The sequence below is a fragment of the Anoplophora glabripennis genome, unplaced genomic scaffold, assembly GCF_000390285.2.
Source record: "Anoplophora glabripennis isolate ALB-LARVAE unplaced genomic scaffold, Agla_2.0 scaffold16, whole genome shotgun sequence".
Lineage (NCBI taxonomy): Eukaryota > Metazoa > Arthropoda > Insecta > Coleoptera > Cerambycidae > Anoplophora > Anoplophora glabripennis.
In genome coordinates this window covers 1,726,191-2,014,548 of record NW_019416253.1, presented here as the reverse complement: position 1 = coordinate 2,014,548, position 288,358 = coordinate 1,726,191, and the positions used below count along the sequence as shown (strand labels likewise).

The 288,358-nt window shown below is 31.9% G+C and overlaps 8 protein-coding genes across 20 annotated transcripts in view; 1 reads left to right on the top strand and 7 right to left on the bottom strand.

The window, feature by feature from the left end:
* Positions 1-34,987, bottom strand: part of LOC108913931 (sodium- and chloride-dependent GABA transporter 1) — a 49,257-nt gene extending 14,270 nt beyond the window's left edge. The window contains exons 1-8 of the mRNA XM_018719588.2: positions 34,869-34,987; positions 24,918-25,169; positions 22,435-22,698; positions 18,669-18,783; positions 18,465-18,597; positions 15,222-15,460; positions 5,795-6,011; positions 1,301-1,453 (exon numbers count right to left, since the gene is read on the bottom strand). Coding sequence (XP_018575104.1) covers positions 1,301-1,453; positions 5,795-6,011; positions 15,222-15,460; positions 18,465-18,597; positions 18,669-18,783; positions 22,435-22,698; positions 24,918-25,169; positions 34,869-34,890 — 1,395 coding nt within the window. The 5' untranslated portion in view covers positions 34,891-34,987. The remainder of the gene's footprint in view (positions 1-1,300; positions 1,454-5,794; positions 6,012-15,221; positions 15,461-18,464; positions 18,598-18,668; positions 18,784-22,434; positions 22,699-24,917; positions 25,170-34,868) is intronic.
* Positions 34,988-45,667: 10,680 nt separating this feature from the next.
* Positions 45,668-61,763, bottom strand: LOC108914013 (laccase-2-like). The gene is made up of 6 exons (XM_018719706.1): positions 61,397-61,763; positions 56,223-56,322; positions 53,833-54,878; positions 50,847-51,065; positions 48,074-48,292; positions 45,668-45,879 (listed from the first exon to the last, which is right to left on the bottom strand). Exons 1-6 carry the CDS (start codon positions 61,527-61,529, stop codon positions 45,728-45,730), a joined length of 1,869 nt encoding a protein of 622 aa, XP_018575222.1. The 5' UTR covers positions 61,530-61,763; the 3' UTR covers positions 45,668-45,727.
* A 4,773-nt stretch (positions 61,764-66,536) lies between these two features.
* On the bottom strand, positions 66,537-77,653 carry LOC108914032 (protein PTHB1). Its single transcript, XM_018719729.1, has 10 exons — positions 77,391-77,653; positions 76,418-76,506; positions 76,095-76,359; positions 75,754-76,007; positions 75,272-75,574; positions 73,541-74,014; positions 68,811-69,109; positions 67,699-68,004; positions 67,237-67,444; positions 66,537-66,823 (listed from the first exon to the last, which is right to left on the bottom strand). The coding sequence occupies exons 1-10, from the start codon at positions 77,651-77,653 to the stop codon at positions 66,687-66,689; spliced, it is 2,598 nt and encodes an 865-aa protein (XP_018575245.1). The 3' UTR covers positions 66,537-66,686.
* A 3,193-nt stretch (positions 77,654-80,846) lies between these two features.
* On the bottom strand, positions 80,847-82,745 carry LOC108913991 (pleckstrin homology domain-containing family A member 3-like). Its single transcript, XM_018719687.1, has 6 exons — positions 82,545-82,745; positions 82,374-82,490; positions 82,151-82,300; positions 81,675-81,799; positions 81,447-81,608; positions 80,847-81,338 (listed from the first exon to the last, which is right to left on the bottom strand). Exons 1-6 carry the CDS (start codon positions 82,582-82,584, stop codon positions 81,303-81,305), a joined length of 630 nt encoding a protein of 209 aa, XP_018575203.1. The 5' UTR covers positions 82,585-82,745; the 3' UTR covers positions 80,847-81,302.
* Positions 82,746-83,512: 767 nt separating this feature from the next.
* LOC108913970 lies at positions 83,513-85,855 on the top strand. Its single transcript, XM_018719642.1, has 3 exons — positions 83,513-83,656; positions 83,720-84,018; positions 84,485-85,855. Exons 1-3 carry the CDS (start codon positions 83,602-83,604, stop codon positions 84,554-84,556), a joined length of 426 nt encoding a protein of 141 aa, XP_018575158.1. The 5' UTR covers positions 83,513-83,601; the 3' UTR covers positions 84,557-85,855.
* A 1,908-nt stretch (positions 85,856-87,763) lies between these two features.
* Positions 87,764-223,747, bottom strand: LOC108914143 (cytochrome b reductase 1). Of its 4 annotated transcripts, none has more exons than XM_018719881.1 (6): positions 223,639-223,747; positions 184,532-185,033; positions 109,398-109,621; positions 104,530-104,741; positions 94,126-94,295; positions 87,764-89,220 (listed from the first exon to the last, which is right to left on the bottom strand). In XM_018719881.1, the coding sequence occupies exons 2-6, from the start codon at positions 184,741-184,743 to the stop codon at positions 89,073-89,075; spliced, it is 966 nt and encodes a 321-aa protein (XP_018575397.1). In that variant the 5' UTR covers positions 184,744-185,033; positions 223,639-223,747; the 3' UTR covers positions 87,764-89,072. The 4 variants fall into 4 exon arrangements, with proteins under 4 accessions (XP_018575397.1, XP_018575389.1, XP_018575405.1 ...); XM_018719873.1 differs by having other exon boundaries at positions 89,123-90,588; XM_018719889.1 differs by lacking the exons at positions 184,532-185,033; positions 223,639-223,747 and adding an exon at positions 162,022-162,233 and having other exon boundaries at positions 89,123-90,588.
* A 12,497-nt stretch (positions 223,748-236,244) lies between these two features.
* LOC108914255 (receptor-type tyrosine-protein phosphatase N2) lies at positions 236,245-270,008 on the bottom strand. The gene is made up of 15 exons (XM_018720031.1): positions 269,690-270,008; positions 256,507-256,600; positions 250,574-250,624; positions 248,970-249,030; positions 245,035-245,166; positions 243,611-243,846; positions 240,490-241,302; positions 240,151-240,306; positions 239,758-239,995; positions 239,627-239,706; positions 239,496-239,563; positions 238,665-239,028; positions 238,255-238,612; positions 237,951-238,190; positions 236,245-237,473 (listed from the first exon to the last, which is right to left on the bottom strand). The coding sequence occupies exons 2-15, from the start codon at positions 256,595-256,597 to the stop codon at positions 237,176-237,178; spliced, it is 3,186 nt and encodes a 1,061-aa protein (XP_018575547.1). The 5' UTR covers positions 256,598-256,600; positions 269,690-270,008; the 3' UTR covers positions 236,245-237,175.
* Positions 270,009-277,203: 7,195 nt separating this feature from the next.
* The window catches only part of LOC108914086 (rho GTPase-activating protein 21), a 311,849-nt gene continuing 300,694 nt past the window's right edge, over positions 277,204-288,358 (bottom strand). For 9 of the 10 annotated variants that reach the window (XM_018719795.1, XM_018719803.1, XM_018719831.1 and 6 more), the window contains 4 exons: positions 286,842-287,049; positions 286,299-286,783; positions 281,468-281,525; positions 277,204-278,935 (listed from right to left, as the gene is read on the bottom strand). In XM_018719795.1, coding sequence (XP_018575311.1) covers positions 278,013-278,935; positions 281,468-281,525; positions 286,299-286,783; positions 286,842-287,049 — 1,674 coding nt within the window. In that variant the 3' untranslated portion in view covers positions 277,204-278,012. Of the gene's footprint in view, positions 278,936-281,224; positions 281,338-281,467; positions 281,526-286,298; positions 286,784-286,841; positions 287,050-288,358 lie in introns of all 10 variants that reach the window. The other variant, XM_018719862.1, reaches the window with a different exon arrangement.

The window sequence follows — 288,358 nt, the reverse complement described above, 5'->3', positions numbered from 1 at the left end:
ATATCTACTTGAGATAAAAGCATTTATATGGAATAAGGAAGGAACATAAATATTTCTCAGCAAATTTTATATCTAAAAAATTAGTTATAGCTGCAAAACTTTTATAACATTAGTAATAACGTAATTTCTATCACAGAACCTTCAAAATTGCATCCAACATTTTCTTTGACTTGACGGGAGATGGGCGCGAGTGTCATTTCATTTCTTTAGAACTAAATTAACATAATTCTCGTTGTTTTACCAGTTCACATGATTTACGGATTTTAAATAAAGGATACAAATCTGCGCGAGGATAATACGATATATGTATTTATATATTCTACATAGTTTACACACAATACATTTTTGAACGCGTACGCATCTTTACCCGAATTTGACGCGCAATATCTCCTATGTCCGAGGTCTGTAGGTTCGCAGTGTGTACAACTGCTAGTCAATTATTAGCGCTGTTGCCACATCTACATAGTCTTCATGCGTTCATTAAATGTAATTTAAAACTACTTAAATATGATATTTTTATGTTGTTAATTAGTCAATATGTATGCTATGTGCATATGAGTATATTTCTTTGCTATATAGATAATATTTATCGCAAATAATTTCAATAGAATTTATTTTTTTCAAATTGGCAGCGGGCTTTAGTCCCATAAGAAAAGCATAGGACCCCCCTGCGATCCTCACTCCCCTCGGACCCCGATATACCTCCTTAAGTAACAACTGCGTGAAAAAGATTATGTTGTTCTAAAACGGAAGAATCTTTCTCGTTCCATTCGTCCCGGGAACGAAGTGAATTCTCTAATACTTAAAACTGCCTTCAACGTCCCACTTTTCGTCAGAGATTGAAATCCCCAGTGCATTACGGCACATGATTTATGTGTATCGTAGTTCCTACCTCGGCGCTATTCACACGTGAGCATTATTTTATATGGAACAGCCTAGCTATTTGTACAGATAAAACTTCGTCCTCTACGGGGCCCTCACAGCGGCAGAGCTGGACGTAATTTAATTACAAAGATAACACAAGTCGGTTTAATCTATTAATATGTCTGTCTGAGGAAAATATATTTACCCACAAGCTTCCATTACAGTATGAAATAACTCTAGAAAATAAATATTGTTTGGATTATTAGAGAGCAAGTGTAAATATTTATTTAAGCTTTAATGGATTAAATAGAGCCTGATATATTTATTTAATTTTTAACTAGCACAAATATACGAGTAAATAAGTACATAGGGTAGTGTTTTGTTGGGAAAGTATACTTATGCTAAAGACAATCGAAATAACCTAACAAAGACTTACATGTGTGACCATTGGAATACCCAGCAGGAACATTACCACGCAGACGACAAAGGTGAAGGTGTTTCTGTACGGGCGTAAATGTTGGGACCAGTTGTCTAGCAGCCCCGTTATGAACGCTTCCACCAAACAAAATTCACTGTCGATTCCCAGGATCTACAAACAATGAACAGAACGTGAATGGATTTTATACTACGTGTATTTAACATTGTAGATTTTACTTCAACCGCATCTGATACAGGCTTAGCGACTAGGTAACTGCAAAGTATATCTTGAAAATTGAAAAACATATTGGTAATGTTTGACGAGAAATTAAACATTTATTTATTTTTAACCTAAATATTATGGCACACATTTTGACCCTTTTTGTACCCTTCTTTTCTGCAAGGGTTGAATAATAAAAGTGCTATGTATAAATGAAGCAGACAAATGAAAGTACAAAGTACAAAGTTTATTAACATTACTATTTGATATATAACAATACTTTGCTTTAAATTAATAACAAAAATCATTTACAACCGTCTTTAAAAACGAAAGTACAATTTGAGAAGGAACCTTTAACAGTAACACCAGAAAAACTACTCAAATTTTCTCTGCCATCGAATAAATGTTGTTTATTCTCCTTCACAATCAATCAGAAAAATTGTCATTACAAATTCTTTGCACTAATGCTATTAAACGAGATATTTTATTATTGGACGTTATGCTATCTTCTACATATCCTGATGCTACAGTATAATTCTTCCATTTTCCATGTCTTTTCTTCATTGGCCTTATTGGCTCTAGCAGCAACTATTGCTGGAATATTATCGATTCTGCCTTTTCAATATATCTCCTCAGAATCAAACATAAAACTATCAAAATCGACAATTGCGGGTGTTATAGATTCATCGTTTATATTGTACTGAAAAACTGTTTGATTCCCATTTACACTTAATTATTAAATTTAAGATTAATATAAAATCAGATGTCTAAGTAAAAAATAAAACGTTGTATGCACCACAGGAGATACTAGAATGATTACGCCTTAGGCGACTTGTCGCAACCTGTCGTAACCTGTCGCAACCTGTCTCAACCTGTCGCTTGAGGACATAATCAACCCTGTATCTCCTTTGATACATAAATAACTATTTTAATTTTAGACTGTCAAATGACTGTCTAACAATGAAAATTTCGAAAAAAGTTCAATCGGAGGCTCAAATGCATTTTCGGATATTAAACAATGCTATTTGACAGCTCGTATTCATTAACTTATAACATTCAAATCAAACATTTCTTAAAATATATATCAATTAATTACTGAGTTGATATACGAATCTATCAACCAGTAGCGGAGATGCTAGGAGATACCGTCACTAAAAGCTCCATAATTTCGACGCCACTGAGAATATTTTAGAAACTGTATAAATGCATGCAAAAAGCTATCGATTTACGAGTAATTATTCTTTTAAATGTAATATAAGCCTTCGACATGGTTGAATAAATCCGAAACAGCTCCAAAATTCCAGAAAAAAAAACACTTTATACGTTGTTTCTGTTAGAAATTATATACAAACATTTTCTGAACCCTTCGGAATTTTTTGAAGAATAACCCTCTAACATTTAAAATTACGGTACCAATGATTTTTTTATCTTCTGATGGCTATATTGTATTTAATATTATATTTCTAACAAAATATTCCTATAAGTATATTTTTTTCTGGGGGGAACGAATATTTTCAAAAAATTAAATACATAATCCAATTTTATGTATTTCCTAGTGCTAGTATCCCCCAGCATCTTCGTTACTTCTCAACAAATTTGTATATCAATATATCAAATTTTTACCCATAATTAATTATCCTTGTATCAATCTACATCAAACATTTTGAGAGGTAGGTACCTAAATGAACGTGATATTTTTCATTTAAAGTTTGGCGTGTGTAATAGGGAACACCCTATCACTTTCTACCACAAATACAAAAATGTAAATTGTAGCTAACAGGTGTTGTCTAACCATTTGTGAAAGCTTTATTAAATTGTAAAAAAATACGTATGTGGAGGTTCATGGAAAAAGAAAACTTATAATTTCAAAAAAGGAAAGGTTGATTTAACATAAAAATCATATTTTTTTGCTAGACCTCCAAAACCAACTTTTATTGCAATGCAACACGAAATGTTCAAGCGGTTTTTATTTTCTAAAACGGTTCATCATAGCGATAATAAACAAGTATCAAAATGTCGAAGATAAAATATAATTATTTGAAGATGTTCGTCGAATTAAAAATTGACATTTACACGAGTCAATTGAGCATCTAAAAATTAATGAGTGTAATTTTTTTTCAATTTTATTAAAGGCGTTTTGAAAATATTTGAAAAAAATTGATTGTAAGGTGCCATATTCAAAAGGCTCCTAGGAAGCATTTTTGTATAAAATGATTTTGCTCAAATCGACATAAAAACATCCAAAGAATTTGAGGTTATCTTTTGTCGTATTTGGACACCCTGTATAATAAGGGTAAACTTTATAGGTACATTAAAAATACAAATTTCTAGTACAACATTGATTTTGTCCTTATTATCTTATATTTACGTGGGAGGTCATTGACCAAATGACCCTATATAGAAACCCCACTGTTACGGTCATTAATCATTTCATTTGTGACAATTTTTCAAACAACACGACGGATACAATAACTTTCTATAAGCCTTTTTTCATGTTGATTTGCGCAGTTTCTGTTAAAGACATAATCTCGATAATCATAATCAATCCAACACTAAAATAATACGCCTTCATCCACACCCAGACGTCCCTTAATAATTTATTACCTAAGGTTATAAACAGGACTCTTTATCGCCAAAGATATAAACCAGAATCACATTTTTTATACGCGACCCCTATAAAAATTATATTAGAAAATTCTATTTTCCGTTCCAGTCTGCCTTTGTTTTATGCAACATTACCTTTCCATTCAAAGGTGAAGTAAAAATTTTATAGCGGATGAGACAACCTTCCAGCTTAAATATATTCACTCGGGAAAGAATATCAGGATGAGAGGATTTTAATATGAAAACGAAATGTTACAAGCGGGATTTTACGGTTAATGTTAGGAGCGTAGTTTTTTGGTATCGTAAGAGGCTATAGCTAAATTAAATGGTATAAGATTGATAAAGGCTAAACATAATACTGATTTACCAGCCAATTTATTTCTTTTCATAAGACATATTTTTCCGCCGTTTTTTAAAATATGTTTACTTGTGTACCATTCTATCTATTTTTAATCACAATAATACCAGGAAACATTTTTTGAACCTCTGGCTCCATCCCTTGATTGGCTGTGTTTACAGGAGTTTATTGTTACTGTATTGATGGACCATTTCAGTATATTTATTCGCACTTATTAACATATATAGACAGACAGACTCCCCAGAGAGACTCTTCACAAAAAGATCACAATTTAAAGTAAGGATCCAGAAAAATATATGACTACCAATATTACACAGCCCCACAAAACAAAAGTGGCAGGTCCGAAAGACAAGACCATGGTATTCATATGGTTTTGGGGTAGCTGAATCCGAATTCGGTGTCCATTTGACACGATTAGCTCCAGTTTAAGGTCAGTTCAAGGTCAAATGTAGAAATTCAATTGTCAACAAACTAAACCTATGTATCTATCCGTTTTTGGGGTCGCCGAATCCGAATCCGGTGTTCGTTTGACTCGATCAGATCTGATTTAAGTTCAGTTCCAAAAACGTATAGATACATAGGTTTAGTTTGTTGACAATTGATTTTCTACATTTGACCTTGAACTGACCTTAAACCAGAGCTAATCGTGTCAAACGGACACCGGATTCGGATTCAGCGACCCCAAAACCATATGGATACCATGGTCTTGTCTTTCGGACCTGCCACTTTTTTTTGTGGGGCTGTGTAATTTTTCACTAATAATTTTACTTGAAACTTAAACAATAAAAGACAAACGTTTCTGTAATGAAAACTAAAGTAAAACTGGTTTACTTAACCTGATTAACTTTAAATTGGAGCAACTTCTCTGGTTTTACAAAGAAACTGGACGGAAAAGCGGACGGCGGGCTATCTGCGGCCACAACAATTCCAGAGGTTCTCAATAAGATTTAATAATTTTGATTCTTATGACTTATTAATCATTAAAAAATCCAGTTCATGTTTGTAAATGCCCTGTCTAAAGGTTTTACCAAAACACGAAGTAGAACGTATTTTGCAAACTTGTAGTTCTTAAAAGATCTTTTGTGAATTTTGTGACCTAACAATAAATTTATTAATCTGCAAATAAAAATATACAATTGACAATAGTTAACAGAAATGTTGGATCATTTTTTATAAACGTTATTGTGACATGATCTATTTCTATCTACAAGTAAGAGGAAACATAATTTCTCTCAAAGAGATTACTTCTTCCTTTGATCACGAAAACTGCTGAAATGGACATCACAATCCTCCGGATTTTCGCTAAGCGCGCCTTATTTTAAAATTCTTACCACGAGCATTATAAAAAAGGTGGCCGCCCAGAACGGCGATCCTGGCAGTTTTAAAACAACTTCGGGATACGTCAGGAATACTAGTCCTGGCCCACTGTTAACGACATCGCTAACGTCCACGTTCTGCTTCAAAGCCAGGTGGCCCAATATGGCGAAGGTCACGACCCCCGCGAAGAGAGACGTCAAGGTGTTGACGACACAGGTTATTACGGCGTCTCTGAAACGAGGAATAATGTTGTAAGTTGTACAGTAGACTTATGCTAGTTTCGCATTTGCATAGATGGTAAGTGTATTGGTTTTCCAAAGCCAACTACTAAATATTAGCAAAGAATTTGTAATTTTGTAATTATCGTGCAAAAAAACACAAAAAACACTCAAGACAAGGGTACTTCTTTAATCTAGAATGCTCTGAAGTTTTCGATTTTGATATTAAAACTACCAAAAAGTCGAAGATAAAAAAATATAGTTAAACATGTCAGCTGACCCTCCCAAACGTGACGCCTATGGTTACAATTAAAGGATCATTTTCACATTAAAAGTCTGTCCGTATAAGAGTTAACACATAACCTAAGTTTGGTGGTTCTAAATAAACAGCAATCTGAACAATTAAAAAAACAATGTTAAAGGGCCATCTTCAAAGAGCCCCGCTTGCTTTAAGAAGCATTTTTGCTTAAGGCGGTGTATGTCAAAACGATATGCGATCATGCCTAGAATTTGCTATATTCGTTTGTCGGTTTAGTTTCCGGACCCTGTATATTGATTTATCCAAATAGCAAAGGACTAAAGATTACATACTTGTAAAGGATATTTTATGTAGTGTAACAATTATAGAAAATATTAAATTGCAATTTAAAAAAATACAATGGCAGAATACCAGAAACGTCACTTTATCTGAATTTTCACTATGAAGTTCACTATCACTGCTGTCACTACCTTCTTGTAGAATAATTACATAATTGTTCATATAGATATACAGTATGATGCAAACGTATGGAATAAAGTCATTATTTCAAAAATTGACTTTTGAAAAAAAAATTTAATTTAGAATATACATTTAAGAGTTATTACGTTACCAGTGTTGACGTAATGACATAATCGACGACTTTTTTAAATACAAACAGGAACTTACTGAAATAACGTTTTCCGTGGTAGGCGGATAGGGAGGAGAGGATCGATCAAATGGGCACTAAGGTCTCCAGATCTGACTCCTCTAGACTTCTTTTTATGGGGATACTTGAAGACCAAAGTTTATCAAAGTCGACCAAATAGTTTAAAAGAGTTAAAAGAGCGGATCAGAACGGAAATTGCACAAATAACCTTTGAAGTTCTAGAGAACGTTTGAGAAGAATTTACTGCCCGACTTTCTCTTTGTATCATTGCTGAATGTCATCGGTTTGAACATTTATTGTAATTTCATTCTAGTTAAGTAAATACATATACATATTTTTGACACCTTGTACAAATATCGTTAAACATGAGTGATTTTCTGAGTGTTCGCCTACATTGTATAGATATAGTATAAGCCTATCTGAAACTATTAGAATACTAAATTAATTTCACGGCATAATGTAACCCTAAACTTCAAGGAGGTACGTATGAGAGAAAATCTGCCTTACGGCTCAGAATAATAACCACTGTCTCATCTCTTTAGCTTATTATATCTTAATACAAACCCACACAACCAAAACACGAGAGCAGCAGTAATACCAAATGACAATTTTCGGGGGTCTTCGATGTTTCCTTAAGGAAAAAGACGATGGCGGATTTCGAAACAGAGCCTAATTTTAACAAGAATGTCTGAATTTCATGTCTTTAAAATTGAAGTAATGCCTAAACGGAATTTTCTTTGCGCTCGTAGACGACGTTTTAATGACTGATATTAGTCCAGACGGTATCTGTTTCAAAAAGTCCATATTTGGGTGAATCGTATATCCACGAAGATTTTTGGCTTTTTGGCTTTCAAACATCACTAGAAATTAAAATTTTTCTATGCGCATAAAAAAAACGTGGGCTTAACTTTTGGCGGCATAATATTTTTAAAAAATTCGAAAAATGTCATATTTTTCTTCCTATTTAATTATGTATCTTTTCACGAGTTGATTTCAGGCGAAAATGGAAAAGTAAAAAAATGTTTGTAATTATTTTTTCTACAAAATATAACTAGTTACAAATAGAATGAATCATGATTATTATTGTAAAAATCGAAAAAATCGCCAAAAATGGGGTTAAAAAACAATAATTTTTAGGGATTTTTTTTGGGGTCTTTAAATTGGGTATAGGACCTTCATATTTGGCTCAAGAAAACTTCATGTTATGTAGAATCATCACACCAAATTTCATCAAAATCGGTTTGATAGATTTTGCATAATAATTTAGCAATCCAAATTTTGAAAAAAGATTTGTAAATTTTCAATATTGTGCACAACAAAAACCAGAGCACCTAGATACTTGAAATTTTAATCACATATAGAAGGGCTCTCAGGCTTTCAAACGTTTTTTGAAAAATTCGAATCCATCAATTAGGAGAGCTCTGGTGCTTGTTTAAACATTGGTCGAATTTTTGTACTTATAAACAATTAGAATTTTATAATAATAATCATGATTTATTCGATTTGTAACTAGTCATATTTTGTAAAAAAATTATTTACAAACATTTTTTGCCTCTTCCATTTTCGCCTAAAATCAACTCTTGAAAAGATACATAATTAAATAGGAAGAAAAATATTTTTCGATTTTTTTAAACATATTGTGCCGCCAAAAGTTATGCTCACGTTTTTTTTAATGCGCATAAAAAAATTTTCATTTCTAGTGATATTTGAAAGCCAAAAAGCCAAAAATCTCCGTGGAGATACGATTCACCCAAACCAAAACAGATACCGCCTAGTTTATATGTCTAGGGCAGGTAAATTGATAGTATCTAAGTATTATTGTTGTTAGTGATTAGTTTTACTGCAATGCCACACAATTGCAGTAATCGTAAATTGATGGATATGCTTCTAATATACGCTGAATGTAGACAAAATGCTGCACCTGCAGAACAAATATATGCGTATCATTTTCGAGATATGGAAGAAGGTATGTCTACGATACGTTGTACAGGACGCCGACGTCAAAAATCGATCTGTCTGAAAGTTCTTGTTCTCTTTACTTCAAAACTTTTAAGGTAAGGAATAATAAATTTACTCTCCAATTGAATATATCTATTTATTTTAATCGGTTGTGGAATGCAATGAAACATTAAACAGTGGATTTAATGCAGACGAATCTCAACGGTCCGTCCGGTTTTATGCAATTTACGTCAGCACTATAGCTGCTCCACTATTTCCGTTTGATCCTTAATAATTAAGCGGCTATATTTAATACGTAATAACCACAGGAGGGTCTCAGGAAGCCAGCCAAATTAGTTCCGTGATTCTACGAGGGCATTATGCATGCTTTCATACATTCCCAGGTTAGGTTTTGTGGTCCTTAACTAATTAAACAGTGCATCTACAACGGTGTTTCATTTTCACAAAGAACTGGATCGACTGAAACGACTGGAGAAAATTATAGCAAGGTTCTGTTGACGTTTATTTTTCACGACTTTCATGCATAACATAAAAGTAAAAGTACATATTTTACGCTGTTGCTGATAACGGTTTAGCAAAACATAACGTATGTTAAAATCTGTTGACGGAAAGTTTTAAGTAAATTTGAAATTTAGATGTCCCATACGCTTTGCATAATCCTGGCTGACCCCTAATAAATCCTTTGACGCGTAAAGCCCAGTGACAAAATTCAATATGTGTACTGGCGAAAGCTACCATAAGCCCTATAGCCCTCGAGGGCGTTGAATACGTTATCGTTACGGAATTATAGGTTCTAAGATACCCAGTGTCAAGAATAACAGCACAAATAATAAATGTGGTTATGCTGATTTATGAATTATATTCATTCTAATTTGTGAATTATAATTTGTATACGCATGTAACATTTACTATACAGGGCGATTCAGTCATAATGTCGTTAATTTTAACCACGTACTCGGAAGGCGCAGGCGTAATAAAGACAAAAAATCGAAAAGTGTTGCCACAGAACCACATAAATGGTGAAAAGGATATAATAAATTATCTTGGACAATATTCCAAACAACACTATGGGACACATTTAAGTGCATTGCTGTTTTTCTCGTACTAGTCTGACGATTTTCGTCAAACTCTTCAAGTACTGCATCCTCAAGATAAATAGTACGAACAGTGGGTCTTCGGATATATTCATCATTAGTAAAATTTGGCATAATTCTTGTTAATTTACACACAAAAAGTATTTAGCTGATAACAGTGACAACTTACAGAAGAGTTAATTGTGACAACTGGCATGACAGCAGCACACTTAGTTTTTCTTTGATTGATTGCAATCATATACGTTGAGGGGTGAATGGTAATACATTTTATTTTTTTATTAATAAACGAAAAGTTTTAAAGGAAAATTGCTAGAGAGGTAAAAGTTTCTAAAAGAACCAGTTTATCTAATGCGTATTTTTGGATATCGAGTTTTTACGAAATATAAAAGTTATGGCAGAAAATGACTTGAGGGGTGGTTATTTCAACCCCTTTCGAGGGGTTAAAATTATGGAAAAATAGTTGAAAACTCGCATCTATATTAGTAAGCAACCTGTAAAAAATTTGTTATTTGTACCTCGTTCGGTTTTCAAATTACAGCCAATTTTCATAATTTTTTTGGAAACTTTGATGGCCCATATCTCTTCAGGGGTGAACATTTTACTAAGGCGATTTTTTGCAGATCGTGTTCTTTTGAAATGTAGATTCACTGGTATCATTTATGTAACTCCATTCAAAAACACCCTGTATACTAGAAACTTTAAAAACCGCCTTTGAACGGACTCCACCCTATCAATGTGGACAAACATTATCAAGCCTTTCCAAAATTGTACCATCAATACTAAAATCGAACAAAATAGGACGCCGTTTTCTATGGAAGCTACACTTATCAATATTAAAATTCAATCCATTGTGGTTACACCAGTTCCCTATATGATATGAAAAGTATGCAGACTGCAATGTAACCCTAAGTTTATTACGGATTGTTTCGCGTGTCGGTCATAATAGCTAATTTTGCGAATTTTGAATACGCGGAAATGGTGGTTTTATATGGAGAATATTTACGAAATGCCGCTGCAGCAGAATATCGCAGGCGTTTTCTTCACAGACAACATACTCCCAATCCGGGAACCTCCGTGCGAGTTTTTAAACATCTTCACGATACCTGGCCTCCAATTCTGCGACGAGAACTTTTAGGGCATCCGTAAAATGACTTGAATGTGATAGAAGCTGTTTTAGATTTAGTTTATAAGCCTCCTATTATTTCGACAAGAACCATTTCAAGGCGATTGGGGACATCCCCAAGCAAAAGTCTGGAGAATGTTACGAGGAAACTGTTTTTGTTTGGCAAAGCATGGTCATGAATCGAGGTCCTCGCCGATCAACAATGGCAATTTAATATGTTAATTGCATATTTTTAAAAAATAATTTATATCACTCATTACATATTTTAACATTTTAAATTATTATTGGCTGAAGTGAGCAAGAAAAAATATAAGATTCTAAAATAGTCAATCAACCGTTTGTTTATAATGTCTAATACTAGGAAAATGTTTAAATTTGGCAATGTCGCTTCAGGCCGATATCGAGTTGACTTGGGAGCCGTGAATGTCTCAATGCCGCCAGCGGTCAGGGTAGGTCCGGAAAAAGGTTTACAACATTGATTTGAAAATATTTTTTTCAGCATAAATAAGCATTTTAAAATTTTTTTAATCCCGTATTCGTATTCTACTCATTTTCTCCTTATCTTCCTTTAAAATTAATGACAGTCACGCGGCACAAACACAGCCGCACTGGGCGACCTGGCCATAAATTCGGTTATCGACAAATGGTCTCGCAGTGCAGTGCAGCAACGCGGAATTTGGTGTGATTCAGGTATATTAATTTATTATAGGCACCTTCTATTAATCATTCATATTACAATTGCGAGAGGGAGAAATAAGAGAGATAATTTGTATACTAATGCTATTACAACATGGCACGAAATTTAGCATCAATATAATAAAATTGTTTGAGGACATAAATAATTAAAAAAAATATTACAATTTTTTACTTTTAGCAGAAAACTATTTTAGGGACGCCTATGAAACTTGTTAAATTTTATTGCTAGGTGTTTTTATACATGTTCAACTGACTTTGGAAAGACTATACCACATGTTGCAAGTTTATTTATTCTCATTAGACGCTGATTTTTTAAATTATACTAATATATTTCATGGAATCATTAAATAGAAATTGTTGATGTAGCGACCAATTTTACAAAAATTAAAAGCCGTATGCAAAATTGTGAATAACCCCGTTTTCGAAAGAAAAATCTAAATAAAAAAAACCTAAATAGACTTTCTAATGTAATAGGTATAATATCGATCCCAAATTAAAGAGCACAATTCAAGCTTGGATCAAACGACAATATAATGATTTTTTAAGTCTTTGAGTTATTTACTATTTCTAATTATATATCCCAAAACCTTCGAAGCTGCCTTAACAATACAATCAATACACTGTGAAAGGCTTAATATGCTGTTAAAAATAACCACCAAAACTTTAATAGAACTATGATTGTTTGCGAATTAATATGGTAATCGTATAGAACAGCAGGTTTTCGGGTATAAGTGATTGTTTTGCACTTATTCACATTTATGTTAAGTTACAAGATTATTGGGTTCTTTCTGAAGATTGTGGTCCTGGCTGACTGAAAGTATATAAGTATATTAGGGTGGACCAAAAAAAAAACGATTTTTTTTTTCGTGTCTCTTGTGAAAATATGTTAGTCTATCATGTTTTAAGAGCCCCCTCACAAATTCAGCTCAAAAAATGTTTTTAAAGGTCGCTCAAGATTTTTAAAAATTTCCAAAATCGTCACAAATTGAATTTATTTTTAATTTTTTTCTCGTTATTTTATCATTTTCTAGGTCGAAAAAAATCTCGAATCTGAAAATTTCAAATCGATATTTTAATTACTAAAGGTCATAATTATTTTAATTTTCAAAGTTTGAGCGACCTCTAAAAAATAAATACCAACGAACTAATATTTTTTTTATTGAATTTGATGAACAAAAGAATAGAAATAAATAACGAGACACTTAAATTTTAAAAAATAAAAAAATTATAAATATTTGATACTCACACTGCGGTAGTAAATTTTGCCTCGAGAAATTTTTTAAGTGTCTCGTGATTTATTTCTATTCTTTTATTCATCAAATTCAATAAAAAAAAATATTAGTTCGTTGATATTTATTTTTAGAGGTCGCTCGAAAACAGGTAAGTACACAACTTTGAAAATTAAAATAATAGGCCCATTCAGTAAAATTTTTTTATTGCATATTTCAAAAGTTTACCCTTTAATTAGTTAGTATGCCAAAAATCAATTTTTTGTTTCAACGAGAAATGTGTGAAATAAATTAATGAAAACAGAGCGCGGAAAAACGTTGAGCAACCATTGCTGACGTCATAATACCGGTACGGGCGACTAGCAGAACACTCCGCTCGCTCTCATCCCATTCTGTGTTAATACATACGGTGTGTGGTTCGCTTGGCAGTTTCGTTAATCATTGTTTTTATGTCTAAATGGGTCGAAACCGAGGATTGTACAAATATTGAATAGTTCCAGGCTGCAAAAGTACCTCAGGATCGACTCCGAATAAAATATTTATTTCATTACCGAAAAATGAAAAGTTTGTGTGATGTTATCCACGGTTTCCCCAGCCACGGTATGCAACTCAATACCACCTTCGTTTTTCTTTGGTTGCACGTCTAGGGGGTTGTAAAATATTATTATTTGAACATTTAGAACACAATTTTCAACTTTATGCCGGAAAAAAATTCTACCCTATCTAAATGTTCGTGTTCACAAAAAATTCGAAATACGTCAGCGAGAGGGACCTATAAGCAGTTAAGAACCACTCTCGTTTTTCTTTGGTTGCCCGTCTAGGGTTTTGTAAATATTATTATTTCAACATTTAGAGCAGAATTTTCAAATTTATGTCGAAAAAAAAATCTACCCCATCTAAACGTTCCCGTCCACAAAAATTTCGAAATACGTTGCGAGAGGCACCTATAAGCAATTTATTTAAATAATAATATTTTACAACCCCCTAGACGGGCAACCAAAGAAAAACGAGGGTGGTTCTGAGTTGCTCGCACATACAGGTCGTCGCATACATCCACAAGTACCGAGTCTAGTACGTTGGGTACATTTGTACAAAAATTGAAAGCAACAGAAAATGTAGAAAAGCGAACCATTTACGTCATTGAGAAATATCCGAAAATGTATTTAGATATTCCAAGACATTCTATGTTTATAATAAATATGTTTTGTGAAAAATGCATTTCAACAAGATTTGATGTATATCTCTTATACACTCTCTATTTATACACTTAAAAATATAGGTATATAATATAGGTAAAAGTATAGCAAATATCTACACATCTCTCCGACTGCTCGGGACTTGATCGCCGAGTGGCCGGTATTGTGACGTCATTAGCTGTTCTCTCGCAGTGTTGACCTTTTTACGGGTCTTACAAATTCAGAATTAAATATATCACTTATTATTAATCCTATTGACCTAATTTTTTTTAGATATAATTAGGTGGTTAAATACTATCAGAAAATGAAAGAAAAAGTATAAAATTAAATATCACTGAATGGGCCTATTATGAGTAACCTTTAGAAATTAAAATATCGATTTGAAATTTTCAGAATCAAGGTTTTTTTCAACCTAGAAAATGATAAAAGAACGAGAAAAAAAATTTTTTTTATAAAATCAATTTTTTACAATTTTGGAAATTTTTAAAAATCTTGAGCGACCTCAAAAAAAATTTTTTTTGAGCTGTTTTTTTAAAACATGATAAACTAACATTAGACGAAAAAAAATATTCGTTTTTTTGGGCTACCCTAAAGTATATATTTTAAAGCCATCAACATACAACAGCCAATTTTACATACCGTCAAGGTCGTTAATGAATAGAAGGAATAGTAGTGGGCCCAAGTTCGAACCCTGAGGAAACCCCAATGTAATTTCGTAGGTTTTGAAATGTTTTTTTTTTTGGATTACAATGATATGATTTGAAGAGTTCGTCTCTCATAGTATCTCATTTGACTTTTTCTGCACATCTATCATGTACCTAAATGCTTAAAACATCTGAAAATTGAAATTTCCAGGTTTCATAACATCTTCTGTTGGTCCCTCTGGTACCTTAGATCTTAATAATCTTCTGTTGAATCGACAAATCTTCCCTTTCTTTAATCTTTGATCCCTACTACTAATCAAGACTACCAGCAACATTATGTAGACAATATTAACGTTCAACAACCTAATTAAACTTACTTATAAGCATTGTGGTGGAACTTGTTGTAGGATCCCATAGCGGGAAGAGCTCCACAACCGATACTGTAAGCGAAGAATATCTGGGAGGCTCCATCCATCCATGGACCGGGGGTCAACAACGCATCCCAACGCGGAGTTATGTAGCACAGCAGACCGCTGCCCGCCCCTTCCAGAGTGACAGCTCTCACCACCATAACGGCAAGGATGACATATGGTGATAGTGCCGTGAACCATATGATCTATAATACAGAATACTGCTTACTTCTTGTCACCATCATTTAGTTGCGTCAATATTGCTCACAATAAACTATGATTAATAAGTTTCAGTAGCTTTAAACTGAAGGAAGAATGTTAGAAAGCAAATATTTTAGTATAATAATAGTTATTTGTTTAACAAGGCAGTAAAGTACAAGATTTAATGCGGCGGCTGTTATTTATTAGACGAGGCGCAACCGAGAGAAAAAAGACTGAATATTAATTCATGTATTAAAATTCTAATGGTGCTTGTCAAAGCGAGATACACTGTAGATTAGAACGCATTATATTTGTGCTAAAATCGATTTAAAATAAAACTGTTGTGAAATTGCAAATTTTAGTTTTCTCTGAATGATTGAAATACGTATATGTTAAAAAATATACTGATTCATATATGGAAATGTGGAAAACACTCTAAAATCAAAAGCTAGCACTGAATTTATTAACTTTAAATATGTTTAAAACTCAGGAAGGAAATCTTTTTATGCTCATATATTTTCTCTTTATGGATTTTTCACTCTTCTTGGTCATACAAGCGAATATCAAAAGGACTACTGAAAACCGCATCACTTTTTAATTTTAATTAACCCAGCGTATATAAAAACCGAATTGGAAGCTTGAATTTGAAAGCAGTTGAATTGCATAGCAACTTCAAAGGAAGAATCCTTAGATAAACAACGCCAATATTTTACCAAATATTTTTGTTTTTAAAGAGCAAAAACACCAAAGTTGCCCAGATGTATTTATTCATATACCCTTTAAGTGAAGTTTGTTGCTTGTTTTTGGATATCGCTTTATTATTTTTCCATCCAGGTATAGCGAGAGATAAGTATTGGATATAAACTCACCCTATTTTCTCTTTAATTTACATTTTAACATAATACAGTCCTCTTTTTGTAGACAGATATACAGGGTGGCCAAATGAAAACGAAACAGAGCCATTTTCAGGAACCGCGTCAAGATTGTAGAAAAACGCTCAGACCCGTAGATTTTAGATTAAAGAGGGATATTCTTTGCTGGTACTTTTGACTCCGCCACTTTCACCCCCAAGCAAGGGTAAGAATCACCACAAAATATTTAAATGGCATTGGGAGTTGAGTAATATATGTTTTGAAAGCTCTTACAATTCTCTTTACAACAGACTTTAAATTTTATAATTCCGCCCAATACTTTAAAAAAAATTACATTTTAAAATTTAAATTATGTTCAGTTGCTTACTTACTACTTAGTTGATTAAATGTTCAAACTGATGACCGTCCACTTCCATACAAGAATAAATATTTTGTTCGAAACGTTCCGCACATTCCGAAGCATTTCCGGAGTGATTCGACGGCATTCGTCGACGATTCATTGACGCAAATATTCCAGCGACGCTGGTTGTGTTTTATAGATTTTACTTTTTAAGTATCCCCACAAAAAGAAATCAAGGGGCGATAAATCCGGTGATCGTGGAGGCCACTCAATGCTGCGTCTTCTCCCAATCCAATTCCGTAGAAAACGTTGGTCCAAATACTGACGGACAATTAACGCATAATGCTGAAGAGCACCGTCCTGTTGAAAAATCAGATGATCTTCATCGTACTCTGGAACATTTTCAATAATATCAGTCAAGGCAGGGTCAATAGCGTCTTCCAGTAATTGCAAATACATTTGGCCAGTCAAATTACCAGGTAGAAAAAAAGGACCCACCAGCCGGTCATCGAAAATTCCAGCCGATACATTTAATTTTTCCGGTTGCTGTGTATGCACCTCGTGAAAAACTCTTGGGTTTGAATCGGACCAATAGCGGCAATTGTGACGATTTACCGCCCCGTTCAAGAAAAAACTGCATTCATCAGAAAAACAGATGTTAAAAAGGAACTGTGGATCGTTCCCTGCTCGCTCACTGATTATTTCGCAAAATTGCAAACGGCGGTCATAATTATCCTCATGAAGTTCCTGGACTAAATGTATGTTGTATGGATGGAATTTATTCTTCTTCAAAATGGTTTGTATGCTAGTCCGATTGATCCCAGACACAGATGCCAGCTGCTTCGTACTTAATGTAGGATCAAAAACTTGTCCCAAAACTGCAGCTTCAGGTTTTTCAATTTCTCGTTTTTTATTGGCTACGTTCCATGTGTCTTGAAATTCTTTTATTAACTCTAGAACATTCTACCTCCTGGCATGTCGATCTTGATGTTGTTCATTAAAAAGCTGAGCTGTTCTATTCGCACATTTATTGTTCATAAAGTAAAGCGAAATGATATCTACCCTTTCCGCAATGGAATAAACCATAGTGTTTAATTTTCAAAAACACAATTAAATAAACTACCTACCAACGCTTCCAAATAATAATAGAAAATAATTTGGAATCCACTAATTTTACGTTCATTGCGTGTATAGCATTCATTTCTGTTTTTTACAATTGTGTTTTTTTTTACGAAAGTGATAACAAATCGCCAATAACCAATGTAACGCAAGAAATACTAAATTTATACCATTGGCGTACTTAACTCGAATGACTGACGTTTTTACCGTTACTAATTGTTTGTACATAAGTTTCAACTTTAAAATCAAAATTCTTAATAAGTATTGGGCGGAATTATAAAATTTAAAGTTTGTTGTAAAGAGAATTGTAAGAGCTTTCAAAAGAAATATTACTCAACCCCCAATGCCATTTAAATATTTTGAGGTGATGCTTACCCTTGCTTGGGGGTGAAAGTGGCGGAGTCAAAAATACCAGCAAAGAATGTCCCCCTTTAATCTAAAATCGAAGGGTCTGAGCGTTTTTCTACAATGTTGACGCAGTTCCTGAATATGGCTCTGTTTCGTTTTCATTTGGCCAACCTGTATAATATAATAAAGCAAATTTTCCACAGATTTTATATACTGTTAGACAGATACGTACCTAATACAAAATTTGTGAAACAGATAGAGTTTGTTTATTTATTTCAAGTACTAATCTCGGTGATCAAAATAAATGAGATAAATTCCTTTTAAGCTTACTTTTCCACTTTGGTGTAGTCCTTTTCTAATAATCAGATAAACAAGTACCCATCCTAGAAACAAGCAAGCGAAGAGTCCGTATTGAAGTCCACCAATGTTAGTCAATCCATCGGTTATACCAAGAACTCGGTGGCTAAAATAAAACGATATAAAATCGTTTCACCTCTTACAATTCACATCATTCGAACTTATTTGAGAACTTACTCAAAAAATTCTTCTACCGCTGATGTCCTAATCGTGTTGTTAATGCTGGTAACGTTTGTCATCACAGATGCGTTGGTTGAACCCGCATAGCAATTCTCTGTGTTCCACCAGTTATCTGAAAACAGTGATAAGAAATCAATTGTAATTTTTTTTTTCAGTAATAAAAAATTTGTCAAATACGCGAGAAGTTCTAGTGCACGTCTGCACAAAAACTTTGAACGGAAACTAAATAAATTATTCATAGCCCCAGGGATGTGTTTATTCCCCTTAGATTCAACGTAAACGAGATAAGGTTATTAAAATAACTTTAGGGACACTATACCTGTAAGCCCGTCTCGCAGTTTTAATAGACGCGATTCTGATTTTTATATAAATTTATAGTTGGGTGAGTAACTAGTTCCTTCAATTAATGCATATAATTTTTAAATACACAAATAAAACTAAACTTGTTTTCAACGTAATTACTTCTAAACGACAATTCAAAGAAGAATTATATTGTCGCAAAATAGCGATTGCTACAATAAGTGATCCCATCAAGTTAATTGCAAGTTTGCCATTTGCTTTAAATTAGGACTTAAGTAAATGCGTCGTTAATGTCAAGAAAAAGACGTCATTAACGTCACCTTAGAGCTATATAGACTGATTTCATTGAATTAAATTTGCTTGTAATTAAATAGAATATAAAAATAAACTGTAAACCTCCTTACTTTACCCAAATTCGATAATTTGACAATGCTCTCTGGAGGCAGAACAAGATATTCTAATAGCAGCGACGTCAAAGTGTTTAGGTCGTGATCCAAGCAAGCTGGTGTAAACGAACAAAGCCTGATAAAAGCAATCGTACGTCCGTAAAACCTTATTTTCTTTTCGACACTAACCGTAGCAACAAATTGATAAAATCAAACAAACAGCTAAATCCGAGGTGGAAAAAAAGAAACGAAACTTCCTTTGCTATTTAGAATAATCTGAGAATTCTGTTACAATAAGGTCAAGCTTAAGAAAAGGACTTTTTTAAATTGTGTATCTACATAAAAATTAAATAAACTAATTTTTTTATAGCATAATTTTCATATACGTATACATGTTTCTTTTATAATATTTTTTAAGGAAACATTTGATAAATTTTTTTTATTTAATGCGGTAGAAAATCATCGGATAGCAGGATTGTCTATATATTTTATATCAAATTTTGCAGAAAACAAAAAGTTTCAAATCCTCACGGCATATGTTTCTTTAAAACAAGATTTTATTGACCGACTTTAAACCCTTTAAACTTTTTTCAGTCCTAAGTGTACTTAATAATACGTTTCATATGACAATTATTTGTGTGTTGGCTTAATTTTTTTTATGATAAATTTGACAATTTTGTTGGAGCGCTCACATTAACATTAACTATAATTTTTCATCTTTTTCTCTTAAATTTATAGCTTATCTTATAAATAGAAACATAATTTACGTCAACAACTATTAGTTAGGGGGAAAGTGGAGTAAAATGCCAAAAGAGGAAAGAAATAGGCGGGAATTATTTTAAATGTGGTTTGACAGTGATCCCGAAGCTTACAGGGACATACGTATTAAAGGAAATGACCTGTTTGTACTGGGTGTGAACGCATTATAAATTCTTGCTACAAAACTAAAGTGACAAGACAATTTGAAGAGCCATGCGCTGAAGACTCTGTATTTTTCTATGAACTTACACTGTTTTTTTAATTACGTATTTTTTATATCTATAAATGACAACTATTATAATATCCTTGTTCTCAGTATCGACTCTAATGACAATCTGAATAAATAAACTGCAGATGCATTGTACATCTTCCCGATAATAACAAGGCAATGCACATGTACTCTGAAGGAACACAAAGGTGCAAAAACTATCCTGATTGATGTTCCTTTTATGTTCTTCGCAGAGCACGTAGTTTATGAGATATTTGCTGCAAGACGCAGATCTTTCCCGATCTAAAATTCTGATACTATTTCATTTTAAATTGAAAAGGAGGAATTATGTTGGCATCGAACATACAATGAAAGATAGAATAGATTGACTAGTCTGAGGAGATTGCAAGATATCCCTCGAACTTTCCACACCCCTTTTTGATTCAGATTGATATAAATGAAATTTGTTATCCGAAGCTTATACCTAGCCCATTGTTATATACTTAATTTAATTTAAAAGATATTGAATTAATGAAATTCATAAAAATATATAAGAGTATAAAATTAAAGTTATTACTGTAAAAATGTTTTAGTACTCTATTTTTATAAAATATAATTATTTCTCGAATACGTATAAGCACAACATCAGGGTGTTATATTTTTGGGATCCCTACCCTTTGAATTATACGAAGTGCAACTTTTTGCATAAATACCTAAGTTTTGAATGGGTAAAATGTACTTTAAAGTATAAAGTACGTTAAATATTGACAGTGGTATAATGTACGTTAAACTATACTTGACACTATATATAAAGTACATTAAAAATACGTGGTAAACAGACGTAATGTACGTTAAGCTACACTTAAACGTTAAATACATAAGGTACATTAAAAATACGTGGTAAACGGAGATAATGTACGTTATTTATGCATAATGCATAATGTTACATTAAATATACTTGCTGCATAGGTATAATATATGTTTAAATGCATAAAGTATATTACGTGATGAACGACTAATATGCATTAAACTATACTTGAATTTTGAAAAAGTACAATAAATATACGTATTTAATCAGTATAATGTACATTGAACTATATTAACGTTAAAGTACGTTAAATATACATGGTGAATGGGTATTGTGTACGTTACACTATACTTGAACGTTAAATCCATAAAGCACGTAAATATACGTGTTAAAAGGGGATAATGAACGTTATATGTAGAAAGTACGTTAAATATACGTATTGAGCTTGTATAATATACGTTAAACCTAAATGAAGTATGTTAAATATACAGTTTAACAGGTTATTTTATATATGTTAAAGTATACTTGAATATCAAATGCATAAATTACGTTAAATATACGTGGTAGACGAACATAATGTACATTAAACTGTACTTAAACGTTAAACGCGTTTATGCATGTTAATCTCTTAAACTTGTGTTAAATAGCATTAAACTGTACTTGAACTTGGATACATAAAGTACGTTATGAATTTGTATAACGTACGTTAAAGTATACTTGAATGCTTAAAGTACGTTAAATATACATGTTGAATGGGTATTGTGTACGTTACAGTATACTTGAACGTTAAATCTATAAAGCATGTAAATATACGTGTTAAAAGAGGATAATGTACATTAAACTATACTTGAACGTTAAATATACGTATTGAACGTTAAATTATACTTCAATATTACATGAAGTACATTAAATATACGTTTTAACAGGTTATAATATATGTTAAAATATACTTAGTCAAATGCATAAAATACGTTAAATATACATGGTAGACGAACATAATGTCAGTAAACTGTACTTAAATGTTGAACGCGTTTATATACGTTAACCTCTTAAACTTGTGTTAAATGGCATTAAACTATAGTTGAACTGCATAAAGTATGTTAAATTTACGTTATTAATTTGTATAACGTACGTTAAAGTATACTTGAATGATTAAAGTACGTTAAATATACATGGTGAATGGGTATTGTCTACGTTACGCTATACTTGAAAGTTAAATCCATAAAGCACGAAAATATACGTGTTGAAAGGGTATCATGTACGTTAAACTATAATTGAACGTTAAACGCATTAAGTACTTACCGCAGCCCGCCCAGGGTAGGGAAGGTAACGCACTGAATGAACTGATTATATAGAACAACGTCCAAGAAATAATAACACAGTAGTAGATGTCCAACAGGAACACAATGGTCATTGCCGCGAAGCCTACACCTTTTAGAATGGGGCAGAGATGTCCTACAAAGGTCATTCCACCAGATCCCAAGTACTGACCAATAGCCACTTCTTGGAAGAACATCGGTATTCCGCATAGAAACATGGCCACCGTGTATGTAAATAAGAATGTTCCTAAAACAAAACAAAAACAATTTAAACAATTTAAAAATTCAAACAGAGCCCTTATTATGGGGAAGAATTTACTAAATTTGAGTCTATTAAATTGGACTTGACATTTCGTGAAGTTTATTTTATGTAATATTTATTTACATAGTTAAAATGATTTTTAAACTCTTCTTCCAGCTTCGCACGCAACGTCAAATTTTACTTATAAAAATCTGTGTATATTGATATCATATCATTACAGCGCATAAATAAAAGATTAGCCATGAGTGCAGTACATTGGAAGTTCTATCGCCTCTACGAAGTTCGTGCAAGGCAAAACTTAACATTTGGTCTCCGAGTGTGGTAAAGTTGAAAACTTTTAGATAAGCTCTATACGAGTCCTATGTTCCCTTTAACTTTTTCTTATAATGGCTATTCAATCCATATTGTTGAATTGGAAAATGTGATATCTGAAGTACATAATATAAGTATTACCTCCAACATTGTCAACAGTTTTATGAATATATTCGATACATGTATGTATATGGTATACCTTATACCAAACTAAGATCCAAGAAAATATTTAAATTATGCGAAATTTAACCTACGTTGTAGCAAATAACAAAGAAAAAATGGTCACGCAATTTTGCTTGGTAGTAGATCAAATAAGGATGATTTGTAAATGATTAATCCTTATTTGTACACTATTAATTCATTTATCTGGAACAAACTAACCTTGCTCTATTGTTATTTGCTAATTTTCGAAATTACAGGGATGAAATCATTCCATGTAACAACGCTTCAGTAAACATTAAATAACATTCGTATTTGCTATTTTAGCTCATACCAGCTCTGCGAATAATATTTAGGCATCAAAATTAATTAATTCACCCCGTGAAATCCAAATATTCCGTGATAAATATGCAAGCCAGGGAGTAAAATAAATATTTTTATTCCATATAAAAACAAATTACCAGTAGTGGGTACTTTTACATTTTTTTTTTAGTTTAAATTTTCGCTGAAAATGACATTGTAAAATCAATATATTGGACATAAGAGCTAATAAAATGACAATATATAAATTTTACATATTATTCGGGGCAAGATAAATAAAATGTACACGCCGTGGGTGTTTTACATAAGAAGGGGTATTTGGAGAGGATCTTGAGAATGTCATTCTTATTGAATGAAAAGCCAGAGGATGAAATTTTATTGGCAGGGTTTTCTACAGGTATTTCGTAGATTAAATGTGCTGAAACAACGGAATTAAAAATACGACGAGCGAAAATTTCTGAGGATATTTGGTGCAAGTTAATTTTAACAGCACATGTTTTGTATCTTATTTTTACATGTTCAAAATAATTGTAGCGGCCCATAGCCATAACAAGTAAATAAATTTCTTAAAGTAATTTTACCCAATCGAGATTTCTAAAGCATTCAATCGGTTATCTCTGTTTAAGTCTTATTTGCACTAACACATACCAGTTTATACAGCATCGTAGCTTCCAATCAGACAAATTTCATCAATCTTCAGGGATTCCCTACGGTTCAATTTTGGGGCCACTCTTGTTCGTTATTTTTATTAATGAATGAATAACTGAATGCCTTGATGTCAATTACTTACTCTAGGTGGATGATCTTAGGTTGTTTTTAGATGTTAAATTCTATCCTATAGCTTTTTAAATGGAATTACAGAAATTAGTGACCTTTGTGCTTAATTATCACTTACTGAAAGTTTTATTCGTTTAATGGCCATGTCTGCTTTTAAAAATTTAGTCTTTACTTTAAATTGTAAAAACTTTAAGAACATAAGTTCAGAATAAAATTATGTTGGTCGTAACTACAAACATTTAAAGATCAATAGTTTTTTTCTGGAGAACATTTCGTTTTCTCGAAATTTTCGATGTAGAATGTTCCTTAATTTGACTGTCAAAACTTCTATAATGTTAAAAAAAAATTAAAATGGACTGGGAGTTAATTCTTAGACTTCTTACAAAAAGAGAGTTCTATGAAACTCACTTTTTCAATACTATATTAATAAAAATCTTTCTCTAATAATATTGCTCCTGGAAAATTTAAATAAAGCGAACGGTAAACTGAAATATATATACCTATGTGTAACAGTCATCATCAAAGAAAGCACATTAGTCTGCAAATATAAATAAATCTTCTAAAATTTTGTTATATTTGACCAAGGAATACTCTGCAGAAGGCCCATCTTCTTGTACACAATCATAATTTCTTACCTCCTCCATTTTTGTAACACAAATAAGGGAACCTCCACACGTTCCCCAGACCGACAGACAGACTTATGCACGACATGAGGAAGTCCAGTTTGTTGCTCCAACCACCTCTGTCGTGTTCTTCGTCATCTGGTGGTTTGAAGATCACCACCTTTTTTTCCTCTGCTGGCTCCTTTATCGGTATAAAGGATTCCTTTTCCAATGGCGACTGTTTTGTGTTTTCGTCCCAAATGTACAGTTTGTTGGACATTTTGTCTGGAAGACAGTAAAGTAATTTAGTCAGATATGAAGTTCACTGGGTGCTTAAAATTTAAAACAACTATAGAGCGCACTAGTTACCATAATACATAGGGTGTGTCGCAGCAGCCAGTGAACATTTCAAACGGTTTAATTTAAACAATTAAAAATGTATATGGTGCTACGAAGAATTCTTCTAATCATTTGCGAAAAAATGTAAAAAATAGTTTCCGAATAGTTCTCATATTTGAAGTACATAATTGGTCTGATTAACAGTTTATGATAATGAACATTTTTCTAGTTTAGGGCGAAAAATCAGTGTCTGGTACAGTTGCTTTATTTCAGACATTTCAATTTTTTTTCATTCTTTTGACAATCATGTCGACTTTTCTGAATTGTATCGGAAATCTTCTCTGAGATTTATATTTGACCACTTCTTATAAGTACGAGAAAGTTCAGCTGAAGAATCGTAATATAGTTCACATAAAGTAAAAACAATTATTACTATTATTTATATCTCATTTATACACGAATATAAAGCCTTAAATGCGCCATCTTTCAGACAGAAGCTAAAGCTTTTTGTTCAATAGTGTAGGAACGATTGATAATTTCAGAACTTTTACTATCTGTTTTTATAAGTATGATTTTAGACGACAATATTTTCATAATTTGATTCTGGTTACCTTACTTAGGTAATTAGATACATCTGGATATAAATACATACATTTATTTTAAAGCATAGGCATTGAATACTCAAACCAGTAAAAGTTACGGTTTTTTTAAGGTTATTTTCAGATAGCGGTAAATCAAACAGAAGTTGAATAAATTGCACTAAAATTGTTGTTTATATTCCAAATTTATTTGAAAACAGTGCTCTAATACAATACGTAACCAGATAATTTAGTCGTTTTGTTTAGGAATTTTGAGATAATAAAAACCAAACAAGATTCATTATTATGCAACCAGTCATACTACTAAATCTGTAGTAAGTCATCTAAATATAAACAGATTTTCTACAATTGCAAACCATCTGAATCACATAAATTGTGTTATGAAATTCTTGTCAGGATTTATTATTACCGAATTATAAAAACGTAATCGAAACTCATTCTGCATTGTGCCCGAACATAAATATTTCAATGCAATATATAACTCATGTAATGGTTATTCATGTTTTTGTGGATAATGCATATGTTCACTGCTGGTTGGTGGACGTTATTGTTTAAAACTTCTTCATTTTTACATTAATATATAATAGAAATGGTAATAATAAAATCGATACATGTACTGCATATAAATGTATGTAGAGATAGGTTTAGTTTATTTAGTTCCATCTATGTATACAATGTTATGAGAATCACTAAAAATTTTAATGAGATACCTACCAAATTAGATAATATTTCCCAGAAGAAAATTACTCCAGGGAAATTATTTTTATATTTTTTTACATTATTAAAATTAAAATGAGTGATCTAGGTTTAGAGACATTTGTTAAAAATTATAATTCAAAATTTAATATAGAATTAAATAGAATTAAAATGAAATATACCTAAATTAATAACAAATTAATTGCACAGACAGCTCCTTATTCACAAATAAGTTGGCACAATTCCATCTGACATTCCATGCTGTATTAACAAAATTGATTCGCCATAAAAACTTTGATAATTAAACTCTGCAAAAACGGGGCTTCTATTCAGGTCGGGACTTGAACATTTTTCTACTTTTTTCAGTACTTAGGTTATTAATTTCTTTTTCAATTTTCAAAATGTTATTTAAAAAGTGGATTTAAGAATTGAATTGGATGCAGCATGCATACATTTTTTTGTTCAATTTATTATAAGATAAAAGTGACTCATGCATTCTTTGGAAAATTGATTTTAGCGTTCAGCTAATAAAACTGATGAATCATATATGGGGATAAATTGATAAAAAAAAGTCATTTGTACTAGAAAGTTTAATATATTTGTTCTACCTGTAAATTTATAATATCAGACAAATTTATTTGGAGATAATACTTAATGTACCATGCTTTAGAAAGCAGATATTTATTTGTATTAAAATATTCACTTTACTTTACTTCTTTCATGTAAAAGAATGTTAAATATTAACGAGCTGTTATAAATCAAAACGTACATAGCTTAAAACTTTTATTTCCTGTACACTTCAATAAAGGAAATTGCTTTTGAAATAACCGTGAATTCCTACTTTGTATTGTTTGAGATTGGCAGGAAACCGAAATATTCAAAGCGAAATTTAAATTCAAATTGAGCTAGTACCAACTAAATAAACTAGTTTTGAAGGGTATTACAACTTATTCAGCCACAGAACATACATCGACCATAAAAATCATTGTCTGCCGTCAGTCCATTTCAAATTGACATGTGTCTCTTCACACGCATAAAATAAGTCCTAGGGTGTTCTTATCATGCATCAAGGAGAAAAATAACATTACGCTGTGCTTTTACAACACCATAGAGTCATAGACTAAATAAAATCTGAACTAACAGCTCTATTGGCGTAGACAGGTGAAAAAAGACTATTCCAAGAGAGTGGGTTATCCATTAAAAAAATGGGTTTTAGTAAAACTCAACATGCGAGTGTAGAGAGCTTTGAATTTATTAAGTGAAAAATTATGGTGTGCACTTCTCATCAGACGTTTTTTTATGTAAGAAAATACTCCATCTACACAGAGAAAGGTCAAAATTAATATTAAATAGGTCCCAATTTCAAAGTCGGTTTTCCCTCGTACTGGTTCTTTTAATAATAGATTTGTTCCTCATTAACGACGTCGAGATATAGAATATTTTATGGGAATTTCATTATTTCAAGAGAAATAATTTTTTTCCAAGACACTTGAATCGCCCAATACAGAACTGTAGCAAAAATATGGATCGTCTATTTGAATCAAACTTAATAATTTATTTTTTTTATTCAAATCATTGTCTTTGTTATTAACTTAACTGAGAAACACAAATTACACCAGTATATTGCAAAAATAAAAATAATTAAATGTAGTTGCTGCTATAAAATATCATCTCTGCACCTGGCACCAAGCAAAAAAAAAATAGATTAAGCCTTTAAAAGAGAATAAAAAACGATCTAATAACATAATGTTTTGTACACTATGACCTTTGTATGGGTTGATTGTAGGTGCATCCCAATTTTTTTTGATAAGTTGTCATTCATATAATTAAAAGTTTATCTCAAGTTCTTAACCCCAAAAGTTCGTAGTAAAAATAAATTCTGCCAAAAATATTTTTGATTAATGACCAAGAAGCTTATTAACAAAACTTGTACATGCAGTATGTTAGCGGATAGGATGAATAAGAGGAAAATATTTTTTATTTTACACTTTACGGAAAAAAGGCTTACTTGATAAAAAGTTTTGCTTGAATTTAAAATCAGGTTGCCATGGTGAAACTTAATATTTCATGTTTCATGTACGGGGTGTCCAAAAGATAACCGCGTACATACTGTATATGCAAAAAAAAACTAAATACAAATTTCTATCTTGGCGTCATTACTATTATAATTTAAAAAAAAATTATTTGGTACACTGATACTGAGGGAGCTTATATTCACGCTGATCAAATCAAGTTACCTTGAATGTAAATCAATAGTTTAATTTTATGTATCACTATTTCAAAAGCTAGCTAAAGCAAATTATTTCAATGATCAACTTTATCAGAGCTGTAGGGGGACAATTTAACAGTACGCTTGGTATCCCTAACTATCCACTACTTACGGGGTTACCAACTTCGAAGCACGAGTGGGTAGTTTAGTAATTGTTCCAAACTGTTAGGTATTTTTCCCATAAAATCGACGCTATTACCAGCCAAAGTTTAATTTTAGACTCCCGTACGTCCCTGATCTTGACTCTAAATGAAGTTCACTGTTCTATTTATAATTTTGACTATCGTTTGTACGTGTGTAGGTCAGTAACTGTTAATTTCAGTCTAGAGATTATCTCAAAACGGCGCTGATAAAATAAATACGTCCACCTGCATCAAACATGATTTAAGTGGCGATAATTGCTCTTCAACAAAGAGATAGTATCAAGAAAATTCGACTACACCAACACTTGACAAATGTCTGAGCTCTACAATGCCAAATCACTGAGGACGGTCATTTTTATTATTTTTGATTTTTTGGTATTGTTTAGTACCCATTTAGAATAGCTTTTCTGATTTTTTTAAAATTTTTATTTCAACCACTCAAGAAGATCATTTAAATATTTTGGTTAAAAAATTGCGTGGCAAAAACCAAAAATATCATACATTTTTTTTCATTATGTTCGTTTTAAGATGTAGTGTTATATATAAAAAAATAAACATAATACATTTTTAGTTTTTTGATGGATGCTTTGATACAACAATATTAAATTTTATTATAACATTATTTTCTTTATTTAACTCAAGTGAACATAACGATGACTCATTTTCTTTCACAAATACAGAAAATAAATCCGTCAAGTATTTTAGAAATTGATTTCTTTTTATTTCGTTGTTAGCCTATCTATATATAAACATTTTTACTAAATACACATGGTCAAAAATATGACAAGTATTATGGCATTATGCAAAACAAACTATTTAATATTGAGAAAAAAGAAAAACGGAATATTTAGTAAATAATAATTATTTAGATATTTAATAATGACAATATTAGTATTAATTTTAAAAATATGGTATTTTTAGTAATTAGTCACCGCGATTTACTTCTACAGGGTATCAGAAGTTTGACTGCCTTAATTTTAACAGACGATAGAATACATTAAAATAAACAAAAAAACATTATATGACATGGGTCCTAAACTTAACCATTTCCGAGAAAAAATTATTAAAATCTTCAACTCGATTAATTAAGGAATATTGACATAATGTGTGCATAAAATACCATAAAATACAATATTGTATCGCTTTTTTGATCTTTATGATTAATTCTAAAAATAATTAGCTTTGTAATAAATTTAAAATTCATATCGAGCAATGTGACAACGGTGCGGCGGTTAATACACGAGGTACTAAGGTGTCCAGCAATCACCAATACGCAAGTCAGTTGGTATCTGGATTCAACCGTGTCGGAGTGTTTTTTGTGTACTACTATTTTCTTTTCCTGAGGCGTTTTCCAGCGAGTGCGCGAAAATTGGATTCGAAGGTGTCGTGAGTGCATGGAACATTTTGAGCATATGTTGTGGTTTGTTTTGTACTTGTGCGTTTAAAAATTACTGAATTTTGCTCTTGGTAAGGGCCTAAAATATTTTTTAAAGGGAAAAACGCCAGTTTTTCAAAAGATCCTTTTTTAGTTTAAAAATCAGAAAAAACTCAAAAAACTAAAAATGTATTATTTTTATATTTTTATAAAACGGCATCTCAAAACGAACAAAATGAATTTATGATGTCTTTAGCTTTTGCCAAGTTACAGGTATTTTAAAATTTTTACCTACAATATTCAAACGTTCATAACCTGTTGAGGGGTTGAAATAAAAATTTGAAAAAATTCATGAAAGCTACTCTAAACGGGTACTAAATAATACCAAAGAAACAGGAAAGTTAAGAATGGTCAGGTCACGATCTGAGTTTGCATGGAATGTCCCATACACACAACATGCATTATAATAACTGATACTGAATGATGGATAGTTATAAAAGTCACTAAATACTTTATCTGTAAATAATTAACAATAATAATAATTTGTTAATAGGTAGTGAACAAAAAGTTTATTTATACTCAGGTCGTCACACCTGATTTCCTACAACTGCTTTTAAATATGTATGAATGAATTTTACCATATTTTATAGCCATAACGCTCGCCCAAGTAGAATTTTTCACCCACTTGTATTAACTAAGCAAGAGTACTGAATTTAATTATCTTTTACTAGTAGGATAGTTATTTTTGTATTTGGCAGTCTTGGGATTTACTAAAATTCGACGTCAGGTCATGAGGAAGTTTAATATTTAATTTTGACCCCAAATACGTCAGGCAAAAAAATTCCACAGTCAGTAGATCTTAAGTTTCTGTCTATATCAGTTCATTTTTTACTTATTGCCAGTGGTGTTATTGGTAAGGAGTATCGTTAAATTTAATTTAAATTTATTAATCGTGCCTCCATAGTAGCTGCAAAATTGCAGGTTGCTCTCTGCCAGCGAGGCCCCATTGACCATTTGAAGTTAAGACATCAACATGATATGATGATGAGTATATGATGACTGTCGAGTAATCGTAGCTGTTTACGCTGGGTTTTGCTGTTTTGCTTCAATATGTCCTTACATTGTTTATATTTTTCTTTACTCCATCGAACTCTCATCGAAAATAGAACGTTCATAAAATAAATAACTTTTTAGTTTACAAGGTTCATCACTGCAATAATATTAACTTTTGTTTCGCCATCATCGTATTCGTATTAAAAATACCTAAAAGATTTCATTGATTTTTGACAACCGTTGTGTTTAATACTTCAAACTTTTTTTCTCATGTTAAAACAAACTGTACTAAAAATATTAACTACCAATTGTTCACTGGCACAATCCGCACGTGTTGATCGAAACTCCATGTTACCAATTAGTTAGTTAATTGTTTTGAAATATCGTAATGATTATGACCTTAGCATATGTTCGATTATTTTATAAATAAAAGGGGTATGAATCAGTTTCAATTGGAAAATAAAAATAAGCAGTTTGTTAATACCGGTCCTAACCGTACTACCAATTAAGCAATTACTGAAATATTATGATATCGGATGAGGCTACCAGAAATAAGCCATGAATCAGTGTGGTTCGAAACATAAGTCATCGCTACGTACAGGATGTTTTAGATTCAATGCGACAGACTTTAATGGGAGGTAGATATAACGGGTGTTTAATGGATTTTAACTTAAACTTTTTATGAGAAGTTAGGCATTAACTTGTAAGAGTTATATAAAAAAATGTGAAATACAAAAGTTACACGATTTTTTATGAAGTTTTCGAAAATGATTGTAAAAAAACAAATGAAGTCCAAACAAAATGACTGCGGATGTTAATGTTAATGTAATTGGAAAAAGGGCAGAAATGCCTGAAAGAGGTCTAACAATTACAAGATATCTTATTTTCTTAAAAAAAACGTTTCGTTTTTTAATATTATCTCGCTTATTGTTAGAGATGGACCTAACAAATCCTATATGACTATGCTCGACAGGGAACGTTCTATCTAAATATGTAAAAATATACGGGGTGTTCTATTTAAATTAACAAAGTTAACATCCGCGGCCGTTTTGTTTGGGCTTCATTTATTTTTCTACCATTTTCATAAAAAATCGTGCAACTTTTGTATTCCACATTTTTTTATAACTCTTAAAACAAAAAAGTTAATGGGGGGGGGGCAAAATATAATGTATCACCCTGTACCTACTTGCTAAGCTTAAAGACTTTGAAAGACTTGTTCTTCATATCCAACCCATTGTGATTTCACATTTTTCTGGAATTTTTGGATTTTTTTGTATATATCTTTTGTCATTATCTGGGTATGAGTCAATTTTAAAGGACAGTTTATCCAACGTGACTCGAACCATACGTAACAGATAAGTAAGTACTTAGACGGAAAGGTATTCAATAATTTTAATCATAGATCATAAAAAATGTTTCAAGTATCTTCCTCCAATTAATCCTAACAATACGATATTTTATTGTCAGGTACTTTAGTTAGATAAAAGTAGTGTTTGATTGTAATTGAATGCATTGTGATAGTTTTTGGAGGATTTAGGGCTATTTTTACATTAAAAATAGTAATGAGGGAACGTTTTTTCTGTAATACTTACTTAGTAACAGTCTTTAAATGCAAAAATTATTTATTTTTGCGTATATAATTGCAAGTGCAGCATGTTACATATACAGGGTGTCCCACCAGGAATCACCACGTCAAGCAGCATTATCTTATTATCTTTACATATTTTTGAAATGACTGTCACATTGTCCATAAATAACAAAACAATTAAAATAATCGTCATTAGTATAATTTAAACGATCCCAAGGCATTTTTATTTAAATTTTCAGCAGAAACTATTACATACGTAACAATAATTTGACAACTAGCCTGACAAATGACAAGTTGTTTAAATTAATTGTTTTTGGAGTGTTTCTGGTTATGGGCAATTTGATAACGAGAAAAACTGCCCAAAAATATCTCTAAAAGTAGTAATTTCAACCCTAACAATGCTTATACGGCTTGAAAGGAAATTTCAATCTGTATACGACAGAGTAAAAAAATACAGGGTGTTCCTTTAAGTTAACAAAGCTATAGCTATTAGAAGTTACCAAAATGTAACAGCAAAAATGAAATACCTAGTATTAAATGTTTTAATTTGTTGGTATACCATAATTTAGTTTTACCTATGCCCCTTTTAGATACCAAAAGTCCACTTGATATAAATCTCCTGAAAAAAGTTACTAGCATCTCCGCGTACCCTTGCATCTGTCAAATTTTTAATAAAGTGGCACTAAAATTTTATGTAGAATCCGAAAGTGAAATAATATATAGGATGTTCCATTTAAAATTTAAAATAAGAAAATTCCGGTATAACCGAAGTGTCATACAGTTTTAAATATTTTAGCTGTGTTGCTTCTACTGCCTTTGCTAGGTTGCCAAATTTTTAGATTTATCGGATCAGTGCTATTCGAGGTATAAAAAGTGGCGATTCCTGGTGGGACACCCTGTATAGTTGAAAGATAGGTAAAATAACACATGACTTTAATTTACGTTCGAAATAATCCTATACTATTCTTGGCATCTCTAACAAGATAAAATAAATTTATTCCACGTATTGATTTATAAAGTTGTTACATTTTTAATACAGTGGAACATGAAAGTAATAAATAACTTAATATAACATTCAATAATAGTAAATATTTCATGTTTTTTCTCGTTTAGTTTAACTATAGTTATGTTCTTTAACTAAGTCAAGGTCAAATGAATTAATAATAATTATATTTTAGGTACTTATTGTCTACTTTTAAATAGAAATATACTGCTAATCAACCTATATAATAAAATTATAAATTTTATGAAGACCCCCAAAATTGATTAATCTATCTAATTTGTTATATTACAAAATTTATCAGAAGCATATTTTACTTGTTTTTAATAACGTATTACCTATAAAGTTTACAAAATTACTAAAATGATTATAAGTGACTTGCAGTAGATCTATAATTTTAATATAAATGTTGTATTTTGAAATATCCATACAGAAACAATCAATTTCTATATTAGCAAGTTGTTATTTTAATCGTTTAATAATTGAAATATGCCAGTATTGATAATTTTAATAGTCTATCAAATCATAAACAGTAAATTAAAATCTTTTATACTCAGTATTGTCACAGAATTGTAACAGTCGTCTGAACCTCTGATATTTTATAAAACAAATGATGCAATTTCAAAAATAAAACTGTCACACGCATTCTTACAGCGCCAGTTGCATTAAAATATAATTTAGATTCAATTTTGTGAGTGAGTACAGGGGGTAAATCGTCAGTTCGGGACAATTTAATTCAAGTTTCAAGAAGTATTGCAGTTTAACTAAAAATAATGCATGCGCTTAATATAACAGTTTGTGTGAAAATCTAAAAATAAGGAAAGAAAGCGGCAACGCAGGTACAGTAAGTATTTTAAATAACAAAAACGAATAGTCCTTGTTTATAATTAAATATCTGCCACTGTTATTGAATGAAACTAACCTTTTGAATTTCTTTCACTCATTCCAAGTTGAGACCAGCTTCGGTTGATGCTTTATTTTGTGGCGTCTTCTAGCGCCCTTTTACCACACCAGTTGCACGAAACACTACTGAACCTGTAACTGCCGCTCCAATTCGTATGCGCCATCTAATGTTCCACCAAATCACATGGTCTAGATATCTTTTTTTGTACGTTCTTGCACCGCGAACTAGATTTAGGCAGTTCGTTTTGGTGAGACTGGAAATCGTCACCATCTGCAGTTTTTTCCGCCACCGTAAATGGGACATTTGGAGATTTTCTATATCGCTTGTTTTTTTTTTATTGTGTCGTTTTATTTCTACCAGCTACTTATCTCCGGAATCTGATTGGAAATTGAAAAAAGTGTCCTCATCCATCAACACAGGGGATTTGTTTAATTCCATATTTACTGGGATTATAAACCTATTTTCTACAAATCCTTAACTAAATGTGAGGTATTTAAAGAATTGTTCCAGATACTTCTTCTATCGGTCACCAAGAATGTGACAAAATGATGTCTTCTTCTACAAAAATTAAACCGTTGTTTTTGAAACACTGGGTATTAGAGTTTAAAACAATTATATCTCTAAATATCTGATTATTTTTTTAACATATTTTTTGAAATCGAAAAATATACTGAGACATGCAACTGCTTTTTGAACATCTTTTGTAGAATTAATTCAATTATTCTAAATTCGTCAAAAAAAAAATAAAAATTCAATCATCGATTTTCCTTTAAAATAGACTTGGTACACAAAATGATCAGCATACCTCATATCGTCACTAGTTTAAGGTGAGACTATTTTTTTTTGTCATGTCGAATACCATTTAAATCATGTATTACGTACATAAAATTTCGCTTCAATACATACAGGGTGATTGAAAAGTGAGTACAAAGAATTTAGGGGCGTATTTTTGAAGTTTGTATATCCGCTTGTTCAGAAAATATTTAGTTATTAGACTTATGTAAGCATTATGTGGAAAGCGCATGCGCCTGGTGGACTAGGCGGTATCTGTTTTGGTTTGGGTGAATCGTATATCCACGGAGATTTTTGGTTTTTGGCTTTCAAATATCACTAGAAATGAAAATTTTTCTATGCGCATAAAAAAAACGTAGGCCTAACTTTTGGCGGCACAATATGTTAAAAAAATCGAAAAATGTCATGTTTTTCTTCTTATTTAATTATGTATCTTTTCAAGAGTTGATTTTAGGCGAAAATGGAAGAGGAAAAAAATGTTTGTAATTAAATTTTACATAATACGACTAGCTACAAATCGAATGAATCATGATTATTATTGTAAAAATCGAAAAAATCGCCAAAAATGGGGTTAAAAATCATTACTTTCTAGGAAATGTTTTTGGGGTCTTTATGTTGTATATAGGACCTTCTTACTTGGCTGTTGCAAGCTGTTTGGATTGATATAGGAACAAAGCTATAACTTTTTCAAAAAAGTATCTGTATCTCACAATACAAAAACCATAAGAAAATATTCTTAAATTTGGATAAGGAGAACATTTTTGCGTTTCCAATACACCATCTATCGTACGGTATTACTATTTTAATAAAACAGTATAAACTTAATTCTGAACTTAAAGTTCAATTCGTGACATTGGGTTACTTTCAAGGTTTTTCACTTTGCTACGTTGTCAAATCTGTGACATAAACCTGATAGTGATATCAAATTAATTGTTGTAAAAGTGCATAGCGGACAATAATGATGCAACAGTTGCGAGACAATGTACATAATTGTATGAAAATTATAAATAAGGTTTAAAACGTTATGTATGTTATTTTTATTTAGCCTTTCATCAATTTACATATACCTACAAGTTGTCTAAACTTAAACGTGCTTTCCATTTTTGGAATTTCTCCACATGACTTTCATATCTTTCTGTTGTCTTAATATGAATTTTTTCGTGGGTATTTCTCATTATTGTAAGCTTAGTCACACAGAACATGAAGATTGTTCCTTAAATGTTTCCTCATGGAGGTAGTAAAAAAGAATGTAGGCCTTGAGACTACATTTGTCAGAACCAATCACAGAATTCAGTCGATTGAAATTTTTTCTTTCAGAATGGTGATTAATATTTTATATTCAGATCAGACTGACATACAACGTGTTTCAAAAAGACCCAAAAAATTATGGTAAATCATGACAACCTCGTATTTCCATGTCAGTCTCCAGAATGTGTCAAGTTTCAAAATTATTGTCAAGACAATGCTAATCGTTTTATTTGAATACTTGAAATTTTAAATTATTTTACTTTTCTATCCATTATTTTTTTACTTTAACTTTCAAATTACCTGCAAGAACATCCTAGAAAAAATCTTTGAAATAGAACAAAACTTGTTTGGCGTTGATCAGTTGCTTTTGATATTAAATTGACCTTGAAACTTGTGATGAAGGTAAAACCACGATCACCATCTAATTTGTCATACAAAATCCTAAAAATGTTTCGATTTTTCGATTACTCGCTTAAAAATAGAGTGTTCCGTTTAATATTTTCAGGTTGACCTTGGATTGACCTTGAAAATTATTGTCCAAGGTCACCAGTATATTGGTTTCTTGATATCCTCCAACTTTTATCTGAAACTTTTTTGTTGAGCAGTTATCGGAAGTTCACGCCGTTTTGGGACACCCTGTATATTTAACCAGAGTATACAAGGTGATCCCAACCTGTCTCCCGATAATTTTTAAGAAAAAATAAGATTGTTTTATTCTCTTTTCGGAAATTGATATTGGGGAAGATATAACATACATGTATTCCTTTAAAGCAGCATCTTAAAAGTCTTTTGAGATAATTTGTTTAAACTTGGATTTGGATACTAATTTGGTGATGAAATGGTAATAGTTTTTACCCCTTACGTAGGATATCTTAGTTGTATCTACGTATTGTTTCTCCTGAAAATATCGAGAGACAATTAGGATATGACGAATGTGGATTTAAAAAAGTACTGATCAGTTTTAACATTTGTCATTACACTTTATTGTTTTTCTTATTTATCTAAAATATTTTTATTTTTTTTAAAGCGGCAGCTAAAGTGAATGCCTAACAGTTATACCGGAAAAGAAAACGAAACTTGCTGTATCGACTTGTCGATTTGAATAGGTCGTTGGAAAGTGATTATAATTTATGACTAAGACTGTATTATTCGTCATAGTTATGGGCGTACTTTAAATTTCTCCTTTTCTGTTAGTCGAAATAGGAAAATTTGACCTCTTGCATGACCTTATATATCAAGTTTTGTTACTAGTTGATACGTTGTGAAGAGAACGAGAGAATTTTTTATCTTTATCTTTTATTAATAACAATTAATTATTCTGATATGCAGGTAAATTAACCAACACCTTATAAGGCGTGATTTTTAATTACTTGCTTCGTTATGCTGGTCATCTAAAAGCGTTAAGCACTGTTAATGTAAAGGAAATATTAAATGTGATAAAGGAAACGCCTACCATAAGAATAAAGTCCTCAGTTAGATACACCCCTTCAATTAAAATCAATTACCGCCCAATTAGTATATAACTCTTGATTAATAGTTTCGTTAGTTTTTTGACCGACATTTTAAGGCGCTCTATGATCAACACGATGTAATTGTCTAGAAGTAAAAAATGTAATTTTAATACAGATGTATCAGTTAAGGTCTAATGATCAAAACATTCTTAAAATATTGCAATCATTTTCCATCTTGTATATTATAAAATTACAGGAATTAGAAATTTCTTAAATATTTTTTTATCTTCCCTCATACGCACTAAAATATTTTCTATAGATAAAAAAATTTTCTTATACAAACACATTATAAGAAGATTAACGGATTACTAGCAAATTTACAGTTGAAAAAACGACAAACCGAAATGATGAAATGCAAAATTTCATAGCACAGGTATCCATTATGTTTAATATGTATTTTATCTACAATTTTATTTGACTAAAACTAGTTATCGCTACAGTTATCGAAGTAATAATTAATAGGTATTTTAAATTTGCTTCCAATTAAATTGATAATTACGAATTTATTATCTTTCAAAGAATAATCGTTGCAAAATTTTTTTATCTATAATAACAAGAAACACGAAATAAATGCTGCATTAGAGCGAGAGTTATTGTGCACCGATATACGTCTAAAACCACCTAATAAATTATATAAAAAATTACTAATAAATTTAAAGTAGGACTGTCTTTTCGAGCTGTCAAGTCATGGCCTAAGTACCTGGTCTCCGACTTATATTTCACTCCCTTAGACTTAGCTAGGAATCTCAACTTTTCCTTGTTGTTCTCGGGCTAAACTCTGTGGGGGCTAGCAGAACCCCTAGGCTCGCCGTAATATGTATATCTGTTCACCCAGTACTTCGAAACGTTTAGCTGATCTTCATTGGCCGCATCTTCAACGCGACTGATACAGCTTGCAACTCGTCGCCGGTCGATGCACGCGAATTTAAAATAAAAAGTAATTAAAACGAAATAAAGTAATACAGAAACATTTTTGTATATTTTGTTGATAGTAAAAGTTGCTTATTAAGATAAGAAAGATATTTACTTAATTAATAATAATTTTCCTTTAGTCATACAGGATAAGCTATTAAGTAATTCGTAATATTCTCAATGTAATTTATTTTACCTTTCCATGAACAACTACTGATATTGATATGATAAATATGTAAGTTAAATCCTTTAAGCTTCTGGCTAAAAGTTTTATTTATTTTACGATATACTTTTAAATAAACATAGCTATTTAATCCGATTTTTTATTCTCGATTATTTGCAGTCTTGTTCCAGGCTTTTCTCTTAGTTTTTATATAGTTGTGCTTTTTCATTTTTTTCCCTCCTATTTTCTAATTTTATAACACTTCCTTTGGATTATCAAATTTCATTTCGTTTTTATCTGTCTCCTTCAAAAATATTTTTACATCAATTTCTTTGAAAATTAGATTATCAGCGACACTTCTGACTCTCTTTTTTCACTACTGTTGTCCTTTTTCCAGGAGAATTAATTGAGAAATGTATTCTCTACTTCTCTACTCTCTTCTGTATGTTATTGAATGCATATGTGGTGGATTTATGCAGTTTCTCTGATTATTGTCTACAAAATGCAACAAAGTTACATTCGTCAAAGCTCTGCCTGCATTGCTATTATTTCTACATAAATGTAATTGATTTTGTGTAAAAAATATTTGCAAAAGAAGTTAACAATAATACTAAGTACTTTCTATATTTACGTAATCAGGAAATTTCAATATAAAATTTTAATTTCCAAGTATTCTAATACATAAAACGGCCATAGATTTTTTATTGAAGACAATTTTCTTTTTATCAACTGCTGGTTAATAGCGTTTGTGCAATGAACGATATTCGTCGATTATTTAGTCTTCATTGTTACTGTTATAAGTCAATGAACTCAAGTTTCGGAAATAGAATAACTGCATGTAATTTTCGAGTTTAGACAGATATTTCAGTTGAAAAAGAAACAATAAAAAAATAATTTACGTTAGTTATTTTTGGCCTCTTTGTTTATTTGAATAAATCAATTGTTCATAAAATCTGATAATCACAAATATTTACTGTTTGCATGAAATATTACATAATAAATTAAAGTATGAATCTGTAAATATTGACATATAGTCTGCGCAGAAAGATTAAACACACAATTAAAATAAAAATATACAGTACAACTATTTCACTTATTATCACTACAAAATTACTACATTATAGTTACTTATTAATAATTTCTTGAGGTTTATTCATCGAAAGTCTTAGTATTTTTCAAATTATTTTAAACCTGTTTAATTTTTTTTACTGAAAGATGCTAGTAGTTACGTCACATACGTCAAATAATAGGCAATCCATTGTCATGAAGAATTTCTCGGTATTTTTACTAGATCGATAATAAGATATAAGTGCCAGAAAAATGTCTTCTTTGTCATGACGCAATATTCGGACAGTATTAGAAATATTTACGAAATTTAAAACCCCAAGTGACAAACTAAAAAAATTATAGAATTTATATTTCTAAATTTATAGAACAATATTGACTTTTATAGTAATTAATAAATTAAAATTATATCGATGTTACTGAGCATGCGCATTAAAGATTATTTCATGTAAGCAAAGTAGCATCGCAACAGGATATGATTCAAGAAACGTTTGGTTGTGGTTAAGAGTGCGTCTATAATTAATAAACCACTTTAAGAAAAAAACACTCGGTAAACAGACTGACACAGCAGAGCACCAAGAAAAACAAAAAAAAATACTTTAGTCCAGGCGGTATCTATTTCGGGTGGAGTAAAACGCATATGATCGGAGATTTTTGCTTTAACGGCTTCTAAATAACATCAAAAATGATAATTTTTCTATTCAAATAAAAAAAACGTGGACTTAATTGTTATTGTAAAAAAGTATAAAAAAATAGCAAAAAAATCATTTTTTCTTGGATTTCTCGTCGACAACTTAGCAACTTTTAGACAATTTTAGACACAAATGGAAGAGGAAAAAGTTTTGTAATTAAATTTTGAACAAGATAGAGGTAGTTGCAACTCGAAAAAATAATTATTGTTATTTGCAAAAATCGGAAAAATCATTTAAAAAATTGCAAAAATGCTAGTTTATTTGTCATTTTTTTTCAGACACTTGAATAATACCTAGGATTTTCATACTTTTCCCAATTAAACTTCTTAGTGCATAGAACCATCTCACCAAATTTCATCCAATTGGGTTCGATAGTTTTTGCATAATAATTGTTTTTTTTTTTAATTAAAAAATTTTAAAAATCAAATTTCTAAAAATCTAAAGCCTTTGCATACTTGAAAATTTCACCAAAAAAAGAAGTTGAGTGCCCAAGCATTAAAATTGTTTTTGAAAAATTCAAATCGGACGATTAGGTGAGCCGTGGTGATTGTTTAAACATTTTCGCAATTTTCACGCTTATAAACAATTGCAATAATTTAAGGTATTTTTCAAATTTTTGTTTATGTTAAAATATGGTTTGAAAGCACTCGGAAAGACGAGTATTTAAAAAAAAAACTGATGATCCGCCCATTATTTTCGGAGTTATAGCCCGTTAAAGTTAACCCTTATTTATAGCAAAACTATAAGGGTATAAGGGCTGTTTTTTGAACAGGTTTGTCATTCCGAGTACTTTCCAGATATACATTTTCAAAATTTGCAATCACGCGCGTCCCATTTAAAATGTCACTCAAAGATATTCAAGACCGCGTGAAATCAGTGAGATATCAGTGGTGGGGGGAGCAAACACACAGCTACTCCGATCTCAATCCTCATAATAGTTGCCCTAATCGTAGATTTCTCCTAATGCAAATTGTGACCAACAACGAGATTGATGTGATTGATTTAAACAACATTAAATTAGATGAATTCGATGATAAGCTATTGCAGATAATTTACAGAATGAAATTAATGCGATTCATCATTTCTTGTAAGTGCACTTAAAATGTATAAATGATGACACGACGTAACAAAACTCACACCAACAGCGTAAGAACCAATCAGACCGCGCGTCTGTTGACCACAACTATGGCGCCAGTGGCGTACATTGAATTAATATATTAGAATAAATACTCAATACAAGATCTATAAAAATAAACAGTACCTACATGTATGTAAGGTAATAAAAATTGTACATTAGGTATAGAAAAAATGTATAAGATGGAAAAAAGCTTTAAAAAGAAACCTACCTTTGTGCTGAAATGACAATTGCATTTATAAAGCCACCTGTCAAAAAAAAAATTGCTTAGGAGTGGGGGTATTTTTATCGTATACAGGGTGTCCGGTAAGTACCTCCTAAACTCTCGGGAGTGTATAGGGGAGGTCAAAATAAAACTAGTCCTTCCTATAATTTTTTTTCCTAATATGCCCCCTAACGGAGTTATGGGGGGTCAAAGGGGTACCTAGAAATTAACGTTTAGGGTTATAACTTTGCAACCACCCTGTATATTTTAATAAAATTTTCGTACGTTGTATTACACATGGAGCTCTACGATTTGATGCTAAAATCAACTTTTTGCTATTATCAGGTGTCCAGAAACGGACTGGCCCTATCACAATTTTTCTCAAAATTTTGACAGAAGTAATTTTATCAAACTGAAAATATTATTATTAGATACTCTGAAGGTTTTTCTTTAAAAATGGTACTCTTTATTTATTTCGAAAAAATGAACGGTTTGCGAGATAAATCGGTTTTGAAAAAAATTGGTAACAAATACAACAACAATTAAAATTTATTTTTTTTACATATTATTTCATGCATTTAATTTCTTTAACTTTATCAAGTCCAGAAATCTTTGAACGGGTTGGCTATACTTTATGAGCAAGTAGTGACCAATTAAAAATAACATTTGAAAAATAACTTACTTACAAGACATGCAACAAAGAACATTCAACAATGAACAAAGGTACCTAAATGTTACTTCGGTAGATGTTCAAAATGAGCACCCCGTACTTCAATGCACTTTCTAATCCTACGAATGTTTTCCCGGTGCACTTGAAATAATATTCCGTGATTATTGCGGAGATGGTCACAGTTCTGTGTTAGCCTCAGCAGAAGTTCCTCTCTACTATTTACGGGTGTTGAATAAACGTTATTTTTTAAATGACCCCACAGAAAAAAGTCTAATGGGTTTAGGTCGGGCGACCTAGGTGGCCATAATACAGGTCCGCCTCGACCTATCCATCGATCACCAAAAACATTCGTCAGATGTTGACGTACTAAACGATCAAAGTGGGGTGGTGCACCGTCATGCATGTACCACATTTCAGTTCTTATTTGAAGGGGCACTTCTTCTAACAAAATATTTAGATTTTCCTCTAAAAATTGCAAATAAAGAGCACCATTAAGTCTTTGCTCCAGAATAAATGGACCAATCAAATGATTCCCGATAATGCCAGCCCACACATTCACCATAAACCTTTGTTGGTAGCGAGTTTGAACTAAAGCGTGAGGGTTTTCTTCATCCCAGACATGTAGATTATGCGAATTAATTATGCCGTCTCTTGTAAAACCTGCTTCATCGGTGAACAAAATAGATGTACCAAAATTATGATTCCGAATATGATGCTGTAAAAACCAATTGGCGTATTGAAGTCTTTTTGGATAATCATCTGGAGACATAGCATGTACTTTTTGGATGTGGTACGGGTAAAGCAATTGTTCTTTCAGAGTTTCATGTACAGCCCATTTTGTAACATTGTTTTGCGCCGCAAGCTTCCTTATGCTATTTGAAGGATTATTAGCAACGTCTTCCAATATTTGTTCCTCTACATGAGGGTCTCGTACTCTCCTCGGGGCTCCTGCTCCACCACGGCGTGGCAAAAAGCTTCCTAAATAAAGGATTCGGAAGAAATTAGTTTCACTAACGTTTTTCACTATTTTTTTTTACCTGTTTCTCTTAAACTACGATCAACTCTTTCAAAAGTTTTTGGACTCGGCAAATGTCGACCCGGAAACCTTTCCTCATAAAGTCTTCTTGCCTCCACGGAGTTGCATAATGCTTCCCCATAAATTAGGTGCATATCAGCATATTCTGCACAGGAATATTCTTCCATTTTTAAATGTTATTTCTAACGGCTTAAAACGAATACCACAATAAAATTGAATTTTTATTCTGTCACGCGCCTTTGACAAGTACTTTAAAATCAACAGGGTCTAACAACGAAAACAATAGAAAAGAACTCCATGGAGACAAGAGCAATAATAATTTGTAGATGTATTTTGGTCATAGATGTTGATTTTACAAGAAACGGCATTATTCATTCCCTTAATTCACCACCAGTAAATGTTTATGGTGAATCTGTAGGCTGGCACTAGCGGGAATGATTTTATTGTAAAAAAATAAATTTTAATTGTTGTTGTATTTGTTACCAATTTTTTTCAAAACCGATTTATCTCGCAAACCGTTCATTTTTTCGAAATAAATAAAGAGTACCATTTTTAAAGAAAAACCTTCAGAGTATCTAATAATAATATTTTCAGTTTGATAAAATTACTTCTGTCAAAATTTTGAGAAAAATTGTGATAGGGCCAGTCCGTTTCTGGACACCTGATAATAGCAAAAAGTTGATTTTAGCATCAAATCGTAGAGCTCCATGTGTAATACAACGTACGAAAATTTTATTAAAATATACAGGGTGGTTTCAAAGTTATAACCCTAAACGTTAATTTCTAGGTACCCCTTTGACCCCCCATAACTCCGTTAGGGGGCACATTAGAAAAAAAAATTATAGGAAGGACTAGTTTTATTTTGACCTCCCCTATACACTCCCGAGAGATTAGGAGGTACTTACCGGACACCCTGTATAGTTTTCTCAACTTTGGCTGTATTTAGATACAGGTAAAATGAGGCAATTTTTTTCCTCTCCGGTAATTGATCAACAGTTTGTTATGCATTTGTGATTTAATTTATTGCTTCTTCACAAGAATACAATTGGGAAGTGGCACACCCAGCTCAAAAACTTTGCAATAAAGTGGTAAATAATTTATAACTAATCTAATAACAAGTACAATAAAAAAAATTAAATGTTTTATCAGTGACGGTTTTGCATGTAGAAAGATTTAGTTAGTGATTTATTAACTCTCATAAATTGAAATTACTGTCACAATTGTTTTAAAGAATATTGTATTATTTCAATATACCACAAATTTATTTGTACTCTCAAGTTTAGCTTCGCACTAATAATTTTCGCGTATTTTTGTTAACTTTAGCAAACAAATTCATAAAAAAATAAACAGTAAATTTATTTACAAAACAAATAACAACATCTCGGTGGTCACATAGAATAATTTACGTATAAATATCACAACAAATTCTGGAATCCAGTTCCAACTAATTATAATAAGAAAAAGTCGGGTCCTATGAAACTTCCACACGTTGGAAAATTTGTAGGTATGGTAACTACATCTCCCAAATCCCCTACCTGAAAAATAACGTCCATCCCCCTCGTCCAACCTCTCGATTGTTCATCCCTTAACATCCAAAAACCTGAAAATACACATGTAAGTAATACATAAACATAAATTTAAACTACGGAAGGAAAATGCGGAATGGTATGCAGGGTGATTCCCAAATGGTTACCAAAAATAAATCTTTCTATAAAGTTTTTATCGAGGACGCTTCGTTAAAAATATACAGGGTGTTCCAGTTAACTTAACAAAGTTAACATCCGCGACCATTTTGTTTGGACTTTATTTGTTTTTCTACTATCATTTTTTAAAAATTCATAAAAAATCGTGCAACTTTTAGATTTAACGTTTTTTTATAACTCTTAAAACAAAAAAGTTAAGGGGGGGGTCAAAATATAGTGAATCACCCTGTACAGTAATTACCCTATTTGTACGATAATTTACAAGAATGATAAGAGGTTTTGAGACCATACTAAAGCATTCGAATTTTACTATAAATTATTTATAACCTTTAGTAAAAACTAAAACGGTATTCTGAAATAAAATGAGTGGTAATTCTTAAGCAAAATAATGAATTATTTTCAAATATTTATTAAATAGAGCTAACTAATAATTGCTACATTTCGTACACCGATTAACACATCCACACTCCTCAAACTTATGAAAAATATTCAAAACAGTTCTAGCAGTGGGGACTGGTTCGTCGGGGTATGAAAATTTAAATCGACCAACGACTTCCTCTGTACTTTCTACACCACAATACCATTTAATAATATTAATTTTTTGTTCGACACTGTATACCATTTTTATTTTGTAAAATTCCGTCTACTTCTTACCAAAGGCTCGAGTGGAATAATAATAAAAATAAACAAACAGCAAAGCGCTTTAGGTGTTCGGTCGGTTCACAAAAAATGCAACGGGGCACGTGCGCTCCCACAGCCAACCAATTACGAGAGTCCGAGTCGGAGCCTCGATGATATATGTCATGTCCGACCCCTTCCACCCGAAGTTGATAGGGGAGATGCGTGTAATTTACTTGGTCTATGCGAAATAATTATCTGGCCAGACCTGTATAATGCTTTTTAAAATTACATAGTTGGCTGCGATAGCAACTTTGACATTCTGAGCAGTTAGAAGAAAGAATAAATAATGATTTTCATCAGATTCAAGCAACGATAAATTTCGAACAAATTACATTTTCGTTACTAAAAAGATGTCGGGCCTGTGTTCGTGGATATGGAGGTATTTTTGAGCATTTACTCAAATAAAATCATTAAAATGGTAACTAATGTTATTAATTTCTTTATTCGAATAAATAACCGAATGATTAGTGCTTGTCATGTTAAGTAAAAGTGTTTTCAGTTGATTTTTTTAAGTTCTACTCGAAAATCAGGATTTTTCCGAAAAACATAAAAAAGTAGTAATTTGTAGAAAATTGAAAGACGAATCCGAAAATATCATGGTTATTACCGTAAAGCACTGGCACAATATTTTATTTAGAAAAATATGCCACCGATACCCTGTAGCCACTGGAGCATCTAAATTTCAGAAAAACTTCAAATTTTGGACAATGTTTACATAAATACATGTGTCCGATTTCAAATTACTGCACTTACAATTAGTAGTTTTTAAATTATTTAAAATTTTTTTAAATATTTTTAGTTTAACACCCTGTATCTTTTTAACGAAGCGTCCTAGGTAGAAACTTTATAGGAAAAACTCCCCTTAAAATTCACCAAAGAATACGAGGTTTCATTTTTGATCACCATTTGTGAATCACCCTGTATATTTATTGCATTTGTGTTAGTAGACATAAATGAAAAAAAATTAAGTCTAAAGTACGTGAAAGATTTATGCAGACAGATCTAGGAATCGTCACCCAGGTACAATAAAATATTGAGAAACAGTAAATTTAATTTATAGTTCTGGTGACAAAACGACAATAAATTTAAAAACCTAGAGATTACAGAAAACCAGATAAAGTGGCAGTACAAACTTGTATTTGTTAATAGAACTGAGTCAATATCTGGATATAACAGCAGTCTTCAGGCGTAATAATCACGAGTGGCAGAAAATTAAAATGAAGTTAATTAGAACTATTAAGAACCAAGAACGTAATCAGAGATGGGCCACCCAAAAATGTGCTGGCCCAAACTGTAGTGTAACAGGATTTTTTAAGTTTAATTTTATAGACTTTTGCCCACCTGGAGAGGTCTGTTTTTTTGCTCTATTTTTAATGTCTGGTTATGTGTTTGTTGTGATTGTAATTTTACCTGGATTTTTAGCAAAAAATCTTAATGCCACCACCCCAAATTTCGGCACTCTGATAGTGTCTTTCAATAGAGGGTTGACTAGGTTCCTCTTCATAAGCCTATTGTCAGCATCTAACTTCTCTGCCTCATGTCTGGTTAAAGCTTTGTCAAATGTATTTGATCCAACTATGTAGAAATGATATCCGTGTAGATGGAAGATGTGTTCGTCTTGATCTCCACCTAAAATAATTATAATAGTCAATAAAATCACAAACAAATATGCATACGTATTGCGTTGTTCAGACAGAGCTGTATGTAAAAAATGGTGTTTATATTTTAAAGTAATGATCTATCTCTTGCAAAAATCTGTTATTAATCATATCTCTGCTAAGGTTTAATGAATTATTTCTTCTTCGCAACAGCAGCTGAACGTCAATAATGCATTGTTTACGGAAATCAATGAAATGCTGCTGCGTGAAATAATAGTGGTTTGTTTTTACAGTTTATCACAATTCAATATGGCATTAACGACTTTCCATTAAAACGTTTCTTATATGTTGTACAAGACTAATAATAAATCATAACGAACCAAGGGACACAGAAAGGAAATAGCTACGCGCAATTTTATGCCTGACTTTCGATTCGTCTACAGTAACTTTTCTTGTAATTAGATACTAAAACGAAAATAACTGACTCTTTACAATAACATATTAGTTTTCACAGTCATAAAAATGGGGGGGAGGATTGTTTACATTTACAGGGTGGTTAATTGTATAACTTTTACGTAAATTCACGTTTTTCGCTTATAACTTTTTTCCGTTCATTTCTACGAGGAAACAGTAAAGTCCTTTTTTCGACTTCAAAAGGCCTAAAAAAATAGCCTTCGAGTCTCAAAAAATATTGATTACATCAAAAGTTATAAACAGAAGAAGTTTATTTATAACTTTTGAATTAAACATTTACAAACTCTGTTATTATTACTATAACGTTTTGGCATCGCATCCTCTCATACCTTATCACTGTCTAATAACTCACACGAAACCTGGAATCGGTAAGTTGAATAGTTTACAAGTTATAGCCTTATAAACAAATTAACTAATTATTCGTCTGGACGACCCCGAGCATCTTCCACAATCGCACCGATTTTTTTCATGGTAGATTTCATAATAATACATTGAAATCTATCATTTTTTTTAGTTTCAAATTTGCAACCTGGATTTTTTTTTATTTTGTAGCCTTAGCTGCAAAATGAAATATACGACGCACGCGCGTGATATAGTTATATATTATTACATATCCGGAAAGCTTATGAAAAGAGCTTTAAGTTAAAAAAAGAATCGTCAAGATTCGTTGAAAAACAACGGAGTTACAGACTGTCAAAGTTGACGGCCTATTGTTAAACAAATTAGGTTGGTAGCGACAAAAAAAAATACTCTCATAACCGGCAACCCAAGTACTTTCCCAGATAAAAATATTTTATTTGTGGAAGTATGTTAAGTGCATAAAAAATATTGTTAAGTCAGTGGGTCGCTTGATTTTTCGGCAAGCCGCACTATAATTCATTTGGACTTAGGTATGGACAAAAAGTAGCGCCTCGTAGAAAAAAGATAAAAAAATTAAAAAAACAGGCTTGTAAAGCTTAAGTGGAACAAATTAAGGGAAAAATAATCACATTTCACCAGCACCCCATTTACACCCTCAAAATTGAGCCCCAAAATTATAAATTTGGAAAAAAATTACATTTTCTGCTCTCTCGTTTGAAAAAAAAATTTTTCAAATGATACAAAACATTTTTTTATAGTTTTTGAGATGAGGAATAAGAATCCATTGTTTAAATTGAGCTAAAAAAAATTAGAAGCCTTAAATTTACGAATATTTCATTTTATGATGTTTTCAGCTCAGATTTCCACTCTTATGCATCGATTTGCTTGAAATTTGGACAGTAGGTGGGAAATAGCTCAAGAAATAAAATACATCCTATGCTGATATATATTTTCACCCTGGGGGTGGTTTCTACCCCTTTGAAGGGGTTGAAAACAAATTTTGTCATAATAATCCCGGGAATCGATAGAGCAACTAATTTGAAGCAAAAAATGTTTCATACAATTTTTTTGATAAACCAACACTTTTTGAGTTATTTGCGATTGAAAATTCAATTTTTCAATTGAAAATTCATTTTTTCATAAAAAAAATATTATAAACAGAACTGAGATCATATCCGATAAAATATTATAAAATTAGAATAAAAATACCTTTAATTTGGTTGTTTAAAGATATTTCTAGCTGCTATAGAACCGATGTTATAAATTCATAAGTTGACATTTTACTTATAATCGCTATAACTTCATTTCTGCAGCAGATGGAAGCTATTTTAAGAAGCCAAATTGTAAGCCTTTTACTGTACTTTCATAACCAACGTAAAATGTTGGCCTTGTTTTCTTACATAGCGATAATTATTCAATAAACAAGCTAAATATTGAAAAAGCTATTATTCGCTATTAATTAAATGAAAGTCGTTATAACTTCGGTTCCATAGCAGCTAGAAATATCATTAAAAAACAAAATTAAGGATATTTTACTTTAATTTAATAATTATTTAGTTCTGTTTATAATAATTTTTACGAGGTACTAAACTGTCCAGCAATACGCAATTCAGTTGGTATCTGGAGTTGGACCGTGTCTGAGTGTTTTTTGCGTACCACTATTTCCTTTTCTTGAGGTGTTTTTCAGCGAGTGCGGAACAGAATGCCCTCCACATTTAACTGACATCTCATACAAGTAATATTCTACATACCTTGGTCGATTAAAATAATTTCCGTGGTGCTCCCGAGGGCGATGTGTTCCATGTGGACGCATTCGCAGACGGCCTGGCCGGCGCACTTCTGCGGCACATTTAATTCGTTGCACATTAAGTTCGATGCGACATCATCCGGTTGAGTCAAAATAGGCGAGGGAGGATATGTAAATGTGAAGTTGTTTATCCTGTATATTTTAGAGGGCGTCTCTTTGAATCCTGAAAAAAATAAGGTCACTCAGAGGTAATATTTATGAGAGAAAGACGTATCGACATCAGAAGGGGAGAAAGTAAGCGTGTATTCGTATAATTTTTGTGCTTATCAGAAGAAATTTCACGAAGTTAGTAGGTATATCGCCGAAAGTTTCATAGGGTTTGATTAATTTTTTGTTAATTGAAAATTTGTTTTTGCAATAAAAAAAAACTACAATCTTGTACAAAATTTCATTCAGAACAAAAATTATATTTTCCATTTTCTTCGCAAAGATAATGAAGACAAACAAATGAAAAAACATTAATGGGAACATTTCAAAGCAATTGCATGTGAGTTCCACAAGGGTCAGTTCTTGGTCCTTTATTCTTTTTAATACTCATAAATGATATTGTCGATGTAGTTGGATCTTTGGACTGGCATGGCGATGGAATGATTGAGGTAATGGAGGAATGCAAATGTTCCAGACTGCGTTGTGGTAGGTAGCTATAATTTTATACAAAAAAAGAGCATTCGATGCATTTTTGTCACCTCTAATAGGACGTCGTACATTTCAAATATTTATGTTTATTCGTCTAAATATGAAACAATTTGCAGAGTTATACTACGTGAAATGGGATTTTACTTCTGATTCATAAACATTGGCTATCTACTTAAAATGAAGTTCCTTTACAATTTAAATAAATTAAAAGCAATCTCGTATTTAAAAGTCGACTAAATTCACTCATTTTATTCAGTATCCGAATACCTAATGACTAGAGAGCGGACAATGTGTGTCTTTAACCCGAAGAATAGGTCAAATTTTGGTAGAGATGTGTACGCGTTCAAAAATGTATTGTGTATAAACTATGCAAAATATAATTATTATGTATAGCAAATATATCGCGAAAATTTGTACCCTTTATTTAAAATCCATAAATCATGTGAATAGGTTAAATAACGAGAAAATAATTAAGTTATTTTTGTTCTAAAGAAATGAAATGACACTCGCGCCTATCTCTAGTCCATCCGTCGACATCGGTTGCGTTTATCGAATTCCTATTGGTCAGAATTCAAACTGCAGCCCTGTTATGAATGGAGCGTGAGTTGGACTATTCTATCATGTGCGTCGCCTAAGGCTATTCGTTACATTGACTCCTAATTTCCAATTAAAAGAACGACACTATTTTTAAACGAACTTTATTTAATAAATATGTAGTATACAATTTCTGATTTTCTAAATATTTTATAACGCCTAAAAATGTATGTACCGTGGAATTTTCGTGAAATATCACGTAAATTTCCGATGCATACCAGACACGCCACTGCATCATGGATAATGTATCTAGGTTTATGAATGACACATCTATGTTCAAGGTTAAAGACACAAATTGTCCGCTCTCTGCTAATGACAATACTCTTTCTGGAGGATAATATACTGCTTATACACTGCTGTGATAGTTTTTTATCTTTATCCTTATTGTACATTTTTTTATTTTACATGGCATATGATATTTGTTTTAACTATTACAAAAGAGTAAGGCAAATTACGCATTTTATTTTTTAACATGAAAGTCTCATATTATTGTACTTTCTAGGTTAAACTATTTACCAACGCATATCGTAACGCCATTAGGTTTGTTATATAATATTATGGAATAATATTGTATACTTTCACTAGAGTATTGCATAGGAAATTTACTTGTAGTGGAGTGGATACTACTCAATATATAAATAGAAACAACATATGTAAAATGGCATAAGTATTATGATGTAAATTTACTTCGAAATTGATATTATAGACGCTAAAGTTTGGATTTAACAAAAATTTAGACCAGGAGCATAATGTGGATTACTAAAGAATGACAAGGTCGAGAACCTTGCCCTCTTATAATACGGTTTTCTCTAATTTACATAAAATGATAATGCTAATTGTGTATTTTGCAATGCTATAATTTATTAGCTATGAGAACTAACAGCAACTCATTAAGAGTATTGGTTTTTTAGGTTGTATTAAAAATTATGTTGTGAAATTTATTAAAATAAATTGTAATAACATCACAAATAATTAATATGCTGCAGTGCATTTAGTTAGATTTTTACTTTATTTTAAAGGCATTAAGTTAATTCAAATAAATTCAAATTTTTTTCTAAAAATCCTATCAAATGAAGTTCTTCGATACCAAAAAACTTAAAATGCAAAAGATATCAACATTTAAAAAAAAAGTATCGAAAAATAATTGGTTCGGTAGAAAAATAACCACATTAATATGTGTAGTTGGTGGCGTAGGTAGAAACGTTTTATCTTACGAGATAATCATACAGGGTGTTTACGAACCTGGAGACAGTTTATAATGATAAGTAGGCTGCATTAATAAATAAGCATTTCTAATAACCGAATCCGGTTGAAACTGCAAAACGGTGCTTAAAATGAATAACAAATAAAATCGCTAAAACTTATTGAGGACCTCTGTAATTTTTATCCACATAAAAAAGGTGAGTTGTTGTGGCCGTAGATAACTCTTAACTCGCTTTTTTATCCCGTTTTTGTAATAAATGTTCGCCATAGCTAGTCGAGCTATAGATGGATCAGCGATTCCAAAAATGTTTCTTCATATCATTGCGGTAAGTCAGTAGGTACCTAAAAATGTGCATAGCTAACTCTGGGAATGATTTACTAACACTTAAACAACATGGAGGTTGGCGTTCTTTTTTTGTAAAAAATATGTCGAATCGAATTTTCACACCTTGGTTCACTTTTGTAAACTTTTTTAAGCAATATAACAGTTCACTTACCTGTATCTATATCCATAGTTCCCAATGCAGAGTCGAATCCAAGATAAATCTGCCTGTCTACTTGAGGATCCCTAAGTTCCGGCAGAATCTTATTTAAGGGTCGTACGTCGCCCAAACAAACCTTCCCAATTTCGCTCTTACAAAGGCTTGTTTCAAAGTGCCTTAATTTTTCGTCCTTCTTCCTCTCCGTCGCTTCAACGCCAGAACCTCCATAACTTATAACAGCGAGTCCATGGATTTCTCTACTGTTACAACTCGAGCTTGCTCTTAGGAAATAAGCGCCATCTTCCCTGGTTGTCTTTAGAACGAAATCGAATCTCTCACCCTTAGACAGTTCTGCAGAACTAACCTCGTAAGGATTGATCGGAGTTCCATCAACTGCGATAATTTTCAGTAAGTGTTTGTCGATGGAAACGGTTATGGGACAACCTACGGACCCTCCCGTATAAGCAACTCTGAACCTGTACCTCCTTTCCTTTTCAACATTGAAAAGAGTTGGAGTTGGTCCGGATACAGAGGGAGCTTTGCCGTTTACCAGGATCGCCTTTGGAAGCTCATCCTCGTCTTCGAACAGAGAAGAACGATCACCCGACCACTCTGAAAGCAAAATTATGTGGTCCTTGGAATCGACGTCGTAGAGCTTCCTGTGCGGCTCAAGTTTGTCTGCTTGCCTAACAATCAGAGCACCAAATAAACCATCCGTCCTGTCCGAGTCGGAATAAGCGTGGTAGAAGTGGGTTCCTGGAGACGACGCCCTGAATTTATACTGAAACGTCGTGTAGCTGAGAATAGGGCATTGTGTGACCATGGGAACGCCATCCATGAAAGGTGCCTCATGGTTGGGCTGGCCTCTCCAGTGCATCGTCAGCGAATGTCCTGGTATCTTGTTGGTTACGTCCACCACCAGGATGTCGTTTTGGCATACTTGTATGGCGGGTCCTGGTAGTTGGCGGTTGGCTATGATGATGCCCCTCAAGGAACCTTCTGCGCTGGTACAGTACGAGCTGCTGCAGTCTGTGGAGTTTTCTGGGCAGTCTTGGCAGTCTCTGAAAATGAAAGGATGCTTAACAAAACAAAGACTGGGTTATTTATTTTCGAAATCGAGTCGATTTAATTGAATCTCTTGACAAAGATTAATGTTCTGACAATGTTATACTCGGCAGACGTATTTTTAAAAATACAACTAACATAGATACTTTTTTCTTCTCAGGTTTAGGTCTGACATTGTAAAAACGATTTGCTTTTGCTCAAAAAATTCTATTGCATCATATAACATTTGAATCTATTTTCATCTTTTTTTCGAAGTCAAATTTGACAACTGATTAACGGTTGAAGCAATGTTTCTTGTGAATGACATAGTAGAAGAGTTTTTATAACAAAGTCTAAATTATTATAAATATTCCAATTAAAAACAGCTTCAAATGATTTTGCAATAGTTTACATTTTACAGTAATGGTAGGACTGTATTCCTCTAAAGAATTTGAAACCAGGTGCAAATAACAAATACATTGAACTTAACAATGCTTCTGGTAAATCATTAATAAAGCAAAGGAACAATAAAGGCCTCAGGTTTGAACCTTGCGGAACTGCGGAAAATGTTTTAAATTTGTAAGAGTATTATTATATTTTATCATAAATCCTCTATCTTCGCTTTCTGAAAATCAATATAAATTAGATCAACTTGTATTTTACTTTCAAAGATCTGAATGAATGAAATTATTAAAAGAAATGCGAAATATTAAGGCGATTTTTTTTATATAAAGCTGTGTCCACCAATAATTATACAAGATTTATTCAAATAATTTGGAAGAATAAAGTTTTAAGGGGCTAAATATTATGAGAATTAAAGACGATTTCACTCGGCGCCATTTTAAAGTGCAGCATAAAATTTCATTGATAGAAAACTATGGGCTCTTTTTTATATCCTGAAATGTCCTTTCTTAATTTTAGTTTCACAATCGGCGCCTTATTTTAAGGTCTTTGGTGGTAGAAATCCTTAAGAATTCTTCATTTTAAGCTTATAATAGTGATGTTTATCAGTAATATCTAACTCAGGAAGGCAAAAAATTGTCTATCTCGTGAGTTTTAAAAATTGACTGCAAATAAACTGTAGATATTATTAAAAAAAAATTTATAACATATTTTCTATGTCTTTTTATATCACCGTTCATAACGATTTATGCATGATGCATTTTGTTCAGAAAAACACTAAAATTTCCTTTTCTTGAAGTCTGTACTTCCCGTCAATAACCATAAACTGTGCCACCAATAACTACAACAAACGATTTGCATATGCAGTATAATCTATCAATTTCCGCTACAAAGTAGTTTTATTCAGTATTTGCGGTTCAATCAATGACTAAATATTCTGTAGAAATCGTTTTACTCACTGGTTCACTGTTTGGTACATTTCTATCGTTAATTTAACCCTACATATCATAGGCCAGTCTAGATCATGGCAGGGTCTATCACAGCTTTTGAAGTTTGGATCTGAAACAAAATACAATCATATAAGAATGTCTATTGTAATAACTTTATCCATACAGGTCGATAATAGCGAGGAACACGAGTAGGAATACATTTTTTGAAGTGATAAAGTACAATTTACCATTAAAAATTTAAATATATGTTAATTCGAAAGCGAAAGCTGTTGTTCGAAGAATTGAACAATTGTTTTTAAGTATACCTATACCCTTACTATAAATAGACATGTTCAGCATTACCATTACAAGGTTGAAAGAAAGTCATATAGCAGGTACCATTAATACAAACGAGGGAACTTTCACCATTCTTGATTTTTAAGTCCAATGATTTTTACCAAGCTGGTTATCATAGTACAAATTGCGGCTTTCTTTTTTAGAGAAATTGTAAGATTAACGGCACAAAAGGGGGATAAAGAAATGTTCCGAGACAAGTTATTTCCATTTGCGTTTTTGGAAAGAAAGTGAATTTGTCTAAAATTTCGTCTGATGGTTATCGTAGGTGTCGTTTGTTAATTTAGAGATTTGATACTAATGTATTTTTATTGCATTAATAGCTTATTGGTTTCTGTTCTGATGTTTTAAAGATTTGTCCTAAATAAAAGGGTGTTTTATTATAGTTCTGTGACTAAGTAATTGTTTTATATGCATGTTTGAATCTGATGATTGCTTGATTACTGAATTTATTAAACTGGTTATAAAGGTCGTCCACAAAATTCGGAAAATGTTGAAATTGACCTACTGATATTTTAGTAGAGGTAAAACAAAAATATTTGCAGTATTTCTACTGAAGAACAAATTCTTCCTTTTTCTTTATTTTTAATGTTCCTGATTTTTTGATGTTATTTAGTACCCATTTAGAGTCGCTTTCATGATTTTTTTTCAAATTTTTATTTCAAACTTTCAAGAATTCTCAAAAAATCGTCTTTCAATATGCAAATTTATGAGACAGGTTCTAGAATGGGATCTTTTTTATTCAATTTTTTTAATTAAAAAATTTTTTTGATATTTCAATTTTTTACAATGTGCGCTATTAAACCAAATTTTTATTATAGAAATAAACCGCGATGAGTAATCTTTAATAGTACCATATTTTTAAAACAATTTCTACTAATTTTGTCATTATTAAATATCTAAATTATTATTAACTAAACATTCCGATTTTTTTTCAATATTCAAAAATTTATTTTGCATAATGACAAAATACTGGTTATATTTTTGACCATTTGGATTTAGTAAAAACATTTATATCATAATTAGTGTCCAATAATTTACCACTTTTGCATATAAACATCGGTCGAGAAATGCTTCCTAAAGGAGCCACACCCTCTAAATGGGGCCCAAAAAAATTTTTATTTTACATTTCCGAAATGGGTTGAAGGAAAATTATGAATTCTGACACCATGAACGCTCACTAAAAATCGAAATAGATCATCATAAAATTTTTCAAAAATTTTGACCAGGGGCGTCTCAATTGGGTGGGTCGTCGGATAATATTTGCCCCAATTATTTTTGCTTGTCGAAATTTTCAAATACAGAGGCCAACATATGATAGACCTTCATTTCCTCTACAAAAAAGGTACTCTTTATTTCTTTCGATAAAATGCTCTATTTCCAAAATAAAAATTTAATTAAAGAAAAAGTCGTTTGTTTAGGAACAACGAGGTTATTATAAAACACATTTTATAGTAGAGTACTTTTTTCTTAATGAAATAGTCCTGACTATCCATTGCGAAAGCTCAGCAAACAATCGACTCTGTCGAATAAAAAAAAGCGACGAGTAGCAGAGAGTGTTCAGCAACACAAAACTTTGATTTATATTTTCGAAATGCAATTATTTTCTTTGATATCGCGAGGAAATTTCCTACAACTTTGTTTCTAACCATTTTTTCCTAGATAGAAAGGTAAAAAAGAACAGGGGTAGGATGGTATGTGGACAACACTGTACACATTGCAAGAGATCTTGAAAAATTCAATATAACATAGTAAAAGAAAAGCAAAGAATCTTAAGCGGAAACTACTCAAAGCCTGCTAAAGCAAATAAATACTTATACTCACGGCATCAAGTACGTGTTGCAAAAGAAATTGTAATATTACTGGAAATTGGGGTCACATCTTACACAATTTAAGTTTTGTAAACCTCTCTATGATTCTCAAGAACGTGTTCTACCTACATATACAGTATGTCCGCGGATTGAGTTTACAAGAGGACAAATGAACAAACAGTGAAAGATATAAAAAAGGCATTCTTGATAAAAGCTTTTGCTTGAAAAATGAATAAGAGTCACGTTGTCAAAAATTTAATTAAGCCTCTCTAGCACACCTCTAATCAGAGTATTTACAGGGTGTTTTTAAGTGAAGTAGCAAAATTGGTACCGGTGAATGTAGAGCCAAAAATAAGAGGATTGAAGTAAAAATACCTTATATGAAAGTTGCACCGCTGAGGCGATATACCCTCTTGAAACATTTAAATTTTTTTTAATTTTAATAGTTTTCTAGTAAAAAAATCAGATGCGTCATCGTTCACTAAAGGGGTAATTGCGAAAATTAATAAATAAATTGTTATTTATCATATTAATAAATTGACACTTTCTGTCAACCTATAATTAATACCAATTGATTAATTCCGTTTAAAACAAATCGTTTATGTTACTCCAATACCAAATAATATTGAAATGCTAAAAGACAGAATTACCCAGGCTGTCCATTCAATATCCCAGGAAGAAATCAGAAATTTCTTCAGATATTTAAGAAAACAATTAGAAAAGTGTGTTCAATATGGGGGTGGCGTTTTTGAAATTTGATATCTTCATCATATTGCTTTGTTTACTTTTTTTAGCTTAATTGTTGTAATTATGTTCGTATTATTTAAAAATTACACTTGAATGAAGACGTATTTTAGTTTTGTACTTTGTTACCTATATAAAAAATTACATTTTTGATAACGTAACCTTTATTCATTTTTCAAGCAAAAACTTTTATCAAGAATATCTATAGAATATTTTAATATCTTGCAAAATAAGGTATGTTTACTCTTACGCAAAATAACATTTTTGTGTTTTTGATCCACCTTGTATGACAAAATTGAGGTTCGTTATGGTGATTCATATTTTCTAAACAAGCAAATACTTTTATCAATAATGCCTTTTTTTGTCGTATCTTTCACTTTTTGGTCCATTTGTCCTCTTGTAAAGTCATTCCCCGGACATAATGTATATACAGGGTGATCCACTAATTATCTCTTTCTTGAAATTTAATCCGTTGTTGTTACGATATTTGAATGGGTCAATAGCAGAAAATGCTATCAGAAATACAATTATTGAACTTCAATTTAATAATATATAGCTGAAAAACCGATTTGTTGAGAAAATATATAATATATTTTTTATTTTTTAGTAACCTCGTATATTTTAGTTGAATTTTTAAATGCAAAACCAGTGATATAATACATCATATTTTGTCGTTTTATAGGCGAAATAATCGACAAAATATGTTCATGCATATCACAAACACTTATTAAAAAAAAATTGAAATTTTAAATAGTACTTTGGAAATCTGTTTTATTGTTTACAGAAAACACCACTGTTAGCGCACCTCACAGGTATTCAATACATAATTTCTAACTCAATTAAAATACACGTGGTTAATACGAGTACTAGTGAAATTACTTTCCAGCCAAATTGTAGCGGAACAAATGAATGACTATCGCCGAAATGTTTTTAAGTATGTAGTTAAGTTCTTATTTAATTTGAGAAAATACTATTCTGTACTTTGATCTTCTCCTTTCTTTTTTTTATGCCAGCAACGTAGTTGCACATATTAAATCTCTAATGGGTTTACTTCTATTTGTTCGATAGCTTTTAGCTTAAAATATTTAAATTAACACTCACTTTACCGCGATAAAAAGTCACTGAACTGTATTTTGAAATATTAAACTAAATGTTCGAGTTCGAGTAATGGTCTAGTCGACATTTTTTCCTGAGCTTATCTTCTCGAAAGTTAAAATCACAGGGATCTTTCAATATCTTGTTTTACTTAAGATTAAATAACGTACAAAATACAGATCAATTTTAACAACAATTTACAATTATTTAAAATACTACATATGCGAGGACTTTCTGAAAATTAAAAAACACACTGTACTCTAACAAACCTAATATGAAAATAACTTGAAAAAATGAGAAAACTAATACAAAATAGTTGTTTACTAAAACAAAAACAAAGACGCACATGCTAATGAACTCAGATGTTCTTTACAAAAATCGCAACAAAGTATACTTAAGCCAAATAGGTATATTTTTTTAAATCTCGAATCAATGAGCATAAAATAGACTGTTATAACGTTTTAAAAAATAAAAAAATTAGTAACAGTTCTTGCAAAAAATGGTTTTTATTAGTTTTATATTTTTTTCTATGATAGTACAGTAAAGGTGATAAATTCTCTGTCAGATCTTTTGATAATTTTATTAATTTTATTTTGAATCATAATTTTTTTTATATGCTGCATTATTGCCAAACTTAAGCAGCATATAAAGAAAATTATGATTCAAAATAAAATTAATAAAATTATCAAAAGATCGCCAGAGAATTTATCACCTTTACTGTACATCATAGAAAAAATTTTAGTCCCTACCTACAGACTTATCTTTCAGCTGGTATGGTTTACTGTGAGGATGCTTTTCTCAATAACGCACCAAGAAAAAGGGGAGTAAGTGAAAATTGTCTTCCAAAAGAAAGGTTTAATAATAAGATTTTCCCTGTTGAATTGAGAATATATTTCCTTATTTTTACGGCGGCTCAAAATCTTAGAGGGAGGGGGTTCTGGCAATTTGGTTGTACAAATATATTGATATTTCCCTACGTTTTTGTTATTACCTCTATTATGTCTGGTATACACTGTTATTAACTTTTATATATATTTTTTATAATCCCTATATAACACTTGTAATTCTTTTGTTTTATTTAAGAATCCTGAAGATGTCTCAATAAAGGAAAGAAACGTCGACATTTAGAAAATTCGTACAACTATGTATATTGATTTGGCTACTAATTCTACAAATTATTATAAACATTTAGAGTCTTACCTGGAATAGGAGTAAAATATAGCACGGTAACCACTGCTGCTACCATCCCCAGGACAATGGACGCCCTAAGCACCAAACTCGAAGCACCAGACATCTTGGAACCTCTATTATTACTGCACCGATTTTCTACCATTACACAAGTGTTTGTTTATATTTCATATGTACGGCTTCCGATGAATTCTTCATAAACAGTCTATTCACTATGTTAAACTCAACCGGTATTTAATATAATAATGCGGGAATAGTTGTATTTACATTGGATAGGTAGATAGGATAGGTTAGGTTAGGATACCACTAGCTTGGAACTTTGAAGATACGATGTTTGTGTGGCTGTCACGCTTATGGAAGAGTAGAGTTATTGTGGTCGAGGAATAATTTTACCACAGGTACTCCCACTTTACGTATGGATCTGGGTAGAGCATTGGTATAATATGTTTATTCAAGGCAGTGAAAGTTTTTTATATAATAACCGCCAGTGAAGCAAGGAAGGTACTGTTGTGTTTTAAGCATCTGAACAATGAATTGCTGAGGTGTTTTTGTGACGTACGAATTTACTATTATTCGCTTTTTTCCTAGACTACTATCAAATGAAATGGAAAAATGTTCTTTGAATCCAAAAATCTAAGTACGTAAAAGATATACAGGGTGATTTCACTTTAAATACAGAAACTGCAGGAATAGATTAGTTACCATGAAATAAGTATAGTTTGCTCATAAAAATTTCCTAAAAATTTATGTGAGTATGATGATATAATAAATTTTTTTAAATTTTATAAATGTGAACTCGGATACCTGTGTATATTATTAAAATACTTACTAAAATCAGTTCACAAGTGCTCCAAAAACACAAAGATGATGGTAATTTAACCGCTTCGAAAATTTTACCGAAAAGATGCGATTCATTTTTTTACCATAACTTTTGTAATTTTAAAGTTATAAATTTACTCAAAAACCCATTTTCTAGGGAATTTAAAGCACTTTAAGTTCTGTGATTTGCAGTTTTTTTGAGCCCTTCGTTTTTTAGATTTGTAAGCTAAAAGGGCTCAGGAAAGGCAGTCTTGGAGCTTAGTTTTGAGCTTCTAATGGTCATAACTCAGTCAAAATGTCCTACAAAAATTAAAAGAAGCAAATTGTTCAGTAAGAAAAAAAACGCAATTTCTTATTCTATCATTTTATTTATAACTGTTAGTTTTTGAAATATTGTGAAAAAAGGCGATTTTTTTTAAAAATTGAAACATTTTATTCAAAAGTAGGTAAATGAAATATTTTTTTAAATTTAGGCCTCTAAAATCGTTCAAATTCCCAGAATCTACTGTTAATACATAAATAAAGTAAATTGGAGAAGGAATGCGTTTAATTTTTTTTTCACCGAGTCATTAATTTTAATATCAATTTTTTTTTCAAATATCAAGACAATCATTTTATTTTGATTGTAACTTCATTAGTTTTCATGCTAACGACTTTTACCACCACTCAATTTAAAAGTGTTTTTAAGAACTTTAATAAGTGTTATATAAGTTTTCCTCAAAAATCCTTTAATTTTTCCGCTACAGGACGTTGAACGATTCGATTATAGCTATCTTCGAAATTGACTTCAACTTCTGGGAGTCATAACTCGGGTTCTATACCACCTACAAAAATAAAATCTCTTTGCTATTTAATTACCTTCATTTTTGCTTATGATAAAACCTGAAGTTTTTGAGATATTCGCCAAAAATGGCTCAAAAACATGCATTTTTTGGACTAAAAACGAACACGTTTAGGCGCAAATAACTCAAAAAATATTGATTTTTAATAAAAAAATTCCATCCCCCAGAAGGGGTGGCATCCACCCCTAGTGTAAAAGCACACATCGGCACTATATAACTTTTGTTTCTTGGGCTATTCTCTAGTTACAGTTCAAATTTCACGTCAATCTTTCTTGTCTTTCCAATATAAGTATAATTTTTTTAATTTTGAAAATCAAATCATTATTTGGGCACGACAACAAAGTCCGTAAAGTATTGTCTGAAAAAACTGTTTTAATATTAAACAAAACAGATTAGATAAAACTAATAACCCTTGACTAATTCTTTTGGCGCAAAACTTTTCAATTAATTTAATTTTTTTCACAGGTAGCAAAGTACCTAAAATAGATAAGGAGAAAATAGATCTTACCATTGCTTCTCTTTCCTTAAAGCTTTCAAAAGATCCTAAGTAAATTTTTTACATTTCCTTGCAATATACAGTTCAGTATCAATGATTATTACTCTCAGGATTATGCCAATTCATCTCTGAACTCCAAAGTTCAGGGATGGGTTTTTATAAATGTCAGGATTTTCGAGATTATCAAAGTATATTATTAGAAACATTAACAAAACATATTTATTTTATTGATACGATTATATAAATAGTTAATTTCTATAAACAGATAAATTTAGAAGAGTCGTGATTGTAGTGCAAACATTTAAATTTTCTTAAGATTCTTTTTTTATACAAAGATCAGAGAAGGATTGTTTCCTGGTTCTTTGCATAGACTGACATTCTATTTGCTCTTCTCCCTTTAGAAGAATCGAATATTTGGCTTTAGGAAAAAATATATTTTCTGCTATGAAAATAAAGCATCTGTTAAAAATAACTGAATACAGTGTCCCAGTGTCAGCGTACGAAAATTTACCAGGGGGTAGACCAGACCAAAATAAGATTAAAATTCTTATAAAATATTTTTCTGCAATGCACTCTCACTGAGTTACAGGGTGTTGTTTAGAAAAAATAATAACAACTTTCCGCAATAACTCAAAAACCCTTTCAGGGACTTAATTTTCCTCAATCTGCAATCGATTCTGAACAAAAAATGGGCTCTTGTTCTATGGCTCAAAAATGAGCCTTTTTCGAGTAAATTGGGTCTAAAGTATCGACTGCATTAGTTCGTAGAAAATTGCATGTAAAGATTTTATTTGTTGTTATCTAGAAGGTACCCGTCATTATAAAAACAAAGTTGTTTACCGTTGAGGTAGAGTTTCCCATTCTCAATGAATATGAAGAAACTAAACATGTAATTATGTTAGCAAAATAACAATATTAAAAATAAAAACAGAAAACAATTATTTAAATAAATGCTTGAAATGCCGTCCATTTACTTCAATGCTTTCATGCGACATCGTTTGTCCAGTCCAAGGAATTAATTGAGTATTATAAACGGGTAAAATAATTTAATTTATCCTATTTGTACTATCAAAACATTTCAAACTGTTAAACACTATTTTTTTAACATTTCGTTATTAGGGGTAGTTTTTTAAGGCTTGAAATATTGTGATAAATTATTATTTAAAAGACCATAAACTATTGAAAAGGTTTCTATCTATAATATATGCGCTATAAAAATATTTTAAGGCCAAAGAAACTATTCCTTACTGCCATTCTCGTATGTATTCCCTCCTTTTATTGTAATTTAAATATTAAGTTGACTTTTATTAATAGTTCTGTATAGGATTTATGTTTTTTAACTTATGTGTTATGACAGCTGTTTTACAGTTCAAATTTAAACTAAAAATTGACATACCACATTTGTACGAATGTATGGAAACAGTGGTCAAATAAATATCTACCTATCTATCTATCTATTAATTTTATAATTTTATTATTAAGGATGGTCCAGGACTGCTGGAAAAGTGTGTGAATAGGAGAGGAGAGTACTTTAAAGGAGACAAAGACCAATAATGATAAAATTAATAATAAAGTTTAAAAAAATAAACTTTATTTTCTGGACAGACCTCGTATTTTTATTTCTTATATTCTACCAACATAGAACAAATCTTCAGCAACATATCTAAATCTTGTATACCTAACTAAGGTCAGGTATGAAAATGACGTCATTAATGATCTTTTTAAAGAAAGTGCATGTATGAAAGTACAGAGATTAAGATACAGAAACGAAACAAGTTAATTTAATTAATCTGCTACATCGTGTTTATAATTTAACTCATTCCCTAAAGGAGAAATTACACGACCATTAGCATTAAACGCAAGTAGTTTCACTTTCATTGATAAGTAAAATTAAGGATACCTGCCACACATACATACTTATTAATTATTTATATTCGTATCTTGCAAATTTCTACCTAGATTTCTATATTGAATATGCAACATAAATAAAGAAAATTATTTCGATCCCATTTTCTTTTTGTAATCATTTTTTTTATTTATTTCGTCTACAGTTATATTTTCTCCAGTATTAAACTTGAAGAAGTATTTTGCTTGATTAAAATACTAATTAACATTCACTTATTAGTGATTAAATTTAACAGTAGCTAGAATCAATAACAATAATGAAAGGAAACAATAATAGAATTCCCTAAAATAGATATAAATAAATATTTTTATCCACAATCACCTTATAATCGGACTTTTATCCACACATATGAACCGTCTAAAGTGATACTTTAGCCACTAGTGGAATAAAGTAACTTTATTTCACTAGTAGAATAATGAACCTATAATAAATCAAATTTAATTTATTTACTTCTCCAAAATGCCACATTGCCGTTGTGATAATATTACTAAACAAAATATCCCTCTTATTTATCCCTTTCGCAATTGTCATATGAATGATTGATATAAGGTGCCTATAATAAATTAGAATTACCTGAATCACACCAAATTCCGCATTGCTGCACTGCACTGCTGGGCAATTTATCAACCACATATCAACTGCTAAGATTTATTGCCCAGTAGCCCAATGCAGCTGTGCTTGTTTTCCTTTGTCCGCGTTCGTATTCTTCCACTGGGCGTATACATTTCTACCACCTCCACATTTAGTTCGACCAGACCTGTATATGGGTATGGCTAAATAAATATGGGAACAAATTTTCAAATATTTCAATGCCGCGTTGCTGCGTCAGCGAGCGAATCGGATATATACTGTCAATCTGTTGGTTCTTCAATTGATATCGGAAAGATAACTTTCCGTTCATTTCTGGACACCCTGTATACATCGGACACTATTTTTCTCAAACCGCTAGGTTCCAAAAAAATGTCAGAAGCTTGAAAAGGTTTATATTGAAAATATTTAAAAACATTACAAATGCAGGTATTAACATGCTCTAACAACTATATAAGTATATATTGTTGAATGAGCCACTCAGGCCTGCAGACCCGGCAATTCCTCCGAAGAAAGTGTCACGCCCTAAACCGCTACAAAAGCGATAATGTTAACCTAGATATTCTCGTAATTGAAAGAAACTCGCAGGGGAGATATTTACACAGTATCATTGGCCACACGACTGATAAGTCAATACTTTTTTTGAGCAGCTTAACTGTCTTGTTTGTGCCTCCTTCTAAGTAAACTTTTCCTTGCTGAAAGTAACCGCGAACTGGATTCGCCAAATTGACTTCCAATCGGCCTCGATTCCTCTAGTGGTACTTCCGATTGTTTCTCTGTTGCATTCGCTGCAAAAGATACAATCGACGTTGAATGATAAAAGTACACAGCCGGTTTGTCGAACTGGAGAGCAAGGTCAACAGTGCCGTTCTATTTTAAGACGATCTAATGGAAATGTTAGGTTGGGATAGTTTTACAATTTACAGAAGAACTTTTTTCTAACCACATATTCAATGCAAGTAGAAAACAGTTTTGTAAGTTTGGGAACGCCTCGAAACCTATTATTTATTCTAGAGGCATGTACAAAGATATAGAGGAATTTATTACTTAACTGACGATTCACAGAAAAAAATCATCTCATTAAATCCTATTCTAATATGAAGTTATAAATTTTCTTTGTTTTGAGGCTGAAATTGTTATTTGACTAATAAACTGTTCTGAAAACTCGAAATAACTAAATCTGTGCTACAATCAGCATTACCTTCATCGTCTGCAATGAACTCCTGTTCTTGTCCCTTTGATTTTTTGGGTATTCTTTCAAAAACCTGCACCAAGTGTCTTTCCAGCTTAGTAACATCCTTCACTTCTTCTATAGCAGTGCTGGCTGACCTTAACTTGTCCTTTTCCGACTTTGCCAAAACAGTTCGAAGAAGGTAACACAATGAAGTATCCATAGCATCCTCCCAACCCTTAAACGCACCGAATTGAACTATATAGATTGTGGGAAAATTTACAGACTAGTTCATCGTTTAACACTTGACATTTCAAGATGCTTATCGCTCCTTCTTCAGAAGAAACTGTAGATTAAGACCTCTGGCCGGTGTTTATATTTATTGTGAAGAGAGCAATATGCTTCTCGAAACATTAAGAGGTCCAAGATCATTTAGGTGCCTATTCAGATGATTGCAGACGATTTACATGCATAATAACAAATTCAACTTACTTGTGAATCCATATCGTGAACGCTGCTGCAGAATGTCGATACCAGGAGCTCTCTCAGTTCTTGGTCAATGTCCATTATTGTTAGTAGATTCTGTACTATATTTAAGGCGCATGACAGTTCCACTTGGGCTTTTGTTAACTCATTACAAGCATATTCTAGTTGTTCTGTGGCATTCATTATTTCCGTATAGGTGTCTTGCAACAATATTTCCAGATTTGTTAACGGAGTGGGATTTTTCACTTTAAACTTTGCTATTAACCTCTTCTGGACTATACGGAACTGAGCACTAAGCTGACACAGGTTGTCCTAAGACAGTTATTTATAAATTCATACGATCAAAATATATTGTATAAGTTTATTATAAAGTGCAAGTTCAATCATTCAATGTTCATTTCAACGCCAATGCAGCCAACTTAAATTTCTAGTCAAATTTAATTTTGTGTGAGGTAGCACGCTTTTCCTTAAAGATCTGAGCTAGCATGTTTTAGATAGCATGTTTTCCAAGCTCAATATGAGATAGCATGTTTCCGTAGTAACGCATCGATATGTAGTGGGTTTCCCTTTGTCTTTTCACTCATAACCTTGCATCATTCCCTTTTCAACATCCAACAGAGAAACGGAAGAAGAACAGCAATACGATTAGGGTAACGATGACAGTAAAATGGACAGTGGAAACGAATATATGTATATCTCGTGAGAGGAAGTAAATATTTAGCTAAAGAACTGAAAAGGAAAAACGAGGAAGATGAAGAGGAGAAGACAATGGGTGAACCATGCAAAATCTGAAGATAGGAAAAAATTCTGAAATTTACGTAATTTTAATGGATCTGTAAACTTTTATATGGAAGAATTTTATTTACAACCGCTGTCGCCGGAAGTAACAAAAAAAAATTGGTCCTTAGGCATATATTCGCATAATAACCTTATTTTGGGGGATTTGGAGAACAACTCCTCGAAAACGATTTGTGCTGGTGCGAAACTGACTTCAGTTTCGTGTTGAACGTAACAACAATATGGAGAACAGACTACTTTTGTATGTGTCTGTGATATTTAATTACTTACATTCTTAATTACGATAATGTTTCAAAACTGTGTTAAAAATTTATACTCACTTGTAGCTGGTTAACTCGCTGCCTTCTCTTGAAATGGTTATTTACGTACAAAATTACATCGTTAGCAGGCAACGAAGAGTTATAGAAAACATGGAATTCGCCGTTGTCCGAATAATGTGTTTTTAGGCGAATAATCATCAATTCAGTAAGCAAGCTTAACGAGGCAAATGAATCCGCTTGTAAACGGTATCTCCCTGATGATTTAGCTAGTAAAATTGTGACAGGACTTCCCGCGCCTGTGACGTTATTAAAGCCAATTACGCTGCTTGATTGGCTGAACGTTTCTCCGTCAACATACTCTGAAGAAAAAAAATTAATCAAATCTACACCTGGCTTTTAGCGGGTCAAAGCGCGAATGAAAGTTTAATTGCTTAAATACATAAACAAACAATTAATTTTTGGATAGCAATAGAACACTTAATAGTAAGAATATACAAGGTGTTAATGAACTTATGTCAAACGTTTTTGCCACATTTATTTTCCTGCACGACAGATGCCACATGTGCGTTATGTCAAACTGAGGTAAACACACGGATTTGTGTTAAGTAAAATGTAATTTTATAATTTTAAAATCTCAACATTGCAAGGAGCCATCTTTTGAGAACTGCTGATTTTCATAAAAGATGTTCGATGTTCGTTGTGAATTTTTTCACAGACAAAATAGCTATCGCCCCAGACGGCTACGGCAATAGGCCAGCAGTTTTAAATTTCCGAATTGCCGATAGTGTAGACCACCAGCAGAATTTTAGAAAGAATCAAATGCAACGGCCCGCATTCCTACGCCTATCCTAGCGACATATAAACAATACTTTGGGAATGTTGCCAGGCGTGCTTATGGATTTATTTTGTACACTTTTTTTATCAATATATGTTTTTTGCGTTACTGTATTTACTTAAATGTAGGGAATGATAAAAATGTTTTAAAGAATAAACGAATATCTATGTAGTTTCATATGATATTCTGCAGCGGTGTTATGTTTAACCATAATTTCGTTAATTAAAGTCTATTTGGAAATGAAAGAGAGTAATAAAACCCCGAGATAAGAACCGGCCATGGGCGTAGTAATATTTCGTTTCAGGTAATTATCGGGTAACACTAATGCTAACAAAAATGACAGGGATTGGAAAATCGACTATCTACAGACTTTCAAAGGAAACAAAAAATGAACAAGATACTGTAAATCCCCCAAAATCATCTACAGGGAGGTCAAAAGTCGTTATAGATGATTTCTTCAAAAATGTCATTCGCAGAAAAGTACACTCATTTTATTTTAAAAAGGAAATACCAACGCTAAACAAAATTTTAAGTGAACTTTCAGAGGACAACGTTTTGCCAAAAATCAGTAGAAGCAAATTATGGGCCGTCTTACGAGAGTTGAATTTTTGCTGGGAAAAGCAAAACAGGAAGTCAGTTCTTATCGATAAAGAAGAAATTATTTGTTGTCGAAGATCCTACTTAAGATCAATTAGAAAATTCCGTGACGAAGGGAGGAATATTTATTATCTAGACGAAACTTGGGTCAACGAGGGATATACTGTAACAAAAGTATGGCAAGATAAAAATGTAAAAAGTTTTCGACAAGCATTTTTGGATGGACTTTCAACAGGGTTCAAGGCACCTTCAGGTAAAGGGCGAAGATTAATAGTGACACATATAGGTAGTGCCAGTGGTTTTGTAGATGGCGGTTTACTTTTATTTGAATCTAAAAATACAGGTGACTATCACGAAGACATGAACGCAGTTTTCGAAGAGTATTTTACACAGATGTTGGATCTTATTCCTCCGGGGTCTGTAATTGTCATGGATAATGCCAGTTACCATTCACGGCAGACCGGGCGGACGCCTACGACTGCTTGGAGGAAAGCCGATATAATTCAATGGTTATCCGGAAAAAACATTTCTTTTGAAACAAATATGGTGAAAAAGGAACTTTTGACACTTGGCAATCTTAATAAAGATCAGAAAAAATATGTTATCGATGAAATGGCATCAAATCGCCAAATAACGGTACTACGGTTACCACCTTATCACTGTGAACTTAACCCAATCGAATTAATCTGGGTGCAGGTAAAAGGAGATGTAGCGCGAAATAATACGACGTTTAAATTAAGTGACGTGAAAATTTTGTTAAAAAATTCCTTGGAACGAGTAACTGCAGATAACTGGCAAAGATGTATACATCATGTACAAAAAGAAGAGGAGAAAATGTGGGAACTCGATTTAATTGACGTTACTGTGGAACCTATCGTTATCAATCTAGGAGACGAAGATAATTCATCAGAATATTCAGAGGATGAATTTTAATATACCTACTTTTTTATTTTCTTTATTGTACATTTATACACTACATTTACTCACCATAATTTGAATTTTTAAAATTCATATATTTTTGTGTGGAATAAAAGTCTATTCATTAAATTTAAATAAATATTTTGATAATAATATTGAATAATTTTATTTGAATTACTAAAAACCCTCTTAACCCGGTTATGATGCTTAAAGTAGCCTCATGTTTTGAAATGCCATTTTTATGTTGTTTACTTATAAGAGAAATGGACCGAGAAATTGAAGCGGCATAGACAAAGACGGATTGTCGGGGATTAAATTTTAGCTACCTGCTACAATTTAGTACAGTCCGATCGCACAAAGTACACCTCATCCTATACCGATAATACATAATATAAAAATATTGAATATAAGCACCAGTACTACATTTATTTACGATTTGCATACATAATAAGCTTTAATTACTCTCTTTCATTTCTAAACAGACTATAGCTACTATTTTCATTTTTTGGTATTGAAATACTGCAGAAAATATATTTCCAAATAAACAAAATTCGTAATGATATTTTAAACAGCTTGTAATATAATTTTTTTAATATTTGATGAATGATAAATTTATTTAATATACAAGGTGGGTTATTAGTAGGTACGTCGCGGAATGTAGGTACTTTTTTTTTGTATTATGACATCCACTTATAGGTTTAATAATTAAAGATAGAAAAAAACTTTAAATACAAATGTACCACTTTTCTTTTATTTCTTTTGACATCAAAATTTGCTGGCATAAAATATATGTTTAAAGTAAAAAAATCATTAAAAAAATTAAAATTCATTCGTGATACAGTAAAAAAAGTCTTATAACCACACCCCAGGTTGTGACTGTCTGTTCTGCGTTAAATGGAAAAAGTCTGAAGTCCGTCTGTCGAAAAACAAAAAAGTTTGTCAATAATTGCAACAGCAGTAGCGAACGCATTATCTTATCACTCATTGATTGATGATTTGTTGTTTTTTTTTAATAAATTTCGTATAAACCACCCCTTGAGGTTCCAACAATTTTATTAACTAGAAAATTAAGGTACTATTCTTAAGAAAATTGTACATTTTTTAATTTTTTTGAAATACTAAAGAATTAGTTAGGTAAATTCATAGTTTTAATTCTAACTTGATGTATTTTATTTAGCATTTAACACAAATATTATTTCCAAACAAAAGATAAGTTCCATATAACTCTTCAATTACATAATTAAATGCATTAAAATTTATTTGACAGTTATTATTTGTCAACAAAGCCACCGCTAGAACTGTCTCCTATTACCGGATAGAAGAGTAACCACGCTAAAGAGTGACCGCAAAAAACCTGTGATATTCGCCCGTTTTTTCACAATTCGCAAAGAATTAAAAAAAATACATAAAAATATGTTGTTGGTCGCAAATTACATGTCGTAAAAAACTGAAATGAATATAGCTTTTAGTATTTTGAAAATTTTAAAAATCACCCCTACTTAGTGGTTGAAAAAATGCAAAAATGAAGAATTTGAATATTACCAATTGATATAAAAACTATTAGCATGTGAATTATCTTAATATATTTTTTTGGAATTTTTACAATTATTTCTGATATTATCTATTTTGACGATGATTCCACCCTCTGAGCGCATTTAATGGTGGATTTTCTAATTCAACATGCTTATTTCAGTCATGAGAATAAATCTTTCTTTGTATCACGAATTATTCGATAGAAAAATTCACATGCTAATAGTTTTTATATTTATTGGTAATATTAAATTCGTCACTTTGGGCGTCTTTTCAACCTCTAAATAGGGGTGATTTTTTAGAATTTTCAAAAAACTAGTTTGAGATCAAAAACATATTTTTATCTATTTTCTTTAGTTCTCTGCGAATTGTGAAAAAACTGGCGAAAATCACAAGTTTTTTGCGGTCACTCTTTAGCGTGGTTACTCTTCTACACTCTTATATTGCTGGATGTCGACCAACAGGACTCTGCATCCTTTTTAGGTTGCCAATTTCCAGCATTTAAAGCGCGGTCTGAGGCGGTAAGCTATACTGTTTGTGATTTTTTGATACTGAATTCGAATCCGCAGCCTAAAATGCCCTGGTAGATCGGTTTTTGAGCTGCGGATTCAGATCAGCATAAAAAATACACAATATTTCTTGGCAAAATTAGTATTATTAACTTTCCTGGACAAGTTTAATTTGTACTAGGAAGTGGAAAGCTGATATCGAAGTTAGCCGCGCACTACCCTTTACAAAACGATCTAAATTATACCTGAATAATAATAGCCTTGCCGGACGATTTCGAATATGTATTCGAAACCACGGGAACCTCAAATCCCTTTCTCTACAAACTTGAAATAGGGATTTGCAAGATAATAAACTCGATTAATATTAATTAGGCTGGCCCGTGTAATCAAAGCTTACTCACCTGGGAACAAGGTAGCCAAGGATACTGGACTCTGATTTATGCTTATTGTAATTCTATGAGAATTGTCCTTCTGGGGCTTGCACAACTGATACACTAAATTGACGGGCAAAGCTGATGTCTTAAACAGTGTTCTTGGTACTCCTAGGCTCGATACAGCCGTAGCTACAACTTCGATATTTAAACTGGGGACCTCGCACACCTCGTTAAGGAAAACGTAGTAAGTGAATGAAGTTTTTTCTGATAAATTAGTATATAGCTGCACTTGGGGTACCGCTGTTAAAGGGTTTTGAACCAAAACGGAAATTTGTACCTCTTCATAGACTGTATGAGGAAAAATATCAACGGTAACTGTACACATCTGGTGATTTTCGCTGTCTTTTATGTTACTGTCAAAAGTGCATGGTACCAAATCAGGGTTCACTTTAAGCTCCATGGTTAGTTCTTTATCTGCACCAGTTTTAGATAATTTCAGATCTAAAAAATTATAATCTTTCAAAATCTTTTATTTTGTTACTTTCGGGAGAAACAGAAATATCCAATTCCGTATGGAATTAATCAAAGATTAATATTTAACAACCAAATTAAAAGTGACTGTATTTTTGTTCTTCACTCATTCTCAGTTTTTAAGTATAAATAAATGCAAATTAAAAGAAATATTTTAAACACAAGCTTTTATTAGAATGCACCAAAAAGAAAAGAATAAACCAAGGAATTCATACAACCCGTAATGTGTAAACCAAACCAATAAAGGGGTTGATTATGGCTAATTTCGATACTTTTTTATTCCAAATTCACTGTTGGTTCTTGAAATTAAGCTCAAGGGAAGTTTAACAAAGTCCCTGATCATTAATTTTTACATTTCACAGATCATTGTCAATATTTGAACTAGGCAAATATTAATACTAGGCAAATATTAATACGGTTTAACTTTAACGATATTGATCATTTAAATTTTCATTTTCTTGCTGAAATAATGACTAATGCTCTCACTCTTATTTATATGTCTCTAATGACCCTAAGTATCTACCTAAATCTACCTGAAAGAAAACTAAACAAAGGCTAAAGACAATTAATAATTATTGATAGCTCGTACCTTGCCAAATTTACTTACATTGAGTTCTTAACATTTTGAAATTTCCAAAAACAATGAAATACCTATATGATTTTTCTGTCAGTACCTGAAGATCCTTTGAGAAACCTCTAATTACATCAAAATATCTCAAAAACTTTCAAATATGTGTAAATACCGCGAAAGATCAGATTTCAGTAACAGGGTATAAAAGATCAATGTCTTAAACACTAGAGGTCTTTGATTTTGAATCTCTGGGGCAATTGACCATTGACCCCCAGAATCTTTGACCTATGACTCCTACAGTCATTGATTTTTTACTCTCTAAGTCATTGATCTTTGACCCCCAGGATCACTGACCCATGACCTATGGGCTTATTGAACTTTGACACCTGTATGCATTGTAAAGGTGGTTTCAACTATTTGCTTTTATTTAGAAACATTTTTTGCGAATTTTGTATTAGATGTCCTTAAATAAAATTGCATTAGGATCTTGGAAACGACTTTAGGGGACGATTTTCCTTTGACAGGGTGAAGGTTATCTTGAAATAAAATTTCATCTATTGAAAATTTAAATAAGACCCGTTCTCAAAATTGCATGTATGTCTGCTGTATCTTTTCATTCATAATCATTTTTACATCAGGACAGGAATCAGACTTACCATTTACATATGATCTTTTAATGATCCTATTCAAATTATTAAGTTCCTCCTCGGCCTTTTCAAAATCTATTTCCTTCGAAGCTATAGGTGGTGCAACAAATAAACTCGGTTCTGTGCCTAGGTAACAGCATTCTAGCCTACCTTCTTCTGACAATAGAACTAGAGCCCCCTTTATTGCTTTTAGGAACGCTCTTCTTATTGAGATGGGTAAAAATGGCAGTTGGGCAGACCACTTCAACGTGGTATTTTCGTATACTAACAGGGTACTAGTTTCGGATATCACTATAGAAAAAATGTTGTCGTCTGAAACAGATAATATTTTTACCATTACATATAAAACAATTATATTTCCTAAGTATAATTTTTTTTGGAATCTTAAAGAGTTCCTATACAAAAGGGAAAAAATTGGAGATTATGTCCTAATCTATTTATGAAAGAATAATTTGGAAGTTTACGTTTACATAAACGTAAAAGTTTCTTACTGATGACATATACGTTAAAACAAATTGGTGAGTAATCTAGTCGTTTCATGAATTTAGCATTTCCTTTACTGTTCAAGCAGAACAGATTTCTTTCACCCAAAACCATTATCCACGCTTCTTTGTTCATAAAATCTTCTATCACAACTATATCTACCACTGATTCGCCCAGATTGTAGCTCCAGTCACAATTGATTTTTCGCGTTGAGTTAACTTTTGGGTCAAATTTTTCCCCTGCCTCAGATAGCGATTTGTATCTGAAAAATATAGATACTAAGAAACGTATATACTTTTAAATGATTTTAATGCAACTGTATTTTATTTAAAACAGAACAAACACCTACTTGTATGATACTATGCACCAGTTAGAACTACTCGTCACAAAGTCATCAGTCTTGCTCACGTAGGCAATTGGACCTGGTAGGAGGAAATCTGGTATAAAACAGCAGGAAGCGACGTTCTCTTGCTCAAAGAAATTGAGCATTCCATCTAAAGACTGGACACAGATAAAATCTCTGTTCTGGGTACCTCCAAACGGACCTATTGTAAAATTCGCTGCAGATCTCCTAAGGCTATGTTCGTAGAGATGTTCCAAGTCATTCTGAGTACCTACAGATTTTTTTTCGGGAAAATAAGATGCGTAAGTTTAAGTATTATTAAGAGTTACCGTGATCTGTAACACCCTCTTTTGATTTGAGTGCGTAAATACACAACGCTCTTGGGTGAAGGACAGCTAGTTGTAAGTTTTGCGATCCCCTTAAAAAAAATTAATATTTGTTAACGCAAAATATGCTCGATAGTTTATTTATATTTTACATTATTTATTCAATATCACAAAGCAATAACTATATTGTCTCTGACAGGTCAGGTTTTTAGTTATCAACACAAAAGAACCAATGCTCAGAGATTTTTTAAAACAGAAGTTAAGAGAAGAGTTTTTAACTTGTGTTTCCTAAGTAATACATTTTTTTAAACATTATGAATAGAAATTAAAAATTGCCCACACCGAACGGATATTTGGTTTGAATATTAATAGAAAAAACGAAAGTAGTTCCTATCATAAGGATCTCTAGAATAAGCCCTACTTTTTTTTATTCCACCTCAGTTCTCGTCATTAATCAATTGAAGCGCATTGTTGTATTCAGTTCCCCTTCCATTTATGGTACTTTCCAATAAATATTTTGGAATTTCGCGAACGATATGTATATTTCGCCATTTCATAGTTTCTAATCGTGTGTTTTCTAATCACGAGTTTTTGCTGGAGCATCGATTGCAACTTGTCGGTAAAGCATTAAACAAAAAAATCGCCATTTATTTAAGTAAAGAGCATTTAAACATTTACGAAAGATGATGTCCTTCCACTCTAAATAATTTATTTGCGATTATACAAAATTTGGCATAAAAAAATGTTTTTCACCATCGTGATTTTTAAATATTGTTTATATTACAAATTCTTGCTATAAAAAACGAAAAATTTGATTATCTTACAAACAGGAGCAGCTAGGATTTCAATTGAAACTGATTTTGAATCTATTTTCAAGTACAAATACATTAGTTTTTGTCGTCATTTTTATGCGATATAAAGTTGCTTTCTGCCCACCGTGTGTATAAGAATAAAGTTATTCATTTGTTATACTTACGACACCAGGCGACCACAGCCTACTTGTAAAATTGGATCATCAAATATTTTTTCGAGCAACAAGTCTGTCGCACTAAAACCACCCACATTATTTTCTTCTAACTCAGTGGAAGGTTTGAAAATCCTCAAGACGCCACTGTGACTACCGGTAATAACGAAATCACTATCACTGTTCAAAGTTGTCGTTATCAACGAATTCTGGTCGAAATATTCCCCATCTTCACTTTGAGCAGTCCAGAATTCCCTGACTCTAAACAGGGACATCCTTAGAAATAAACAAGAATATAAATACGTAAGTTGTATAAATGATAATGAATAATATATGCGCATAGAAATAAAAGAATTGGTTAGAAAAATATTGATTTGTAAGAGAATGTAAACATTGCCTGAAAAAATCAATATATGACCGTCATTTGTGTAAAATACCTACAAGGAATAAGTTCAGTTAACTTAGAGTAGATATTTGAAAATGTTGACTTATTTTCAAAGTTAAGAATAGTTTTTGCCGTAGATTTTAGGCAATATAACTGGTCTGTGTTAGATAAAAAATCGAAACATGTAATGCAGAAATTTGACATGAAATAGTGCCCTATATAAAATAAAACTAAGTATTCATACTGCCAATTTTGTTACTAAACATCGTAATCAGAAGATGTAATTACCTAAGTTAGATAACCAGAAATAAATTCTACAAATATTGCTGTTTAAAATCGTCTTATAAATCTAAAAACTAAACACGAAATTAATTTGTAACATTGCAATAAACATGACTGTCATTTTCAAACAAGCTAGAGGTTTATTACTGCACCTTTGATTATTAAAGTTTGACATGTGTCTGAAAGATGGCGCCTCTATCTAAAATAAACAGTCTTCTAAGAAGTATGTATGTATGTACAAATTGTACAGAGAGATCGAAAATGATTGACCGGATTCTGAACGTACCCTGTCTCAATTGCTATCAAAACAACAAAGAAGCTCAAAAAATATTTTCAATTCACAAATTATTAACATATATCCTGGTGTTACTTTCGTACAATCGTACATTAAAGTAGCAACTAATAATATAAACAGAGTAAAATAAAAAAATACACATCAAGTGTTGCCCTGACACAGCGACGTGACTATTATCAAAATATCAGGTTTTGTCAATTTGCAGTTACAAGTTTAGTGCTTCATTAATTATTACATACCTATCTACGTTTAGGTATTTACTATACTGTATATTTTCGTTGCCATTATATTTCCTTGTGAGAACCTGATGATGATAAATAATTGTTAAATATTTTCATTATTCAAAAAAATAAAAAGGTGTTTTTTACCAAAAATCGAGTCTACGAAATTTATTCTTATATTTATTTAATACTAATATTAATTTCTGTTATTTTGGCCACTTACTACAGCGGTACGTACCTACTACTGGCGCCATCTAGTTGTGACTGGAGCTAATTGTAAATTAATATCAATAGTATCCTTGTGGCATTGATGTATTTGAGTCAACTACTAGCTGGAAGAGGGGGCAACATACAAGTTGTCCTAATTTATAGGTGGTGTACTGTTTTCTGATTTTTAGGTCGTTTAGATTGGTTACATTGTTTAGATTGTATTAGATTGATTAAATAGTTTTATTAAATTCATTAAATAGTTTTTAGAAAGTATGTTTTTTACTCTGTCAATTCTGTTTGCAGTAATTGTTAAATAAACTAAATTTAAAATTGTAAATGAAACATTTCTTGTTAATAAAAGGTTGCTCCTAATTTCGTTTATCAGTGTTGAAAACAATTTTTAAACAAATTTTTTTATGCATTTGCAAATTTAAATGCCTGTTTGTTGAAAACGGTTGGCTTTAAAAAGATAATAACAGGGTACACCTTTTTTATGTAGAAAAGTTTCCAACCCAAAGTGAACAAAAAAGTTGTCAGTGTAAATGTGTCCTAATGGTCATCTATGGCATCCTCTAAATTCTAGAAGAGGCAATGAAATCGTCAATAAATTCGATTGTCTCATTCCAAAAAACTCCCAGATACGAAATTAGCTCAAATAGGCTATTGATTATATCCAAAAAAACAGAGTTAAAAGAAACAATGACGTTCAAGCAATTTTATTGCATGTATGAAAGGGTCATTTTAGATGAAAAAATCGCGAAATGCTACCAAATTAGAGGGCGGAAATTGGAAATAGGGGTGAAAATGCACCTGTTTCAATTTTTTAATTGTAGCTCAAAATCGAAGCAAAATTTCGCTATAGTTCATAGGAAAAATTATTTAGTGAATTGAATTTCCCATTGTAAAAATAATAAGAATTATAATCATAACGACGAAAATCTAAAAAATATTTAAGTTTGACCAGTTATAACTCAATCAATATTAGTCCAAAAACTTTTGAAAATTCATCATTTTGAAGGAAATCTGATCTAGTTTTTTTTGTACAGCAATTTTCTTTGCCTACTGCTACTAAAAAAAAATTAGAGTAAAAAAGTAAAAAAAATCAAAAAAATCTTTTTTTGCTTTTTTTTTAAATTGTTTATTAACGATTTTTTAAATAAAATTTTTCTTTTAAATTTTTTAAATAAGCCATTTTGATGGGAAATTCAATTCTCTATAAAATTTTTCCTATTTTTCAAATATAACACGAAATTTTGCTTCGTTTTGGTGCTATATTTGAAAAACTGCAAAAGTGCATTTTCACCCCTATCTTCAACTTCAACCCTCTAATAGCAATACCTGTACCTATCTTTACTTAGAAAAAAACTAGAGGAAAAAATGTAAAAAAAAAATAAAAAAAATTTTTTTTTATTTTTTTCATATTGTTTATTGACGATTTTTTGCATAAAATTTTCCTTTTAAATTTTTTAAATAAACCAAATTTGGACCATTCTTTAACGGACACCCTGTATATAACTTTATTCAATTATTTAATTTCTATAACTTTTTAGGACAATTTGCACTTTTGCAAGAACCATTTACACACTTTCTTGAAAAATTAAACTTTATTAGAATAAAAACACAGTAGGCCAAGCCAAAAAATGTGGAACAATGCCGTGTTATTAGATTTTGAACAAAATTGGCACCTAAAATATAGTAGGCCTCAGACTTTGTAATTTTAGACCCCCTGTATTAGTATTCCAAGGCTATCTTCAAGCAGGCCCGGATCCAGAGGGGGTGGCGATGTGGCGATCGCCACCCCCAAAGCACAACATTTTTTAAAGATCTTCAATTTCTCCAAACGACAACAGGCAGTTAGTCGATATTAATGCAAGTCCCCCTTCCTAACCTACACCTTACGTCATCAAAAAAATAACAACAACAACAACAACAATAATAATAATAATGATAATGATAAAGAAGTGCTTTGCGCCTCCCCCAAAACCAGTCTCTGGATCCGGGCCTGTCTTCAAGAATTGTCAATTTTATCATCTCGTACTTTTTTCATTCGAATCTTAATAAAAAAACAGCAAAAATCTGAATAAAAATATCACATTTATTTATATATCGATACATAAACAGAAAATAGATAAAAATACTTTGGCGGTTTACCTAAACTAGTGATATTGACAAGACTTTAATATGAGAATCTCTATAAACAAACACTTAATGCATTAACAACATGTCCAATTAACTCACTAGGGCTAAGAAATGCAAATAAGCTGCTCTACTCTCTACAAAGTAATAAGTTAAAATATAGACGTAAAAAATTATAAGAACAAACGATTTCAACAGTTTCTATAAAAAAGGTCTAAACCTAAGACTTAAATAAACTTTACCATATACTATTTTAGGTATGTTTAACATTAAATATATTACGCAATTCATAAATATGTCTGTCGTAGATATAAATACTACAAGTGGGTATAAACGATTACAAATGCTCCTCAATGCAAAAATAAGTTAACGATTTCCATTATGGTATTGTTGAATTATGAGTCTTGAGAGTTGGTTCGTGCCATGTTTTTCTGTAAGTTAATAAATTAACAAATTACGTAATTAATTAGTAACAAGAAATTAATTAATTACTAATTAATTAATTAATTAATCATTACTCAAATTAATTGAGCCCATACCTTCTTATTGGATGGATTGGCATTTGTTGGGGGTACAATAACTTCATTTTTCAGGGGTAACTCGTACATAATATTGGCATTCGAGAGTTTCATGCACTCCTCCAAAGTCTTTATAAATGTATCACAAGTGGCACCTAAAAGTCTAGTTGCTTCGTCCATTTTCTAAAACGAAGAGTGCAGGTATAAATATAACTGTGTGCCAAGATTCAATAAACTAATTCGAAATACCTCAATTTCCGGGCCGTCTTCGGCCTGTGCGGACGTCTTAACCACGTGAACCTGTTGCATAAGCAAATCACAGTATAATCTGAGCTCTGACTTTTTAGTTTTCAGTGCGTCCGGATTAGACTCGACTGCAAAGGAAGTTTACTTAGTTTTCTAGCAACTAAGAGTTTATTTCATTTAATATTTCGTTAATTACAATTTTTTAAATAAAAATTCTGTATTCTTGAAGTTAATAAGACTTTTAAGGAGGGCTCTAAAAAAATGTATTCATAAAGTTAAAGCAATTAAATGGCAGCAAATAAAGTATAGGCATATAGTGGAGATGCATCTTAAACAGCTATAAAAAATATGGGGTGCTATAAAATACGGTCATAAAGACAATTATTAGCCATATAAAAGTTATTTGTAGAAAAACAGATCTATAAATAGAGCTTTAATGGTAAATTTTCCCAGAACAAATGAAGAAGTTATGGACTCACCAAGCTGTTTTCCTTTTTGATGGACGCAAGCTTTAGCACTTCCTAAGGCGACCAACCACTGCTGACGTTCCTGTGAAGTAGCTGCCCTTAAGTACAAATGCTGTTCTCCCGGAATAACTAAATCCATACGTGTGTTATCCAGAGGACTAACTGCAAAAATATATCGCAGTATAATCACATGAAATGCAGTAGCATAATTTTAATAGCTAAATAAGAAGCTTACCGTTTATTTCAAATGCCTGAACCTTTAGGGAACCTTTACAGCCTTGGTTTACTTCATCTTGTGATTTGTAATAACTTAAAACACCATTTTCTAATACAAACCATCTCGTCTGCCATCCTAAAAATAACTTTTATTACAATTTCCTTCAGACAAAAATGAAAAAAGAAATACCATTCCAATAGTTAGTCCATTTCCATAATATGCCTTCCATTCTAGATGTTCCTCATTTCACTGTTAACAAGAGATTCCCTTTAAGTCTTTCCACTTTAAGAAGAGCAATAAATTTATTCTTGATTTTTTTAAATCAAAGTAAATAATGCTGTTAATTCACATAAGAAATATATCATATGGTTGAATTGCTTGGTTGTCAAATATTTGACACATGTCTTATTTAAAAGTGTACAGCAGTGGCTCCGGTTACACCACAAAACATGGTTACATTATCGACCACTAGGTTCGTTCTGATTTAGACTGTTTTTTCTACTCCCAGAAATAAAGCTTTATACCAGTACCAGTACAAAATATTTGTGAGTTTGTAACTCAAACAGTTTGGTGTGACGCCCATCATTCTGCTGGAAATTATGGTAAATATATTAGTGGAAAAGGTAACAAAAATGCCGTGAATTTAAGTTGGAGGTTATGTAATAATGTTTCTCTATTTTTTGAAGTTGAGTGCAAATAGTAAAAATTCAATAAAAATGCAAATCAATATATCAAAATGTATCACCTACCAATCGATAAGAGTATAATCAATGTTTTTTTTACAAAATCCATACTTCGCGATTTGCTGTCAGTTATCATTTACAATCATAGACCTAATAAACTACTAGTTCTATGTTTACAACTTATTCACCACCCATCTACCAAATACATCAAGTCTGTTCTGTGATGGGCTGATACACTGATTGATCATCAGGTTGATCAAATAATCTATAAACATGTGCGTTTTGATTTTTTTTGTATTATCTCTATTTACAAAAAGGGAAATGTTCATATTTTACTTTAAAATCTGTTTTGTTTTTGAATTGTTCTGTTACCAATTTTGAATTACTCTCAATTCAACCAATCTGTTCCAGTCCAGCATCGGAGTTGTAATAATCCAACCGTCAACCGAACACAAGTGATCGTAGACACTTTCAATGATTTGTTTTCGTTTTCGATTTCGTTAAAAAGTGGGTGTGTTCTGTGTACCTGAACCATTATTTATTTACTAGGCAAGAACAGTAAAATGATTAAAATCAGTGCCTTATCTTGTTTGTTATTTTTTATATCGATTACGTTTAGTAAGTAAAAACATAAAACCTTATCCTAACCTATAATCCTAATTACATTACTCATGTTTTTAGGCGTAGCCCTAGAGTGCTATGTGTGTGATAAACAAGAAGATAATAAGGGAAAATGTGTAACTACTATTCAAACCTGCAACTATGGAGAAGATGTATGTTTATCAGAAATAAGTTGGGGTAGTACCCCTTACTGGCAGCAAGGAGCGTTGAAGCAATATTACATATCAAAAAGGTGTGCTACGAAAGAGAAGTGTGAGAGATACCGGTCTAGTAACATGGGTACTTGCACTCATATCTGGTATCAGGACTGGAAATGTTCTGAATGTTGCAAAGGAGATCGCTGTAATTATTATATCATCGTAAGTATTTTATTAACAAATTTAGCTTTAGGGGACTTCTTTAATAACAGTATCGGCTCTGTCACACTTTAGGGCAATCGTTAGTAGAAGTCTGATGGACTGTTTTTCACTTTACTTAAAATTTTTTGATATTTATAAATCCTTTTAGGTGAGGATACTTATTATTTTCTGAATCGGGAGTTTTGACCATTCGTAAGTAACTAGTTTTTTTCTTCCATATTGTGAATGTTATGTTTTTTCCTTTGATGAGGTTGTTTGTCATCAGTTTAATTTTCCATAGAATTGCCTGTGTGAAATTTGTTTTTCTGCTTAAATTAGTTTCCCTTAGATTTGGTTGGTTTAGGTCTTTGTAATACAATTTGCTATTTTTGAATGCCCTAAAGTGTTACAGACCTACATATTCATGCCGATTTACATGAATGACACCCTTATAAAGTGATTTATAGATGAATCAATTTTCTTTCAGTCTGGAGCAGAAAAAATTAAATTTGTTTCTGGAGTAATGCTTACAACATTGTTGGTTTTTATGTATTTATAATTTGTAAGACTAGATCTAATACCATTTTCTCTAACGTGAATAAGTATAGGTGGCCGAGATATTATTTTTTATTTAATATCTTATTTAAGTTGACATTAATTATTGCTTTCATTTATACACATTTACTTTGTCATGACATGAACATTTTAGATTTTTTAATTTTAAACATTGATATCCAATCGTTCCGTCCATGTTTTATACCTAAGACTATGTTATGTAGGTAAGCTGTTATTGTTTTAATAAAATATAATATGTAAATAATTACCATGTTGTTCAAATGGTATTAACTATATTTACCTAGTTTTATGATGAAGAGTGTAACAAATTATTTTTACAAATAAATATGTTAGTCTTTGTAGCCAAATTGCAAATTTCAAAAAAAAAATTAAATAGTTTGGTTAGTTGTGAACTGAAAATTGGTACACATTAATAATCCTTATGTTATATCCCACTTCTGATGATCATAAAACTTTTTACATGAATCTCAATAACTCAAATACTTTTCAAAGTTCTAATAATTTGAGAGCAATGTGTCCAAACATAATTGAAAAGTTATATTTCTGTGTGAATCGTTAGGCTTTTTTCGCGAGTGAAGTCGTATGTTGTGGTATGTATAGTATGAGTGAGTGAAAAGATTTAAACTACCATATGACAACTAGGATCAAAAGAGATCGAAATAATGACTACAAGTCAGATATTCAGTCACGAAAAAAAAGCCTCTTGTCTCTGAACATAATTCTTAAGCATCTCATAGTATGCTGTGTGTTGAAATTGTAATTTCTTTATAGCTGTTTTAAATTTTTATATTTTTATATCACTCATACAATTCGTTTTATATCCAATTAATTATAATTTGGAGCTAATAGCACATATATGTTTTTGTAGAATTTATTTCTTGTCCGTTAATAAAGGCAGTTATAGAGTTATATCATAATACAAAAACTAAAAGATATATTTCCGTGAATTATAAAGAATCACTTGGCAGATGATGTCACATGGAGAATGATTTAAGTAGTTCAATAATAAAGCTTATGCCAATAGTTTGTGGTAATGTAATTAATAAAAAAGAAAGCTATAAATATACGTCAGTATTGTTAACGGCACTGCCCTAGCACGGACGATATCGTCAAATCGCTAATACTCTCCACGTGACGTCATAACATGGCCGCTGGTTTACGCAATGCGCAATATCAAATTTCTTAGTATTTGTATCATGTTGTTATATTAAGTATATTGCAGTCCTTGCACACTGTTGTATATAAGATATTTTTTCTACTTTTAATAAAAACTTTTTAGGAATGTTTTGTTTCTGTTGATGTGCCACTACCAGTTGTATAGATAAAAAAAATCAATCAAGATATATGAACAAATTCGCATTATACATATAACTCACACTGTGAGAACAGGCGATAGTTTTCTTCAACTGCAAAGAAAATGAAAATGTTTTGGATGAAAGAATTAGTTTATTTAAATCATTAGTTTTTTTATTTCATTTTGAATTTTATTTTAAATGGTGATGAAATGAAGTAACTGCTAGCGATTTCTTCGACCATTTCAAATCATGTCTCAGAATATAGGGGTGAAAATGCACTTTTGCAGTTTTTTAAATATAACACGAAAACGAAGCAAAATTTCGGTATACTTAGTTCATAGGAAAAATTTTGTAGAGAATTGAATTTCCCATCGAAATGGCTTATTTAAAAAAATATAAAAGAAAAATTTTAAGCAAAAAATCGTTAATTAATCAATTAAAAAAGAGCAAAAAATGAGATTTTGATTTTTTTTTTACTTTTTTGACTATAATTTTTTTTAGTAGAAGTAGGCAAAAAAAATTGCTGTACAAAAAAACTAGATGAGATTCGCTTTAAAATGATGCGTTTTCAAAAGTTTTTGGGCTAATATGGACTGAGTTATAACCGGTCAAACTTAAATATTTTTTAGATATTGTCGTTTTTAACATAAATTAAAGTCAAACAAGTAAAAAAAATGAAAAAAATAAGATATGCTCTTTTTTTAATTGTTTATTAACGATTTTTTAAATAAAATTTTTCTTTTAAATTTTTTAAATAAGCCATTTCGATGGGAAATTCGATTTTCTACAAAATTTTGATTTAATTTGAAATATGTATATTTTATTTCCGTTTCGTTACAAATCTACAAAGTCGACATTTACCGTTACTTTTTTGTAAAAATAATAAGAATTATAATTATTATGTTAAAAACGACGAAAATCTAAAAAATCTTTAAGTTTGGCCAATTATAACTCAGTCAATATTAGTCCAAAAGCTTTTGAAAATGCATAATTTTGAAGGGAATCTCATCTAATTTTTTTGTACAGCAATTTTATTTGCCTACTGCTACTACTAAAAAAAAATAGTAAAATAAAAATTTTTTTTAATAAAAAAATATTATTTTTTGCTTTTTTAAATAGTTTATTAACGATTTTTTGCATAAAACTTTTCTTTTAAATTTTTTAAATAAGCCATTTCGATGGGAAATTCAATTCTCTACAAAATTTTTCCTATGAACTCTACCGAAATTTTGCTTCGTTTTCGTGTTATATTTAAAAAACTGCAAAAGTGCATTTTCACCCCTATCTTCAATTTCAACCCTCTAATTTAATGGAACCCCCGTTTCTTTTAATTTTTATTGACCTTTCGAACAAGTCGTGATCAAAATCCTTGAACGTCTTATTTCCTTCCTTTTTTGCAAAAAATGAGAATTAAAACATAAGGGTAAACACGAAAATCTAAAAATTGAAAAGTGTGAGCGGCCTTATATCAGTCAATTCTCATCCAAAAATACTGTACAACCTCTTTTTTGAGGGTAATTTTATCTACTTTCTTTTTTATGAAGCAATGCATATACCTATCTTAATTAAAAAAACTATAGGCAAAAAAGTAAAAAGAATAAAAAAATCGAATTTTTTGCTATTTTTTCAAATTGTTTATAAACGATTTTTTCCTATGAACTATAGCGAAATTTTGCTTCGTTTTCGAGCTACAATTAAAAAACTGAAAGGGGTGCATTTTCAGCCCTATCTCCAATTTCCACCCTTTAATTTAATAGCACTCCGCGGTTTTTTCATCTAAAATGACCATTTGAACGATTCATGTAATAAAATATCTTGAACGCCATAGTTCCTTTTAAAATCCTGTAATCAAGAGCCTAATATACGAAAACATTAAAATCAAGAAAATAAAAGAACAACTTTAAATACATTTATTAAAACTTACAAATACTTGTACATATCAATAAATCTATATGTATATATACTCTATGATTGCATTAAAATCTAAAACTTACAACGGAAATATATAAATATAATAAAATAATATAGATAACTATAACAAATGTTAATGTATGCAGTAAAAACATACATTAATCTATACGGCAAATAGTAAATTTATATTGGTCCATTAAATAAATTGTACTTCAGTAATATACACATTAAAGGTAAACGGTAAATATTTTTTTAAACATATAATCTTTGCCTAACCAACATCGAAGATATATCTCATTACCTATACGTTAGTATATTGCTCTTATAGTAGATTAATTCTAAACACAGGCAGAAACATGTAATTTCGGATCTGTCATCCAAAAACGAAAAATTTTGGGAGTAGGATCGGCGACGACAGGAGACGTGTGCCTCTTTTCATCAACTCTCTTTTTAAAATGACAAACTGTGAACATGAAAATATTTAACAATGTTTCCGGGGATAGACGTATATTATCACATGAAACATATTTTATTTTAAATAAATCTCCTGATATTTTCTATAAATTACATTTTTCGAGTTGATATTATGCCCTTGAGGAAACATTGTTCTAGGGTTTAAATTAGCACACACAGACACAGTTAAAGGGTCAGTATTCTTACCATTTAGAAGTTGTGAGCACGAGAAGTTTAGATAGTGAATAAATGAGTAGGTCTATGTACAATATTAGTGGAATCATTTTTATGAACCGTATTTTACAGAAAAATAATGTTTTATAGCTTCGTTTGTATTTACAGCTATTTATATGGAAATATTTTAGAAAATACAAAATTTGGCAGACGCTAGACACTTATTTTTTATATGTTACAGCATATTTTTGGTTAATAATCCACTAGCGATGAGTACAAAAAAAACTTTACTTCTCTAAATGATTTGTAACAGCCCAAGTAAAAACGCTATGCTATAAGAGCAACCAACGATTGGGGGGGTAAAAAAATTTCAACACATTTTTTCTGAAGTTCGGGACTTCCTAGGGAAATATCTACAATACAGACTTACTTTTAACATTTAAACGTTTATGACGTATGGCTAGTAGTTTAGATGCTTTAACAGTACGACAATGATTTACTCTACAGATTACGTACGAGTTTTTTTGGCATAATTCTGTCAAGATGGAATTTACACAGAAAGTTAGTCATGCAATATTGCTACGTTAGTTATCGTTGATATTAGAATCGTTCGGGTTCTTGAGTCGCATTTATATCCGAGACTTTCGCGCTTGGGAGCGCAATGTCCTACAAACGCTCCGTCACTAACACCTTGGTGTCGGTGTTGAGCGTGGGACTGCGGACAGCAAAGGATACCAGGATACCAATTGCTACGAACACCATACCCAGGGCGTTTATCACTATTCCCTGTTCTTTCCAGTCGGAATATTCGTCCCTAAAAGGTTTGTTAGATGTTGTTAGATCACGTTATGATTAAAAATTACGAAACCTATCTGATTTTCTAAGAAAATCCGTGCACGATGCTTTGCTTTGAAGTAAATAATTGTACCAATCTGGGTGTTTGGAAAAGTGCGACAAATTCAGGGACTTGGAGAACAATATTGTCATTAAAAATATTTCCGACGTCTTATTTTCGTAAAAACAACAAAAAATGATCTATAAGAAAAAATCCTCTTATTTTTTACGATCTGTCGACAGTCCCTAAATTTATGGTTGCTTTCTCAAAAACGCCCTGTATGAAGGAAAGTGCCGATTGTGTATAGTTAAGCAACGATTTCATGCAACTAAATTTTGATTTAATAACGCATGCAGTAAAGCTCACAATGCAAATTCTTCAGACCAATACCGGAGTACAATTTACGACTAATCAGTCTAATTTTGAAGTACAAAATTATTTCTGAATGCAAAAATTCTACATTTTATGCCTACTTAATTGGGTATATATCACATAAAGGTTATAAATCATTTTAAAGAATTAATTCTTCTATTACTGAGAAGCTCAAGGAGCTAAAAAACGTTTAAATGAATCTTGAAATTTTATGAGTATTTCAAATAGTTTAATTTCAAATATAAAAAATAACAATATAATAGTTACCTACGCTTAACGTAACTACTTACAGACAAAATATACAAACCTCGATGTACTTTAACATACACACGCATACACAAGAATATATCTAAATACTTAAACAAAAAAAAAGTTAAGCTAGATACAATGGAAAATTTAAAAAACATTCACGTTATAAACTCGTACTGTTCTTATGATTAATATTTTCGTATAAATGGGAAGATAAAATACGTACGATAAGTATTTTAGTTTAGAGCGGAGGTTCTCAAACTTTTTAACTGGGAATGTAAACTAATAGTATAAATATATGTATACAAGTATACATGCCTTGGTTTGACCAGTTTATAATACTTTCTAGAATATCTGCTTGACCTAGCATTCCAAATGGGAAAAAACTAAATGAACTTCCCGTACCACAGTTTGAGAAATCCTGGTTTAAAAGTATACTTTTAACTACTTTCAGTATCTCTGGAATAACAATTACTTTCAGTATTTTATTTTCCCAACAATATCATCCTGTTAATATTAGTCAAAAGAATATTTGATGACGGCTTGGACTACAAACAAATATAGAGTACTACATATTAGAGATCTCCAGAACGTATCAGAATATGCGCCCTGAAACGGAACTCGTCCCTTTGAAGGATATACGCTACTACTATAGCGAGGGCTATTAGGCTCATGCCGATCGTATTAACTACAATGGACTCGTCGTCTAGCGTGGAATAGCGTGCTCTAAATTGTAAAACAAAAAAAAAAATATTAGCTACAAGCATAGAAAAGAAAAAAGACGATACAAGGGTTTGTACATAGATCTAAATTAACGATGATGATTGCGGAGATCAGTGCTAAAAATAATCACGCTGTCACTACCCAACGTTTCGCTTGTTTAATAGAAACTTCTTCAGAAGACATGGCAAAATGTTAATGGTAAGTTTTGTGTTCTAAAGTTACAATACCCTAATTGCAATAAATCAACAGAATTAACATCGAAATATAAACAATGCATATTAACTCCTGAAATTGTATTCAAACTAATCTAATTAGTATAAATTTAAAAATTTTTTGCAACTTGTTAAATTAATGTTAGATGCTGTAGACCGATCGAAATAACTCATTTAGAGGGGAAAAAAAAGAAAATTGTTACCTGCACTTTTATAATTGGAAATGGTAAAGGGGCTTATAATAAATTAAAAAAAATAAGTGCGCGAGCAGGGGTGGCGGAGGGTTGATTTGGTGGATTGAAAAATTGTATCATCGGAATTTCTGGCAAAAGTGACGTCAAACAAAAAAGTATTTAATACAAAAGCTGTAGATCATGCAAAAATCTACAACGTTTGTAGAGGTCACTTTTTAGGATAACCTCAAAATTTCCGAGAGAAATGCGAAAACAGGTTTTTTCTGATTTTTCGTTTTTCATTTCTCGTTTCCGAAAAAATAACAATTTTAACGAAATTTAGTAAAAGTGTACCTCTCTGTCTCTTAAATCACCACGAATTTTCTTAGGTAAAAAAATCAATAAGTTTCCGAGATATTCATTTGTTCTGGTCTGAAACACTTTTTTCAAAGAAAAATTGTACTTTGAAAAATCGTCGTACAGAGTTCTGCTGGTGATAATTCTTTTCGCTTTGGCATATTCTTTTTGGTGAAATAAAAAAATCTGTAATCACAGTTCAAAAACATGCTCAAAAATACAAAAAAATAAACGATGAATTTTTCAGTAATTGTTGATAATTTGTTTAAATTAAAAAAAAAATCGATTGTACGGAAAAAATACAAAAAAAACTCTCATTGCTTGACCCAAAACTTTATTTTTGTACAGTATTGCTATAATAACATAAGTCGAATAGTGAATAAATAAAATAAAATGATTTTGCAAAATTTCGCGTTTTCGGGTTTCGCGTCAACAGTAGACTTTGCAGTTAATACATTGTATTGCTGAAATCTCAAATCATCCAGCGATAATTTATCATTAGTGCATTTATAATTTGACTTGGATGTTTATAGCAATACTGTACAAAAATAAAGTTTTGGGTCAAACAATGAGACACAGTTTTTTTGTATTTTCTTCCGTAGAATTGAAAGGTAATTAGTTTTTGATTTTTTTTTTTTATTTAAACAAATTATCAACAATTAATTACTGAAAAATTAATTGTTGCAAGTCATTTTTTATTTTTTGCATTTTTGAGCATTTTTTGAACTGTGATTACAAATTTTTTTTATTTCACCAAAAAGTATATGTCAAAACGAAGAAAATGATCACCGGCAGAACTCTGTACGATGATTTTCCTAAGTAGAACTTTTCTTTGAAGAGAAAGTGTTTCGGACCGGAAAAAATGAATATCTCGGAAATTTCTTGATATTTGTATCTAAAAATTGTAGTTATTTAAGACACTTTCCCCAAATTTCGTCCAAATTAAGTTATTTTTGCAGAAATAAGAAATAAAAAACGAAACATTGAAAAAAACCTGTTTTTCGCATTTTTCTCGGAAATTTTGAGGTTATCGTAAAAAGTGACCTCTACAAGAGTTGTAGATTTTTGCATGATTTACAACTTTTTCGTTGGATACTTTTTTGTTCGACGTCAACTTTCGCCAGAAATCCCAATGATACAATTTTTCACAACTTTTCAACCCCCCAAATCAACCCTCCGCCACCCCTGCTCACGCATTCATTTTTTTTTAGGTTTATTATAAGCCCTTTTACCATTTCCACTTATAAAAGTTGAGGTAACTATTTTTTTTTCTCCAAGTGATTTTGGTTGGACTGACCTTGAACTAATTGACTTAAAAAGGGAGAATAATTAAATTATAAACACATAAATTACACTGGTTCTTTAGGTTTTCGAAATTTTGTCGAAATTTTTCATTCTTGAATTCCAACATTTTTTATTCCATCCGCCATATTGAATCCGCCACTTTAAATTTTGTAATTCTGACTTCAGATTCGTAATCAATGAACCAGAATGCCTGAAAAGCCAGTGAGTTTGTAATTTGATTTTTTTTTAAATCTTGATCTGATGTTAATCAATTTCCCAACATTGAAGAATATACCAAACGAATTAGTTTTAACAGGCTATATCTCGAAAAGGAAACGAAATGTTCGAACGATTCGAAATCGATTTTGAAGACGATGAGTAGTATTTTCAGATGTCATAAGTTATGTGGAGAAAATTCACTGGTCATGTAACATAACATCAAAAATAGCGAAAAAAACGCTTTTTTCACACTTTTAGGTTAGGATATTTCTAAACTTGACACATGACGTGGCAAAAAACTTCGGAAAAGTAGAGCTGTATTTTTGGTTTAAAATTTTATCGTCCGCTATTTTAATAAAATTGATTATTTTTTAATATTGTCAATTTTATTAATTTATTGCAATGTGAATTACTTTTAAACACAAAACTCACTACTGAAATTCTACCATGTGCCTCTAAAAAGTTTGCGTTAAATAAACGACACATTGTCTTAGAGCACTGCGATTTTTTTTACCCTGACTATGACGACCATCATCATAAACAATAATAATAACATCAATAATAACAATAACAAAATCCCTACCCCTTGTTCTAATCGCAAGGTTTATTCCAGAAATCGAAAATTTGTGCGCGAGAGGTGCCAGCTTATCATTATTCGGCACATTTAAATAAATAACAATTATCTATTTAAAGTGAACTACCTTGTACATGCTTTAAATTGGCATAAACTGCATATCCATTACTGGCAGCGCAAACCTTGACTTTTATTTCCTTATATCTTATCGCGAAAGCGAATTGACTATACCTTTTATTTGAATAATAGTGACTTATAACTGTGACATTCCAAGAAATCAAAGGTGTAAGCCATGCTAAATATGTTGCATATTTCAAGGCAGCGGTCGATTCAAAGAAAACTGCAGTTTTATTCTGACAATGCAAAGATCTAATAAATTAAGTATTATGTGTTTTTAAATAATAATTTTGTTCTTTGAAAGTTAATAATCATTTATATGAACAGACTGTTAAAATTATTAGTTAGGAATAGCATATGTCAACCAGCAATTTCACTCCGCTTTGTACGATTTAGTTTCGCCTGAACTTGCTGGTTTACACATGCTGTGCTAGGAGTGTAGTCGGTATTGCTACTGAACACTTTCAAGATAAATAAAATCTGAGAAAAATAAGGATAACTTTGTAAAGCATCAACGCTTTTAGATCTACAGCAGTTCAGTTCGATCTTCACCGTTCCTTTTACCTCGTTATACTCACCGTAGATCAAAGAACTCATTACGTACCCTAAAGAGAATATAGCTTTTTCTGTTAAACCTGTGACGGCGGCAGCTATGGCTAACATGAACGTGGTCAGTCCGAACGACGCGTGGATTGGCACTAGAGAAGCTCTAAAACCAGCGGTGGCACCCTCACAGCACAGGAGGACCAGGAAACTAAAGAATCCTACGACAAACTGAAAAAAAAAATACAAAGATAAATTACGCAGTGATTAGGATGGGAAAAAAATAATTTACATACTTAAATTGCACTTTCTTAACCTTTGATGTGCCCTTGTTGTTCTCGAGCTAGGCTTTGTGGGGGCAGAATCACTCTCAGTACCCTAGAATTTTGTCAGTATCAGCTTTAGGACCAACAAAATATCAAGGCTGCCTTTTTATAGCAGTTCCGCCCCCACAGAGCTTAGTTCGAGAACAAAGTTACTAAAGCTAAGAAAGAGCACGACATAATCCGAAATAACAATAAACTCTTGACACCACCATAAATTTGATGTGAATCAGATAATTCTTATGAGAGTTATAATGGCTTTGCTGTTAAAAAAACATCTTCATGTCATATTAAGCAATACCTAGTAAGACACACCACTCCTACACATTTCATAAATTGGAAACAATTGTCCAATTGCACAATTTATTTATTTCACTTGTTACAGCCACCAAACGTACTTAGCGACATAGGAAAATAGCTTCAGTAACTGTACTAGAAGAGGCGTTACAAAGTAGATAATGCTTATATTTAAATAAAATAAACAGATAACCAACCTAATGAATATTAAAAATAAGCTCCTTGGATGTGTAATCGGTCTACAAATTTATTCCCGCAGATCGCAGTAAACTCTGGTAAAGTAAGAGAATGATTAACTGCCTAAGTGCAATTACTGTCAGTCATAATCTCCAGGAACCCATTTACAATTTGTTTTAATAGTTTATGTGAATCACATAGAAATAGTAAAGTAAAATGAATAAATGGAACTACATACTTAATAACCAAGTGGCACCAGCGACTTCGCCAAAATTTAAAATCCACCTTTGGTAGCAACGTGAAAAATACTTTTGGGTCACCATAAATTCTGATTTCGTAACATTTTCCTACATTTGTTCACGAGTTTGACCTTTATTTAATTTAAGCGACGTTTCTCGTACTATTAAAAAATGGTTGTTGCAACTTTCACCGGGTATACCGCGTTTACTTAACAAAAACTGTCTATTAGCACTTACATATTGCTAATTATTAAGTTTTTGTTTGGATTATTTGATACATTTTACCTGAATTAATAGAATTTTCTTATCCACAAACATTTAAATATTTAGCCTACCGTATTTGTTGTACTTTCACTCCCAAAAAGATAGTTTTAACTCAGTTTTAAATATGAATTCATGGAAAAACTCTGTCATTAGTTAATTGTAAAATGTATTTATTTTTTTTAATAAATACGCGATATATTTCGAACAAGATCATTGCTTCGAACTTCCAAGTTCATATGAACTCAGATTAATCTACACTAAAAAAAATTGTATGTAAAATTGCACATTATATTATATTTACTATATTATTAGTTACATAGAATTACCTAATGTTATCTTTCAGAAATAAAATTACGTTAAGCATTATTCAATTTTTTTGAAATGTTTAAATTATCCAAAATATTTCTATAGCCACTTTTGCAGAGAATTTCAGAGTGGTGTGGACTTTTTTATTCAATGTTTCGGTTCCGAGAAAGTAATATCAAGTTTTTTTCTTATTGATGCCATGTTAAAGTTTATGCTAAGTTAAAAGAGCATTTTTTAGCTTTTCTATGATGTATCAGGAACTCAATAATGTGTCGAAAGAACAACAAACATTATTTATGTTTACTATTATATTCTAGCAAATTTGACGCCTTAAAAAAAAGTTGATTTTGGTTTCTTGAAACCGAAACGTAGAAATAAAAATCTGAGCCCATGTTGAAGTTCTTTGCAAAAAGTTGTTATAAAAAATTCTTATTAAACCGATATATTTGAATTATCTTTGAAATCTCAATGAAAAATATTTGTTACAATTTTTTTAAGCAATGTGTTTAGTTTGTGATCTATGTCAACAACTTCTGACACTGACCTAGTCCGAAATGAAAACTATTATACTACAACTGATTCAGTAAGAAAGCGTGGCATTGACGGATATTGACGTTCGATCTGTTTCGACCAATAGTTTTGCAGTTACGTGCTTGATCACTGTTTACACGATTGTTCTTTTTTGACTAAACCCCGTATTTAAGCATTTCTTGAGTTCTCGAACAACTTTGTTAAATAAAGTTTTTAACGAAAACAAAAATTAGAGGTAGTTTGCTTAGGGAAAATTTCACATTTTTAATTTTTTAAACGCCCTGTACGCTTTATTAAATATTTGATTACTGCCCATGGCTTCCCAAGATAAGCAAAACTTTTTATCAAGAATAACTGTTTCTCGAAAAATCAACAATAAAAAAGTTTGCAAGAGTGCGGTACCCCATTTGGGGACACACTGTATATTTTTTGAAAGAAATCTTTTATATGTAAACACCATTGCAAATATTTAAATAAACTTGTTCCTGCGATTACAAAAGATCGTTGAAAGTTTTTTTACCCTTCAAATTTGGTTTCAACACATCAAAATATATAGGGTGTCCGGTAAGTACCTCCTAATCACTCGGGAGTGTATAGGGGAGGTCAAAATAAAACTAGTCCTTCCTATAATTTTTTTTCCTAATGTGCCCCCTAACGGAGTTATGGGGGGTCAAAGGGGTACCTAGAAATTAACGTTTAGGGTTATAACTTTGAAACCACCCTGTATATTTTAATAAAATTTTCGTACGTTGTATTACACATGGAGCTCTACGATTTGATGCTAAAATCAACTTTTTGCTATTATCAGGTGTCCAGAAACGGACTGGCCCTATCACAATTTTTCTCAAAATTTTGACAGAAGTAATTTTATCAAACTGAAAATATTATTATTAGATACTCTGAAGGTTTTTCTTTAAAAATGGTACTCTTTATTTATTTCGAAAAAATGAACGGTTTGCGAGATAAATCGGTTTTGAAAAAAATTGGTAACAAATACAACAACAATTAAAATTTATTTTTTTTACATATTATTTCATGCATTTAATTTCTTTAACTTTATCAAGTCCAGAAATCTTTGAACGGGTTGGCTATACTTTATGAGCAAGTAGTGACCAATTAAAAATAACATTTGAAAAATAACTTACTTACAAGACATGCAACAAAGAACATTCAACAATGAACAAAGGTACCTAAATGTTACTTCGGTAGATGTTCAAAATGAGCACCCCGTACTTCAATGCACTTTCTAATCCTACGAATGTTTTCCCGGTGCACTTGAAATAATATTCCGTGATTATTGCGGAGATGGTCACAGTTCTGTGTTAGCCTCAGCAGAAGTTCCTCTCTACTATTTACGGGTGTTGAATAAACGTTATTTTTTAAATGACCCCACAGAAAAAAGTCTAATGGGTTTAGGTCGGGCGACCTAGGTGGCCATAATACAGGTCCGCCTCGACCTATCCATCGATCACCAAAAACATTCGTCAGATGTTGACGTACTAAACGATCAAAGTGGGGTGGTGCACCGTCATGCATGTACCACATTTCAGTTCTTATTTGAAGGGGCACTTCTTCTAACAAAATATTTAGATTTTCCTCTAAAAATTGCAAATAAAGAGCACCATTAAGTCTTTGCTCCAGAATAAATGGACCAATCAAATGATTCCCGATAATGCCAGCCCACACATTCACCATAAACCTTTGTTGGTAGCGAGTTTGAACTAAAGCGTGAGGGTTTTCTTCATCCCAGACATGTAGATTATGCGAATTAATTATGCCGTCTCTTGTAAAACCTGCTTCATCGGTGAACAAAATAGATGTACCAAAATTATGATTCCGAATATGATGCTGTAAAAACCAATTGGCGTATTGAAGTCTTTTTGGATAATCATCTGGAGACATAGCATGTACTTTTTGGATGTGGTACGGGTAAAGCAATTGTTCTTTCAGAGTTTCATGTACAGCCCATTTTGTAACATTGTTTTGCGCCGCAAGCTTCCTTATGCTATTTGAAGGATTATTAGCAACGTCTTCCAATATTTGTTCCTCTACATGAGGGTCTCGTACTCTCCTCGGGGCTCCTGCTCCACCACGGCGTGGCAAAAAGCTTCCTAAATAAAGGATTCGGAAGAAATTAGTTTCACTAACGTTTTTCACTATTTTTTTTTACCTGTTTCTCTTAAACTACGATCAACTCTTTCAAAAGTTTTTGGACTCGGCAAATGTCGACCCGGAAACCTTTCCTCATAAAGTCTTCTTGCCTCCACGGAGTTGCATAATGCTTCCCCATAAATTAGGTGCATATCAGCATATTCTGCACAGGAATATTCTTCCATTTTTAAATGTTATTTCTAACGGCTTAAAACGAATACCACAATAAAATTGAATTTTTATTCTGTCACGCGCCTTTGACAAGTACTTTAAAATCAACAGGGTCTAACAACGAAAACAATAGAAAAGAACTCCATGGAGACAAGAGCAATAATAATTTGTAGATGTATTTTGGTCATAGATGTTGATTTTACAAGAAACGGCATTATTCATTCCCTTAATTCACCACCAGTAAATGTTTATGGTGAATCTGTAGGCTGGCACTAGCGGGAATGATTTTATTGTAAAAAAATAAATTTTAATTGTTGTTGTATTTGTTACCAATTTTTTTCAAAACCGATTTATCTCGCAAACCGTTCATTTTTTCGAAATAAATAAAGAGTACCATTTTTAAAGAAAAACCTTCAGAGTATCTAATAATAATATTTTCAGTTTGATAAAATTACTTCTGTCAAAATTTTGAGAAAAATTGTGATAGGGCCAGTCCGTTTCTGGACACCTGATAATAGCAAAAAGTTGATTTTAGCATCAAATCGTAGAGCTCCATGTGTAATACAACGTACGAAAATTTTATTAAAATATACAGGGTGGTTTCAAAGTTATAACCCTAAACGTTAATTTCTAGGTACCCCTTTGACCCCCCATAACTCCGTTAGGGGGCACATTAGGAAAAAAATTATAGGAAGGACTAGTTTTATTTTGACCTCCCCTATACACTCCCGAGAGATTAGGAGGTACTTACCGGACACCCTGTATAAGAAAAATTGGTATGATCTAAAAACCAAAATTTTTTTTTGTCGGCCTGTCTGTAATTTTTATTCTAGTCACCGATTTAGCGCGGTTGAAAATACAAACTGGGTCGACGGATTCAAGTGAACAATTACCCATTACAGTCCTTAATTAACACTCGGTGACCCTTGACAATACTCGAAAAATATTTTAGGTCGCCGCTTATCGCGCGCATCTGGTTTCGTAATAAACCGTTTCTCCCTCTTCTGTATTTAGACGGCAATTAAACGGTACTGTTATGGGCATCATAACTCGTTGAATAAGTCGTGATATGTTAAACAGGTGAACAGGGGAGTGCCGATTAGGTAATGTACTACCAGGAAAGGCGTGTTCTAAATGAAAACCGTCGCCGGAGCGCAATAAAACAAATTCTTGGACAATTAATAGCGGTGCAATTATAAATCCATTTTTTACCGGACTGAAAAAACTTCCGATAGGTATCATTTATGTCTCCATTGTTCCTAGATACCTGAGTATGCGCGTATTTTCCTTGGTTCCGTTACACAATTTTGTTGTTTGTATGCACTATATCCCGTAATTAATTATAAAAGAATATACAGGGTGATACGTTTTGGGAAATGCATTTTTCAGCACAACGACGATGATCAGATTCTGAACACGCTGCTATATTTCTGGTGGACGTCACCCAAATTATAAATAATAAAATTATTTTTAACTTGAATCTGCATATTTAAGGAAAAAGTTTTATTTGTTTAATTTAGGAATTTTTTTTCTTAAAATTTGGTACAAACAAGATTGAGAGTGTGTATAATCCAGTGCCATAAACTGATTTTAAATAGAAAATTCGCTTTAGACCAGGCGGGATCTGTTTTGGTGTAGATGTGGTAGGGTGGTCCGAATTTTATGCAGGAAACTTCGAGAGCAGATTCTCTTTAAAATAATATGTGTTTGCCTTATAAATATAGGTCTGGAACGGCACCGTTTTAGAGATACAGGGTGTTGAAGTTGTCAAAAAAAATAATTTTTTGTTTATATCTCCGGAATCTATTAACCGATCTCAATAAAATTTGGTATATATATAATGTATGATAGTAGGCCTTATATTCCCTGAAATATGAGCTTTAAAGGTTCACCCAGTGGTGTACAACTGGACAGGGGTCACCCCCTATTTTACAAAAAAACCTACGCCACTGCATTTTTTACATGCCATTGTAACTGGTTTATATTTTAATGCACAAAATACGTAAAAAGGTTACTTTAATTTTTTCCCTAAGATTCGCCGTTCTCAAGTTATTCATACCAATACAATCCCCTTGTGGCAGACACTTCTAACGATAATATTACAAGAATATTTGTTTATGTTTAAAAGTAAGTGCAATTTGTAAGCACATCAACAAAATTAATTACACTTCTTTCTACACCACCTGTGAGGTAGTGTGCGATATAAACAAAAAATCAATTTTTTTTTAAAACCTCAACACCCTGTATCTCCAAAATGGGACCGTTCCAGACCTATGTTTATAAGGCAAACACATATTTTAAAGAGATCTATCTACCCTCGAAGTTTCCTACATAAAATTCGGACCACCCTGTATAGTATCGCTAATTTTTGCTTTAATGGCTCCAAAATGATATAACAAAACATAATTTCACTATGCGCGCGCTTCAAAACATATGCTAAACTTATTATTAAACAAATACTGAAAAAATTGGAAAAAATTCCATTTTTTTTTCTCTTGTTTTCAACACAGTTCAAAAACTTTCATTTTAGAGAAAAATGGAAGAGGTAAAAAAGATTCATAATTACATTTTACACATGATATACCTATTTTCAAATAAAAAAATACAATATAATTATTGCAAATGTAGCAAAAGCAACAAAAAAAAAGTGAAAAAATTACAATATTTTTGCGATTTTTTAAAAAGTACTTGTATTATAGGTAGGATATTCATACATGGCCAAAAAAATATTTTTGATATAATAAAACATCACACCAATTTTCGTTAACATCGGTCCGATAGTTTTCGAGTAACAATTTTTCAAATCCAGATTTTTGAAAAAAAATTAAATTTTTGCAAATTTAATTGAGCCTAAATTAAGACATCTAGATACTTGAAAATTTTATCACATTAAAAACAGCACTCAAGCTTTAAAATGCGTCCAGAGACATTGAAATCCGTTAATTAGGAGAGCCGTGGTAATTGTTTAAAGATCTGCGTAATTTTTGCGCTTATAAAAAAATGGAATAACTTTATAAATTCATTATAACACCTTTCTGTACTCATATTGGTACCTACTTTGTCATAGCGGTATTTTCATAATGTAAAACACTGTACAATTTGACACATTTGAATAGAACTTTTTCTTAAAAAGAATAAAGTTTTAGCAAATTTTCTTGCGATCTCAGGAAAATATATAAACAAAATAATTGAACATTAAATTTTGGAAATATAAACTAAACTTTTGTTTTTATTTATGAAATACCTTATATATTTGTGGTTCTTAGGATTCAATTTTTTTTCTGATTATAATGATACTTTTATGGCATATATTTGCCTTGATCGTTCGCACAATATTTTGGTTTATTTACTGATCTTTCACAATGAATTAAATCAAGATTGCTATAGAACTAGAGCATATCTATGTTTTTCTGCCATTAAATTTACTATCATCTTGTAACTACAGAACGATAAAACTGTGAAAGTTACCAATTTTATATATTTCCATCAGCTACTCCTAGAATCACAAAACAGCTCCGAGAAAGCTTCAACCATACCAACTGTACACCTTTATCGGTATATTCACACAAATTCACCGTCTATATTATGTGCCTGGAAAAAGTTTAGTTAGTCGCGCTAATTTCAGTTAAACATCAACAGAGTCTTACATAAATAGCCAAAATATAGAGATTTGTCATGTTTCTACCCATAGTGACCCCCGAAATTATACCCGAGGTCCAGCCTGCACAACGACAGCAAAATCACTCCGATCGGACCACCCCAGCGCCCAGCGGTCACAACCGAACATTTGTTGCACTTTAAAAGTTTATACCCCCTGAACAATGTTAACTTTTACCTACGTATTTTTCTAATATCTAGCGTTCGTTGCATGTCCAACTCCTTAAATATTTCCAATGTTAAAAAAAGTTTCATGAAAAAAAATATGCACACAAATTTTGTTTTGATAAAGTTACATTCACAGGTTTTTATATTAAGATAGAAATACAATTAAATTATGATTTCATCATGAGGAGGCGCTACAGATAAAATTTATTAACATTCACTGTACCATCGAAAATAATTATCGAATACAATAAAGCCTTCATGGTGTCTCATTTATGTGGAACGCCTCTCATTCAAAACCCGATGGTAATTATATAACGTTAAAATTAATATTTAAGTTTTATGGGCCAGCGAATATATCCGCATTGTATAACAACAACCTGTTTCTTTGCCTCTGAAATATTATTAAACAACCAGTTAGTGAAGTAGGCTGAAGATGAGGAATTCGCCTCAGGGGAAAAGGATATATTCATTTTTGCTAATATATTGTTGTTTACTGTTGTGTATCTGTATCCGTTAAAACGAAAAGTATGTGAAAAGAGTCGATCAAATAATATCATTGCTACAGCTTTTTCGCATGTATTTTAGATTAGTTAATTCGGTTTTAGGAAATTTGAACTATATTTCAGAACGTACTGTATGTAAATCGAATTTCTTGAAAAAAGTGTCAACAGTATTTTAGACTATTTCAGGTATCAAGGTAGTATTTCAAACAGCTTTAAAAAAATAGATATGCATTCGTATCTACACATCTTTCTATCCAACACTACGCAAGTAAAAATTTTAAAGTAAGTTTTTCTAAAGATAAACAATTTACTTATAGGTAGGTATATATCTAAAATTCCAAACGTTTTTTATTGTTGTAAACGTCATTTTACAACTAGTTGTAATAAATATCCATAAAATGTGAAATATTGTGGATAATCTAACATTTGAAATATATTCCTAAATATACAGGGTGTCCCAGAATAACGTGTACAACGGAAGACCACAGACTCGTGGACTCAAAATAGTCGGATTTAGGCTAATTCACTTATATCCGAAATCGCTTCGTTTTAATTTTTTGAATTCTGTATTTACTATTTGCCAGAACATTCGAAGTCTTTGGGATTATTTCGGCCGAGATCTAAAGAAACTGACATCAAGGAATATTCGTTATTTATAACTTGGAAGACGAAAAATGTAGTATAAACGAATTCGAAATTTCTTTGGCGTATTTTTAAAAAAAGGTTGATGATTGTATTCTATTGATGAACATACATTTGTAACTTATTCTGTATTCTACTACATTATTGCTTTATGTTTAGGTGGTTGCCGTTTTTGCTGTTGCTGGTGGGTGCAGATGTCACGACCTAGTAAAGATGTGCATAGAGCATATGGGAGAATAAAGTGATATTCTGTTGGTTCGTCTCCCACTCACAAAAATTTATAAGGAGCGGTCTTTCTTGATAGTTTTGGCATTAGTTCAAAAGAGCTGGATCGAAAACGTCTAGGTTTGAATCTGTAGTAAACAACACCCAGTTGACTGTTTCTCACACACACTTTACCTACAAATATTGCCAGATACTTGAAGCTAGATATACCTAAACATCACTACTTTGAAGCGTTTTAGAGTTTGGAAAAGCTATAAAGCAGCTGAAGGATATATCGAAGGTTCCCTTTAACAGAAAATCAATACCGGGAAGATTTTGAACGACAGTAATGCTGACACTACCTCTACTATTGCTTGGTTACAGTTACTGTTGATGCTACTACTTCTTCCACTTGTTCAACGGTTATAATAGCAAAAATTAATAGAATGATGTCTTACAAAGGAAATGAGCTCTCCTGTGTTAGTTTTGGTAGTGAAAACCAGTTTCACAACGCAAGTTTTCATTTTAATATAAATATAATAATATTGTTAATTGTTTAATGTTGTTTTCTTTATTGAAATTATAATTATTTTATTTCACTAGTGATTGAAATTTGATTTTAGTCTCTCAGAATCGAAATGTAAAACATCTACCAAATTCTTTCTTATTGCATGCCTTTATTGCACGATTTCATTTAAAATAACGTCTACTTTTTCAACATGTAATTTTCAATAACAATTCTACGCAACTCAACTCTATATCGGTAGTGACACTGTTTGACCTTGCCGGACCCCTCAGAAGATGCGTTTGTTTAGGAGAGGTTGCGAATTACCTGTATGGCGAACAGTCCCATTGTGACGAAACCTATCCAGCTGTGAAGAGAGTAGAAGTTTGGAATGGCGGCGGGCTCGTTCAGGTTGTGGGAATCGAGGACGGCCACGAAGCCGACGGCAACGCACGGGATGGCCAGCGCGTGGAACACCGTGTGGAGGAGTTTCACGTAGATCCTCCGGCAGCATCTGCATATCCTGTACAGCAGTATTGCTGAAATAGAAAGACCATGGCGTCATTTAAATTACGCGAGGTGATATCTGGACAATACAGGTATAATATTAAAAAATAAATTCAAATCTGTAGTAAATATAAGAAAGGTTGGAACACCGCTCGATCACAGACTCCAGGGATCAAAGTAAGATGGGTTATGCTCGTTTTCACCAACTGTTTTAGGTATTTCTTAACACGGAAACAATAATAATTTACCTAAGTAACCCTTTTGGTTTCTACCGAACCTTTATTCTTCTAGTCCAGGCGGTAGTCCAAAAGTAGGATTTAGCGTTTGTCATCTATTTTGTTGTACAGAAAAATCCCAAATATGTAGATTTAGAATCCGAGTTTGCCTATTTCAACAAAGCATTGCTAAATTCAGGGGAACAACAAACATATAAAAATAACTAAATATGACCCGTTTTTAGACATATTTTTCCCTGTAACATTGAAAGTAAGCCCTAAATAAAAAAAAGTCATTCTTTATTTTTTGTTCATTTGACGATTTTCTGTAAAGCTAAAACAACTGCGAATCAAAAAAGTTGATTTTTGTATTAACAATGGACAAAAAATAGTAGAGAATCTTATATACATTTGGAGCAATTTTTAAAATAAGTAAATATTTATAAATATTGCTGAAACTTTGTGAACAAATAATAAAACATATGTCAATTACACCCTAAAAATTTTCAACGATCGATAGCGTGGTTTTCGATTGACAGGATTGTTAATTAAGAGAATTTCAAAAAGTGGGTTAAAATTAAGGTTTAGAGAGGACACACAATTTTTTAGAGATACTTATTGTCATAATAAACAATAATCAATACTAACAATACCTAGTTTTACGCTTTTATAACCATTTAGATTTTTTTTTTAATTTTACTCTAAACAATTATTTATTACCCAGGGAATTTTCTATGCAATCGACAAATGACTAATTATTGGCAACAAAAAAAATTACAGTTTTATTACTATCGTTTTGGAATTATTTTTCCCATCTTCACATAAAACAATAATAACCATGGATTATAATATTTTTCCTTATGTAATATGTATTTCTTTTGAACATTCCTCACCTCGACTTGGCTTGGTTTTAACAGATAATTTTCACATTTCAATTCGTTTTCTGACGCTATTAATTTCTGTATATTGTTTTACCAATAAGATAAAATAAGAAAAGTAGTTATTTTATTGTTTTACATTATATGCTTAACAGGAAAGGATGTTATACAATATTTGATGACCAATTGTAAGTAAAATGTTTTTAATGTATATTGTCTTAACTTGGTATTTTCAAATATTTTTAGATTTTAATTTTTACATAAGGAAAAATATTATAATCGATGGTTATTATCGTTTTATCTAAAGATGGGAAAAATAATCCCGAAACGATCGTAATAAAAAAATATTTATAAAAAAAATAAATTGCTTTACAACAAATTATTTAATTGTGACCTGTTCTCCCAGTAAATTAATAATTATTCAAGAAATTATGTCAGGAAGAAAAAACTTTATATGAAGTAAATCAATATTACGTAAAATTACCAATATGTAAAAAAAATATCGCATACACTTATCTATGACGTTTATTAATATATCTGAAGCGTTGTAATTAGTACATTTAATAAATTAATTAGCCATATGACAAAGTATATATATTATTTTTAATCAACACTAACATAATACAAACAGCAAAACGTCACAGTTATATATTTAACGATTAGTTTAAGCTCAAGTTTGTATATATCTTTCGAATTAACTAGGATGACTTTAAAATATAAGTTTTTGGTTCTAATTTTTTATGTTAAATGTTAAAAATGTTCTATTCTAATAATTTTTAGATGCAAATAGTTTCATTATACAATTTTTGATACAAAACATTCTCACATTTTATGTATTATTATCTGTCTGTTGCTAGTTGGTGTTATTTTTATTACTTTGAACAAATTAATATTAATTAGTGGGGACATTATAATTATGTCTTTTCAACAATCAAAACCATTGAAACTGCAAAGCGGTGCTAGAAATTATAACAAAAAATTATTAAAACTTATTGGGAACCTCTGAAATCGTACCCGGCTTACATACTACATAAAAGGAGGTAAATAGTAATGAGGAGTTGTTTTCTGCAGCAAACAGAGAAATTGCTATTTCAATTTTAGCTTACCTTCAGTTCTACATCAGTTATGATTACGAAAACCTGTATATATCTTTTATTGTTTAAGTTTGAACGAAAATTATTAGCAAACAAATGTTCAAAACTGCGTTTTAACTACATCTCTTTATGTGCAACGATTTGTGTAAACACCTGGGAACAGCCATACGAGCTATTGGTGAAGCCAGCCGTTCTAAAAATGTTTCTTCGTATTACTGTGGTTAGTCAATAGGTATTAAAAATAAAATGTCTGCAAAAAACATTTGCATTAATCCAGTTGCATCTATGTTTTCTAAGCCCCCCGTATATTTATTCTAAAGATTCTTATAGCAAATATGAATCCGTTTGTATTCAGTGAAGCAAATAAAAGAAAGCGCTTGTCCTGTTGTCATGTGGGACGGTTGTGGATTTCTCCAATAGGCTTATTTCCTAGATAATTCTTATTCACACCACGATGGATATTTATTTCACAGGGCATTCGGTTATCAACCCAAAAATATTTTTATTTTAGCTGGGGAGTATATGATTTGTATCCCCGTATGAGTTATAGCGTGTCAACCAAAGTAGCCTTCACTACGAGGGACCTTTTTTCTTTAGATAAGATTCAGATATCTCGTTCTGGGTCCTTCAGAGAGATATTTTTAAAGAAAAAGGAGACAAAAAAATTATATCTACATAAATAATATATATCGACTGTTGACAATCATTTTTAATTTTATTTATTCAAATTTTTATCGTTTTTTCATCGTTTTTATTCTAAATTTGCGAAATATTTTCATGTATGATTCAAGCACGATTAGTGTACTTGAATATTTATATTGCCTTTCTTTTTTATTAAATAATTACACAAAGGAAGTTAAGTACGTACAAATGTGAAATGTAAATATGCATATAAAGTGCATTTAGAGATGCTTTCATAAAAAACCAACTATAGAAAGAATATTCAAGGTTGATAGCCAAGTCGTGACATTGACATTTTGATCGGTACACATGTGTGTAATTAATAACAATTACATGGTTTTATATATAGCGTAACTTCTAAAAATATTACATAATTATGATTGCAATTCACATACAGAGTATATTTTATTCATCTCCTCGTACTGCGTTGTTTTCATCGGCATCTCTTTAAAAAATGCTCTTGACAGAGTCGTAGTAATAAATAATTATTACTAATACATTCATATGTATGTGCTGCAATTTTGGTACATCCTTAGAGTAGATACAAAGTGTTTACAAACTTGGAGAGCCCCAATAATAAGAAGACACATTTTTGGAACCGCTGATTTCAATGAAAGCTCGGCTGGCGCTGTTTACAAAAAATCTCTATGCAGAAAGATGTGCAGTTTTCATTACTACAAAAACGGGTAAAATAGTGATAAGGCGCACTATCTGCGATCACAACCAAAGCGACCAAAAAAAAAAAAAAAGAATAACCTTTCCGTGCGTAAGGGACGATTCCAGAGGTCCTCAATAAGTTTGAATCTATATATTAATTTTAAGCACTATTTTGCACTTTTGATTATTAAAATTTCTTATTATAACAAATCCCCTACGAAACTATGAACAGTGTATATTAAAAAAGTAGTTTAGGTGAGAAATTAGGTTGGATTCACACTTTTTAACGATTAACCAGTGGCTATAAAGTATTTCAAATGTTAGAAAACGTTAAAAATGTTATTTATACAAAAAATAACGATTTATTCCGATGGGAAATTATAGTATCACTTGCAAATAGTGCCAACAAGACAACCATATGGAATTTAACTAATGCGATTTGTTCTGAAAGTGCATTTCTGGGGTAAATATTATCACAGCGTGTACATTTAAAGGTTTTTCGTGTATAATTTTACTATCTTTGTGATTTTGTTCAAACACGGCAATGAAATGCTCTACTAAGCTCGCGATCTGAAAGCTACTTTCTTTGGTTGTCAATTTACAAACAATTAAAAGTTGCTTTTATCGTGTCAGCATAATTTACGAATGCTCGATATTTCGGTCTGGTTTTCTAGGGGCACTACGATCAAGAGGAAAGTAAATAACAGTTGTTTTTGCTCAGAGGCGCCTATTTGATTTACTTTCACTTTATAACGCTGAAAAGTAGCAGAAACAATCGTCATGGTTAAAATCCGACAATAGAAATTTTGTGGTTGGTTAAGCGTGATGCTTCAAATTATCGTTTGCTGAAAAGTTAACCTGGTTTCAATATGTGATATGTCATAGCTCTTTTTTTAAATCTTAATTAATTTTAATATGTCTTTAAATCATCAAACCGTTTTATCTCTAAGTATTGATTTAATGTTAATATGTTTTTTATGTAAATTTTTTCTTTTATTATTGACAGAGACAAGCTGTGGAGGAGTTCGACTTGAATGAGATACCCTGTATATTACGACATATTTCCTCTAAGGGAGAACCCTTACTATTTGTGAATTTTTTATTCGCTATGCATTTTTATTAAGGTATGTGGTGAGGAACAAAATTTAAGCATGTGTACTTACAGAATCCACTGAACGTAATAAACCCTGCAACCATCAGAACGGGATGTAAATTGAACTGCTTCTTGGGGTTCTCTCTCCATGAGAACCCGTCGTGGTATTTTATTATCCAGAATAATGTGAGGGCCAGCGACCCAAGCAGCAATATACTCGCCAGAACTATCACTAATGTGTATTCTAACCAACTACCGCACCCCCACTGGTTTTCGTCCTCGTAGCGCCGATGCCTGCAACAAAAAAGACTCAGATTAGTTCATAACTCCATAATATTTGGCCTACAAAAAAAATATCTCTGTGAGACAAAAAATGAGAAATGCAATTTGCCTAAAAAGGTTAACTTTCATTGTAAATTTTTCTTTAATTCAGTTTTATTTGGTTATGTAGTAAATTCTTCATTGTCTACGGGGTGTTTTGGAAACAAGTACCATAAATTTAGGAAACTGACAGAACATCAAAAATATATATTTTTTCCCCATTGAACATGCGCCTATTGTCTTTTATTTTGAGATATAGGGCGTCAAGGAAACATTTTTAAAACAAATTTTAGCCATATATTCTCCAAATAATGTAAACACCGTAAAAAACCTAAACTCAAACGTTCTATATTACAAAATGTCACTTATTAAAGTAGATAACGACCTCTAGCAGATGACCAAAAACTAATAAGGCATTTAGTCTCCTTAAAAATTTATCTGTACCAATTATCATGTAATACACTGTTTCTGGAAAAGGTGTAGCTAAAATTTGACACACAATTTCTTTGACACCTTGTATGTCAAACATAAAAGAGTTAGAACGAAAGAAGAAATCTAAATTTTTGATGTGCTATTAGTTCCTGTATTTGTGGTACTTATTTCCATAACACCCTGTACATATTCCTGATATTTTCTTTATTACCATAACAATTTTTTTTTAATATTAAATTGTTTTATTTATATAAAAATATTTTCTCTTTTCTTTTATTAATACGTACAAGAAATTAATGTACCTATACTTTCTACATTCGCTCTTTATAGTTATATTTGAATTTAGTCCCTCTCAAACTTATATGAGTACGCCACTGGAATCAATTAACCCACGTTTAAAAAGCTAAGTTGAAATTAACAAGGTTTCCGTATGTAAAAGGGAAATATCGTGATTTATATACCAGAAACGGTATTAGAATTTCGTTCTCCAATCTATTTCTTTTCAGTATTCAATACCTCCGTATTCGAACTAACGAGTTTAAAAACTTCTATCTGTTTAGATAACTAACGACTTCGTATTTACATATATCTTAAGAAACTCTTTGGTCAAACAGAACGGTTTCTTTTAAATTAACCTAATTTGAAGAAAGCTATAAATAGATATCGAGAATTGAAATAGAATTAAAAGCTAAAAATAAATCTATTCAAATTGATAGGATATAGTGAACACCTGGATATACTAAAGTTTGGATCAATGAGATAAGCTTTCTTAAAAGGATGTACATATTTCGGTAGCACAAGGATAAAGTTTCTAAAAAGGATATATTTTAGTAACATAAGGCAGATCATTACTACTAGTATAATGAAACTCATTTATAACAGAAAAAAACGTATGTAACTTTTGAAATTTTATTCGAACTAAACTATTTAATATAAAAATATTTAAAAAAACTGTCATTGAAGATGTATTTTTTTGAAAAAAAAGTTTCAGAGAAAATTTGTTCAAAATTAAATTTACACAAAATTGGTTCTATGAAAAATTTCGATTTTCCCAATAGTTTTCCCGTATATTTTTTAAATGAAGTACAGATTATGTGAAAATTAATGTTTTGTAGCTAAATAATGGTCAATTCACTTTTAAATAACAAAAGTAAATTAGAGAAAAAAAAATTGTGGAAAACTCTTGGAAAATCTTATACATACAGTTTTCCGAGTTTGGAATATTTATAAGCATCATTTTAGGAGTTTTCGAGAGTATACATTACGATTACAAATTGATTATGCGCTTTTCAATATTTCCCAGAAAAACCTGTTTTTGCGACAGCGATGAAGCAGTTTTACGTAAATAAAAAAAGTTGTTTTTTAATTATAAATAATAAAAAAAAATATATTAATATTTTTTTATTATACCTTTGCAGCTCCAGAAAATTCCATCTCTATTGTTATCAAATTTAAATTTCATTTTCATTATATTACAAATTTTTATTTTTTAATATTCAAAGTACAAATATAAAAGAAAACTCATTTTTCTGGAAATCTTTTCTGACCTCAAACCTACACTTTTCTATAAAAAAATGTCAATGTAAAAAGTTCGTTCATTTCCTTATTTTCCTGGTCTAATATAATTCGTGATTTTTCTGGTAGAAGAGAACCGATAACATTTTCAGCTCTTTACTTTATACTGGAGGGTAAATTGTCATCATCTAAATCACCCATTTTATTAAATTACATCGAATATTCACTAATTCAACAATAAGTGTCGCAACGCAATAGAATATTCAAATTTAAATATTTAAAAATCGATACCACCAATTAAAGTAATGTATGTAATTTGGATTATGAATATTCATTATCGTTATGATCTTTATAACATAAATATCAACTTTATTTGTTGTCATAACGAAAATCAACTTCATATTGACTTAACAAACCGATCACTTTGTTAATAAATATATCAACCATAATGCGAAGAAAGTCAGTTCCAGTTTAATACCGATTATGTTTACTTAACAGCATTAGCTGGTCAGAACAATGTCTTCGTCAAAGTGCAAAATAAAGACGCTCTAAAGCGCAGAAGGAAGTGGTTCAGTGACCTCCGTTTCTCGTACAAGAAGTTGTATTCGCTGGTGCATCGTTAATATTGATGATCGCCTGTTGCAACGAAGTGGGATATTTAATTCGTCGTGTAGTTTTTCTACGGCTGCTACCAAAGTCTCGACACAGATTGTAAACTGAAAACGGTTTGTTATTGATACAATTGTGAAAGAATGATAGTATTTCGATATTAACTATTTTGTATTTCAGCTAAAAGAATTGGTAATAATATTAGTAATAACGAAAAAAAGATGTTGTGTTGTGAAATGATGATGAAACTACTGCATTTAAGACACATGTTCTTTATGAATTGACTCAGGTAACGAAATAATCATCAACAGTATACGTTTCAGTATGTAGTTACATCTATTCCATAATAAAGCATATCAAATAACTGTGTTAAATAGTAAACGACTTTGTAAAAATTGGAACAAAAAGTTTTTTTGGCAAAACGTTTCACCAAATTTAAAACAAAACTTAAATCTCTTTATTCGATGCTCATTTTTATACCGACGACACAAACATACTGTCACCAAACGCAACAACTCCGCTTCTATTCGTCCAAATGTCATAAAATTTTAACAGTACATCAGCAAAGGATCTACCATTCCTGTATCAGTTGAAATTTTTGAAAAGTCCCATTTACTTTGCAAAGCACTTTGTATATTATTAAATATGAGCAAATTACCTGTACTTAACATTATTTATACCTATTTCAAAGTAGATTGATTATCTATATTTGATCATATTTAATGACCATGGATGATAAATTTAATAATTTTTAACAAGTGGTATATTTACAATCTACAATTACAAATTGATACAAAAATAGTCTTGGTCATAAATTTGGGAAGAATAAAATTTTTGTTAATATTTGTACGTAGGTATTCGGTTTTATTTTAGATAAATATAATTCATACTAATAAAAATAATATGTAGTTAAATGTCTTCTTCATAGTCACTTTCGTTAGTATTAGGTTTACAAATGTTGTCTTCACCATGTGAATCATCTTAATCTTGAAGGTTTATAATAATTTAATCGACAGTCAGCTCGAGCACAGGTTCTACAGTCATTAATTCTGTTTCAATTTTTTTTTGACGTGTTGGCAGTGTCTTTTGGTGCAAATGTGTAGAAAAATTCGTTATACAACATTTCTACGTCTGTCAAAGCGAAAGTGACATTTTCACTAGCGACATATTTGAGTAACGACCGGGATTTCATGGGTGGGCAAATAATGAATGAACGTGTAATCCATATAAACAATTGGTCGACCATTTTCACGGTTTTGTTGTACTCTTCCTAAAAAATTTAAACTCAAGTCTTTTATGTTATGACGTTCCATTTACAGTCGTCCATCGGTTTATCTTTGTTTTGTTCCACCGGATTTCTATGGTGTGCAAAAGCACACGCTTAATACGAAAATTGTGTATAAATTGTACATAAAAAAGACGTTCAAGTAATATCATTTTCAAACCCTCTCGTTTATGAACAAAATTTTCCGTGTTGTGCTGCCTACAACACGATGTAATTATGGACCAAGATACATAGTGGAAAATATCCGCCAAGGCAATAAAAATGTGCATATTGTTATCACCAGGACTTGTTAAACCGAGTGTGATGCTATGCAAGAGAGCAACTTAACTAAATAATGCGTCATTGAATGAATAAATGGTTTTATAAATAAGCGTGCGAAAGGACATAATTTGCGTGCTGTATACGTTTATTTAATTTGTAACGGTGGGTCCGCACTGTCGCGAACAGGGTTAGGTGGCTGCGTTCGCCAATAATGTTGGCAAAGTTTGAATTTTTAGTAACGTTCGTAATTCGTCATATTTGCTCCCTAACAGCACCGTTCGTTAACATCATTCAGAGTTTCAATTTTTGTTAAGTTCTTCTTTAATATTTTCTTCTTCAAAAAAAAAATAGTACAGTATAGTATATACAATAGTAAGAAACGTATAGTCCAGGGATATGAAGAAAATAAATGACCTGGTTGTGACTGTTGAGTAGCCAAGGATCTGTAAAGTTTTTCATAAAATTGTGAAAAGCCAATAACTTTAAGAGTTATTTTTTATTTCTACAATTGGAATCCTGACAAGCAATTTGTATCCAATCAAATTTATAAAATGTGCAGAAGCTGATGGGGATTTAAAATATTGAAAACCACCTTGATCTTCTGTTCTCAAATCGATCAGAGAATACATTTTTTGAAAATGCAACAGACCTTAGGCTTTTAAAGTGGGTACCAGCTTATTTATGAAACTGGGAATTGATTGAGATTGACAACGAACAACATTATTTCTTGGACTTCTGAAATTTCACTGTTTTCACTAGGCTTTTTTTGTACTAAACTTAAGATACGTAGTGTTATGGTGGCAATTGTGATTTCAGTAATAGTACCATTTTTAAACCTAACCTCAAAAAAGATTCTTCGATACCAGATTTTTTTGCATACTTAAATTTTCTGGTACCTATCGAAGAACATTATTATTATTACCTTCATTTGGTAAGATTATTTAGAAAAAAATCTTTTGAATTTATTTGAATTAACTTTTTAAAAACTACCTTTAAATAATGCAAAAAATATAGGAGGTAATAATAAAATCTTAGCTGGCTAATTCCGTGGATCAGTAAATTAGCGTTTCAGTCGCTATTAGCGATATTTTTGCTAAAATAATTCTCACAGAATTTGACGTGAGGAGTAGACTTTTCACGTAACACTCAACTGATGTAACGAGGGAAATTTGTCGATGTGCGAAAAAGTTGTAATTAACTTTAATGATGTTTGTTGTATAAAAGACGAAAATAAAGATGACACACGGGAGTAATCTGCTGAAATATACAATAAAATTACCCGTACGACCACGGTTTTTCAATTTTCAACGAAGTGTTATAAAGATCTCACGAATTGTAGTTGCAACATCTATTCAAAAGACTCTGATACAACAATTAATAAACAAATAATAAAATTTACATTCAAGGACGTTTGTTTTAATGAAGTTGCGATGTGAATGATTATTAATATTTCATAACTAACTTGTGTAAAATATAACTGATATTAGAAAGGATTGCTTGTTTGAAAAAGATTCACAAGAGTTAAAAATATTTCATTTTTCAACGTATAAAAGTGCAGTGTTACTTAAAATACTGTGAAACTAATAAAAAGGTGTTGCATCCAATATATGAAGAAAATAGTAAAATAAACATTATATTTTTCAAAATTTAAACATAAAAATGTCCTGCAAGAAATTAATACAAGGACTTTTATAAGTAGAAGTTGACTGAGTTTTTACTATTTCTTATTGAATTAAAATACTTTCATTTTACGTTATTCATTATTTTATTTTAACTACATTTACTATTTAAACTGTCATCGTAAATGTCAAATACAGAAGATGTATGAATTTATTGAAGAGTCGGAATTTCACATCAATCAAACGAATGAACATTGCAAATATGTCAAAATAAACAGACCTATGGTTTTTTAATAGAACATCCTGTATATTTATTTCCTTACAATTCCAGACCAGAATATTTATATTTTAAAAACTGCCCAAAGAAGTTCCAAATCGTGTATAAGCGACATAAAATATGATCACAAACTAAGGAACCAGACGTTTTGAAGTACAACATAAACCAGTCTACGGTCGACGAGAGCAAACAAGGTGTGTCCGCGCCCGCACCGTGCAAATAGCCACACTGAACTTGTCCTAGTTACTGCACTGTGAACTGGTGATTAAGTGGGATGATACAGAGTCGGACTAAGTTTCGCGTAATAATTCTCGATCAATTTTCTGGAATACATGATTCTTTAGACCAGAAGTCCTCTATCAACCCTTTGAAGAATCTTAGGGTAAACCAAGTTCAGTTTTTAGGAAAATCTAGGTATTCTTCAGAAGGGATTATTTTTTTAATCAGCACTGCGTCAGACCAACTTCATTAGTGCATATATGGGATGTACAACGTCAACGTTGATAGAAAACAAATTTGCTATGTGGAATATCGATTAGAAATACAAATATATGTATTCTTCTTCGAGACACTTTGTAGGTGCTTATTATGCAAATACCGACCACAAACCGCTAATTGAGAATGATTTTCATTTTACACTTAACGCTTTCTGTGGATTACACTGAAAAAGATCCATCAAAAAATCAATTCGTCTCGTAACAAGGCATTACATAAGCGGGAGATTAATGAGATGGGAGTACTTAAATATTATGTAATTTAATAAAAGAAGGTAACTACCCACGTATCTTTATGCGAAACACAATCAAATAAAACACATAATGGACGGAAGAACGAAACTCTCATCTGACAAGAATGATCTTCCTTGTTGAGACGTAAATAATTGCACGTAATTTATAATAAACGGTATAAATTGTATGAATCACTTTCTACTCCTATTAATTGTAAGTTATAATCGTTTTACTTTTGACTTGACGCAGCAGCGCAGTGCAGTGTTTTAAGCTTTGCTACAGGGTGGGCTAAATTCAGTCTGTATCATTTTAAATGTTGAAAAAGCAAAACAACAGAAAAAGAACGGAAAGTGAGGTTATTTTCTAACCAATAATACCTAAGTTACCCAGAATATGGCAAGATACTCATTGAATTTGGAATTATCTGGAAACTTAAAACTTGAAAATTACAAAACACGCTTCATGTAGCACGATTTTACAAACTTCTTAGAAATACTGAAATTTTTTTCATTAATTCTTAGAAAACCACTTTAATTCTTGCAATTTCCCAGTCTATCTATCTCTAAAATTATCGACTATAAAAAAGCCTAAAAATTTCAGAATAATAATAATTATAATTTACTTTTTTTAAATTTTGACATTATTAGTAACTTTCATGAATATAAACTTATTATAATATAAATTATTATAACATATTTTAATTTTTTTTTAAATAAAAGTTAATATTTATGGGAACCTACTTTCCCTTTTCTTCCCTTTCCGCCAGAAATTAAAAAATAATCGCAGTATGCAAAGACTTCCAAGAAATAAATCTGCTGGGCATCCCATTTAAAACTTTCTAAAGGATCTCTTTGAATTACCTAATTAATTAGAAGCTACTTTCAGCTTACAAAATTATTTGAAACAATCGATTTTAAGTAAAGCATCCTTTCATATAAAGCGAGATGTTCTGTTGAAGATGCTTTGTGCGCTAGTCCAATTAACTGAACATTCTTTTATCAAAAATTGCTTCTAAAGTTTGTAAAAGAAATTACAACCATATTGCTGGTCGCACATACCTTTTCAGAATTTGGAAAACATAACTGAGTGATTAATAGTGTTTTTTACGGCACGTGCTATTGGAAGTACCATGATTTTTTGGATTGTTATGCCATGGCCTATGCCGCCAGTTACAAACTTACGTTGCATTTCCTTAACCTCTCGCTGTTCTTGGGCTAAGCTCTGTGGGTGCGGACCAGCTATCAAAACTCCTAGGCCCGTCTTGATATTGACCGAGTTCCGTTACGAAAAAACTTCTGCAGAGCCACCATTAAGCACACTATTTGAAACATAGCACGCGACCAGTTGGAGAGGCCACTGTAGAACATATCAGAGGACCACCAAGTTCCGTCCGTAGAGGCTTTACAATCAACAACAAAAATCGAAAGTAACATCAAGTTGGGCCTAGGGGTTGTAATAGAGGGTTCGTCCCCACGGATCCTAGACCGAGAACAACAAGGACAAGTGTGTAACTGGCGACGGCCGGAATACAGGCCACGGCATCTATGGTACTTTGAGGTAGCTAATAAAAAAAGTTTTTCATGCAATGATTTTCTTAGTTAATTAGGTACCACTGTGAATTAGTAGCTTGAAAAACCATTCTCACTTTACATTCATGCTACTCTCGAGTCTCATAAACAAACTTGTACGAAAAACCTCATAAAATACATGATATACTTGTACATTATCAACCCACCGAACTTAAGTTTAAAATGTTTTATCACAATACATATGAAATCATTTGTATGGACATCTACCGAGAACACTTTAAAACATCTGGCAAAGTAGACTGGTATTTCAACGAGACCTACATCAAATGCCTGTAAATTTGAATTGTTGGATCTCTTTTCGGTCGGTTCTCTCTAGTACGCATTATGAATAGTTGATACGTTAACAGCGACAAAGAAAGCTAATGTCAGAATACATATTATTTTTCGAAATAATATTGCTTGTTATATTGTTATATTTATTTCTGTACATGATTTTCAAAGTTCAAATATTTATAATAATAACTTTTTCTGTTACTTATACAAAAAAATTTTTCTGATGATAAAATTTTAAATCTTATTAATGTTTATTTTGATTTCGTTAGAAATGTCCTACACTATAAGTACCTACAATATTTAAAATACAATCTAAAAGTATTTGTGATTATTTAATTAAGTATTCACGGTCAATAAGACAATTATTATAAAAATCCTTCATTAAAATGTCTTGCTTAATCAATCTTTTGCCTTACTGGGTACCTATTCAAATATGTATATGTTAATTTTTTTCACATCTAGTCCGTAACTCTTATGGTAAATAACTTTAACAACAAATTTAATTGCTTATAAAAAATATACATGTATTATTATTCGTTAATAGCTGATTGAGAGGTGTGAAAATGCTTAAAAAATACCGTAAACCAGCAATATCCTGGAATAATTATTCAATACCAACTAATTTCATCTAACTAGACTATTCATATGAAATAAGATTTAAAAAACGTAGCGGAAAAAATTAAAATATTTACCTACTGTAATAACGTCTTAGTATAGCTTTATAAGAACGTACAATGCATCTAAGTTTTTGTTTAAAGTCAGAAAAAGATTTAGCGGAATAATTCAAAAACCATCTAGTAGTTGCATGGACCTCCGTTTACCAACCGCATCATTGTTGTCAAATGTCAAAAGCGATTGTTTATAGTTAACGCTTTGGTCGCTTTGAGTTGAAATCAAGTAAAGTGAAAAGTAATACAGTGTTGTGCATTTATACTTATTTGTAACTATTGCTGGTTTGTTGATAAAGTGTAATTTTGTTTTGTACTGTTTTCCAAGAGGATACTACATACTGCAGCAGTAAGTACCTTCATAGATGTTTGTTTTTAGTATAATTTTATGTAATGATACTATCTATCAACTCGTATGTAATTGTAATTAATTGTTGGTCACTTGTTGAAGAATTTAGAAAAGTTTCGGTATTACTAGAATAATAATGCCTACATTAATAATTTGGTAACAATTACATACATAGTGATGTTTCCTTGGGATTGTTTTTAAAATGTATAAATCCATAGGCACTATAGGCACCTATATTTTTACAAACATTACATTACACATTATTTTGAATTTCATAACTCTTTGCTCGTAGTACGTTTAACAAAATCACCATATGTGAGTGGGTTTTTCTTTCCTTTTTTTCATTAACACCATTCCGTAACCATTCATTAGAATTATTGTGTAGAGCCTTTCTTCCACTGTTGCGCAACAGGTATGCATAATTATATTGTAAAGGTGTGCTACTATAGACTTCATAATCAAGAGATACTCGATAAAAATCCTACTGGTTATTACCAGTAACGGTTTTTTTGCATGCATGTGTTAATATTCAGTTGTTTAATATTTTTATTATACGCATGTCTATATACTACGTAGAAGCCGTTGTTTTCTCATTTATTATTATACAATATGTAATATGCGATTGGTAATCAGTAAATACGAATATACAGGATGATATACTTTTTTGGGACCTAAAAAAATGGGAATGGTAACTAGTAAGTGTATCACATTTTACTCACTACAACCAGTAATAGGTAGGTATAACATGTATGGTTGGGGTCATTCTAAATATGTACAGGGTGTGCTAGTTTTAATCTACCAAATGGAACATATATAAAAAAAATATGTACGCATTTGTTTATAGTCCAACCAAATTACACTTGGAGAAAAAAAAATGTTACCTGGACTTTTGTAAGTGGAATGTCAAAAGGGCTTATAATAAACCTAAAAAAAAATAAATGCGTGAGCAGGGGTGGTGGAGGGTTGATTTGGGGGGTTGAAAAGTTGTGAAAAATTGTATCATTGGGATTTCTGGCGAAAGTTGAGGTCAAACAAAAAAGTATCCAATGCAAAAGTTGTAGATCATGCAAAATTCTACAACTTTTGTAGAGGTCACTTTTTAACATAACCTCAAAATTTCCGAGAAAAATGCGAAAAACAGGTTTTTTATTTCTCATTTCCGCAAAAATAATTTAATTTTGACGAAACTTGGTGAAAGTATACCTTTCCGTGTCTTAAATAACCACAATTTTTTTTAGATAAAAACATCAAGAAGTTTCTGAGATATTCATTTTTTCCGGTCTGATTGTGACACTTTTTTTTTCAAAGAAAATTTTTACTTAGAAAAATAATCGTACAGAGTTCTGCCGGTAACCATTTTTTTCGTTTTGACGTATATTTTCTGGTGAAAGAAAAAAATCTGTAATCACAGTTCAAAAACATGCTCAAAAATGCAAAAAAAATAAAAAATGACTTGCGACAATGAATTTTTCAGTAATCGTTGATAATTTGTTTAAATTAAAAAAAATTCAAAAACTTATTAAGCACACCATTCAATTCTACGGAAAAAAATAAAAAAAAGCTGTGCCTCATTGTTTGACACACAACTTTATTTTTGTACAGGATTGCTATAAACATCTAAGCCGAATTATAAATGCATAAATGTTAAATTGTCTCTGGATGATTTGAGATTTCAGCAATACAAAGTATTAACTGCAAAGTCTACTGTTGACGCGAAATCCGAAAACCCGAAATTTTGCAAAATCGTTTTATTTTTTTTTCTGGCTTTAAGTATTTGAAAACGAATTTTAAAATAAATTGCATACCTATTTACTTTTTTCGCTCTATCCAATGGAGTCAACATTTTTGCAATTCGACGTTTCGTCTTCGAGGGGTCATCATCAGATTAATTTTTTAAATATGTTATATTTATGCCAAAATCTAGTCATTTTTAATTCTGAATTAGATGATATTACTATTGCAATCCATTTCCATTTTTTTTAATCAATAATTTAAAAAGTCGTACCTACTTACCTAATAAAAAAATTGATGAAATATTTTATTATTCCTAATTATTGCTAATAATAGTAAAAAAAAATTGTTGGATATTTTATGCGGTATTGACTTTTATACTGTTATGACTTCATCCAATAGATATTTTGAAAGCGTTCAAAGCCGTACTCAGGAAAAATTTTCAATAACGGCTAAAAACTTTTTAAGCGATTACAATAGTAATATCCTCTACTTCAGAATTAAAAATGACTTTAGATTTTATTAAAAAAATTGCAGCAAATAGAGCGAAAAAAGTGGCAATGTAAATATGCAATTTATTTTAAAATTCGTTTTCAAATAAAGTCAGAAAAAAATTAAACAATTTTGCAAAATTTCGGGTTTTTCCGGATCTCCGGAACTATCCGGAATTTTAAAACATTCTAAACGGCATATTGTTAGGTATAAAAAAACACAACTTTTTTCTAATCTGAGTCACCCCGTATCTCTTACCGTTTCCTAGATTCTAATGATATCCCATCCTTATCTTGGACACACTGTATATCTATATATTCATTAAAATTAAAAAAAATAAGGACACTAATCGATCATACGGAAAAAAAATAGTATTTATTTTATTTATACACTATTCGACTTATGTTTATAGCAATACTGTACAAAAGTTTTGGGTCAAACAATGATTTTTTCCGTACAATTGAATGGTGTAATCAGATTTGAATTTTTTTTAATTTAAACAAATTATCAACAATTACTAAAAGATTCATTGCTGCAAGTCATTTTTTCTTTTTTTGCATTTTTGAGCACGTTTTTGAACTGTGATGACAGATTTTTTTATTTCATCAAAAACTATGTATATGTCAAAACGAAAAAAATAATTAACCGGCAGAACGCTGTACGATGATTTTAATGATAATGAGAATTTTTCTTTGAAGAAAAAGTGTTTCAGACCGGAAAAAATGAATATCTCGGAAAATTCTCGACTTTTTTATCTAAAAATATTTGCGGCTATTTAAGACACAGAAATGTATACTTTCACCAAGTTTTGTCAAAATTAAACTATTTTTGCGGAAATGAGAAATAAAAAACGAAAAATCAGAAAAATACTTGTTTTTCGCAGTTTTCTCAGAAATTTTGGGATTACCTTAAAAAACGACTTCTATAAAAATTGTAGATTTTTGCATAATCTACAACTTTTTGTATTCGATACTTTTTTGTTTGACATCAACTTTCGCCAGAAATCGCAATGATACAATTTTTCACAACTTCTGAACCCCCCAAATCAACCCTCCGCCGCCTCTGCTCAAGCATTTATTTTTTTTTCGTTTATTATAAGCCCTTTTACCATTTCCACTTATAAAAGTCCAGGTAACAATTTTCTTTTTTTTCCCTCTAAATGAGTTATTTCGATCGGTCTAATTGTAAGGGGTAAATGTGTTTTTTCCATTCCAGTGACATCTATGCACACTGTATATTAAAACGTAGCGCTGAATGCCACTTAAGTGTACATTTTTCCGGACACAGCCCATCTTCAATTTCAGCGTGACGCGCATACATCGCCGATTACAAAATAAAATCTGTACTGTGTCCATTACTCTGTAATTTATTTTCTCCTCGTGCAGCCTTAAGTTTCAAGCTTCAAGATCGATGGAGAGAAGGAAGAGAGTAGGTCATGCGCGGCTATTCTGTTTCACGGTTGTATCACATTAACCGTTACCGAGTCATCCACTTACATATTATCATCCCGTGAACGATAACAGCATCGCAATGAATCTTCGGCTATTATCGATTCCAATCCGTATCGAGTTTTTGTGTCTGAAGACTGGAATTAGATATCGAGCTGCGGTCGCGAAACGATTGTTTCGTTAAACTAGGACTTTCGAAATTTTCCGCAAACACGCTGGTTGCGACACAAGAAACATTTTCAAAAAGAAAGAATAATATAATTATTAGTAATTATAATAATATAATAATAATATATATATATTGAGAAGAATCAATATCAAAATTTCCGAGAAAAATGCGAAAAACAGGTTTTTTATTTCTCATTTCCGCAAAAATAATTTAATTTTGACGAAACTTGGTGAAAGTATACCTTTCCGTGTCTTAAATAACCACAATTTTTTTTAGATAAAAACATCAAGAAGTTTCTGAGATATTCATTTTTTCCGGTCTGATTGTGACACTTTTTTTTTCAAAGAAAATTTTTACTTAGAAAAATAATCGTACAGAGTTCTGCCGGTAACCATTTTTTTCGTTTTGACGTATATTTTCTGGTGAAAGAAAAAAATCTGTAATCACAGTTCAAAAACATGCTCAAAAATGCAAAAAAAATAAAAAATGACTTGCGACAATGAATTTTTCAGTAATCGTTGATAATTTGTTTAAATTAAAAAAAATTCAAAAACTTATTAAGCACACCATTCAATTCTACGGAAAAAAATAAAAAAAAGCTGTGCCTCATTGTTTGACACACAACTTTATTTTTGTACAGGATTGCTATAAACATCTAAGCCGAATTATAAATGCATAAATGTTAAATTGTCTCTGGATGATTTGAGATTTCAGCAATACAAAGTATTAACTGCAAAGTCTACTGTTGACGCGAAATCCGAAAACCCGAAATTTTGCAAAATCGTTTTATTTTTTTTTCTGGCTTTAAGTATTTGAAAACGAATTTTAAAATAAATTGCATACCTATTTACTTTTTTCGCTCTATCCAATGGAGTCAACATTTTTGCAATTCGACGTTTCGTCTTCGAGGGGTCATCATCAGATTAATTTTTTAAATATGTTATATTTATGCCAAAATCTAGTCATTTTTAATTCTGAATTAGATGATATTACTATTGCAATCCATTTCCATTTTTTTTAATCAATAATTTAAAAAGTCGTACCTACTTACCTAATAAAAAAATTGATGAAATATTTTATTATTCCTAATTATTGCTAATAATAGTAAAAAAAAATTGTTGGATATTTTATGCGGTATTGACTTTTATACTGTTATGACTTCATCCAATAGATATTTTGAAAGCGTTCAAAGCCGTACTCAGGAAAAATTTTCAATAACGGCTAAAAACTTTTTAAGCGATTACAATAGTAATATCCTCTACTTCAGAATTAAAAATGACTTTAGATTTTATTAAAAAAATTGCAGCAAATAGAGCGAAAAAAGTGGCAATGTAAATATGCAATTTATTTTAAAATTCGTTTTCAAATAAAGTCAGAAAAAAATTAAACAATTTTGCAAAATTTCGGGTTTTTCCGGATCTCCGGAACTATCCGGAATTTTAAAACATTCTAAACGGCATATTGTTAGGTATAAAAAAACACAACTTTTTTCTAATCTGAGTCACCCCGTATCTCTTACCGTTTCCTAGATTCTAATGATATCCCATCCTTATCTTGGACACACTGTATATCTATATATTCATTAAAATTAAAAAAAATAAGGACACTAATCGATCATACGGAAAAAAAATAGTATTTATTTTATTTATACACTATTCGACTTATGTTTATAGCAATACTGTACAAAAGTTTTGGGTCAAACAATGATTTTTTCCGTACAATTGAATGGTGTAATCAGATTTGAATTTTTTTTAATTTAAACAAATTATCAACAATTACTAAAAGATTCATTGCTGCAAGTCATTTTTTCTTTTTTTGCATTTTTGAGCACGTTTTTGAACTGTGATGACAGATTTTTTTATTTCATCAAAAACTATGTATATGTCAAAACGAAAAAAATAATTAACCGGCAGAACGCTGTACGATGATTTTAATGATAATGAGAATTTTTCTTTGAAGAAAAAGTGTTTCAGACCGGAAAAAATGAATATCTCGGAAAATTCTCGACTTTTTTATCTAAAAATATTTGCGGCTATTTAAGACACAGAAATGTATACTTTCACCAAGTTTTGTCAAAATTAAACTATTTTTGCGGAAATGAGAAATAAAAAACGAAAAATCAGAAAAATACTTGTTTTTCGCAGTTTTCTCAGAAATTTTGGGATTACCTTAAAAAACGACTTCTATAAAAATTGTAGATTTTTGCATAATCTACAACTTTTTGTATTCGATACTTTTTTGTTTGACATCAACTTTCGCCAGAAATCGCAATGATACAATTTTTCACAACTTCTGAACCCCCCAAATCAACCCTCCGCCGCCTCTGCTCAAGCATTTATTTTTTTTTCGTTTATTATAAGCCCTTTTACCATTTCCACTTATAAAAGTCCAGGTAACAATTTTCTTTTTTTTCCCTCTAAATGAGTTATTTCGATCGGTCTAATTGTAAGGGGTAAATGTGTTTTTTCCATTCCAGTGACATCTATGCACACTGTATATTAAAACGTAGCGCTGAATGCCACTTAAGTGTACATTTTTCCGGACACAGCCCATCTTCAATTTCAGCGTGACGCGCATACATCGCCGATTANCATTTATTATTGAAGGTCGTCTTAATGGACCAAAGTATCTACAATTTTTAGAGGAAGAACTCCCGCGATTGCTTGAAGATGTACCTCTGGCAAGACGATTAAGAATGTACTTGCAACATGATGGAGCTCCACCTCATATTTCCCGAATTGTCACTGCTCACCTAAATGAGCATTACCCTGGTCGCTGGATCGGTCGAGGTGGGCCACACATTTGGCCAGCTAGGTCTCCAGACCTCAATCCGTTAGATTACAACATGTGGGGTTGGATGAAGGATTTGGTTTATCAAGAGAAAGTGGAACCACGCGAAGCTCTAATCCAAAGAATTGTTAATGCTGCAACGCAAATAAAAGAAAAGCACGCGAATATTAGAAATGCAACGCGAGCAATTCACAGGCGTGCTGACAAATGTATTGAAGTAGGAGGTGGAATTTTCGAAAACCTTTTAAATTAAGAATGTATGTATCACTATTACCGATGTTCTAAAAATAAAAATGAAAATTAATTTCCATTATTTTATTTTCAAATTCGTGTAGCTCAATAAGTAAAGCAAATCGGACACATGTTTATATGAACTTTTTTCCTAGAAATAACCCAAGGAACATCCTCTATTAGTGCCGGGAGAACTTCATGAAACACCCTGTATAGGCGGTACAGCTTTATAAATAGTGGTCATGAGCGTTACATTTAATGTAAGGTTAAAATTCTGATTTTTTTCTCGAAAACTGTTCGTAAAAAATATGAGTACCTACTTAGAGAGAATTTTGTGAGGATTTGAAAGTTTTACACTGTAGTGGTTTATTTGTTTGTGTAGATTTGTGTTTTTAAATAAACGTTTATAATAAGATAATAATGGCAAAATGAACGAATTTTATGTCATTTCAATTTTTCTTCCTCAGTTAAGGTCCTTCATACCTTTTTTTTTTCTATTCTATAAGATAACTGTTCCATTTTTTTAATAAATTGTTGATACGTAACACAATAAAATAAAGATAAGGAAATAAGATATAACCTAAATAAAATTTATAATATCTTTTTTAGATATAACCAGAGAATTTTTATTAACTTGCTTCTGCCCATGACATATTTATTTATACTGAAATATAATATTATCAATTTAAATTAAAGCATGAAATATCCATATTTTACCTCAAATGAAACCGGAAACGCTGTTCAATGTTAATACCGCAATAAATTAAACAAGAAATATATCCTTCCCGCCTTAAGAAATGTCTTCACGAAATGTAAATGCAAGAACAAGCCATTGCCCACGTTCGATTTCATGGTGAATGATATATGATGCACCTATATTTCAACATAAAATTACCGTACTTCAAATGCCACTTTTACGGAAGTAAGCACTATTATGTTTGCACCCATGTAACACCTATTTTAACGGTGATCTAAAAAAACGACCAGTAGCATAATACTAGAAGTTAAGCCTCTGGTTAATTTTTTTAATAATCCTGGTGCCGCTGAAGACCTTGAAATTACATTCTTTTAAAATGCCACTACAAATGCAATAAATTGTTGTCCATTCAAAGCATGTATCTGTCTTTTGTTGTTCAATGCGATAAAGTGACTTTACCGATGCTTTAGATAAACACACATTTATGCCAGCATTGTTTCTATTTAGAGAAGCTCGTTATCTAAATTTCGTTATCCGCTTTATTTACGAACGTGTACCTCGTAATATTTTACATAACAATGATTTATGTTCGGCATTCTATATTAAATTTTTTTACGTAGACGATATTTACCTACTCTAAGTCAAGGTAAATAAATTTTAAACCTACTGTGTCACTATCAACGCTGCATCATCTCGTACAGCTTACTATTTGTACGCTAAAAAATAACTAGAATTATATATCTCAAAGTTAGTTAAACTTGGTTATTTTGCAGTCTATTGCTCAAATTCTCGAATTCCTCTTATTTTCTTACTTTATTTATGAATTTTTCATATTTAGTGTAAAAAACATACATCGTTGAAGGGAGCTATTCTTCAACAAGCGTGTTTTAGATACTGGTAGCGTCATTCCTAGACATGGTACGGTTTAGAGCCAACAATAATGCCAGTATTTAAATCTTAATTGTTAACAATGTATATGAAATGAAATGAATTGGTTTTTCTTTGTTATTAGAAAATAAAAGAAGAAAATATTTGAAACAATACTTTATCAAATGCTCGAGTTATTTTCGTACTAATTTGTTCAATAGTCAGTAAAATTGTAGTTTGAATGTTGAGTGCGTCAAGTCGACTTTTACTTTTTCCAATGGCTTGATAAGAGTGTATTATATACCATTTGTAGCGAGAGTAATGATGAATACTTTACAGTACCATAATATCTGCATATGGGGGATACTTAAATCGTTCTTTCATTACATTCAAATACAGTCATTGCATATATTTGTTATGGAAATATGAAAACACAGCATCTAATAATGGTTGAATACCACTACTTTGCCATAATTTTATCGCGAGCTTCCTTCTATCAGGATACAGGCCACTCCAAAGGTATTTATGTTGTGTAATTATTTTAATAACAAAAGAGAAACTATGAACCAAAGGCAGCTCGTGAGTAAAATCGATTATTATGGAGAAAACTTTTTTCGGTAGTGGCACAAATTCAATCTGACGGCGGGATTTTTCGGTGACACGAATGTGAAAGGAGATTTCTGATACTCCTATTTATATTGATAAAATCTGCGATCTGAATTCCGTGATTTGCTGCCAATAAAAACTCGGTATAATACGAAATACGCTATCGATTTCTAAGGTCTGTAATCGCATAAATCTATATTTAACAACTAAACGAGATTTTTTCTTGCTACCGAACAGACGTGTTGTAATTGTAGTGTCGTGACGAGTTTTACTGTTTAATATACGTAATTATGCCAAATTAACAACTACCGGTCTGCCTGTGTTAACAACAGGTACTATTTGACTTATTTTAATAACGTCACAAGTATTTGTTTTGCAAGAATAAATTGTTTGCTCCCTGTACTTCCGTGTCTCCAGAAGTCTGATTTATGATTACAATTTTGTCGTCAAAAGAGTCTATAAAAATTTATAGACGTTGGGCATGATGAATTGAATACCCATTTTATGTTACGTACATATAATATTAACCTTTAATTCTGTTAATACAGGCACTGCATTTGAATTTTCTTCCACCAAAATAGTTTGATAATGACTAGGGATGCATTTACATTACCTCTAACGAATATTATCCTTAACGCAGGTAGTTTCTTAAAATATGTACCTAGTTACCTTAATTGGGTAGTTATACAAAATTACTACTAGTCATTTATATCCTAACTTCACGTATAATAAGCTTTCAAGCAACTTGCACTGGTGTGTCTTTAATCTTAGAGCCTAAGTTTATTCTCGGCTAACAGTTTGATCTCAGGTAACTGTTTAGAGAAAAATAAACATAATAGACTCAACTAGACTTAGCAGGCCCGATTTTAATAGACTTTAATACATCGAGAAGCTTGTAAATATTAGCGTAACGTCTTAAGCCATAACTTTTTGTATATGCAGGACCGGGTTCTCTATTTTCATATAAAGTAGAAAGTATAAAGTTTTTCGGAATAATCGATTTGCCACCCATGTCGCTAATCATGTGATTGGAATTATAATTTAAAAATAAAACATTATATCACGAGTGAAATAAGCCATTCATTCTCATGTTCGAAATAATACATTATCAGACTCCTAAAATGTAGATGCTTGTACGGGGTCATTAATTTGGCAGATCAACAGCTACTTTCTTGGCGGAAAGGAAATAACCCATCGGGCGTTATTTCACTCGTGATTGAAATTTGATTTTACCCACAAAAAATCAACCCGCAATACACCTGCAAATTTGCATCTGTTGGACAAATTATTTTGCAACGTATGTCAGGTGCAACACGGATAGCAAATAAAGAGGAAAGTGGACAATTTAACAACACACTTTCTTCTAGGACTGGAATGGCATTAAATGGGTATGTGTACCGCGGTACAACCAGCGCATTCGCGAATACCATCTGTTGTCCAGTAAAAGCAACTTTAATTGAAAATTAAACGTCCCAAATATCCCTGACACAAATAAATTATTTTGACGACGCACGATTGGTCATTTAAATGCTTGCACTTATTTTTTTTTATAAACCGTGAATGTGAACTTTAATAAGACCTTTGACCCCTATGATTCAATGAAAGATACGTATTTATGACGAGTGTACTGATAAATGTAACAAATGTGTAATTTATTATTGTAAAGCACTTGGTGTATTATTACAAAACAGTATAATATTTAAACAATTGTGCCATATGTGGCACTTGTGTAAATACTAAAAGTATGAATAAACAGTAATTGTAGATTATGTAGTTGTAAAACAACTATAAAATATCAAATTAATTTTGATTACTAGTTTAATATAAAAAGATACTTCTACTTATTTTATCACATGTTCCAACTCTTTTCCAATTTCAGTTTGATTTATCGAAATAATTAAATAAAAATCCATTGCAACTGACAACAGGAACTGTATTTTGTTAATATATTTATATACATTTTTGAAAGCTATCCTGTAGAGGTTTTTTTTACAATATTCTGCCTTCAGTGTTTGCTTATGGTCCACTTTCTTCCTCAGAATTCAATTTCTCCAACAGATGGTTTCATCTAGTAAGTTTAATTAACTTTTATGCGAGGGTAGTGCTAATAGTTCAAAGTACTAAACTCATTCATCTTTAATTTCACGGCTTCAAATGATTTCAAATATAAATTATATATTTGTTTTAAATAAAACGTAAATTGAGACATCAATTCATATTTCCAGATTAATCTGGGTAGAAACAAACTATTACTTATGGGTATTTTTTCCAGCTTAGAACTCGGGAAAACTAGGCCACTGGATCAAAGATTATTGTTAAATTGTTTATAATTTAACAGTAAATGCCGATAAACTTTGACCGATTATATCTCGAGAACCAATAAACGGAATTTACCTTTTTTTAAAGTCTTTCCAAGTACTTTAAAATTATAATTTTTGAAAAAAAACTAAATTGCATATTGATAAATGTAATCTAATTTAAAAATAAAAAAAGTGTTAAAAATTTACTGTGGCAGTTTTAATCAATCGATTTCAATTTTTCAAAAACCATTTGAAAGGTTCAGCAGTCTTTTCTACGTGAAAAAATTTTCAAGTGTCTAGATGCTTTATTTGTCACTCATATGTGTCACTCATTAGAAGTAAATTAGAATACGGATCCATTATCTGGTACCCTGTATATCATAATTATATTTGTCAAATAGAGTCGGTGCAGCGGAGGTTCTTGAAGTTTATTTATTTTAAAAGAAATGGTGCTTATCCTGATAGAGGTATAGACAATAAGGTGTTGCTTCAAGCTTTCCAATTGCAGTCATTATTGCTTAGAAGAAACTGTTCAGCAATTGCTTTTGTTTATAATTTAATAAACTACAGAATCGACTGCCCTGCTCTATTGGAAAAATTAAATTTATTTGTTCCAAGGATAGAAACTCGGCATAATGTTACCTTTTATTGTGATCTTGCAAATACTAATGTAATGAGAAAATCACCTATTTTTAATGCATGCACTATTTTTAATTCTATATCATCTTTGTGTGACCTTCATTTTGATAGTTTAGTCCAAATAATTCGTGTGTANTTAATCCTTTCAGGTACTGTAGATGAAGATTTCTGTTAGTTAGTTATATAAGTTGTTCCCTTTGTTTTTTTTCCTATTTATTAGTCATTATTACTTTACCTATTGTTCTATATGTAATTGTCCTATTATTGGTCTTGACTGTTGGGCAATAAAGCATTATTATTATTATTATTATTATTATTATTATTATTATTATTATTTGAAGCTGTGCAACATTTTGAAAATTCAAACATATTTTTTTCAAAAGTTTTTGCAAAATATTATTTTGCGAAAACTGTAGAACCGATTTTATTGAAATTTGGTGTGTTGTTTTATTATACTCTAAGGTTTTTTTTACCAAAATTAGAATGCCCTCGGAACAACTAAAATATTTTAAAAAAATCATCCAAAAAAACTTGAATATTTTGCCTTTTTTCATTAATTATTGCTATTTTGCCACATCGGTAATAAATTTAAACATTTTTAACTTACAGTATATTGTGCAAAATTCAGTTCTAAAACTTTTTTCCTCTTCAATATTTTTCCAAAATGAATAGATTCCAAGATATAAGTAAAAATCTCAGATAAAATAGATATTTTTTAAATTCTTTTAACATTTTTGCAATTTTGAAAATGTTCCGGACACCGCCCAGATCTAGGGATCTACACTTTTATTATGTTAGTTGTACTGAAGGTATTCCAGCAAAAATTAGCTTGCCCCTTCTTACATCCAAAAAGTGGGATATTTCGACAGATCCGCACTGGTCTAATAGGTTTCTAAGAGCAGCACAGAATGATATCTAAGCTTCTAAGGACATATTCTAGAAACTTCAGATAAATAAAAAAATGTATAACTATGTACACGAGGATGATTTCCACTACATTATATTATGCATTCAATTTTTTCTGAAATCGGGAATTTACACGTTTGATCTTTGTTTGATGAGAAAACTTAAGGAAGCCCATCGTTATATGTTTTCGAAACCTAGCCTGATGTCTAAACTTTACAGCTTAAGTTTTTATGTATTTTTATAAATTATGTTCATTTATTTTGTGTGAGCGTGTTCATATTTACATTATTAAACTGAGTCCGGTTCTGTTAAGAGCGCGTATCCCCGATTTCTGAGACGAGACGAACAATACAACGTTGACAGGTTGACGTATTTGTTATTTTCGCGGGCGGTGTTTTTCGTATAAATGCCTTGACGTGTATTTAATTAATATTTTTAGTGAACCAACAATTTTAGACTTGATTCGAATTAGCTTAATTATTTTATTTTTTATGTTGTCATCCACATTTAGCTCACGCTTTATTGTTCGCATTCTTTACAGTCCGTGATGTGATTACAATTTCGTAAAGTACCGTGTAACTGTTCGTGCAATTTAAATTCGTCGTGGCCCCTTTGTACCCGAAATTTCCCGAATCGCTTGTTAAGGTTTTTTCGTCTTTGTGAAGACCGCCGCCTTAGGACAGACGAGCACCATACGAATTATTGCTTCCCACAAACCACATTTCTGCACTGCGACTTGTCATAATTTCGCTCGCTTAATTGGGCCATTTAGTCATATCCTGTTGGTTATTTAAAGGCGAATATGGGGCTGTTTCGGTTTCCCGATATTTCACACAACCGTGAACAGAAATTATACCCGTTTTATTCCAATATATCCGTTTAAAACAGTGAGAAAAATTTACAAAAATGTACACAGTGTTGGATACAGGCTCGGATACAGGGAACGAAGTAAAAATAAAATGAAATAACGTACTAATAAGTAAGTAATTTATAAATATGTACGATGTTTGCATGTCCAATGAAATGATTCCAGACGGAATTACTGAGAAGTTTCGTTCAACCGATTAGGCTATTTTTCACGAATCAACGCGTATTATGGTTAGTTTAATGTATCCAATTAGTTCTGAGTCAGCGGACATATTGCAAAATACATTTTTACTTCTGTAATCAGAAGATATTAGTTCAGAATTCGATGACTATCCAACACAGAATAAATAAATATTACCCGACAATTTAAGTAACGGAAATGACTGAAAAAAATAAAAACATATTTTACGTATCTACAGAATGTACCATTGAAAATGATCACTCCAGTAACTTTTTATTTTTGACTTTAGGAAAAAGGCTATCGGCAAAAGTTGAAGGTAACAGCCTTAAAGGCTTCAAACAATCGTTATAAAACAAACAATTAAACCTAGTATTTACAACTGGAACAATAAATTTTTCATAGTTTTTAAATGTGTAAATTTTTCTGGTTTAAAAAGTATAAATATATCAAAAGATTCATAAGTATGCATTGGTAATTTTTTGTTTTATATCGATAACAGATATCTGCAATTGCTCACTGTGTTACTGCTATTAAAATGCAATAAAGAGTGTTGTTTAGTCTTGAATGAAATAAACTTATATAGAGCGATGTTTTAAATATGTTTTAAACATGTTTGAATTTAACTGTTAGACTTTATTACAATTTAATTTCAATTTAACAACAATGACATGGCAAAGCTGGAATATTTGTCGTGTAAATTATTAATTAGAAAAAAAGTGCTGAAGAAAACATATGACTATTTTTACTGTTGAAATCTGAAAGAGTATCTTGCATCTAGAAAATGACCATAACTTTTATGAGACAGTTTTTTTTTCCTAAAACAAAAAATAAAAAAGCCCAGGTAATCATTTTCGGTGGGAATCCCTGTGTAATTGTTAATAAAATACTAATTATCATTTGAGCAATATCATTAAGTACTATTAAAGTGAATTAATTAACTATTTAATTATTTATTTCCTCCCACGACGTCCATTAAAATCATTCTGTTCTTTAGACATATTATTTATTAATTAATTTGAAGTTGTTCATTTTATAGTATCTATTTAAATAGTGCACAAGGCTCAGATTCGGTCTGTACGATTTCAACTATGATAAATTGTTGGGGGTTGCCTAAATATGTGACGTCACATTAAAAGAGTATATTGTATGCATTGTATTTTTTTGAAAAATAAATACTTAGCAATGTTTTATCACATTTTGTTTTGTATACAGCGCACTGTTTGCTTTTAACGATGCATAGGGTGATTAGTTCGCCCTTGTGACCTTGAAAATATCTATATTGTGGCACTTTGTTATACGAAACGGGGTTTCAATTTCTATTCTTAATGGGAATGAGCCGTGTAACAGTATTTCCTCCATTCATCAATGGGTTTGACTTATACTACTTCAGTATCACTGCGACGCGGTCTGAATAACTTAACCTGAACCTCAATACGAGGCTGAACAGTAATGTGACTTAATTTTTCCAGTCGCATTTTTAAATCGCACACATAATAGACCTGTCATGTGCAGACGTGCCCTAGTCGCATTAAAATTCATACCACCTACCCAGACTTTAATATACTGCATCAGATACGGTGGTTAATAAGAGTTCTTGTATCTTGTTCCGAACGAAATCTCGCCGGACGGTGATAAAACTGGTTCTTAAACGAGATAGCCTTCTGGAACCCCGAGCAGATTGTTGAAAAGTTCTTCCGTTCGTTAAAATTTACAAAATGAATAAGAGGGTCCTCCCTGGATTGCAACCAGTGTTGTGCTAAAAAATCATACGACAAACACCTACCTCGGACGTGTTGAAAATGTAGGGATGGATTCCTACAGCCATTGCCGTTGTTTTTCAGACATATTTTAATGGAGAAGCGGAAGAGGATGTTACGTGGACAAGAAGTCAGGATTATTGAAAACATCGATGGTTAATGAACACAAAGAACTCGTGAAAATGTTAAACATTTACGATTAGACGTAGAAAGCGGTTACATACCTATCTACAAGTTTTAGGAAACTTAAAGTCTTATCCAGGTTTCGAATATTTTTCTTATAAGAGGAACACAACGGCCTGAAGGAAACAAGAATAATGTCAGTACGGTGTGCAGTTGCATCAGAAATAAGAAAAGTTGCAAGAAAATATGTCTAACTTGTCTAATAGAAACAATAACATCGGTTAAATGGTTTTGATTTGTTTCATATTAGGGGAAAAAACTTTTTCCACGTATTGTTTTGAGCGCTCATACTTAAAAAAATTGTACGAATTTACGTTGCATACATTCTAGAATATGAATATGTATTAATTGTTTAAACGGAATCGCCTATGAGTAATATCTACTAACACAACGCATTATTGTTGTTTATTAGAATGAGTACTACGAAATGCGACGTAAATATTATTGTGTACTCCAAATATCGACGTTCTTTGTAAATAACTTCTCTCAACTAACTTGCCAAAGAAGCAACTGTTTAAATTTGAATCTACACAATTTTTATGGTACCATTTGTTTGCTCTATAAAGATTCAGTTGTTAAAATTTAGGAAATAATAGTATATTGTTATATTAGGATTATAGACTAGGCAGTATCTGTTTTGGTTTGGGTGAATCGTATATCCACGGAGATTTTTGGCTTTTTGGATTTCAAATATCATTAGAAATGAAAATTTTTCTATGCGCATAAAAAAAACGTGGGCCTAACTTTTGGCAGCACAATATGTTAAAAAAATTCGAAAAATGTCATATTTTTCTTCCTATTTAATTATGTATCTTTTCAAGAGTTGATTTTAGGTGAAAATGGAAGAGGAAAAAAACAATGTTTGTAATTAAATTTTTTACAAAATATGACTAGTTACAAATCGAATTAATCATGATTATTTTTGTAAAAATCAAAAAAATCGCCAAAAATGGGGTTAAAAAACATTACTTTTTAGGGAATTTTTGGGGTCTTTAAAATTTGTATAGGACCTTCATACCTGGCTCAAGAAAACTTCATGTTATGTAGAATCATCACACAAAATTTCATCAAAATCGGTTTGATAGATTTTGCATAATAATTTTGCAATGCAGTTTTGAAAACAAATTTGCAAATTTTTAAAATTTTGCTCAGCAAAAACCAAGGCCCTTAGATACTTGAAAATTTAATAACATATAGAAGGGTTTCCAAGCTTTCAAACGCTTTTTGAAAAATTCGAATCTGTCAATTAGGAGAGTTCTGGCGCTTGTTTAAATATTGGTCGAATTTTTGTACTTATAAACAATTAGAATAACTTTGTGAATATTCAATCAAATCAAATTTTTTAAAGTTGGTTTTAAAAGTTATTGGAAAGACGCTTCTTTAAAAAGAAAAAACAGATCGGTTGGTCAATTAGTTATGTAGTTATAGCCGATCAAAGTGAACCGTCATTTACACTAAATGTACTGGGACATCCGGGCTAATTTTTCTAAAAATACCTTTGGTATTCCGGGTCTAAATTTGCAATACTTTTCTTCATTGGCAACCTACTTTAAAACGTGTTTAAAGTTATTTATGCAAGCGAGAAATTCAAGAAAATGGTACGGGTGGTGGTGGGGGGTGAAGCAGAGAGCGCGGCCGCTTCGGCCTGCTCGAAATTGAATCGACGAGTTCAAAACTGCGATTTAAAAACAATAATTAGCGTATTTTCAAATGCCTATTGTTAATAATTATTGGTCTTTCAACAGTCCCATAATTATTTATCTTTAAACTTCCTTTAATTATCAACTTTATTTTTTTATTGTATCAAAGGTAAGTGAATAAACTTATATACTGTTTATCAAAGATCAAAATCAAATTAATTTAAATATTCTAAAATTGTTTGAACAACAATTATTTTCAAAATATGTCGAAAATTGGTAATATAATGAGTTAATTTCTCATTTGCTTATAATTTAAACAATAAATAATATTTGAATGTATATATTTTTATACATATAAATAAATATAATATACATTCATAAATTTAAAACAAAATTTTGTGTACATTTTCTAAATTCTGATTTATTAATGCAATTAAGTATGAATAAAATATTATTGATTTTTTATAATTAATTTATTAATTTAATCATCATTTCTTTTGTGATTAAAGTGTAATTCAAATATTATTAGAGACTTTTGACAGTCAACAAATGTGATAGTTTTGTGACGGTTGGAGGAAAAAGTGCTTTCCAGGACGACAATTAAAATGAATTAAATTGGCTCAGAAAGACACAACCGTCCACTACTGACTGACCTCCTCGTACATGTACGATAATAAGGTCGTCTCCAGTTTTTGATTTAAGGCTATTGTTTCATATTTACGGCTCATCGTTGTTCGAAACTGATACCAATTTTATGTTCAAGTAATGCTGCTATAAATGTATCTGCATCATAATAATGGTTTTGGCCTGGTTCCCTATATTTGAAGTTTATACTGTTGTTTGCATTACAATTTATTTTTGCATTGTCTGAAAGCAAATAGGACATGAAAATGCTCTTTTACTAAAAGACTTTTAGGTAGATAGTCATTAAATCCAACTATATATAATTCACTGTAGTTTCCAGTATAGCAAGCCCAAAAATAAACTGAAAAAATTTATTCCACCCAGACTTATCCAAATTTAAAACAAAATTGGCTGTTACAAATATGTTTGTTGACATTTAGGACAGTATTGACCGACTAATATACCAAGTGTCTCATTTTAAGGGAAATCTTATAATATTAAAAATAATTTCTAACTGCATGGTAAATAGTTAAGATATTAAGTTGTTGGCTTTAAAATGGGACACCAGGTAGATAAGAAATGCACGTTTTATTTTTTAAAAACGTATTTTATTGTTAAGATTTTTCGTTATGATTAATTATATTACTATTAAACATTTTTCAATTAATTTGTTTTAATTTAATACCTTAATAACGAACTAAAATTACACATTTCGATCATGCCGAGTCGTCGAATGTTAAAAGCCCTAAATTGTGCATTCAGTTATTCGCTACAATAAATCATAGTCTGAATAAATATTTATTATACGATTGGTTAGCTGCAATTACTAATAATTAAAACAGCCTTACACTGCTATATGCCCACATTTATCCTTGAAATACCATGTATAATTTTCACTTTATTATGTTATGCACACATACCGATTTGATACGCAAAGAGTACAAAAGAAACTGCAAAAAGTGCTCAGTTGGGTTAACAAGCATATTATTATTTAGGTAATAAGCAAAAGAAAGACAAACTTTCGCTTTTGACTTACAAGTGGGCAATAAAGAAAAAAAAGCGCCGCAGACAAAAATTTGTAACTTTTCAAGGTCAAACGACTAAATCGAAATCTGGAAATATTACAGAAAAACTGATGCCCACGAGCAGGATTTTCCTTCAGGTTTTATAAAAAATAATAATAGGAACAAATTTCACGTCATTTTCTATTATGGAGATCTTCGCCAATAGCCCTACTATAACCGAAAATTAAAAAATTATATTATTATATTACTAACTTTAAAAATTGTATTTACAATAAAATTTAGTAACAGAAAAAAGAAAGTGATGTATTTACCTATTAATTATCAAAATTGTTCCTACTTGGTTTATGAATATTAAGAAATATGAAAAAATATAAAAACAAATTTTCATAAGGTAGCCAGCCAACTTATCTATTTACATATAAAACAACGCCGCCAACTTTTCGTTTGCCTCCACTTTTAACAAAATATTTTTAAAACTGAATGTTTTTATAAAACAGGTTTTATTCGTTCGTCTTTTAAATTTGCAAATTTACGTATAATATCTTCATAAAATTGAGGATCGGTACTAAGACTTTGCAATATTTTTTTTTGTATGTTTCCTTATCCTTAAAGCCTCACTGACATCAGGTACTATCCGCGTACTATGCGACCCATACATTAACCGTGAACTGAAACTATAAGCAGCTTTGAGCCGGCCTCAGTCTCAGTTCCTTCATACGACGAGCCGTTACTGCGTTAATATCTTTGAAAACGTTTTAATTAGAGTAGAAATTAGTCTTTGTGAGTTCCACTAAATATGGATATAAATAAACAGAGCACTAAAAAGCCAAAAGTGAAATGGCAGCAAGGCTACAATTCGAAAGATGCGTAAATATAGCTCGTCTTGCAAATATTTTAGGCATATTTAATTTTTGCGACACGGTAAAACAGCAATTTGCTTTGAAAATAAAGTAAAATAAGTGTAGCGCACTCAGACATCGCCACATATATATTCCAGCTGACATTTTTATTCTCTTGTACCTTTTTAATATGGGAAACACGTTGCCATTATTTATTTCTCCAGGGTTATACTGTCAGGATCTGCATTCCTGGGGAGGCTGTATGCGCGCTTATTAAATTTAGGGTAGGATGGATTTATGATTTCACTTAGTTCGCACAAGGTGATTTACTCAAGTTTTGAAAGCTTCACCAGGAATGTGTGCATGAAAGTTTTGATCCTCGAAAGAATGCAATCGCTTTGTCTGGTTATATTCATCAAGTATGTATTTTAGTTTTATATTACTACAAATTTGAGGAAATAGGACGCGTAAAAATTATAACTTTTAAGGTGTAACGGACGTGCGGGTGCTATCGCTGGGCGCAGGGGTAGTTCGATCGGAGTGCTTTGGTGTCGCAACATTTGCATAAGGCATATTTGGCTCAAACAACTTACTTCGGCCACCAGTTTGTATCTCCAGCTACAAGATTTTCCAACCTTTTGCGAACACATTGTATAATCGTTTATATATTTTTCTGTTTACACTAGATATCGTAAAATGGTCTAAATATTCGACTGCGTTGATAGATGTCACAGTTAATTTTTTTTATGAAAACAAGATGATTACTTCACCATAGATTTCTTATAAAATTTAAATAACAACTCGGGTTTATATTGACTAAAAATATTGATTATATATTATGAGATGTAATATATTGTATAATAATATCTGTACCGTTTACTTTGCTTTAGGCTAAATAACAGGTATTTTTAAAACAGGTCTACAATATTTTAACTTGCTGCAAACTATAAGGCGATTTATTTTTCCTATAATAGAATTTCTTCCCCTTGAAGGGGCCATAGAATCTTGCTTAAAAAGACGTGTATTACTCATGTGTTCTTAGACTTAAACGAAAACGATACATTATTACTAGTATTAGGTAAATTTTACTAAAAAAATTTAGAAATAGTAGAGATAGATATCAAAGAATACAAAATTAAAAGTACCTACTTAAAATTTAGGTAGTTTAGGCATGATTTCTAGAACTATTTTCGAAACAGGAAATTATCTCACAATTTTTTAGGCCAAATTAATAATACCTTTCACTAACCTTTCTAGATAGAAAGTTTTTATTTTGTTTATTATTTATGTCAAGAGAAGTTTCCTTCTATTCTATCTGATGCATGCAAATTACGTAAAATATTCTGAAATTGTTCATCTTATTTACTTCACGTAGCTTTTAAATCGATACGACAGATGCTGTCGTGAAATCTCATTTCCTGCAAAGAATTTTTAAGGAACTTCGGGAAATATAATCATAAAAATTGCTATCGCATTGATGAGAAAATTTGTATTCTCCCTATTTATAAGCTTCACTGGTGTAAAACTCGAACGTGTAGCCAGTGAACGTATTTGGTTAAGATATAAAAAACAGTATATTGTTTTACGTTTTACATGATTAACAATAACAGTTTAAGTATTTCATATAAGTACTCCAGTGTTCGACAGCTTTAAAATAATGTTAAACATGTTATAATCTTTTATTAGAGAACAAGTACAGACTCTAGAACAACCAACACAACAGGCTCCATTGTTTAAATTAATAAATTGCAAATAACTTTGTGTTATTATCCTATTGAAGTATATGAAGGAATAAACGTTTAAATTAGATGCTTTACGTTTGAAAGGTACCGTGGATTAGTCGATGTTATGCGATATTTATTTTGTTTTTTTTCTAAAATAAACTACAGGTTCGTTTACCTTGGTTCAATTACGACTTGCTAATAAAAACATCCAACTCCTATATTTCCGTGTGCAGCTATGAATGTATTTGTAAATATTGTAAGGACGCTGATATAGGCTATAAAATATACTGGGTGGCCCAAGCTATACGGACAACTCGTTTCACATCAGTGTTAATGACACAATCGGAAATCCGTAAAGAAAATATACTCGGCAAAAAAAACTGAGGGAGCAAAAATAATTCCATATTTTCACTTTGTGAATAATGGTCGTATCGGGAAAATAAAAAAGCATTTAGAAGCTTGAAGATTCTAGTTTTGAAATATAGAGATGAAACATTATTTTGATCATCACTTTCGGAGCAATCAAAAGAAATAATGCAAGGCAAAAATTTTACAATTTTTCTTTCAGAACTGCCCATGGGCTTAGAAAAATTGTTTCTGGCCTAATCAATGCCAAGGTCATTGGTTTTTTGCATTGTCTGTAAATTTTTTTCTCATTGAGACTATTGAGTGAAAAATCACCTTTTTTTTGATCATCGATATCTCATGGACTAATGATCGTACGGGGAAGGGAAGGTCGGTTTTGTAAATTTTAATCAATCCTCTTTAAGGACCTTTTGATATGTTTGAGAAAAGAAAAACAAATTTAAAGTCAGTATTAATTTGAAAATGTGCAAAAAATTACTTTTTCTGCTGTTTTGAAAAATCAACGACAACTTTACAAACGTTACGAAAAGTACCAAGGTTTGTAGGATTTTTCTTTAGCTCAATATATGCCCTTAAGGCCTGTAAATTTTGAAATCGATCGGTCCAACCGTTTTCCTTTCGTGAATCGTCAAAGTTTTATAAAAAATTAAAGAAGCATGTTTGTTGCCCCTTAAACGTCAGATAATGATGACTAAGATGATAATTTTTTTTATGTTATCTTGCTCACAATTTCGCGTTAAAAGCTCTTCATAGGTATATCGAAAAAAAAATTAAGTTTTGAAAAAAAATCAAATTTTTCAAAATTGTTTGCATTAATTTTTTTATAATGTCACATTAAATACTTATCAAATGTAGAAAAAAGAAATTGTTAATAAAATTTAAGATATTTTTTTTTTAATGAAAAATATTGGTAGTTTTGGAAAGTGTTTTTCTAAAGGCAGAAAAATGCATGAAGCTTCACTTGGGGGTAATAAACTTAAATTAGTGCAATTAATTTGATCTCGATGAAATACGGCATGCGAGGAAAAAATCGCATCAAAACTAATTCAGTATAATTAATATAAAAAAAAAATATTGAAAATTTCAAATTTTTCTCTTAAATTTAAAAAAAAAATTTTCAATGCGAAATTGTAAAAAGATAACGCAATTTTTTTTATTTTAAAAAATTTGATTTTTTTCAAAATTGAATTTATTTTGCCGAGTTTACTTTATCTCATTTAATAGGCAAATTATTTTCCTGTCACTTAGGACTCGACCGGAAATTATCACAATTTTCATATTTGAACGAGACACCATATTTTTTTTACCACCTGTGAAAAAAATGAACCTCTTACACCAATAGAATCAATCAAGGGTTATTTTTATGAAAATAGTTTTGCCTGATCAAAAATCTCACACTGAAAAAAGCAGACCATTACAAGATAAAAATAATTATATTACACTTTTCAAAAATTCAAAACTTCAAAATCTGTTTCCGCCTTCTGAACAATGACTTCGTTTTTTATTATGTGTTGACAATTTAAATTTGTTTGTTTTTGTCTATTTCCATTTACATACATCGTTACACAATAATTTGAAACACATTTTTCACCGTTCAACAAAATAATCGCTATCTCTTTTAATTTTCTTTTAACGGTACTATATTCATTCTCCAAAATTTTGGTCGAACCCCATTGAATTGCATGACCGTTTTCCCAAGCATTATACCAAAATTTTTGATTTTTCTAATTCGCTTTTTTAATCATTGTGCTCGTCTATTCTAATTTTTTATAGGTTGAAAGGTCTCTCCATCATACTGTTTATGCATTCGCAATTCTATTCCATTCTATAAATGCAATTTCTTAAATTTTGAACATCATTATTTGACATCAAAGTTCTTAAGTAGTGTGAAAAAAATGCATTTACAGCATAGCTTGTGATTAAAATTAAAAGTGATTTTTTCCAAACTACATTTTTTCTGACAGATTAAATAAATCAAGCGTTTTTTTCTCTATGGATCTTTTGTTAATCGGTATCTTTGCGTCCAATATGGAGTTATATTGAATTATCTTTAATTTTAGGTAAATGAAATTAATAGAAATTAATTAAAACCTTAAAAAATTGCGAACAGACACTTTCAACATAAAACAAATCTACATATTGGGTATTTCGATCTGTCCGTCTGTCTTAGTTAACTATTAGGGCAAAAAGAAACAACTAAATACTCAAAGATGAAAAATTATATACGATCTACAATAATTTCACTATAATCAAGTTGAAGTACCAGAAAAAAATATTGTCTCTAGACATCGACCAAAGCCCTTTAATGAAATGTTTGTAATGATTTTCATGGAATGTTATTTATTTTGCTGTATAAAAGCTTATCGTGTTATGAAAGAAACGCTTTTAATCGACAATTGGAGAAGAATTCGTCTCGGTTGGGTCATCACCAATTAAAATAGAATTCATTACCACCACATGACAATGAACAGGACGCAGACATACACCGAGCCTAAAAGTAATCTAATACAATGCATTCGAAGCAGATTCTCCAAGATCCTAATTTATTCATAATATCTCCTTCATACCAGCCGCCTTCTCTCGGATGTTAGATATCAGATTTAAATCGAGTTAGGCAGGTTCGAATTACGTAGGAGCTAGAGCGTAACCAGTGAGAACGACCAAGAAGGAAAAAAAAACAGCGAAGTGCACATCTAGGACTCCCAGAAAACTTTCCCAGATTTTGTCAGATTTACATAAGAAATATAGCCACTATTCTAAAAATAGCATTTTCATACACATTGTTCTCATTTATGTATACAAGGTTCAGTTTGTTTATATTATGTAGTTTTTATTAGTTTAGAGCCTGCGACTGTAATTTTATATACGGGGTGTGTCGTAAATAGCCAGCCAAACTTGAACGCTAGATTCTACGTGCAAAATAAGAAAGCTACAAGCCTTTGCTTGTACTCCTTTAGGACCTGCGACCTTTTTTCTTATTTTTCATATTCGTCAGAAGTTTGACAGAGTAATGAATAGAGAATTTTTTTTCAATGTAACCACAAGTAAGAAATTTAAACATTAAAGTAATAATTACACAGCTCCACAAAAAAAAGTGGAATCTCCGAAAGACAAGACCCTGGTATCTATGTGTTTTTGGGATCGCTGAATCCGAATTCGTTGTCCGTTTGACCCGATTAGCTCTGAGCTTTCTTTCTTTAATATTATTTGTTACTCAAATTTTAATACACATAAATGAATACTTGAGTGTTTTGAGTTAGCAGATCTGATCAGGTCAAACAGACCCCGGATTCGGATTAAGCGACCCCAAAAACGTATAGATACATTGGTTTCCTTTGTTGGTAACTGATTCTCTACATTTGACCTTGAATTGACCTTAACGCAGAGCTGATCGGATCAAACGGACACCGGATTTGGATTCACAGACCCCAAAAACGTGGGGGCGATATGTGGGTTTACTTTGTGAACAATTGATTCTCTACATTTGACCTTCAACTGACCTTAACACATCGAACATCGGATTCAGATTTACCGACCCCAAAAACGTATAGATACTCGTATGTATGGTTACTTTGTTGGCAATTGATTATCTACATTTGACCTTCAACCAGAGCTAATCGAGTCAGACCGGATTCGTATTCAGCGACCGCAAAAACATATAGAGACCAGGGTCTTGTCTTTCGGATATTCCACTTTTTTTTTGTTAATTAAAATTAAGAATTTGAAATAAAAATTAAAAATTGTTTATTAAATCCTGCTTTCTATACTTTTGATGCAAATTTTTATGATTTTTTGTTTCTCTGTATTTTATTTTATTTTAAATTGTATCTATTAACTATACATTTTATTCAATCATTATTTTTCCTTAGTTTAAATTGAATTGAAATTCAGCTTATAATATAACCATTTTTCTTACAGTTAACTAAATAAATGAATTGTATAATATAATCCCACAAAGATATTTCAAACACGCATTCTATTATGCAACAATTTTATCGCAAAATGCTTGTCCTCGGAATAAAATTAAAATTCTCTGAAAATAATTCATTACTTCGTCACATAAAAAATGTTATTTATAAATTTTTAACACAGTTTCGGATTTGAAAATATAATTTCACTGCTTATCTGCCTACAATCATCTTGTTTTTAACCAAAGAACATGAATATACTTTCCCAAAGCATAACCTCAAAAATGTCAAAAAATCGCGATTTTGGCACTTTTAGGTTAGGATATCTCGAAAACCAAAGCCAATTGAGAAATTTCAGGCTTGGATTCGAATTCAGAGCAATAAAATCCTCCGAATAACTACTTTTAGTTTCTCGGTTAGAGAGTCGGCTTGTGTAATTTTAATGAAACAAACTGGGTTGATTAAAAAAAGTGCCATAAAAATATGAACCATATTCTTATAGCACTTTTATTATACGTTGTATTTTTTCTAGACGAATTATGGTTATAGCACGATTAATAAAAGTACACACAAAAAGCTACAAGCATCTTACTCACAATTTCATCATGGTGAAATTTACAAATGACACCTATTAGTAGCATTTTATCACCTACGAGTTGCTTCGGGCAGTTTTTTTGAGTAACTAAATGTGGGACTTCAATATTTGCATTTGCAAAGCTATACCGAGATAAAATTATCATACATAAACAGTACTCTTAGCCCAGTTTAAACAACCGCATTACTTGAATGCGGGATATTTGGAATTGTGTTAAATGTAATACATTGGTGCTAATTTTTTTTTAATGCAAGTCGGTAACTTGATATATGCGTAAACCAAGACGTAACGAATACGGTACTGCCTACAAGTGGCATTTCACAAAAGGTGTTAATATTTATTGTCAGCACATTGTAATGTTATTAACGTTTATCGTCGTTCAATAGAAAGCTTGAGTAAATTGAAAGCAAAATAACTTTTTTAATTCCCTTAACTCCGATAAGGTCTCAACTGCGTTTCAATTTTTTTTATTCTCGTTTGATGATTAAGTTGGAAATTTTAAGGTTTGAATATTTTATATACCTTATATACAGTGTGATTCACAACTTATACAAAAAAATTCGGAAATAGATGCGTCATGGAAAATGAATGAAACAAATACATTCAAAATTTTTCATCACCCTGTATACTTATATGTTATACGTACTTTTTTTTATATGTGCAATAATTGCATAATCCAGTAGTTTCAATAAAACAATACTTAAGTACGTTACTTATACCAACTAATACTTATCTACCAAAAAATAGTTTTAATGTACGTGATAATATTCGAATTTTGTTTATAATTTGATCATACCCATAGCTGCCGTATTATCATGTTTCGTGCTTGGGTTATTGCTATTAACACTTTTTTAATGACGTAATTTTAAGCAAAAACGTTTGTTTCGTTATATTTTAATATTGAAAATACACTGTAAATACCGTTAAAAATTTAGTTTAACGGTATTATAATGCAAGTAACTTTCTCACAGAGTATTCCGTAGTATCTTATATATTAAAATAAAAGACCGCAACGAAAAGATAGTAGTTGCCGTTACAAAAATTAATTTGAAAATCAACGAATGAAAAACAACATATTAGAGCATTAGAGTCGAGCATAAATTAAATTGTAGTTTGTTAATATTAATATAATAGTTAACACTATAGAGAATAAATAAATAACCTACTATTTAAGTAGGTATATCTAAACTTCTAAGCTTTAAATTTTCAAAAAAATGTAAACCTAAATCATAAATTTATTTCAAGTCTGCTTCATTAAGCTCGAATACGTTTAATAAACAACTTCTACAATTCAAGGCTAAAATTATTTTGCGATAAAAAGAATAATATTCATTAAAAGTTGTTCGTTTATTATATATTATATAATCATCAAGTTGACAAAATTTTGCTGTTACCTTATTGTACAAAAGGGAGTTTATTTCTATCGTAGAATAATTAAATACGAGACAACCAAAACTGCATGACAAATGTATTGTATACAATTTCAGTGTAGGTGTAGGTACGTGGTGACCCATATAAAGCCCCATAGTCGAATATCTCGAAAAGCAAAAGTGAATCTGTCTGGAAAAAGTCGAAGTATTTTCATTTATTTTATATGACAACACCTGTAATGGCATATACTTTCAGAATTGAAGATTTATAAACCCTACCCAATATATTTTTACAGAACTCACATATTTCTTTATATTTCATTGAAAGTAAATAGGTACGTTATTATAACATCGTGAGTTCATGTTAATTTTATGTACTTAAAGCACCACTGTCAATTTCAAACATAGTTTAAAATAACACTATTTCCATGTATGTGAAAATATACATATTTTCTCGCTATTCCCAAAATAGCAGATTAATTTTATGTAAATTAAGATACTTCCGAAGCTACAGCTACTCCCGTGTTGTTTTCTACATGAAACAGACCCGTGGTCATTTCAGGACATATTTAAAACTCAATTTGCTGCACTACCATTCGAGCAATTACATAACAATTAGCCGATAACTGGGTAACGACGACAAAAATAATTAACTGACATATGAACAGCCTACGATATAAGAAAGTTTCTATATACAGACATAACAGAGATTTGAACGGCAGTAAAGCTTTGACTCTAGAAAAGTACAAAAATAACACAATTGATTATTAGTTAATCAAATGTATATACTTAATATTAAATGATAAACACTTGTTTGATGTTATTTCTGATTACATAATTAAAAATGAGGGTAATTTTTGCTGAACTGAATCGTTTGATAATTATTCATTGGAAATAGTTCATTGTAACTCTTTTTATTTAAAATATTCCCTTCTCTTTCCTATACCCTTTTAAAATAATTCTGGCGGTACCTTTAAAGTCAATGAAACCCACATTGTGTCAATTATGACTAATGAGAGACATGGCTTAATAATGGTTCTAGGAATATGCTAGTTTGGCTAGAAATACGGGGTCTGTTCAAAAATTAACCGAATTTTTTAAATTACGCGCTAATATAGCTATTTAGTGCTGTAGTTGGTTGCGTATAGCCTGCTGTGTAACCTAATGTTCTTAGATTGTTGATATCTCATTTAGTTTTCGTGAGCCACTCATAACATTAATCTATTTAATTACAATGTCAAAAATATTTGTGTTGCAAAACTACGTTCGTAAAGAATCAGAAATTAAGTTAATATAATAGAAAAGGCGGGAACTAATATTAATAATAAAAAAGCGGAAGTAAAAGTTCTTAAAGATTAAAATTATTTTTATCAAGGGCTACCTCAAATGTCAATTATTCAATTCACAAAGGTATCTCGTGTAAAGTTTAACAGTTGTATAAGACACTGTTAGATGTTTTGTAAAACAAATTTAGTAGCAAAGAAAGAACATTTTTTCTCTTTTCGTTGTCGCAGTTGAAAATTCCACTTGGAAGGATATTTGTGTGTACTGTATCTCATGTTTGCTAAATTCTATGTAAAAAATTAACATTTCCCAAAGATTTTATAATATCCCATCAATCTTCCAAATATTTATGTAAAGCAATTCATTACTTTTTATATAAATACATTTATACATTCCAGTGATGTATTACTCATGAAATACAGGACGAACTTAAAAATATAATTGCAATTTTTCCTTAAAAATTCTCTATTAATGTCCATTACAGTATTCTGATTTGAAAAATGACATTTTCAAATTTAAATATGCAAATTTGTATTGCACAAATCTACTCTAAGAAAAACATATACCCCCATTTTCTTGTTAAACTAAAAAGTAGATACATGTATCTTTCTTAAAATACAAAGAATATTATTAGAACTTATCAAAAAAAGACCTCTAACGCTAGCTCATTTCGAAATGTTCAGACTAATACGCGTAATAGATTGTTAAAAAAAAGGAAATTGTCTATTTTTATTTATTTTTCTCTGTCGAAGACGCCCATGCGGAAATAGCATAAATATAATCGTCCAAATATAAATGGCGGCGTTTCACTTTGTGTACTTGGCACTTGAAAAACAAGTTATGTTATTTTAAATCGCAGCAAGCCATTGAGGTTTATTAATACGCCATTGTTTTGCAGGTTTTCGCGGGGAAACAGAGGTGAATGAAACCCCATCAATAAACGTCTTAATTTCAAGATGAGGGAAATAACGTTTCAAATAAAACACCTGAATTGGTAGAGGATTTGCTGGTGAACCCTTATTAAGCTTTAAGTGGGCAATTTTCCACGGTTAAGACATCCCTTACTGGGTGGATGGGGAATAAGAGATATAAAACGAGGTTTAAATAAATTGGGATCCGAAAGGATATTTAGCTGTATGAAATTGATTGTAAATGTTTAAGTTGGGTGGTGGTGAAAAGATTCGAAGTGTGCCCAAGTTTGGATTTTTGTAAGAAAGTCGGTTTTCGCAAAGGTTTGATTTTTACGTTATCTAAATGGGTTTATTTTAGGATCTACATTGCTTCACAAAATAAGTGCAATTTTTTAATAGGACACCCTTCCTAGGCTTTTTAAACAGTAAAATATAAATAATTGGTAAGGATAACATGTCAATAATTTTTTAAGGATGTTTATACAGAACATAAAGTAAAATAGTGAAGTTTGTCGTACCGGGAAAATTATGTAATTACCTAGATTGTAAAGGTTGATAGGAAGAAACCATTCACGCATGATACCTATACAAACAGGATGCAAATAAAAAATTAAATAGACGCTCCATCAGAGATTCGTTATCAATTATTTTTTATTTTTTTGTCTCATTGTAGTATTCTTATTTGTATTATGGTTAGGGTACACATTATTATTACTTTTTATTTATTTATGTTCGTTTAGAAAATTCTTCCTATATTTTGCCTGTTTTATAATAAAAATGAATGGCATCCACGCTAGAATTTTGGTGATGCGTGTGTTGAGATCTCGGAAACTATAAGAGATAGATAAACAACTGTAAATAAAAAAATGTTGGTCAATACACTATAAAAATTTGTTCTGTGTGAATACATTAAAAATACTGAGTGAACTTGAAAAATAAATTATCAAACATTAAAAGTTTTGACTTCTCGTCCGCCAAATAATAAACGCGAAGGAGTAACGGCAACAGCGCAATAGAGTTAGAATAAGGATAGGTCGCGGGAAATTTAAATTAACGTTTCGATACACATATTAGTCATTAGAAATGGATTACATTCAACTTGTGTTTATTTGTGTAATTCAATTTGGAATAATAAAATAAAATGTGAAATTTTTTAATGAAGCATGTTTTTTTGACTTCCTTTTTTATTTATTACGTACAATAAATTTTTAATATAAAAAGTAAAAAATAAAGCAGCCTATAAAAAATGAAATATTTATACTTTGCATCACAGTGCATATAACAATTTGACAATAATAATTTAATATAATTTTTCATTTTAAAATTAACATTATAATAATTTCTGTATATTTTTTAGAATATTTTTGGCTGCAATAACATCGTATCACGGTATAATATTACAGATATCAAATCGTATTATACTTTCATAAATGCAATCGCTTTAAACTCTTGTCTTATAAGGAACATTTGTATTCACAGAAGTGCATCATAGTAGTATACTACTTACGCATGTAACTAAATCATATTTAAACTTTTCCACGCGAATCACTTCGTAATCACAGTTTGTAGATAATCTAAAATACGTAAAAGTTCTTTGCAAACAGAGCAGTGCATCCTTTGTGTCTTATACTCTATGTCGATTAGTTGATGTCCTGGAACGGTGTGCGGAGGTTCTGGCTCCATAATCTTTTTTCTCCTGCTTTTTTTAGTCACAAATTTTTCTTTCTACTGACTCTGTTCGTCATCTGACATTTTATAGGTGAAAGCAATCAGCTGTGCAAGCGATCACATAGCATAATGTATACCTATATACACAAATAATATTCATGCACTGTTGCAACTTGTGGCATTCATTTATGTATATTGGGTAAATAATAATAATAGAGAGCTGGAAATATATAATTAAGTATCTTAAATTCGATTTTATTCAATATCTACAAGTAAGTATCACAATGTACTTACTTTCTAATCATAAAGAATATTTTTCTCTGCATTGGCAGCAATTATTATTTAACACGATAAGTATAGGATTCCCCCGATAAAGCACTCGGTCTCCTTAATAGTTTCGCTCACAAAATTGCTATTGTATTCATATTAACAGAATGAACATTTCACTTAATCCAATGTGGATAGAAATTAAGACATTATTGAATGCGATGTGACATTTTACCATTTTTTCAAAATAAATATTAAATTTTTTTTTTCAACAAAATATAAATTTGTATTGTTATTGTTATAAATAGAAACACTAAACCTAAACGTTTGCTCATAGTTTCCGGAAACGTATTTTGATAAAAATGAATAGACAATAAAATCGAAAGAGAAATAAATTGTGGTTGTTTAAGGATCTAAATCTAATTAAAAAATTACATATATTACATTTACGCTATACTCTACACTTTCTATAAATAAATGTGCCCCTCTCAGTTGGATCTGACAATAAAATCGATATGGGAGCTCAGCACCTTCAGCAAAACCACTGAGCCCCAGGATTCAGCACCTACGATATTTAAAAAACTTTTCTTACGACACTAATTTTGTGACAGTTTTTGTGAAAGATGGGGTTTTTTAGATTTAAAATGTATTTAGGTATAAAATGTATGTTAAAACTGTAAGATTAACCTAACAAACCATAGGAGTACATAATTCTAAAATTAGTTGCTTTACGTGGTTTGGAGGTGTATTTAATTTTTTTTAATATATTTTAAGCAAATTAAACAGCAATTGCAACGTTATTCACCATTTTTAATAAAATGAACCAGACTTTAAATAAATTAGCCACCAACTGCAGCACTATTAAAAAGGACTACTTCTTGAACTACTTCACAACCTTCATAAGCATTTCCTAAACCTTTTCGAAGACAAAACGCCTTTTAAATTAATTATCTTCTGGGAAACTACTTACGTCGAGTGCATCTTGTTCTTAGCCATGTCGGTTTAAACTTTAAAAATCCCGGGTGCAAGCTAACAGATCGTTCCACCGTTTGTTTACATGTAGCGGACACAATCACAGGTTGTAGCGCAAAAGGACGCACACGAGCACCGGAGAACAAGTGAACGCCGCGACTTTCGGAACAGGTAGAGTGCGCTAAGCCTACTTTACTTTGTTAATGCTTTTAAGTTTCGTGCGGAACTGCGCGACGGGGCACGGTCGTGGGTTTTTAGGCGGAAGCGCCATCTGTCCGCCGCGACGGTAGTTACGGATGGCGCCAAAAATTGGTGCAGGGTGGACCGGTAACCAAAATATTTGTTAGACGTACATGGTGGGTCAGATTTTATATAGAATAATACTCTTTTTTGTTTTTCTTTTTGTGACCCTGTAAGGAAGATACAGGGTGTTGAAATTCTCAAAATATTCGTATTTTTTTTACAAGTACCGAAAACGATATGTCACACCAAACTTACTTAATATGCTTTGCAAGTTAACCTATTTTTTTTATTTTATTTTGAACTAATTCAAACAAATTAAAAAAAAAATTCATAAAAAAATCTTGGATATCAGAAATCTAGGTATACAAAAACTATTTGTTTGCGAGAGCTAATAATAAAATGTGTTTTTTCAAAGGAATTGAATAAAAAGGACAAATTTTATTTTTATACAGGGTGTTAATGATAAGTTTTGCCAAACTTTAATGGCGTATTTTACCGATGAAAATAATCAAGATTTGCCCTATAAAAATTTTTTATAGGACGCTTCCCTACGGAGATACAGGGTGTTAAAAGTTTCAAATATTTATATTATTTTTCCTGTAACTTTACTGGCATGAACAGATTGAATGATAAAATTTGGGGGATGTCATTTTTTGGTAGGGACTATTTTTCATGGATAACTTATTCCAAAATACACTCCAGTGATGTAGTTATTGGGGGAGTAGGGGACCTTTTTCGAAAAAAAATCGTATGCCACTGGTTTTTTAAATAATTTTAAATGTTTTTAAAATATACAGTCAATTTGCGGCAATAGAGTGTTCTTGTAAAGTATTCGTAAAATTTACTGGTCTTTAGATAATTGGGAAATCAAATAAGAAGATACTTAAGTACCTACGTTGCTATTTACATTTTCTATTAATTGCTAAATGTGTAAGAATAAATTCGATACCTTATATTTTTGAGATATTTCAAAACACTATACAACGCCACTGTTTTGTAGAAACAGATTTTAATAAAAACAAATATAGTATTCAATTACACAGATATTGAATTAGCAGATATACATTTTACATACGGTAGAGCGAATGGCAATGCTAGACAAGCTGAACGACTTTATAGACAGACTTTTTCAATTCGACGTTGTCCAAAAAGGAATACTTTTTCAAACGTTCACCGTCCAGCTCCTGAAACTGCATGTTTGTCGCTACCAAAACATCAAGCAAGAGAAAGACCTGTTCGTACAGTTCATTTGTGAGACAGAATTTTGGAATCTGTAGATGAAGACTCTTCTACCAGTACCAGACAGATATCAACAGATGGGTGTATCACGTGTAACAATTTGGAACGTCTTAATCTTCATCTAGTGGTTGGTCCTTTAAAAAGTCCCATAGCACTGCGGCCTAATTAGGCCTATTGTGCGTCCCACTACTAGTCCTATTCAGCAAGTAGATTTGTCCTTTTTACAAAGTCCAAAAGCTTCCTTGCTGACACTTCTCTCAATTCCTTGGGTTCCAAATAGGGTCTCCCAAGGAGCGTCATTCTGCTACGTGCAAATCCCGGGCACTCGCCCAGGATATGCAGAGAAGTTTCATCCGCTGATTCACATCCTCGGCAGACTGGACTGTCTACAAGCTTTAGCTTATGTAGATGTTTCCTAAAGTGACAGTGTCCCGTTATGAGTCCTGTCACTCTCCTGAGCCGGATTCTATTCAAGCTCAGTAGCTCATTCGCTCTTCCCTTCGAAGGATACTCCATAAGCTCCTTACAATGGCTATGTCCTGGCCTTGAAGTCCAGTATTTCCTATGTTCTGACTCTGTCCATTTGCCCAGAGCCCGCCTGACCACACTGGGAGATGTGCCACAGAAGGGCTCCGGGCCAATGAACACTGTCTCGGATCCCTTCCTAGCAAGTTCATCCGCTTTCTCATTTCCACAAATGCCTTTGTGCCCTGGCACCCAACACAGTCTGACTGTATTGTTGGTGGCCAGTTCAGTCAGCATCTGTAAACAGTCCCACACCAGTTTTGAACTTACCTTGTGTGCGGCTAAAGCTTTAATTGCAGCTTGACTATCAGAGAATATATATATGAGTTTACGTCTATAACCTCTACGTACATTCTCTGCCAGACACGCCATTATCGCGAAGATTTCTGCTTGGAATACAGTAGGGAACTCCCCCAGACTGTAGCTTGCACTCCATCTGGGTCTGAGTCCATATATTCCTGCACCCGTCCCTCTGGTCATTTTGGAGCCATCTGTAAACCATACTAGGCTCCACCTTTCCAGGGTATTAAACCTTTCCTCCCACTTGCTTTGATCCTCTATTCGAGTCTCAAATGGCTTGTGGAAGTGAAACCTTGGGACCATCTTGTAGGATACCATCCCAAGAGTTGGTTCCGACATAGATGTGTCTATGATCCTGGAGTGGGAATCACCCCTCCAGTCATTGTTATTCCTGAGTCGATATGCTGCTAGCCGCGCTTCTCTTTCAACCACTATATGCAGCGGTGGCAGATTTAGCATGACTTCTAGTGCAGCTGTCGGGGTCGATGCCATCGCCCCCGTTATACCTAAACAGGCCAATCTCTGAATTCTATTCAGTTTTTCCCTCGCTGTGGTCTGTTGTGTTTTCTGCCACCATAACACAGCGCCGTAAATAATCCTGGGTCTTACTATCGACGTATACAACCAGTGTGACATCTTTGGTTTCAGTCCCCAGGTTTTCCCAATAAGGCGACGGCATACACACTATGTCTGCTTTGCCTTACTCACCACTTTTTCTAAGTGCGCATTCCAGGTAAGCTTACTATCCAGTATCACTCCTAGATATTTTACTTCCCTGGAAAGTGTAATGCCCCTCTCCTCTATTATAGGTTCAGAGAGTCCAGTTAAATTTCTTCTCCTGGTGAAGGATACTACGACCGTTTTGTCAGAGTTTACTGACAGTGCCTGCCCCTTACACCAGTCATCTATCCATTTCAAAGCCTCTTCTCTATGAGAACCAAGTCGTCCGCATAGCCTTGTGTATAAAATCCCTTTCGATTAAGGCCCTCCAGTGCGCCGTCCACCACTAATCCCTATAACAGGGGAGACAGTACGCCTCCCTGGGGGCAGCCCCGGCCTACCTTACACCTGGATGTTTCTCCCGAAAGGGTAGCTGTTACTGTCCGGTTTCTCAACATGGTATCTATCCAACGACACAAAGTGTCATCAAGGCCCCTGTTGCGAACTGCCGAATTAATAGATTCGAAAGGTGTATTATCAAATGCTCCTTCAATATCTAAAAAAGCTGCCAAAGCTAGATCTTTGTCGTACATCGCCCTCCCTATCCTAGAGACTAGGCCATGAAGAGCTGTGTCGACTGATCTGCCTGCCTGATAGGCGTATTGGTACCTGTGTAGAGGATTTACCCTCAACACCCCGTCCCTTATATGCCTATCAACTATTCTCTCCAACGTTTTCAGGAGGAAAGATGTTAAACTTATCGGGCGATATGCGATATTTGAAACGTCTTACGTGAGCAGCAATTACGCCCATATCATGTCCAGCGAGTTGATGCATTAAATGAAAATGACTATCAACCGAGGAATGAATTTTGTCAGTGATTTTTATAACAATGCGAACACCCTGATTTTTAGTTACATATTAATGTTACTTACCGATGAAGCGAAATTCACAAGAGAAACCAATTCGAATCGTCATTATAACCACCAATGGGCGGCTGAAAATCCGCATATTATTTCCCAACGTCGATCCAAGAACAGGTTTCTCCGAATGTTTGGGCAGACATTGGGGGTGATTACTTGATTGGTCCCTACTTTTTACCCAGAACCCACGATGGTAGAACTTATCAAAGGTTCCTACAAGAAGAATTACCACCACTTCTAGAAGTGCCATTGAGGTTACGTCAATTATTGTGGTATATGCATAATGGGGCGTCACCTCATTACGGCCTTACCGTTAGACAGTTGCTGAATAATCAGTATCCTAATCACTGGATTGGTAGAGGAGGAGCCATTGCTTGGCCGGCTCGTTCCCCCGATCTGAATCCCTTGGATTACTTTTTTGGGGCTACCTCAAAACTATGGTATATCGTACACTAGTTCTCAATGTTTCGCAACCATACACAATACGGCTGGAATTATGAGGCGTGTAAGCTGATCAATGCGGAGACGCTGGTAAATGGTAAATAACAACGTAGGTACTTAAGTATCTTCTTATTTGATTTTCCAAATATCTAAAGACCAGTAAATTTTACGAATTCTTTACAAGAATACTACTACTATTGCCACAAATTGATTGTACATTTTAAAAACAATTAAAATTATTTAAAAAACCAGTCGCGTACGATTTTTTTTTTTTATTCAAAAAAGGTCCCCTACTCCTCCAATAACTACGCCACTGGAGTGTATTTTGGAATAAGTTATCCATGAAAAAATAGTCCCTACTAAAAAAATTTCATCCCCCAAATTGTATCACTCAATCTTTTATGCCAGTGCAGCGGATATATAGAAAAATTTGATTGTTCGAAACACACAATATTGCTTTTCTTTAGAAGGAAAATTTGCGTCAGAAAATTGTTGTGTAATTCTGCGCAAGGTCGTATTAATTTTTTTTTCAAATTTATTGTCTAGAATTCTCATATCTGTGTCACTTATTGATAAAAAAAATTGTTTATAGCCATCTCTCAAACTCACAAATCCTGCATGCCAAGTTTAGTTGACATATCTTTGTCCCTACTGCACATATTGTACAAGTAATTTTTTTTAGAACTACAACACGAAAAACAGTGGCATTGCTTTGACAAATTGTCTTACATTCAATTGTTTTTATATAAGGAACATATGGTTGACCACTATTTTCTGATATACTCTGTATAAGGTGAAAGGTATCATAAATTCAGTGGCTGGTAGAGTATCAAAAAATAGGAGGAATAGGATTAGAGTAAATGGCTAAAGGTATTTACATTTCTTCAAGGACAACTACTAAGCCTATTAGAAGATCTTCTATTGCCTATTCAAATAGACAAGGATATGTTTATAAGAATTGTAACGACTAATTTACTAGATAGCAAAATTTGAAACGTTAGTGTTAGGAGTTCAAAATAAATTCGAGTAGTATTAACTTTCAGCGTTATCTTCATTTATTGTTAAGAATTTTAATTTCACGACTTATTTTACAGAATTACTAAAAACACTTGAAAATATTGGGTTTAGGGTTGTTGTACTGGATTTGATGACAAGTTACCTAGTGGATAGAGAGCAAAGCGTTAAAATTAGTGGGCAAGTAAGTTCCAAGAGAGTGGTGAAATACGGAGTGCCTCAGGGGTACTGTCCTGGGACCGATACTTTTTAACATATATACTCGTATATTAATGACTTGTTTAACCAATCTTCACTAGGCAAAATTATTAATTTTGCTGATGATACGGCAGTATACTACACAGCGGATAATTGGTTAGAATTGAGAAATATTGCTGAAAAAGATTTTTCTGAAATAATGCGTTTTTTAAATTCAAACAACTGACAATTAATACTAAGAAGACCTTTTTCTTACCGTTTGCCTGTTATAATGATGCATTGCCAAACTATAAAACGCTTAATTTTCAGATGCAATTAGATATTTAGGTGTATATATTGATAAAAATCTTCGATGGAATCATCATATTGACTATATAGTGAAAAAGTTGAGAACCTTGATAAGTAGATTTAAGCTTTATAGATGTATATTTAGCGAACGCTATTTTAAAATTCTTTACTATGCCCTGGTGCAGTCCCATCTTAGTTATGGAATAATAATATGGGGTGGAGCTACAAATACTCATTTAATAAAGCTTATATGTATGCAGAAGTGGCTACTTAAGATTATTCGCAGCAAAAATTATTGGTATCCATCAGATGTACTTTAGAAAGAAGCACAATTATTAGATATCCGTCAGTTATTCTTTCAAAACCTAGTCATTAAATATTGTAAAGTTAAATCCAGTACCAAAGATATAACTCACTCTTATGATACCCGAATAAAAAACACATCTGTGGTAATACCTAAATGTCATAAAACAATTGGTCAGAGACGTTTCACTTACCTATTGTGATATCTGAAATTCCTCTGCATATAAGAATTAATTCGATGAAGCTACTAAAAAAGACGATACAAAAATGGTTATTACTTAGGCCACGTGAAAAGATACACCTAATAATTGATAGGAAAAATTCTGGTTTCAACATTAAACATTTGGGTTCAGTCTACTGATGCCTATCATTATTCGATATAAAAAGTATTTAATAGGTCGGAAACAATAAACCCACAGTCCATAAAACAAAAAAATCTTATTTTTTGTATCGTATTATAGGTCTCTGAATTTTTGTCATTTTTTTTGAGAAACTGTATAAAACTACTGAAACTGAACCAACAGAAAACTGAAGAATAAGAAGAAACAGGGGTAAATGTAATATACAATATATATTTCCCCCTAATTTACACTAAATTAGGGGAAAAACTGCTATTTTCGGTGCTCAATAAACTACCGTTTGGCATCACACGAACTCGGTAGAGTCAATTCAGTAATTGAGCTGTAACATTAAGATCTAGAATTAATGCCAGGTTGCACGCCAGCTAATGTCTCGCAAGCGGTGCGGCACTTAATGTTGAAAATTTTATGTGCAAAGTAAGTGTTTCTAGTTAAGGATAGAATTTACTGGTACGAGATGCGTAGGAATCACATTTTTATTAACCAGCTTGTTACGTAACTTTAACTAATGTAATGAATGTAAAGTATATTGAAATAGTAGACGTACAGGGTGTCCCAAAAAATGTCGGTCCCCGATAACTTTTTGGAATTGAGTCCTTACAAAAAAAGTTTCAGGTTGCAGGATATCAAGAAACCAATATACCAATGACCTTGGATTCGATTTTGACTTTAAGTTTCAAGGACAAACCAAGTAGTAAATGGTAGAGATGTTTTAAAATCTTAGGAGCTTTGACCTTCATATGCGCAGAAACATAATCCGACCGTCGCCTAAATTATTCTACGTCCTAAAAACATTACACCTATTATTCACAGTCTCTCTCGAGCTTTTGCGTAAACAAGCCTTTGGTCCGATTACAAATATCATAATAAAATGCCCTATTCTTTATTATTTTAATTTAAACAATAAAAATATATATAACGAACGTTCGCCAGTTGACTTTATTAATGCCCGAGCGCCTTAGTTCATTTCTACTTGTAATGATGCACATGGTCTAGTTCTGAGTCAATGTTTTCACAACGTGCTTATTAGAAGAATTATGGGGATACGCCACGCCTTTCGCGCATTTCACGGCTCATGAGATATTAAAAGACCTCTACATCCTATTTTTTATGCCAGTAATCGATAGAGTGTCAAATTTTATACCTGAATATGGGGTCAGAAAATTTTTGCGATATATTCTTGCTGGTTATTTGAAGGTCATACACATTTTTCTCTAAATAAATCGAGGCAAATTTTTACTTAAACTGGTATAATAGAATGATAAAAGGAATATGCGTAATAAATAACACTGATAAATGCGCAATTCTCTGCAAAAAAGCCAAAATTTGTGAGCAAACTTCATCCCTTTGATTTATCTGATAGCGTAGAAAAAAAAAACTATGATTTCTGTACCCATTGCATTCGTACTTGCAACGATTATTTGTTTTATTTATTTATTTGTGTAAGAGATATTTATTTATAAATAATAACAAGAAATTATACAGGGCGTCCGGAAAGGTCATTTAAAAAATGAAGGGGTATACAGGAGAGCTCAAAATAGGTGTAGTACTTCATAATTTTTTTTAACAAAGTGAGACAGGAATCGAACTATGCCAGAAAAATATCAAATTTCGCAGCACTGTCAAAGACGTATATATTTAAATGGATCATTTTGTCTGGTCCTGTATAATTCAGGCTTATTGAATATCAGTTTAAACATTTCCATGAGTTTAACTTTAATTGCCCAAATTTCATTATTGTCGTGGTAACGACTTAACGAGTTATAATTGAATATGTTTTTCAAACTTCTTTCTTTGGAGGTGAATAACTCCACAACGAAACCCGATAGGAAAATTTTTTTTATGAAGTACTACAACTATTTTAAGCTCTCTTGTACACCCGTTAATTTTTGACATGACCTTTCCGGACACCCTGTATATTAATTAAATCTTTGTTGGGATACCCCGTATAGTACTAGTAAAAGCACTTTTCTAAATTAGCTATTGCCACCAAAATTATAGAGCAATTGCGTGATTGAAAACAACGACTTAAGGAGTGATAAAAGACTGTTATGTTATAATGGATGAAACAGATTTCGGTCTTGCCTCAATGAATATTTAAAAAATTGGAAACGTAAATGTTTTAAATAAATTCTTATATGAGATATTAATAATTTTTACAATGAGCAGTGACAAATGCATGTTGTGTTTAATGTAACCTTGGTCTCATTGTGTTAATAATTTTTAATTTTCCGAAAACATCTAGAGGAATGTCTAGAACTATGATAGATACAGCTAAAGTAACGTTTAAGTTATATTTTTTAGGTAAACTTTACCTGAAATTCAGTTGAAACTTGATTATATCTGCAATGAATAGTTGTATCAAAGTGAATTAAAAAATATCTACATGTATTTAAAACTAAGTAATGCTAATAATTTTTTAAATAATTCACTATTAATATATATATCACAAAACACCTGTCAGAAGATATAAGAAATGTTTGTGGCGATATTTCGATACTTTTTAATGTCTTCAGTAGAATTTCCACCAAACGTTGTTTCAATTTATTTGCTAAAATTTGAAAATACAAATTGAATTTGTTTGAATTAGCTTAACACCTATAAAATAAAATAAAAAGAAAGAGAAGGTACAATGTCCCAGCGTATTAAGTTATACAGGATGATTTCCTGTCTTAGGACATTACAATGAATACAAAACTTTCAGTTTAGTTAAAACCAAACAAACAAAATACAGATCTTGTTTCTGTTTTTAGGAAAATTTGTTATTAAATACGTTTTATTTAAAGACTTATCAAAATTTAAGTCAATTTAGATTTACAATTTAAAATTTCAAAAAGTCACTAAATCTGAATTATTGGACCTTATCCTTTGTCGACGTAATAGGGGCCTTATTATTTTTATTGTGTTTTTCGTTTATTAAATGAAATACAACACTGTTAATAAGTTTTTACGTCCTTAAAATCTACATAGTATAATAAATCAAAACCATACATTTTATTTTCTTATTTTCAGCAGTTTCTAGAGGATTTTTCTCATCTGGTAGGAATTGGCACCACAAAATACCATAGTTACATCGTGGGTCCATTTATTTAGAACTTACCCTACTGCTTATTATAGTTGTCTTTATAAACAGTCAAGCTAAACTAACGTCTTAAAAAATTTCTAATGTTGCAGTAGTTACAAGCACTAAGTTTTTTTGTGAGAATTTTGGTTCTTACCTTTTTTCCAGCTGCTCCATTGCCATCATTCTTACGTACCCGATCTGAGTAGGGTAAGGAATTCGCTTATCTTTCGAATTTATTCCTGTTTCCGTTCATTTCGATACTTTTAGCACAGTATATTTCTCACTTAATTGACTCCAACAAGTGTGTAAAACCGCGAAATCTCCGTAAACGCGTTTCACATAATACCCTTTGAACAGAGCGCCAAGATACTAAAAAAAAAAAAACAACAAAGGACGAGTTCGCAGTGGATATGTAGCGTGTGAAGAAGCGTGGGCAATGAAAGGATGTGGCCAATAGAGGGATTCGGAATGAGGAAGCGGTACAGTCTCATCACTCTCATCAGCTAGCTGTAGGGCCGGAGTGATTCCGAATGGGATTTTTATGCCGCTGAATATGACAATCATTCTCTGTTCATTTTAGCCGGCACGGATTGCTTGCCGCCTTGAATACTAAATTTAAAATAGCAAATACAAAATTAAATTCACTTATACTGGAACAATTAACCATAATTTATTATGACTAATGAACTCAACCAAAGTTATCTTAGTCCAAAAGTTGATACAGGGTGTTTGTCCTAAAGAAATTCTTTTAAATATAGTCAATGTTCCTTGATATAAAAAAACATAGGTACTATAAAGACAAAATATCTAATCTCACAGTCAATATAATTTCTGTAGTACTTGGTTTGGAAAAATACGTAATTGTTATTTACACCATAAAAGAGGTAAGTATTATTTATCAGTCGAGGACGATTTTGCGCCCGAGCTGTCGAGGGCTGGCAATAGAGTCCGAGACTGGTAAATTATACTTAACTGCTGCGTGGTGTATAACATTTCTTTGTGGTTCATGAAATAAAGATTAGGTTGTATTTTTTGACATTTTTTAATCAATTCATTTTGACATTATTCGAAACCTTGCAAAGTCGCCTTGGTTGTTTGGATTTTGTCGTTTCTAAGGTGTTTATAAACAAAGCTACATAAAAATTGCAAATTAAAACTGAAATTTCACGCTTTTTTATGTGCCATCAAGTAAGTAGATGTTATAACCAACCAGTGGGCAAGAATATACTTTCTATGATTCCTAATAAGATAAGACAGTTTTTGAAACTAGAACATCCTGAAAGATATACATGCCATTTATTCCGAAGAACATCGGCAACGTTATTGGCGAATACAGGAGTTGATGTATTAGCAATCAAGAGACATGGTGGATGGAAATCAGCCACAATTGCAGAAAGTTATGTTGCTGACAGTTCAAGTACCTAATAAAAATGAAATAGCCAACAGGATTCTTTACAATGACACTTCAACTCCAGATTCTAGTGGTACGTCGCATCTTGCTGTTTTAACGGATCAGTCAGATAATATTGAGCCTCCAGTGACTCAAATGGAGTGGTCAAGTCATTTTGAGAAAATGTGACAATTAGTAAACGCGATGGGAATAATTATCCAGATTTTATAAATGTTACTAAATGTAATAACTGTATCTACAATTACTATAAATATTCATTCATAATAATTTATTATAACTCGAAATCGCTTTTTAAGAGGTAAGTGAGGTTACTTACTTCCCGTATGTATTAATAATCTATTTACTATAGTGGGTGCAGATAAATATAATTTTTTTTGGGAGATTTCATTCTGTATTTAACAATTTCACATGTCAAATATGTGTTTTATATTAATACTTATTTAAACATACCAATTTTAGTTTTTGTTTTGGATAAAAATTTATTACCAGCTATTTGCTAGATATTGGTGGTGTAATTCGATAAAAGTCAGTAGAATAGTTGTTTCTCGCAATACCAACAGTTAGGAATCTTATCTGTGAGCTTAGATATTAATTTTGCATATCTTGATCTCCAAGAACACTGACTTCATTAAATTTGATTTTTTTAGGAAGAATTAACACGCGTGTTTACAAATTAGGGAATCATGTTATATTATTAACCAGTGGCGTACGCAAGGGGGAGTTTAGTTGTTCAGAACGCCCTCCTCCGCTCATGATAACGAAGTGTTAATAAGCAAAAAGCTAACAAAAGAAATTCAAAGACTAGAAAAAATTAAATGTTTAATAAGTTGGGACTATTTAATTATCGTAAACTATTAGATGTACAGGGTAGCCCAAATTATATGAAAGGTGCGCAATATTTTTCTGAAACTTTTCTAGAAATCAGATGTGAGGTATTTCAGCTAATTCCTGAAATGTAACGAATAAATTGGAAAACGTATAATTTTTTATGTTATCGTGTAAATCATTTGTTTAAAAAGAATGATATTATTTTTAGACACGGCACCCTCACAATTGTGAAGTTTTTTTTAACTGTTTTTCGAATATTACACCCTATTTTTTTTATAAAGGTCATATCGGTTTTTCGTGTATGGTTAAATGAAGAAAAAATATAATAATAGGATTAAATTTAAATGTTATATTCGTTTAAGTCGTAGTAATTATTTCGATACTTGACATGTCAATATTATTGTTATATTTTTCTTCATTTAACAAATTATTAGATATGTAATTTTTATCCAACCAATACAGCACCTTAATAAAAAAAATTGTAAAAGATAGAGAAAATATCTATTCTCTAGAAACCGAATTTCATTAAATTTATTTTTATAAATAAATGAGTTGTCATAATTCTTTAAATTGTAGGGACTATTAAAAAAACGCGAACATATTGAGAACTGCTGGGATCGAGAGGGAACGACAAGTAATATTTCCACACGACACGTCGCCGTCGTAGTCTGTTCGACGAGCTAGATCAGCGGTTCTTAAACTTTTGTTTACTGCAGACCTCCTTTTAATATTTTTTTATTGTTGCGTACATTCAGTTACTTAGATACAAGTCCCAATTTAAATGGGTTGGAAATATTAATTCGAAATTGCCCACCAAACTTAAATTTTGGAAAGATAAACAATAAGTTACACTCTACTAAGGTGATATCTCTATTTGTCGTCTGACTTTCAAACGCATACATTAATAATTAAAATGATAAAATTTTATACCTATCCAAACCATCATAAGCAAATATTTGTTTGTCTGGGATTATTAAAACTCGTAGGTCGGTCCAACTAAGATTTACGACTGAAAGCGTATAACGTAGACACGAGAGTTAAGCTGAAAAATCTTATTAGCCGTAAAAAGGGACAGTTAAAAAGCTCATTTCATGGAAAAGTCAATGCTAATTGGTGTGGGATCCAGTAGAAGGTACAAATTTGTGTATATGCACAAGTTTTGAAACATGAAAGAGACCTTAAATTAGGTTTCTGTTTAATTAAAATTACATTATGTTTTAGTTTGTTACGTTACACATACTTAAAAAATAAAAAAAACGAGATTATAAAAAATGAGTCGCCCAATTTTAATTTTTTTTTGTTAAATATAGATACCTACATATATAAAATAATTGACAAAAGACTGAGGGGAAAATTTAAAGGGTTACCAAGTGGGAAAGCGTAAGAAAGCGTATGTCAAATTTTCCTGAACAATATTAATTAAATAATTTTCCCTTTGATAATTTTCAATTTTAACATTTCCCGTTTATTTTTTTTTCCGTGAACGGAAAATGACAAAAAATTCAGTACCTTCTACATCTTCAACAATTTTTTAATGAAAACAATTCGTTTATGTAAAAAAAATTAAAACCTGAATTTTGAGATTTTTGGAACACTGTCACAAAATGCAAATTTTAAAATTCTGGACAGTTCTCTGTTCTCAAGGGACGACACTTTTTTTCACATACCGTAAATGTGATTTACTTCAATACATAACGAAATTTTTTAGAGTCGGTCCTGTGTTCAGTTTCTTAACTTTTTTATTCAACTCTCTTTTTCATAACTGCTACAATTAGGTTAACTATTAACATAAACTTTTCAACCAACCAATTTTTATTTACCTATTCAACTCACTGGTTGCGAGTTCCATGACACTTTTACAAACTGATCGTTGAGTGCAGCTACTGAAGTATAGTGTACTCCATACAAGCACCGTGGTATACTTCCTATACTCATATTTTACATTTTAACACAGTACATGAACAATAAGACTCTTATCTTGATTTACCGGTGTTTTTTTCCTTGCTACGGCGAATTATGGGCGACATTATCATAATTCAATAATTACGGTGCAGTTGCCAGCAACCCGTAATACACGACGTGAATTATGGATTGCATACACAAGGAAAGAGATTTTATTGAGGTAGTTATCGTTAAAATGTTGGTTGATGCACATTTGACATAAATGATAAGTATTTCCTTTATCTGTAGTTACTCCTACCTACAGTTGTGGTATTTAATTTATTTACTGTACTAAGGGTAGAAACATCCCGCATTTGTAGTTTAAATATAAATTATAGTTGTAATTCAGGAGTTGAAGGTAAAATTCTTCTTTTTGGACTGGACATTTATAAAAACAAAGTTTTGGCTGAAGCTGAGCAAGCTATTTGCAGTAGAAACATGTGCATGTGTTAAAAAATTGTACCTGTTGTGTACTTTTGTGTCCAGGTAACAGGAAAAATAGACGTAAAGCCCATGTTTTTAATTCCCCAGAGGATGAGGGTATTTATTAAGCAGGTTATGGGTGAAGAGTACATTGTTGACGGTATTATGCAAAAAATTGTAGAACAGGTAATTTTTTAATTTTAAAGTTAGTTCGATTTTAAACCGTTTTTTATTGGTCACAAATTTATATAAAAAATAATACTAATAACTTAATAACGAGCGCTCAAATAAAAACGTGGTCAAGTTGGTTCTGAAAATTTGGACGTAGGGCGTAGGGTATAGCAAATGAACTTAAACGTCATCTGTCAAAGCGCTATATCGCCGCTATCAATTTGAATATTTTCGTTTTAAAAAGCGTTTAAAATGGTGTTTTCTCAAGAACAAAAAGTGTTTATCATAGAGTCCTACTTTAGAAATGGACGCAAGATTGATGGAATATGGAAGTATTCTATTGAGGAATGTTTCATAGAATTTCAAAATCAATTTCCCGGCGTTGTTGAGGAGTACAAAATTTTTCAAAGTGCAGTTCAGCGTTGTGTTTAATGTTTTTCGTGAAACGGGCAGTGTAACAAGAAAAGAAGGAAGCGGCCGACCTAAAAAGCGGACTGAAGAATTAAAAGAAAATGTCCAACAAATAATGGAAAATGCGCCAAGAACTTCTGTACGTGTTTTATCACAAATGGTGGGAGTATCAGTCGGTACCTGCCACACAGTGTTAAAAAAAGATTTGCGTTTGTTCTCCTATCGTTTAACTTGTCAGCAAGAACTTCATGAAGTTGATTTTCCGCGACGGGCTGTATTTTGTGAATGGTTTTTAAACAACTAAGTACGGTGAACTTCATAATTTCACCTTTTTTTCTGATGAAGCCTGGTTTCATTTAAGTGGTTACGTAAACTCACAGAATATGAGAATGTGGTCTTCTGAAAAACCAGATAACTTTTTTGTCGAGGGCCCTCTACACGCTCAAAAAATTGGAGTTTGGTGTGCTCTCAATCGAAGGAGGATTTATGGACCTATTTTTTTAATGGTACTCTTACTGCGCAAAGGTATAGAGAAGAAATTATCGCTCCTTTTGTTAACCAGCTGAAAGAAAACGAAATTACAAACTTTTACTTTCAACAAGATGGCGCAAGGGCACATACGGCAGGCGAGACGATGAATATGTTGAGGGAAGTTTTCCAAAATCGACTAATAAGTCTCAATGCTGAACATGAATTTCCACCGAGGTCATGTGATATTACGCCGTGTGATTTCTTTTTGTGGCCTTACCTTAAAAACACTATTTTTGAACTGCCTATTCCTGATTTAAACCATCTGCAGGTTCGACTTATAGACAAGATTCGTGAAATTAACAGTACCCCGAGCATCTTAGAAAATGTCTAATTCTTTGAGAAACAGGTGTGAAAAGTGCTTGGAACAAGGAGGGGGACACTTTCAGCAGCTGCTTTAATTTATTGTTATACAAGGAGGGGGACACTTTCCGCAGCTCCTTTAATTGTTTGTTATTATTATCACGATTATTCTTTAAAATAAAGTTATATAGTCATTAACGTTATTGAAACTGGTCGCTATAAGCTACTCCCTACGTCCAATGTGTCAGAGCCAACTTCGACCACGTTTTTATTTGAACGCTCGTTATTTATGTCGAAAGTGCTATTATGTAAAGTATGCAATTACTAAAATGTTCTCTTTATTTTCTACATTAAGAATATTATTTGCTGTGTTACTTTATTCTTAATAGGATTTTCAGTAAAACCGTTTGTCATGGTTGGAAGATTTCCATCCCCCATGACCCTTCGTAATAGAATCTTAATAGATTTAAATCTAATAAACTTTCGGTTTGTCATTAACTACTATAACGTACAATACACCGAACTGTATATTCTTTTAATATTTACCTTAAGTTAGACCATTTACTTGTCTGATAAGTACCTGTGATTATAAGTAAAATGTCATTAAGAATAAGAAATTGGAATAAAATATAATTCCGCTTCATAAAATATCGATAAAGAACACGTCGACGATAAGGAATATTTAATAAGGTACCTACTTTATTACTTGTTATGTTCAATAAAATCTTTTATACACTCATAGTCGTACGACACTCATGACAATTTATATTTACAAATTGACCTGTTTAAGCGATTTTTTTTTTAATTTCAACTGGAAAAAATATGATTTTTGTTCCATCATTGTGGGACCAGTGTATAGTTAATGTACTTACACATTGTTTAAGATTTCATTCCTCGATAATTACCTATCTTCAGTTGCGCAACAGACATATCTAGCGTGATTCATGGTGATAAATTCGCACCCACTGCTATATACCACAAAGCTTCCCTCTTCCCTAATGTACATCACATTAATATCTACATCAAATATATGCCTCTACATCCTACTTCCTAGTAAAGTAAACAAACCACGCTCATACGTATTATGTTGTTGCGTTTCGATTATATTATTTACACAGGAAAAGCTAGAAGAGGGAAGTAATGCAAGTATGAATCATTTTTATTTTTTCGAGGAAATTGGTCGATTCCGAATAAGTTATAATGGTGTGGTTTCTGTTTTGTGTTAGGGTTAGGGTATTATTAACGAGCTTTATCTATTTAAAGCGTATGTAATTACGATGTGTTTGTATTATAGTATGTATGTTTCGTGCAAACGTTGTCCCTTGTGGAAAAAATGAAATATTTACTTCCGACATTGTTTCTGTTATTATCTTCCTTCTGGTACTAATGATTCTCTATAAAATTAATTTTTGTTTACTCTCTCAACTACTAAAAGTGACACTCCTATTGTAAAAACTAATTAGGTTATTATGTCATAGCAATTGTTATATATAAAAAAAAACATATACTACTAGAAAACATTAAAGGAACAATGAGTTCATGAATTTTTTATTGATTTTCGAAAGACTGCATCTCAGTGAGAAATGGTCGTATCAAGATAAAAAGAAGCTTTAAGTCTCTAATTTCGAGATCTTTAGACAAACATTTTTTTGAGTTAGAGTTATCGAGCAATCAAAAGAAATACCTCGAGGAGAATAATTTTTTTAGGACTGCCCATGGACTAAGGAAATTTTTTTCAGACTTAATCAATACAGAGATCAGTTAGCTTATTTATTCAGCTTCAATCTGATTTTTGAAAGGTCTCCGAGCAACTATTGGTTGTGGAGATATCGATGTTGAAACTAGAGACATATAGCTTCAAAACGATTTTTTTTCTCGATATGACATTTTTCGGTAAATTTTTTGCATTCTGGACAAATTTTACGGCTAAATCATATTAGCTATGACTAGTACGAAGTATAAACGGATATATTTTTTAAAATAACACAGATTAGTAATGGAAAACTTGTAATGTAATAGTAATTTGATTCAAATGATGAAAGTGACCTTCCATCGTTAAAATATTGTTGGTATCGGCAATTTAAAAGTTATTTCTTTAGTTGTATTATTTAAATTGTAGATACTTGAAATATTTTACACTTTTATCGCAAGACAGTAGACAGTGACTCGTTTCCAAATTGTGTGACGGGTAAGGCGTGTGGAAAACGAGATTCCATGGGCGTACCAGTTTAGGAGGTTCGAAAAATTGTTAAATATATCGTAGAACAACAAATATATCGACTTTGATAAAAACCAACACTGTTTTGTTTATACTAAATTATCTATCAACTGTTCTGTATTCGAAGTCAAAGAGGGCCTACTATCACCCGCGTACACTGTTGTTTTTGCTTTTGTTTATATAAATAGGTTTTCAAAAAACGCTTCACTTGAGACCTACTAAATTAAAATTTACTATAAATAGAAGAAAATAACATAAATCATCTCTAAATTGCAATAAAAGTTGTATTTTGTTACGCTTAAGAAACCTTGAAAATTTGGTAAAAAATATTTATTTGTTTACGAGTTTTTGTATTTGTTTATTAGAAATAGCATTTTTTCAATTGCAAAAACGTGGTTGTTAGTCTTATAATAAAAGGCCTTATGAGGGCTCATTTGTTTCGCCTTGACTTATATTTTCAAGATATGCTATGCAATTGGGAATTGTAATTTCATGTAAAAAAAAATATTATTCTAGGACCATTTTTAGCCGAGATAGCTTTTTTTTTAAATTGTGTAAATAACTTGTTTATTTATAAACATTAAGACTTGAAATTTCGGAAATAAATCAATCAACCCTTAAACTTCATAATAACGGTTAAAGATATCGAAAAAATGCATTTTTTAACCCTTTAAAAAACGTCCTCGAATACATTTTTACACCTGCAATGTGGTGGGGGAAATAAGAGAAACGTTCTGCGGCTTCAAATCTTGACTGCCCGAAAATTTTGCGATATCTCCAGTAATCGTAGACCAATTTGAACCATTTTTTTTTAAGTCTGGGGTAGCGCATGAAAATAATAACAACTGCACGGCCCATTCTGCAATAATTAATTATCAATTTGTTATAAACTATTGATTTTGTAAAAAAAAATTTTTCGCATATTTTCGAGAAATAATTTTTCACAATTTTCTTAAAAAACAATATTTTTATGTAAAAAACTTCAGGAAATTATATATTTTTTATGTATAAAGTTTATTTTCATTTAATTTTAAATTTATTCCCAAAATTTCAAGTCTTAATGTTTATAAATTAACAAGTTATGAATTTAAAAGAAAAACGCTATCTCGGTTAAAAATGGTCCTAGAACAATTTTTTTTTTGTTTTAAATTCGTGAAAAAATACCAGGATTACGAATATCAAAGCGGCTTTAAAAAATATTTGTTCTTCGCAAAGTTATTAACGAAAAACCTTATAAACAAATTACACTATTTGTTTATACGCCGTTTTGAGGAGGTTAACCTACGAAATTACAATTTCCAATTGCATATTTTGAAAATATAAGTCGAGACGAAACAAATGAGCCCTCATAAGGCCCATTATTATAACGCTAACAACAGCGTTTTTGCAATTGAAAAAATGTTATTTCGAATAAACAAATGCAAGAACTCGTAAACAAATAAATATTTTTTACCAAATTTTTAGCGTTTCTTAAGCGTAACAAAATACAACTTTTACTGCAGTTTAGGGACGATTTATACTCTTTTCTTCTATTTATAGCAAATTCAAATTTCGCTGGTTTTTTGCAATTATTTAAACAAATTGTTAATGGATTTTAATTATCATATCTCAAATGAAGCGTTTTTTGAAAACCTATAAGTATAAACAAAAGCAAAAACTCCTTTAATACAGCTAAAAAACACCATTTTTGGTAATTTTTCCATTATAATCATGGTTCAAATAATGACCTTGTTGTTTTAAACCGATACTTTTTGGGAAATATTATTTCTTTTTGCCTAATCTAACGACTAAACCAAGTTTCAATCTGAAACGAATTACCTTTTGATTTACACGTATTACAAATTTCATTTATGGGCTATAACGTCATTGAATAGTTGTTTCTCGTAAAAAAATTAAGAATACTAGACTAAATATTGTGAACTATGTACCTAGTCAGTTTTACAATTAAATTCTCTCATTATCTAAAAACAGTAAGTACCTGTGGCTTCAAGACAGTGTTTTTGTTTTCCTTGTTAACATTTTTTAATAATCACTCAATTTGTTTATTCTTCAAAGAAATTTGATTCACCTTTTTCGTTTTTCGATAATAGTTCCCAACCTTGATTTGTTAATCAATGAAATTCACCTATAAACATAAAACAAGACGTTTCTAGCAAAATCAAAGTTTTTGTTGCCGAAAATGTAGGTCATTGGTATCGCCTGGGCTTCCGTAAACGAAAAAGCGGCTTTAATTCGAAACAAAACGAACTTGGCAGCGGCATCCGCTTTTCATTTTTATTAAGTAATTTAAATCGCGGTTTCTATAGCATATTTATACTCGGGAGAATATGGTAATGGTTTCATTTGAATGGAGCGGCATTGAGGGCGGTTTTATGTTCCCCAGACCCAATTACACCACCGAAAGAAACATAAACATTTTATTTTTGGAGCGGAAGTTGATTAATGACGGCGTCTTTTCAATCCATCACCCTCGAATAAGAATTATTTATTCTACCCTCAATGCCCGGGATTAAATCGATTATATTTTGTGGTTGTTTGTGCTAGCTAGGTGCAAGCGAATGCAATTCCAAATCCTTGAGTGCCGGCAAAAAAAGATTGTTGAGAAACAAATGCATCCACAACGTGCCACTGCCCGGTGAGGATTTTTGGCTGGACGCATCGTCGGACCATTCTTCTTCGAATATGCGGCTGGTTATAGTCCAATTAACTAAGCCTTTAAATCGAAATTTTGTCAACTTGGCTGAATTTTTGATATGAGTTAGTTTAAGGTATATTATAACAATAAGTGAGAGTAATTTTTTGTTCAACCCCCGGCCAAGGGTGGAAAAAGATAAAACAAAGGGCTTTTTCAAGATAACTCAAAAAGGGTAAGAGCTAGAAAAAAAAGTTTTTCATGAAAGTTGTAAAGCAGACAATTCTACATAAAAATGGTCTCTTAGCTTTTTCTTGTACTATTAAAATTAACAGAGTTAGGGAGGCTAGAAGTTAAGGGAAGATTTCAGAAATTTAATTTTGTTAAATCATTAAAATTAACGATTAAAAATTTGATTTTTTGTTATAACTTTCTTATTAAAAATTAAAAAATATATCTATTTCTCTGAAAAGAAAAGTTACATATTTTAGAGCAGATTGAAAAAAAAAATTACAAAATTCAATCATTTTTCTGTTTGTTATGATTTTTTTTAAATTTCTGAAATCTTCCCTTAACTTCTAGCCTCCCTAACTCTGTTAATTGTAATAGTACAAGAAAAAGTTAAGAGGCCATTTTTATGTAGAATTGTCTGCTTTACAACTTTCATGAAAAACTTTTTTTTCTAGCTCTTACCCTTTTTGAGTTATCTTGAAAAAGCCCTTTGTTTTATCTTTTTCCACCCTTGGCCGGGGGTTGAACAAAAAATTACTCTCACTTATTGTTATAATATACCTTAAACTAACTCATATCAAAAATTCAGCCAAGTTGACAAAATTTCGATTTAAAGGCTTAGTTAATTGGACTATTAGGCAATAACAGATAATGGTGCTCGCTATCGCGACATCATAATCCAGTTTTTTGTAAATACTTAATTGACTGACTTAACGGTCAGAAAATGCATCTTCATTTCGTCGCAAGGTCGCCTCCAATCTTGTAAAGGTTCTATGATCAGGAATGAGGCGCTCTGGATACCTTTCTCGATATAACTCTACAGCTCTTGATTTTTTTGTGACTCGCCGTAAAATAGCAACATATCAACTTTTTCTGAATGAGAAAACATTTTGTAAGCACAGAAGTTATACGTTTGACGTTCGTACTGAGTAATGACAAGTATTTTGTGACATTTATGCACTTTAAACAACGAATATTCAATTATTTGCCAACGACTACTTGATCCTTCTACCGCTAATGTGATTTTTAGGTGGTATTTTTTTTGTGTCTCTTTAGGACGATATTGCTCATACCTTTTAAATGGGAAATAATACAGAAAAATTCCTCTAATAAAAGTTTATTAGATTTCTTAACAGGAAAAAAATTTGGGTATGTTTCTGGAGAAAATAGTCGTTTCTGTCAAATCCCAAAGATAATACTTTCTATTGAAAATGGAGCTTACCTCGTACCATTTAACACCACGTTAAATTTTTTGTATCCTCATAGCAGACCCATACTATCGAGTTTGAGACACCCCGTACATTTGTTGGAAAAATCAACCATGCCGGTAAGCGCTAAATCACACGAAAAATTATGCGGAGACAAAAAATGAAGCGCATGCAATGAAGCACAAGATATATTTCTATGTAATTATTACTGGTAGATATACAAGTTGGTGAATTTTTTTTGTAAATGAATCTCTGTCGTTGATTGCTTTACAAAAACTGCGGATTTTTTGTTTTGTATTTATCTACACGCTAAAGACATACCAAATTTGTTAAAAATATCCCAAGCGATTTTGAAATTAAAAACGTAAAATTTGTTTTTTTTTCTAAATTTTGAAAATCCTGGATAACTAGGGCCTGGATCTTCAACTCGTTCTTAGAAAATACACTGCATATTATTCACTATTGTTGAAAATTTATTTTTAATATCATATATCATTTATTTTATTGTTTATTCTATTTTTTGTATTTTGTTGTTATTTTGTTGTTTTTGTATGTATTTAGTTTGTTTTATCTCACTTAGTTGTGTATTGTACTTTATAAAGGTGATTTTTTATGACCGCATCTATTAACAAGCTGTTTTTTCATTGCATTAGAACTAAAACGTGAATTAAAAACTAACAGTAAAAAAATAATTTAGTTTCCGTAGCCGACTGATTATGTTCAAATAAAATCATTGCCTACGTGTCAATTAAACGACTTCAGTATTTGATTGGGCAAATTTTTGCTTTTATTTGAGTCAATAAACCTACGATAGAACCCTGACGGTTGCGTGTTTCTATCTAGGTGAAAATAACCAAGAACGGTGGGTGGATCACTTGCATACTGATGCGATCACTTTCAATTTACGGTCCACAGCCGTGTGAAATAATATTCTCTGAGGTATTGGCTTATTTATTTACAATTGGAAATAATTCGAGCAACAGTAATTTATCCGTGGAAACATTATTTCGCGGATTATTTTAAAAATTAGTTGCGAATGACGTACACCGCGTTTCCGAGAAAATTTAGATGTTTGACTGGGTGGTTTATTTAAGTTAGATATGCAAAATAAATAGTTTTTGTTAAAATAATTCAAGCTTATTGGAATAGCTTTCTTCGTTTTCAAATATTTATGATAAGGTGTAGCAAAATAATATATCAGTTGTGGTATTTAAATATTATTATATATTTATTAATTTAACGAATGTTAAAGTGAGTTTCGAAAATATAAAGTTTGAACAAAAATACGTTTAGGGCGTTGTGATGCAGATGTCGAGAAATGAAAACAAAATATTTAATTTTGTAGATAGTGCTAAAACTAGAAGAACTTTCCGAATAATAGAAAACAGTCATTCTCTCAAAAAAATATAGGGAATTTGTTAATAAAGCACAAATACATTAAATTAGTCATCAAAATTTATTTTATCTGCTGCTCAGTCACCGAAGGGTCAATATTATCTGATCCAGCATAATGCGACGTACTACTAGACACTGAAGACACACACTGTTGGTTATTTCATTTTGTTACTTAAACTGTCAGCAACATAACTTTCTGCAAATGTGGCTGATTTCCACCCACCATGTGTCTTGGTTGCTAATACATCAACTCCTGTATTAGCCAGTAACGTTGCCGATGTTCTTCGGATTGAATGGCCTGTATATGTTTCAGGATGTTCTAATTTGAAAAACTGTGCAATCTTATTAGGAATCATAGAAAGGGTATTCTTCCGACTGGTTGGTTGTAACATCTACCTGCTTGATGGCGCATAAAAAGCGTGAAATTTCAGTTTTAATTTCCAATCTAATCTTGATATATTTCTTGAGAATTTCTAAGTGAGAAACAGAACCCATACGAGAAGTAACTGTAAACTACGTAACATACCATTTTTAGAATCTGGAATTGTAACTACAATAATGTCATCGACATTTTTAAAATTGACGTTGTCCAAACTAAGTTTGCATAACTCATCAGAAAGAAGTAATAATTCAAACCCAGCAAAATTGCTTTTATGTAGCGTTGTTTATAAACACCTTAGACACGACAAAATCCAAACAACCAAGGCGACTTTGCAAGATTTCGAATAATGTGAAAACGAATTGATTAAGAAATGTCAAAAAATAGAACCTAATCTTTATTTCATGAACCACAAAGAAATGTTATACACCACGCAGCAGTTAAGTATAAATCGGACTCTATTACCAGCTCTCGCTCCGCTCGGGCGCAAAATCGTCATCTACTGCTAAATAATACTTACCTCCTTTATGGTGTATATAACTATTGTCTGTTTCAAAATAGATTCCATTTGAAGCAATACACTTTTTCCAGTGAACAACCTTGTCGACAAAGCACTTTTTAAACGCATATTCCGGTATGGATTTCAATTCCTTCAGCGATCATTATTTGATGGCTCCTATCGACTCGAAAAGTGTTCCACGAAGTGGTAATTTGAATTGGGGAAAAAGGGAATAGCCAGCAAGAGCCACACCTAAACAGTCGCTGCTCAAAAACATTCGTTGATTTTGTGGTCATAAATTCATTCACAATTAGCCCTTGTGTGATGGTGCATTATCGTGGTGCAAAATTCAAGATTTGTCCTTCCGTAAATCTTGTCTTTTGCGACGGATACTCTCTTTCAAACGACTCGTAACGCCCAGATAATATTCTCCATCCGGAAGGAATTCTGTGTGGACAACACCACGATAGTCAAAGAAAACTGTCAATGACTTTGATTTTTGATCGACTTTGACGTGTTTTTTTTGTTTCGGCTCATTAGAAAAGCGCCATTCCAAAGCTTGTTGGCTTATATGCATGTCAAACCCCTAAAACCCATGTCCCATCACCCGTTAGGATGCGTTGCATGAATGTATAGTCCGAAATTCAGCTCTTTTGGAACCAGTAATGATACGACGCGTTTCATACCCAAAACATCAACTAAAATGTTGCGAATTGATTCGTGAAATATGTTTAGTTCATATGTCAGCAGGCACCATTTCCTTCACTTCATAGATATTTTCTTCAGTTGAAGGCGTGGCAAATCATCGACAACTTCTCCACTATGTTTGAATGCTTGAGTTTCGATAAAACTGAATTACCGTACGTCTTTCCCATCATTTTCAACGATTCAGCACAATAAATGCCTCATGAGAAGTAAGTAAAAGTAAAAAAGGATTATTTTCAAGTAGGATCAGACCCCTATTACCATATACAAAAATGTTATGCCTTTGCTTATCTTTAGTTACTTTAATTGTGGTACTTTTTTGCTGTAGCATATTTAATTAAAACATTAAGGAAGCATTATGCTAAATACACAATAACGACATGGGAACGAATACCTCATTAGCTGTCGCAGAAATAATTGTTATTTGAGAAAAAATCCTTGCTATGAGTACATCTGGCAATGTAACAAAATCGCATTACGTAGTCTTTTGAACTAGTTACATAAAACGTACTTTATTCACAGTATCACACTAGGTTTGTATACATAAATTACCAACTATTTTCAAAACAGCTCATGTACAAACTTTCATTTAAACAGTATTTGAATACTCTGTGAATTCGATTGAAACTTACAAATATTTATTATGTAACACTGAACGTTCTTCTAAACAGAATTTGCTTTCAGGATGAATTTAAATTGTGAATCTGGAAAGTGATCGAATACCAAAAAAATTCTAACAGAATGGTTGCGTTCTTGTTACTGTGTTTGGTTAATGTCACTTATTTCGACATTATAAAAACATTTTGTTTTATACAACCCGGTATACAGATATTTTAAGTAATGGATAAAATTTCACCGTTTGATTCTATGATGAAAATTAATGAGAGAAGTTCGCATAAAAATTTGTCAATAGACAATTGAAGTTAAAAAAATTAAACTTAGTTTTAGTCATCTCAGCATTGGTATTTATTTAAAAACGCTCCCCTGTAAGGACGTTTGTACGACACTGGATTTTTAACTGAAACCATGCCTGGCAATAGAAGTTCAGAATATTAATTCCGAGATATTACTAAAACTAAGCTTATTTTTTTTGGTAGTGAAGAAAATCTTGATACATTTCTCCCATTAATTTGTATTGTAGAATCTAGTGAAGAAATTCTTTAGCAGACACCCTGTAGATTAGCCTTTATTAAAATTAAATTAAAAATTAAAAGTTTTAATTAAAATACAAGAACTTGTTTTAACAGCGATTTATTTATTTCTTTCTTTATTAGTTTAATTCACAGGCCGATAATAAATAACCACAAATTTGTCCGACCTTCTAACCCAGAAATCAGAATGTACTTTTCCGAAGGATTTTGGTGCGATGAATTCAAATCCGAGGTCCAAATTTATCAATTAGCTCTGGTTTTCGAGATATCCTAACCTAATAGTGCTAAAATCGCTAATTTTTAACATATTTGAGGTTATGTTACATGAATAGGTAATTTTATTGCTAAAACCATTAATGGAGTCTTAAAGTACCATACTTACTCTTTAAAACGCACTTGGATATATCCCAATATCATTTTTCGTCTTTGAAAAATCGCGTGTTGAAATTTAGTAGTTTGACTTATTTCTCAATTTTTGAATATACTGACAACATAGCACCACAAACCTATTTCATCGGCACCTGGAAGTAGGGATCTCACATGTTTTTGGGATCGCTGATCATGAATCTGAACTACAAAATATTCTATCATGTCAAATTTTGCAATAAACTTTAAAAAATGTCTAAAAATACGATACATGGCCGATATTTTACGCATTATATCAATCGGGAAATACATTTACACGCAAAAGAAGCTAATACGCTCAATCCCGAACTCATAAACCCTAAACCCATAAATCCATAAGGTGCAGCGGCGGGTCTCAGCTGGTGGGTCTCAGCCAGGACAGGAGGAGGCCCCACGAGGTGAATTAATTTTAACACTGTGTATCATAATTAATCATTTATGAGAGATTAATTTTTGCACTCAATATTTAATTAATTAAAAACCAAGTCTGGATAAAAAATGACTCAATAATAGTTAAATTCTTAGTATTTGTAGCCAACAATTATCCAAGTTTACAGAGTAGGTATGTAAGTTGAAACACATATTTACCGTTCAACTAAATAGTCGCCTCTTTTCGTTTTGTTTTAAAGGTACTATTTTTCGTCTCCAAAATTTTGGCCGTATCCCATTGAATTATATGATCGTTTTCCCAAATTTTTATTTTTCAAATTTTCCGTAAATTTATAGGTAGTGTATTTGTCTGCCTTTTTTCAGTGTGAAATTTTTGGTTAGGCAAAACTAATTTCATAAGGAATAATATCAATCAATCTTTGACTAATCCTTTTGATGCAGGAGTTGACTTCGTTAACTTTTTAATTCTATCATATCACAGGTAAAAAATTAAATACCCAATAAATAAAGAAAAACAAGAAAACTGTTCTACAAATAAGTAACTTCGGACTATAATGTAATTCATGTCTTGAAAATTATACATAGTATTTTGAATATCTGTAAAATCAAATAAACAAAACAAATGAGTGTTGACAGAAATTACTAAACAATTTTCAGCTGTTTGTTCGTACATTTCACTTTACGGGATTTATATTTGCTAAGCAAATTTCATTTCGTCTTTATTCCTCTTTGTTGGGTAGAGACTGTGAAATGTTCACAATTTCGTGAAGATAAATTGTATGAAGAGGATAACGTCGGTTGTACAATGGAAAATTAATAGTATACTCGAAAACAAATCTGTAGAACATTATTATGTCATGTCATTTGTATCCCTTCTTCATAGTTTTCCAATGTTTTGAATCGTCCGATGATCTTTTCAGACTTACATTATTAATCATACTGCAGATATAAAAAAATAGCACCTTCAAATGCCTTTTGAAAAAATGTGTAATTTTTTTATTTCTTTATAGCTATATTTTCAGTAATTTAATGTAATATCATGCAGTGGAAGTTTGCGAAATATTGTGTAAAAGACAATCATTATTAATGTCCCATATGTGTATTTACCTGTGCAGTGGTATATTAAAAGTCATTTAATGTCCGATAATCATAGATACGCCTAGTATAAATGCCTTCACATTAATTATAAAATTTTATGTTTGTGACGTGAGGTTACATATGGTGACGAAACAGAAAACGGCAATAATGTATACTTAATCAAGTGAATGGGAGGAGTATGTTGGAATGTACCTTCACTAAGTGGAGAAATAAACAATGAGGAGTCTCCAATCGTTTCCTTTTTGCAGTTATATTATTTCATAATTATCAAATGGTATAATTAAGTGAAAGAAAAATAACTTACGTGCTTGCTTTGAAAAAGAAGCACGTGTCTACGTATAAACTAATGCAAATTATTGATATTTAATCGAGTAGTTTTGGTCGTAAGGTTGTAGGGGTCATTTGACCCGGCATGAATTACTTATAAATCAATACTAGGTACCACATATAACAATAACTTTAGAAACTATGCCGTCAATTCTTGTTGGTACAAGTGAGTACACAGGTAAGCTAAATCTGTCCACCAAGGGGGAGTGGTTTTCGTCAAAACATTTTTGTACGGCATTTCTAAAGTATATAGGTTATACAAAAAAAAATGAACCTCGACCTAATGCCGTACAAAAATAGCAATACCGGAAGCCAGGAAAACTTGATTTTCCGAAAATTTTGGCCCGGGTTTTGGTGATTTATTACAGTACCTACGGCATATTAATATGCGTACAAGATGTAAACGGTTAAAAAAAAACAGTTACGAACGTTCAGTAGTCTATTTAAATAGTTGCAGAGAAACTTCCTTTTAAAAGAATTTCACTAAAGTTGATATTCCTAATAAGTTAGACTTGCATTTACATAGTAAGCGCTTCAAATTGTTTTCACTCCCAGTAATTCTAGTTACTCTAACAGAAACGTTTATTGTTCAGCTGATTAGCATTATGAACTGGCATGCCTTTGTTTACCATCGTTTTCTTTGATTGCATGTATTCATTCTCTGCTTCACGTTTGGTAATATGTCAGATTAAGCGTATGTTGCCCGGGCACTGACAGTAATTCCACTATTTTTGTTGTAAATTTAATTTTTATCACACACATGCGTCACCTTAACATTGTCGTTGACATTTTAGTTTCTATTTCGAGAGGACCAAAATAATATCGCCCGTAATGTGACAATGGTTATTTATATTAGTCAAAATCGATATTTGTTTATATAGAACCACGCTAATATGTTTCGCATTAATTTGAATACCGAACGACAGTGTTAAAAAATGAATTAGATATGTGGCATTTATGTAAATATGCGTGTGTCCAAATTGTAAAATAAAGCCTATACATGAAAGTATGGTATTACACAACTCGATACGAAATTTATGTATCTATGTCTGAAATCGAAGTGAGCGGTCGAGAATGTTTTATTGGAAATTACACTAGGACAAATCGGTCTATTTTTGACGGGAAAAAGGTGATCTCAGCGTTCGGAAATCTACTTACTATGCGAACAATTAAAAAAATTACTTTTTGAGATACAAACGCGTAGTATTCTGTTGTTGTGATTGATGTTCTAGAAGTTCTTTTCACCCTGTACATTACTGATGGATGTAGTCTTAATCAACTTAATTTTCTTTATGATTATATATAACATCATAACATATAATAATATAAGAGAAAGTCCTTAATTAATCGTAATAAAGTTAATTTATTACTAAAAGAGCTATCAAAAACTATTAATAAAAGTAATTACATAGAGAAAACACATTAAAATGGTCAATGAAATTCTCACAAACAGGAAAAGTAAAATAATGAAAGTAAATGTTTAAGGCAAGTAAATATTATCCTTTATGTTTTTACATTTTAGTTGATTCATTAAAAAAAATAGAACTTTGGGAAAGAAAAATACAAAAGCGTTCTTTTTTCTAACAACTTATCAAAATTTTATATTTATCTTTTTTTCACATTATTTGGGGGAAATATACAGGGTGTTTTCTTTTTAAACCCACTAGCTTTAACAGATAACGAGAGACTTCATTTTGAACAAAAAAGTTCATGTTCACGTATATCATAAGTCGCTTCCAAACCGAGATACAGGGTGTTGAATTAATTTTTTTACACTTTTTTGGTGATATCTAAAAAAGAGTAGGTACTAACGAAACCAAATTGGGTATATCTTGTGGCGACATAAGGTCCATTCACTACAACTACCAGTGGCGTGGTAGAAGGATAATCAGTGCCCATTTCTAAAATGTAATTCTACGCCTATGAGTTTTTTGAAATTTCATTTTCACCAAACCATGGTTTACTAGATATGTCTCTTGTAAGAACAGCTTTTTAGTTTAAAATTAATCAACGATTTGAAAAATAAAAATTTAAAAAAAATCCATTTGCATAGAAATTCTTTGTAAAAATGCGGTATTTTTGGTTGTAGCGGAAACATGAACTTTTTTATTCAAAGTGAAGTCCTCTATCAACTGTTAAAGTAGTACCTTTAAAAAAGGAACGCCCTGTATAGTTTCCCCCTTTTTCCCTATTTATTTTATGAGATTTGACAAAATACAAGGTATTTTTAAATTTGAAATAGAACGTATATTTTCAATTGATCAGTACAACTAGGTACTTAAGAATTTATAACACAGATACACTAGAAGGAAGATATGTTAACTTTTAATGCCACATATATTGATTTCGCACTGCAAGTAAATACAACAGTATAATAGAGAATAACTACATAAGTGGAAATTGCAAAAAAATGTTGGCTAGTGCTTGTAGTATGTATATGGAGTATCAATAGAATTTGTTAAAAACCTGGTTAAAAACTATCTAACTAAAAATCTCTTACACCAACCGTATATTAAACTGTTGAAAGCCAGCACATGTAAGCTACAAAAACCTTTGAAATTACACATGCGTTTAAATTGCACGAAATGTCATGTTTTATGAACAATTAATTGCAATAAAAGGACCATTAGAACTGAAATTGCTTGCTATCGGGTTTTGCATTAAATGACATGTTATTAAACAAGAACAACATACAGGGTGTCCTAATTAAAACGTATTCTTTCGTAGCTCTGATAATGTCAACAATACAAAACAGGTTTTCGTATTTTACAATTATTCTCCATTATACGAAGTATCGCATCTCTTCTGGGTGTTAACTAAATTTTTCAAATTTTAAAATGTGAAAAAATTGATTTAGTTATATTTTTATTTGAAACGTTTTTTTTGTCCTATCAATATTACCAGAACTATGGAAGAATATACCCAAATGGGACATACCCTATGCTTTAATAATCTTGGAAACTTAGTCAGTAAAATAGTTTAGCGATTTCATATTTATTGTATCAGCATGCCTAAAAACTACCTAGGTACCAATTGAAAACAATACGTCATAATGAATCATTTGTCTTGAGTGATAGATCATTTGGTTGTTACCTATTTTGTGTCTCGACTGATTGTCCTATGATATACATTTATTAATTAAACCGTATTTGCATAATATTTTAATATATCAGTCACAATTCCATGTAAAGTTGATGTACCAACCTACGATGGTCCATAAATGAAATCGTTTAGCTTAATTTTCATTAATAAATTATAATGTCATTCAGCAGGTTTGTTATGATACTGCGCTTCACAGTTTCTATAATATCTTAAATGTTAAACCAAACATTTATTTATTCGTTACTTTCGGTTGGGATAATCCATCTGATATCGTCGTCTTGCAACAACATCGTTTTGTCCTGACAATATATTCCAATACATTCCATAATATCATACAGAAACATAAAAATTAAATAAAAAAAATACACTGTACCTTGGCTAAATACTGAAATAGATAAGTGTTACACTACACAAACATCTTCTCGTAAACTAAACTGAAAACTAGAATAAAAACGTGGCATTTTATCTTGAACTCGTTTACCATCCCGTCGTATCATACCATGTGTGAAGTCAACTTTTGTTGTACGGCATTTTATCTTCCGTTGCCCTTCGGAAGCGCTCGGAACAGAATGGAATTCTGCTTAAATTTAGGGTCGTTGACACTGAGATTTACAAATAATTATACTGATTAAATAAAACAATTTTAAAATATTTAATATCAATGTGTCTAACAATTGATTTAAAAAATGGGTAACAACTGGCTACGTTGATAGTGCACTGATACATCTTACCAGGCTAGTTCCTGGTGGGCCGATTTACGCTTTCCAGAGGGTACTATCTTTTTTTCTTTACGATTATAAAATTGCGAATAAAAAGTTTTATTACTACCATTATTTTAAAATAGTTTTCAAAAAAAAATTATCAACAACACGAAAAATAAATTTTAAAGATGTAAAGTCGTTACTCACGCTTCCTTCTCCTTTTCCTTCTTCCTCTCCTCCTCCTTTTCCTTCTCCTTATCCTTGACGTCCTTTTCCTTCTCGTCGTGCATGTTCACCGTAGTGGGCGGAGGAGGCAGGTCGTCCATCGGAAGAGTATCCTCGGGAGGGGTGGGGGGCGTCTTATCAAACTCCGCAATGGGCGCCAGTTCCGGCATCGGTGACACGGAATTGCTATCCATTATCCAAGGAATTTTGGCGGCTTATCACAAGTTCAACGAGTCGGCACGATAAAACACCGTCAACGCCGGTTTTTTCGGCTATACGAGACGCACACCTCGACACAGATTTTCAACTGTCGTCGATCATTAGCGCGCGTAATCGAAGAAGTCGTCGGTTCGTGCGGCGTTGATTGTCTCGCGCTCGAAATTAGTCTTGTTTCACAGCCGGCTTCGGTGCGAGTGAAAACCTACGAAAACAATGCCTGGCGCAACAATTGAGTAGCGTGCAGGACGGGGTTCAAAGCCATCTCCTGCAAAAAAGTAAAAGTTTATATATTATTCATTTGCTGTGGTGCACATACGTGCGATATATATCTCGGCATATACAGGGTGTTAAAAAAAATATTTTAAAATAATTTAATAGGAAAAGTACCTACTCTAAAAAATAAGGAAAAAATTGTCAGCAAACGCTTCGTGTTTGTGTTAGTTCTAAAAAAAATCTGTTTTTTGTAAATTTGACGTGAGTTTAACCAAATAAATCTACGCGATTTGAATATGGCGATGATAAACGAGATAATGCAGGGGCGGAGGTTCAAGGGTATCCTCATCTTTTTTTGGAACAATACCACACCACTGAAATTTTCGCATTAATAATATTTTTCATAAAAAAAACAGCAAATTAAAAGAGGTACTAGTATCTTTTCGATAAAACGTGTTCTTGAGAATATGCATAGAATTTAACATATTTGTTAATAAATGATTTTTTAATGCCTTTAAATTTTACAAAAATTCTAGTTAATTCTTTATTATCTGTTCTGAAAAAACTTGATGTTGTTGTTGTTGTTGTTTTGAATAAATTTTATTTTCTGATTAAATAAATTCATTATTAAGCGGAATTTGGTTTTCATTGTTTGCATAGGTTGTAATATCTATTTATAGGCCAGGAAAAAGAGCTGGGATATGACCATTTCGTGACTTTTTGTTTCGGCAAGCTGAATTTACCACTATAGATGCTAAATATTATGTACAATAACATATTAGTTTCCACAGTCATAAAAATGGGGGGAATATTGTTTACAGGGTGGTTAATTGTATAATTTTTACGTAAATTCATGTTTTTCGCTTATAACTTTCTTCTGTTCATTTCCATGAGAAAACAGTAAAGTCCTTTTTTTTCGGCTTCAGGAGACCTACAAAACTAGTCCTCGATCGTCAAAAAATATTGATTAGATCAAAAGTTATAAACAGAAGAAGTTTATTTATGACTTTTGAATTAAACATTTATAAACTGCGTTATTATTACCAGAACGTTTTGGCATCGCATCCTCTCATTCTTTATCACTGTCTAATAACTCACACGAAATCTGGAGTCGGTAAGTTGAATAGTTTACAACTTATGGCCTTATAAACAAATTAACTAATTATTAGTCTGGATGATCCCGAGGATCTTCCACAATCGCACTGATTTTTTTCATGTTAGATTTCATAATAATACATTAAAATCTATAATTTTTTTTTAATTTCAAAATTGCAACTAGGAAATTTTTTTATTTTTTAGCCTTAGTTGCAAAATGCGACGCACGAGCGTGATATACTGATATATTATTACATATTCCGAAAGCTTATGAAAAGAGCTTTAAGTTAAAAAAAATCGTCAAGATTCGTTGAAAAAGAACGGAGTTACAGACTGGCAAAGTTGACGGCCTATTGTTAAACAAATTAGGTTGGTAGCGGCAAAAAAAAATCTGTCATAACCGGCAACCCGAGTACTTTCCCAGATAAAAATATTTTATCTGTGGAAGTATGTTAAGTGCATAAGAAATATTGTTAAAAGTCAGTGGGCGAGCCATGGCGCGACGGAAGGGTGGGGAAAGCGAACGACAGCGAGTCCGAAGAAAATGACGATAATATTCATGGTCCTGCCGTTAAAAAAGTGAAATTCGCTTGAAAATAATATATTTGACAGTCTGTAACTCCGTTGTTCTTCAACGAATCTTGACGATTTTTTTTTACCTTAAAGCTGTTTTCATAAGCTTTCCAAATATGTAACAATATATAACTATATCACGTGCGTCGTATATTTCATTTTGCAAAAAAAAACTCCAGGTTGCAAATTTGAAATTAAAAAAAAAAAGATAGATTTCAATGTATTATTATGAAATCTACCTTGAAAAAAGTCAGTGCGATTGTGGAAGATGCTCGGGATAACGCAGTTAAAATGTCATAAATAAACTTCTTCTGTTTATAACTTTTGATCTAATCAACATTTTTTGACGCTCGAGGGCTAGTTTTGTAGGTCTTTTGAAGACAAAAAAAAAGTAGGTACTTTACTGTTTTCTCGTGGAAATTAACGGAAAAAAGTAATAAGCGAAAAACGTGAATTTACGTAAAAATTATACAATTAACCACCCAATAATTTGACAATAACAGAACTATAACAAAATATTTATTGGTCGCAAAATATAAAAAATATAACTTATTTGTTATTAATATTCACGTTGATAGTTCACCGGCACGCCAGGCCAACAGAGGGTGCATTAGGGTGCTGCTAGATACGTATCGAATAAATTGATCGATGCGAAGCTTTAGATCAGAGGCAAAAATAATTCATTTATTAAATTAGCCTATTTGCTAGCTATTTTACTTTACTTATCCAGTGTCATGCGTCTAATTAGAAACAAGTTATGCATGGGTCACCCGGTATATCTTGAAATCAAACATGCTATGTTCTGCCATTATGCCACGGTATTAAAATCAATAAAGCTTAGTGTCATTGTACGTGTAGAATGAATGGAAATATTCCGACACTTCTAAAATAACTACCGATTCACCAAAATACCTTTGCGTTTGATTGCTTTTATATTTCTGGTGTTTAATATTTTCAAAAATGGAAGACCTCTTTACATTTAATTTAAAAGTTGCTAAACTTTAGCCTGTCGACATTAAATCTTCTTTGACATGAAAAGAAGCTCTGAGGTGTTTAAATGTTTCCTTCCCATTTGCTGAATTTAATATTTCCAATATTTTTTTACATCGGTTTCGCACCGAACAATTTGCAGGCAATTTTATTAAAATGTTACATTGACCTACCACTGACCTACTATTTCTTCTGGTCAAACACTTTATAACATTTATAAAACATTACTTTAATTAATTGTAGGAGACGACTGCGTCTAGAACCTATTCCGAATGTCTCAGTAAAAAGTTTACCAACAAACTTAAGTTAATTACTACCTTGACGACCATATACAGGCGTTACAAATTTTTTAACTGTTGTTGTAAGTCTGAAGTGACATTAAGGAGCTTGCCGCGTTCCAAATTCCAAATGTCACAAGTGCTAATGTTAACTGGCTATTACAAGCCTCTAATTATCATAAAACTTCTAGTCACTTTTAGGTGTTTCAATTTTAATGGTGTTGTGTTAGTAATTTAACAGACACGATTAGATTAAATTATTAAATTAATCATAGTTGTTACAAATTGGCACGTTTGTCTGAACTTATTGATCTGTTTTGAGTCTACGGCGAATGCTAGCAAAACGCAGTAGACGCATCGCGATGTTATGCAGAACGTTTTCCTCTGTTCGCATTTAAGTCAAATTTTCGCGTTAATTTTGTCCCATTTACTGAGTGATTTATTAAAAAGTGATGCTTATAGGAAGCTGTCGGGAAAAAGAAGTTTCGTGGAATGTTGCATCGACTAAATATAGAAACAAAACAAAAAATACTGGGAGAATTAGTTGTTAAAAATCGATATTCAACAAAAATATGTCAGATTGCATCCTCTAATCTCAATCTGCTAATAAAGTGGTGATATTGTAGCATGTAGTGTGGTGTGATGCTTTGAAAAAGATGCCTTTGCCAGTTTGGTGGACGATTTCGCTTATATTTAAATATTTTGTTGAAAATGCCGGGTGGTTACAAACTCGGAGTAGGATAATTGTAGGTAGAATACACTGAGAAGTATTTTCAATAGTTTAAATTGTTGAATCTTCAAAACGTTGGTTAAAATTAATATTAATCGAAATTGTTAAAAATTATTGAGAACTTCTGGAATCGTTCCCGACTTACATATCGCATAAAAATGGGTGAATAGTTGTGCCCAAAAATGGCGTGTCGTTTACTTTTTGTCTCGTGTTTTGTAGTTCAATTTAGCATAGTCATCAGTTCCTGAAACGTTTGTCTTTTATTGCAAAAAGTATTACTAAGCAAACATTTATTTTTCTAGATTCTAATTTTTAATTTTAGCATTTTATTTTTGTAAAATGATAATGTTCTTTTAGTGCCAAGAAACACAACAAAATGTTCAAGCAATACAGGAACAATGAATATTGGACATGGTGATAACGAAGGTAATGTTGATGAAATGTATGAATTCACTATACAATTTATGTGCAGGGACTTCCAAATAGGCGTAGGCCACCATTCGTAAACAGATGTAGAGCTATAAATGGAGTCAGCGGTCCCAAAAATGTTTTCATCGCAGTATATACGTACGTTTAAGTAAAAATAATCTATTTAGAAAAAATTTTTCTGTCAATCGAGTTTTCTCATCCTCAGTTTATTTACTCTTCCGATATACTCTCCAAGTTTGTAAAGGGAAACTCAGTTTTCGACGACGTCCTTATGATTTTTATAAACGTAGGTAAAAATATTTATCTGCTTCCACTATACTAAATAGACTATTAATACATTGTTTTTAAGGAGGTAAGTGGATTTTATGTAGAAGTGGAAGTCGCTATCGACAACGGGAGGTAAGCCAGTTAACTTACCTCCCCAGGGAAAACAGCGATTTCGAGCTATAAATGCATTTTATGAACAAATAAATAGAAGTATTTGATGAACTTTACATCTTATTAATTATTATGAATGAATATTTATAGTAATTGTACAGTTATTACATTCAGTAACATTTATAATCTGGATAATTATTCCCTTTGCGTTTACTAATTGTCACATTTTTTCAAAATGATTTGACCGCTCCATTTCAGTCACCGGAGGTTAAATATTATCTGACCGATCCATTAAAACATCATGATGCGACGTACTACTAGAACCTGGTGTTGAGGTGTCATTGTAAAGAATCCTGTTGGCTATTTCATTTTTATTTCTTAAACTGTGAGCAACATAACTTTCTGCAATTGTAGCTAATTTCCACCCACTATGTCTCTAGATTGCTAATACATCAACTTCTGTAACGTTGCCGATGTTCTTCGGAATGAATGGCCTGTATATGTTTCAGGATGTTCTAGTTTCAAAAACTGTGCAACAAAGTGAAAATATTGCTTGCTCGTACTAATTCGTAATAAACAAAAATAAAAAAGTTAACACGGGATGTTATTTATTAACGATACAGAGGTAATAATTCAGTTTCATTATTTCCTCGAGAAGGTCGTGATTCGTTATAGAAAAGCTCAGGATTGCCTTGAGGCCCCTAAATTACTAACCTAGATATACCGAAACTACAAACTCATAAAAATTAGAGCAGTATTACTTCGTGTTTGCACGGCCATAATTTATGACTGGCTCGGATGCTTATTGAAAAATACGACGTCAGTAAAATACAATCTAGACACCTGGCCAATTTTCAGGTTCTCTATATAGAAGTAATGCTATCGACCTTTCGTATAAAGTCGCATTTGGGCTATTTATTTAGAAACAAAAATCGAATATAGTCACTGCTTTAGAGAGGAATAAAATCTCCGTCGGTAACTTTTGAAAACGATTGTTACTCGTACAATAGCACCAAAATTACAGTCGGCTGCCTTTACTGCTCAGTACAATCCTTTCTCAGATACGAAGTAACCATCAATCTTACTTAAAAGTTTTATTGAGGGTAAAATTTTGAAATATGGATGAATGTTACGGCTTGTGGCGTATTAGAGACTGGTCCTTTCACAAGGATTTTATTGAGAATGTAAAAACATTTAATTATTCACGGTGCCGCGTTACACAGCGATTTTTCTATTTTGTGATTTAAGTAGCGTCGAGATATTTAAAGGAAGAGTTTGACTCCTAAAATATACAGGTTGGGCCGTAATTGTAGGCCGCAAAGCACACTACGGTGGAAAGTTATGAAAAATTTGTTATTAAAATCTTGGTCTCATAATTTAGTGATATTACCGAAAAATGAAAATAATCGGTTCAATATATCTGCACTAAAAAGCAATCAGAGAACAGATTATTTAGTAGGCTTTGCCTTTGTAGTAAGGTGTTTTTATTCTGCTTCTTTTTTAGATAATTTGACCCATATGGAATTTATGTTTGGGTCAAGTATAATTTGGTTTTAAAAAAGAAACTTTGTAAAAATAGCGTACCTGTCATTTATTAAAAAAATGTTATTCAATATTCAAAGCTTACTAATTAGTTTTTGTACTAATTTTTTGTTTTTCACTGCAGGGATGTCGACTAGAAATCTACAAGTGTTATTTATAGATAAAAACCCGTTATTTTGTACAACGTGGTTAAAAAAACGATTTATATTTTTTTGTTTATAAAAATGTCAACACTACTCCCATATCCGCACCACTGACTATATTTTTTCGGTAAGACCACTAAATTATGTCAAATTCGTCTTATATTACACCTGCAAATTTAAAGTTTTTTTAAGGTTATAAAAAAGATTATGGAGTCCAGTCGAGAAAAAATTTAATGCATAAACACCAATTATACTCCGCGGTCGAAATTATAGAGAGTGTCTCATCGCTAGCTTTTGGACTAGTAAGGGGGATGAAGCGTGCCGGGAACGAAAATCCATTGGCGTGTCTGCGTAAAAGGCAACAAGATATAGAAAATAATGAAGAAAGATAATAAAACATAACATCTAATATTTTTTTACGGTTTGCTATAACCGGCACTTTGATCAGTTTTAATTATTACAGCATTTTAAAACGTCCCAATTGTGTTTTTTTAATTTATAAATTTATTATAGCCATGGAATTAGACCCCTCGTCTACGCTTATGCTATGACGTTTTTCAGGACGGGTTAAATCAAGTCCGTTTACACCCACTAAAAAAGCATTTCCCTATTCCCTTCCAAGTGCAAAAGACAGAGATAGAATATAGATCGACGTTCAGTGTAACTCGGTCTCTAGACGATTATAGATTCTATCGATGTGCGTAGCGAGCGGCACAAAGATAAATAATATTGAACCGTATAAAAATCATTTTATATTTTATGGTAATAGTGTTTTTATATTATGTCTTAGTCACTCTCTATAATTTCGACCGCGGAGTATAGTATGTAAAAATGAACTACAAGTGACCTGGATTTTTTTTTATAAGTCAGGGAAAACCTGAAAAAGTCAGGGAATTCTTTATTACTTTTGAACTATGAAACCTGCAAATTTTATTTTAGTAATTTGCAGGGCCGTCCTTTCGTAAATATGCCAAATTTCCAAATATTTTATTGCGAAAATGTTCATTATTTTATATTCTTATTGCGTTTGTTGAAACTTCTAGTATTTTATATAGGAAAATCGGAACTGAATGATATTTTAAAATGATACATTTCACAGGGACAAAAAATAAATGAAATTTTTGGTTGAGAACTCCCAAATATGGGTCAAAACTGATTTCTTTCCTAAATTTTGTCCAAAAATATCATTTTCGTAGTATTTTGAGACGTTGTCATTAGTAAAATTTACCCATGACCTTTATATTTCTCAGAAAATCCACTATTTGGCCCAAATATGGGTCAAAACTGATTTTTTTCCTAAATTTTGTCCGAATCTGTCATTTTCGTAGTATTTTGGCCAGTTTTCACCCAAATAGTGGACTTTCTGAGAAATATCGAGGTGGTGGGTAAATTTTACTAATAGCATCGTGTTCAGCGACTCAATGAAAACGAAAATGATATAAATTTGAACAAAATTTAGGAAGAAATCAGTTTTGACCCATATTTGGGCGTTTTCAACCAAAAATTTCACTTTTCTGCGAAATTCATCAGCAAGACATGAATTTTGACTACGGCATCGTGTCCAGTGTATCGAATTCCTTCCAAAATGATATACGGGTCTCTTAGGTTTGGACTTTTTTGCGCATAACAATCAAATTGAAGGATTTTTTTGATAAAGACTTTTACACTTTTTATTATTTTTTATTTCATACATGTAAGTCTGTTTCTGTAGTTCTAAACAGCAGAAGAAAAAAGCGATATGCATTATAATCAATAATCACATTGACCCAGTTATAACGTAGACTGTTGTAATTAATAAGAAAAAATTTTCATCTTTAATTACGCTTTTCTAGTCCATTTACAGAGGCTATAATCAATTACCATCACTTAAAAATATTCATATTTTCTCCTTCCTCCGATGATTAAAGTAATTGCTAGAAATTTTTCAGCACGCTAGTCATGCGAACAAAATCTATTTATTTACTTTAATAAAAAGTTAACTATCCGCTTTTCGGTAAATTAAGCAGCACGTATGTACTAGTTTTGCTGTTGCACAGGTATCCTACATGTTTCCGATGAATTTTAATGTTGCGAAAATTGCGCAATAAAATTACAGGGCAGTGTAAATTTATGTAAAATATATTTTAAGTATTGACAGAGCAGGTCGTATATTTCATAAGATGTTTTGTCATTTTAAATTTGGTTTCAGCGCAAATAAATGCCGGTATGAAATATTTATTAGTGCATTATGGCGAAATTGGTTAATGCTAAATATCGAATATCGATAGCATTTGTTATAATAATAGTTCAATCGTGGGTAGTTGTTTTGTAACGTCGTTGTTAAGGATGGAACTTGAATATCACACTCATTTCATATCGTTAGATAGTACTTTATTGTAATAGGGTCGTTTCCCTTGTTTTTCTAAAGCCTACTGAGATCCTGCTTCGTGAAAAAGTAGTTCGAGACATTTTTATTTCAAAAAGGAAGTAGTGTCAGGACAAAATAGTATATTGTTATACTAGGAGTGTTACTTTTATGGCGAGGAAATTTTGTAATTGATCGAAATTTAATGGTTGTATTTTATTTACAAAAATATTGACAGCAACCTACTTGATAATGTAGATCTACAGAAATTAAAAATACACAACTTGCAATAAAATATGTTTTATTTTTTCCTCAAAAACGGGGCATCCTACGAAAACAATTGAAGAGATAGAAAAATATCAAAACAGGAAAAAGTCTGGCGTACCATTTTTTTTTATTAAAAAAGGTTGTGGCTTTCTGGTACGAACGCCACTGGTGCAAGAAGAAATATTCGCATCACCCCAAAATTGCACATTTATCCCTCCAAAGCATTTTTCTAATTTCGAGTCAATATCTTTAAAACTGAAATAATTAAAAAAAAAAATAAATAAATTAAAATTTAAACTCTTTATCTCGGAAACGAAGCATATTTCGATCTAAACTAGTGGAAAAAATTAAGGGATCAAAAAAAATCTAAATTTTCGGCGATTTTTCAAATGGCTGTATCTTTGATAAAAATGGTCGTATTGGAGTAAAAAAAAGCAATTCGAAGCTTGAAGTTTCTAAATTTTGGATCTTGCAAAAAAAATTTTTTTCAGATAACACTATCGCGCAATCTTAATGAATATCATAAAAAAAATTTTTTCGAAATTTGTTTCGATCTTATTTTTGGTGTACGGACTTGAAAAAAATTTTACCAACTTAACCACCTTATGGATTAGATAGGTTGTTCATTTAGCTTCAATTTCTTTTTTTTTTTTTTTTGGTCTCGATACGACCATTTCTCGCTGAGCTAACGGACTGAATGAAAATGGATCATTTTCTCTTTGTTCATTCTTTATCTCAGAAACCAATGGTTGCATAGAAAATCGATGGTGGGTTTCAGAAACTTGAATGAATTCTCTACAAGGTCCTGGCACGTTTTTTTTAACCTTAACATGACTTTGAAAAATCGTAAAAATAGGACTTTTTAGGGGTCTTCTAGAAAACCACGTGCCACATTGAGAATATTGGGAAAATGACTAATGTTAGGTGTGCCTTTTACAGGTCATTGTACCCCTAAAAGTCCTACAGAGTTTCAATTCGATCCACCAAGCCGTTTTAATTTCTTCCACTAGTTTAAGTTTATATAAACTTTTTTTCAAAAAATAACTTCGGCAATCACCCCCTAAAATATTTCGCACTTATTTAAAAACACCCTGTATATCATTAATTTTCACATAATTGTACATCATTTAAAAAATATGTTATTGTGAAAATCGAAATCTTTCTTAGAAGCAATTCTGTAGGAAATTTAATTTTGAACAACTTTTATTTGAAAATTTTCTTTGAAAAAACGGATCTTCGTTGAGATATTGGCAGTTTTTTGTCAAAAAAAAACAAAAAATCATATATTTGTGTCTATATCTCAAAACCTAAGTAAGCGACCCTACCGGTGCATGAATTGTAAAGGCCTGACGGAGTTTTTTAGTCCAAATTAGTCGTTATTACTAAAGTTCCATTCATATGGTTTGTCTTAAAATACCACGGTCTCTAAAAAAAAAACGGTCGAGTAATACACAGAAATTATGGACGTGGCTTATCTCATACTACGTCACAAGATGTCTAACCTTTAGAATTCATGTTTGTTTACATGCGACTTAACTAGTAATTTTGCATTTTTCCAAGTACATAAGTAAATCTTTCATAGTTGTTTGGGTATTTTGCAGTAATTAGTTAGTTATTGATAATAGTTTTTAATAAGTTGATGGTGTAGTGTTTAATATAAACCATTAATTTACCACGTAAAAATGCTAGGAGAGTGAGGTGTAGTATTGCAATTTGCAATAATAATTTTTATATAGGAAAATTTAAAAACTTTATTTAATGTGTTTCCTAAGGATAAAAACTTAGAAAGATATGGGTACACATTTTGAAGACTCAAACTTTGAACGCGATCTTCAAGCAGAGCTATTAAGTTTATCATCAAGAAAAAGACTTAAGAAAACAGGTTAAGTGTTAAATTTCTAGTTTAACTGATTGTATTCACTTCAAAAGGACTAAATTTATTGTTATTGTTGTATAACAAATTAATGTGATTGTTAGAAAAGCGATTGGAAATTTTAAGTATCTGTCGAATGTGATTTTAATATTTTTGTAAACTTGACACTTTTTCTTAAAATTAAATGTTATGTCAAAAGTTTTGTGCGATTAACTTTTCCTCTTGTTCCTTTCCTTTTATTCCTCCATAGTCCATTTAACTCCGAACACCGAAAAAAACTCTTTCAAAGCTAAAAACTACTGTATAGTTTACTTGTAAAAACCTAGACATTTTTTAATTCGGAACATCAACTGTAAAACTAGTTGGTAAGAACAAAAATAAATTATGTTGCAGCCTATTATAAAGTACTTTGGTAAGTTAGGTATTTGAAATTTAACTAAAGACAAAAGCAGATACAATATCATATAAATTGTACACAGTTTTTATTTTGGAGCCAAGAGAATATTAAGATAGATCTAAATTGTTTATATATTCACTTCCCCTCTTTATTTTATTAGAGTTTATGGATATTAATAGATATCTGTAATAAAATTAACACAAATTTTAGGTTAATTATCTAACCAAACGTCAAAATTGGTGACCGGTCGTGGTGTGTATTCAAGACAATTTCAGATTTCATCCTTTTATTTCCAAATTCCAATGTAAAGGTTCAGTTTGTATATAAAGGTAACATTTTAGACTCAAAATACCTGTTAATTAACCATAATCATAACTGATTAAATTTATTATTTTATGTTAAAAGGAGCGCCGTACAAGAAAAGTGACAATTTTAAATTTGCCTCTTATTTTCTTATGGGAAATGCAATGAGTTAGAAAGAGATGACGGGTGAACGAAGATAAACTGAGGTATTTCGTGACGTATTTGTTTTTTATTGGCTGATTGACTTATGCGGCGACCGTCTCTTTACGAACCGTGTTAAAATACATCTTTGATATCATTAATAAAAAGTTACTTATATTAAAATTGGTTTCTAATGCACTCTTGCCATGGAAATTAGACGAACTTAAGCATGATTCTAATATTTACGTTTATGTGCCAAAAAGAAATCAGAACGGTGCAAATAACAGGAGCGAGGATTAAAGAAAATCGTAGGTTTCCCCATTTATTGCTATTCTCAAGGAGGTGTAGCGTATCCCGTCTGTAAATCACGGCGCCGTTTTAAAAATTAACCAGCACCGCCCCATAACAATTATAGTTATCCTTAGAGGCAGAGCGCCGTACGCCTCTGTCGCGGAATACCAAAACAGTCCTAACCGGCTATTTCTATTCATGTCAGGATGCACGGAAAGGAGCGCACGCATTAACAATTGAAAGGCGGTAATGTCAGTTAGTCCTCGAAGAAATGAATCGCCCTTAAATATTTAAAAAGAGCTCGCGGTCGTCCTGAATTAGCGGGATGTTGAACTCGGGAAGAAACTAGGGCGGGGAACAATTTAATGAAGTAATAAATTTATGGATTTTTGGACGTAATCCTGTAAAACTGATTGGGGTAGGATGTGTTCCATCCAAATTGGGTCTATTCAATTAGGTGGCTGAGGAGGATGTGTTCACCCTTACGAATTGAGGAAGATATTGCAAGGGGGGAAGTTATTAAATATAATATTTTTGCTTGATTAAATTTGTCTTACTCAAACAATGGATAACAAGATACAGAGTGTTAAATTTTAACGAATTTTTAGCTTTATTATAGTTTTTTGTGACTTTATGTTTTCCAATTTCTTAAAATATTCTGATAGTCCAGTCGACAGAGGCCGAAAAGTTACTGTTGGTGACATTTCCTTGATAACTCGGAAATAACTACACAGGGATACTTTAAATGATGAGTACAATAACAGGCTATTTTGTTGACAAAGTATTTTATCAGGAAATAAAATTATTAACAATTTTTTAATCGTGAAATTTGTTTTTATTAGTTTCCTTTAAATAACTCAGCGGGATGACTTTGTGCGAAAAAATGCTTAGGACATGATATTGTTAGTAATAAAAATAGCTACAAAATGGCGGTGGTCCGATTACGAAATTTGCAATAACAAAGCCGTGTGATTGAAAAAACTGTATAAAACGTCAATTTTTCAAAGTTGCTGTAAAAATGTCAATTATAAACAAAAAGTGATAAAACTTTCGAAAACTATAGTTCAATATATATACAATAATGACGCTAAAGCCGAAAATAAGGAGAGCAAAACTTTTTGTTCTATAAGGTGTTATACATTCAACGACATCTGAAACTCGAAACTTTGCCAAATTTGTTTGAAGTTTTGATTTTTTTGTACAAAGTCATCCCGCTGAGTTATTTAAAGAAAACTACTAAAAAAAATTTTTTTCACAATTAAATTGTTAATAACTTTTTTTCCTGATAAAATACTTTGTCAGCAAATTAGGCTGTTTTTGTACTCATCATTTAAAGTAGGCCTGTGTAGTTATTTCCGGGTTATCAAGATTTGACACAGGCCGAACCTCTACTAACTGGACTATAATAAAATGCAACTATAAGAAACAACGGTTACAAATAGCATATAGAGGGTGTTACAAATTAGTAGATCAAGCAGTTAACCACATATTCTTTGGATTAAAATAGTGGGACTTTTTTATGCCACTTTTAATTTTGGAGCCCCATTTACAAAATACAGGGTGTCAAAATTAAAATTTAAAAAATAATTTTTATTGATAACTCCGGTGATTGTAAAGATATTTATTTGAAATTTAGCACATATTTTGATCTTAAGTCGATACACCTTTTGTGTAATTTTGGTTTAGAATGTCAGAGCGGGAACGGAGGGGAGGGGGGGTTGCAGTACCCGAGGACTCCCTAGTTTTTTTTTTTTTGAGTACGCTTATGCTTTCCGAATATTTTTTTAAGATAAAGCGGCGTTTTATTCTATTTCACTCTTATAAGATTTTTATTTGGGGCCTCGTTTACGAGATATTGCAACTTTTTTGGAAACGCGACATCGATTTAGTCGACGTTAGACTCTAATTTTTGGAATTTTATGAAAAATGTCCTTAATATGGTACCAATACTAACTAAACACCAGTTAAAGAAACGAATTGTACGAGATAAAGAGCTGAAAACACATATTTTGATTTGGGACTTGATGTACGAGATTTGCAACTTTTTTAGATATGTTAGATTTAGCTCAAATTAAATACCGCTGATCATGATGATCATTTCCATTTTATTCAGTAAACTGAAATAAATAAGATGCCCCAAAAAATAAAGTCTAACGTCTACTAAATAGATGTCGCGTATCTAAAAAAGTTACAATATCTTGTAAACAAGACCCCAAATAAAAATCTTACAAGATTGAAAAAAAAAATAGAATAATAAATCGGTTTATCTAAAAAAAAAATGTTCGGAAAGCATAGGCGTGCTTAACCAAAAATAGAGGGTCCGTGAATACAGCAACCCCCATCCCCTCGCGCTTTGATATTTTAAACCAAAATTAAGTGTGCCGACTTAAGATCAAAATATGTGCTAAATTTCAAATAAATATCTCTACAATCACCGGAGTTGTCAATAAAAATCATTTTTAAATTTTAATTTCGACACCCCATATTTTGAAAATGGGGCTAGAATATGGAAAGTGACATAAGAAAAGTCCCATTATTTTAGTCCAAAGAATATGTAGTTAACGGGTTGACCTACTAATTTGTAACACCCTGTATATGTCTGAAATGTGACACTAGATTGTTTTTTTTGAAGCATGGATGTCATTTTACTTTTCCGATATATTAAAAGACGATAAAACGAATATTCGCGTGATGTTTTCTACATATATCTATATACATATATAACACCTAATTAATTTAAATTAACAGTACCTACCTAGTTATTATTATATCATGAAAAATTGATTAATTCACGTAGAACGAGTTGGTCAGTCAGAAAATATTTGTGTTTCTTTGTATATTGGTTTGGTTTTTGAAGTCAGTTTGTCTTTAGTATTAAAAAGCATATATTTTTTTACATTTAATCGGTGACTACTTTTGTTAAGTATTGTAATATGGGTGGCAAGATAATGTATACATTTAAAAAATATTTTTTGTACCCAAACCGCTCATTTAATCAAAATTCTACAAGTAGCCCAAAAACCTCCAAATGATATCACCTATCAAATAAAAAATAGCTGTCATTATTGCCCCAAAGAGGAAAAAGTTATGAACGGATATTGTCATCATATATCAATTTTGTAGGAGTTGTAGGTACTTTTTAAAAAAGTTATACATAACACCGAAATGTGTAGATTGAAAGCAAAAGTCAACACTCCAAAAATTATCAAAATCGAATAATACGTAGGTATTCGAGTTATTTACAAAATTCAAAACATTTTCACGAACTTTGAAGCCATCTAGCGGTCAAACGAAGCGATTTCGAATATCTGCGAATTAGCCTAAATCTGCCTATTTTGAGTCCATGAATAGGTGGTCTTCCGCTGTATATGTTATTCTAGGACATTCTGTATAAAACAGAACTATAGATTATAATATACCATTCATACCTACTTAATATACAGGGTGTCTCATAATTAGCTGTCAACCCTGAACAGGCCGATTCTATGATCAAAACTAAGTAAAAACATGGAATTGGAATCATCATCATTTTTTTGCAATATCTCTCAATCGCGTTGTGATAAATGAATGAAATTTGGTATACACAGCTAAATTTTGATGAGCAATTTGATGGACTAATCCATTTATTTCCACAAGGTCCATAGGGGTGGGTACGGGGGGGCCCTTGGTACTTTGCGTGTGTAACTTTTTCATCTTTGACTTTTTAACAAATTGGACAGCAAATTCCGTTTTCCCGAACTGTTTTACGTTAAAAAGGTACTCTTGTTTCAAATCGTTATCTTTAACGGTTTCTGAGAAAATCGCTCTTGAATTAATCCCACTTTGGTCAATTTCATAGTAATTTAAACAAAAAATAATAATAATAATTTTCCTTTCCTCTCTTTTCCATTTAAAGGATTAATTTTTATTTAATTTAATTTTTTATTATTATTTTTTTATTAAAATTAGATTAAATTTAAACAAAAAAATTTTTTTTGTTTAAATTACTATGAAATTGACCAAAGTGGGATTAATTCAAGAGCGATTTTCTCAGAAACCGTTAAAGATAACGATTTGAAACAAGAGTACCTTTTTAACGTAAAACAGTTCGGGAAAACGGAATTTGCTGTCCAATTTGTTAAAAAGTCAAAGATGAAAAAGTTACACACGCAAAGTACCAAGGGCCCCCCCCGTACCCACCCCAATGGACCTTGTGGAAATAAATGGATTAGTCCATCAAATTGCTCATCAAAATTTAGCTGTGTATACCAAATTTCATTCATTTATCACAACGCGATTGAGATATATTGCAAAAAAATCATTTCCATTCCTCCCTCTTCAATGCGTCCCTGTGCCCTTAGGAAGCATTTCCGGACCCATGTTCATATGAACCTTTTTACTTAGTTTTGATCATAGAATCGGGTTCAGGGTTGGCAGCTAATTATGAGACACCCTGTATAAAACAGGCACCCGTTGCCTTCTAGTTAATTCTACCTAATTTACAACGAAATAATAAGATACCCGAGACATCAAAATCGAACGCTAGTTATTAAGGATTTTCGTTCGAATCCATAGATTTAATATTACCTTTTGGCCACGCCCCTGTTCCGTCGTTTTGGACTCGTCGCATTCTACAGGTTGTCTGCCGTAATTATTCAAGAGCGAATTGTTTAATGCTTCCCAGGGGGTTCAGAATTGCCTTCATCGCTTTTATGTGTGCTAATTAGCTAATTAACAAATTGATACTTTATTTTTCTTTATTGTGCGAGGAAACCCTTTCGTATATAACTCTGAGCCAACAGATATATTCATTTAACAATAGATATATCGTTCGTTTTGGTATGTTAATCTTGCAAATTTACAAAAATGTTTCTTTATATTGTTGATAATTAAAAATTGTTTGAGGGAAATGGTTATTTTTCGAAAACTGGCATCAAAACTCGACATTTTCGTTAAATTTTCAGTTGCCAAAGTGAGTCTTTTTTGTCGCTTAGCTGCAAAATACTTTTATGATCTATAACGCCAAAGTCTTTTCCGTTCTAGAACATAAAACAAATGTCAAAATAATCTGTCATTTTTTCGAAACTTACTTATGATTTTATTAATTGAACAATATACATTTCAAGTAATATAACATTTCAATACAAAACAGTAACTATTATAAAGAGGACGATTACAATTTATTTTGCATTACATGTAAATTGAAAGTGCCGATATTGCAGTGAGTATCGTCAGTTATCGTAGCCTTTAGTTTTAGGTGTTCAATGAGACTGCTACTGTAATTGTTTAAGTTTACTGCCCACGTTATATTACACAGGTCAACATTTGATCTACGTGGAAACGCCGGAAGCGGTTAGGTGCTACTAGGGTTTTTGGGGTCGTTGATTACGATGAAAGGGTCGGTTAACCTCCATTAGGTCAGGTTCAAGGTCATTTGAAGATTGGAGAAAAATCTGAAAAAATTCATGCATATGTTTTTGAGGTCGCTGAATCCGAATCCGGTGTTTATTTACACTTTGGATCTATCCTAGAGGTCATCCAAGGAAATTTTCTGATATTTATATTTTCTTCGAATCATATCACCCTTTGAATTCATCGTAGGTAATCTTGTACTATCTCGACGATTTCTTTGGGATTAATTGTGACACAGCACTTTGTGCCGCTTCAAATACTTCTCCTGGTAAATGCTCGGTTCACTTTCCGAGCTGATTTTGAATTAAACACTACTTAAAATATGAATTACAATGTATAACTCTGACACTACTTTTTCAAACAACTAATTTTTATTGTCTATTAGGTTGCTATCGTTATGATAGTCAAATATAAATTAAATTGTTGTATATAACACAATTGTGTTATTTTATTGCAGCTTTCGAAAAAATGTTGTTTATATCTCAAATGCGAAATGCTTTTGCGTTCTCGAACGGATATTTTGCCTCGATAAGCTCGCAAAATAACTTCCATTCTTAAACGCAAAAGTACTAATTCGCGTTCTAGAAAAATAACTATTTTAATTGGAACTATATTGATTTTTTGTAAACGTTACTTTGACGGCTATTGTTATTCTATTGTCATGTGATGGATGAGCAGATACATTATTATTAAAAATTTTCAAATCAGTAGACTTTCATACTGTGTACTATGAATTTGTTGTTTTTAAAAATTCGAATTAATATACCGAGTTAAAAATGTCATAGCGGTTATAGCGATGTGATGAGTTTCATAATAATTTAATGGATAATCGATTCAGCGATTGGTGTATTTCGCAAAACGTGAATGATCTTACTCAAAAAGGTGTTTCCCTGACACGAACTATCTTTTATTGACTATATATGCAATATTCTTATAACTAAATATGTGCCTCAAAAATAGGATTTTAATTCAAAACGTGATCCATGCATACTTCATCTGTTTTAATTAAAATGTAGTAAACTACAAGGAGCGTGTATTTTTAGACGACAAATATACTTTTACTGAAAACACATTAATTGCAGCACTGTTCAATTATTGTTTCAATAAATTCAAATTTTCTGCGTTTACATAAGGCTCTGTTCTACTTTAATTGCTCAGTATACGAACGTATGATTTATGGTAATTTTTCCATAGCACTTTATCGAATCGAGGAAAACGTAGTGTTAATTACAGAAGTAATTAATAATGACTTATTCATTAGATAATACGGGAAATGTTTGAAAACATTAAATTACAAAATGTAATTATAGAGAATGGTTTCTTCATAAATTTTTAAATAAAACTAATTTATTACGTTTTAGTAATGCCAGTTTTTATCCCAGCAATCGACACAGCACCAAATTTGACGTCCAAGTAGAGAAAATTTTTTCTTCACGTCTTTGCAGGTCGTTTAAAGGTCAAACTAATTTATTTCTGAATAAGTCAACAAAAATGTTTCAAGCTAAATTTGAAGGGTTTTGAATGACATTATATGGTGGCCTTAGATTTGACCTTCACCACAAGCTACAAGGTCAAACTGAAGTCGATTTAATATCAAAGGAATACGCTATTTTTACGTCACTAACTAATACAGTGGCAAATCTTATGTCGGAATCTGGGATCAAAGAATCTTTCTAGGATGTCCTTGTAAGTTATTTGAAGGTCAAAGTAGGTATACTCATTTTTCATAAAAATAATGGATATCAAAGTCATAAAATTTAATATATGGATTCAACTAAAACTGTTTGAATAAACTTGACAACGATTTTGAAATTTATATATATTTTATTTGATAATAGGGCAATTCTTAGACCCACTTAATCAGCTGTTAGGTGGAATCTAAGGCCACCATCTAATTTACTATTCAAAATTTTACAAATTCCTCGTTGTATGTCCGGCAAGGACATAAGCAGAAGTTTTCTGTCGCCTTACTCTGTCGTAAAATTCAGAGTTCTATCGCTGGCATAAAAATAGAGTGTTCCATTTAATATTTTCAAGATGATCTTGGTTTGACCTTGAAACGTAAGATCAAGGTCAAATGTAATGTCGCCATCATACCGGTGTCTTGACATCCTACAGCTTTTGAGAAAACGCAATACCGAAAAGTTACTGGGAGGATTGAGTCTTTAGGACATCCTGTATATATTTTTCCAAAGTCTAGCGTTACACTACCAATTCTTTAAACATCTTTGTTAAAATTTTTAAATATGACATGTGTTTTGTAAGAAATGTGTGGTTATATATATACAATACTTATTGATTACACTTTTACATACAATGTTTCAATTTTTGATTTAAAAAAAAAACTGTTTTTGCTTCATGTTACTTTATGTGAATAAATTTTATTCTACGTTGTAAAAATTTTAATATTACGGGAAACATAATGTCTAAAACAGTGCCAAACAGTAACAAATAGAAAGCGACTCGCTGTATTCGTTATTTATGTTTAGTAATGGCAATAATACTATTTTATCACAATATTCAGTTAATATTAGAGATGTACAGATAGTACCAATGAATATTATAAGCAACACAGGCGTAGGAGAACTTCTAGTACCTACTTGTAGTAAACAAGGCTTTACTGTAATGTCTATCTTTAAATTTTAAGACGCTATAAAACTTTTAATGAATAACTTCGGGGTAAGAACCACACCTATCGATCGGATTCTCCAACGGGACTAAGGCAAAAAGTTAGGAACTTGCGAGTAGCGAAATTAAAGAATGCACGACAATTTTCTAGAAACAATATGTACGTAAATAGATGAGACACCTCAACTATAATTAATTTAAAAACAATGGTACAATTGATGTAAAATATCCAAAATTGCTTTAGTTTTATTTGGACTATCTGTGTACAATTGCCGCATATTTTACAGTTTCTATCACTGACAAAATTGTAATTTATTTATGTAATATCACATCCTGGATCACTACTTAACACTTTAATTTGATTAGTACTATGTCAATTGCTTTGCAATGCCTAAGACCGTGAAGTATTAATATTAATTAATAATTACTGACTTAAATTTATTGTCACATTTTTATTTACAATTAAAAAACACCCAAACTGGTTACGACATGGACTGTGAAACATTATGAATTTTTGGGTGGTTTATTTCTTATTCTTTTTATTTTACCAAAATCTCTAAAGTAGATCTAAAAATTATATAAATATCCCAGTCGTTTGGAAAATAAACCACATGGGGCAAACTGATGTTGATTGGCGTAAAGTTGTATTATAATTGGTCATGTGATTATCAGGATGTTACACTAACAAACTCTTAAGATGAAGATCTCTATGATGACCATTTTCATTTCCCTATGCTAATTTGGGAAATAAAAAATTGCCGTGTTATGTAATTCAGTCAAAATTTGATTCTATAAAGAAAGGTTTCTTCTTTAGAGTTCTGTTGACATGTAATTATTAATACGTTTTAATATTTAAAAAAATGTGTTTCGTACCATTAGAATTGTCACGAAATAAACTTTAATTTTGTGGTTCGTTGGATATTGAGTAAACGAATAATTAAATATAATAACGTAGCAAATAACAAATTATAAGATTATAGTCTGCAAATGATGGTTTGCCAGACCTTGAATTCAATAACAGTTTTTTCTGACTTTGGAAACAACTACACATGTACCCAAAAAAATATTGTATAAACAGCGAATATAACAATCGTGAATAGTCCATTTAAATGGGCCTTTAATTCGCAATTTTGGTCAACTTGCCTGAATTTTTTATATAAGTTAGTTTGAGGTATATAATAACAATAAGTGACTTTTTTTTCACCCCAAAAAATAAAGGGGGATTTCAAGATAACTCAAAAAGGGGTACGGGCTAGAGAAAAAAGGTTGTAAAGCATAAAATTCTACATAAAAATGGTCTATTGACTTTTTCTTGTACTATTAAAATTAATAGAGCTAGGGTGGCTAGAAGTTAAGGGATGATTTCAGAAATTTAAAAAATCATAACAAGCAGAAAAATGAATGAATTTCATAATTTTTTTTCAATCTAGTCTAAAAAATGTAAACTATCTTTTCAAAGAAATAGATATATTTTTTAATTTTTAATAAAAAAGTTATAATAATTTCATAAAGCGAACCTGATTTTTTTTGTCGTAAAAGAAAATCTCGAAAGCAACTTTTCATTAATTTAAATAATCAATTGAATGACATAGAAAAAGTTGTTTTTGTGTTAAATCATAAAAATTAATGATTAAAAAAATTGAAATTTTTATAACTTTTATATTAAAAATTGAAAAATATGTATTGTAGTAAGTAGAAATTGAAATACAATAAATAATGACATGTTAGATAGATGGTGACAGTATAGAAAAAATGATTTAGTTGACAGCGGGATAAAATTTGACAATGTAATATAATATTAAAAGTAAAATGAAATCTCTGTATAAAGGAAGTAAAAGTGTATATAAAGTAAAGCAATGTAGTTAAAAAAATAATTAAAAGGTATTAAATTTGGGAAAGTAAAATTGTATAAAGTAATAAAGAGATATGATTGGTTGATATTGAATACGAGATATCCAAAATTATTGTAAGTAGAGATAAGAGTGCGGTGAAAGAAAAAGAAAAGAAAAAGAGGCGATCTAGGAGACGAAAAATAAATAGTGAGGGGAGAATTAAGACAGAAAAAGTCAAATTGGAAGATATTAAAATTGGAGCCATAAAAAGAAGTTGATCAAGAGTACTGAGAAAATTACAGAAGAATAAATAAAAAAGGAATCCCATAAATAACAAGAACAGATCAGATATTGACGAGAGGAAGAGTAGCAGAGTACAGCACAGCTACCGTGTGGGATTGTTAAAATCCAATAAAAAAGGAGCAACCAGGAAAAATTAAGAAATCTGAAATAATATATTCATCATAAAGGTAACTAAAATATTGTTTCCATTGTCGTAGACAATTAGAAAAGAAAAAGGCCAGTAGTAGTAATCTAAGGAGGAGATTAGTAGATAGTAGGAATAAAAGAAAATTGCAACAGATAAGACAGTTCAAAGACGGAAAGGAAGGCGAGGATACAGGAAGGAGAAGACAGAAAGGACATCCACTAGTAAGAAACCACAGACAAATAGACAGCAAAGTGTAGGATAGGTAATCATAATCAAGATTTGTTTAGAATAAGAAATTAGAATTTAGGAATTTAGCTATATTAGGAAAGATAGGGATTATAGGAAAGATTGTTATCAATTGTTAATTATTGGGATAATACACAAAGTTCAAAATCAATTAAGCATTCCTAATTTTTTTAAATAGAAAGAAACAAATTTATATACCTGATAAAATATTTATAAATGTAAATAGCTTGTGAACTTACTACTGAGATTTCAAATGCTCGATAAAATTTTTTATCATTCAATTATAGTTTGAGAATATATTAATAAAAAAAAAATTATATAAAAAATATCTGTTATCTGTAAAGACTAAAAATCAAAATTACGTGTGAGATTAAAAGAGTTTGTTTGGGTAAGTATAGAATATAATTTTATAGATTTTAAGAATACTATAAAAACAATCAAAATGTAAACAATTTAAGACATTTCGAAGATAAACTTGATCTTTATAAATTGACGATAACATTAAATTTGTCAGTTCATTACAAATCTCAAACACAATTAACTTTCCATCAATATAAAAAAAAATTAATAATTATTTATAGTATTATAGTATATTTCTCTGAAAAGAAAGTTTACATTTTTTAGAGTAGATTGAAAAAAAAATTATAAAATTCATTCATTTTATGTTATGATTTTTTAAATTTCTGAAATCTTCCCTTAAATTCTATTCACCCTAACTCTGTTAATTTTAATAGTACAAGAAAAAGTCAATAGACAATTTTTATGTAGTTTTATGCTCTAAAACTTTTATAGGAAACTGTTTTTCTAACTCTTACCCCTTTTGAGTTATCTTTATTTTATCTTTTTTCGCCCTTGGCTGAGGGTTAAAAAAATATTACTGTCACTTATTATTATTATATAGGTATGTACTTCAACCTAACAAACTAACTTACATAAAAAATTCGGGCAAGTTAACCAAATTGCAATTTTTAAATCGCCTTTACGCCCATTTCAATGGACTAAAAAATGTGTATTATTTAGAGATTTAAAATACAAGTAATGACAGAAAATGTTATTTTTCCAGAGCTATAGGAACATTTTTCAGTTCGTAAATTCCATTAAGTAAATGTCAGAATAAAAAAATTGTTGCTACAAAAAAATACTTTTACAGTTTCCTTCAATATAAATTAAAAAGTGCTATTTGAACTCCTTCAACTTCCCTTGTACCCTATTTTCTTTGATTTGATGTCCTTTGAACACGATTTTTGTAGGTTGTATGCATTAAATATCAGCCACCCTAGGCAACTTGCCTTAATAGAATATACTTAGAACCTGAGGTCCCTTATACACCCTTATTTTAGTAACTGATGTCAACAAATTTCAATTTCTTTTTTTTGAACATGCACATTAATAAAATTTCGCACATCTGACAACAGGAATATTTAAGACTTACATTAATATTAACATTAACACAAACATTATTCTCCTTATGTTAGTTTGGTATGGAAAAATTAACTGTAGATGCATCTATGTTTTCCTGACCCTTACGTTGCTTAATATGCACACGCGTCTCAGCACATAAAACAAATTCTAGGTTAATTTTGCGGATTTTCCGTGAATATATACACCCTCGTTAAACTTCCATCATAAAGACTAGTTAGTGTTAAATATACCCGAGAATGTGTCACCCCAATGTAGGGGAGTTCGTGACAATACTTCTTGTATCTATATCTCACCCTCCAGTTGCTGATAATTTGGTAAATTCTGTTAGATGACTGGGGATGCCTAACTCATTCACACCATCGAATAGATCCGGTTTGTTGATGATATCATAAGCTTTGTGTATAGTGTAAGACATTGTTGGAACTTTGGAGCAAGTCTGTATGGTAAAATAATGCCCTGATTTCACTTCGCATCATCCACCGAAACCAGAAGCAATCTCCTGGAGTTTGTAGTATTCATGTACATGTGTTGAATTAATTACGAATGCAATTGTACTTGTATAATAACTCAAATGCATTGTATTTACTGGGTGTTGATAATTCCGAAATTAATTTCGCTTTCACCGATATGTTTTCCATTAAATTCTTGACAGATAATCATAAAAAATAAATTGTTAATTCCAGTTTCATGTTTCTAACTACCTTGTAATCTAAATGCGAATTAATTGTTTTGTGTCAATTTGTAAGGCTTCGATTAAACAACAAAAGAAAAATAAAACAATAGAGGCTCTAAGCTGACTGCGATAATATGTTCAAAATGGAAATAGAAGCCGCTGAAAGGATGTAATAAAAAGGGAATTGTTCTTGTCCAGCGGCTTTTCTCCTTTTTCACGCCCTGTTAATGAAATTCGGCTTCCTGAATTTTATGCGAGGGGGAGGCGTACAAAAAAGGGGAATAAAATGAAATGTTGGAATAAAAAGAGCCAGACTGAATTACAGCGAAGATTAATAGGATATCGCTTTGCCTCTGGAACCTCATCGTATGCGTAGTTGAAGAGACTAGAAATTCTGCATTTTCTATATGGTTGCATTGAAGTCAAGATTCTAAGGAAAAATTAAATCACATGATTCGTCGATTTTTTTACGTACAAAAAATTTTGAATATTGAAATAAATTGCAATACATCCTAAGCAGAGAAGTAAACGACTAGTTTGCCAGTGTTTACACCAATGTTTTGTCCAATTTTCAACAATAGGTGTTTCGAATACATTTTATTATTTATATTAAAGTCATGCAATGTGGTGTCCTCTAATAGGTAACAGCGAAATTATGATCGAATTTGAATTCGTCGTCTCAACCAACCTTCGATCCACAAAATTTGTGCGATACCTGTAAATGTGAATAAATTATTTAGAAATAATGAAATAGTTATTTACAAGGGAGATACAGGGCGACTAGGGCCTAAACAGCCCTCGGAAGCAACCTGTCGTCTGCGGGCATAATTATCCTATATCTGCCGTGGTGCATACAAAGTTTTATTTTTTATTTAGACATCTGAGTTTATATTTATTTTAAATTTAATAATTAAATGTAAGTGAAAATGAAAGCAGTTTTTCATTATATAAACGATGTATCCAAGATGTATCTATGACACCTACTTTGTTGATTTTGATAGTTTGATGTTTGATTCTGAGGAGACATATTGAAAAGGCAGAATATTCCAGCAATAGTTGCTGCTACAGCCATTAAAGCCAATGAAGGATTACTGCCTAAGAAATCTAACAGCTGTTAGTGAAATTACACGTATATTAATGGGATATTTCCAAAAACTGGTGTATATTGCCTTGTACCACTTTAAAAAAGCTTTTTTGTGTATGTAACACTAGCCTTTATAAATAAATAAATAAATAAATAAATATTTTAGTGTGTAAAATCTGCTGGTCCATTACTTATGGTACATCCTGTATAAATACTAGCAACTCATAAGTTGTATCATTATTTTTAATAATTTCCATAGGATTTAAAACTTCTAACTTTGAAATTACAACCACATTGCACCATTTCGGGCTACAAACATGGCCACCTTAACGAAAAACAAACACACCAGCACTTTGGGGCATCAAATCACTAGCGAGTTCGTTGCTCCTGAATTCGCGTTTCATTCGGGAGCAGCCACAACTCTGGTTCCAGCAGCAAAAACTGGGCCCGCCGTTTCTCGTATTCATTCCTTCTTGCGTTTACTTTATACCGCTACCGAAGCGCATCTCGATAATGAAAAACTGTTTACGCCACTGAATTCGTTACTTGCTTCTTGTCCACATAGTTTTATGCACTTGCGGTCTTCGTTTAACTGCAACCGCGAACGCATCCGACGTAAATACTAATTACCACATGCTAATGTTTGTGTTTCTGTCTGGGCCGGCATTAAAGGAAATATTAATTAACGTTTAAAATCAATAGCAAATTAATAAACAGGGAATGAAATTGCTATTAACGTTGATTAATTAGCATGGGTTTGATTAATCGTCAGAATCAGAAGGGAGCTGAAATTTGCACTTCGTTGATGCTGTTCATATTAACTCTGGTAAAGTAATAAATTCTTACCTATATTTAAGTTAATTCTACATCAGACGAAATACAGGATATTAATTTGAATCGTTGTTCTGTGTAGTAATTTCAATACATCAGGCATGTTTTTTATTTTGGAGTAGGTAATTAGCAAAAGAGCAGAGTCCTAAGAAAAGGTCCACAGCAGATTGGTGCCAAGGACGAGATACTTATACCTGCGAGGGCTCCACACCAAGACGACTTTCCAGCGATCGTTCGCCCCGACAATACTTATTTCTTACAAACTTTGTTTTCAATAAAAATACTTTTGTTTGACCGTTGAAAGAGAGTTTTATTCTTCTGCACACCAAAAGCAACCCTCACTCCCGATATCAACATTTGGAAATCTTGTCTGTGGAGTTAGATATCATTTGCATATGCACTTAGATTTCTGGTATCGAAGAACATTATTTCATTTCATTTGATTAGATTAAAAACATTCGTTTGAATTAGCTTTACGATAGAGTAAAAATATGAAATCTAATAATAAAACATATGTTTAAAAAAGGATGAAAGATTAAGTTATGAATTGGTTGGTTAAGAGATGGATATAATCAGTAGAGTCTGATCTATCTAGCCTTTAGTGATTCTAGTATAAGAAAATTATTTAACTGGGAATATTTTTTAAGTAAAATAGTTCGGACATCATAGAAAGATAATCTGGAACACTGTTTCTAATATTTTGCAAATTTTGTGAGAAAAATTTGAAATAAAATAACTAAAAATATCCCTTAATCATAATAGCATTCCTACATATGGACTTGCGACATTCACGAAAGTTTGAATGTATTTTACACACATATGTCATATGGTAATTAGATCATACTTTAGAAATGCCGTTTTTTTTAATGTAATGCAATGCCACCAGAACTAAATTTTGGTTTACAATATCATGACTACATCAGCCAGCCGTATTTATTTAAAAGACGATTATACCAAGAGATTTTCTGTGGAATTTACTATGTTTACCTATGAATGCTCCAAAGTTGTGGATAAACAAAATATTGATATGCTTCGAAAATTGAAGCGGTAAGGTACCTACTGTTGGTTTTTTAACGATAACTTCCTTAATTTTAAAACTATTAAGGCGATTCAAAATTTGAACATTTTTTGACGCGTTGTTTTTGAGATTTTTTAGGTTAAAGGGCTTGAAGAACATAACCTTTTCTAAATCTAAACTTTTGTACTTTTGAATATTTTTCGTATCTCTTTTTTTTTCAATCAAAACGTAATATTTTCAAAAATATGCACATAAATAATGTAAATTGTAGGGATTACCTTTAATTTTAAGTCTCGTGAAAAATTCATCAGTTTTTGTACTACTTTTCCGAAAAAGCGAATTAACAGTTTTATTTTGATCATAACTCTGTTAATTTTTATGCTAAAGTCTGGTTCATTTTAAAGATGTTTACAAGTACTTACTTTAAAAAATGTTATGTGCATTTTTCTTGAAAAATATAATTTTTTTTAGTTATTTTACGTTAAATGCTTCCAATTTAGTTTCTAAATGAAATGATCTTCAACCAGCTGTATCTTAACAGCTATTGCACCTACATGAATGATAAAAAAACTCAATCTTTTTCTTTTTCTATAAGCTTCATTTGCTTCGTGATGTTCTTTCTCATAGAATATCTATTTTCCGAGTTATTCGAGAAAAACAACTGAAAAACATCTTTTTTAATAAAAAATGTATATTTTCAATCACCAAATAACTCAGAAAATATTGACTTGTCGAAAACTGTTCATAAGATACTTTTTGCTTAAAATTGATTGTTTTACCGATTCCTGGGTTTATTTTCAATATTTTATTCTTCACCCCGTAGAAGGGGTGGCTTCCACCACCTGGGCAAAAGCGTTCATCGGCACTATATAACTTTTGTTTCTTGAGCTATTTTCTACTTCAGTCCAAGCTTCACGTCAATCGGTTCTATCCGAAAGAATTGGGAGGGGAAACACTTGGTTCCCTGGACTATAAACCCTTAATATTTATTAGTTCTGTGTACAGTAAAAAATTACTATTAAAAACTAACGTTTCTCTCAGCAACCACAAGTGTCGGAACAGAGCAGATACGTTATGCAAATTACGTTCTCACGGTGTTGTTTGTACAAAAGTATACGTAATGTGGGGAAATTTTCATATAACGCCAATTTAGCAAACAATGATCTCACAGAATCATAATACTAGTTTATGGTATACAGTTTCTTCCCCACAACAATTGTTTGATAATATAAATGAATCACTGCTTGCCTATAAAAATATATTTTCGTGCTTTGAGTTTGTAACACATATTTTGCTTCATGATTAAACTGAAAACAGACAAATTTTATGTTTGTTAACGATAATAGTAACTTTTTTTGAAGAAAATCCTTAATTCGACATAATAAAGTATACTAATTTTATACCATAAGTCACTTAAAAATGAGCAAGAAACCTCTGTAAATCATTTGTTGAGTGGTATGATGTTCAACTCCACAATTTTCACGTTAAAATTAGATGATGATGAACTAGAAAGCGCCTTAAAATAATAAACACACTTCTTTGTGTTCGTTGTATCGGTAGCGGGTATATCTGTGACTAAAATGTTGATACCAAAATATCTCGTCATTATGAAAAAATACATATGTCTCCTTAATTCTTACTAATAACACACTATATTTTGTTATTATATATTATTTTTTATACTGCCATATAAAAAGTATTGTTTTCAATAAATTTATGTAGAATTATATACGGCAAATAATTTGAAACCCTAAATTTTTTTTTATTCTGTTATTATTATTGTTTGAAGTTATTTGATAATTTTTTTAGAGAAAGCGTTTGATTCTGTTTGAGTCAGCTTAACACCTTTACAGTAAAGTAAAAAAATAATTATATTAAAAACGAATATTCACTTTTTTATAAGAGAAATGTTCCAAAGTAGGAACTACTTAAAAACATGTAAAAAAATTGTTCTACGTTAATTGTACTAGATTATTGGTTTCGTCCATGCTATTGAATACTATATCTGTACGACTATGTACTAGTAAAAGAGGTTGATGTATAGACTGTTTTAGAACCTCTGATTTACGGTAAAACTAAAATACGCCATCTGAAAATATCAATACGGATCTACTTAAGTATGCCAAATGTAATTTATCACACATATCAAACTGCAAAATGATATCCATGCCCATTATTCGAAGAAAATAGGACGTATCGCAAACTTAACATGTCAGAAGTGATACATTTCCTCGATATTTTCGAAATAAAGGCGATCTAATCCTGTAACGCGCGACATAACATGACAGAATTGTTTCATCTCGATCGCTGCGATCCGTTTCTTTTATTTTTATGTCACGGTGACAGGAAGCTCGAGCCAAATATAAAGCGGGAGACAAATTTAACGTTTTTGCTTGATTGTACAGTCGTGGACAAAAAAGTGTACTTTAGAGTGAAAGCTTACTATGGTCCGTAGCTGTAGATAATCTTATGTTCCTATAAAATGTACTATTATTGACTATAAAAAAATGCTAAATTTATGATACCTACTTTGTATGCTTGCTGTGTATGCCTAGCACGCTCTCGTAGGTACATATACATTATCTAGTAATTACTTCCGTTGTAAGAGCTCACCCGGAAGTTCAAGGCAGCGCTACGTAATACCATTATTCTTGAGGACAACACCGAGTATGGTTAATATTTAATCTTTATATACACCGTCTATTTCGCGCTGGTGTAATTCATGTAACTAACAAGTTTTGTGCAAGTGCGTATTTTTTTAAAACAATATTGTTGCCGTTTTAAGGGAACGTAAATTTTTATTGTTTGAGTTCTAAATACGTCAAATCTATACAGGTGATCAAAAATTAGGGTTGTAAGAAAAATTTATGTGAACACTGGCATAAAAAGTATTAATAAAAAAGATAGGTGTTTAAATTCATTAAAAATTTTGTATTACACCTTGGTTAGGAGTAAGCTTGAATACGGATCAATTATTTTTGCCAATTTATCAGTGTCACATTGATAGTATAGAATTTGTTCAGAAACGGTTTTAAAATACATTTCTTTTAAGGAAGATGGCATCTATCCCGCCAGGGGTATTGATAATCAAATATTATTGGACAGATTTGATATTATTTCTCTTGATCGGCGACGGATATGGTTAATTATATAATTTTTGTATAATTTAATACATAATAACGTAAATTGTAGTACTCTCCTTAGTAAGATACAGTTTTTAGTACCGCGTGCTGGTTCAAGATATAGCCAAACTTTTAACTCTGATAGGCCTAGAACTAATATTTTACTTAAAGCACCTATTTATAATGCATGTAATCATTTTAATAAAATCTGTAATTACCTACTGTGATATTAATTTTTCATCACTGAATACAATAAAACACGTTGTTTACAACAACGAGCAACTCTAGATATACCTAGTTATTGAATTTTTTTTCTACTTTTCTCTTATACAGAACAGATTTTGTAAAAATAAACTCAGTAGTTTTGTTGTGATTATAAGTGTACTATATTATTATTATTTATTTGCTATGTATTCCCTGTAATTGGGTTTACCCGTTGGAAATAAATGACATTATTACCTATTATTATCATATGTCAAAGAGATCTTGGGCAATATCTCGGATACCACAAATTAAACACGCTACATTACATATGAAATATTTTTTTGTTCAAAATCATATTATTTATTGCCTTTTTCATTTCGCAAAATAGAGTTCGACGCGATAAATGTACACATATACAGGGTGAGTCAGTCATAATGTCATTAATTTTAAGGGAAGGTAGGGAAAAATGAGTAGAATACGAATAGGTATACGATTTAAAAAATTTAAACTGCATATTTGCTCTGAAAAAAATTCAAATCATTATTTAAAACCCTTTTCGGACTGCTGACCCATAGAGGTTTATCGAGAGTGAATCCTGACCTACCGCATTATTCGGTCATTAATCTAGTTTTTACTGCGTTTTTAATGCGTATGAACGACAAGGAATACATATATCTATTTATGTAGAATGAATAGGATATTGTTTACATTTTAAATATTAACAGGTATTATTTATTTGTTAATAAAAACAAATGTATTAGGATAATAATTGTTTTCGAATGTTGGGGAATATTTAGTATTTTTAGTATTGTTAACGTTATCACTATGTTTTATAATTGAATATGAGTTTTCAGTGTTATGATCAATTAATTATTCTGTTTGTAGTACGTAGGTAAGTCTTAGTGATTTATTGATTTTATAAAAAGTAGTATGGTAACTATTTAAAATGCCAGTACAGCTAAAACAACAGACATCCGTTCATAGGACTTTGTTAATAAAGTTGGGATCCGCTTGCACAATGATTTTGAAACCGATTGCAAAATTCAAAACGACTGGGGAAATCAGCTGTTTCGCTTCAACGTTCAAACGCTCTGCGGTCAGCGTTCCCGGTCAGAAAATATAATGTAAAGTAGGAAGTCGAACTAACGGGAGTTAAGGTTTAATTTGCTTAACTTTTAAAAGGTTGAGTAATTTTTTTTCGATTTTCTACATTTATTAGGTTTTCCGAGTGGTTAAAAATAATGACATTATGACTAAATCACCCTGTATATTTCCAGTCTTTTACATTAATTTATTTTCCTTGCTAAATAAAACGCGTTTTAAAATATGTCTATTAAAAAAACGTCGATTTCACAAAATTTGCTTCCTTTTAGAATTGCGTCCAGTGACCGCCCCCTTTTTTATCGTTTCACATGAAACGAAAGCTTCAACAGCATACCATAAATCCCTGAGGATTGTTTTGTAAACAGCCCTTTGTTCTTAGGGCTGAAAAATGTGAAATAAAAATGAGGTCAACAGGAGGCCCCTATGCTGTGAACGCCACAGAAAATGTATGTTAAGCATTACAGCGCCAGTTTATGACATGTGAGTTGTTGATGAATTGATATACAGGGTGTCTCAAAAATGCCCGAGTCCCCGCTCCCTATAACTTTCTAGGATTGTGTCCTATGAAAAAAAAATCTAGTAAAGTTGTAGGATATCAAGAAAGTAACATGCGGATGACCTTGGATTGACCTTGACTTTAAGCTTCAAGGTTCACTTGCAATATTAAATGAAACACCGTCCTTGCAGGTTATTTGGAGGTCAAAGTCATTTTTCTCCGAGTAATCCGAGATCGAATTGTAGGATCAACTGTTTCATGCAAAATTTGCAGGATTTTCAATGACAAGTTCGATAGTAACCTTGAGTTTGACCTTCACCACAAAATGCAAGGTCAAATTTCAGAAACGTTTTGTCGGAATGTGAGACCAATGAATTTTCCGGGTATGTTCTTGCAAATCACGTGAATCATAAACTTTTTTCAATTATTTAGCTTCACACTTCAATTTTGTCGAGTTATCTAGGGATAAATTTTGGCTCTCTATCGATTGCCGGCATGAAACATATGGTTTTCCATTTAATATTTGTAATATGATCTTGGTATTACCTTGAAATGTAATGTCAAGGTCACAGTCGATGTCACCAGCATATTCCGATAGTGTACAATATTTCTCTGAAACTTTTTTTGACAGGATTTAATCCTGAAAAGTTATCGGGGATTCGGGTCTTTTTGGGACACTCTGTATGAGTTTACTGTTACGTTTAAAAAAATTGCAGATTAAAGGATATAATAATTTTTAGCGTTTTAGAGAACACTGTTTCCGATAAAAATAAACTAATTAGTGTTGTATAAGTACTTTTAAATTTCTGAATGTATTTCCATGTGTTTACGAACTTGGAGATAATATTGGAGAGCACTGCTGCCTATGTTTATAAGGTGTTTACACAAATCCGTATACATAAAGACGAGCAATTAACTTACAGTTTTTCATTAATGTCTCAATATGTTATCACCATGTCCATTATTTCATCGTTGTGGTTCATTTTAGCATGTTTATTCACACTTATTAAGACACACACACATAGACCTCAGATAAATTGTCTTTCTGCAGAAACAAACACAGTTAAAAGTAAAAATCCAGGAAAATAAATCTTCACTTCACTATTTATTCACCAATAATTTTGCTTTTGCAAGCTCAATAAAAATCGCACTTTTCCGCAATGTAAACTGAACAGACGATAATTTTTGAAACCAAAAAAAATTATAGTAGGATGAAACCCATTGGAAAAGAAAGAGAATATAACAAAAGTAAAAATAATTTACGGGCGATCTGAGGTCGGGAAGGGGAAGGGGGTGAGTGTTTAAGGGTAAAAAACGGTATCCCTTGATTTCCGGAAAACTACAAGTCTTATGGAAAAAAGTTAAATGGCAAAGTTGTAGGTAATAAAAAGATCTACAACTTTTGTATTTACACTTTTTTCACATAACCTCAAAATTTATGTGAAAAATTTAAATAACCATGTTTTTGGTTTTTTATTTTTATCTTTTACAAAAACATTTTTTTTTCACGAAATTTGGTGAAAACACCTATTTATGTCCCAAACACGCTGTAATTTTTTTGATTTGAAATATTTATTTTTTCACCTTATTTTTACTTAATATCGAAAAAGCACCCTAATTTTCAATCGAAAATTCTCACGTCAAAATATCTGCTTTTTTAAAAACGTCGTTGGGCTTTTTCTTCGTTGAAATCTCTACTTTCTGATGGTGTAAAAAAAATATACACTACTATGGTAAGTTTTCCTTTCATTTTTGTTATATTCTCTTCATTTTCCAATGGGTTTCATCCTACTATAATTTTTTTTCACTTTTTACCATTTTTGAAGGCATAAGTACTGGTCTAGAAGTGGAATTGATGAAAATAAGTTCTCACAATTTTGAGTACTAACATATTTGTTATTATAGTATTCACTTATCATTTAAAAATCCTTTCCAAGTTTGCAAGCACATAAATAATTATACATATTCAATCTAGATTTTGCTGATAGTTGTTTGCTATGCATTTGGCAACACTAAATATTTAATTTCCTATACAAGTTCAACTCATTGCGATGCAATCGATTATTTAATTCATTGTCCAAGCTACATTCATAGTTGTAGAGTATTGGAATAACCACAACTAGGGGAATAAACAAAGGTTTTCTGTCGCGTTCCGACAGGGAGAAAATTAAATGAAGATTAAATCAGCTTGTGGAAAAAGCACTCAAAATATTGGTATAGTTTGTTGACCCTAATATACAGGGTGTCTCATAATTAGCTGCCAACCCTGAACAGGCCGATGCTATGATCAAAACTAAGTAAAAAAGTTCATATGAACATGGGTCCGGAAAAGCTTCCTAAGGGCACAGGGACCCATTGAAGAGGGAGGAAAGTAAAATCATTTTTTTGCAATATCTCTCAATCGCGTTGTGATAAATGAATGAAAAAAAAATTTTTTGTTTAAATTTAATCTAATTTTAATAAAATAATAATAATAAAAAATTAAATTAAATAAAAATTAACCCTTTAAATGGAAAAGAGAGGAAAGGAGAATTATTATTATTATTTTTTGTTTAAATTACTATGAAATTGACCAAAGTGGGATTAATTCAAGAGCGATTTTCTCAGAAACCGTTAAAGATAACGATTTGAAACAAGAGTATCTTTTTAACGTAAAACAGTTCGGGAAAACGGAATTTGCTGTCCAATTTGTTAAAAAGTCTAAGATGAAAAAGTTACACACGCAAAGTACCAAGGGCCCCCCCGTACCCACCCCAATGGACCTTGTGGAAATAAATGGATTAGTCCATCAAATTGCTCATCAAAATTTAGCTGTGTATACCAAATTTCATTCATTTATCACAACGCTATTGAGATATTGCAAAAAAATGATTTCCATTCCTCCCTCTTCAATGGGTCCCTGTACCCTTAGGAAGCATTTCCGGACCCATGTTCATATGAACTTTTTTACTTAGTTTTGATCATAAAATCGGCCTCTTCAGAGTTGGCAGCTAATTATGAGACACCCTGTATAATTTATGTTCGGACAATAATAATTTTGAAAATTCAAAGATATTCCTAGATGTTTTGCTTATATAGTAAATTAATTTTTGTGAATGATTTGTTGTCGACAAGAATTTTACTCAAATTTAAAAATAAATATTAATACAAATTGTATTGACAGATTTTAAAAAGTGTTTTGGCACTTAATATTATTTTCAAAGTGCAAGGTTAAAATACGTGACTATCGCTTCACCTGACATATTTTCTCCGTCGACTCTTAATACAATTGATTACCTCTCTTAATAATTTATAGTTTCATTAAACAAGTGCAGCCAATATAAACTGCTGACTTCATTTCTGTGAAAGTATGATTTCAGTTATAGGCCTATAAATTCTTCAGTGGAAATCGAGTAAATTTTTTTACGGATATAACGCACCCAAATAGAATTTTAATTCAATTTAATTATTCAAGTAACTGATTTTGTTATTACGTATAACATCTGTGTATAATACTTTTTTATTGGGATGTTCATTAAAACTTACGTTCTCATGATTGTTTAGAAAGGACAAAGCGTAATTGCTTGATTTCCGTGTTAAAATCGCATATAAATATCCTAGATAAATAAAAATATTTGGATGGAATTTGTTATTCACATGTGGTGACTAACGTAAACTTTGATAAAGTTTGTTTCATTGATTGTTTACAAATGAATTAATTATATAGTCAGTTATTTAGACTGGTAAATTTTGAGTTGAATATATTGTTTACCTTTTGTATTTACTTTAGGGAAAAATTCAAAAAACATTTAAAGGGTTTTTAAATTACTGTGCACTTAGAGGACTTTTAAGAAACAGTTGAAGTATGTTGTGTAATGTTAGTTTTTTAACAGCTGTAAAGTCAATAATTTATATGACAAAAATGTACAAAATCCAGTTTAGGTCATTTTTAAGCATTTGGTGAAAATTTACATAGACTGCATACCTATTTTTCATTGTGTATACCAAACCTTTGATATGAAGAAACACCTTTTGTTAAATTTGTCAAACCTCCACTTTTTCTACTTTTATTAATTAGCAAAATAAGTCTCATTTATTTTACACCTTATTAAATAGCAATTTTGGTAGAAACGCGACGTTATTCTTTTTTATTTAATCTGAAAGTCAGCTATTTCGAAGGCCATTAAATGTAAAGTCAAACACCTGAAGAAAATTATACCAAGTGAACCATTTTTTACGTTACATTTTGAAAACTTAAATCCTACCAAACATTTTAAATTCGTATGGAACACCCCGTGTAGGCATTGTAGGGCTTACAGTTTTAATTGTCTCAAATATTTGCGGTTTTCTTACATTCTTAAGAATATTTAACGTAATATTCTTGAGAATGTAAGAAAACCGCAAATATCTGAGAAAATTGAAACTGTAACACTTACAGTGCCTATATCGGTGAAAAGAGAATTTGATTTTTTATATTATGGTGCAAAAAATACAGGGTGTTCCATTTGAATTTAAAAAGTTTTGTCGGTTTTAAGTTTTCGAAATGTAACGTAAAAAATGGTTCACTTGGTATAATTTCCTTGAGATGATTTTAATAGTGAAAGGTAGTGCATCTTATATTCTGTTTGTATTCCGAAAAGCAAGTGGAAGCTTCCAGAACTAAGAAAATTATAGGGAATTTTCGAAACGCGAAACGATCTGTCAAAATTTTTACAAAACCTCGATTATCTCGAAAACGCTTAAACTTAGTTGAAGTTTAAGTTAAATTTAGGAAGCTCTAACATTTTTGACTTATTTTTAATTTAACTTGTCGATAATGCAATAATATACAGGATGTTCCCTCACTACAGGGATCTCGGAAACGGTAAGAGATACGAAATAGTTTAAATGGGACAAAGTTGCATAATCAGGGGACCAACATTATGTCTCTAAAAAATCAAGGCTAACATGATTAATTTTCGAAATATTTGAAGAAATCGAAATTTTGGAAATCTTTTTTTTTTTCATTTCAAGCTTGTTTGGGGTGATATTGAAGAAAGAAGAACACTTTCTCATGGCAACTTTTTGCCCTCTATCGAATGAAAAAATCAGTTTTTATATGTAACGTTTCGTCTCTCCAGGACCATCATCAACTTCATTTTTTTAAATACGACCGTGAAATTTCATTACATTTTTTACAAGGCAATACTGTACTGTCTCAGCCCGAACCAGATTCAGACGTTTTGTCTCGAAAATATCATCTTCAATGTATTTGTTCCAATATCTAATTTTTTTATTTACATGTTTATTGAATTATCGTACACTTTAAGTGTCGATAGACCCTCTGAAATCCACCTAGTTATATAAACTGTTACCATCACACGTTACAATAAAATATTATTAGAGTTTTAGTATTTAAAATTTAGATGAATTTGGAACGAATACATACATTGAAGATGGTTCTTTCGAGACAAAACGTCTGAATTTGTTTCGGGCTGAGGCAGTACGAGTACAAATGAAGTTGATGATGGTCCTGGAGAGACGAAACGTTACATATAAAAATTGATTATGCCATTCGATAGAGGGCAAAAAGTTACCATGATAGTGTTCTTCTTTTTTCAATATCACCTCAAACAAGGCTGAAATGAAACAAAATTGGATTTCCAAATTTTCGTTTGTTTTCAAATATTTCGAAAACTAATCATGTTAGCCTTGATTTTTTAGAGGCATAATGTTGGTCTCCTGATTATGCAACTTTACTCCTATTGAAGCTACTTCGTATCTCTTACTGTTTCCCAGATCCCTGTATAGTGAGAAGCGAATTTGTGTGTTCCATTTAAAATAACGAAGTTGACATCTACTTCCGGCATAACTGGAAGTGCTACTTTACTAAGAGATAAACCCCGGAAGCAAAATTTCAGTCATATTGTTTGGTTTCTCTGAAACGTTTAATAAGACACTTACCCTGTACATAGACAAGAGAAATTTGTTTTTTATTCAGCGCTAAAATTCAGAAATTTCAATTGAGCGACTCTAGAACTGTTCACAGAAATACCTACGTTATTTATATTAAATATAAATTCGCCTTGTGCATTATAAAACGTATTACCAGTCACTGTTTTGTAAACAGGTAAAGTTCAAATATTGCAATAATCACGGATCACCTTGTAAATCGCTTCATGCGTACGCTGCATGCAATTTAAATAACCGCTGTTATTAGTGCCCAAATAAAAAAACGCTCACAACCCGTTACCGGAAGTCGGGGCAATTTGTTTAAATCCGCAGCGCTCGGGCCTTATACCGACACACATGCGACACACATTACCAGCGAAACCGCGGACTCAAATCTCGATTCATTCAAATTACGCATCTCCGCTCGAGAGTGCACCGCGCGCCTTGCAACAAAACATCCTCGCATCGCAACAACAACAACAATCGTCTTACGTGAGATCCGTGCGTCCAGCGTCCATCCTGTCAGCCTGATGGCGGACGGCCAGTTTGGAACACATCAACGAGAAACGGAACGAGAACGGTGCACTATCCCGCCGATGGACAAAACACTACCAGGGCGTGTGTGTGCGCTCCGCTGGCTCCTCTCTTGGCTCGAAAGCGCTCCTTTCACGCACTCTCAGTGTAGTTTGAGATCTGTTCTCGGGTCGTCATGGTTACGCGGCCGTTATTGTTATTTGTATTGTGGAACGCACCTAGCGAAGACGAACTGTTGGCAGTGATCGAATTTTGGCAACACGATCTTTGATTTGTCGACCTTACGGAACTTACGGATATATAGTTGGTGTATTCCGCATCTGTACTACTACGGGTGTTTTAAATTTAAAAATTTAAAGTTTTATGTTTAAATTTAATTACGTATTATTGACAAACGCGAAAAAGCAACTTCACAAAGATATCGAAATAATAATTGGGTTTTTTTATATACCATCCTGTATATTTTCATATACAGGATGTCACCTAGAATGGGGGTCATATTTATACGCAGGCTGCCTTTGAGTTTTAGAATTAACGTGGCAGTTTGTTTTTCACCCCTTTACCAACCCGTCATATCATACCAAGTGTGAAACTAGCATCAGTAACGGCTTTCTAACTGAATAGCGGAAGCTAATCTTCGTTTCCTTTTAAACTGTTCACGATTTAATTGGCTGCTGAAGTGGCCGAATTTGAAAAAAGAGTAGAAAATACTGTATTTTGTTAAGAATTTTATAATTTTTTAATATTACCTGTTTTATCCTTCCCAAACGTCCCTACCTATACAGGAAATTTGGAAAAGTTGGTACAAAATTTAAGGGGGTGAAAGTATACTCACGGTTAGTAAAAGCGTGATGGTTCATGGTTGTAAAAAAATCGAAAAATTTATGTTAGAGGTAGTTAGAAAACTATCCTTATTTATAACCGATTTTGATGAAACTTATGGTAGTTAAAGACCCTTACGGTATGATTATTACCTACAATTTTCATTCCATTATCTTAACCAGAAAGAAAGTTATTTTAAAAAATATCCAAATGATAAGACCCCTTTGGAGGGCCATATCTCAGTAACGGCGCTCCAGAGAACCAATGTTTATAGGAACTTTTTTTACTATTTTTGGGTATACGTTCACTCCCTTAAATTTTGTACCAACTTTTCCAAACACCCTGTATACTTCACGCAGGTCAATGTCAGAAGTCACTGACACTGAGTTTCGCAAATACAGGGTGATTCACAAGCCTCGTATTCTTTGATGAATTTTAAACTTCAAATAATATTTTCAATTTTTTTAAATAATTTAAAAACTAGTAAGTGAAATAATTTGAAATTGGGCACATGTACTTATATAAACATTGTCCAAAATCTGAAGGCTTTTCCTGAAATTCACATGAAAAAATATCTTTTTTTTGACTCCCTATATCTCGAAAACGGTGTGTTTGCGCGCCCACGTTAATAATAACTTTTTTTCTTAAAATGAGCCAAAGAATCACACTCTTCAATTTCCGACATAATGTTTGTATATTTAATTTCGGGCAATTAGCAGTTTTAAGATTATTTTCGATATGACGACCAGTGCAATAAGTTTTCAGATGAAATGCGGAAATAATACCTCGAAAATTACTCATGTTACAAACAGATTAATAAGAAATTATATTTTCTTAAAAGAAATTCTTTATTTTTATTGAAAAACAAACACAAAATAGAAAAATTATGGCCGAAACATGCTTTGTTTCCGAGATACAGTGTTTAAATTTTAATTTTTTATTTATTTTTATTAATTATTTCAAAGTTTTAAAGATATTGACTCGAAATTTGAAAAACGGAGGGATAAATGTTAATTTTTTGGGGTGATATTTCTACTAGCACCAGTGGCGTGCATGCGAGATTGCCACATTTTTTATAAAAAAAATGGTACGCCACTGACTTTTTCCCGTTTTGAAATTTTTTTTGAGGAAAAAATAAAACATATTTTATTGCAAATTGTGTATTTCTATTCATTATCTAGTAGGTTGCTGTCAATATTTCTAAATAAAATACAGCTATTAAATTTCGAATCAATATCTTTAAAACTTTGAAATAATTAATTAAAAAAAATAAAAAAATTAATATTTAAACACTCTGTGTCTCGGAAACGAAGCATATTTCGGCCTACGTTTATATGAACTTTTTGTCACAAAATAACTTCGGCAACCACCCCCTAAAATATTTCGCAATAACATCCTGTATAATTCGAAATACTTACGCCTATTGGGTTTTATCTTCAATAAATAAATTTCAGTACAGCTATGTTGTGAATAAATATTGATTTTCTTTTTTGGCGACAATATTGAGGCCTTACAATCAGAGGACTTTAAGGGCCCCATATTCTTTAAATAGTGTTTTCCGCAAAGACAAATAATTTCAAACATTTAATAACTGAATAATCTAAAGCTTATCAAATAATAAGAATGTTATGTCATGCCACCTGAGTATTTTCAAAGACGCCGCAGTAAAACGAATAAACACGTGCAAAAAACGATCAAACCATCAAGGTTTTAGGTACTGAAATCTACAAAAATACTAACTTTTTTTATATATAATTCAACATGTAAATATTCTTATAACATTTACTTGCTTAGTCCTACATATAAAATTGTTTACTTTTATTTATAAGTACGTGAAAATAATTCTTAAAATGTGGGGTTAGGATAACAGCAAACACATGTTTTACAATCGCTTTTTTTAGTTATTATTTTATTTGAGTAAAATTAAATGGTAACAATGAATAAACAAAACATCAAGGATTTTATTTTTGTGCTTACTTTCGTTCTACACGTTTTACTTTTAAAGATTTCAGTACCTAAAAACGCCAGAAATTTCACTATTTCTCGGCCAGGAATATGGCCACCTTAAGGGCAATGTTTACATAACATAATATTCCAAAAGTGGAATATTTTAATGTTTAATGTGAATGGTTTTTCAAATATTTGAAATGCATTCACATATTGTATAAAATAGAAACTAATAATATTCAGCAAATTATTAAAAATGTAAGATTTTAACAAATTATTAACTGCACATGTATCTGAATGTGCAGATGTTAGCGACAACAAATAATAAAATTTTATTGCGGACTTAGCGGTGTAAACACATTAAAATATCAGTATTATGTTATGCATATTAAGAACTTATCATTTACTATTTTAATATTACAAATAAACTTTTCGAATTCAAAACACGTAAATGAAATAGCAATGGTAAAGTAGATACTGTACATTAATTTTTAAGTATTCACGATGCGAGCTTGTAAACTAATAACTTGTACTATTGATTAATGACAAAAATATCTCAACAATTCTTAGATAAATGTTAAATGTTAATGTTATAAGTTCAATATAAAACAAATAGATAAAAATTATGTCAGTATATTTTTTAATTTTTTATTTAATGATAATAAAAATGAAACTGTAAAAAAATTATGCAAAAAATTTTTGAATTTGAATTCAAAATTGAATTTTTTTTTTTGATATTTGATGAGAATTTAACGCGAAATTATGAGAAAAATAACGCAAACTATTTTTTTCATCTTAATGGTTAATCGATTATGTTTAAGAAGCAATAAATCTACTCCTTTAATTTTTTATAAAACTTTGATGATTCGGGAAAGGAAAACGGTTCGACCGCTCGATTTCAAAATTTACAGGCAACATGGGCCTATATTGAGCTAAAAAAACCTACAAACATTGATAATTTTCACAATATTCGCAAAGTAGTCGTTGATTTTCCAAAACACCAGAAAAAGTTTTCCGTTGGCTGTGCGAGAGAGATATGATGATCGATGATAAAAAAAAAGGTGACTTTTCACTCAATGAGAAATAATCGTACAGAAAAAGAAACTAAATTGAAACTGACGAATCAGGCTAAATAACCCTGGTATTGATTAAGCCAGAAATAATTTTCTTAGCCCATGGGTACTTTTGAAAGAAAATATTGTAAAATTTTATTCTTATTTGTTTTGATTACGCCGAGAGTGATGCTCAAAAAAATTTTTCATCTCAAGGTTTCAAAACTAGAATCTTCAAGCTTCAAGATGCTTCTTTTTTTTCTCGATACGACCATTATTCACAGTTTCAAAAATCACTAAAAAAATTTGAAAATTTTTCTGCTCCCTTAATTTTTTTCTTTTATGTTCATGGTAACCATTTTTTCTAAATTATTTTGGGCACTACCGCCCCCGACGAGCCGCTACTGATACAGTAGCGAAAGCAGAATACCAGCAGTTCCGTGTACGTCTGCGAGCAACTTTGTCAAGTAATTCCATCAACTGGAACCGACGTCGCTTGCATCACTTTTGGGACAGATGCGACGAGGCTCAATCCAACTTTACAACCTCGGTGTAAATTTCTCATTAACTTGCAAGAGGACCTATTAAAAGTATTTGTCGAGGAATTTGCATAGTGATTAATTCCTAATTAAGGTGGTATGCATTTTTCATGCCAGCCCTTAATTGGGTCGTGGTTTCGATATGGAAAGAAAAGTTCAAATCTGATGTGCGTGGGTGTAACTAATTCATTGAAATTCTACAGAAATTAAGTCGGCAATTGTTAGAACTCTAATGAGCTTATGAAACTTTTAGCATCAATCCCTTGTAGTGTCCAAATATAAGTCTAGAGGTAATAATTTGACACGAGCATTGAAATTAAAGAAAATGTATTGTAATAGAATGAGTTGAGCCAAAGATTTTTAAAATATCAAAGGGAAAGGTGAATTTTTGAAGATAAAATTAGTAAAATTGATTTTAAAGAAAAAATTATAAGTTGAATAAGTGTGACCAATAGGAGTACAGTAAATGGTGGAAATTGAGAAAAGAAAGAGAAAATAAATAAAATTAGTACATGATCAATTAAAATGTTTGTAAAAAAAGGAATTACAAACAAAATTTAAAGAAATATTAATATAAAGTATATTCGAAATTAAAAAATTGTGATTGGTAATTAAAATTTGGATTACTAGAATTAGAAGGGGATTTATAAAAATTAATGGAATATGAAAAGAAAAGAGGGATGTAACTAACAAGAAGAAAATAATAAAATTGGAATGACAGCAAAAATTGTAGAAATTAGATTTTGAGTTTTAAAAAGGAAGAGAATTTAGTAACCATAAAGAAACGAGTGTAGTTAGTAAAGAAAACTATATATAAAAGGAATAGAAGAAAACATAATTACAAAAACTAAATCGATTGAAGATTAAGGCCAAGAGAAGTCAAAGTAAGTCCAATAACGAAACGAGTAAAATGTTATAGAAGAATAACCAATATCGAGTACGCCCACACCTAATTAAAGTCATAGACCAGGTAACAAAAAATTATTTGGGAGAAAACATAACAAGGAACTGACAGATGACAAGACAAGGACAGAAGTTGTGCCAGACGGTTCAGAAAAGGATTAGAGGAGAGAAAGGACCAACAAGAGAAGAAATAAGAGTGTTAGACAGTAATCGAAAGATATAAAACCTTAACATAAAACAAACTGGTATTAGATTTAATATTGAAATCCAAATAATTGGATATTGTTATTTAATTAAGTTAGAGTAGGACGTGGCGTAGGTAGAGTATAAGGAAATTTTATTGATCGAAGATTGGATAATAAATAAAATTAAGTGTTAGCCATTCACATTATTTTATTTATTTGGAAATATAGTGAATTCAACTCATTGATTAAATTAGAAATTTCTTTTTACAAGAAATAGAATACCTAGTCAATTAAAATTCAAATATAGTTATTTTTTGCCTTTGCCTTCTCAAAATTTAATATCTAAATTCATTAATCAGTGTAATATTTTAAAATTAGTTTACTAGTCTCCTCAGAACCTTACCCTGAAGTGAGACTACTCATGTTAGATTAAAATTTGATATCTTAAATTAATTTGTTTTCAAACAAAAGCTTTCTGTAAACATAGTAGGTAAAAAAAATTGAATTAAAGTACGATTATATGCTCATGTGGGCTGGCGCCCAGACAAGAAAAAATGAAGTAAAATACAGAGAAGAAGAAGTTATGCAGAATAAGAAATTAAGGTAAGAAAAATTTCAATATCTCAAGGAATTATTGCAGTATAATTACATTTATATCTTCGACATTTATACAGGGTAATTTCACTTTAATTACCTTCATAATGCGCTAACGCAATTGAGTGAAATTTACTACAGCGTATTCACTTTATTAGACTTTTTATTGAATGTAATATTAACCTTGTGGCTTTAACCAGTGGCGTGCCACTGGAGCTGTCGTCCCATTTTCCCAAGAAAAAAATACGTCACTGGCGGTTTTTTGTAGAAGTAATATTATATTCAGGTACTGTTACCTTAAATAAATGAAAAATATTTCTTGGTGTTTTTTAATAGTAGCAGCCATTTAGGAAATATTTGGACTTGTTTAATGAATTTTTCTTATCCGTATATTTGATGAAAATCCTGGTTTTAACCCGTGCTACTAAAGCGTCCGCCATCTTTTCAAAGAAAAAAATACGCCACTGAGGGTTTTTTGTAGAAATAATTTTATTTCTGGAAAAAATGTCAAAACTAAATAATAAAATAACATTAGCAAATAGGTCGAGAAAGTAATTAGGTAATAATTGTCCGAAACGAAGTCCTTCGGCATCGATACACTTTTGACATCTAATCTATTTTGACATGATTTTCCTTGAGGAGATTACAATTTTCCTCTATTCTTTACCACAATTCGTATCGTGTTCATAAACCCAACAAGGACTGCAGCTTCAGAAATAAATAAACAAAGCTAGTTATAATACTAAAACGAGATCATCGTAAGGCTTACCAACTGATAATGCAGACAAAAAAATAAATTTTTGCTGAAGGATTTTAAACAAATATGAGTATGTAGACTAAATTTGCTCATTATGGTCGCCAAATAAGTAAATTATATCCTAAACGGCTGCTACTATTAAAAAATACCAATGCCACGAGGTTAATACTACATTCAATAAAATGTCTAATTACGTGAATACGCTGTAATAAATTTCATTCAAATCGTTCAACGTAATAACGAGCGTTCAAATAAAAACGTGGTCGAAGTTGGCTCTGACACATTGGACGTAGGGAGTAGATTATAGCGACCAACTTAACCTCATTTCTCAACAAGCTGTATAGCAGCTGTCAGTTTCAATAACGTTAATGACTATATAACTTTATTTTAAAGAATAATCGTGATAACAATAAGAAACAATTAAAGGAGAACAAACGCAAATCTTTTTTTAACACTGTGTGGCAGGTACCGACTGATACTCCCACCATTTGTGATAAAACACGTACAGAAGTTCTTGGCGCATTTTCCATTATTTGTTGGACATTTTCTTTTAATTCTTCAGTCCGCTTTTTAGGTCGGCCGCTTCCTTCTTTTCTTGTTACACTGCCCGTTTCACGAAAAACATTAACACAACGCTGAACTGCACTTTGAAAAATTTTGTACTCAACAACGCCGGGAAATTGATTTTGAAATTCTATGAAACATTCCTCAATAGAATACTTCCATATTCCATCAATCTTGCGTCCATTTCTAAAGTAGGACTCTATGATAAACACTTTTTGTTCTTGAGAAAACACCATTTTAAACGCTTTTTAAAACGAAAATATTCAAATTGATAGCGGCGATATAGCGCTTTGACAGATGACGTTTAAGTTCATTTGCTATACGCTTCGCCCTACGTCCAAATTTTCAGAACCAACTTGACCACGTTTTTATTTGAACGCTCGTTATAAAGATATGACCGAAAATATTTTTTTTTTGGAAAATTGAACACCCTGTTTCTCGAAAACCACATCTTCCAGGAAAAAAGTTTATAGAGCAAACTCTACTTATTTTTTGGCAACTAATCTATTCCTACAATTTCTGTACTTAAAGTGGAATCAATCTATATTTAAAGGACGAAAACTAAATAAAATGACTTGTACACTTATTATTTTTGTTGCTAGAGTTGAAGAAAAATTGTTGTGAAAGTGAATTTTAAGTTATAGAAGCTAGTAAGCAAGTATAATAAAAAAAAAGAAAAACTAAATGTCATATATACCTATGCAAGTACAAAAAAAACTGATATGTCTATTGAATCTACCATACCACCATTATTAAAATAATTATGTACTTTCTTCTATTGCGGAAGAACTTTATTTTGCCTTTATATGGGTATTTAACTATTTATTATAATATTCAGTGATAACTTCCTCACATCTGTTTCTTAATCAGAACGTCAAGTGACTAGCGGGATTAAATTGCTACGGAAGTGCTTCATTTTCTGTGCTTCCTTTATCGCTATTAGGCTTAGAAATAAAAATTCGCGTGTTATCCGATGTTGCTTCTAAAAATGTCTTCCATACTTATCAAATAATTGTATTAAAAATAGTGCAGCCTTGGAAATCGCCTCCAGTCGTTGCTTTAGATTCCAATGGCATAGCAATATTATTTGTCACACATGATATTTACAAAAAAAAAAAATAGTTGTTTAGTGTTTTAAGTAGCATTTTATCCATGCAAGATGTTTAAACGCGAGAACGGAGTTCGAGCGTTTAATATTCTTATGTGGATAAAAGGAAATTAAAACACGAATGCAATACAACGTTTTATCCATAATCACATCACAATCATAACATATTTGGGGAGAAGAATTATTAGAATTTAATAAAACAATACTTGCACGACATGATATTTCTTACTAGTACTCAATGAAACGTCGTAGGTTTTGTTATACTTACTTATTATCAATTTATTTAATAAACAGTTCTATCTGAATTTGCTAAAAATGCAAGAAAGTAATTGTGTTCCTGTGTCTGTTTTTGAAGAAGCTCAAGAAGCAATTTTCAATTTATTGCCAGCGAAATCCAGGGAACATTAAGAAACAGTGTTCGCCGAATTTAACGAATGGAGGGAAAACGGAGAGTAATGACAAAAATGAAGAAGTCATGCTATAGTATTTTTTAAATTTGAAGAGAAAATATGCAATTTCATCTATGTGGTCGAAGTATTCGATGTTGAAGGTTACTATAAAGGTCTACAAAAATATAACCATTGAAAAATATAACAAGCTTACTGCTTACCTGAAGAGTGAATCGAGAGGATACAAAGCAAAAAAAGCTGCAGTATTGGAAAAAGGACATATTGAAGAATCTTTAACTGGGGCTTCCGATAAAGAATATTTTCTAATGATTAAGGTAATATCTCTTTACATTTTACATGTTGTGAGGTATATAGTGAACTCTGAATTATTTTAGGTTGCACTATTAATGGGTGTTTCTGGTGCCTGTCGATGCTGCGAATTGACAAATTTGAAAATTAGTGGCAGTTACCTACTTGTTTCAGTACCTGACACCAAGACGGGCATTTCAAGAAAATTTACAATTATAGAAGTAGGATTTTGCGTGCATGCTGCTAAAATATGCAGAAAATATATTTGTCTGCACCCAATTCACCTAACACAGACAGATTCTTTTTAAGATACATCAATCAAAAATGTACTTGGAATCAACACATTGGCGAAGGTACCCTCAATAGTTGTTTCATTCTTGAATATCGCAAATCCAGAAGGATATACTATATACTGGCCAATATACAAGGTGCACTTCAACAACTTTACTGACCAATAAAGGTGCTGATCTTACAATCATCAAACGGCATGGTGGATGGAAGAATTCCTCTGTAGCAGAAAGTTATGTTGACGAGTCTATATCTAACAAACTTGATATTGCAAGGTAAATCCAAAGAAATTGTAGCTATTCCTTACAAGAAGAGACATTCGTAACTTGTGCAAATTCTTCACAAACTTCGGCAGATGTTATGCATTCCGAAACTGATGGCAACAATGCTACAAGGGTCGTTATTAACGGAAAGGAAGTTAAATGTGATAAAATAAAAAACGAAACGTCTATTACTATAAATGTTAATAAGTAAATAAATTAAGTTTGATTTATTATAGGTTTATTATTTTTTCATTATTCTACTATTGAAATAGTAACTTTATCCGACTAGTGGATAAAGTATTACTTTAGACGGTTCATATGTGGATAAAAGTCCGATTATAAGGTGACTATGTATAAAATATATTTTTTACTTTAGTTGTTTCTTAATATAATGATATTTTTACCTTGAGACAGTTTTTTTGTATATACCTATATCATGTGCGATACATTATTTGAAAAGAAATATTACGATTTTAAAATTCGAAGAAGATATAGCGATTTGCATTTAAGATTCCTTATTCCAAGTTCCTAATTTCGAATTTCATTCAACTTTAATTCTGTCTACTAAGTCTCTATGTGCGGAAAACCCAACTAGAAACAAGACAATGAGCGAAATCCAAATTTTCACCTATGTTCCGAATTCAATCGCCTAAGCTGTTCACAGTCGGAATACAAAGTTGAACTACATTTTTGCATTGTATAGCATTTGTAAAAACAAACTTTTTTCGATTCAGAACATTGTCAAAAATTTGTTGCTCAAGATCCAGACCAGCCATCTAGCCTCAAATCCACACATGACTTTCCGTTCTTCTGGCGAGGATAGTAAAGGATAAAATAAAAATCCTAAAAGATAAAAAAGTGCAAAAAGTGCTCATCAGAAGATTTAAACCATTTTGGAATAAATGACAGTCTTAGTCAAAATAGAGGTATGGGGAAAACAAACATACAAGCGAAATATTACTTTGGCTTATAAAAAAAAGAAAAATGTCACGCACGCCTCTCAATTCTACTTAATAAAACTGAACAAATCTTTTTACTTAATTGAAAAATTGTATTCATGTAACTGTATTACAGTAAAGGAGATATCGAGATTTAGTTTTCGCCATCCAATTTTCCCCCCAAAAAAGGTATAGAGCCTGTACATTTATTTTATTTTTATTTTATCATAGCAATTTTGCTCTTTCATTATAAGTTGGATTATGTTTTATTATTCTTTTAATATAGAAATACCTAAAAATTAAGAAGTTAATGTTATTGTAGCTCATATAATATTTTACACATCTAATATTAATAACTTTTACATGTTGCTACATCTCATTTTACTAATTCAGCCAAAATACTATGTTCTCCCTTAAAAGTTTCATAAGCAATGATAATTATAATGAAATGTACCTACTTAATTTCGATTACCGATGCGCTTTGTATAAAATGTTCAGTTTTAACCATCTCTTCCCCGAAAATATAACAAGTTTAATAAGTTGAGTTAAATATTATGAATACAAATGAAGTTATTTAAAAGGTTTTTTGATATTTGCATCCTTGATATTAAAATTTCAGACAAGAACCTGAAGAAAGTTTTAATTAAAATAATCCATAAAAATGAAGGACCATTTACATTTTACCAGAGTATCAGATGTAATTAGTTAAATACATTCATTGTATATGTATTAGGGTGGCCCAAAAGAAAACGAATATTTTTTTTCATGTCTCTTGTGAAAATATGTTAGTTTATCATGTTTTAAGAGCCCCCTCAAAAAATCAGCTCAAAAAATATTTTTTTAGAGGCCGCTCAAGATTTTTAAAAATTTCCAGTCGTCAAAAATTTATTTTTTTTTAATTTTTTTCTCGTTATTTTATCATTTCCTAGGTTGAAAAAAATCTTGATTCTGAAAATTTCAAATCGATATTTTAATTTCTAAAGGGCACTCATAATTATTTTAACTTTCAAAGTAGTGTACCTACCTATGTTTTCGAGGGACCTCTAAAAATAAATATCAACGACCTAATATTTTTTTTTATTGAATTTGATGAAAAAAAGGATAAAAATAAATCACGACACTTAAATTTTAAAAAATTAAAAAATTATAAATATTTGATACTCGCAGTGCGGTAGTAAATTTTGCCTCGAGAAATTTTTTTGAATGTCGTGATTTATTTCTATTCTTTTGTTCAATTTAAAGTTAAAATAATTATGAGTGACCTTTAGAAATTAAAATATAGACTTGAAATTTTCAGAATCGAGATTTTTTTCAACCTAGAAAATGATAAAATAACGAAAAACAATTTTTTTTAAATCAATTTTTGACGATTTTGGATATTTTTAAAAATCAAAAATTTTTTTTGAGCTGATTTTATGAGGGGGCTCTTGATGATAAAACATGATAAACTAACATATTTTCACAAGACACGAAAAAAAAATTCCTTTTTGGGCCACCCTAATAAAGTATTTGCAACTGATTTTTAAGGCATTAGACACTTTTTGATGTTAATTAAATGTTTTTCTCGAGATTATATTTTAGAAGATTTATAGTTTCACTTCTCGATGTATCAGATATCAGCTTAGACGATTTCTTTCGTGTCATATGCGTGTAAATGGGAAAACACGTTTATTATTTTCATATATCAGCTATTCCATTGTGTCTTGTATTGTATGGGCAGGATTGATTGACATCTATTTACAATTTTTTTGGTGATAATCGGCCAAAAATGAGTTTGATTAACGGTCTTTACTATGCATTTTTGTATAATTAAAATTACTTACCGTTTTATCTGGCTTTCATGAGTATAGGAGCACAGGAATCAGTATTCCTGTAGTAGGAAGGATTAAGGGATAAAAAGACAAAATAACAACTAGTGTGCTGTATACATACACATAGTTACATTACACTAAATCTAATTCAGATAGAATCAGTACATCAATGATTTTATACTTGATAACATTTTATAATTTGACAAAATATAGTTGTTGATAAATATAGCATAGAACATTTGTAATTATACCTCTTCTTAAAATCTTATTTACTATGTCATCTTACGGAGGAAGAAAGAATAATCCCGTGAATTATTTTTTGTCCCTCGATTACAATTGATAAAAATTAGACAAATACTTGCAATTCTTCAGTCTGGAATATAGTTGTTTTTTTTTATTATTTTATATATATTTTATTAAGCGTCACCATTTTAAACGTTATTCATCATTTTCATCGACACCATTGAGAGGCTGGATATCAAAGATACCGACAAAATGATACCGTAATAATAAATATAATTTTTACAAAAAAATATGATTCCTATAACGTAGGCGTCATGCTGGAAACGTGATCTTGATTAAAAAATAATTATACCCTCAACTGAACAACAGTTAATAAATCCTTTGAATATGCCAACACATATTAAATATTTCACGTTAACACATAGACAAAATATATATTTACATATAGAATATAATAATAGACGTATGCTGATTTTTCTTGGATATTAGAATATCAGTTATGTATCGATATTAGCACAAACCCATTTGTGGAATATATAGTTATTTTTACATGAATGTTGTGATCTTCCCCGATCCCAGAGGAAGAATCGTAGAACACTTCTTCGATCCAGGAAACCTGATGGATAACTTATAGATATGTAGAGAGATTAAAACATATAAGGTACTAGAAGGTACATGAATTGAAATATCTCGTCAAGTCAAAAAACATTGTGGGTACGCGATTATAAGCCACTCCCAATAGGGCTGGAGTATATTGAGCGTCGCTTATCATCCCGGCATCGTTTACTTCTCTTGGTTTTGGGCAGGAGTCGGTTGGGGGGGCAGAGCTTTGAGTATCGCGTGGACTTCTTCGGCCACAGCCGTGAGCACGAACTCGAACTGCTGCTTGGTGGCCACCATCCTTGGCCTCTGGTCTCTCAGGTGTTCCAGGGTAGCTGCGATGTCGATTTCCTTTGCTCCTTTGGCCATTCTACTGAGCACCATGTCGATGAGGCAGTACGTTCCGGTTCTACCGGCGCCGTCGCTGCAGTGGACCACTATGGGACAGGATCTGCCTCGGTATGATTTATTGACTTTTCTCCTGTGAAAAGAGAAATTGTACAATTTGGAAAAAAATCCTCACAATACGTTAGAAGTATTGCCGTTGCCAGAATTCCACGTCTTCCTTTAGACTCAAAAGAAAATGTGAAATTGGAAATTAGGCCCTCTGGCCGGCATTCATATGTGCTGTGTACCATGGCGTTCCTTGTGTTGAGTTCTACACACCGTTCTATCGACGTCCATATAAGGCATTGTTGTTTATTAACTTCGATATAATGTTTTCTGTGCTAATATATATTTTATTCTATTTAGATCTAAGATGCCCTCTAATTAAGTTCGTCAGCTTTCTCGAGAGCTTCGAGAGCAATAACAATGCACAGCGAGCAGTACACACAACAAATATAAATACCGGCCAGATGACTTGATATCCACTCAGAGTTTCTTGTAAAAAGTGCGACATATCTCTTGAAATATCAAGAACCCATTCGTCACTGCCACTCCAAAGATCCGTACTTACCTAAATTCTAACAGTGCCTTGGTAGACGCAGGTACTCCAGATTCTGGCCATGACAGGAAGTGGAATTGAGTCACAGTTCTCGTTTCGCCAGTCCGTACGTTCTTGAGATAGAAAGACCTGACCAGATAGTCGTCGCACCAGATATGCTCGCTAACCAAGTGAACCTCGTATATGTGGTACAGTTCTGATCCCTCCTCTGGCCAGTATCGATGACACATGGCCGCTCCTCCCTCTGTCAACCTGCAAACAAGACGCCTCAAACGTTAGACTGTGTCAACCTACTTTATATAGAAAGCATACAAACCTAGTCAACATTACAATAACCACGGCCCCCTGTTCCCAAATCAGTTGCCAAAAGTCTGGAGCGGTGTGCGGGAGAGGTCCTTGAGTCGCAATATAAGCTGGGTTTCTGGGATCGTGATCGGTGATACTAGAAGCGTTGATATAGTCACATCCGGATGCGTTGGACAATTCGTTCAGGACAACTCGTGCGTGATCGTATGGCACTATCTCTGGATAGCGGTTCTTGTCGACGTTCTCTTTCTTCAAGGCGATGGTGGTCTCGCAAGGTTCTGCTACGTACGCGCATAAAGCTACCCATTCTTGTTCTAGGCGGTCTTTGTTCTTTAAGTGGTCTTCCATGTAACTCAGAACCATATGACCTACAATAAAGCTTAGAATATAACTCCTTATCCACATTGTAGTATACTGTACCTGTTGAAATGTCCATATTATGCAAAGCTGGCTCCTCACTCCAAGAAGATGTGCTCGAGCGGCTGGATGGGCTTTGTTCCGATTCTCTAGACAAAGACGTGATTCTGCCATGAACTGTCTCACCAGGTGGTTGTCCTTTAGCCGCCATTCGCGACCTGCACAAGTCTTGGTAATCCTTGCTAGCTTCGGTATCTGGTCGATTTAACCCTTGCAGCTTCTCCTTCAACTTAATATGGCGTCTGATGAGGATTAGGAGAGCGGTCGCGATGATCATGGCCGCTAGGACTCCGCAGACCATAAATATGACTATGTAGAATTGGTTCTCGTTATTCAGTGCAGTGGTTAAAACGGTCTGCATTCTTGACTGAAAACGGAAACGTAAAAAATTGTAAAGTCAGAGGGAAAGATGGAGATTAAATCGCAAGCGAAGGAATGAGGAGTGGTTGATGAGGCAGCATTTATTACAGTGTAACTATTATTTGTCCCCCACTTACGGGCGAATGAAAAAGTCGTAGACACGCCATCTAGTGAATTTTAAATAAAGTCAATGTATGGGCGGGAGTAGTTAACAGTTTTGTTTTAGCACCATTTTTCTTTCCTCTCGAATAAATGCCCAAGCGTGTTTATTTTCTTTTACAAAACAATTTGCTAGATCTTCTTGATAGTGTGCTTCTTGTGATTCGACAAAATATACAGTTGATGGTGTGTCACCTCACTATGGTCCCTAAATATTAACGTTAAATATAAAACAACGGATTTACCGTTATGAATAACGTTTTGTAAATAACTGAAATGAAACAGTGATAAGTTGCGTTAGTAATGTTTACTTACTCTGTCCCCAATGCCAGCAGAATAGACTTCAACACCAGCAACTTCTTTCAGCTTCCCCTTTATAGCATCTAAAGTATATATATATATAAAAAATCAGATATAGCAACCACTCAAACTGATATGCAACTCACCGATTTTTTTAGCCACCTCACTTGCGTTCAACCCTCGACTGTTCTGTTTAACTCTAAACATTATCCACTTGGGACTGGCTCTAAAATAGAAAATTTGGAAACAATGCTAATTTAACTGACTTGTTCCTTACTCTCCCTCTACAAAAGCTGACGGTTCAATGTGCAGTAAGTTCGATATATTACTTATGATGCTCATTCCGTGGCTCCAGTCCCTGAAGTCGTTCTTGAATTCAACGTAGACGTAGTCCATTTCAGGGGCGTGCTTTGGGGGATCGTGTTCAGGGTCTGGATGAACCCCGCGAGGTTCTTTCTTCATCATCGAGGGAAGCAGAGTATTTTCGTCATCTATTTTGTGCATGAGTTTTTCCACTATAAAGACAGAAATTATTAGAATAACATTGTAAAATTATTGAAAGCTATATGTAAATTGCTATATTCGAAAACTTAAACTAAGTTTAATAAAAAAAATATTACATGTAAGACTATTAAGAGAAATTATTGGTTAAACTAGAAGTTACAGTTACCCTTTTGAGCAGATTCTGTTATTTGTGCGTCAAATGGAGGCCCGGGTTTCTTAACGTCCAGTCTTTCAGGTCTCTTGAACCCCAAATTGTACTTCTCCAAGAGTTTGTCAAGATTGTCTTTTAAAATGAGGCGGTTTTGATGTTCTGTGGTTGCATCTGCAATTAAATGCATTGTATTGCAACTGTTGTGTGTTCATTTGTCAAAATTAACACAGAAATTTGAAATATCACACCTTTGTATGAAATCGGAATTGGCTCCTAAATCCATTTCAACTTTTTGTGTTAACCTTGATCAAAGAATACCTGTGGAAGTGTAGAAGGGACATTGTGTATATCTACCTAAGAAATTCCTGTCTACAGTTGGACTCCAAACCACCCCGCCCTCGGTATAAACCCCAGGTCGTGGTCTAGTCGAGAACACCCTATCATTATTTTCCCTTTCCAGTTCCCTAAAAATTTCCCGTTCCGTCGGTACCTCGAAATTACGACTAGTCTTCCTTTCTCTAAAGATTTCCTCGTCCGGTGTTAGCGAATTGCCGCTCCCGTACTCAGTATTCTCATCATCCTGGCCTTCCTCTTCATCGATGTATACTCTAGATTCAGGAATGTCCTCCAAATCCTTGTAAGGCAAAATATCTCTGGACTCCCATCCAGCTCTAAAATTATCCGGGGTGTTGTAGTTCAAAGTAAACCTTTCCTGCGGCAAACTGTTCACGTATCCACTATCAGCTTCCAGCTGCTGCCTCAGCAAATCCTGGACGTCGTCCTCTCGAGCTGCCCTACGATCGAACTCGGCCAACAGTTCGCGCAGCTTCATGTAGTTTTCTGGGCTCAGGAATTTCTGGATTTCCCTGGGAGTCAGGTGCATGTCGTTGAGAAATTTGATTACCGGATACATTTCCGTCAGGTCTTCCAAAGTCAAGTAGTCATTTTGCTCTAAAAGCGTAGGTCTGTCGTTGATTATTCTGTTCGGTTGTGGGTAGTTTTGTTCGTATCGCTGCAGGAATTCTAACGAATCCGTTGCCCGGTTTGTAGGAAAATTCGCGGGGTCTTTGGGTTGGTCTTGGTATTGGGGTGAGGAGCGGTGGTGCATCTGGGGAATCCATTCCCTTTTCACGACGGAATAGGCGGCGTAAGGGTCCTCCATATCAACTGGAAGGTGAAAGAGATGTTACGTTTTTATTTGACGGGTAAATTATTCTCTGACAAGTTAATAGAAGGAACATTTTTGAAGTTTCATTTATTTAATAGACTGTTTTGGCTTATAGCAACATTTCAGCGTGCTTTTGAATGTTCGGTTTTCATTTTAATAGCTGCCTATTTATATCAAAATGTGGTACATTTTTTCCTGTCCTATATTGAGCCCTATCAAAAAAAGTTTCAGATAGTAATTGATTTATATCAATAAACCAGTGACATATTTGACGTCGTCTTGAGGTTTCAAGGTCAAACCAAGGTGCTACATGAAAATATTGGAACACAAGTGAAACACCCTATGTTTATGCCAATTCATACAGAACCAAATTTTACGTCCGAATATGGGGTTAGAACGTTGTTCCTGTATTTTTCTCTGAATAAATCGAAAAAATGCAATTGTAGATGAAATTGTTTCAAGAAAAATTTGTAGGATTTTGAATGACAAATTCGGTGGTACCTTTGGATTTGACCTTCACCACAAGTTGCAAGGTCAAACTAAGGTTAACTTCATGGAATACATAATTTTTATGTCAGCAACCGATATAATGCCAAATGTTATGTCGGAATCTGGGAACAAAAGATTTTTCTTGCGGGTCATTTGAAAGTCAAAATTTTAAGTAAAATTTTGAGTTTGACCTTCAATAATTCGATCTTGTCCAGTTATTCATGAGTTTGACCTCTAAATTATTTGCAAGGACATAATAGAAAGAACTACTCCAATATTCGGACGTTAAATGTAGCGCTCTTTCTTGGTTTGACCTTGACGCTTAAGGTCAAGATAAATCCAAGGTCACCAGCGTATTGGTTTCTTCATATCCTAAAACTTCTATCCGAATCTTTTTTCGAAACGACTCAGTTCTCAAAAGTTATCTACGGATTCGTGTCATTTTGAGATTGTTCATATACACGATATATGACCAACAGTTCACAATTTAGAATTTTTTAAATATTCGTCTTTTTTCGTATCCAATAATTGTGTGGACTATCATTATCATCATCATCATCATCATCTCATTAACTTCAAATATAAATATCTTTCTTATTATAAAACTTTTATTACCTATAGTGATTTTATTTAAAAATCGAAATGAATCGAAAACGCTCTGTATACTGTAAGTATTTTAAATAAAAAATATGACGAAAATGTAATACGTCAGTTTAACGGATTGATGTCGCTGTTATTAAATTGATATAATTCTATAGAATCAGCAAAGTAATTGTATAATAATTATTCATTATTGCCAGGACAATATCGCTTTCGCTTTGCATCTGACGGCCAAATATGGTGGGCGAACACATTAAGTGTAATTGAATTTTGAACAACCTACATACAAATCGATATCATTCATAATTTGGATTGTTATTCCAGCATTAATTGAAACATTTATGGAAAAAGCATGTATCCAATGAAATTAACCAAATGCGATTGGAAAGGTCATCCTTACCCTGAAATCAATTAAGCTCTGACAGGGGTGAGTAGGCGCTTTTGGTCTACAGTATCGATTAAATCAGGATCGCCCTTAATTTTGTTTGTTGGTCCATATTAGTATAATTGCCTCTGTTTCCAATTCCCGGAGTGGTAATTTAATATATTTACCTCGATCTCGAACGAAAATTTACATATCGCTTCAAATCATGTCTGTATAATTAAAGAATAATTTTAAGTATTACTTGAATGGGTGCATTTTTCTTCCGAAAAAAGAAACTAATACGTTTCATGATGTAACACGGTTTTTAGGTTCAGTTTTTATCTATTTTGTTGCCTGTTTTGAAACATACGTATTTTTTCCGTCAATGGACATTATGTTCTAGTCAAAAAAATGAGCAGTAAATTTATAAATAAATCAAACCACCATTTTTTGCATTGAAATTGTAATGTGCAATTCATTTCACATAGAGTTCCAATAATATATTAAACCTGCGCGCGCACTTGAAGCTTTTTATTATTGCAAGTGTTTACATCTACATTTATTTATCGTGTACAAGAGGAGAGACGACTGAGGCTACGCTGTTTGTCTTCTCTAAAACCCGTCGTGTCGCTGCTTCCAGCTGGGGCGTGTCAGTGCGTGTCATAATCGTACAAATGGGAAAGGCGTATAGTTATTGCAATAAGTGTTGAATTAGCTAGCTCCAAGTACACGAAATATTGAAACATTTTGGTATTCACTGAGAAAAGTTTAAACTGATATAACCAAGAAATTGTATTGTCAATTTTTTTAACTTCAACTCAAGTAACACATATACTTAGTTTATTTATGCTCACGGTCTATCGCATTGGGGGCCAGAATCTTCTCCCTAATGGTCTCCTGGGCCTTGTTGTTAACAGGTGGGTAATAAACTTCATCGGCATAGGCGGCATGGGGGTCGTCCACGCTGGGGGTGTACTTTATGATTGCCACCTCCTGGGGATCCAACTGGACCTGACCCTCCAGAGCTTTGAGGGCGCCTTCCAAGTCGTTATCAACTAGGTGGGAGCAGGCGTCCGGTTCGAAGGTCATGCTTGGGAAAGAAGGTCAGATATAATGCGTTTTAGGACAGAGAAAATGTTTTGTCGATCTTTTTCTCAAATTATAGTTTAACTCGTGATAATTTTTCAGTTTTCAGTATATACACAAGTGCTTGAAGGGATAAGCCTTCTCCGGAAATTTGAAACACCCTGTAGGGTTCACTCCATTATCTCTGTTATTAATTGAGATACACAGTTAAGTAACTTGACGCGCATAGGTTTATTGTATGCTAAAAACTTCAATTTCAATAAAAAATCCTTATTTCATAATTTAAGTTTCACCCTGTATAACACGGATTCGTACCTCAAAACATCGCAGACGAAACAATTTTGCCGAGTCGAGAAAAACTCCAGACATCGATAAATACTTCGCAGGGCGTTTTGTTCGAAGCGAGGAAAGAAATCTGAAAAATGATTTCCTCGGTTTGCAGTAATGTAAAAAGTTCTGGAACTTGGCACATGAGCCACGATCAATTCTTCCTCCGCGATACTGCGTGAGTAAATCATAGTGACATGAACGTAGATTGATGTCGACCCTTTTACGAGCCGAGGCGAAATGTAGGATCGCTGAAATGTCATAGTTCATTTCAGTTAATTCCTTAGGAAGGATTCTGGTTTGGTTACAGTGTAGCAGCGTTTATTTTTAACTTTAGTGTGGACCCTTTACGAGTAAATAATTTAAACAGTTTTCAAAGCAATGAATCGACAACAAGTCATGAAAATTTGAATATAAAAGTAACTTTGTATTTGAAACATATTTTATGGGAAACATTTTCCAATAAGTTTAATATGTTACGTACTTTTACTCTTACATTTAATCAGAAAATTGTCGGCCATTTTCAAAATAAACCGACTAGTCTACTGATACTGCAAGTCTTGTAAAAACTTTTCAATATTCACAATTTTTTTAAGAAAATGTTACTCCACGACCATCGCTGACATTACTTTATTCTTATCGGCCAATATTTTTTGTTATGGTGAGGTCATAGCTTGATCGAGACTACATACTATGGTATAGTCTTTCTGATCTCAATTGAAGGCCACAGAGCTAGGCAATATGTACCAGATGGTCTTTAAACAACAGTCAAAACATTTTTTCGTTATCTCCCTTGTGAAGAGACCATTTAAATAGATTGCAGATTATATTTGAGGGTAAGCGTTATTAAAAAAAGAGTACTTACTCGTGCTTGAACGCATAGAGCAGAGCCTGGAGCCGGCATTGTGTGTAGCCGTGGCTCCATCGGTATCCTAGGGCAAAAAGTCTCCGAAGTTCAGCGCTGAGCTCGTGCAGTCCTTCCCTTTCCAGATTGTATCTGGAATAGTAGACAGAGGAGTGAGGAAAATCGTCCTAGGAAGGCAGGCACGTATCATGTAAAATATTATTTAATATCTCAATATACCGCGCGTAAGAATTCAGCTCTGTTGTGAAGTGTTTTATTGCGATTCTCGAGATGCCACGTGAGGGCCATGAAATTTTACTGGGTGTTTACAAAATTTAAGATTTATGGTTAACAAGAGGTAGGTACGGATGAAAAAAAGGTGTTTGTTAAAAATGTTGCAGAAATTGAGAAGAAATTGTTAATGAAAATAAAATAATAATATTTACTTTATTCTTTTTTTTTCGCTCATTTACTAATTTGTAGATAATATCGAAATATCCTAATTTGAAACAATTTATTGCGGACTCAGCTGCGCTACGCACCCGCTCAGACATTTTAATGCAATTTATCGTCTGCCTAAATGAGATAGCAAACATTTATGACGCGTTAGAGGGGTAGTCATTAAAATCAGAATGGTCGTACTAATTTCGTAAGACTTAGACATTAAACCGCTGGAGATAATTAGTTTTTCACGTCTGATAAATAGTATTCCAGGACTCTAATATGATTGTCGTTAATTTTTATCTTAAGAAGAGTATCTAATAGTTAGATAATTAAAAATTGTAAAACTAATCAGGTCAAAATAGAAGAATAATGTACAGGATGTTCCTTAAAGTGCTTGTGTAACCCAATTAAACAAAATTATTGCGATAGAGTGGAGCACAATTCAGGAATACAAATTTGAGGAATCGCTTTGATGAAATATGTCAATCTCCAAGTAATGTGACTGACACTTCATACATAGGTGCCATGCTCAAAGGGTCTAGGCTCTTAGTCCGATATATTTTACCGTAAAAATAAACTTTTTTGGATGGTTTTTGATCAAATTAACTAAAAATGTAGGTTTTTGGGTCAACGTTTTATCAACTGATGAGACAGGCTGTATAATGATATCTTGAACACGACTTCAACCAAATGTTCCTACCAATTTTAAAATATTGGAAAAGAAACTGAAGTAATCAAGAACTAAGTTATTTTAAGAATATTTTAATGAAATATAAGGATGTATTTGTCCCATCTGACGAAGAACTAGTATAGTCCAGCACGAAATCAGTATTGGTGATCATGCTCCTACAAAACAAGAGGAAGTGGAAAACCTTCTGAAGAACATGGAACATCAAGGTGCAATTGAACCTTCGAATAACCCATAGTGTTAGTACCAAGAAAGAGTTCTACCAGAGAAGAATTGATAGTACTGAGGCCACCTTGGCAAATGCAAAATGTTTCTCTATGTTGGATCTCAAAAGTGGTTACTGGCAAGTGGAAGTTGATCCAAATGACAAAAAAGACGTGTTTTCTCGACTGGGACAGGTTTGTGGCACATCAACGTCATGCCGTTTGACCTTTTCAATACTTCAGCCACTTTCGAGATTCTCAAGGAGATTGTAGCTCTGAAATTAAATCCCAACAAGTGCAACCTCTTTTAAAGGAAAGTCGCCCATTTGGGTCGTGTAAAATCATCAAATAATGTCAAGACTGATCCACAAAAAACTAAAGCTGTTCAAAACTGTCCTATTCCAAAGGATAAGCATCAGTTAATGAGCTTCCTAGGTATTTGCTCCTATTATAGGAGATTTGTTTGAGGATCTTACCAGACCATTACACCTCACTCACTGAAAATGATCAACTCTATCTGCAAAATATCGCCAATAATAGCTTCATTTTCAAAACCAGAGAGAACTACTATGACAAGTACAAGTTATCAAACCCATGACACATTTCCTTAAGCACCTTTATGGACAATACTTCACCTTGAGAACAGATCATGCTTCCTTGAAATTGTTATTCCAGTTTAAGAACCCAGGATATCAAATAGCTTGTTGGTTGCAAATTTTTCAAGAGTAAGACTTCAACATTGAACATAGAACAGCACGACTTTATAGAAAGGCAGATGCAGTATCCAGAAGCCCGTGTCCCGAAGGATGTTCACATTGCAACCACGCTGGGATATTAAAATTTGGTCCAAAAGAACAGCAGTTGTCACGGATGGACAATGGGAAACTAGAAAACTTAATTAATACCAACGAAATATGTCAGTCTCGAATCGAAACATAATTAAGCAAATAAATAAATAAATGTATAAAATCAGCGGGAAAATTAATTATTAAACAAGAACAGCCTTAGATTCAAAGCCTTCCCTTATTATATTTAGGATTCGCGTTTTACGGATTTAGGCTATTCGTTTTCCGAACTAATTTATTTTACGATCTTTTCTCCGAGGATAAAAGAAGAGAAATGGGCCAGTCTCCTCCCACATATTATAAATCCCATTCATCAATCTACGCGGGATTTTAGTCGTCAGCCATGATTGTTTATTTACCCCTGTCTTTTATAATTTTCCTTGCCAAAGGACCCCTCGAGGATAACGTAATTTTTGCTCAAAGAAAACATATTGAAATTGCAAACGAAGTCCCGAAATAAAACTTAAGGCGATAATGTAATTTCTTTCTTGGAAATTGCGCTCTATAGAGCAACCGCAGAAAATTCGAAATCTTTCTTAGAGGAGGCCTGGGCTTGTGAAATGATAACCCTCCGGCAAGCTGACGAAATTAATTTTATCACATAATTGCCAGTTATATTCGCCATTTCGCATTTTAATTGTATCCTTCATTTTGCGGTATGTTTCATTGAAAGGCTCGAAGTTTCTATGATTAACAGCTCGCAATTTAATTTCGTATTTTCCTTCTAATTCGAGCAACATGTATTTCGTTCCTTTTGTTCGCAGAAATTATTACGTTAATCTAACTTTCATGACGTCTGCTAATTTAAAAATTAAATGCTTGTAAAAACAGCGCGATATTTTCTCGGGCGCCACCGAGTTTAGCATGAAAATATAAAGTGTTCCAATATTCCTCGTACACGAACCCACAGCCTTGGTGACATTAAATATTATTATTTTATTAATTTTATTAAAATTTAGTACACTAATATTTCTATATAAATGTCACATTATAACATATTAAACGAAATAATTTGAATCGAAAATGCGTTAAAAAAATTAATGAACTCAATATTATTACAATTAATTATAAAATTTTAACAAACCCTTCATCTTTAAGGCAAAAAAAAGTAGAAGCTGTAGCATGACCCTTCGCAAAATTAGGTGCAGATTATTTTAAGGTACTTATTTTAATAGCCGGAAACTGTGAAGAGCTATAGTCTTTCCGATCTCAATTCCAGACTAAAGAGCTAGGCACCAGGTTCTGTCGATACGCAGCAACTCGGCATTGAAATATTTGAAAAACTTGTTCCCATATTTATTTAACCGTACCCATATAAATGTCTGGTCGAACTAAATGTGGAACACAGCCGCACTGGGCAAACGGCCATAAATTTCAGTTGTTGACAAATTGCTTAGCAATGCCGAGCAGCAATATATTTTAATGAAATTGTAAATGTTTTTTGATAGGTCATAATCAAAATTTACCATCAATATCATAAAATTGTTTGAGGACATAAATAATTAAAATACGTTGCTGGCCAAATGCCAATTTTGGCCAATATAATACAAATTTTCTACACATCGTATACAATTATTATTATATTTTACCTTTAGCAAAAAACTTTTTTAGGGACGCCTATAAAACTCATAAAATTTTATTGCTAGGCGTTTTTATGCATGTTCAACTGACTTCGGAAAGACTATATCACAGTTGTACAAGGAATGTTGGGACACCTTGACACCAGGCGATATTTAACAAAATCCTTGGAAAAAAATAAATGAAGGAAACACAAACCTGTAGAGATCATCTTCATCGACGTCGCCAATTGTTCGGAGGCAACGTCCAAAAGCGAAATCTGCAAGGAAAAATATATTTTATTGATACGTAATGTAATGTAATTCTGCATATGGGTTTATCTGTTATATTTTGAATCAAAATATAATAGATGACCCTATATCTAAGACTATAATGCAATCAAAGCTAATGAAGTGTATATTACGTGTAAGACTATTGAGAAAATAGAATAAAAATTAATGTAATTTTACAAATCTCGTCCATTTTGGTTTCCTAGGGAGTGATTCGTATTTTATTCTAAAAAAAAATCAATCCTATAAATATGTGACCCAAACGACCTAAATTCTGAGTTACAGTGTTACATTTTAGAAAAAAAAATATTTTTGTCTATAAAACAGGAACCGGAAGAGATGTTTTATTAAAATTTAGTACGCTATAGTAGTTGCATTTCTGCGTCATAGGCATAGGTAAGGGTGTATAACAATGTATATATTGAGGAAAAAATAGTAGTAAACTTATTTTTTCAAGTTTCGAAAGCAAATTCATAAAGTTCCATTTTCGAGCAAATTACAGAAGATGTAACAACAAATAAATAGTGAATTTAAAATTCTTATACTTATAATTAATGAAGAAGGTTCGTTAGAACAATATATTGTGTAACAGTGTTTTGGATATCGAAATATTTGCTGTCCATTTCCTCTTATATTAATTTGACGCGAACTAACATCTTTCTGATTTGTAAGGCACGCCTTTGCGGCACTTTTATGTCGCTTTTTCGTTGTGTTTTAAGTTTTGTGAGAAATGATCTGATTTACGCATCTGGTGCGGAAAAGCGTATTTTGGGAAAGTAGTTTTCTGAGAACTACCACAGTCTACGAAATTGCAATAAATCTTTTCCAGTTCTTGGAGTATCCTGTAACTCGAAAATTACTTCGCTAAGGATTTATGTTGATAGGAACTTTTCTTTTCTTACAGTTAACTGCAAAAGCACCCTTTTTATTTCCCAGGACATACTACAGAGTACCCAGTATATAGTTTACTGACCTTTTTCTAAAAAATTGGTAAATTTAAATGAATAAAACCTTAAATATTAAATGAAATATATATTAAAACTGAAATACGAGTAGTAGATTGACAGCTTAATAATAATAATAATTGATACATTCCTGTAAGAAATGAAACAAGCCATGCTAGAACTTAACTAATTAGAAGTATTTACTTTGTATCATGGTTGTTTTGTAGTTGGTTTTATTCACTTAAATTATTCAAACATCTGTTAAATGTAGATACCCTTTTTTATTTGGACTATCGTCATTCCATTGTAGTTGGTTCGATTTGAACGTGTTTCGAATTTATTTTATGAGATCCACAGGATTCCATGAATATGTATTTCCCTCTTCAATTAGTTTACGTAAACAAAATAGTTGAAACTCATGTTTCAGTAAGCTGGATACTAGCGGTCGATATAGTGAACTGGTTGTAGAATCGTTAACATCATTCCCCATGAAACTAGTTCAATCTTTTATTGTGGACTAGTTTTAAAAGTTTTCCGATAACCGACATTATTTTAATTTATAAATGTCGTGTAGAGAATCGTAACTTACCGTCATAGCACCACTCTTCTTCCAAGCAAAGTCTTTCGCTGAACAAACACCCTGAAAAAGTATTATTTATTAGTATACTACTGTTATACGCATAATTTATATATGGTCAAGGAAAGGTAGATAAGTATTCGCGCATAACCTTTCGTAAACATCATTTTCATCAACAGAACTACTCGGTGACATGGAGGACCGTCCTAGTATTCGTTAGACGTAAGTGTACGCGAGATACTAGCTAAGATCAACAAACAATGGGACAGTTCGAATTACGACAATGTTATATTTAGTTTTCATTACGCGTTTGCTTCTAAGCTTCCAGGGTATAAAAGGGCTCGAGCTTCCTACGCAAAAGACTGACAAAGGGTAATTTAATAAAGGCCACCTTTACGGTTATAGTGCCTAGATAAAGTAAAGTTTTATTTTTCAATTTTCAGAATTACGAATACAGGACGACCGATGCCTGTAAAAAGTAAAGCTTTGGACGAGGAAACTTTTTAATGAGCGCAACAAAATATTCATGTTTTATTTGTGCTTGTTTAAAATTTCCAGCGAAATATAAGAAGAGACGTAAGGGGCTTGTAACGAAATGCTTTTAATTATATTTGCAAAGTAAACAATTTCGATTGCAAGTATAATAATGCATTTGCACAGTAATTTAATGAGTTTGTGCACAGTAACAATAAATTAACTATTTGTAACGAGCGTTCAAATAAAAACGTGGTCAAGTTGGTTCTGAAAATTTGGACGTAGGGCGTAGCGTATATCAAATAAACTTAAACGTCATCTGTCAAAGCGCTATATCGCCGCTATCAATTTGAATATTTTCGTTTTAAAAAGCGAGTTCTCAAGAACAAAAAGTGTCCTACTTTAGAAATGGACGCGAGATTGATGGAATATGGAAGTATTCTATTGAGGAATGTTTCATAGAATTTCAAAATCAATTTCCCGGCGTTGTTGAGTAAAAAATTTTTCAAAGTGCAGTTCAGCGTTGTGTTGATGTTTTTCGTGAAACGGGCAGTGTAACAAATAAAGAAGGAAGCGGCCGACCTAAAAAGCGGACTGAAGAATTAAAAGAAAATGTCCAACAAATAATGGAAAATGCGCCAAGAACTTCTGTACGTGTTTTATCACAAATGGTGGGAGTATCAGTCGGTACCTGCCACACAGTGTTAAAAAAAGATTTGCGTTTGTTCTCCTATCGTTTAACTTTTTTTTCGCAATATTAAAGGGACAACCTGTATATTATTTAAGTAAGCTAAACATAATCTGAATTTTATCATTTGCAAAAAACCAATAAATCTAACTAAACTTTGCTGAAAGAATATTATTTTTTAGTGTGCGCTTAACATTTTGTACTTAACAATATTGATTTTAAACATATGAATGAACGTATACAATTAGGGGATGCAATATCCGATAATCTTGAGCTACGTACATTTTTTTCATTTAAATGAATGTTTCATTAATGGAAGATTCTGAAGACGGTCGAGTACAATTAGTCTTTTATTAATATTATGTACCTATTTAGTGAAATTCATTCGCAAAAAACTTAACTGCTGGGTTATTAATCTAGTCGTCAAACTGTTTTATTGTGATAAAAACTTTAAAGGGAATACACTAGTTAGTCAAGGTAGATTTACGACCAATTTTGTAAAGTCCTTGCTTCAAAGAGTCGTAAAGTTTTTACATAAAGAGCAATATAGCCAAGTTTTTGCTAAATTATCTCTGAGTCTGGTGGTGGTAAGTGATAAAAAGCCAATGAAAGCTTAAATGTGTCCTTTGATAAATTGACTGTCTTCTTGGCATAATGAATTATAGAGGAAAAAACTTAATGAGGGAAAAATTTATTTTTCACTTTTTTGAGACAAACAGCGATGAAATATGACTTCTCTTTGTACGTTAGCCATAGTGTGAATAAAAATAAATAATGATGTTTATAAAAATGTTTTAAATAGGGAAACTTTAATTATTCGTACATTTTCTATTGCAGTTTGAAAAGAAATAGAATTCAAAGATATAAATCACTTGGTCGTGGGTCCTCTATTAGGGAAAAACTGTTATGTTCTAACAAGTTAAAAAAAAAGAGATACTTTAAGCAAAGGCAATTTACTGGTAAAATCTGAAGTTCGCAAAAAAACAACAGGCTTTAATTGGATACGAAAGACTCAGACAAAAATACCTTTTTATGTCGTTATACCCACTTTTACATCAGAATCCAAATTGATATAACTGTAATTAATTGGTATTGCCAATCAGTTTTGCATTATTTTACTTGAATTTTTCCTGGGTTTATTTTACTATAAAATTCGTTAAACCAAATATTAATTTAAAAGAAATAAAAGTTTGAGAAATGCAGTTAAATCTTTACGGAAATTTGAAGCGTATTCGTTGGATAAGATGAAACTATGCGCTCTTGTACACGTAGCTTTATATCCCCTCATAATCCGAAAATTGAGTTGACTGGGTCAACTCAATTTACGCCCAAGCGTATAGAACCCTACATGTGTAGAATATTAAAAAGGAACACCTCGATAAAGTCTGCTATATTGGGTTCCGAAACGGAAAAGCGTGTTATGCTTTTTACAAGCATTTTGTTAGGTATATGAAATATGAAGTTGGCCTAACCTAAATTGACATCACGTTATCTGAAGTGTGTTTTTCGAGATGCTAAAATTTACAGCATTCTTGAAGTGCCTTAGGTATGAACTTTACAAAGAAATTATGTGTGGAACACGTACAAAATAATTGGCTATTAAATTTTATTCGACATTTATTTTTAGTTTAGTAAAATAAAAATAAAAACTGATTCATACAATTTTACGTTTTAGGATTAATAAAAAGGGTCTCGTATTTTTATGTCGAGTGCAAGAATTAGGAACATAGCCCTTTATCGTTGAATTGAATGCGATTTTCGCTGAAACGAAAAGAGATAATGGGTTCTCCTTTCAGCTGTACAATACCAATTATCTTTTTTTTTTAGTAACGGGTGACGTTAAAGTTCCGATAAAGCCAATATTCTGCATTGTAGTCTAATAAAATTATAATACTAAAATGATACTCTGTTTATTATATTTGCCTATGAATTATTAATATTAAGGTGATAACAGGGTGATTCACAAACGGTGACCAAAAATGAAACCTCGCATTCTTTGGTGAATTTTAAGGGGGTCTTTCGTATAAAGTCTTTATCTGGGAAAGATACAGGATGTTAAATTTTTTAAATACTAATTTAAAAACTAGTAAGTGAAATAATTTGCAATTGGGCACATGTATTTATGTAAGCATTGACCAAAATCCGAGGACGTTTCCTAAAATTTGGATGCTCCAGTGGAGTAGGTACAGGGTATTTTCATGTTTCAATTTTCTACAAATTACTACTCGCTTACGTTTTTCGAAAAAAGCCTGATTTTCGAGTTTAACAAAGTAAAAAGAATTGGCTTCGTCTTTCAGCATCACCGGGATGAAGTGCAAGTACAAAATTGCATTTAAATGGATGCTGACCATTAGTTTTCAAAATCTTTTGAATGGAGGTTTTTGAAATGCCTAAATCCTGTTCAGCAGCACGAACTGATGATTCAGGGCAAGCATGAAAATATGCCAAAATATTAACGATGTTATCTTTATCTAAAATTATCGGCTTGGCAAAATTCTATGTGCATTCGACCATGTTCTAGTTGATTTCTTTTAATTTTTCGTAAAATGTGTTTACTCATTGTGGTAAATGTGGATGTATCTCATTAAATACCCTGAAAGTCCTATTTATTGTCTTGTCACACTCTCTATGATTAAATAATAAATTTAGAATGTCGGCATTTGAATAAATATTAACGTTTTTTATTCTGTAACAATAAATAATACTCAAATAAACATTCACTGCATGTGTTAAATTGACAACAATAAACTGGTGATAAGTTAAGCTGGTTTAAAGTTGACTAAATTCGGCAATAAACCCCCCTACCACCCTGTAAGTCATTTTGAAGTAATGGCAGGGAAGCTTAGAGTTTTAGTTATGCCCTCTATGAATTTTATCACTTCAACTTTATTATTTAAAATACACATCTTTTTTAATTAGGCAGTGCTTTTTTAATGTCTTTTGAAAAAAATTAAATATATCAAAAAACGGCTAACTTTAAGAATAGGAAACCTTTATGAAAGTTCACCTAAAAATTGACGTAGAATCCAAAATTGCAATAACATACACGGTGTTCCATTTAAAATAACGAAGATGACGTCAACTTCCGAAAACACTATTGCCCAAATTTTCAAAATTAAAATCGAAGTAGTCTCTGAAATATGTTTAATGTCTCGTCATCGTGGGATATCCTATATAGGGGTCGCTACTTTTAACCTCTAGAGACGCATGTCATAAGTTTGTTCATATTCATGCACCAATTTTTTTCATATCGTCAATACCCCATTCATGTCAATTGGGTGCTACGAGATGCATTGTTATCAAATCACATCTTTCTTGATCCGTATACAGGATTTTTCACAATATCACACAAGATTTAACAAAGAAGTCGCACAAATACACCTTGCAATGTTGGAAGTTTGTTTCTTTACTCGCCTAGAGCCCTGTTGTCATATCTCATCAGGTGTATTTATATTATGTTGTTTTCTGCAACCAGTCAACATTGGATATCATTAACAGTTAGATTCACAAATTAAACACAGTACTTTAAAGAAAATTGTATTAAAAATGCTTTTTATTCACAACTTGAAATGATTTTAATAAATATTTCGCCTATGACTATGTTTTTTTATTCTATACATTTTTTAAACAACAAATTGTTTTAAAAAAAGTGACACACATTTAAAGCCACACCCTGTACTATGACGAATTACAAATATACCCATCTAATTCTAACGGAGCTTTAACAGAAAAGCTCAGCTTACCTAAATCTGATGTGTAATTAGAACCGTGTTTAAATTGTAGGGCTTAAATTTCGATGATAAATAATAGGCTACAAAACACCTCCCGTCTGGGGAATCTACAATTTCCCCTTTATTTTACTCGGTTATCAGTGGGGGCCGTGTAGGAAAATGTTCTTTTTACGTGACTCTACTTATTGGAGCTTAAAATACTACGTTTTAAATTCATAACGTGGGAACTCAGCTCGAAATAATCCGCGTGACTTTAATAATGCAGCATACAATGAATGCTGCAAAAATATTCATTTGCATGCCTTTAGTAATGAAAAAGCGTCATTGGATTAATACAGCCAGCGCGTGTTCTAAATTATTGCGATTATTCTTGTAGATTTCATTTTTCTGTGCGTGAGATAAATAACAAGCTACAGATATTTGTAAAGCACAGAAGATTTGGAAATTTTGAGATCATTCTTTAATAACTTTGCAATATTGATATCTGTCACATCTGTCATCACTTCATTAAGAAGTGTTATTTATTGAAACATTTTGTGCAGTGTATAATCTCAAAATTATTTATTACAGCATTTAGTAACGCTACTGTGTAATTGTGTGTTTTCGTCGTCAAGTTTCTGTGACATATTTTGAAAGAACAGGGACACAAATTGCCAAAAACATTTAATCAAGCTCGTGGACCTTTTGAAAGGTAAACAAACATTTTAAAATTTTTTGACCACTGGATTTCCTTCTAATTGCTTAAAAGTAGTCAACGATATAAATATGTTTGAGTTACAGATTCTGAAACTTAAAACTTCAAGCCTCAATTTACTTTTTGTTTTATTGCTCCTCGATTATTTTTCGCCAAGCTAGAGAATTTTGAAAATCCTCAAATTTTTTTTTTACTCTTTAATTTTTGTAACTAGTTTATGACCTCTAATTAAAATTACACCTTGTAGAATACTACTTACTAAAAGATGTTAAAACATAAGTTCATTGACGTAGGAAAAACTGGAATAAATTTGAGGAAGACTGTCTTAGTTGAAAGCATAGATAAATTGAAGACTTACCTACGTTACTCTCTGCAGAATATCCGGGAGGGCCAACAGTAGCCGCCAAAAGCAGTATAGCGATTCTCAGCGATGCGCCGGGCCACGGCATGGCCTGAAACAGAAGAATTATACACCGATAGCTTTGATGTGCCAAACAGAGCACACTAAGATACAATACATAATGTAGGTCTCACAGCTCACAGGTCGTTGCTTAGTGACGTCACTACTAGTGGTCTCTCTGATCGTAAATGACAGAAGCCTTCGCGCGTTAGTGTTAGCTTAGTTTAATAGTTTCGGCAGCTATTACAGGATTAATTATATTGTTAATCGCGATATTAAATAATTTTACAAATAATTGTTGGCTTCGACATGTGTTTGTTGTAATTTTTCACGTTATTTCTCTGAAGTTAAAGTTTGGTGCAGGTTATAGTGCTTGGCAGTTTTGACAGGTTGACATTATTCCACTAAATAACAGATTTCTCGTTTGAATTGCTTTAAAGAATATATTATACCAACTACTACTATTCACAATAAGTGTATTCTGCAAAAAGATTGTGGATTATTTAAGGTTTTCATTTTAAAAATTGAGCTTCATCCTCATCTTAAACCTACAGCAAGTAAATTAGATACCTTGCTTACTTTTTTAAATATTATAAAATAGTGAGTGGTTGCTTATAATTACAAAAAAGGGGTGATTAAAATATTTCGGAAGAGCTATTTTCCTTTTCTACTAGTTTCGGCTGTAATGTCTTCATCAGGGAAAAAGAAAAATGACAATCACTGGAAAAAATTGACTGTATAAAACTACTGATGGATGATATTGACAATTTTTGTGTAAAAATGAAAATATCAGTAAAGTTTCTTTCAAATCATCGTGACAGATGTCCTTAACTTTTCATTTTTAAACAAAAATTGCCATTTATTAGTATTTTCACGAGACCGATTTGTTTTCTAAAGGTTGTCATTATTGTTTTTCCATTATGTTGGCATCGTGGCCGAAACTAGTAGGGAAGGAAAATAAGTGTTTATAATTAATTAAAAAGGAAAATATTTATTTTAAATGAAATTAGAGTAGGTATTGGCAACCAAAACCACAACGCCCTGTGTCGCTCTTTATCATTCAATTATGAGGAAAATAAATTATAGATTGAGTGAAAGGTAAAACTAATTTCCATGAAAAAAATTGCATTCTTATATAGTTGATTCACTTTTCAAAAATCGTAATTCAGTGTTTCATTTTAAATTCTTGTAAACATATAGCATCACAATTTTCTTTTGTTTTACAAACTTACTATTTAATATTAGGTGGAATGCATTAGTATTAAGAATTTGTAATAGTCGAAATTGTAAACATTGCTTAAAATTGATAATAATCAGATTTTTTTAAAACTTATTGGGAACCTCTGGAATCAACCCCGTCTTACATACTACATAAAAAGGGACAAATAGTTGTGACCGTAAATTCGTGATGACCGCTTTTTGCACCTTTTTTGTAGTGAAAAAATTACTAATTCAGTTTTAGGCAAAAATCAGATCTACTTTAGTTTTTATGACGAAAAACTGTGTTTTATTGCGGAAATTCAGCGGTACCAAAAAATGTTCATCGTATCATTGTGGTAAGTCATTAAGGACATAAGAAAATTGTTTGTAAACAATTTATAAATGTTATTGATCTGTGACCGAATGCAGGTAAATAATAACTGATTGCAGGCATGTTAACTACATTGAAATAAAATTCTTTTAAGGCTCAAAAAAATCGTGAATGGGTGTTAGATATTATTAAGGGGAAACAAATCAATTTCCGCAGAATAGCTGTTCAGGATAGTTTTCACCTCGTTTTCCAGACATTTTTCAACTGGAAATTATCCAGCTTCCTTCCTACCGCGCTGTGCATATCGCGTAGATATAAATCAGCATATTGTCAGCTGGAGAACCTCACGGAAGGCAATATTGGAATAATTTTAAACCCGTATCCAATGCATGTATCGCGAAAAATATCTGTGGACACACTAGATATATATTATAAATTTTTTTCAATGAAATTTTAACAACGGTACTTGTGAATGCTTAAATTTATATGAATGCAAGATATTTGAGAAGTCACTACGGCGACCTGAATAAATTAAAAGGAATCGGGTGTAGTGAAATATTATTTTTTTTTAAATAGAATGTATGAAAAATTATGCAGTGCAGATTTTATAGGTTATAATTAAATAACGGAAATTGTTGACAAGCTCACAAATTAATTGCAAGATTTGCTTTGTAGGTACATTAATTTCGTGGTTTAAGGGCGGTTAAAAAAAATTAAAAACATTTTTTTAAGTTTAACGCCCCTGTATCTTTTTAACAAAGCGTCCTAGATAAAAACTTACTATACGAAAGACGCCTTAAAACTCACCAAAGAATACGAGGTTTCATTTTTGATCACCGTTTGTGAATCACCCTGTATATTTGAATATTGTATAATTATCAAAATATCAAATTTAGTAAAAAGGGCAAATATTGGATTGTTAATAAAACAATTCACGTCTGTTTATTTTCAGTGCTTTTGCCGATTTTTTTTTCTCTAAATTTGTTTGATTTATTTTAATTAAAATACGGGTAACAAGACACCAGAGCTAACAATAGAATATAATTGTTTTTCAAAAAAAAAAAAATGTTCTCTCAATCTCCGATTTAATTATTTCTTTTTTTGTTTCTCATTGTACTTTATATTTTTACTTCATCCATACTTTTACCTTTTTGAAAGGTTAAAATGCGACATAATAATCTCAAAGTTTAATATTTCGATACAGTATACGTTAAATTTAATGTACAACTTTCCTAAAATAATTATTAGGCAATATCGCACTGAAAACAAGATGTAACCAAATTTAAAGACAAGACCTGCGAGTAATACTCCGTCAAATGTAGTAATACTGCGGCAGAATCGCTTAGAATGGAATACCCCTCGGCAAACACTACTTGTGAGATGTCTTTAAAAAGCAATTTGGGGGCAGAAATATAATGAAGGCCTGGTCGTGAAATGCCGGGATTCTAAGGAAATTCTTTGCGAATGGTATAAAAGGGGTAAGTCGAAAATCGATACGGCTAAGGACTTGTTGAACTTCGACGTTGTGAGCCTAAAATAATGTGGTCGAGGACTGAAAGGAGCGTTTCCGTACTGAAAGTTATAGCGACAAAGGTGGGTCTAGCTATGGGAACAACTCTACTTTGTACATAATGTTATTGTCTTTTAATATGGTAGTATGATAATTTAGGAAATTTATTTGTACAGTCTTAATGAAAATCGTTCTTTTTAGTGGTACTTACTTTAATCTCACAATTTTTTTAATTTTCATGCTAGAATTCAGCACTTACTCTGGTAGAATTAAGATTTTACAATAGAATGACATATGAATAAAATTTAAGAATATTTAGCGTCATTTTTCAGTTTTTGATAATAAAGTTTTTCGAATTGAAGAACCGATATTTGTTAACCGTCATTTTGAACCCTCCCCCAGAGTTCTTCATTTATAGTGTCAAACGCAAGATATTTAAGTGAAATTAACGTACCAATTGCCCATATTAAAAAAAATCGGAGGATCAGATGTTACATCGGCAGATATATTATTTTTGCAATTCGAAATCAAATTCTGTGAATTATTCTCGAATTATTTATCGATTTGATTTTGTTTTTGCCAAATACCAAATGCCAAAATGCCAAAAATTTTAGTATTTAACAAAGTTCTGACTTGTCGTCCACCAAGTAATAAACGCGAAGGAGTAACGGCAACAGCGCAATAGAGTATCAATGAGGTTAGGTAGAGGGAAATTTAAATAAACGTTTCGATACATAAATCAGTCATTAGAAATCGATTAGATACATTCAACTTGTGTTTATTTGCGTAATATTCAATTTGGAATAATAAAATAAAATTGGAAATTTTCAAATTGAACGGGGTGCGGAGGTTCTGGCTCCACAATCTTCTCCTCGACACATTTTTTCCTGCTTTTACTATTATCTCTGTTCTTCATGCTACATATTATAGGTTAGTGCAATCAGCTGAGCGAACAATCAACTGCCAACTTAGAAATATTAAGCTCAGCATACTGGTGCGCTGTTGGCAAGTTTCTGTTGCAACGTTTGGAGTTTATTTATGCATATTGGGTAAAAAATATTAATTGAGAAATGGGAATATATAATTTTAAGTATTTTAAACTCGATTTTATTCAATATCTACAAGCAAGTTTATCTCTCAAAGTATTGATTATTTTTTTTATTATTTTTCTACAAATCATGTAACCACGGTATTATTTACATTAAGGTGGTGACTAAAAGAAAGTCTAATATCTAATATATTTGTAAGGGTAGAATTTAAAAAGAAATAAATAAAAAATACTAAAACTTTCTAATTTTTGTAAAAAACGGAGTGTAAGATGGAGATGTATGTATATGAGGCAAAAAAATCGTCTTTCAAATATGCTTTATGAGATAGATTGGGATCTTTTTGATTTTTTCGAATTAATTTGAATTGTTTTTCAAACTTTTTTCTTTGTAGGCGAATAACTCCACAACGAAGTCCAATAGGAAAAAGTTTTTTTTTGAAGTACTACAATTATCTTGAGCTGCCCTGTATACCCCTTCATTTTTGACATGACCTTTCCGGACACCCTGTATATGTAGACAGGTTAACGACAAATTAAAAAAAAATCAATATCTAGATCACTTGACGGATTTTATTTTCTGTATCATTACATTAAATATTCACTATGAAGGATATGACTCCCGTAGTTGTTAATTCTCTTAACGACTATTTTGGTACAACAATATTAAAATTTATTATATCATTTAAATCAAGTGAACATAACGATCAGTGCACGGATGACTTATTTTTTTTACAAATAAGTGTATCTATCACACATTTGTACATATAAAAACAAATAACATTAAAAAAAATAAAAACACTTCATAATATCTATTTAGAGAAAGCAGTCTATAACAAATAGTATTTTTTCCCAAAACTACAAATTATGTTTAATTATTTTCTTGTGTGTTTCACGTTAATTTCTACGCCCACATCTAAAAGACAACAGTGCGAATTTCGACAAAATTCAATTTATGACTAGAATATCGAAGGAAAGCAGAAAGCAAACAATATAAGAAATATTAATATTATGTAGGCCTTCACGCAAGTGACGGGTAAAGTTGAGACGGACGCCTACATATATATATTTTTTTAAATTACCTCACGAACCCCACCTTGTATTTTCCTAATTAAGTTTATCTTTGCAACAGAGTTAGTGGCAACTTTGTGAGCAAATCAGAATACCTAGCTGCCAGCGACCAAGAGCGGCCGAACGTAGGTGGCAGAGATGTGAAGATGGTATTTTTAGATACACCAGGGGATAGCAGAGCAACCCCTTTTAACTCTCGTAAAAGACTGCCGACCTAAATTTACTCCGCTTTTAAATTTTCCAGGGGTTCGCAGGAGGAAAAGATAATTTATATACATTTTCACAGCTTTTATGTCGACGTTATTTTTTGGAATCAAACCTTTAAGGGGCTGTATAGGAACTTTTAGCCAAGTGCGAACGTTTCTACCAGCTGTAAAACGATTAACCCATATTTTTAAGAGTCGTAGGGCCCTTAAGAATTGTTTTCATTTTGCATCTCTCTGTATACTTGTGGCTGGCTGTGTACTGAGACCAATTCGGTGGAGAACACAGAGACTTTGCTTTCTGAGATAAGTATGACCAACAATATATTTTTGGAAAGCGTAAAACAGCCTTATTTATTTATTTCAAATTTATGGGAAGTACACAAAAAGGTTTACACACGCCCAAAGAAAAGAAAAATGATTGAATAAAAAGAATACAGTAAATAAAATACAATTTACAAATAAAATACAAATAGACAAAATACATCTTAAAATAAGAGACAAAAATGTGGATTAATTTATAAAAAGCATGTTGAACTTAACTCAGCAAAAAAATTTCCAAATTTTTTAGTTTAGTTTTCAAAACTTTCGAAAAAAGTATCAATAAATCGTATGGCGATGCTACAAAAAATGCAGATTAACTTATGCAATTAACTTTAATTCGATGAAATACGGATGCGAAGAAAAAATCGCACTAAAGCTGAACAGAAAATGAATCAGTATAATTTTCTGAATATTTTGAAATAAAAAAAAATTGTTTTTCAAAATTTCAAAATTTGTTTTTTTAAATAAAACCAAAAATTTTTTTCCGACATTTGAAATACATATTCAATGTGAAACTGTAAAAATGATATCGCATAAAATTTTTAAATTTGATTCAATTTTCAAAATTAAATTAATTTTTTTTTAATTTTTAATTTTTTTTCGATATTTCATGAGTATTTAATACTTTAAATTTCTTGCTTGTAGAGGTACTACACTAAGAAGCTGCATACCGAACGAATCTATTCCTTTTATTGCTTTCTGGATTTTTCCTGCAAATGACAATTTTTCCCTCCCTTAATTTTTTGGCCGAGTGTTTATCGTAAAATAATGAAATATTTTTATATTTTGATACAGAATAATCCTGTAAATCATTAAAATTTGTATTAAAAACTTCGTTAAGTATAAAAAGCTAGGTTTAACAAAAAAACATTTTTTTTTCTTTATATTCATATTTATGTACTCTTTAAATGTTATTATTTGGGAGGTAATACACTGTATACCAAAAGAATCTGTTCATTTTCTTGCTTTATAGACTCCAAAAAATCTAGTATATAGGTTATTTTTCCTGCAAATTACTTCTGCTGCAAAAATTGTGGTGTTTTTAACACACAAGAAGGCACTGAAATATGTAAATAGATGGAACAGTCGTAATATTTAAATCAACAAACTGTTTCTTGCAATCGTCTCCGTACCCTAGTCCAAACGTAATTCGTACAGCGTTTCACTGTCCTGATATTTAATATTATAATGGTGCAAGATATAATAGAGAATCGGAGAAGATTACTCAAAAACCAGTCGTTTGCTGTCAAATGCAAAACGTTTACTTAAAATGTTACTGTTAAAAATGTTAGGTAGATCATTTACATAAATTAAAAATAGTAAAGGGTCCAAGACCGATTCCTGCGGAACACCATATCTTACTTCAACGTTAGTCCACTTTATATTACTGTAAACAACATATTGAAATGTGTTGGTTAAATATGAAAACAGTAGTGTTTGAAAAACCATAAAAACACTTTTTTGATTAAAATTTGCACGCGGCAGACTTGCCCTACGAAAAAAATGTAAACAACTATTATTGTGAAACATTTAGTAAATTTCAAGACAATTGTTTTCCAGTTTTTAAATAAATGAAAGCAAATAAAACTGCAAAACACAGTTTGCACTGCAAGCTGCTATGGTGAACACCACGCCCCCATTGTCTTTCTACCCCGGGGGTTGAATGCGGTTAATTCCAAGAAAGTGACACAGGAGTCTTCTTGGAATTGTATCTCAACAAATATCGTACGGACTGTACTACAAGAAACACTCACTTCTTGTTGATAAAAGTTATTCTTTCAGCTATGTATTTTTTAAGAAACTGCTCTTGGTATTCAAGAGCTTTGTTAGAATACAAAACACGAATCTTTTCCTTTCTTTAAATGAACACAAAAAATTCCATTTTACGAACAAAATACGGCTATTTAATTTATGAAGTCTGTGCCCATTCATGCAGAGTTTGAGTGGGAGTAGACATGAGACTACAGAAAAAAAATCAGGGCTACTCCCACTAAGAGTTACACTTTTTCTCTTTCAATAAAGCATAAAGGCAGACAGAACGTTTTGCAGCATGCTCTCGTTATTTATTCCTTTCTCCGAAAGGAGCAAATTGGTGCGCCTTTGTAGAAATACAGAAAATAAAAGTAATCTTTCCTTTCATTGTAATACTGTGGGTTTTTGGTATCATTTACTCAGCTTGGTATTATTCGATATAAAAAAATAATTTTAAAAAAGTTTTGAAGCCTTATTATTGAAACCCAGGCTGAAACCGAAAGATAATAGGTCTTCATATCATAGGCAAAAAACTATTTCACTTAGTAACATCAGAATGCTTTTATAACAGATAACGATTCTAATGCAGCTCATTTTCCTTAGTTGAATACATAGAGATTTATCTGTAGGTGCACTCAGTCAACATGTTTACCTCGTCTGGCTCACAAACAACTAATATATCGTCGCAAGTAAGATATATTAAACAACATATTCCCAGTATAATTCCAATAACAACTAATAACGAAGTTATGAATGGAACTCGCTTTGTTTATGCCTGAATGCCCTGTGGGCTTCGAGAGCTGTTTCAGAAACTCGAATTTTCGGTACACGTATTGTTCGAAAAGTTCGAAATATTCGTCGTGATTACCTATTCACATACACATGTTCGCCAGGGATTTTGATTTAACAATAGATTCAGTTCGAAGCATTACAGATATGATATAAATATACACCAGAGGATTGCTTGGGTGTTTAAACTTTTCTTGCTCGGCTCTAGTGATGTCTTGATGACAGTTACCAAATAACAATTATTAAGCTTTTGTTGAAGGAATGTGCAGGAAAACATATGTAGATATCTCAAAATATGATAAACTAATTGTTTTTTTAACTGTGCCAATTCCACAAACCAAAAAGGCTAAAGTTTTCGAAAAAGAAAGGGGGTGTTACAACCTTGAAGAGGATTTTTTAATGGTAATGGCTAATCCTTGAAACTGCAAAACGGTGTTTAAAATTAATAATAATTGCAATAGTTAAAAATTATTGAGAACTTCTGGAATCGTTCCCGACTTACATACTACATAAAATGAGGTAAATGGTTGTGGCTCTAATTGGCGTGTCGCCTGCTTTTTTGTCCCGTTTTTTTTTTTGTAAGTTAGGTCAGTCCTACTTTAATTTTCATTGCGGAGACGTGTATTTTATTGTGAAAATTATTTCAAGCGGTCATTTATTTTTTTATATTCTTATTTTGCATGTGGAATGTGTATAAATAGCTTGAATAAACAAATGAACTAATGGACATTGTGGCAACGTATGGAAAAGCTGATGAAAACTACGAGTTTACAAAGTTATCAGTGGTGTCAGTGGTTCCAAACAAGTTTTCATTGTGTCAACGTATTGAAAAATATCCTGTTTGCAAAAAGTATGTCTGCCAATCGAGTCTTCGCACGTCGATTTATTTACTCTTCGAATATCCTTTCCGAGTTAGGTATTTCACTACATTATATGAACACTTCAGTTTCAATTCATGGAAGATGGTTTATTTGTTACCTCCGTGGATATCCATGGAATATACTTATATGCTTGTATCGTTTGTCACTTAATATATTTCAGTGATACTGACAGGAGGATTTGCTATCAAATAAAACTGAAATAACAAAGGGTTCAAAGGGAGAGGTTACAAACAGCCTGACATACGCATGAACAACGCTCAGGCTCAGATTAGTCAGAAGAGACAATTGTATTTTAGAATATTTTTTTTTAATTCGGAAGATATTAATTAAAACAAAGAACATATTTCATGTGAAATTTATTTGAAATTTTTTTTCTGAATTACGTTTGACGATTTCTGAAACGCATTTAATTTAAGTGACATCTGATCATAATTTTGCTGTTGCTTATTAGAGAGCGCCACTTGAGGCATGTCTTTAAAACGTTATAGCTTTTTTGCTTTTCGGTATGTCTGCCTCCATGATATATTTTTTTCATTTTCCTATATTTTCTACGTAAAAAAGATATACCTACTTTCTACTTTGTAAGCAGCTCCACGAGTAACCATTTTCGAAGTATTCGCCATTAAAGTTTCGAATGCAACGAATTTTAAATCATTTGGTGTGTGTATTGTACCTATACTGTTCCAAGGTAGACTTTGAAAAACAAAATTAATAAAAGATGTTTTCAAACTCGGTAGCCGTCAAAAAAAATGGTTGAGAATGAAGGTGAGAATATTATGAAATAGATTTTTTTGTATTATTAAATTCAAAGGCTAACATGAAACTTTTAAAAAATAAAAAAGCAATAAAATACAACTAAATAAATAACAACAAATAAATAATCAACAATTAATTAAAAAAGTTATTCATTTTCTGTAACAACTAACAACAGTGGTTTTCGAAACTTAAAAGGTGAATATCTCGAAAATCGTTACTCGTAGTGATACTTGCCAGGTATGTCTTTTTTATGTACGAGTACAAAATATAAAAAAATTGAAAAATATATAAATATACGTAGAACCAAATAAATTATGATATGCAAGGTGCCGCAAGTAACAGCAAAATTATGATCGGAAATGAATTTGTCACCTCAAAGAAGCTCCCGTCCCCAAAAAATTTGTGTCAAATCTCCAATTTTGAAAAGGTTTTTTAAAAATAATGAAGACAAATTTTTCACTTTGAAACCCCATGTCTTTTTAAGTATCAACTTATGGACTAAGTTTGATTATATCGTAATATTTGTGTATGTAGAATCAGCTGTTGCTCCATGTACCTTTATTTTAGGGACACCCTATATACAGGGTGTCCTCAGTTCGGGTTGCCTATACCTGAAATGGATACAAAATTTCAATTATCAAAAAAAATCATTCTTCATAAAAATTTTTGCTTGTACAAAAGTCATTGGCAAGATAGTCATTTGTTCAATTTAATGTACAGGGTGTTCATAAATTTGGAAAAGGTAATAACAGTAAAGAGTAAAGTACCCTAAATCTTAACGCTACGTGAAAAAGTAACGGGGAAAAGTTGCTAGGAATTAAATTTTATGTTTAAATATGAAAGCATGGCCTTCTAGTTAGTACTCGACATTCTGGGATATTCTAGGACTCTACTTATTTTTTTAATACTTTCGGAGAAGCCATTATATTAAAAAAATATTGCTTTATTAAAAAACAGATACACGTTTTTGCATATTAAAAATTTATTTTTTATACAGGGAGATCAAAAACCTCAAAAGCATTAATCCAACATTTATTTTGAGAACGCAGCAGAATCCGTATGTACGCGCCATCACAAAACTATTCTACATGAAGTCCGCCAGGTTCAACACACCTCTCCAATCTTCTTCTAAATGCAGCGTAGGTCGAATGTATAATTTCTTCATTTATTTGGGCAAAACAGCTTCAATTATCCTGCTTTTCAAGAAATCATCATTTTATTGCTCTGGTTCTCTGTGCACTCTTTCTTTCAAGAAGCTCCAAAGGAAATAATCAAGCGGCGACAAGTCAGGGGACCTTGCTGGCCAACAAATAGGACCATATCTTCCTATCCACTTCTCTCGAAATTTTCTGTTAAGCCAATTGCGGACTAGAATTGTTGAGTGAGCCGGACATCCGTCTTGTTGGAAATACGCTTTTTGTCTATATTCCAAAAGTTCTTCTTCTAATTCTGGCCAAAAAACGTGTCTAGCATCTCCAGGTACGTATATTGATTTAAATTTGCTTAAAAAAAGTATGGCCCAATTATTCGGTTGAAAGTAATCGCGCACCAAACATTTACTTTTTTGAACCTTTGACTTCTCGAAGTAACTGTAAAGGAAGGATTCTCTTGCGACCAAAAACGACAATTTTGCGATGATACCACTCCATTGGTAGAAAAAGTGGTTTCATCGGAAAAAATTATATTTTTGTGAAAATGTCCATCTACCACAATCCTTTCTGCTATGTCTAAACAGAACTCCAAACGATGTGCATCTTTACCAACTTCTAGAGCAGGGGTCGGCAAGTAATTTTAAGTGGGGTCCGGATACATTTGAAAATTTTTAATGAGGTCCAGAAAAAAATTCATATTTCTTATTTTTTTATTTTAATTTTGACTCAAATTTAATCTGCTTACTAACCATTAAGAACTCACACACTTACACAATTGTAAAATACTAGAAAACATTTTTTAAATAATTTATTTGAGTAATTTATACTTCCAAAAAATTTTTGGCGGTCCAGTATTTTACTTTCCGCGGTCCGGACCTGGACCGCGGTCCGCCAGTTGCCGACCCTTGTTCTAGAGTGTGAATTACTTTTGGTTTGAAAGCCTTAAACTTATTTTCTAGAATGTCGAGTATTAACTAGAAGGTCATGCTTTCATATTTAAACATAAAATTTAATTCCAAACAAGTTTTTCCCATTACTTTTTCACGTAGCGTTAAGATTTAAGATGCTCTTCACTGTTTTTACCTTTTCCAAATGTTTGAACACCCTGTATATTAAATTAAATAAATGACTGTCTTGCCAAGGGCTTCTGGACAAGCAAAAATTTTTATGAATGATTTTTTTGACAATTGAAATTTTGTATCCATTTCAGGTATAGGCAACCCGGCAACAGGTACTGGGAACACCCTGTATCTTTTAAATTTTTTTCTGGAATAACGTTTGACGAATCTTAAAATACGTTTGATATTTTCTGAATACAAATACAATTGAGACTCTTTGAAATTCATTTGGAAGGAATGTAGAGTTTTATGAATAAAAAACAGTAGTTGGTAAGTTTGTCTACTGATAATGTTGATATCTACAGTATTATGAATAAAACAAAAGAAAGTAAACGAGTTTCTGTAATGTCCTATTTTAAAAAATTCCTATTGTAGCAAGTTTGCTGTAACTTACCATAAACAAGCAAGCAGTATAACTAGTGTTAACGACTAAAGATAATGTTAAGAATATATTTAATAAGGCAATGTAAAAGAATTGATAGTAAATAAGAGCGAATGTTGATCTTTGCTCGAAGTCACATTTATTATTATTCTGTGATAAACATTTCACGATCAGTGGAAGATTTTGGGTACCTACACGCTAATAAATCAAGGGTAGCGTCCCTATGGGCATGTGTAGGCATTCCCTTCAAAAATGACATTTAACGTAAGGGGTGTCATCAATTAAGCCCGACGCAAAAATCAATACCGCGGCGTTCTCTAATCAGGTACGTTGTAGCGTTATTTGAATTACATCACGATTTGAACGGTAAAATCGAGTGTTAGCATACACCATTATCAGCAGTAACATCCTGTAAAAAGTCGATAAATTAGGACCGGAACGACGGAGCTAGCGTAAACAGCCGCGCGTTACCCTTTCTGCGAAAGAAATTACGACAATAAACACCCGACCAGTCCGTCGTGGTCCTGGCGAAGGAAATATCGCCCCTGAAGGTGACATTGACCCAATAACAGGTGGGTGCTGTGGCGATTTAAGTAAAAAAAAAAACGTGGATAAAGAGTACACTCACCAGCTGTAGCCGTTGGCAACTCACTGCATGTCCGCGCCAACGTCTCCAACGACGAACAACGGAATCTGTTTTGTCAAAATTGACTGGAGGGCGAATTTAACGACGGACCAGCCGTCCAAGATTCACTGGTTGTTTTGAGGCTGTGTGGCGAGGCGACGCCAGGCGCCGGCGCCCACGTCGAGTGCGAAGGCGTATCGTAGGTTGAAAAATCGATTATTTCAAGGGATATCCGCCGGTTTAAATATTACGGGTCGTTCGGATCTCGCTACCTTACCGCGAACGGCTTCCTTAACCGCGTCTACTGAATCACTTTTCGTGGTCTACTACGAACACCTACCGCAAGGCGCAATCCGGAGCGTTTTCAGCCAATTGTACGTAGTGGATAATTCGAGGCTTATCTCGAGACCTCTGCGTTGGTAATTGGCTGATAACGATTAAATCTAGTGATTAACGCCATGTTATTGTACGTAATTCTTCTCTGCGACGTGTTAGGCTCTCGCTTTTATGGGACCGTTTTTATTTATCGCGTATATCTGTTGATATTCGTCCCCAGCGTTGTATTAAACCCTGCCATATGGTCAATCTAGTAATATCTGGGGAAATAATGTAGTAGGATTCCTGTTAAGATTTCATACGGCTTCAACAAGTGGTTTGTGGGTCACTAAATCTTGATAAAGGGTCGTATCGAATTGTTTTCTACCTAAACGAATATAAAACCCTGAAGGTACAAAGGGGTCTTACATATGTGAATATTTTATGGGATATCGTGATCCATGATTGGTTTTTGATTTTGTCAATCTAGGACAATATTTCTTTATACAGGGTGAACCTTAAATGTGTTTATGTTTTATACAACAGTACAATTTGCCGTGTTAAAATTAGGAATAAAAGTCAAATTGAAAACCTGTGATTTTTTAATAGGAAACTTGTTGAGAAGCCCTGATTTCACTGTAACTACTCTAGCGTTTACGCATAACGTAGACCAGCTATGCAGTATACAGGGTGTCTCATAATTAGCTGCCAACCCTGAACAGGCCGATTCTATGATCAAAACTAAGTAAAAAAGTTCATATGAACATGGGTCCGGAAATGCTTCCTAAGGGCACAGGGACCCATTGAAGAGGGAGGAATGGAAATCATTTTTTTGCAATATCTCTCAATCGCGTTGTGATAAATGAATGAAATTTGGTATACACAGCTAAATTTTGATGAGCAATTTGATGGACTAATCCATTTATTTCCACAAGGTCCATTGGGGTGGGTACGGGGGGGCCCTTGGTACTTTGCGTGTGTAACTTTTTCATCTTTGACTTTTTAACAAATTGGACAGCAAATTCCGTTTTCCCGAACTGTTTTACGTTAAAAAGGTACTCTTGTTTCAAATCGTTATCTTTAACGGTTTCTGAGAAAATCGCTCTTGAATTAATCCCACTTTGGTCAATTTCATAGTAATTTAAACAAAAAATAATAATAATAATTTTCCTTTCCTCTCTTTTCCATTTAAAGGATTAATTTTTATTTAATTTAATTTTTTATTATTATTTTTTTATTAAAATTAGATTAAATTTAAACAAAAAAATTTTTTTTGTTTAAATTACTATGAAATTGACCAAAGTGGGATTAATTCAAGAGCGATTTTCTCAGAAACCGTTAAAGATAACGATTTGAAACAAGAGTACCTTTTTAACGTAAAACAGTTCGGGAAAACGGAATTTGCTGTCCAATTTGTTAAAAAGTCAAAGATGAAAAAGTTACACACGCAAAGTACCAAGGGCCCCCCCGTACCCACCCCAATGGACCTTGTGGAAATAAATGGATTAGTCCATCAAATTGCTCATCAAAATTTAGCTGTGTATACCAAATTTCATTCATTTATCACAACGCGATTGAGAGATATTGCAAAAAAATGATTTCCATTCCTCCCTCTTCAATGGGTCCCTGTGCCCTTAGGAAGCATTTCTGGGCCCACGTTCATATGAACTTTTTTACTTAGTTTTGATCATAGAATCGGCCGGTTCAGGGTTGGCAGCTAATTATGAGACACCCTGTATAGAACTTTTCATATCTAACTATTTCTTAAATAACATAGGAAAATAAATTAGCATCTTCTTATACATCAGTTAAACTTTGAAATATCTCTAAAGATATTTATAAAACCAATCACCGCTCTATAGGATGTCCCAATATCCTGTGTATATGGAGCTATCGCAATTTCCTGTGACCAAAATAAGCAGATTTGACTAAATTGGCTATTTCTTTAGTTGCCTCGTTTAGCCGCTGGGAGTATCAAAGTTGAAAAAAAAAATGTTTTTTCAGAGAACTTTGAAATGCCTCTTAAGATGATTTTATTGAAATTTGGTACACTAATACTTGTGACATAGTAAACGAGGTCATTGGATTAACAAGACTGTGAAAAATATCCCGCCTTTTGCCGGATTCTATTCTATTTTGTCTTAAAGATGGAATTTTTTTTCCCCTCTTGTAAAATCTGAGTACCAGCACTAATGCATTTTCAATACAACCTGACATAATTACGTCATTTCAGAAGTAATTTATTTGATAACAGAAATGAAATAACGTATTCTAATTTACAAATTGTTCTCGATGATGCAAAATAAAAGACATAATTTATGATTGTCATTATTTTCACGATTTGTCACTAATAAATTATTAGTTTCAATGGTCTTACAATTGGTTATTCAAACAAGAAGATGAACAATAGATACAGTTTTGACTAACAAAGAGATACTTTATTAATTCTAGATTTTTACGAAGGAAACTAATGTAGGAGTATGCCTGTGCATCATGAAAGATATCCAAATCGTCGAATCTTAAATCACCAAACTTTCAGAAGTATTGTAAGACGTTTTCGAGAAATTGGTCACCTTGAAATTAACAGAGGTAATGCGGATGTTCCCATCAAGTTCGAATACCTACCCATTGTGGAAGATGAAATTCTGGAAATGGTGGAACAGAACCAGACAACCAGTGCCAGATTAATACTGAAACAGACTATAGTTTCCAAAAGTACAGTGAATTAAGTTCATCCTTTTCATGTTCACCCAGTTCAGCAACTTCCACCTCTGGGTCCTGCCATTCGTCATCAATTTTCGCAGATCAGTCAATATGGAATTGGAAACTGAAGATATGAACTTCCACAAGAAAATTCTTTTTACGAACTAATCGTATTTTACGGAACGCGAGATAATAAACCTCCATAACCAGCATGTTCCCTATGTAGTTATGGAAAGACATTCTCAACGTGAATTTAGTATAGTCTATAAACGTATGAGTTGGTTTTATCAGGTTTGATCTCATTAGATTTTCTGCAAAATACACCAATACGATGCTCCGATTTACACGTTCACCTGATTTAAATACCTGTGATTTTCTGATTTGGGGGGGCTTAGAACAGGAATATTATAATATTATGTGAGTGTTAATAATGAGAAACAACTGTGACAGGATTGTCGATGCTGTTCGCAATTTGCAAAATGAAGGAATACTGATTAGAGCGAATTTTAATCTTTTTTGTGGAATTAATTTATGCAACTTCTGTCGTTTTCCTAATAATCCAGAACTATTGCAGCTTGAACATTATGTAGTGTGTATACACTCCATCTTCACATCATTCATTTCATTATGCAAAACAACTTTAGTTCAAATCTGACACAATAATTAAGGTTACGTTCGCTTTTAGACTTTACATACTTAAACTGACTTTAAGCACCATATGTAAATATGGAAATTATAGGTTTCAACCTAAATAAATCTCTGTTTGCATAATACGAATCAATATAGTACAAATTTTTTTAGATGACGTCTTGCGCAGACAGGAAGTTATTTTGTTTTTAATTTCGAATCGTAAATGCATTATCAGTTTAAAAAAAATAATATACCCAGAAATATTGTAAATACCTACAATAATTTTTCAAGAGAAAAACATTTTTAATAAACACTATCTTCAAGACAAAAAAATTGAAGCTATTGCATTGCTTTTTTAAGTCTGTTAATTCTATTACTTTGTTTACTGTCACAAAGTGACATTCAATGGAAGTGTTGTTTAGTGTACCACAAAATTTCAATAAAATCTTACAAAGCGTTTGGAAGTTGCCTTAAAACAAATATATAATTTATCTTTGATGCCCTCATTGCCCTCTAGCGGCTAAACAAAGCAACTTGGGATAGAGGTAACTTTAGTTAAATTCACTTATTTTGATTGCAGGAAACTCTGGTAACTCTGGTAGCTCCATGTACACGGAATATTGGGACATTAGGTAGCGAGTTTTCTGTGATGGCATAGTTTATGAAATCATTGTTTTCTGTTACATTTAATTTTAGGGTAGGAAGTACGAGAAGATTTTTGTATAATACTAACATTATGTGAGTAACTAAATATTATAATATTTAGTTACTCATATGACTAACACGAACCATAATAATTCGATGGTATGATAAATGAAATGATGTATCATCAATATGATATTAATTCTCCGTTCATCTATTTTAGCAGTTACCTACCATAGAATTTAAAATACTGGTTGTAGCAGTTTTATGACGTTTTGCGAGTTTTACGAGTATTGTTCATTGTTTTATGTCGGCAGAATTGCTAAAATTAAATGGAAAATATACAGGGTGTCCCAAAAGTGACGCCCGTCCTTCTGGGTTTTGATCAAGGGGACAAAAACAAATCGAAAATCAAGAGTGGAAAATTTTCCGATTGTTTTTCTTTGTTGAGTAATTAAAAAAATTATTCAAAAAACTAACAATAAACATTTGGACTGGGTTATTAAATAATTATGTAGTTCAAAGCTGTATTTGCTGCAGCTGCCATTGCTGAATGACGTTCCGTTAGCAGTTAGACTAAATTATTGGTTTCAACATGACATTATCGTTTACGAGTATGAAATTATCTGAATCAAAACTTCTCAGACAGATGGATCGGAAAAGGGGGACCATGACCTCGTAGATCACCAGATCTGCATTCCCTTCTTTTGGGGTTATTTAAAAGTAAAGATTTACAGCGAACCTGTTGTAAATCCAGAAAATGTATAAGCCGGTATACACGCTGCTGTCGCGTTTAATAAACCAAGAGATGTTATAAAGAGTTCATGCTTCAATGTTGAATCGTGATAATCTTTGTCTTGAAGTAGAAAGCAACTTATTTGAACACCTTTTGTAAAAACAATTTCTATTATTTAAGCACATTATGGATTTAGTTTATAAGTTTTTTCCTCTCTATTTTATAAAACTGTTTAATTATTAAAATTATTTGTCCGAGATAAAAAAATGGATTTTAATTTTTTTAGATTTTTGAATAATTTTTTCAATAACTCAAGAAAGAAAAACAATCGGAAAATTTTCCACTCTTGATTTTCAATTCTTTTTTATCTCCTCATTCAAATCCCAGAAGGACGGGCGTCACTTGTGGGACACCCTGTATATGCTTGGTTTTTTGAATGGTGAAGTAGTTACCGGTTGTCGCTCTTCCATATGTTTCATATTCAAGGAACAGTCCCGTGTCCGGCCATAGGTTCATTCATTCTTTCATTGCTAAAGTCCGTAGGCATTGATAAAGTACCGCGATCGACTGCCATTTTGGGCTAAAATCCCTACTGCCAAGTGCCAACATTGGAATGCAGATTTGAATTTCCACATTTTTACATATCTTGAACAGTTTATTATGTACTAACACAATTTTTTGATTTAAAATAGGTGCAGCAAATTAAATTTTGGTAGTTTTTTTATATACATAGATAATACAAACTGATGTAGGTGCTATTCACAATAAATTTGCTCTTTCGTGAAAAATCATATTTCGGTCATTTTCAACGAAATTCTACATCTCTGCTCTAAATTTCCTATAATGAAAAATACATTTAATAGTTGAGTCAATCTGACATATTTGATGTTTCCCTGTGGATAAGGCACGATTTTCAAAAGTGAAATTTGAGGGGAACATCAGATATTGTCTGAGAGTAACCATTACACTCACTAAACATAATATTAGGTCACATAATAAAAATACCCAGTACGGCAGCTGTAAGAGTTTATTTGTTTTAAGCATTTTATTTTGATACTAACTCCAAACTAATAATAGAAACCCACTACTATGCTAATTACGCATGGACGTAACAAACTCATTCCGGAAAAAATGTCAGATTAGACAGGAACTCTGAAAATCAGTGTTTCTGGGAAACTCTATGGCCTGGCACCCGTCAGAAGCTGTTTGAGAGTGAGTACCATGTTCGCCGGTTCGATTAAGTTAATTGAACACTTAAAACATAAATATTAGGTCACATAATAAAAATACCCAGTACGGCAGCTGTAAGAGTTGATTTCTTTTAAGCATTTTATATTGATATTAACTTAAACTAATTATACATTTACATAACAAATTCATTCCTGAAAAAAAAACGTGCGATTCGACGGGAATTCTGAAAATCATTGTTTTTGGGAAACTGGCCTGGCACCCATCAGCTGTTTGAGAGTGAGTACCATGATCTCCGGTCACATAAAACAAAAATTACGTCACATAATAAAAATACCCAGTACGGCAGCTGTAAGAGTTGATTTTTATTAAATCATTTTATATTGATATTAACTCCAAACTAATAAGATTCGAAACTATATGGCCTGGCACCCATCAGAAGCTGTTTGAGAGTGAGTACCATGATCTCGGGTCAGATTAAATTTATTGAACACGTAAAACATAAAAATTACGTCACATAATAAAAATACCCAGTATGGCAGCTGTAAGAGTTGATTTCTTTCAGGCACTGCAAGAACTGCAGCTAGAAATTGTTTCACAAACCCGAGATTTTATTATTGTTCCATAAAGGTCTCTGTTAACGCGCAAAGCCCAGAAATGCGCGCTGATATATTTTAAATATTTTAAAATTTAAAATACTCTGCAGCGAAATTAAAATAGTAAATATATAAAATATTACTTTTGTGGCCTAATCTGGAATTTCAAATATTTGAATAAAGTATACTTACTCTTCACTTAATTAATTAAGACGGTTCTATAGCAAATAGGCAAATAGCAATACATTTTTATAGATTTTATTACACAGTTTGTCTAAATATGAATCAATGCACAAATAACAGACTTTCCTCCATTCTAACATAGATTTTCTATAAAACGGACTTGGTTTGAAACAGAAATTGCACTTTGGTGTAAAGAAATTTGTAATTTTCTTGTTCAAAAGCGGCAAATTACAAATTTCTTTGCAACAAAACGTAATTTGAGTTTCAGACCAAGTCCGTTTTATAGAAAATCTACGATAGAATGGAGGAAAGTCTGTCGTTTGTGCATTCATTCATATTCAGACAAACTGTGTAATAAAATCTATAAAAATGTATTGCTGGTTGCCTATTTGCTATAGAGCCCTTTTAATTTCCAATTTCTTTTAGTTGCAGTTTCTTAGGGTCCAATTCCTACGTTTCAGCTTCAGTTCTACCGTCACGCAAGGATTCCTCATCGCTCGGGGGAAACGACAAAAACTCCAAAGTGCATAAATTGAAAATATATTTACAATTTTCACAAGTTACAACAACACATACAATTTGTACTTAAAACTATAAAAACAATAACAGGCAAGATACAAACAGCCTAGCATTTAAATTGACCTTTTTTTACACCAACTCGCAAGCGATAAACAATTTTATTTACAAATATATCGGCTATATGTATAATATTCTGCTACACGTGAACTTTTGGCACAGTATCATTAACTAACACCCTTGTTTCTACGCGACACGGCTAGACAACCGGAAGAAACTTACGAATGACCACACTAGATGGCGACTCTCCCTGGATTCTATTGCACCAGCGCCATCTGTTGTTTTCATCGGTAAGTTCCACCGGTTATTCGACTGCATCGGATATAAACAACGCTAATACTGCATACAAAGAAAAAAAAAGAGAAACTCCATAAACGTCAACTTGTGAACAGTAAAGCAATAATTAATTTCAATTCAGAATAAAATTATAATTATATACACGTCGCCTAAACTCTATTTTGTTTTATCACAAATTTAATTGCTTCAAATTGGAATTACTTTAGGATCACAATACACTTAAAGAAGCAAACTGAAAGATCAGTAACGGGTAAATGCGCTCCTCGCGATGCACCTGCTCGTCCTCTAGAAATCATATTTCCAACTCTACATCTCCTAAAACGAAAAACAAAGCATCGGATCAACAACACTTCCATAATAAATTAAATTGAATGCACAACTATTGCACATTTATACTAGTAGTAGAATCAGTCTGACGTATTTGATGTTTCCGTAAGGGTTAAGGCACGTCGGGCGGTCCTCAAACGTGAGATTCGAGGGGGACTTTGAAAACCGTCGTTTCGGGGAAACTCTGCGGCCTGGCGCCCATCAGGTGCTGCCTGAGGGCCACCACCATGTTCTCCGGCCCGATCAGGTTGATCTCGAACAAGAGACGATCCCTTCTGGTCGAGCTTAAGTCCGGCGAGCTCGTCCTAAGATTCTTCTCCTTCGCGTTTTCCGCGTCGGCGTCGTTTTCCTCCTGGCTCTTGTTATCGCGCAGCCAGGTCACCTTGTCGGGGTCCTTGGTGCCCCCGACGGTGTGCCGCCTCTTGATGGAACGGTCCGGCATCCCGTTCTTCCTCTTATGCTTGGTCGAATCTTTGCCGCGTTTGGAGATCGAGAGTTCGCGGCGTTTGTTGATGTTGCTCTCCGTCTTCTCGGTTTTCGTTAGGCTGTCGGACCTTTTCAGTTTATCTCCGGTTTTGTTCAGGCTCTCCGACCGCTTCAGCTTATTGTTCAACGGAGAGCCCGTCCTCTCGGGCTTGTTTAAGGACTCGGATCGCTTCAGTTTCGCGCCGGTGGCCGTTTGGTTCTGGTTCAACTTGTTAGTCTTAGAGATTAGCGTTAGCTTGTGTGGTGCAATGTGTCTATCATTATCAGGTACGTTTTCGGAAGCCCAGGTGTCTTCCTCTTTCTCTCTGTCCTTTTTGGATTCCTTGTGCAACACATCCTCCTTATACGACTTCGACGAGGTGCTGAATTGGCTTTTATGTAAACTAGGGTTTCTGTACAAATCACTAGCCCTTGGCGTAATTTCCTTGTCCAAATACGAAGATTTATTGGCGTGTTTTTCTGGCGATTCGTCCGCGAAAGGGATGTCCTCTCCAGCCAAAAGGGAAGGGTGGGTATGCTCCTCCTTCAATTTTTCGTCTATGAGCTTGGTCATTGTACTTAGTAAAGACTCTGTAAAAAAGAAACAGACTGTTATCTTAAGGATTATACACAAGCGATAGGTGTAATTAGTAAGATGAATCATTTTGAACATGTCTATGTATTTCTCATGAAGTGTGCCGTTTAGTATAAATTCAGTAGGTACATTATGTAAATACAATGAGTACAATAAAAAATAAGATAATTTTTATTCGCGACCATGCACGAATTCACTCGCTGCCACACGTCACACACCCATCACACACATACAGATTCACGCTATAAGGAAACTATGTGAATTAATTTTTGGTGACTAATAGTCTTTTAACCACAAACTAAACACTAAACACTTAAACTAGCATGTCCACAGTATTATTTTGTCTCATTCTATTAAAATGTGTGACTTATATATACATCATCAAAATACGAAAACACACACATATACACAAATACGACACATCGTCCATGCACATTAAATTTACAAGTACATTCACTGAAACATTGACTTTTCTCTTTCACACATGTATACTCAGTCAATTACACAAATTACACTATGTAATACGGGTAGACAATACATATTTTTTATTGTTCAGATATGCGTGAGATATATAGTTCTATAACGGTGATCACACATGCAAGATTGAACTTTAATTTTTAAAAAATATTCAACATTGTCACATTGTATGTATACGGATGTCACACCAACCAATTTTTTATTTCCTGTTTGGAATTCTTATCGAAATTTGATAGTGACTAAATTTTTTTAATTAATATAAACAAATTTATAAAACACATTTGCACATTACTGTTGTAATTTTAGGCAGAAATTCATAATTCTCATTTATGCAATGAAATATAATAAAACTGTACAGGTATGATTCTCTCCTGGCGCGATTTGATGCTATTATTGCATTTTATTCAGTAATCAACTATTCAAAATATATCTATAAAATATTCATATATAGGTATATGAATTGTTTGTATGTATGTGTGACTATGTATATGTGTGCTGTTTGTATTGTGACGGTGACAGTGTGTGTATGTGTGTGACAAATAGAATAGAAAATTTAAAAACAAATACAGGACTGTTAAAACTAGATATCCTCAAAAAAAGATGCAATAAAATATAATAAAAATGTAAAAATATGATTCTCTCCTGGCGATATTGATGCTATCATTGCATTTTCTTCAGGAATCAACTATTCAAAATATATCTATGAAGTATTCATATTTAGGTATCCTTTATATGTATGTGTGGCTATGTATGTGCCATGTGTGTGCTGTTTGTATGTGTGACGGTGACAGTGTGTGTATGTGTGTGACAAATAGAATAGAAAATTTACAAGATAAATACAGGACTGTGAAAACTAGATATCCTCAAAATAAACATGCAATAAAATATAATAAAAAAGAAAAGGTATGATTCTCTCCTGGCGATATTGATGCAATTATTGCATTTTCTTCAAGAATCGACTATTCAAAATATATTTATGAAGTATTCATATTTAGGTATTTGAATTGTTTATATGTATGTGTGTGCTGTCTGTATGTGTGACAATGACAGTGTGTGTATGTGTGTGACGAATAGAATAGAAAATTTACAAAATAAATACAGGACTGTGATATTCTCAAAATAAACATGCAATAAAATATAGCACTATGTAACATATCTGTTTTGACTATTTCTGAACTGTAAAAATAACTGATTCAGTAAACTTTACATTCGATGTATATATTTATGTATGTCACTATTGAATAAACAATTCTGCATGCATATTGTACATTTATAGTGTATATACATGAGATTATCTTCGAGAATTTCAGAATTTATATATAGTCAATTTCTTATTAGATAAGGTTTGTATGTGAATTCTCTATAACAATATTATTTATGAACAATAAACATGCACATGGTTCATTATGTCAAAACAAACAAAATAAATATTCTTTGACGATGAATGTAAATGCAGACTTTAGACTTTCAAATAATTAGTATACACGATTATTAAAGTTACTTTTAGAAGAACCAGTAGCATGCATTTCGTAACCCGACGTTTTTTTCCATCTAGACGATAAATGCATTATACTCGCTAGTAATATTTTACAAACTTCTCTCGATTAATAAAAAGAATCCAAGTAACATTCTCACAACTAAACACATACACTAGAAGCAACTGAAAATTATCCACAATGAATTGTTATATTATTAATAGAACATCGAGTATTAATCTGATTAATGATGTAGCGGAGCTGTGCGTTTATCAACAGTTAAGCGAAGCCAAAGGTTGCGAAGCGTTTTTTCGTGTGCGCACAGCTTTCTACCTCTTTCTATAGTCTGTTGTACATATGGCGAGTTCTAGGGGGCCTCTGTGGGGCAGTGGTGGGGGGTCTCACCGACCGCCAACCTCTAATCGGAGGCATAGGGGTACTATTTCCTAATATCCAATTTAGTATTAATCAAGGGTAATAATTAGACTTCTATTTTAATATTTACAAGTAAGTATTTATGGAAAAAACGACTAGATTAAATGTTTATATAGATATATGAAAGAGGGCGCTACTTACCATCATCGTTCGGCAGTTTGTTCAAGGAATCCAAAGAACCGGTCCTCTGGCTTTCATTCTGCAACAAATTAAATTTTGATTATTTTATGACGTAAGTAGTGAAGTACTGGGTGTACCGAAATTATTACAAAAAAATTTGGTCACAGAGAGTTGGCGATATGCATTCAATCAAATTTTGACATTTTTCTCGAAAACATTGTGTACGAAAAAAGTATCAAGAGACCAAAAAGTTTCTAAATTCAATGGTTTTCTAGCGGACTAATAATTTTTAAGAAATTCAAATATACAAACAAAATTTTTTGGTTCCAAAGACAAGGGGGCCCACCAGAAAGCGTAGCACTATCAGATTCCACATGTCATAAAACCATGGTGTATCAAATTTAGTGATTCTCATACAACAGGGTTCTGAGATATAAAAAGGACTATTCTTAGGGGCGGATTTCAGGGGGCCGTAACTCCGAAAGAGGGGGCCACTTGGCAAAAATAAAAAATATATTTAAAAAAAATTGAATGCTGAACAAATATTTTTGAATGAATGAATTAGTGAAGACTAAGACTTTATAGGGTTTTAAAACTGAAAAAAAAATACTTTTGTTCTTTCAACTTCTAGAACACTCATTTGGGTAAAAAGTGCATTTTCATTGGTTCGAAATTTATATGTAGGTGAAATACAACCAACAAAATATGTCGTATCTCAATGCCTACTGACAAAAATCATTACTTCGTATCTGCTGACAGAGAGCAACCTACCAATTTTGTAGGTACAACGAAAGTAACAAAGAGAAACAAGTAATCTTAGTTGTTTACTAAATACTGTGAGTGTTATTCAGAATTGGACAGGACTATAATCCACAGAGTAGTTTCCCCTCATTAGCTAATAATTGTGCAAATTATTATTTAAAACTTTTTGTAAATATTCTGTAGCAAATGTCTGTCTACTTTTTCACATATGTATATTTCACACCTCTTTATATATTTCACTCTGCAGCTACAGTACTGACCCTTTTTTGATTACAGAGCTCGCTATAATGAGAAATAAAGAAAGGATAACACGTATCCTTAATCATAAACAAAAGAGAGTTAAACACTGCACTGCTGTGTATATTTAATTTTTCATCTAGCGGTAAAAAAAAAAATAACCAGCAACATATATCTTCCTATTCTTCTGGACAACAAAAATAACTTTTTAAAATGTTTAAAACAAAGTGTCTGTACAGGGATAACTTTTTCAATTATTCTTAATTAGATTCATTTACAGATTATTTTTGTTTTTTTTTTGAGGTCAGAGTCCATAATATGATGGACTAAAGACATAATATTAATTTATGGGGAATATTGTCCAAATACGGTGGCATTGTACATCATTGAAAGTTTCTCTAATCAAGTTTATTCTCAAGTATTTGTACGAGTAGTTCAAATGTACAAGGATACTGATAATGTACGGGTACACTATGGAAGACAACACATTTTGGATGTAGATTTAATGATAAACATGTTCAATCACTGGTTCAAAGGATCCAGAAAAAACGTCGCATGTACCATCCATACCACGTTCAACGGGTTCAAGCTTTAATGTCATGATGGTGGTATCGAATTTTGCAATCACTGGTTTTTAGAGCAACCTGAATGCGATGACAATTTTTTAAGAGGGATCTATAGCAAATAGCACAGCAATACATTTTTAAAGATTCTATTACACAGTTTGTCTGAATATGAATTAATGCACAAATAACAGACTTTCCTCCATTCTAGCGCAGATTTTCTATAAAATGGACTTAGTTTGAAACTTAAATTACGTTTTGTTACAAAGAAGGTTGTAATTTGCCGCTTTTGAACAAGTGGCATCGTAAATTACAAATTTCTTTACACCAAAAAGTTATTTGGGTCTTAAATGAAGTCCATTTTATAGAAGATCTGCGTTAAAATGGGGGAAAGTCTGTTATTTGTGCATTAATTCATATTTAGACAAACTGTGTAATAAAATCTATAAAAATGTATTGCTGGTTGCCTATTTACTATAGAGTCCTCTTAAGATCAATTATGGTAATGGACGATGTTTTGTTTACACATAATTAATAATTTTCAGAACACGCATGTTCAGGCAAAAAATTGAAAATCCTCATACTGTATGGACTCAAATGTGTGAGGTAAGCATTTTGAACAGGATCTTTATTAGAATATATATTTAGTAAATATTTACTATTACTGAAATCGCTCAAAATGTCACAAAAATTTGTTTTAACTTGGAAAATGTCTGATTATGAAGTCAGTTCCTCAAGGGAAAAAAATGTCAAGAATTCACTCGTTTCGGCGCCTTAAAGTGGAAAATGTCGGATTATGAACTCGGAAATTAATTATAAACCCTAATTTGTTAAAAAAAAAATGTGAATAAAATTTTAAAAATACAAATAACACTCACATTTCATCTTCTCAGGATTTTACTCGTTTCGTCGCCTTAAAGTGGAAATTTTCTGATTATGAACCCAGTAAATTAATTATAAACCTTAATTTGTTGAAAAGTAGATGTAACAATGAAAAAATGTGAATAAAGTTTTAAAAACTACTAATTTCATTCTCACATTTAATTTTATCAGGAATTTACTCGTTTCGTCGCCTTAAAGTGGAAAATTTCTGATTATGAACTCAGTAAATTAATTATAAACCATAAATTGTTAAAAAGTAGATGTATCAATGAAAAAAATGTGAAAAAAATTTAAAAAAAAATACTAATATCATTCTCACATTTAATTTTCTCAGGAATTTACTCGTTTCATCGCCTTAAAGTGTAAAATTTCTGATTATGACCTCAGTAAATCAATTTGTTAAAAAAATAGATGTAACAATGAAAAAGTGAATAAAATTTAAAAAAATACAAATATCATTCTCACATTTTTTCAGGAATTTACTCGTTTTGTCGCCTTAAAGAGGAAAATTTCTGATTATGAACTCAGTAAATTAGTTATAAACCCTAAATGGTTAAAAAATAAATGTAACAATGAAAAGAAATAAAATAAAAAAATACATCAATTTAATTTTCTCAGGAGTTTACTCGTTTTGTCGTCTTAAAGTGGAAAATTTCTGATTATGAAGTCAGTAAATTAGTTATAAACCCCAAATTGTTAAAAACTAAATGTAACAATGAAGAAAAATATGAATAAAATTTAAAAACTACTAATTTCATTCTCACATTTAAGGGCCCCATATTCTTTAAATAGTGTTTTCCGCAAAGACAAATAATTTCAAACATTTAATAACTGAATAATCTAGAGCTTATCATATAATAGGAATGTTATGTCATGCCATCTGGTTATTTTCAAAGACGCCGCAGTAAAACGAATAAACAGGTGCAAAAAACGATCAAACCATCAAGGTTTTAGGTACTGAAATCTTCGAAAATACTAACTATTTTATATATAATTCCACATGTCAATATTCTTATAACATTTACTTGCTTAGTCCTACATATAAAATTGTTTACTTTTATTTATAAGTACGTGAAAATAATTCTTAAAATTTGGGGTTAGAATAACAGCAAACGCATGTTTTACAAACGCTTTTTTTTAGTTATTATTTTATTTGAGTAAATTTAAATGGTAACAATGAATAAACAAAACATCAAGGATTTTATTTTTGTGCTTACTTTTGTTCTACACGTTTTACTTTCAAAGATTTCAGTACCTAAAAACGCCAGAAATTTCACTATTTCTCGGCCGGGAATATGGCCACCTTAATTTTCTCAGGAATTTACTCGTTTTGTCGCCTTAAAGTGGAAAATGTCTTATTATGAATTCGGTAAATTAGTTATGAACCCTAAATCATTAAAAAATAAATGTAACAATGAAAAAAATGTCAATAAAATTAAAAAAAAATACTAATTTCATTCTCACATTTAATTTTCTCAGGAATTTACTCGTTTTGTTGCCTTAAAATGGAAAATGTCTAATTATGAACTCAGTAAATTTGTTATAAACCCCAAATTGTTAAAAAATAAATGTAACAATGAAGAAAAATGTCAATAAAATTAAAAAAAAATACTAATTTCATTCTCACATTTAATTTTCTCAGGAATTTACTCGTTTTGTCGCCTTAAAGTGGAAAATGTCTTATTATGAACTCAGTAAATTAGTTATGAACCCTAAATTGTTAAAAAATAAACATAACAATGAAAAAAAAATGTGAATAAAATTAAAAAAATACTAATTTCATTCTCGCATTTAATCTTCTCAGGAATTTACTCGTTTCGTCGCCTTAAAATGGAAAATGTCTAATTATGAACTCAGTAAATTTGTTATAAACCCCAAATTGTTAAAAAATAAATGTAACAATGAAGAAAAATGTGAATAAAATTTAAAAACTACTAATTTCATTCTCACATTTAATTTTCTCAGGAATTTACTCGTTTTGTCGCCTTAAAGTGGAAAATGTCTAATGATGAACTCAGTAAATTTGTTATAAACCCCAAATTGTTAAAAAATAAATGTAACAATGAAGAAAAATGTGAATAAAATTAAAAAATACTAATTTCATTCTCACATTTAATCTTCTCAGGAACTTGCTCGTTTCGTCGCCTTAAAGCGGAAAATTTCTGATTATGAACTCGGTAAATTAATTATAAACCCTAATTTGTTAAAAATTAGATTTAATATTAAAAAAAATGAATAAAATTAAAAAAATACTAATTTCATTTTCACATTTAATCTTCTCAGGAATTTACTCGCTTCGTCGCCTTAAAGTGGAAAATGTCTGATTATGAACTCAGTAAATCAATGATTTGTTAAAAACTAGGTGTAACAATGAAAAAAAATACAAATAAAATTAAAAACCTACTAACCTCATTCTCATACTTAATCTTCTTCATGTTCCCATTAGAGAGGTCCACAGAGCTGGAATTGACGTTCTCCACCGAGCTGCCCCTCCTCACATTACACCTACCCCTCCTGTCACAAGCACCTCCATCCGTAACATCACTATAAGCACCCTTATTGAAGGCACCGCCGGCACTAACGTTCGAGTTCTTGCTCGTACCGCTCACGTCCGAGAACTGTTTCGTACCGCTAGCACTCATATACCGATAACTGCTATCGTTTAAATCACTCTTATCCCCGACGTTCTTGCCGGGGTATTGCACGATGGAGAACGTGTTGGTATCCATTGAATTCAGACTGTTCCTGTTGTCGGCGATGGTCGCCCGGGCGAACACGTTGGAGGCGCTGTGCGTCTTCGTGAGTAGGTGCAGGTCGGCCGGCTTCATCGACAGCCTCACGTTCTGGTTGACGTTGCTGGCGGAGGAGCTTAGTTGCCCCGCGGGTCGGGAATCTGTAAGAGGGAACACGGGTTGATGCGCAGACGGTACGGGTTAAAACGTGTACTTTACCTATATTGTTAATAGATATTTCCGTCTTTCTAGGCAATTGAAGCATCGCCTCGGTTTCCTGCTTGAAGTTTTGGATTCTCCTGTGGAAGTCGTCCTTGTCGGTCGAGTAGTTGAACCAAGGCACTTTTTCAGTCGGTTTGGTCTTCTTTTCTATGTCCATCACGGTCGTCGGTATGTCTTCGTTTAGCTTACCGTCCGGACTTGTACTCTGAAACGGTTTCAAATTACTTCACGCTTCCAAGGAATTTCTTAAAATACACGAGGTCCTAGACAAAAGTTGTGTCTTTTCCTCATCATATTTCGTAGGAACTCCTCAACGTAATATTAACCTGGAGGAATAATGACGTACTTTATGGACCGACGTAAAATTAATTTAAAAAACTAGCGTTTTTCTTTGTATTTTAGAAGGCATTGCTAATAACTGCCAATAGTAGCGGCTAGTTGCCTGAATGTGATTATATAATACATTAGATTAAGGGAACCGCCTAGCCGGGTGTCTTGGCCGGCGGATTTCGATCTGCCGAGGCAAGCATCACGGACGCAGGCTGGAATTTGGATGGGTGACCTAAGGCAGGCTCGGGGACGTGGCTGTGGCAGCCTACCAGAGCCCTGGGTCGCCCAACATTTGCCGTATGCGTGTGATCCCCGATAAATGGTAATGAGAACAGAGCAAAGAAAATCTCTGTAACTCAAGACCATGCTATCATACATAAAAGGTACAAGACTTTACCACCAAGCCACCCGTGTGGTAAAATAGGATGGTTTGAAGAAAAGTACTGAAGAAAAGAGTAATGAAGGAGGGTGTACAAGAGGCCTAATAAAGCCTAAGTCCATACATACATACATACATTAGATTTAATCTCAAAGAAACATCACAATTATTTCGCAAAATGTAAGGACTCAAATTTACATCAAATTCGTTGGATGAAATTAGCACAATAATAAAATTGCTTTAAAAATTGCCCGTGAACGCTATCAGTTAATTTTTTCCAATATTTTGTTTTCTATTCAAATTTTTCTTGATTGGGAAACAGAGAAATACCAAATATCCAAATACTCATCATGAAAAATGGAAATGAGCATCACTTTCAGATTTTCGAAAATTTTTTTGAAAAAACAAAAAAGTGAACAAATTAAGAATCATCAACAGTTGTAAAACTCCAAATATTTCTATGTTGTTATCAAAATAATATTATGAACGTGGAAATATCTAATTTCGTATTTGATAGGGTATTGTCCGGATTGAAAATCAACCCATAATTTCCCTAAACGGGTGAAATCATCCCCTAAAAATTCAAAAAATATATTAAAAGTTAATTTTTTTCTTTTTCTTTTATACATTGGTTGAACTTAGGGGTGGTTTTACCCTCATTTAGGAGTATTTTCCTTCGGATCTACTGATTGTGGGTTATTAACGGTTCAATTACCACGTATAAAAGAAAAGGAAAAAAAAATTATAACTTAATATACTTTTTGCATTTTTAGGCGTTTAGGGAACGATTTCACCCCTTTAGGGA

Coding starts and splice junctions, on each gene's coding strand:
- LOC108913970 (XM_018719642.1), top strand. CDS start 83,602: ATGATTAAAATCAGTGCCTTATCTTGTTTGTTATTTTTTATATCGATT. Junction 83,657..83,719: donor TTTTATATCGATTACGTTTA/GTAAGTAAAAAC, acceptor TCATGTTTTTAG/GCGTAGCCCTAGAGTGCTAT. Junction 84,019..84,484: donor GCTGTAATTATTATATCATC/GTAAGTATTTTA, acceptor ATTTTCTTTCAG/TCTGGAGCAGAAAAAATTAA.
- LOC108913991 (XM_018719687.1), bottom strand. CDS start 82,584: ATGGAAGGCATATTATGGAAATGGACTAACTATTGGAATG. Junction 82,301..82,373: donor TCAGGCATTTGAAATAAACG/GTAAGCTTCTTA, acceptor ATATTTTTGCAG/TTAGTCCTCTGGATAACACA. Junction 81,800..82,150: donor TCAAAAAGGAAAACAGCTTG/GTGAGTCCATAA, acceptor CTTCCTTTGCAG/TCGAGTCTAATCCGGACGCA.
- LOC108914013 (XM_018719706.1), bottom strand. CDS start 61,529: ATGGTAGAAAATCGGTGCAGTAATAATAGAGGTTCCAAGATGTCTGGT. Junction 56,323..61,396: donor ATATTTTACTCCTATTCCAG/GTAAGACTCTAA, acceptor ATTTTGTTTCAG/ATCCAAACTTCAAAAGCTGT. Junction 54,879..56,222: donor ATGTACCAAACAGTGAACCA/GTGAGTAAAACG, acceptor TTTCATTTTCAG/AGACTGCCAAGACTGCCCAG.
- LOC108914255 (XM_018720031.1), bottom strand. CDS start 256,597: ATGCCGTGGCCCGGCGCATCGCTGAGAATCGCTATACTGCTTTTGGCG. Junction 249,031..250,573: donor AGAAGAGTGGTGCTATGACG/GTAAGTTACGAT, acceptor TTTTCCTTGCAG/ATTTCGCTTTTGGACGTTGC. Junction 240,307..240,489: donor TGTAGACAGGAATTTCTTAG/GTAGATATACAC, acceptor ATTTAATTGCAG/ATGCAACCACAGAACATCAA.
- LOC108914143 (XM_018719873.1), bottom strand. CDS start 184,743: ATGGATAGCAATTCCGTGTCACCGATGCCGGAACTGGCGCCCATTGCG. Junction 104,742..109,397: donor TATTACGTTCAGTGGATTCT/GTAAGTACACAT, acceptor TTTCTATTTCAG/CAATACTGCTGTACAGGATA. Junction 90,589..94,125: donor AAAGCTATATTCTCTTTAGG/GTACGTAATGAG, acceptor TTTACAATTTAG/AGCACGCTATTCCACGCTAG.
- LOC108914032 (XM_018719729.1), bottom strand. CDS start 77,653: ATGTCCCTGTTTAGAGTCAGGGAATTCTGGACTGCTCAAAGTGAAGAT. Junction 76,008..76,094: donor TGGTGCATAGTATCATACAA/GTAGGTGTTTGT, acceptor TATATTTTTCAG/ATACAAATCGCTATCTGAGG. Junction 69,110..73,540: donor CTTGGCTACCTTGTTCCCAG/GTGAGTAAGCTT, acceptor TTTTTTCTTCAG/AGTATGTTGACGGAGAAACG.